Source organism: Heliconius melpomene, chromosome 18 (assembly GCF_056956725.1).
Source record: "Heliconius melpomene rosina isolate 202511_hmr_F chromosome 18, ASM5695672v1, whole genome shotgun sequence".
NCBI lineage: Eukaryota > Metazoa > Arthropoda > Insecta > Lepidoptera > Nymphalidae > Heliconius > Heliconius melpomene.
Window position 1 is genome coordinate 10231936 of NC_140406.1, and position 248142 is coordinate 10480077.

The 248142-nt window shown below is 34.0% G+C and overlaps 24 protein-coding genes across 28 annotated transcripts; 13 read left to right on the top strand and 11 right to left on the bottom strand.

Moving 5' to 3' along the window:
• The first annotated feature begins 20570 nt into the window (after positions 1 to 20570).
• Ttc7 (tetratricopeptide repeat domain 7) lies at positions 20571 to 36454 on the top strand. The gene is made up of 18 exons (XM_085201391.1): positions 20571 to 20825; positions 21877 to 22156; positions 23792 to 23906; positions 24061 to 24215; positions 24768 to 24873; positions 25254 to 25376; positions 25559 to 25756; positions 26003 to 26150; positions 26475 to 26596; positions 27142 to 27294; positions 28450 to 28599; positions 29016 to 29361; positions 30353 to 30494; positions 30615 to 30696; positions 30852 to 30957; positions 31206 to 31393; positions 31744 to 34252; positions 34302 to 36454. The coding sequence occupies exons 1-17, from the start codon at positions 20699 to 20701 to the stop codon at positions 31762 to 31764; spliced, it is 2562 nt and encodes an 853-aa protein (XP_085057517.1). The 5' UTR covers positions 20571 to 20698; the 3' UTR covers positions 31765 to 34252; positions 34302 to 36454.
• Positions 36455 to 41551: 5097 nt separating this feature from the next.
• Positions 41552 to 58203, top strand: LOC146529523 (organic cation transporter protein-like). The gene is made up of 7 exons (XM_085201392.1): positions 41552 to 41903; positions 53409 to 53613; positions 54223 to 54323; positions 54767 to 54921; positions 55356 to 55994; positions 56262 to 56443; positions 57873 to 58203. Exons 1-7 carry the CDS (start codon positions 41749 to 41751, stop codon positions 58050 to 58052), a joined length of 1617 nt encoding a protein of 538 aa, XP_085057518.1. The 5' UTR covers positions 41552 to 41748; the 3' UTR covers positions 58053 to 58203.
• Positions 58204 to 58346: 143 nt separating this feature from the next.
• Positions 58347 to 64944, bottom strand: LOC146529524 (organic cation transporter protein-like). The gene is made up of 8 exons (XM_085201393.1): positions 64619 to 64944; positions 62821 to 63013; positions 62429 to 62529; positions 61882 to 62045; positions 60952 to 61327; positions 60509 to 60747; positions 59982 to 60163; positions 58347 to 59204 (listed from the first exon to the last, which is right to left on the bottom strand). The coding sequence occupies exons 1-8, from the start codon at positions 64801 to 64803 to the stop codon at positions 59067 to 59069; spliced, it is 1578 nt and encodes a 525-aa protein (XP_085057519.1). The 5' UTR covers positions 64804 to 64944; the 3' UTR covers positions 58347 to 59066.
• An 861-nt stretch (positions 64945 to 65805) lies between these two features.
• On the top strand, positions 65806 to 72623 carry LOC146529525 (organic cation transporter protein-like). The gene is made up of 8 exons (XM_085201999.1): positions 65806 to 65893; positions 66808 to 67108; positions 68269 to 68503; positions 69652 to 69907; positions 70235 to 70560; positions 71107 to 71401; positions 71903 to 72084; positions 72310 to 72623. The coding sequence occupies exons 2-8, from the start codon at positions 66879 to 66881 to the stop codon at positions 72475 to 72477; spliced, it is 1692 nt and encodes a 563-aa protein (XP_085058125.1). The 5' UTR covers positions 65806 to 65893; positions 66808 to 66878; the 3' UTR covers positions 72478 to 72623.
• A 1411-nt stretch (positions 72624 to 74034) lies between these two features.
• Positions 74035 to 77337, top strand: LOC146529526 (solute carrier family 22 member 3-like). Its single transcript, XM_085202000.1, has 7 exons — positions 74035 to 74370; positions 74937 to 75168; positions 75446 to 75701; positions 75798 to 76132; positions 76251 to 76545; positions 76650 to 76831; positions 77114 to 77337. The coding sequence occupies exons 1-7, from the start codon at positions 74186 to 74188 to the stop codon at positions 77279 to 77281; spliced, it is 1653 nt and encodes a 550-aa protein (XP_085058126.1). The 5' UTR covers positions 74035 to 74185; the 3' UTR covers positions 77282 to 77337.
• Positions 77338 to 78026: 689 nt separating this feature from the next.
• Positions 78027 to 81571, top strand: LOC146529527 (solute carrier family 22 member 3-like). The gene is made up of 7 exons (XM_085201685.1): positions 78027 to 78296; positions 78518 to 78752; positions 79295 to 79550; positions 80264 to 80586; positions 80667 to 80961; positions 81043 to 81224; positions 81400 to 81571. Exons 1-7 carry the CDS (start codon positions 78112 to 78114, stop codon positions 81562 to 81564), a joined length of 1641 nt encoding a protein of 546 aa, XP_085057811.1. The 5' UTR covers positions 78027 to 78111; the 3' UTR covers positions 81565 to 81571.
• Positions 81572 to 82932: 1361 nt separating this feature from the next.
• LOC146529528 (solute carrier family 22 member 3-like) lies at positions 82933 to 86340 on the top strand. The gene is made up of 7 exons (XM_085201683.1): positions 82933 to 83159; positions 83368 to 83602; positions 83877 to 84132; positions 84253 to 84581; positions 84957 to 85251; positions 85640 to 85821; positions 86067 to 86340. Exons 1-7 carry the CDS (start codon positions 82942 to 82944, stop codon positions 86226 to 86228), a joined length of 1677 nt encoding a protein of 558 aa, XP_085057809.1. The 5' UTR covers positions 82933 to 82941; the 3' UTR covers positions 86229 to 86340.
• A 147-nt stretch (positions 86341 to 86487) lies between these two features.
• On the top strand, positions 86488 to 90518 carry LOC146529529 (organic cation transporter protein-like). The gene is made up of 7 exons (XM_085201686.1): positions 86488 to 87348; positions 87588 to 87822; positions 88165 to 88420; positions 88509 to 88823; positions 89052 to 89342; positions 89659 to 89840; positions 90168 to 90518. The coding sequence occupies exons 1-7, from the start codon at positions 87119 to 87121 to the stop codon at positions 90327 to 90329; spliced, it is 1671 nt and encodes a 556-aa protein (XP_085057812.1). The 5' UTR covers positions 86488 to 87118; the 3' UTR covers positions 90330 to 90518.
• A 5-nt stretch (positions 90519 to 90523) lies between these two features.
• LOC146529530 (organic cation transporter protein-like) lies at positions 90524 to 102743 on the bottom strand. Its single transcript, XM_085201684.1, has 10 exons — positions 102520 to 102743; positions 96865 to 97046; positions 95719 to 95926; positions 93700 to 93800; positions 93422 to 93570; positions 93074 to 93228; positions 92500 to 92673; positions 92007 to 92316; positions 91687 to 91868; positions 90524 to 91546 (listed from the first exon to the last, which is right to left on the bottom strand). The coding sequence occupies exons 2-10, from the start codon at positions 97044 to 97046 to the stop codon at positions 91376 to 91378; spliced, it is 1632 nt and encodes a 543-aa protein (XP_085057810.1). The 5' UTR covers positions 102520 to 102743; the 3' UTR covers positions 90524 to 91375.
• Positions 102744 to 108770: 6027 nt separating this feature from the next.
• On the bottom strand, positions 108771 to 115565 carry LOC146529531 (organic cation transporter protein-like). The gene is made up of 6 exons (XM_085201789.1): positions 115268 to 115565; positions 114678 to 114903; positions 111940 to 112195; positions 111058 to 111699; positions 109987 to 110168; positions 108771 to 109268 (listed from the first exon to the last, which is right to left on the bottom strand). Exons 1-6 carry the CDS (start codon positions 115474 to 115476, stop codon positions 109104 to 109106), a joined length of 1680 nt encoding a protein of 559 aa, XP_085057915.1. The 5' UTR covers positions 115477 to 115565; the 3' UTR covers positions 108771 to 109103.
• Positions 115566 to 116605: 1040 nt separating this feature from the next.
• LOC146529532 (organic cation transporter protein-like) lies at positions 116606 to 120197 on the bottom strand. The gene is made up of 6 exons (XM_085202388.1): positions 119889 to 120197; positions 119516 to 119744; positions 119126 to 119381; positions 118319 to 118942; positions 117509 to 117690; positions 116606 to 116808 (listed from the first exon to the last, which is right to left on the bottom strand). The coding sequence occupies exons 1-6, from the start codon at positions 120080 to 120082 to the stop codon at positions 116650 to 116652; spliced, it is 1644 nt and encodes a 547-aa protein (XP_085058514.1). The 5' UTR covers positions 120083 to 120197; the 3' UTR covers positions 116606 to 116649.
• A 933-nt stretch (positions 120198 to 121130) lies between these two features.
• Positions 121131 to 126141, bottom strand: LOC146529533 (organic cation transporter protein-like). Its single transcript, XM_085202322.1, has 7 exons — positions 126001 to 126141; positions 125284 to 125576; positions 123868 to 124099; positions 123209 to 123464; positions 122257 to 122880; positions 121991 to 122172; positions 121131 to 121456 (listed from the first exon to the last, which is right to left on the bottom strand). The coding sequence occupies exons 2-7, from the start codon at positions 125478 to 125480 to the stop codon at positions 121295 to 121297; spliced, it is 1653 nt and encodes a 550-aa protein (XP_085058448.1). The 5' UTR covers positions 125481 to 125576; positions 126001 to 126141; the 3' UTR covers positions 121131 to 121294.
• Positions 126142 to 126187: 46 nt separating this feature from the next.
• galene (potassium two pore domain channel subfamily K member galene) lies at positions 126188 to 151787 on the bottom strand. Its single transcript, XM_085201467.1, has 15 exons — positions 151181 to 151787; positions 150750 to 150878; positions 150126 to 150245; positions 149531 to 149657; positions 133766 to 133892; positions 131352 to 131420; positions 130955 to 131038; positions 130484 to 130590; positions 130204 to 130284; positions 129599 to 129980; positions 129009 to 129243; positions 128549 to 128615; positions 128381 to 128439; positions 127922 to 128086; positions 126188 to 127663 (listed from the first exon to the last, which is right to left on the bottom strand). Exons 1-15 carry the CDS (start codon positions 151247 to 151249, stop codon positions 127481 to 127483), a joined length of 2004 nt encoding a protein of 667 aa, XP_085057593.1. The 5' UTR covers positions 151250 to 151787; the 3' UTR covers positions 126188 to 127480.
• Positions 138064 to 150289, top strand: LOC146529535 (uncharacterized). Its single transcript, XM_085201468.1, has 6 exons — positions 138064 to 138240; positions 140191 to 140335; positions 143207 to 143374; positions 143569 to 143656; positions 147563 to 147632; positions 147728 to 150289. The coding sequence occupies exons 1-6, from the start codon at positions 138231 to 138233 to the stop codon at positions 148336 to 148338; spliced, it is 1092 nt and encodes a 363-aa protein (XP_085057594.1). The 5' UTR covers positions 138064 to 138230; the 3' UTR covers positions 148339 to 150289.
• Positions 151788 to 152064: 277 nt separating the features above from the next.
• On the bottom strand, positions 152065 to 170102 carry LOC146529536 (organic cation transporter protein-like). 2 transcript variants are annotated; one of them, XM_085202070.1, is made up of 7 exons: positions 169393 to 170102; positions 156186 to 156396; positions 155059 to 155159; positions 154322 to 154476; positions 153495 to 154124; positions 153142 to 153323; positions 152065 to 152835 (listed from the first exon to the last, which is right to left on the bottom strand). In XM_085202070.1, the coding sequence occupies exons 1-7, from the start codon at positions 169605 to 169607 to the stop codon at positions 152632 to 152634; spliced, it is 1698 nt and encodes a 565-aa protein (XP_085058196.1). In that variant the 5' UTR covers positions 169608 to 170102; the 3' UTR covers positions 152065 to 152631. The 2 variants fall into 2 exon arrangements, with proteins under 2 accessions (XP_085058196.1, XP_085058197.1); XM_085202071.1 differs by lacking the exon at positions 169393 to 170102 and adding an exon at positions 161881 to 162227.
• A 1841-nt stretch (positions 170103 to 171943) lies between these two features.
• Positions 171944 to 190100, bottom strand: LOC146529537 (solute carrier family 22 member 6-like). Of its 2 annotated transcripts, none has more exons than XM_085201988.1 (8): positions 189691 to 190100; positions 176964 to 177183; positions 176738 to 176838; positions 175491 to 175645; positions 175012 to 175378; positions 174429 to 174688; positions 172905 to 173083; positions 171944 to 172622 (listed from the first exon to the last, which is right to left on the bottom strand). In XM_085201988.1, exons 1-8 carry the CDS (start codon positions 189816 to 189818, stop codon positions 172455 to 172457), a joined length of 1578 nt encoding a protein of 525 aa, XP_085058114.1. In that variant the 5' UTR covers positions 189819 to 190100; the 3' UTR covers positions 171944 to 172454. The 2 variants fall into 2 exon arrangements, with proteins under 2 accessions (XP_085058114.1, XP_085058113.1); XM_085201987.1 differs by having other exon boundaries at positions 172905 to 173086; positions 189691 to 190098.
• Positions 190101 to 194520: 4420 nt separating this feature from the next.
• On the top strand, positions 194521 to 203769 carry LOC146529538 (organic cation transporter protein-like). The gene is made up of 8 exons (XM_085202449.1): positions 194521 to 195053; positions 198378 to 198579; positions 199255 to 199355; positions 199713 to 199867; positions 200128 to 200387; positions 200728 to 201085; positions 201173 to 201354; positions 201621 to 203769. The coding sequence occupies exons 1-8, from the start codon at positions 194800 to 194802 to the stop codon at positions 201792 to 201794; spliced, it is 1686 nt and encodes a 561-aa protein (XP_085058575.1). The 5' UTR covers positions 194521 to 194799; the 3' UTR covers positions 201795 to 203769.
• Cln7 (CLN7/MFS domain-containing 8) lies at positions 203299 to 215229 on the bottom strand. Its single transcript, XM_085202450.1, has 5 exons — positions 214773 to 215229; positions 209027 to 209270; positions 205594 to 205920; positions 205233 to 205479; positions 203299 to 204962 (listed from the first exon to the last, which is right to left on the bottom strand). Exons 1-5 carry the CDS (start codon positions 214953 to 214955, stop codon positions 204434 to 204436), a joined length of 1530 nt encoding a protein of 509 aa, XP_085058576.1. The 5' UTR covers positions 214956 to 215229; the 3' UTR covers positions 203299 to 204433.
• A 430-nt stretch (positions 215230 to 215659) lies between these two features.
• Positions 215660 to 217264, top strand: LOC146529540 (uncharacterized). The gene is made up of 3 exons (XM_085202452.1): positions 215660 to 215843; positions 216655 to 216815; positions 217142 to 217264. Exons 1-3 carry the CDS (start codon positions 215798 to 215800, stop codon positions 217196 to 217198), a joined length of 264 nt encoding a protein of 87 aa, XP_085058578.1. The 5' UTR covers positions 215660 to 215797; the 3' UTR covers positions 217199 to 217264.
• On the bottom strand, positions 217000 to 221877 carry Sec3 (exocyst complex component Sec3). Of its 2 annotated transcripts, none has more exons than XM_085202445.1 (3): positions 221442 to 221877; positions 219382 to 220422; positions 217000 to 219112 (listed from the first exon to the last, which is right to left on the bottom strand). In XM_085202445.1, the coding sequence occupies exons 1-3, from the start codon at positions 221613 to 221615 to the stop codon at positions 218078 to 218080; spliced, it is 2250 nt and encodes a 749-aa protein (XP_085058571.1). In that variant the 5' UTR covers positions 221616 to 221877; the 3' UTR covers positions 217000 to 218077. The 2 variants fall into 2 exon arrangements, with proteins under 2 accessions (XP_085058571.1, XP_085058572.1); XM_085202446.1 differs by having other exon boundaries at positions 219382 to 220454; positions 221442 to 221583.
• Positions 221878 to 222392: 515 nt separating this feature from the next.
• On the top strand, positions 222393 to 223485 carry Pfdn2 (prefoldin 2). The gene is made up of 4 exons (XM_085202453.1): positions 222393 to 222550; positions 222627 to 222793; positions 222914 to 223055; positions 223129 to 223485. The coding sequence occupies exons 2-4, from the start codon at positions 222657 to 222659 to the stop codon at positions 223279 to 223281; spliced, it is 432 nt and encodes a 143-aa protein (XP_085058579.1). The 5' UTR covers positions 222393 to 222550; positions 222627 to 222656; the 3' UTR covers positions 223282 to 223485.
• Positions 223210 to 228915, bottom strand: Mocs1 (Molybdenum cofactor synthesis 1). 2 transcript variants are annotated; one of them, XM_085202448.1, is made up of 6 exons: positions 228713 to 228915; positions 228294 to 228387; positions 228102 to 228213; positions 227828 to 227995; positions 226633 to 227325; positions 223210 to 226339 (listed from the first exon to the last, which is right to left on the bottom strand). In XM_085202448.1, exons 4-6 carry the CDS (start codon positions 227982 to 227984, stop codon positions 225690 to 225692), a joined length of 1500 nt encoding a protein of 499 aa, XP_085058574.1. In that variant the 5' UTR covers positions 227985 to 227995; positions 228102 to 228213; positions 228294 to 228387; positions 228713 to 228915; the 3' UTR covers positions 223210 to 225689. The 2 variants fall into 2 exon arrangements, with proteins under 2 accessions (XP_085058574.1, XP_085058573.1); XM_085202447.1 differs by having other exon boundaries at positions 228294 to 228909.
• Positions 228916 to 229554: 639 nt separating this feature from the next.
• LOC146529544 (uncharacterized) lies at positions 229555 to 237827 on the top strand. The gene is made up of 12 exons (XM_085201753.1): positions 229555 to 229879; positions 229952 to 230177; positions 232080 to 232278; positions 232708 to 232864; positions 233018 to 233749; positions 233829 to 234014; positions 234328 to 234472; positions 235064 to 235193; positions 235658 to 235982; positions 236700 to 236840; positions 237294 to 237460; positions 237636 to 237827. The coding sequence occupies exons 1-12, from the start codon at positions 229816 to 229818 to the stop codon at positions 237792 to 237794; spliced, it is 2631 nt and encodes an 876-aa protein (XP_085057879.1). The 5' UTR covers positions 229555 to 229815; the 3' UTR covers positions 237795 to 237827.
• Positions 237828 to 237934: 107 nt separating this feature from the next.
• Positions 237935 to 242652, top strand: LOC146529545 (uncharacterized). Its single transcript, XM_085201754.1, has 6 exons — positions 237935 to 238715; positions 239531 to 240043; positions 240122 to 240276; positions 240491 to 240600; positions 241757 to 241899; positions 242343 to 242652. The coding sequence occupies exons 1-6, from the start codon at positions 238596 to 238598 to the stop codon at positions 242595 to 242597; spliced, it is 1296 nt and encodes a 431-aa protein (XP_085057880.1). The 5' UTR covers positions 237935 to 238595; the 3' UTR covers positions 242598 to 242652.
• The last annotated feature ends 5490 nt before the right edge of the window (positions 242653 to 248142 follow it).

The window sequence follows — 248142 nt, forward strand, 5'->3', positions numbered from 1 at the left end:
GTTTGATCAATTGTGACGTAATCACTTCTTGTTATCTCTATACATATTTTTGTTTAGCTTCGCGGGGTATCCCGCACATAACACAGTAAATAGAGGGAACTTAGTGTTAAGACACTCCGTTCCTCACTTTTTTCACCAAATTCTGGAAGCATTATGTGTTGAGTTGCGTACACAATCTAATTATATAAATTTCCCATATCACTATAACGCGTAATTTTAACGTCACAAACATATTTTCTTTATAATATATATATATATTCATATTTATATTCATTATATTCATTATTTCAACAGATTACTGGAAACCGTATATTCAAATGTAAATTAAAATGAAATAATTTACAGGCGTAGTACGAGGGCGCGGTCTCGAGTCTCGACTAATAGCCGCAGTCATGCCACCTACGAATTTATCATCACCTAGCAATTATATGATTATTTTCCATTTTAAAATTGCTTATTTGAGGAAGTCGTGGGCGACACAGCGCCTTACTGGAAATATGACTGCGGTGGGTTCAATTCCCACGTGGCAAAATGTTTTTTTTTTAAACGGTTTTATTTTTTTCATATTCTTGCTCTGGTTCAAGAGAAAGCTGAACGTTGAATTCCTCTTCTCAATACACAATATCTCGAAAATTGGGCGGAGAACGGAGTGTTTTAGAACTCAGTATTCACTGTCTACCCTGTTATATGAAATACAGCGTAAAGCTATTAACATTAATATCATTTTTGGTAAGTTAAAAAAAAGGCTATTTATATTTCGGTTCCGGGTTTCAGGATAAAGCGTAGTAGCGTTGTTACTCTAAACCTAATATTTCTCACACTCAATTCTCCTCTTTCCATCTAATTTTGAAAGAAAGGCACACGGGCATAAACAGCCCCTCGGTGAGAATCAAACCCAAAACCATCAGAAATATATTTTGTTCACTCGAAAAAAATAATTATTTTAATTTCCTCGCTCTAGTAACGGGACAACGCAGCGTAGAGTTTTACCAACGCAATGTTCCGAAAATTGGCGTATAGTAGGAAAAAGAGTGTCTTAACACTAGGTGAAGCTTACCCTGCTATTTGCGAGATCCACAGTGTTGCTATTAAAAACAATATAATATCTTTACTGAATGACAAATCGAGTCCGAATAAAATTTTCAACCCAACCAATGCCCGTCCAATTGGGCACTATACGTTTTAGACGTGCTTGAAATATTTCATAGATTTTCTATACGAATTGATTTCGCTTTTTTCATTTGAAAAGTGATTTTTGTTCAAAGTGTAAAACTAGGTCACTAGGTCACCACTTGTTAGTTATGACGATGAAGTATTACTTTTAGTTTGTTGAAGTAATGTAAACAACTCTACAGTTATTTTACTCTAAAAAGCTTTCTTTTATTTTTTAAGCTTTTGAAGTTTTAATTACCATAGACTTCTTGAAATAATTGATATGACTTTCATATAAAAATACCTACCACCTAGTGTTAAGACACTCTTTTTCCTACTATACGCCAATTTTCGGAACATTGCGTTGGTAAAACTCTACGCTGCGTTGTCCCGTTACTAGAGCGAGGAAATTAAAATAATTATTTTTTTCGAGTGAACAAAATATATTTCTGATGGTTTTGGGTTTGATTCTCACCGAGGGGCTGTTTATGCCCGTGTGCCTTTCTTTCAAAATTAGATGGAAAGAGGAGAATTGAGTGTGAGAAATATTAGGTTTAGAGTAACAACGCTACTACGCTTTATCCTGAAACCCGGAACCGAAATATAAATAGCCTTTTTTTTAACTTACCAAAAATGATATTAATGTTAATAGCTTTACGCTGTATTTCATATAACAGGGTAGACAGTGAATACTGAGTTCTAAAACACTCCGTTCTCCGCCCAATTTTCGAGATATTGTGTATTGAGAAGAGGAATTCAACGTTCAGCTTTCTCTTGAACCAGAGCAAGAATATGAAAAAAATAAAACCGTTTAAAAAAAAAACATTTTGCCACGTGGGAATTGAACCCACCGCAGTCATATTTCCAGTAAGGCGCTGTGTCGCCCACGACTTCCTCAAATAAGCAATTTTAAAATGGAAAATAATCATATAATTGCTAGGTGATGATAAATTCGTAGGTGGCATGACTGCGGCTATTAGTCGAGACTCGAGACCGCGCCCTCGTACTACGCCTGTAAATTATTTCATTTTAATTTACATTTGAATATACGGTTTCCAGTAATCTGTTGAAATAATGAATATAATGAATATAAATATGAATATATATATATATTATAAAGAAAATATGTTTGTGACGTTAAAATTACGCGTTATAGTGATATGGGAAATTTATATAATTAGATTGTGTACGCAACTCAACACATAATGCTTCCAGAATTTGGTGAAAAAAGTGAGGAACGGAGTGTCTTAACACTAAGTTCCCTCTATTTACTGTGTTATGTGCGGGATACCCCGCGAAGCTAAACAAAAATATGTATAGAGATAACAAGAAGTGATTACGTCACAATTGATCAAACGAAATCGGCGAAGCTATTTATTAAACGGCCGGAGCTGGCATTAAGCGAAATAAGAAAGAATTTCCTTTATTAATAATAAGAAAGTTCCGAACATTTGTAAGGGATCTTGAGTTATTTTATCGATAAATATAGATTTTTAAATTTATTTTATCATATTGTTTAGTGTTCCATACTTAAAAATATAAAATCGGAACTTTTATGGTCCCTTATATGCATCGATTTTGCTGCATTTTTAATGATGCAAATTTCACTTAAAACACGTGAAAATAAAAAAAAAGTTTCTCTTAATTTTAAATATCTTATTAAAGTACTTGTAATTAAAAAGGTGAACGCCAAGCACCGTGTAGACAAGGTTGTTTGGTTTAGACTAATAAGCAAGAAGTAAAATGTATAGTTTTTTTCAGTATTTATCGACATTTCACGTCATCTACTCTACAAAGTAAAGAAAGGAGTCATAAAATAACGTTGAGTTTATGAGGGGGTGCGGGTGTGAGGCGCGCGGGTAACGGGATGTATCCAGGGGAGAGGGGGGTAAACGTTGTGAAACTTTCAGCTATCTACGCCTTTCGACTATCTTGTTCTTGCGGACTTTCTAACTAATGCTTGGTTGGTTGTGTGTTAAAATTGTTTAAATTTACCAAATATTATGTAAATAATTGTAAATATAAATAATTCTATTATATATTGTATATTAATGTTATTATTATATTACAACACTAGCGGACGCGCGCAGCTTCGCTTGCGTATTTAAGGGTGAATTCTAATAACCCATGAAACATGTGTTCAATGAAATATTTTTAAGAGTCTAAATTTCAAATTTTATAAATTCGGTGGCGATTTAAAGATTTTTCCATACAATTTTTCAACCCCTTATTTGCACCCTTAGGGAGAGAATTCGAGAAAACAATGAAACACGTGTTCAATTAAATACTTTTAAAAATCTAAATTTCAAATTTTATAAAAATTGGTGCCGATTTAATTTTTTTTCCATACAAACTTTGAACCCCTATTTCACCCCTTTAGGGTTAAAATTTTTCAAAATCCCTTCTTAGTGGATGTCCAGATTACGAAAGTAAACTTTTGTCCAAATTTAACGTTTCTACCATCAGTGGTTACGGCTGTGCGTGCGTCTTACCTCAGTTAGTGAGGACAAGTCCTTTTATATATATAGATTAGCTAAACTATACGAATATTTAATTAAGTGTATTTGAAAAAAAAAAACTTAAAAAGAAATTTATTGTACGTCTGTCTGTCAAGATCATTTGTCTTAAGATCGCATAGAGATATTAAGCTGAAATTAATATCAAACGTCTATGGTCTCTTGAAGCCCAGAAAATCATAAAATACGAACATTTATGCTGCATTTTTCTTGAATTTGGCGTAAAATTTGCCAAAATTTTTAGCATTAAATAAATCAGGTATAATTTTAAACAGGTTAAGTATGTGAAGAGGTAGAAGTACTAAATATATAAAAGTGTAACAATAAACGAACGAAATTAACTCCAAATCTAAACCTAAGTGATGCCTAACCGTGTTTTTTTCACTAATATGAAACTTCTAAATCTTACTTAGACATGTTATCAACTGTCCCACAAAGACATCTTGAAATATATATGAAACTTCCATTTTCATTTCTATGCTATATTTTTATAAAAGTCCCGCTAGACAGCCGACAGGACGGAAGCCGTTAAAGAAAATTATAGTTACGTTCTTTTGTTGATCCTTATCGTAGAGTAAACAGGTTTTAGGTTTATTTTATTTAAAAATAAAATAAAAGGTCACATAATAATACCGAATACCAATGTATTTGCTATCGCAGGTGGTGTGTTCTTCACCTTGGTAACCAGACCATGACCGGCGTTAAGTTTCGCCATTCAACATGTAGTTTCTCGAATACTAAGCGAACAATGGAGAGAGAGAGAGAGAGAGGCACTAATATCCCTCTGTCTACCCTGCTATACGCAGGATGCAGCTAAAAAATGTTAGGTAATAAATAAATGTCAAATATAGTTATTGCATTATTCGAGCAACTTCAACCTCTATTAATCTTGTTTTAGCACATTCTATATATCACCGGGATGACCGCGTTATTTATTATCGTCATATCTGCTATGAATGTCCATAGTAAATTATAAATGAATATATGGATTTCAGTAAATAATTGTTTTCTTATTTCTAACAATCTCTGATATTTTATGAGGTAACTTAATGCTAACTCATTTTTTTTACAATTAAAAAACATTCTGGCATTATCATTATAATTACAGCCACACCACAGGTGGGCAAGGGTTAGGTCTCCGCCAATCGGTCGTGCGCTGTACCTGGTCTTGACCAGGTCCTAGGTACACCTGGTGGTGGGTCTGAACCCAAGTAGGCATCTGGCGCTATCTAACTTTAATAAATTTTTATCATTTACGCTTATTGCGGGGAAAACGGAATGTTTTATCACTAAACTCTACCTACCTCTCTCTTATATAGCCACAAGTGATAAAAAGAATATATATTTATAATTAATTATCTCTAATTTAAAACAAAATAACCTGGACATAGCATAAAAGCGTTGTAATAATAAATAACGTTGTTCGAGACGGTGAGAGCGGCGCAACTGCAGCGTGCCAAGGCCGACCGCCGCGGTCAATACACGTATGTAGTGTATGTACGTGCCCTATGTACAAACTACAGACAGCTAGTTCCAGTTAGTGTACATTTTACGGGGGGAAACGATCGAATGTAACTGGGAAGTATCTATTTTTATGTATTTTTTAGTTTCACGCTATAGCTAGGTGGAAGTTCTCAACGCCGCGGTCACTGCAAGGAAATGAAAATAATTAATCGCCTCTAGTGGGGATCGAATCCGCAACCATCGCACTTACAGTCGTATGTTATTTATCTGTTAAATTTTGGTTATTTTTACCGATAAATAATCATGGAACAATGAGTTTAAAATATATCAAAGATGGCTTATTTGTAGAACAAGAAAAATTTAATCTATGAAAAAAGCTTTTAAAATATATAAATTGCTATAAAAAAGGAGTTATTGTGACATAGTTGAAAGAAAAACTGTTGGCGATAAATACTTTTGTTATCAGAAAGTTACAAAATGCGGCAGAACCTAATTCCGTCATTCAATCCGCAATGGCTTTTAAAGGGGAAAATTGTGGGTAGTGATTAAACACCACCTAGTGACTAAACACAAGATTCTATTTTATTTATGCAAAATAATTAAAGTTTTATTACTTTATACGCTGTAAATATAAGTATCAAATCCAGATATATATTCGCATCAAAGAGTAAACAGAGTTAATGCCTCCACACCTGCAGCATCCCCTTCTCCTTTACTTACCCGCCCCCCTCTATTACCCTCCCCACTGCGGGCGCCGTGAATGAAAGTTAAAGCTTTGTTCTACAAGTGTACTTATACTTTTTTTTCTTTATAATTTATGAATTTTGTATAATTTTGGGTGCTATTTAACTATAGAGGCCGTTATTGTTGTTTAATTGTATATGTGACGGTTCTGGGTTCTATTCCAAATCGGGGGAATAAAGTATTGTCATTTCCTTACTTTGGTAACAAAATAAAAGTAGGTATTAAGTTTCACCATTCAACACTTAATGTAATTATATTTTAGGGGTGTGTGGGGAACGGAATCTTAACACTAGGTTCCTTCTGCCTACACTGCTATAGGTCAGTGAAAAAATGAGAAGGTGCTTTTGTTTTTTTTTACAATTTACGACTGCTGTCGTGTGCTATTCACAATTTAGCTGCTATATAGCCGCGCTGAATAACAATAGCCACTCGTATAAAACGTTTGTTTTTCTTCACTGCGCATGTTATTTTTCTTAAGAGACGGATTTACTTTTGTTCTCAAAAGATTTGACCTCGATTATTCTTCGTTTGAAAGAAAATAATATGTGAATTTATAATTTCATTTGTAAATTTAGTAAGCATTTCCATTTCTCCACGATCTTCTCCAGAAAGTGGGGACGGGAAAGGGCGTGAAGCTATTTTTTTTACATAAGAAAACAAATGGAAAACGCTCTGGAAAATTGAATAATCTTAACAGATTTAAAAAAAACATCAAGGCCTGCACGAGCTACAGTCCTATGATCGCTTAACACTTTCTTTGACAACTACCATACATTAGTTTAACAGTTATGTAACCCTAGCCAGCTGAAAGGAAAAAACGTATACATACATACACTATATTTATGTATGTATGCACCTATTCGATATTTTAGTCAAATGCCACGTTCACCTTTTCAGGCTGAAAACTTGGCGCAGCGCCGGTTCAGAGGTGCTGCCTGCTCACGTGAATAAGTTCACATATGAAGAATATTAATATGTAAAAAAATATTAAACGAAAATAATGATTTTCAGTAAAAAAATTTTTTTTTATTCATATATCTCTAAATAATAATATGACAATAAATATCGAATGCTACGTATGAATTTCTTCAGCTTCATATCATATCGAATGGGAATCGAACCCACAACCGTCGCATTTACAATCTGACATTGTAACGCTGCGCCACGAGGTCCAGGGGGCACAGTAATATCTTGAAATTTGGGCGGTGCGTTCGAAACAGAGTGTCTTAACACTAGGCCCCATCTGCCTACCCTACTTTATATGGAATATAGCATAAAGCTATGAAAACACACTGTCCTGCCTGCATTGAAACATTGTGTCACAAAGTTCATTAAATGCAAATTTTAAATTAATACTAAGTGTATTTCCGTGTTAGAAAATAGCCGGAACTCTGCGAGGTACGAAATAGGTACCGGCGCGAAATGCATTTGAAATTTAAATTATATAAACTCAATTTGAGTTATAAAGTACTTGTCATTTTATTTATATAGCATTTTTTAAAGCTTAATATTGACTAGATTCTACCTGCGACTTCGTCTTTGTGATCAAATGGAAATAGCTAAGATAACAAATAAACATATGGTTAAATATAAACATCAATTTGTAAACTATCATATCATACTAATCTATTTCATAAGACAATAAAACAGTTTAACAGGACGAGACTGTAGTGAGTTAAATCACCAAGAGAATGATTATATTTTGTATAAATTTATATCCCCACTCTGGTAGACGAAGTGCGGCGTTAAGTTTCACAAGTCAACAACAAATTGTCTTAAAAATTCAGAGGGAAGTGCGGGATGAAGAATCTGAACACTAGGTTCCCTGCGAAAAAAGCTGGAGTTGCTTTGTTTTCCAAAGATACTTGACTATTACCTGATATTTCATATAAGTGAGCACAGGAATATATGTTACGATACAATATTACATAAGAATTTCAGCACCAGAAGTAGGTTATTGCAGACGAGCCCCGCGTGTCCTGCGATCGATATTACATTGGTTCCTTCGTAGTACTTTGCTACGGTTATTAACTTATTATATGACAGCCTATGTCAGGTTGTTTTAAATTTTGAAGGCTTTTAGTCTGTAAAGTAAACTGGCACTAGAAGCTGTAAAAGATTTTTACCGATATTCATGAATTTTCTAGGCCAGACCTTGGCTCTGGAGGCTCTGGAGGCTTCCGTACTAATTTATGGATTATAGGTCAACGGGAAGTACAATTTAATTGACAAATGTAAGTTTGCAAAATGTGCGCATATGCCCATATGCGCACATTTTGCATGAAATGAGCTACACACATAAGTTTGTAAACATTTTTTTTTTATGAAGTACCTAAAATTTTTTACTTTATAGGTACCGTGTATTTTATTAAGTAAGTCAGTTAGACACAAGAACCCTAAAGGAAGAACCCTATAGGTTTTGATTACGCGGCGACTTTCATACAATATGCACCAAAAACGATGCATAAAATCTTATATATTTTGAATGCGTTTACTTAGAAACTTGATTTTCTACTTCTGACTTCTGTGTTTAAGAGATCATAGTCCTCAATATTTAATATTAATTTCAGCATGATACCTCTACGTGATTTCGAGATAAATGGTCTAGACAGACAAACAGATTGGCAACAATGGGATCCTATAAGGGTTCGGTTTTTACCTTTTGAGGTACGGAACCCTAAAAATGAATTTTCTGCTGATTGAAGTATATGCCAATTAAATTAGTTTGCTATAAATAATGTGAGGTGAACCAAAAAATTCCAGATTTTTATAGTATACAGTTATAATATTTCAAAAATTCCTCAGTTTACTGTCTTCTATCGAATATATTATCCTATTCCTATATCTTATAAAACAAAGTCGCTTTTTGTGTCTGTCTGAACTTTCTAACTCTTCTTCTTCTAAACCACCCAACGGATTTGGATGCGGTTTTCACCATTAGGTCGAGTATTTCTCAGGGAAGGTTTATATATAGTTTATTATTTGTACATTCTTATGTAAATTAACATAAATACGACAAATGTGTATAAAGTCCTACCCGCTGAGACACTTTGGCGCATGCGCTGCTTTAATGGTAAATACTACATGAAAAAAATGTACTGGAGTATTGTTCCTCTTAATAAGATCTACAAAAAAGTCTGCGATGGCATATTCGTATCTTTTAAGAATAACGTGTAGTAATCATATTTCTGTCTAAAAATAGTAATTTCAATATATTTTTTATTGTGAGGGATATTTTTCCATAATGGTATTAATCCTTATCCTTTAAAATACTTTATTAAATTTCTACGTTAAACGAAGATAAAATTTGCTTTTTTAAACTATTTCGAAAATGCAAATAGTTTTAGAGAAAAACGCATTTAATTGTTGACACATCACGCCGTTCACACATCAACTGCATCGAGTCAAGTTTCACTTATCCCTTACTCTCAGCATATAAATAAGTATATTAGTTACGTTGGCCATTTAATGTAGATCAAAACTGTCTTTTCTGTTTTTCATTTTAATAAGTACTTTAGAAGTTGTTACAATATCAAAAAATCCTTGCTGCGAAACGCGCCTCGCGACGTTATGCTTATACAAGCGAGTCCGCCGCGCCCGCCTGCCTTACACGCATCGGTGGTTCAGTGGTAGAATGCTCGCCTGCCACGCGGGCAGCCCGGGTTCAATTCCCGGCCGATGCATTCTATTTAATTTTCGTCACAGGCAGCCACGTAGTACTTGCTTTTCATCAGGGACAGAATACCCTCTTCAGCATTAACCACAAGCTCGAAAAAAAAGAACCCGCCTGCCTTTATAGCAACGAAGATTTAGATGCCAATGTCATTTAACTATCTAAAAATAGTAATTTAAATATATTTTAATAAGTACTTGAAAAGATTAGTAGCACAGATTTAAAATTACGGTACCTACTAAAAAATCCTTGCTGTGTAAAACAATTGAAAAATCCTTATTGAAACTACGAAAATGCGGGTTGCATTAGGGTTTAATTAATTTTCACATTATCTTAAGTGCTTTGCAAACATACATTATATGAATAATCCAGTAGTAAAAGCGGGCGAAGCCACAATAGGGTCGCTAGTGTAGAATAAACAAGTGGTCTCAGTAATTATTTACCAAGACCACTTGTTTATGCTAAATACAGGACATAACAAAGCTAAAAAAAATAATTCCTAAGAGAATTTAAGTTATCTTTTTCTATCTAACAACGATGGCGATGTCATCATAATTGTATTATTAAACGTAAACGTTGCATTTCACAAGCCAACCTCACTAATAGCTAATTAGCGGAGCCGTCGATCAATATTACATATACGCCGTGTTCACCTAACGAGGTACCTCCCTAGGTACTATAAAGTTATAGTTTGATACCTTTATAGGTAGGTATAAATGTAGTTATAATAATAATTGATTAATTAATATATTATTTAGTGTTAATTATTTGCATGTGGATTAAATTTGGATGTGAGGCATTGTTTTTAGTGCTTACTGAAGTCTATTTGAATATAAAATGTCTAGAATTTATATTTGGTTCCGTTCAGCACCGCTACCAAAAATATTATAACTCAGTTTAAATAAAAAAAATAGAGAATCTCTGACTTCTCCGCATGTATGAGTATGTATTGACTAGCGGACGCGCGCAGCTTCGCTTGCGTAATTAGGGGTGAATTCTAATAAACCACGAAACATGTGTTCAATGAAATATTTTTAAGAGTCTAAATTTTAAATTTTATAAAAATCGGTGGCGATTTAAAGATTTTTCCAACAAACTTTCTACCCCTTATTTGTACCCTTAGGGGGAGAATTCTAGAAAACGATGAAACACGTGTTCAATTAAATACTTTTGAAAATCTAAATTTCAAATTTTATAAAAATCGGTGCCGATTTAATTTTTTTTCCATACAAACTTTGAACCCCTATTTCACCCCTTTAGGGTAAAATTTTTTTTAAATCCTTTCTTAGTGGATGTCCAGATTACGAAAGTAAACATCTGTCCAAATTTCAAGTTTCTACCATCAGCAGTTACGGCTGTGCGTGCGTCTTACCTCAGTCAGTGAGGACAAGTCCTTTTATATATATAGACTAGTGGACCCGAACGCGGCTACGCCCGCTTGAACTATACGAATATTTATTAAATATATATATGAAATTATTTTACTTTTCGGTCTAGATAATACTATATTTAATCGATGCAAGTCAAAGAAGTTTTTATGGTAAATCAAAATAACAAAAATCGCATGAAATATGTGAAATTTCACTTAATTTTACGCGCAGCTATAATGTAGTCTCAGTATAGTGGTGTATTTGACATTGCAGCCAATGTTTCGGGTTTTTTGTTTTACCGTTGAACGAAGACGGACGTGCGTAGCTCGCGCGCCGTTTTAATAATAATGTTATTGATAGGTAATTTGTGTTTTTTATCGTTTATACATACTATAACTTGTATTTAAGAGTCCTCATAATAATTTACATAGAAAACGAAGAAATTTTTAAATATTATCCATACAAAGTTTCATCCCCTTATTTGCACCCTTAGGGGGTAAATTATAATAAACTACGAAACACATGTTTAATAATATATTTTCTCAATTTCGAGTCTCAATTTCAAATTTTATAAAAATCGTTGGCGAATTAAAGATTTTTCCATACAAACTTTCAACCCCTTATTTGCACCCTTAGGGGGAGAATTCTAGAAAACGACGAAACACGTGTTCAATTAAATACTTTTAAAAATCCAAATTTAAAATTTTATAAAAATCGGTGCCGATTAAATTTTTTTTCCATACAAACTTTCAACCCCTATTTCACCCCTTTAGGGTTAAAATTTTTCAAAATCCCTTCTTAGTGGATGTCCAGAATATGAAAGTAAACATCTGTCCAAATTCCACGTTTCTACGCACAGCGGTTACGGCTGTGCGTGCGTCTTACCTCAGTCAGTGAGGACAAGTCCTTTTATATATATAGACTAGCGGACGCGCGCAGCTTCGCTTGCGTAATTAGGAGTGAATTCTAATAAACCACGAAACATGTGTTCAATGAAATATTTTTAAGAGTCTAAATTTCAAATTTTTAAAAATCGGTGGCGATTTAAAGATTTTTCCATACAAACTTTCAACCCCTTATTTGCACCCTTAGGGGGTGAATTCTAGAAAACCATGAAACACATGTTCAATTAAATATTTTTAAGAGTCTAAATTAAAAATTTAATAATAATCGGTGGCATTTTAAAGATTTTTCCATACAAACTTTCAACCCCTTATTTGCATCCTTAGGGGAAGAATTCTAGAAAACCATGAAACATGTGTTCAATTAAATACTTTTAAGAGTCTGAATTTCAAATTTTATAGAAATTGGTGCCGATTTAAAAAAAATCTATACAAACTTTCAACCCCTTATTTGCACCCTTAGGGGGGCAATTCTAGAAAACGATGAAACACGTATTCAATTAAATACTTTTAAAAATCTTAATCTCAAATTTTATAAAAATCGGTGCCGATTTAATTTTTTTTCCATACAAACTTTTAACCCCTATTTCACCCCTTTATGGTTAAAATTTTTCAAAATTCCTTCTTAGTGGATGTCCAGATTACGAAAGTAAACATCTGTCCAAATTTTACGCTTCTACCATAAGCGGTTACGGCTGTGCGTGCGTCTTACCTCAGTCAGTGAGGACAAGTCCTTTTATATATATAGATAGATAACAAGAGTAGAAGAACAAGAGTCTAATGTCAAACAAAATATAGTTCTATAACTTAGTCGTCATAATACGTACTTAATTAATACTTATTTATTTTATTAAAGAAGTATATTGAAATAGTGATTTTTTTATTGAAACACAGTCACGCAAAATGATAATTAATATTACTATTATATAGATATTATTTGATCAGCTTCACGCTGTATCCCGCACACAGAGGAGTAAGCAGAGGGAACCTAGTGTTAAGACACTCTGTTCCCCACTTTCTGCCGAATTTTGGATTTACGTATTGAGTGGCAGAGCTCAACGCCGCGCTTTGCCGACACCAGAGCGAAGAAATGGAAATATAAACGTAAATAAATATTTCACTTCCTCGAGTGGGGATCGAACCCACAACTGTCGCGTTACAGTCACACCCTTGTGCCGTTACGCCACGACGGCTTTTAAATTATATTAATATTAAATATATTTATATTATTAAATTAATATATTAAATACTATAAAATATATTAATATTATTAATTTTAACTCACCATTATTCACAAATTCGCAACAAAATAACTCGTTTACGTCAGATATAATAGCAGGTAGCTGAGCGGCCGCGGCGGTGCAAGGAGCACCAAGGCCACTCCTCACGATCGATACACACTTTACAACTGTATATTACTTTGTTATACACGATATTTAACTATTATCACGGTTTCTAAATAAAAATATATCACTTTTGATCTTTCAAGTGATATTGTTAACTTTGTAAAATTGTATTATTTTGTAATAGTCCTCTTCATTTTGATTGCTGATTCGTAGAAGTTAAACGTTGTTCCATAACTGAAAAGACAGGTAGCGCCATCTAGGTCCACTAGAGAAATTTATATGTATATAGAGTATTTTAATTTTTTAAAGTATTTTTTTAATAAAAGATCAAAATATGTTGAATCAATACGTATCTTATACGTTTATATCAATGAAGCGCTTTCAAAAATAACGATTTCTACAATTTATTTATTTCCTGAAATACGCATACTTAAATTTAAACAACTTTTTACGAGCCAGCGAATTCATATACAGTAAACAGATTAAACTCCAGCCAAATAATATTTAACCTTCGGATATCAATTTGCAGGTAACAAATTGAAAAGGGGGACGAGGGAAGATAAACCAATTTCAGGGGTCGAAAGGGGGTGGTGGGGGTCGGGGGCTGATGTGACCCGACATTGACCGAGTGCGTCATTCATGTACGCATCGCATATGCGATTCATGCACCGCTGCTGGTTTCCTTCATTGATCGGTATAGGTTATTTCGCTTGCGTTGTACAATGTATTATATGCACTGGAGTCTGTAGGCTATAGGTATTTATTTAACGTCTTAATTAATATGATTTTTAAGTTATAATATAGGTTTATTAATTAATTATAAACTTATCTAAATGATCTATATTAGGTAATATTATTTATTATAGTTGCTTTAGCTCAAATGTTTTTTGGTCGAACGCGCTAATGTCACGAACGATTGGTTCGAATTGAAAAATAAATTATATTAGGTAGTCTATTAATAGAGTATTTCGATATAACCCCTACATCCACTCATATTATTTGACCACGGTGATGAAGCAGCAAGTAAAAGATAATTATGTTATAAATTTTAATATTTAATTTATTTTTTGTTATGAGTGCACTGCATACAAACTTAAGTTTGTCTACTTTTATAAGTTGTATTTCTCGTTGACCTACTGTCCTGAAATTGGTACCGAACCCTCGGTGGGCGAGTCCGACCCACACTTGACCGGTAGTTTTTATTGCAGTAAATAGTTATTATATATTTTCTTAATATTATTTCTGTTACCTATATTTACGATCTGGATATTAATTTGAATTCGTGATAATCGTAGCAGGCGTGTAATAAGCTTAATTGTCGCATGACAGATATACATATCTACAATCAAAATTTTCCATAGTAAAATAACCAAAAAAATAAATTAAAATCAACTTCACGCTGTATCCCGCACACAGCAGGATAGGCAGAGGGAACCTAGTGTTAAGACGCTCCGATCCCCACTTTCTGCCTCTGATATAAAATAACCAGAATATAAGTAATATAAGTAATATAGCTAATATGGCTGAAGACAAATATATTTCAATAATTTAAGTTTAGTTAACATATAATGAGTTCCGAAGCTTACAGTAAATGCCTGCCCTATGAATATTACATGGGCGAGCCCCAATGTTTGAGACCTTTGTCTCGCTTCTCACTTAATAGACCTTGTTTATTATTTATACCCTTTGATATTCTATATAATGTGAACTTACTCGTGTATTATAATGGCAAACTGATGGAATTTAATAAGGAAGTCTGGAATATTTGTTTTGCTATCACAATATGTTTGATCTTTGAACAAATACATATATATGTGGGTTTTGAATATCAAATTCATAATTGTACGCAACAAATTCATATTTTCATATAATAAATTCGCATTTTTATACTTTGAATTAAAACAAGTTAACATTTTTAGTTTCATAAGTTGCGCCACGCCCGCTTTAATAGTAAGAAATTAAAAAAAAAAGTGAAATATATAATATAAATGCTAAATTAAATGACTTTACACTGAGTTCTCTATGCCCACTTAATGAAAAAAAATATCCACGCTTTGTCCTAGCAGGCAAAGCAGGATAAACAGAGGACCTAGAGTCAAGATTAGCAAACAATTTTCGAGACATTGCGTATTGCCTTGCAGAAGTCAACGCAGCGCTTTGTCTTGTTACGGGATCGAACCCACTACCGTCGCGTTTAGTCAGACAACGGCCCTACACAAAGTTAAAGAAAATATATAACTTAAAAATTAAAAAAAAAAAACATGTAGGTTACGTCCGCGTCAGGGGCTCGTGACAGTATGCAATAATCTCATTATGGCGTAGTGGCGCAGTGGACGCGTCGCGCCGCATTGTCTATATGCAGATGTTTTATCCGGTTCTGTCTATATATATTACAAGCCTTACAACTCTATACTTAACATTATAGCTAGTGACGTAGAAGCCTTAGGTTTTGATAATTATTATTAAGTATTTTTGAGTGAAAAATGTTGTTAATTAATGATCCTATATATATCTTTACAGAATAGCCCGAAAATCAAAATCAGCTTCACGCTGCATCCCGCACGTACGGTAGACGGTAAACGAAACATAGTGTTAAGACACTCCGTTTCCTACTTTCCGCCGAATTCTGAAGACATTGTGTGTTGAGTGGCGGAGCGAAGAAAATGGAAATATACATTTAAATAAATATTTCATTTCCTCGAGTGGGAATCGAACCCACAACCAGTCGCGTTTACAGTCATACTTTGTGCCCCTGCGCCTCGACTGGCCTCACAGAATAGTCTGATTTTGTCATATTTTAATTAAAAGATAATTTATTGTTCGTTAATTGATTTAAATTCTAGTTGTACTTAGATATAAATAGACGCCAGCTAACCAAGTGTAAAGCCAAAAAATAAGACAAACTGTAAAACGTTTCTACAGCTTCAGCGACTATAAAATTAAAAGCGTCGGAATCGTTATAAAAACGTTTCTCCTTTTACTCTTGTTGGTTTATTTCCGCCACCCCGACGAGAATGATGTTACTTGCAATTTACTTCGATTGCTCAGAAAATCTATAGATTGACAAAAGTAATAATGATTTTAAACTGCGTTAAGGTTTCGGGTTTTAAGAGTAGATTTTTTTATTTTCATTTAACATTAATTAATGTTACTAAATATTGTATGCTTATTTTATATTTATTTCTTGATTGACCACGAAATTGGTCGAGGTATCTTTACTTTGTTAATTTCCTTTAAAAAAGTTAACTATTATGACAATATAATAAATATAATAATGTTCTTTAATTCCTGACTGGTAGACAATGGCCAGTCGCAACTAGTGCATAAAGTTGAAAATAGGCATGTACCTTCTTAGGGCAGAAGAAAGGACTTACTTATAGTTATACGGTAGTCTAAATGCGACAAGTCGTGGGTTCGATTCCCACTTGAGGAAATGAAGTATTTAAAATTTTCATCTTAACAAGAACGTATTGTCGTTACACTAGGTTCCCAGGTTCCCACCGCCTACCCTGGCATATGCGGGATAAAAAATATATGCGTGATTGCTTCAGCTTTCAGGTGAAAATAAAATATAAAAATTACACGACACACACTCACGTTACGGGTTTTTCAAAGAACTCGGCAGCTTTATTAAATTCAGAGCACGCGAAGCGCATAAATACTAAGGTGTGTATGTGTTTTTATTGCTCCACTATATGAGTTAACTTCCGTTATGCATTTCATTACATTTGTTGTTGTTGTTGAATTTTTAGAAAAAATAAATTAAAAGTAAAATTTGTTTTTAGAATAAGCTTTTATTTAAACGCTCTATAAAGGAGAAAATAAAATTTTTCTTTAAATTTTTTACTATCAACTCATACCCCCATTATATACAATTTACATGACAATATCCTAAAAGCTTAAAAATTTTAACTTAGCTGATTTTACGACTAAGTAAGGAAATATTTCAAATTATTTATTTAATATTTTTTTATTTCAATAGTAGTATGCAGGTACTTGAATGTGTTATAGCATTTTGTAATGAAAATTGGAAACCTTATTTGCTTAAAACTTCACTAGGCTAAAATAAACTTAGCCTCAAACGAGCTCAGTTCGATGTTTTTCTCAGCAAATATAAAAATTCTCATTTCCAAGCTCCACTTCCCAAATAAAAGTTTTACTCTGCACACACGAGTCTTTCATCGCTTTAAATTTTAACGAGCAATGCCTACAAAGCTTTAAATTTGGTAGTTGAGGGTTTGAATATCATTTAGGGGCATTCCCCTAAATTATATTAAAACCATTAACCTTAATATTGTAAGTCGAGACATTGCGTGTTGACTAGCGGAACTTATATATTGTCGATAATTTACTTATTCCATATAAATTAAAACACTTTCGTTGTTTAACAGACCAAGCACATTTGAACTACTGAGCGTAAAGACGTGAAATATGGCTAATAAGTTATCAGTATCCCTTGGAAAGTAGAGGCAAGGTCTTAGAAAGGATTTTTCGAAAATCCTTTGGGAGGGGAAAAATGGATTTTCAAGTCCACCTAAACGAAGACCGGTTAATAGAAAATACTGATAGTTGAACACATAAAAAAAACTACTTTTGTACATATAATATTAGATTTTTATTAGATTTTTTATAGAAAAACAAACTTCTTATTCTTGTAAAATAAAGAAATCTTATCAACGAATAATATATATTATATTAATATTTATAACATACGAATTTATTTATAATAAAAATAACACATTAGGTTAGCTTAGTTATTACTCTAGTTTAATTTGTTTTATAATAGGCACTTCATAAAAGCAATTTATATCTGTTTTTCTCTTTATCGCTGCTAAATCAAGAATTCGTTTTAACTGAAGTAAGCCCACACTATCACACTCTGTCTGTCTTTCGTACCATTTAAAAGCTGTTTCTAGAGCATGAAATGCTTCTACGTGAGAAGGCACTTCATTATTTTCTGTACTTAAATTCTCTTCTGTTTCTTCTTCTTTTATTTTCTTCTGTTCGTTCATTTGCAGTACGTTTTCAATTATTTCGTCATCCGACATGATCTGGAAACCTCGATCAGTAATTTCACAATCGAGCCACGCTTTTATATCATCAGCATCACATTCCTCGCATATCCGTATGTTGGGTATTAGCTTATATACATCTTCCAAAATAGAATCATCTGTATTGGATATATGATCCCTATCTTCTTGTTTCAAGACTGTATTCCAAGCCTTGATTAAAATATTTCTTTCAATCAGATCCCACGCATCTACCAATATGTAGTAACACTCTTTTAAATTCATTTGTTTGAGAAATGAGAAACCGATTTCTGCGTTATCTTCATTGACAGATAACAATCTACGTAATAGTTGTTTTCTGTAAAGACGTTTTAACGTTATAATAACACTATCCATTGGTTGAGACAATAATGATACATTAGAAGACATTAATTTTACTTTAAATATTCCATTTTCTCGTTCTAAAAAAGATGCTGAGGGATAGATTGGTGTATTATTAAGTAAAAGTAGGACATTTCCATGTTTACCATTTTGGTTTTGGTATTTTTTTACTTCAGGGATAAAAGTGCTATCATACCAATCAATAAATATTTCGGTATCTATACATGCGTTGTTTTGATTATTGTAAATTAAAGGAGTTTTGATATTTTTGAAGCACGTTGGGTTTTTTGGTTTCCCGACAAGAAGTAAAGGTAATTTATGGGTTCCGGTAGCGTTAGCACAAATTAATAACGTAACTTGTTCTTCACTAGTTTTATTTTCTGGAGCTGAATTCTTTACCCAAGAAGCGAAACCTTTTGACGGTAACAACTTCCAATTTAATCTCGTTTCAGCAGCGTTATAAACGAAATCTAAATCATGTTCACTTTCTACCAATACTTCCCTAAAACTATTTCCAAAGGAATTTGCTGAATTACCTGATATTTTTTTACCTTGTATATGCAAATCATTAATTCTGTAACGAATTTTGTATCTGTGTAACCATCCGCTACTTGCTACAAACGATTTATTACCACCTAGTTTTTTATTTAACTGTATTGCTTTTTTACAAACCAAAGGACCAGATATCGGCTTTCCAGTAGATCGTTTTTGCAAATACCAACGATATAAAGCTTCTTCCAAGAGTTCATTATTTGGTTTTTTCATCGCTTTTCGATGTATACTGTCATCTCTGTTTAATTTGCAGGTGAATTTTAATATTGAATCTGTATTTCGCTTTATGTCACTTATAGTTGAGGTACCTACACCATACTTGGCGGCCAACGTACGACCACTTTCACCCTTTTTTAACGATTCAATAATATTGATTTTATCATTGAACGTTAGCACTACTCTCTTACGTTTTGACATTATTTTATAAAGTAATACAAATACAAAAAAAACTAATGATTCCCTCTAAACTATAACAAAACGCGTATGCCACTGAACGCGCGCAATTGCGATATGTCAGTCCGAGAACAGATTAAATTACGAAGTTATTCGACCGTGGCGCCGCTCCGGATAATAGCGAATCCGTACAACTGCGGTTCGGATAATCGATTGTAATTATATTTATAGTGAAACGCGTACTGACGTTTCTGAGTCACGTAAATACACCAATTAACATGTCTCAGCAACTATAAGTAGTAACTACAAACTTTGAATTTACGTTTTATAGAAATAATGTACTACATCCAGATTATAATTTTATATTATGTACCTACCATACAAAATATCCATGTTATGGTTTTATAATATAAAACATCTAAAAATAACGGTCACAAAGCGATAAGAATATTTGTGGTAAATTGTAGCTTTAACTTCTCCATGACCTTGTGCCCGGGGATGGCGCCGCATGGCGCAGCAGGAAATGCTTATTTATTTAGCTTCGTGCGCTTAGCAAACGATTATCGTGACAAACTAAACGATATGATTCCACACACGTAGGAAATTTTGTTGTTATTTGTGGATTTATAAAAATATCTCGATTGTTTTAGTTCACTTATAAAATTTAAATATTCATAATCGATTTATGTGAATATTAATATTGAAATAAATGATTGTATGTTATATGAATGAGTCAAGTTTGAAAAGTGTTATAATTTGAACATAATGAGTTGAATTGACATAAAAAATTGTACACTCATTATAGTTTCACATTTTTATTTATATTCAATTATAGGACTATTACCGCCATCTAGTGAGAACCACTCAGAAAAATTATTTTCTTTCTCAAAGATTATAAATAATAAATTATGTTGAATAATTCTGAAAACAGCACAAGGTTTTTTATGAATGCTTATAAAACTATTAAATAATAAATTTATTTTATAAATTAATATTTTTGTTACATCTTAAACTTAAAATACATCAAACATAAAACGGAACGCTCCACATCAAATTCACACCCGATGTCATCATATGTCAAATTTGGCCTTCAATTACTGGGGATTCTCGCAATTTGTGAGGGTTTTGCAATGTTCGAGTGAAAAGATACACGCGAAATCGATGCTGTGACGGCAGACACACTTGCTCGTGTTAAAATGACATCGAGGAGTAAAAATGCTGTACGGACTTACGAAGCCGAGATCGAAAAGAATCGGGAGGAGTCCAATTGGAAGAAGGTTGCGGACTTGGCCCAACAGCTCAAGGCCAGGTCGCCTTTGCACGGTGAATAATATTTCTAACAAGTCATTTTAACTGTTTGCAAGTTTTATCGCACTTATTCTGATATTTAAGCTCTACTTTCATTCAAAATTTTATATAATATGAATTATTTCCTTCCTTATTTTTTGTCTTGTTTTTTGTTATTTAACTTGTTTTAAAGGCTATAAAATATGTCATGCAACGGCTGTTTTTATAATAAATGACTTGTAGTACGCCCTTCAGTAAATATATGATAATAAAAGTACTACTACTGATAGTTCTTATCTATTCTACACAAATATGAATTGTTTTGTATTTGAATTTTCAATAAACACGAGCATAAGATTGTAGACGAAAAATCAAATAAATTACACAAGCTTATATTATATTTAAAATTTACGTTTAATAAGGCCATCATGGTGCATGCAAGTGTTAACATGAAGGTTGTGAGTTTGATACCAACCTCCCAGGGTTGAAATATTTTATGTTCTTATTTCCTCGCTCTGGTAATAAGGCAAAGCTACAAAAGTTTTAGCAAAAAGTGGAGAGTGTTTTAATTGGAAATGGAGTATCTCATCACTAGGTTCTCAGTTTCTACTAGGTGTAGGATATAGTATGAAGCTAAAAAAATCATTTACTATTTTTTATTTTTTTATTAACTTCTTATTAACAACTTCAATTTAAATTAAATTTTAGAAAGAGTTTATGACAATCTTTGTTCCAAACTGTTATTAGTGAATGTATATATTGATTTATGTTATAATATCTAATAATCTTTACTAATATTTATATAACCATTTTTTATTTTAAAAAAGTAAAATTGCAATTATACATAAATTTATTACATAACCTTACCATTTTTTAATTTATTAAAGCATGGTAGGCACTGGGAATCTAAAGTGAATTTATGGCATTCCTCAAAATAGCTCAATTTTTGAGATAGAATTGAATGCTACTTTGTCTACCAGAAGAAGGAAATAAAAAATTTACTCATACCCACTTAAGTGGGAATCACACTCAAAACAATGTCTATCTTTACTATTAAATTCTAAAAATATTTTTTATTTTTTTCCAGAAAGTCTCGCACATTTTCTCATAGGGGAGGGTAAATTGGAAGCATATTTGAATGAATGGCCACCCATCAAGGAAAATATAGAAAGAGCTCAAAGAGAGCTTTCAGATTCCCGTGGCTACTTGACTCTAGCTACGGATGAAATAGGAAAAAAAGCTGGTGTTGCTTTAGATGCCTTTCTGTTATTGGGAAAGTTGAATTATGCATGTGGAGCGTATGACGATGCATTGAAGAATTACAAGCTTGCAGAATTAAATAATTTGACGGAGAAGGAGCTGCCTGTGTAAGTAATTTTATTTGTTTGTTGTATTATTGTATTGAAAATGTAATGTGATTATTTCTTTTGTTGGCTTTAATTATAATTGGATTAGTTCTGTTTGGTGAACAAATTGGGATGTTTATTCTTTTGATGAATTTATGGCTGTATTGGTAGAACATAATAGGAATTGATTATTATTGTTTTTAAATGAAAACCGTTAAGAAAACAGAATTCATAACATAATTTTATAGAAATTTTAATTTTTGTCATTATTATTGTTAGTAAATATACTAATCTTGATATTACAACACTTATGCTAATTTAAGTCTAAAGTTCAGCTGATTCAATGCTGACTCATGCAGATTGCGTGATGCATTAATTGACCCAATGATGATAAATATATTTAGTTACTGTTAATGTACTTAGGTGTAAAGTTTTCTTGAAATGGGATTTTTTTAATGAAATCCATGCTACTTGCTTGCTACTTTATTGGACACTAATTGAAGTAAGCTCGTGTGACAATCAAATCACTTACCTGTTTTTAAAAAATGACATTTTTATTATATGAAAAATATAATTTGAATGATCATTGTTTAGCTTAAATATAGTTTGTAGTTTTCACATGACCTTGAAAGTTTATATTGTATTGTTATATAATAATAACTATATAACATGGTCTTGTAAACTATCAAAAACAGAATTGTAGCATATTTTAAATAGTAAAATATGAAAAGTCTGTATTGTAATTTTTGAAAGTAATATGAAACATGTAATATTTATTGCTCTTGAGGCTCAATTATGTTTGATTGATGTAATTTTATTGAGTGACTGCCACTTTAATGAACGAGCAGATTGTATTAAAGAAAAAACAATACTTGAGAACTGTTGTATGTTGGTACAGGGTGTTGGTATAGGGTCTAGTAATCATGTTTTACTGCCATAAAAAATATTAATTACATTTTTGAGATGTACCTGATTGCATTCAGTGATTGTGGGTTCATATTCCACTAGGGGCTTCCAATCATAAAAATTTTTGTTGTTATAAAAAATATCTATACTAACATTATAAAGGTAAAGAGTGTGTCTTGTTTAACGACCTAATGTCAGGACCTACTGGTTCCAATTGAAAAAATATTTTAATGTTGGAAACTATAGTTATAGAGGAATTTCAATGGTTTCCACATTTCGACATAACTCATTGAACATGCGGTGCTATTACCTCCCGCACTGAAAATGGATCACATGCCAAATTTTAGTTATTTCCATTTTAACATAAAAGCTGGTAGAATATATGTGAAGATAAAATACCATTTAAATAAAGTAAGTCTTACTAAAAGAAAGACATTCTATGCATTTAATTATCAATTTTGTTTTACTGTTACATTTTCAAACTAATCATAGGTTTAAGAACTGATATTTTTAGAATATCAATGTGACGTCAGTCTTGGCGCAGGGACACAAGCGTTCAAATGTAAAGTAGACACATTGTGGGTTCAATTTCCACAAAAGGTCCTAGAGTCCCCCTGCCTACCCTGCTGTGCAGGAGATATAGCATGAAGCTAAAAAGGTGTCAGTTATTATAAATCTGATGAAATTGTCTGCTAAACGGCCTAGTTTCAGGTTTTATTTTTTTTACTTACATTGATTGTTTTATTTCAGTCGGAGCTTAAGGATAGTTGCAGAATCTTATGCAATCAAAGGACTATGTCTAGAACAAACATCAGTGCCGAGTTCCACGAGTCGATATAAACAAGCTGAAAAGGAATCTGAGATGGTAACCTTTTTTTTTGTCATTTGCTTTTTATAGTAAATCTTGGTCTCAGACCATGATGGTGGAAAATAAGTTATGGTTAAGCAACTTATTGCTTACTGACTTATGGTTAAGTACAATATTAACTGATATAAGTTAAAATCACTTGTCATTTCAGATCCGCAGTTTTGAAGTATCATCGGAACTCAGTTTGCTCTACCTGCAGAGGGCGGGTGGTGCAGGTTCAAACGCGGGTGTTTTACTGGAGACGGCTTTACAGAGGGCGCCTCTAATGCATATGAGGGCAGGGAGATTGAATGATGCTATTGATAGGTATTTAGAATGTTGTATATTGTACTTTCTATGTCGTCGTCGATTCGTAGAATTGGTGATTTCATGAAAATCTCCAGCACACCATTAAATACTGATTGATTTAAACGTAAACAAATTGTATCTTGACGCTATATATAGCACATAGCAGGGTAGGCAGAGGAAACCTAATGTTAAGACACTGTTCCCATTAAGACAGGTCTGTCCCTCACTTTCTGCCGAATTTGTGAGGCGTAGCGTGTTGAGTGGTGAATTCAACGACACGTTTTGACTTCCCCAAGTGGGAATCGAACCCGCAACCGTCGCGTTGAAAATCGTACACTTACGACGACGACGTTCGATGACAGTACATAAAATGCTGCTGTATCGTCAGATACAGCTAAAGAGAAAAATTCTTGTAACCATGCCAATACTGTCAAAAACTAGAAGCGGATTATTCTATTAATTATTCTTCCATTGAGACTAGTTCTATTGGTTAAAGAAATTCTGATCAGCAGAAAGCATAAAATAATAAAAATATATATTTTATGAATGTTAACTTATTCATTCTCTCAGGTACAGAGAAATGCTAACAGCAGTAGAATCAGTGGCCACACAAGGTTTACGACTAACACTAGCGAGGCAACTCGCTGAGGTACTCATGAGGGGAGTTACTGGACAGGTATGGCTAGTTTAGTATTGCATACATGCAATTTTGTCATTAAATTTTTTGCGGATTCTAACTTCAGGCGTGTTTAAAAAATACCAATAGTCGGTGGACACGTAAAATATATTTTTTCGAGTATTTATATTTTTTATTTATATTTTCTTAAAAGGCTAATATCTCCGAAACGGTAACATTTTGAGGACATGCTATATAGGAGATTAATTCAGTTGGATGTATCACTGATGTATGGATGATAGACAAAGTGATACAGTTTGTCTATCAATCTACTAAACATGTATATATATATCTATGCAAAATTTTGTTTTATAGATTGATAGATTAAAATTATGCTAATAAAAAAAAAACGTGTTCAGAAGCATTGTTTAATATTCTAGGTGTATAGACCGCCCCAGAATGTACCAGCACCTCCACAACTACAAGGAACATTAACAAGACGAAGAGAAGAATATGTATCAGAAGGTCCATGGAAACCCAAAAAATATGCTGGACTTAATCAGGTACATATATATTTTGTTTTTTATATAAAACACATAAAATATATATTAATAAATTAGAAATAATTATTTTCCTTAATCCTTCTTATAGGCAGAGAGAATACCCTCTGCCTACCCTAATATATGCGGAATACAGTGTTAAAAAAAGAATTAAACATTGATCTCGATATATTAATGTTCCTTAGTTCGTCCCTCGCAATGAATACGAAGAGGCGATCCTCTTGTTACTGGTTGGCGAGGCGATGGCGGTGCGCGACGCAGTGCTCTCTCAGAGTGCGGAGTTCGAGGTAGCGCGCGCGCACTCCCTACGTAACGCCGTCGCCGTCGTCGACCTGCTGGCGCTGCTGGCCGCGAGGTGGGGACAACACCGACTGTTGTTGGAGGTGAGTGTTATGTATCTTGCATGTAATCAGACGTGCGCGCATTTTAATCAAGAGTGATCAAGGATCATGCCACATATGAAATGACAAATAACATTTTACTATTGTCCTAAATTATAAGTACTTAACAAAGATTACTTTTTAGTTACAAAGTCTTAATAACTATTTTTATGCTAATTACAACTTCTATGTAAACTTTAAACTTATGATGATGACAGACAAAACATAATGATGCACAACTCGTTGCAGTCGCTAGAGCGCGCGATGAAGTTCTCGTTCGGTTGCGCGCACATCTGGCGGCAGCGTGCGCTGGCGACTGCGGCAGCGGCGCGCGCTCCTAGCCTGCCGCTCGCGCTGGCGGGCCTGTCGGCCCTGCCTGCGGGCGCTCCTCCGCCTGGTGAGCATTATATGTCTTAAAAATTAAATCAAGTGTGAGTGTAAATCAGTTCACTCACACTTTGTGCCCCTGTGCCACGACCGAAACGTTGTATAATACGTGTAACGTCTATAATATGTTTATAAAATCTTACTTTATAAACACATTGACTAGTACATTTGACGAGTTGTGGCCGACATGACACTCATCTTTGCATTATTCACTTGGGAATAAAGTAATTGAAAGTTTCGACGTACGAATGGTAAACAAGATGCGCGAGTCCCGTTACACTGAATTATTAATATACGTAGTAACATATTACTAATATCATTTTCTATGCCATAGGTAGTACATCGTGGGGCGCGAGTGTGCGCGCGATGTGCGTGGCGCGGCGCGGGGCGACACTGCTGCCCCGGGACGCGGCGTTGCGGTTGGTCGCCGCCGCCACTTGTTATAGGGCTGCTTGGGTGAGTTTTGTAGTTTTTTTATTATTAGTAAGTAATAAATCCTTATTGGCTATTGTTTGCTAGTTATTTTTTTCAATTCGAAATTCTCATAATTACTACAGTACTGGATGGACTGATTAAGTGTAGGACAAACGAGGTACAAAAAGGCCAAAGCGTTTTGATAAAACTACGAATTGATTAATTTTATGTTAAACAGTGACATAGCAAAGAAACATTTCACATATACAGTACGGTCGACGAGCTTTACTTGTGCTATGGCTTTCTGGACATTCTTTTATGTCCTGATTATTTTTTTCTAAACTTTGCATTGTTTAATCGGGGAGAAGAAAACAATCAAAAGTAGGAAAAAATGTAAAATCTAATCTGTACAGTCATTTACAGCTAACTACGAACTAACGTCGACTTTACTGTATTTTTACATTAATTAAATTAATTGAATGACATTTAAAATTGGTGTTTTAAATGTAATTAAATTCATTCAGTTTCTTTAATCATTCAAATAATAACCAAATAATATCCATAATAAAATACAAAATTTCGCACAGATAGAAGAAGGTCTGGAGTTTGCCCAACAAGCGTTAGCCATTGCGGAAAAGGAAGCGGAAGAGGAAGAGGACAGTGAGGAGGGAGAAGCGGCCGTAGCTTTGTTACCGCGGTGTTACTTGTACTGCGGTATTGGGCATCAGATGACGGCGCAGGTAGTGATATTTCTATTTTATAATTTAATTAAAGTGCTATTCGGCTGTGTGTGACATGTATATGTTACAACGACATAGACGTGTTGTCATATAATAACACGGTTTTAGATGAAGATTGATGTATTACTTTCTTGTAGAGGTATTCTCTGCCTCCATAAAGCAAATATAGGCTTGGTAATTCAATAATTAAAAATAAGTAGGTAAACATACAAGTATATGTTTAGAATATGCTCAATTCAATCGATCTGTATAGGAAATATCCTCCTAGTTTGGCTGTATTTTTTAAATACATACAGGGTGTCCCAGGAGTTCAGTTCAGTTCAGATATCTTAGATCCGTCATGTTTGAGTCTGGAGGCATCGGTCACGATCTCCATGGTCGGATAGGCGTTGCCTGGGCTAAGTGGCGGGAGGTCACTGGTGTGGTCTGTGATCGCAGGATACCGTCCAAACCTTTTCCGACTTAGGGGCTGGCCCAGGACTTATAAGGATAGTGCTCAAGTCCGGGCTCTCGCAGGCCATATACTCGGTCTTTGACACATTGCCAATATGCATTTCATTCATGGAGAATGGTTTTGTAATGCTAATGCTGCAGCTAGAATGTATCGGAAAAGATACCAAAAGGTTGAACGTCATCCCGATTATCTTGTATTTCGATTTTTCTCTCTTCAACGAAGAAGTAATCCAGCAAATATCGTACCATTTCGGAATCCAGATTAAATGCGCCAACTTTTAAAGTTACTTGCAAAAACAGTGTAGTACATTTTTTTTATAGTACAGTCGGTTAAAGTTGGGTGTACTAAATATTTTGAATTTAATGTTTGGCAAAAACACGGCATTTTATTGAAAACCGATGCAGGTATGTTTCAATCTTAAACTATAATTCACAGAAGGGTTACTCATGATTACATTACAGAAAAAAAAATGAAAAAAGAGTAATATTTGTAGTCTTAGGACTTGAAAAACCATCACAGGCTGTCGGTTTTTCCGATATTTTTTTAAATCACTATAATATGAAAAATACATGACACAGATTTTTTTTTATATTTTTCTCATAACTGTCACGACTTGGTCTATCACCTGTTTTCGTTTTATCGTTGACTCCTGGGACATCCTGGGACTCCTGTATATTGGATTTGCTTTTCTTATCTTCCAGAAATCGAACTCTCGGCCAGAAAAAGAAGCGCACAGCTCTCAAAGTTTTCGCCTCTTAACTCGTGCTGCCAGCTTAGACAGTAACGACCATTTGGTGTTCTACCATCTTGCTTTGTATTATCATCAACGAGGAGATTTTGGTGATGCTATGGTAAGTTTATGTAGGAGTTTCAATTGATTTAGATATGTTTTTACAGAAAACCTTGTGTTTAGATATTCCACGTTGAGACACGTAGTACTCGGGCTTAAAATCCTTTCAGTCCCAGTGTACTTATTAGTTCTGGATAAATTAAAAAAAAAAAGACTGAATGACAATGAAATGTCATGAAATGGGATATTGATACCCTCAGAAAATCAACCTATTATATCAATTAAAAATTACTAATTTTACCACGTCGCTTGATGAAACTTTCGGCTTTAATCACAGCACCAAGACGGTCTCTCCATTCCCCTCTAGGTTCACATTTTCGTACATTTCCTTAAAAACATAATTATTATTTTTTTATTCTAGAGAGCAATAAAACTTTGAAAATGTTAAAAATAATTATATCAACCTACCATTTTTAGGACGCAACACGCACATGTCTATCCGTTCACGCGGAATGTGGCGGTGCACTACGTCTCGCTGCCATTTTGTTCGCATCGCCTGCCGCCATCTCGATAACGCGGTTAAGCCACGCCCATTATCCTGCCGCTGAATGGCCATTGGTCAATTTAGCGAGGTTACAGCTTAAATATGGCGACGTGGAAGGGAAGGGAGAGGGAGGAGATGCGGCTTTGGCCACGGGAAAGGAGTTATTGAGGATATTACACGCGGCGGATGAGGGGGGCAGTGGAGGGGATGTAGCGTACGCGGATTTGGATGCTTTGTCTGATTCGCAAAATGACGAAGGCCACAGTAATAGAGATGCGGGTGAGTATTTTTAAGTTTTTGGGGGATATAAGACTGTTAGGGTTAGGTTAGTTTAGTTACGGGTTAGAGCAATTAACCAAGTTGCGGAAAATTGTATCGGTTTTTTTTATAGTAAAATATGCGGCTAGCAAGGGCGTGGGGGTAAGAGCAAGAGGGTAGATGTGGCTTTGATTATGAAGATTGAATTATTATTAATATAAGGTAAGTATATAAAGAGTGAGTGCAAAAGATAATGATACATAGAGAGAGGGGAAATAAAATTACGAGAAAAGTATTTGGGAAGAGCCATTAACGGTATAGTATGAGGTAGAGAAGCGCTTTTTCCTAGGTTTTGACACAAAGAAAGATGTATTGAGAAAATTACTATGAATTTACCTATTGAGGATTAATATACGTAAATGAGGAGGGATTTTTAGTACGAGGATTTGGATGCCCTATATAGCTAGCTTTATTTAAAAAGTAAAAGATGAGGGTACCCAGGAGATAGTGAAGAAAAATGAAACTAGGAAAAATCTATTCAGGGTATCATAGGCGGTAGATGAAGATAAACTTAGCATAGATAAATTTTAGCATACGCGGACTTAGACACTGCTTAATGGACAAAATTATGAAGAATATAATAATAGGGATGCGGATAAATTATGTCGTTTTGTTTCTTATTGAGTATAAGAGGTAACAGAGAAAGCGGTAGGAGAGAAATGTAGCTTTGGCTACTCAAAAAAAGTCAATGCGGATATTACATGCGGCGGATGAATTCGTACGCTTTGTCTGATTTGCAAAATCGCAATAGAAAGTTAGAATTACATAAATAAATCAGTAGATATGAAGTCACTTTATAATAATATAAGTTTATAATATTTTATAGATCTATTTTAAATAATCTAACTTATAACTTTTTTCTTTGACCCTTCTGATATAGGTTTAACATATATCATTCAATACAGAAAAGGATAAAAAATACTTCTAAACATCATCATTTATCTCATTCCAGTATCAGTCCGAGCGGAATCAGCAGGAGCGTTCCGAGTAGAGCGCGCTCTCTCCGCTGCCTCGTCACAGTCTGCGCGCGCTCGCTCCCCATTGGCCGAGCCGCGAGCGCATGCATGGCTCTTATTGGCTGAATTGTGTTTGAGGTAGGTTAAGCTTCACTCACGCTTAGCAGAGAAGGCGGAGGGATTCTAGTGTCTCAAACACTGTACTCAACGCCGCGCTTCATTTACAAGCGCAAAAAGTCATGTTTTTTTTATTTACAGGTTAGATAGAGTGAGTGCGGCGGCGGGGTGCGTGTCGGAGGCTGCAGCGCTAACCCCTTACAGCCATCTTGTTTTTTATATGGTAATTATTGAATCTAATTATTTTGACTTTTATCATAATAGCATTGTGTCAATTCATTCCGTATTGTATATTAACAATATGCTGTTTTATTTAATTAAACAAAGGTAACAAAAATATTTGATATATATTATATATATGTGTGTGCGTGTGCACAGCGCGGGCAGGTGCACGCGGCGTCGCGCGAGTGGGAGGAGGCGCGCCAGTGCTACCAGAACGCGCTCGCCATACACCCCACGCACCTCGACAGCATCGTGCAGCTTGGTGAGTGTGTACATTACGACACCACTATTACACTATATGTCTATTACACTACAATTCTACTAGATTACTACACTACAGTATACAAAAACGCCATTATTTTACAATGATAATTTTATTGTTAAATTTTGTTGTTTGCCATAATCTCTTATGTTTTAATTGTCTAATACAATTTTATAAAGTAATTAAAACTGTGCTTTCATTTAAAGTGATCAAGATTAAAACATTCTGTATAACACAATATATTCCAGGCGCAACATACTATTCCCTCGGTTGGCTGAGGCTGGCGGAGCGGGCATTGCGCGAAGCGGGTGCGCTGCAGCCGGCGCGCGCCGACACGTGGCGCCGCCTCGCGCTAGTGCTGGCCGCGCTCGGGGAGCCCGCTGCCGCCGCCGACGCAGCCGCTGCCGCGCTGCAATTGCCCGCGCCCAGCGACCACGTGAGTGCGGTGCGACTGTGTGTGCGTGTGTGTGTGTTTGTTAGTGCTAGGAACTAGAACTTCAATTTTTTTTTTTTGATATTTTTTTCTCTATCTTTTTCCTTTATTTTTTTTCTCTATCTTTTTCCTTTATTTTTCTTTTGAGAGAGTCGGACGAGGTCACACTTTATTTTCTTATATTAGAATTAAGAAATTATATATAATTCGTGTATTTATTTATTGGAAATCGAACCGACAACCGTCGCGTTTATATTCAGATGCTGAGATACGCTAGGTTTTTTTTATTGAACTAATGTTTTTATATATCATTAAATGTCTTAATTAATATATATTTTGTGTTTTCTTTCCAGGAAAATTTGTTTAGTACATGATCATAGTGGGATACGAAGCGAGTACATACAGTTATCTATATTTAAACTAAACTAACACACAAATTAACTACTATATATTTATATTGTTACATAACGCAATTCAAATTTGACATTAAATCATTTAAAAATCTATATATATATATAGACAGACATCTTGTACAGTATTGACTTTTTTAATTTAAATAATTTTGACAATGCAAAGACTATTAGGTCTTATGTACATAGTATCTGTGTAAAAAGGTTAAATATTTATTATCTGTGGTAAAAAACAAGTGACAAATTTGAATTCCGTTGTAGTTTATCAGATTTTTAAATATAAATGTTGTGAGTGTTGAATATCTTTATTATGTCTTCCTAATGGCAAAATGGCCGCAGATACTTAAAAAAAACTCTAATCAATTATATATCCCTGAAAGCTTGGTTTTTTAAATATTGAAATATTCTAGTATATTATCTTGAAATATGAAAAAAAGTACGTCAAAAATCTATAGCAATATTATTTAAAATAAGCGAAAGTTAAAAAAAATCTCCGAAATTTAATTTCTAAAATGTATATTACATGCATAAATAAAATCGATATTTAATTATCGTCAGAACCTATTATTTTCTCGATAACTCTATGTATCGTCTTGTGTTTTCCTTAATATATTCTAATAAGAAAAAATGATAAAATATATAAAAACTTAAGAAAATGTACGAGTTCTTTATATAACATAATAGTAATTGGTAATAACATCATTATAATTATAATAATCATAGAAAATTGATTTCGACTGATATTTAGGTAATGCCTTGGAATTGATATTTTGGTTTCGCGACATTTGTGGATTTAATTACCCTCTCGAGAAAATGAATTATTTTCGTTACCTCGTTATGGTAAGAAAAAAAGCGCGGTGGTGAGCTCTGCCACTCAGCACGCATTATGTCTACGATTTTGTTGTGTGTAAGGAAGAGTTTTAAAATTAGTTTTGGTCTACGTAGGGGAATTCTACTTTTTGCGGAATATAGCGTGAAAAGAAATTGAATATTACTTGAATTGAATGTCACTGCATGCATTTATTTATTTGTCATCTGTGTTGAGTGGCAAAACTCAGAGTGATGTAAGAAAAATAATTTTAATTATAATATCTATCAGTTAATTGTTTTACTTTAAATCCAATATATAAAGTTATTCATTTACAAAATATCCATATCGTATTTTGAATTCAATTCAATTTTCATCAATAGTGAGATATTTGTTAACTAGTCTAGTATATTTAATTTGTAAACTTCCATTCCTTGCTAAATACAAAAACATTGAAATTTCTTGTGAATCATATATTTTACTTAATATATTATACTATATATAATTTTATACATGATAGGGGTTACAAAATTAAAACACTAGTATTTTCTATTTTTTTCTCTTGCTTTTTAATCAGGGAATTTATAAATCATTCATATAAAATTAACACCAAGACAGATTTAATACTCAATATAACATAAATATTTTTCTTAGATTTTCTTTGGAGCCGCTACCTTCAGCTTTGTAATCAAAAATATTAATTAATCTCCATTATGTTTTATGAAAAAAACCAAACTAATTTTATTTTAATTGTTTCTAATAATATAATTTTTTTGTGTAAAATTAAGCTTTTTAAAAATTTTATTCCAAAAATCGCGGACTTAAATTATATATTTTTTATTTCCCAAACTTATGTTCGAAAAACACTAACAGATATCGACATTTCTTTTTTTTGTTCTTGTAGCCATATAGTATTCATTAGATTAAAAATTTAAGACAAAAATGTCTTAATCACTGATCCTATTTTGAAAATATTTTTGCGGCTCACGTTGGTCGCATTTCGTAGGAATTTTTAAAGATTTTAGAGACATTTTATCGTTTGTAGCTGTTTTGCAGTTTCACTGGGGCCAACACAAGGACAGATCTTTTCGAGCTTTTAATGTTGAGATTTTGATATATATATATTCTATAGTATCAAAATTTCAGGCTTGTCTAGTAAATTTGTCTATATTTAAATAGTTTATTTCTTAACATTAATTTTCTTAAATATCAAAATATTTAATAAATTGTGAACACACTGTCCTATTATTTACTACTTTACTACACGTAATATGTAGGTGTGCTATCGTCTCCTACTAATAGAAGAACAGAACAGACGGCTTTGCTTATATTATAGTTATAAAACATTTTTTTAAACTAATTTTGGTGAATTTGGTATTGTTTTATTTAGAAATGGGTGAACTGTATGCTCGCTTTCTTTCTTTTATATATATCTACATAGATATTATGTAGTTCTGAATTAAAATATTGTGAAAGAAAAAATATATTGTCCGATTCTAATCAAAATAAATGAAAATTAATATATTGCAGATAAGTACGTTTTTTTAATCTATCCAAAAAAATATAAGAAACATGAAAGTAATATGAACTGTACGTTGTTAAGTGTGAGGTTTTCGTTAAATCTGATAAAAGTATGTAATGTAGGTACATAATATGTGAAAATTTAAATATATACATATAAAAGTGTATGTAGATAAGTATACTTATTCGTTTTCTCTTACTTAATAATAACAACTTTACAGATCTCAAAAAAATATATCTAAATGAAACAAAATATATAAATATTATATTCTAAAGAATGTTACTTAATCAAAAAAAAAACAGCAAATCTTTATTTTTCTTTAGTTTTTAAAATGTATTTTTTTGCGTTTATATTTCTGAATATAATTAAGCTTTATAGTGTTTTCTTTATAATGCTTTGATTGTTCATGTAAATATATAAACCACGGTGTTCACAACGGTAGGTATAACGGAACGCAAAGAAAATGCCAATTATAATGCAATACATAGATATATCAACGAATACTGTACATTCCTAGTCGTATTTATTGCGTAAGTCTAGTTTCATTATAAACTAATTGTTACATTTAGTCGTCTTCTCGTTTTTTTTAACTTTCGCAGTTAGCGTTCGACATCGTTCTGTAATAACCGTTCCTAGTTCTGTAGTTTCCGTTTGAAGGCTTAGGATTTAAGAAGAGAAGATAAGGTAGGCTTCGAATTTTTATATTAACAGTACAGTTCTGTAGTTTACGTTATAAAATATACAATAAACGTTTGATGTTATATAGTTAGCGGTCGAGGTATTATAATAATCGTTCGGCGTTCTGTAGATAGCGTTCGACGTTCTGGAATAATCGTTCGATAGTCTATAGTTAGTGTTCGAAGATCAGCAACAGTTATATCATGCCCTTTTTATATAAAAAAAAAATGGAAGGCGGCTAAATGAAACAATTAATTTAGAACAATTAATATATATATTTGTATGTAACATATTAGTTGCAAGGTGATTAATGCTTCTTATAAATATTAAGTATTATGATTTAAGATTAATATATTTTTGTATCTATAAGAATTTTAGTTTATGGTTTATGGTTTGGGTGAATTGTGTTGATGACATAATAAATAAAGGTATTAAAGGTTGATTAATTATATAATTTATTCATTATGAATGTTATAACTTACTGTATAGTATGTATACTACTTGGGTTATTTTAATAAGTGTTTTTTTTTTATTTCATAGAAACATTTTTTTTTCAAATCTCCCTATTTTTTCTTTTATTACAAAATATGCTCGATCTGCAAAACACGAAGTCAATCACTCTGTGAGTGTGTTGTTTAAACTAAGATTATTGTTGTAATGTGTAACTTTACTTTGTTGTTATTTAATATAACATTCCATCATTAGTATTTTTATAATCTGTAAAACTCGTTCTAAAATAACCCAAGTATAAACTTACAGCAACCAAAATGTAAAATGAAAAATAAAATTATTTCTTCAGCTTTTCTAAACTTTTCAATTCTTATATTATAAGTAATAATAGACTTTCTAAATTTTTTTCCATAAAATTTCTATTTTAACTTTTTTATGTGATTCTAACTTTTTATTACTGGTAATCTGCAGATTAGCTTTAAATTATACATCATTTGTAATTCTAATTGTATTTACTAATTCCTGCTCTAAATGTATTCGAAATTGATTTAGACCCAAATTGTATAAAATATATAAAATTAATGAAAAAAATGTTAATTTTCAAAAGTAGATCAACAAATTTACAAATATAGTAAATCTATCACTTGTTGGCCTCCTGTTTCTTATATATGAAACAGGCGCACTATTATAACTATGTATATACTATAAAAAAAACTTGAAAAATGTATACAGGATGGTTGAGATATGACATGACTGTTAGATCGATTTTTATACTAGGAAAATGCTTTTTCCTAATTTGATCACTTTGTATAGTATTCTGTAGAAATTAGCTGTCTTCTTTTGGTCATCGTCTGTTTTAAGACGATGTTCATTAAATGCCGTCATTGTCAAGAAACATACGCTTTGTATAAGAGTTAAATATAGTGTTTGAAAATAGTGATGATTCAAATAATACATAAAAAGTAAAGAGTATAATAGGTAAAAAATAAGCCTATTAGAAAGAAATAGCACTTGCCGTATTATTTTGCACCCTTTTTTGTTTATATTTAATATTATAGTAAATGTCGTAAATCGTATCTCAACTAACCTCGCAAGTTACCTGTTGTTCCCTTTGTACACTACTGTAGATGTTTTGGCATTCGATGTTGACTGTACATATAAAGTTTGAATATAAAATGTAATTATTACGTTACTTATATAATTTGTTTTATTTTCATTCTCTTTCTCTCGCGGGGAAATATAACCAACACAATAACATTAAATCTTTGAGTGATGATCAAACCTAGAACTTATCGCTTTTACAGTACTACACTTTACCACCGAGCTACGACGGCCTTTAAAAAACTTGTTTAAAAAGCAGCTTACGTTACTTGCTAATTCTTGCAAAAACTCCGTTGTAAGTAGTTTAAAATGTTATTATTTCATGAGGTGTTGTCAATAAGGTAGGTATGTCTAACACGTTTTTCAATGACATCTCTGAGCGTTATGCACATAAAGATAAAAATTACGCGTAAAGTGACCTAAGTAGTCAATTAAATAAGTTGCCTTCTCTTTCTTTCACCTCGATCTATTTACCTTATAAATACATCATGAGGACACTCCTCATGATGTATTCGTAATCGGGGGAACGGGCACGTGGTACCTTTAAAAAGTGCATCTACCTCCACATTAAACACCGGCAAGCTGGTGTTACACGGGGTGCACTTGCAATGCCTTGACCGTTTCATAAAAAAAAAGTTGAAGCATTCGTTTTGCCATTTTTATTAAATATCTATTTAGGCGGAGAGCTGACGTTTCATTATCATATTTTACTGGTGGTTATGGTATGTCCTTATATTGATGTGAATAATTTTATTTACAATTTCAATTATGGCTCATAGCATTCCTTATATCAAAGGCTAGAATGTCTAAGGCCTTGGCCTTGATTCATTTTGAATACATGAATGAAATGAAGGTATATGTATTACCTACGTGTAAATACACGTAAGTATTGTTAAATGTGATCTATGTCTATCTGCCCGCCCGTGATGGTTACGAGTTCACTTGGCGGAATGTTTTTGTTTTAAATCATTATTAGTTTATATTAATTAATAGTTTTTAGCTTACGGTATATCTTGCAAATAGCATGGTAGAGAGAGACAGAGAGAGAGAACCTAATGCATCCGAACACTCCATTCTCTCTCCGCCCATTCATTCGTACTCTCCGCCTATTTTAGAGTCGGGGTGTATCTTTGCGTAACATAAAATTTGTTTTGTTGCAAAGCTCGACAAGTTATTCCTCAAAAAATCAGCGGAAAAAAAGGGAACGGAAATGTCTTAATTGAGGAAGTGTCCTAACGGAGTGTCTACCATATATTGAATAGTCATTAATTTGGGGAGACAGATCATCCCGTTACCCGTTAGAATTTTTTATTATGGAAAAAGGACAAGGCAAACGCAAAGCGTTCGGGTCACCTGATGATGATTACCGCCGCCCACGACCCCATGCAGCACCAGAGGAGCTTCAGGTGCGTTGCCGGCCTTTGAGGTGGAGATAGACACGCTTTTTGAAGGTACTCATATCGTACCGACTTGGAAACACTGCCGCGGGTAGGCCATTCCACAGTTCGGTGGTGCGTGGAAGGAAATTGAATATGCATCTTTGAACAATTTACTTATTAAAACCACGTTGGAAATATCTATAGGCCTGATATTTATATTATCTTAGGATTAGTAACGACCTTGTACTTTGTATAATTATTATTAAGTTTTATAAATATATCTAATCTTATAGGACTGATTGGCTTTAAGCATAAATAGTGATTATACAAATAGTTGCAATTTTTTATGTTATATTATAAGTATTAGACTTTTTTACTTTCAAAATAAGTAAGAAATAATAAAATAGCTTCACATTGCATCTTAGATAGAAGGAACCTATTTAATTATTGTTTATTTTATTTAATGTTTAAAGGTTTTTATTATATTTAAAAATGCGGAAGATATAAGTTATAGAGACCGATAGATGCCGTCGTGGTGTAGTAGTACTACGTCTGACTGCTAAACTGTTGTGGGTTCGCTCTCCATTGTATGGAAAAACGGGGCGGTATGCGGGATAAAGCGTGAAAAAAATAGTGTTTCTTGCTAAGCTGGATTACGTCATTTAGTGCGCAATAAGAATTGATGAAATTCACATTAAGCTAGGGACGGAATTTATCTATATGTGAAATTATTTGTAATCACGCTATATAATTATTATACATTATTAGATACAACCGAAAAACAGTAGCTGTGGGCTATTATTTCATTGAAAGACTATAATTTAAAAAAAAGTTATAATTCACATACGTCAAAAAACATGCACACAAATATATACAATCTCTGCTAAAACTTTCTTCTTTATTTTGACATATTGCAGATTAATCTATAAATAATTACCTATATATTTTCAAACGTAATGCTTTTTAATATTTAAATACAAAATATAAGTTTCTTTCAGTGATGTGATTGAAGTGTAAGCTTAATTGGGATCGCAATGACAGATTTATATATAGGGAGCAAGGAAAAGCTAGATCGTAAGCAATTTATAAACACCAAAGAATGTATAGACATTGATAAAATATTGCTCGAATTGGGCGAGTACGGGAGATATCAGAAACAGAATTACTTCCTGATCTTATTCGTGATGATCTTCAGTGCTGCGAACAATGCCCAGTACGTGTTTATGGCAGCTGCTACTAAAGCAAGGTAAGTTTTTGAGACATTCATAGGTGTAAAATCTGAAATAATCTGTTATTTTTTTACACCAAGAAAGGTCTCTTAATGTCACTTGACTCACACCGTCTTGTTTACAATCACACACTGTCACTGTGCACCGGCACCTAGAAACGAAAATGAAGGAACCTTACGTTGAAGTCTCCCATACTAGCTGGGTGGTGATTTTTGTAGCTAAACATGGCTTTAGAGATATTCTCATACATAGCTTCCACTTCGTCGTCTGAGTGTGTCGAGGTCGAAGTAAGCCTGGATAACAGTCAACAAATATCGTTTCGATATTCTGAGTATTGGCTACGGTATTCTGTTTCACGTACTATCAACTGGACTGGACTGGACTGGAATAAATGGGATTTCCCATTTTAAGTCTTAAAAGTCCATGTAAACCAAGTTGCTGCGACTAGTAAATAATGGTGTTATTCCAAATTGTACAGTAACTTGTCGAACATATATGAAAAATGAAAGTTATAAAACTTGCCTTCGAGTTCCGACGCACGAGGCCGACTGTTCGATGTGAAAGTGAATATACGAGTGCATTCATTCATACAAAAATTGTCGTTAAATTTCTAAACGATACTCTAATACGGGGTATCTTATAAAATTTTGAGAACTTACCAATGTATTTAACAAGAAATTATTAATTTTGAAGCCAGTCGAGGCGCAGGTGCACAAGCGTGACTGTAAACGTGAATGTTGTGGATTTCCATTCGGGGGCATGAATTATTATTTATTAATATTTTCATTTCTTAGCACAATTAAGTATTTTTTGTGTTTAATTTTGAATCCCATATAGCACGGTCGACAGAGGGAAAATAGTGTTAGGATACACCCACATATAGTCCATTTTTGTATACATTGGATTTTTGTGTTGTGCGAGTAGATATGGGAATCGAACCTTTAACTATCGTGTGTAGACGAAGTACCGCTACGCCACTTTTAAAATGTGATTTATTTACTTAGTATTTTCATGAAATATAATTACTTATTAATTTATATGCCAAGATTACAAGCGAGGTCATTACACGCCGAACAAGTAATGGATACATTTTTAAAATAATATTTAACATACGTATTGATTTTCAATATATTGTTAATTTTCAATTAGAAGTCATTGGGAGATCGTACTAAATTATTTATTACATAGATTAATCGTGTAATTAATAGTGTGTTGATGATATGTTGTAAGTAGAAAAGTAGTTGACATCAAAAAAAGGACCAAGATGCCTTTTCATCACGATTTTCTATTTGACAAAAAAAAATAGATTTAGATTTAGAGGTGCTGTACATCTACTAGGAGTAGGAGGTAACATCTACAGATATCTAATGTTAATCCACATTTTATCTATAGATATCGTTAAAATATTTTAGTTGATTATGAATATATGGGCATTGTTCTTTTTATTTTAGAAGTATACTTAGTTATTGTTAAAGTCGAAAATTGGGATAGTTTTACTTATATTCGACAATTGTCACTTATCTTAGGTTTATTTTAACCTTTACGAGTAAATATATCAAAAAAAGTAATATTTTAAGTAAGAAAAATGAACGGGCAAAAGTTGCACGATAACACTAATTTAGGTATCTAATTTTATCAATATCTTAAATTATTTTAATTCTTACAAAAATGTATAGATAAATCAATCTCACGAAAGCCGTTAATCTACTTTATGTGGACTTTAGTAAAGATGCTAGTCCAATGACCAAAAAAATCAGTAGCAAATAACAAATATAGTTAATAATTGCTATATTTTTCTTATAAATAATCTGACTTGGGAACGGAGTGTTTTAACACAAGGTTCCCTCTGTCTACCCTGCTGTGGGCGGGATAGGTACAGCGTGAAGCTGATTTTTAATTTTTAATAACCTGTCACTTACACCATCTTGTTTACAATCATACACTATAGAACTGTACCGGGGCGACTTCAAACGTAATGCTAGAAACGAAACTGAAAAATTAATCGATTTGCACATATAAACAAATGTATGGAAATTTAGTTTACATTTGTATCGTATATAAAATATGTTAAAGAAGAGAAACTGATCTAAATGTAACCCTAACTGTATTTAAAAAAATAAAATAAAAAAAGCTTTACCCCCATGCACAAATATCCTAAATATAAATTAGAAGAAATTAAAGTACTCTGCCCTAAATAATACTTATTTCCTATAAGTCAACAGACATATATAGTTGAGTTCCACTACTCAACATGCAATGTCTCCAGCAAATATTCAGCGGAAAGTGGAGAACGGAAGTGTCTTAATGGGAACGGAGTGTTTCAATACTACGTTCCCAGGTTCTTCTGCCTACCTTTCTAAGTGCGCGATACAGCGTAAAGCTAAAACTAATAACCAAAGAACAGAATAGAAGTAAAATAATAACTTATCATAATTACATACTTTAATAAAAACATTTAATAATTATAAATATGTACGTATACAAAAGTATTATTGTTATCAATATAATATGTATATTATATAGCGTACCACGAGTAGTATTATCTAGCTTTAATTATTCTGTCGGTGGAGGACAAGGTGAAAAAAGTTGTAGCGAATATTATGCACTAACACACCATTCGGTCGACCTTACTCCGGCGCGGACGCGCCTCACGCCACTTCCATAAAAAATCTTAATAAAAAATCGTAAAAAAAATTATAAAACATTTATAAATAAGTTGTACAATTAATAATGAACTGCATAATTTTATATTTTACTTGAAATTAAGATATTATTGTAAAAATGACTAAGGTAATTGATTTGGACGATGTGTTTGCGGAGATCGGGATGATGGGACGTTATCAGATAAGGACATATTGTTTGATTTTAGTCCCGATTTTGTTTTGTGCAGTGTATAACAGCCAGTATATATTTGCAGCAGGCAGTGTTCAGTACAGGTAGGTCATTTATTTTTTAAAATAAAAAAAAAAAATGGTAAAAATATCGATTTAAATCAAAATTGAGTGCAAAGTTTACTTCCAATGTTTTTAAAGGGATTTTACTTAAATTAGGGGCGAATTAAATTGTTAAATATTTGCATAATAGAAAAATAAAAACGATATATTTATAAAATGCATATTTTAATAACTTATTTATGTTAAAAGACAAAAAAATCATAACTTGTTGATATTAAACATTATAATTTTCTCTTATATACCTATAGAATAGAATATACCTACATACATATTCACACTTCCATTTTTGTCTAAATTTATATTCTCATTTCTCCGTTTTTGTGTCGAGGTAAATCGCTGCGTTAAGGTCCGCGACTTAACATGCAGTGCCTTCAGAATTCGGCAAAATGTAGGGACGGTAGTGTCTCAATGGTAACGGAATGTCTTAACACTAGGTTCACTCAATCAAAATATTAAATATTTCATTTCCTCGAGCGAGAATCGAATCCACAACCTGTCGTGTTATACCCACGACTGGCCTTCATAAATTATTTTTGTTTACTTTATTTTTGTAAAACGTGGCATTCAGTGGCCATTTAATATCTAATGTGTCGAAAACTAAGCGGAAATTAGAGCACAATGTTTCTTAAATCTTCAGATATGAAAAGATAAAAGAATAAAGATAATAGAGGCCTATGTGTAGATAAAATATACATATAACAAATTGACTGTTTGCGTGCATGTTTTATTGATTTCTTTATATGATTCATATTATAATATTATGGATTCGCACACACACACACACTTTGTACAGTTGTCATAAAGCTGCATGAGTAACTGTCTAGACTCCACAAGTACATATAGATTTATTTGCTTTTCAGAAAATGTTTAAATGAAATTAACCTGAATATGAATATTTCATATTAAATTCAGTTTCATACCACCCTAAAAATAATTACAAAATAATATTTAAAATCATAATTGAACACTTACTTCTCGACACATTAAGAATTATCTTTTACGTTTGTCTTTTTATTTTTATTTATTCACATTTATTTTAGCATTCGTAACTTTTTGCTTAAATTTTATTTTATAAGCATACTTTTTACTAAAATTATGATATAGATATATCTCGGACATTTTATATAAAACCGAATTATGAGGCCGTTGTGGCGCAGTGGCATAGCGTCTGGCGTTAAACGCGACGATTGTAAGTTCGATTTCTACTCAAGGGAATAAGTTGCGGCGTTAAGTTCTGCATCTCAACACGCAAAATCTCAAAAATTGTGTCGCGTGTGTATCGGAGTGTGCTAACGAAAATTCAAATTCGTTATATTTTTAGCATTCCTATAATATATGTATGTATATATTCAATAAATTCAAATGTTAATCGTACTAGTGACCTCACTCTTATTAGATAGTACTTGTAATTATGAATTCATTAATTACTATAAAAAAATACTGTTTATAAAATGTTATTTGGGTTCTACTTCTATATCCAACTTAACAGTGGTGTGGTGTAAAACATCGTACTTTGAAATCAATGTTAATTTCAAAAATATTTTTTGGTTTCCTACACCGTTTTCTTGAATTACTTATGAAACGTACAATCCCGTTTTCGAGATAGGAATTTCCAGAAATGATCTCTTAGAGCCTAACAAGTAATGCCAAATTTCATACCAAATTTCAACGTTTTACGCTGCGTAGCTTCGGTACGGCTGTACGTGGTCAGTCAGTCGTTCTGTAACGGAAGCGTTTTAATTATTATATAGGTACCTGTGGCGTCACTTCTTAATGTCTGATATCTTTAAAAAATTCCACACTCGTCCACATTCTGATACAATACATTGTTTTCTAAAAAGTTTATTTTTACTCGTAAAATTATATAAAAACTAGTTTGTACCGCTAATAACGACCAACGTGTATTGAAACGATAAATTATGTTAATTTTATAGCTTTCATACATATATTTTAAATACATTATGGGGTTAGACCAAAAAATATTTTATCTCATTATTTGTTTCCTATCTTCTATCATTTAATATGTTTTTTTTTCGTACTTAGTGATGTATGTATGTTTGTGACGTATACTGTACGTACTTTACTCTAGTTACGAGTTAATGGTAACTCTGTGATACGTAACTAAACCGCGAATCTATAATATTATTCAGTAATCACTCCCAAGGTAACTGGAATAGTCTTGTTTCGTTTTCCAAATACATTTAACAAATATTTCTTCCAATTTGCATAATATGCTGTGTGTCGGAATATCGGTGGCAATTAGAAATAGATATTAAATTTGTTTCATTATTGTAATATGTTATAAATTATTGACTATTACAAATAAAAAAATATTTTTTTATATTCTTATTTTAGGTATAATTTTTGCTTGTGACATGGCTTCTTTTTCGTATTTAACTTTCGAGTTTTCGTTTCTTGTCGGTAAAAAAAAATCTTAAAATTGAACTGTAGCTTTTATTCATCTAATTACATAATTATATTGGGAAATATAAACTATAAAAAGAAGCAACTGTTTTCCAACGGCAAAGAAATTCCATACAAACGGAATCGCTATTTGCCAATTTGAATATTATAATAAGCCGTGCCTGTGAGATTGTTGATTTATATTTAGAAACTTGTGTATGGATTTATACGATAACGATCGTTGTCACTTTTAATTTTTTTTTAAATTTCTACTAGTGGAAAAGGTAAATATTAGTAAGTTATTGGCCCCATCAGTGACATTTAGGGCCAATAATTACTAAGTCTCAAAAAATATTTCCTATATTTTTTGCATGCGTGGCATTGAATGTCAATATCAGTTATCAAAAGCAACATTGTTTTGTTAGAAACAATCAACTACTTAAGTATAATCTTATGTTTAGATCATGATACAATATACGTACTGACGATAAAAAAATATTCTAATCTTCACGATAAATATAAAAAATATTTACTTATATACTGTAAGTTTTATATAGATAATAAAGTTAGTCTGTCCTCTTGTCCCATTTTAATGTTAAGTCTTAAACGTTTATACTTCTTTACTAATACTAATTTTGTTTAATTAAACACGCTAATCTTAGGTACAACTGGTTAGAATTGAAAAAAAAGTATTTTTGTTTTCTCTTAAATTAAATTGACTGGGACGAGGGAGTTTAGAGGTTATTCATTGTTTATAATGTTCACTTTGTTCTCTGGTCAGAGGTATTTAAAGCGCTTAGAATATGCCAATTATCATAAAAAACTAGTTATTTCCATTTGGCGGCGCAGGCGAAGTCGAGGGTAAAGGCTGGTTACCAATATAATTCCACATATATTCCGAGCCGTAAAAAATAAAGTTGCGAGATAGCGAAAAAAGCGAAATAAGTTTCCAGCAAACGTATAAAGTTTTCACATATAGTTTTGACAACGTATAGACAATTTTAACACGTGTTATATGCCACGTGCATATTCTGTTATACTCATACGGAATATCAACGACAATATGTTTAGGATCGTTATTCTATTGTTTCGCCATTTAAGCGAAATCTCTAAATGTCAGAGAATAATACATTAGTTATTTCACGCTTCAATCGACCGTGAACTCGTCTCAGTGGTCTTCAATGCTTTACTAGAATCTAAGTATTTCTATTAGTAATCTTTTTTTTAAAAAGGTAAATAAATGCTTCCGATTACATTTGTTTACCTTTTTTTTTATTGATTTGTCGTATTAATTAATTCCTAAATTCATTTCGTTGAGGCATATTTTTTTAACTTCTTATAGGAAGAGTAAATTAAGTGTTAAAACATTTTTTTCTTTGCGTTTCGCCTAATTTTCACTTCAGAAAATATACTTACACTGAATGTTCAAGTGTTCATAGATTTGGACGTATTTTTCTTTGCTTAAAACATCGATTGAATAAATAAGTGTCTGGGATGCTAGAAAAAAAAAAATAAAATTGTTTCAGTGTACGTTGTCATTTATTCTCCATTTTATTCTTTTTAATGACGAACGAACGATAGAATTGTATGGCAAGACTGTTGCAGGTAGTAGGTAGTCTTGAGATCATTGCAACTCTGTAGACCGCTGTAGACCGACCATACATTGTTGCTATATTTATTTATTTAAAACATATTATTATATGTTCAAGTATTTTGTTTAACATAGTATTAATTTGTGTATTTGTTGTAAGGAGGTATATATATACTGTTAAGAGAATTATTTCCATAATAACTAAAGATTTACATGTGATATAAAATAGTAGATATTTACTTATTGTGTACAAGCAAAACTAATTAAAAAATATCTAATATACATTTTAAAAGTAAATAAACATTTAAAAAACGTACTACGAAAAGAATTATCTATATATACTACGTACATACAGTTTTAAAATTAACGAAGACGTTTGTTTTAATGAATATATTTATATATTTATATATTTTTTATCTAAAAACGAGTTTGACAAACAAACATACAATTTCTCTTTTAATGCATTGGTATCTATATTATATAGTTTATATTATCCTATCCTATCTATATACAGGGTGAGTCATATTGAACTTTCCGGTTTTGGAAGGACGTTGCACGAAGAAGGGAAGGAGTAGAAGGGTGGGGATGGTGTCATTAGACGCGCCATGACATGCAGTTTTAGTGTGAGCAATGGCTTGGTCGGGACAACATCGTGCGTTCGTAGTTGAAGAGTTTATTAAAAATGTTACAGTTACCTCTGCTCGGTATTGCGACATGCTTGAAACTTTTCTGAAACCGAAATTGGAGGAATTAACGCAGAATCATGACAACGATAACATCTGGTTTCAACAAGATGGTGCTACAGCCCATACATCCAGGCGTTCAATGGAAATCCTGCGACAAATGTTTCCCGGTCATCTCATTTCTTTGCGAGGTGACGTTGGGTGGCCGCCGAGATCACCTGATTTAACCCCCTGCGATTTCTTTCTCTGGGGTTACCTGAAGGAAAAGGTGTACACGCATCGTCCCCGAACCATCGATGAACTGAAGGCTGCAATCACGGAAGAAATCAATGCTGGAATAGCATTGATTTCTTGCTGAATATGACTCGACGAGTAATGGACAACTTCCGGGAAAGGCTTCAGCAGTGTGTGGTCAATGGAGGTAGACATTTACAGGATATCATTTTTAAAACCAACTAAATTAAAACTGCATGTTATGTGCTTTCAAACAATAAAATAATTTTTACTGCATGTCGCTTTGTTTTTAATACACACCTTATTGAAATCGGAAAGTTCAATATGACTCACCCTGTATATAAAAGGACTTGTCCTCACTAACTGAGGTAAGACGCACGCACAGCCGTAACCGCTGTGCGTAGAAACGTGAAATTTGGACAGATGTTTACTTTCGTAATCCGGACACTAAGAAAGGATTTTGAAAAATTTTTACCCTAAAGGGGTGAAATAAGGGTTCAAAGTTTGTATGGAAAAAAATTTTAATCCTCATCAATTTTTATAAAATTTGAAATTTAGATTTTTAAAAGTATTTAATTGAACACGTGTTTCATCGTTTTCTAGAATTCTCCCCCTAAGGGTGCAAATAAGGGGTTGAAAGTTTGTATGGATAAATTCTTAAATCGCCACCGATTTTTATAAAATTTGATATTTAGACTCTTAAAAATATTTAATTGAACATGTGTTTCATGGTTTTCTAGAATTCACGCCCTAAAGGTGCAAATAAGGGGTTGAAAGTTTTTATGGAAAAATCTTTAAATCGCCACCGATTTTTATAAAATTTGAAATTTAGACTCTTAAAAATATTTCATTGAACACATGTTTCATGGGTTATTAGAATTCACTCCTAAATACGCAAGCGAAGCTGCGCGCGTCCGCTAGTATCTTATAAAACAAAGTCGCTTTTCGTGTCTGTCTGTTGTTTCTAACTCTTCTTCTTCTAAACCACCCAACGGATTTTCATCCGGTTTTCACCATTAGGTCGAGTATTTTTCGTAGAAGGTTTATATATAGTTTAGTATTATTTGTACATTCTTATGTAAATTAACATAAATACGATAAATGTGTATAAAGACCCACCCGTTGAGACACTTTCGCGCATGCGCTGTTTTAATGATAAGTACTACATGAAAAAAATGTACTGAAGTATTGTTCCTCTTAATAAGATCTACAAAAAAGTCTGCGACGGCATATTCGTATTTTTTAAGAATAACGTGTAGTGACCATTTTTCTGTCTAAAAATAATAATTTCAATATATTTTTTATTGTGAGTCATATTTTTCCATAATGGTATTAATCCTTATCCTTTAAAATACTTTATTAATTTTCTACGTTAAACGAAGATAAAATGTGCTTTTTACACTATTTCGAAATTGCGTATAGTTTTACAGAAAAACGCATTTAATTGTTGGCACATCCCGCCGTTGACACATCAGCTGTATGTTACTCAAGTTTCACTTATCCCTTACTCTCAGCATATAAATAAGTATATTAGTTACGTTGGCCATTTAATGGAGATCAAAACTGTCTTTTACTGTTTTTCATTTTAATAAGTACTTTAGAAGTTGTTACAATATCAAAAAATCCTTGCTGCGAAACGGCTCGCCTCTCAGCTTGCATCCGCCGCGCCCGCCTGCCTTACACGCATCGGTGGTTCAGTGGTAGAATGCTCGCCTGCCACGCGGGCGGCCCGGGTTCGATTCCCGGCCGATGCATTCTATTTAATTTTCCTCACAGGCAGCCACGTAGTACTTGTTTTTCATCAGGGACAGAATACCCTCTTCAGCATTAATCACAAGCTCGAAAAAAAAAACCGCCCGGTATAGAGGCATAGCAACGAAGATTTAGATGCGTTTTCATATTTTTTGTAGTAGTTATAAGTAGGTCGGCTTTTGTTTATAATTTCTTCCGTTTAAAAATAGTCATTTAAATATAGTAAAACAATTGGAAAATCCTTATTGAAACTACGAAAATGCGGGTTGCATTAGGGTTTAATCAATTATCACATTATCTTAAGTGCTTTGCAAACATACATTATATGAATAATCCAGTAGTAAAAGCGGGCGAAGCCGCAAGAGGGTCGCTAGTAATATTATAAAATGTAAAATTTTGTTTGGTTTAACGCACTAATCTCAAGAACGAGATACTGGTTCGAAATAAAAAAGTCTTTTTCTATTAAATAATCCATATATCGAGGAAGATTTTAGGAAATGTTATTTCACAAATGAGTAATAAGAGTGAAATGACATTAAAAAAATAATGCGACAATGTGAGAGCTCACGAGCCTCCGTTGTTTTAACCGACTTCTGTAAGAAAAGGAGGTTATCAATTCGACTGTATTTTCTTTTTATGTTCTCATAACTTTTGACTGGGTGAACCGATATTGATAAAAAAAAAAATCATGTTGGAAGTCACTATAAGCTCTAAATATTATAGGTATAAGGTATATTAATTAGAACACAAATACAGTTTAGTTTATTAAAAAAATAATAGGTAAAACTCAAGCGGGCGAAGCCACGCGGGTAAGCTAGTAGTAGCTCTAAATATGAAGATAAGCATTCAATTAACTCGTATTAACAAGTTATTATATTACTGTCTATGATTTACAATCTTATTTAATGATAAATTCCTTTTATAATGTGGAATTATGACGCTTCTGTAGTAGTTTTGTCCAACCAAAGGAAATCCTTGTTATCGCGAAGGCGCTACGGTTGAGTGCCTATTTGCATACATTAGTTACGAGTTGAAATATCATTCAGAGATATCTCCTTTAAGAAGAATAAATATCTTCGTTAAGAAGAATATACCGTCAAGACACCCCGTCCTTCAATTTTCTTGTATTGCCAGAGCGTGAAAATAAAAATAATTTAAATATTTCCTACGAATGATGATTGAACCCACATTTATAGTTTGTTATTGTTGCTGTTGTTCCAATTTGAAACATTGCATTTTAAGTGGTACGATGCGCCTTACCAGAGTAGAAATGGCAGATTTCATCACGACGAGTGGAAATCGAATGAAAAACCATTGCAACGTAGTTAGACGTTGCCTCACTGAGCTACGTTGGTCTTAAAAATTTTCCAAACAATAATCGCACAAAGTAATTTATTCTCTCACGTGTACATTAAAAATATATTTATGCATAGCTACAAGTTTAATATTTTCCTTAAGTCTCAGTAAATACTTAGAAAATAATTGTCTTTGCCAATTAAACACAAAAATCATTATATTATCGAAGGCATTGTCGTTTAGCACTAGGTAATTACTTTACGAGGTTGATGTATTTTGTATGAGTCTTGTGTGAATTTAGTTGTTGAAATTAGAATCGAGGTGTTAAAGTTGTTTTATTTATTCTGACTTTATTATATTAATAGTAGGTATGTGTGGTTCGCAGGCGGTCTTGGATGCAAAATTTGTGCCCGTTTTCATTAACGATTGGAAAGCTATACCATTCATGTTTAAAGTTAGTGTTATTTATTATTGAATTATTATATTAAAGAAGAAGAAGAAGATATGTTTTTGGAATTAAAAAAAAATGTAACTAGATTCGCATCTCTTGGAAACCATTGAAGCATTTTGACCAAAAAGTCATACGTTCATCTTGAGGGTATCGAGTTCGTTTGTTTGCGTTTCTTTATGTATGAGTAACTTCTACTAACTGATTATTTTTTAATATGTTATATCAATTGTACAGAAACACAAACGATATTCAAATTAAGTTTTACATTCAACTTAACCATTTTGTTGTCTATAAAGTTAAGTTAGGTTATAAAAAGTGCGATAGCTACTTAAAACCGCGATCGGTACGGTGCCCGACTTAAAATAATTAAACGCATTTCCGTCATTGTATAGTAGGATAATTAATAACCTTAGCGATAGTTGTTAATTCAATTCCCAGACAGGTGCAAGAGGGGTGCCTCGTCAGAACATGGAAATGACAAATAATTCAATCCCCCGAATAGTGATCGAACCTACAACCATCGTGTTTACAATCCGAATGATACAAAATGTATGTGTAATATATGTATTTACTTTATAATTATAATACTCATTAACTACTATCTAACTATCGCTTGATCCCAGTTTATCCCTACAATGAGAAGTGACGATAATGTGGAAAAACATGTGAGCGCGTGTGAAATAACTTATCTATAGTATACTTCATTATTGTACTTATTATGTGAATTTCGCATATTATATTATAAATGAGGATTATTTATAATCTATATTTCTATACTGATATCATAAAGATGGCAGTCATGATGCGGGGGCACAAGCTTGGGGCTGTAAACGTGACAGGTTGTGCGTTCGATTCCCATTCGAGGAAATGTAATATTTTCATTTATTCGCTCTGGTAACAAGGCAAAACACAGTGTTGAGTTCCGCCACTCAACAAGCAATGTCTCCAGAATTCGACGGAAAATGGGGAGCGGAGTGTCCTAAAATTAGACTTCCTATGCCTATCCTGCTACGTGAAACTGTATGTATGTATAATGTGTGTTCCTATTCTTTTTTCCTATATACCCCACTGTGCTTGCGGTCACAATCACCTCGGCCATTTAGAACGTATCATATGACTCTTATTTATTTTTTGTTGATCACGGGGGCGAAGCCCTGGCTTCATAGCGGCGCAGTGTGAGAGCCCTTAATGCCAGAGCGAATGCGATGACTACAATTGAAAGTTATTTGGGGATTTCCATTCTTACGTTATCGTTAGATAAAAATTAGGCCGACTACAACCACCTGTCATTTAAATCTTAGAAATATGTGAATATCTTTATCTCAAAAACTACTTCACCTATTTTGATAAAACTATTCTCTTAGTTGGAATACCTGTACCTCATTTAAATCAGCAATCTCTCATCTTTTTCCGACTTTAGTTTTCGGACATGACATTAGTTTTCGATTACATGCAAGCACAGAAACATAATATATGTATGTACTTCCGAAATTTAGCGCCATTATTTGGAAGCCTATGTATCCCACAAACTTATAAAAGGAGAAAAAGGAGATCATCAGGATCTCCTTTTTGGAAAATCGGTTAAAAATATTCCTCAGAAGTCAAGAATTGTATTCTTTAACTGACGTTCACTACGATGGGAGTATAAAGGATTAAATTAGAAGAGATTACTGTAGGAAGTTCTTATTTTGACGCCGCGCCTGAATGGAGCAACGAGGACGGTCAACCAACGCCACCCACTTGCCAATGTCTGGGTTCGAATCGTAAGACATATTAATACAAACTAGACAACGAATTGATGCGTACAATACGTGTTGCCATAGCAACGTGTATGTCCTATTATACAAATATGTGTGTGTTACACGATTTAATTTTTTAATTAATGATTCTGAGAACACTTGTTTATGATGAAAAGGAAAAAGCAATGAGTCCTGACACTGTTTCTGCCATGTTTCGATAAGACATTTTATAGGTAATTTACAGATTTTATATTAGAATAGTCAAATGTAAATAACTGATGATAATGTGGCCTACAATCCTTCTTAAATGGACCACCCAACATAAAAATATGTTTTCAATCCGAACCAATAGTTCCTGAGATTAGCGGATACAACCAAACAATCTTATCATCTTTATACTCGCATAGATTGAGGATACCTTGGCCTACTTTGCGTAGTTCTTCCGTTACATTATAGATGTTAGTTGTTAAGTATCCTTTTTGTTTTCCTTTAACCTTGTTAGTTTGAACTTGGAACTTGTTTCTATAAATAAAAGCAAGTATATATGTAAATAATTCTGGTTATTGCAAGATATTGTAATAAATTATTTATAATAGGTCTTAATTTTATTGTATTTTCTACGGAGCTTCCCTTTTGAGGTAGTAAATTATTTTCATTTCCTCACCTTAGGAACAATCAAACCGCATTTTATACATTATTGTATTTATATTTAAACAATTACCATTATATTTTGTATTTAACGATAAAATTGTAGCATTTATATTGAAAAGAGCAACTGCCGAGTTTGTTGTCGGCTCTTCTTGTCACTAACCTCGTATATAAATTTAATGCTAGTCGTTGCGCAGACGCACAAACATGCTACTGTAAATACGACAGGTGGTGGGTTCCATTCTCACTCAAAAATTCGCGTGAATGACTTGACGAATTTAGATGAAACTTTACTGTAATATAGCAGATATATCAGGATAACATATTGGCTACAATTTATGTAAAAAAAATTATTATTGTTGTAAATAACAGCTCTACAACAAACGGGTTATCGAAAAGCTAAAAGAATCTATAAATGAACTAGAACTTCATGTTAGTTATTGTCACACAAAGAAGAGGATACGACCACTAAACGTTGTAAACGTATTGCTTCATGTGGGCTAGAAGGTCAATTGATTTATATTGTGCTATTCTTAACCGAATTTGGCTTACTTTATTATATTTTAAAGTATCTATTATATACAATTATTTTATTGTGAACTTGTTTATATATTACGATACTATATTAAATCGTCACTTTTCATGATTTTTATTTTGAATAACCTTATTTGACTTTGATAAAAATTCCAGATGCCAGGTCCCAGAATGTGAGTCAACTCCACCAAAATTTGACACAAACGGCTGGGGCAGCTGGGCGCTGCCGGACGGGGCGGGCGGGAGATGCGAGCGGTTCGTGCCCATAGGCAGCACCTGCGCTGCGGGCTCCTTCCACCCGATTAACACCAAACGGTGTAGCAGTTGGATATATGAAAATAATAATAGCATTGTTTCTACGGTATGTATGAATTGGATATTTCAATCTAGGTGTCTATATAAAACTAAATGTGGAAATGTACATTTAATATAGTGTTTGATTTAGTTCGATAGTGTTAGATAATAGTACTAGTTTTAAAAAGTAGTTTATTTGAAAATTACGATCAAATTGCGACATTTTTCCATAACAAATTAACAAATAGCCTCGCACTTTTTTCCGCATGGTAGGGTAGGCAGAAATGCGACCGAATTTCAAGACTCAACACGTGGCTACTCAACACGTGACGACAAGTGGCTGAACTCGCGTCTACAGTCGCTGGTCCAGTGCGACACGGCGATATCAACCATAAACAACCCCCAATAGATGGGTTAAGATAAAAAAATACAACATCGTAAAATATTTTTCAGGACTTCTCATAGAATTTAAGTATTATTAAAAACCGGCAAAGTGCGAGTTGGATTAGCACATGCAGGGTTCCGTAAAAGCAAGCATTTATCTGGGACATAATATATTGAGAGATAGTAATAGATTTTTGATTGAATGTTGTAACCTCAGCGACGATGATCAATTATGTTGTAAATTGGCCGTTTCAATATTTAATATACATAAAGCTAAATGTAACATTTCCAGTTCGACCTCGCGTGCGAGGAGTGGAAGCGCACGTTGGTGGGGACGATGCACAGCGCGGGGCTGTTCATCGCGTTGCCCCTCACAGCATATGTTTCAGACAAGTAAGATACTATTAAAGGTTCTTTTTTATTTTACATATCTATATAAATAAAAGGACTTGTCCTTACTGACTGAGGTAAGACGCACGCACAGCCGTAACCGCTGTGCGTAGAAACATGATATTTGGACAGATGTATACTTTCGTAATCTGGACATCCACTAAGAAGGGATTTTGAACAATTATAACCCTAAAGGGGTAAAATAAGTTTAAATGCACCGATTTTTATAAAATTGTAAATCCAGACTCTTAAAAATATTTAATTGAACACGTGTTTCACGGTTATTTAGAATTTACCCCCTAAGGGTGCCAATAAGGGGTTGAAAATTTGTATACAAAAATCTTTAAATCGCCACCGATTCTTATAAAATTCGCGCGTCGGCTAGTTACATATATAGGGATACAGCGTGAAGCTAAAACATAATTATTATTTATTTTGCTTTCCAGTTTTGGTCGTCGCATAGCCTTTATAGCCACCGCAGTGGCTCCCGCTTTCGTTGGCATCGGTCGCTCCTTCTCACAGAACTACGTCATGTATGTGGTATTAGAGTTTGTGGAAGCTGTCGTCGGCGCCGGAGTGTATAGCTCAGGATTTATTCTCGGTAATTGATTATTTATATATTTTACTATGTTAGTATAGTTTATAGGGATGTACGTGTGGGAAAATAATCACTTTTGAGCTATTGAGTTCTTGAGTGACGGAATTCAACGTCGCGCTTTGCCGGGTTTAAAAAAAAAAAACTTAGGTTCAGTGGCATATCGTCAAGCTGTAAACACGATTGTGGGTTCGCTTAAAGATTGGGGAAATGACTATATTTATATATATTCTCCGCCTTTAGTAGACAAAGCTAGATGTTCCGGTGCCTCCGTAACAGAATCGCTTAACACTAGGTTCCTTTTGCGTACCTTTCATATAATTTCTTCTGAATTTTCATTTGAAATACTTATAGGGGATTTTATTTTGTAGTTTTGATATTGTTTTAAGATTCATATATTAAAAATAAATGTATAATAATTTATATTTTTTTCATTTCAGCTTTGGAAATGATGGGTCTCAACCGTAGAGTGTTGGGTGGTAATATAATTTCTTGTACATTCGCTGTCGGACAGGCTGTCGTAGCGTTGGTAGCTTGGGCCATACCCGAATGGAGGACATTAACTAGAGTGATATATGCACCGTCATTCATCTTCATATTCTACCTCTTTTTCATAGAAGAGAGCGTACGATGGCTCCTCAGCAGAGGAAATAAGAAAGAAGCCGCCAGAATTATTTTTAAAGCAGCAGCTGTTAATAAAAAGAAATTATCCTCAGAAACAATAAGGCAGCTGACGGAAGAAGAGAATACGGCGGAAAATTCTAAAAGCTCTCCAGCTGTAGATGAGAAGGAGCAATCTCTTGCACTACAAGTGCTTAAATCCAGGGTGATAATGACCAGATTGGTGATTTGTTCTTTCTGGTGGATCACAGTGACATTCATATATTATGGACTATCGATTAATTCGGTGTCTCTCGCTGGTAACAGTTATGTGAACTATATACTGACAGCATTAGTTGAGATTCCTGGTTATTGTATAAGTGTTTTGACATTAGATCGGTTCGGAAGAAAAAGTTCAATAATGGCAGCTTTCTTCGTATGCGGAATCTCTTTAGTTTGTTTGCCATTTATACCACACAGTAAGTGTTCTGATGTTTATTAATATAATTGATTTGGTAGAACTTGAAAATATTTATTGTATTATTATAGACGATCATTCAAATTTAAAAATAACGTTTTTTTTTGTTTCGTTATATATTTTGATAATAATGTAGATTTACTTTTAGCTTGTATGAACTGAATGTAATGAATGTTCATCCATTTAACTATTTGAATAGTAGATATAAATAGATTCTTTTGAATTAAATTGTTTCTTGCAGTAGAAAGTAGCATGTAGTTTGTTTCAGATCTTCTTTGGCTGCAGACGTGTCTCAACTTGTTGGGCAAGTTGTGTATTAGTATGGCTTTTAGCAGTATCTATATTTATACTTCCGAATTGTACCCAACTACGCTGCGACACAGTTTGGTAGCAATATGCTCTATGTGTGGTAGGGTGGGACAAATTGTTGCACCACAAACACCACTTTTAGTAAGTATTCTAGCTATTTTTTTAATTACACACATTTTTTTTTTCATCAGTGGATCGAATATATAGCTTTAGGTAACAAGAGAAACCTTAAAATCTTAGTAGTTACAAATTATTACTATATTGCTTATATAGCGAGTAATGTAACGTAATTCAATATAAACTAGAGTAGAGGAAAGTACGTTCCAAGAAAGGTAGTATAATCCAAAAATATAATTCATCAGAACTCTCAATTATACTAACGATGTTGGGTAAACTGACAATAAGCATGGTTTTCGCTTCCATCTACATCTACACGCTTGAACTGTTCCCGACTCAAGCGAGGCACTCCATGATGGGCGCCTGTTCTGTAATAGGCAGACTGGGATCCACCACTGCACCTCTGACTCCTTTACTGGTTAGGCTTTACTGGTTACATTGCTTTGCGTATGTATTGCAAAAATGTATTGTTTCACGCTGTATTGCATGGTAGTATTGCAGGTATTTTTAATTTTTAGGTAAATTTTCTATTTGTCACTTCCTACTAATATTATAAATGTAAAAGTTTCTTGGAATTATGGATATTTGTCCCATTTTCATACAACGAACGTTAAAACTTCTATTAGACTTAGAACTCAATTGTAATATAGTTTGTATATAAAAATAGCACATATGCTACAATTATGTAAAGATTTTGCATTTCTCTGTAATATAAAAATATATTTAAATGGGGTAAATCACGATGTGGTCACACGTGGTTATAACAAGTAAGCTATGACAATGTATGTATGTATATAGTATAGCTTATGAGCTTAAAAGCTGATAATGCATAAAAGCATGGTTGTTGAGAGGTACATTACTACGCATCCGACGACTTTACTTGACAGGCTTATAAATAAAATTTTTAATTTTATTTATAATATATATTTTATATATAATATATATTTAATATATATTTTTAAATTAATCTAAAAATATCAAGTAATCATAAGTAATGTTTATCAAACTGCAATGAATTAGTTAAATTACTGAATATTTAAATATAAATAAATACATTATTTTTATTAATAATGCCGATAATGAATAAGAGGCCGTCGTGGCGCAGGGCCACAAGGGTGTGACTGTAACGCGATGGTTGTGGGTTCGATCCCCACTCGAGGAAACGAAATATTCACTTAAATTTATATTTCCGTTTCTTCGCCCTGTTATCGAGGCAAAACCGCGTTGAGTTCCGCCACTCAAAACGCAATCCGTTCAGAATTCAGCGGAAAGTGGGAAACGGAGTGTCTTAACACTGTCTACACCCTGCCTACCCTGCTACCCCTACCCTGCCCTGTTTTTTTTCATAATGATATCTTATTTTGTGCCAGATAATGAGCAAGGATCTTTATTATCTTATTTCCACACAAATGTCTTAGTAAATATTCTTCCAAAATTCATATTTAAATTACAGATGGCGTACATGGAAGCTCTTCCATATCTTATTTTCGGTGTAATGGCGGCGGCTTCAGGGCTCCTGATGATGTTAACACCAGAAACCCTCCACATCCGCCTCCCGGACACTGTGAAGCAGGCGGAAGGTATCGCAGACGCCCCCCGGACTAGAGGAGCCACTGATGTTATTGTGGATTGATAGGAAAACCTATATAATTGTGGAACAAATAAGTTTAGAGGACGATAAGTATTTATGGTAGAAATGTATACATGTATAATAATGTGGATGAAAGCGATGCATAATAAAGATGTCTGTTAAACTTTATAAGGCATACATTTAACTAATTTAATTATGAGTATAATATTTAAGTGCCATTTGAAAAATGTCCTCAGATTTTGCCTAATTTATATACTTAACTATGAAACGGGTAGCGTAAAATGTCAATATTAAAAAAATGTATAAATAGAAATTATACAAACGGGCGAAGCGCCCGCGTTTTTAAATAGGAACGCTAACGAGATTGCCTGAACGTAAGCGCGATGGCTGTGGTTTGGTTCTCCACTCAGGGGAATGATTGTTATTAAATTATTTTCATTTCCTCGTTCTAATAAACAAAGTGCAGCGTTAAGTTCCGCCACACCAAATACGTAATGTCCAGATTTTTTTTCGAAACATAAGGAAAAGAGTGACAGGAAATGAACGTGAAGCTAAATGAAAATAAAAATAATGATAATAATGTTCTATATTATTATTGGATCATGTACAGATTATACGTGTATTCAGGAAACATTACTTTCATAGTGTTTGTTTGTTCAGTGATCAGACACTTTAAATTTCAACAAATGAATAATTAATAATTATTATTTTAGCAAATAACCTTGTATATTCTATTTATTTATTGAACCGTCTTTAGGTTAGATGTATTCTAAATATAAAATATATTTTAATGTTAAAAAAGGGTGTTTTATTTCAATCTTGTATTATTTCATTATAATTATGTTTAACTAGCGACATATTGCTATAGCCCAATTATATAAAAATCTTAAAATTAACTGCAACCTACTTGTTCTTTGCATAAACTAATTACTGTAAAGTTTCATCTAAATCCGTTTAGTAGTTTTCCATAATAGTATCTCTTTAAAGTTAAATAAACAGCCATCTTCACGAACTTTCACATATACATATTATTATAATATTAGTAGGCAGCCTAGTCTAGGACATGGCTGTAGCTTCAGCTACTGTATCCGGGAGCGGCCGACGAAGTGTTTCCGGAGTGATGAGTGTCAACGCCGCAGCGGAGAGTGACGCACAACCGAAGAGAGCGGTGGGTAGAGAGTGCCACCACTCACTCTATAAGAAATTTAAATATTCCATTAAACCATTACACGCACTTTTGAATCAAAAATGTGAATAGCATGTGTCCTACAAGTGGTAATAAAGAGAGTTAAACAGTTGTTATTTTTAAATGTAATACCTGCATACTTGAAGAAGGGGTAAAATTGTTTCTTATAGATTTCGAGGTGCTGATTAACGAAAAAATAAAAATAAATCCATCACGTAAGACTTTTAAGGAAAATCGATCTAGCAATGTGCTTGCTTGCACCTCCCCTTCACATCCATCTTGGAGTCATGAAGAAATTCGTGAAAGCAGTATCAAAGCAAGGAAAGTGTTTTAAATATTAGCATAGCTTCTGAGAGTGAGATAGAATTTTGTAGCAAATTTGCATCACTTTTAGAAGCTGAACTTAAAGAAGGGATATTTATTGATCCAGATATTCAAAAACTAGTGACAGATGAAGATTTTAGAACTAAAACGAACTGTGAAGAAAGCCGGGGTTTTATTTCAAGTGGTTAAATATTTAATGCATTATAGTATATAAAATATGAAAATGATTGTAGTTTCTTTTTGCTTTATTAATGGTAATGCATTTATAATATTTAATAATCAATATTATCAACGAATATTGATTATAATTATTAGAGGCCGTCTTGGCGCAGCGGAACCCAGAACCTGTCGCGTTCACACGCTTGTGGTCCTGTGCCACGACTGACCTTAAGTCTCTCCTACCCTACTGAATACAAGAGAAGAGATATATAAAAATAACAATATATTTACTAAAATAGTACCAAAAGTGGTGTAAGTGGTGCCAGCGCTGTTCCTACGCGGGCCACCATCGAGCACGTGCCAACCAAGGAGCCACGTGCCGAAGTCGGCACCAACTCTGACGTGTAAACGTAAACCGCATTGAAGCACGCTGATATCGACATTTTGCCTATCAAGAACACGGCTAAACACGCAATCTTGTAATCTGTGAAGAGATAGGTACATTATATATGATATGATGATAAATAATATTTCCATTTTTACAAGGATTTTCGGAATTTACGCGGTAAAATTTTGTAACCTCGAATATATCGATAGATTTCAATGTCGCAGATATTAAGTAAATTTCAAGATTATTAATATATTAAGAGGCCCTCGTGACGGTTGTAAGTTCGTTTTACAAATGGGAGAAATAATTACTTTCATTTTCTCGTTTTGGTCACAAGACAATTGTGTGAGGAACGGAATAACTAAGCACTAGGCTCCATCCGCCTACAGTGCTGTATGCCAGATATCAAAATACTAAGGGTATATATCAAGAGTAATTTACCTCGTGGTATGAAACCAGTGGCTACACAGCAAATGCCACAAAACAGAAATCCCCCAAGCAAAGTCTTCTTCCTGCCGATCCTATCAAGGGTGATGACGGCTATCACGTCACCAGGTATAGTGGCGAAGGAGGAAAGAGCAAAATTCGTGTACTTATTGCCGGGAAGAGATATGGAATTGATCATTAGGCCATAATACACGAACGCTGCAGTGAACCACCACCAGGAGCATACTATTACCCTGTAGAGGAAATTCCTTTTATCTTAATAAACTTGAGCGGCTGACGACCACGATAGCTGTTGGTTCTACCCCACTCGCCCTGAGTGAATCCAACACAAAAATATTTTTTAATTAGAACTAGTTGTTCCTGTGGTTACTGCGTTCAACTAACCAAACTTTTCAACTGTATAATTAGAATAGATTTAAAATATATTGATAATATACCTTTTTAATATAGTAGGAGAAGATAATAGAAGCTTAAACGTAAACTCTTCGTTTTTCTGATTTTTTTCTTTTGATTCCTTTCTAACTTCATCTATAGTCTTCTCGGAAACCGCAAATTGATTCCAATTGGCTATATTTTGTAATAAATAAAGAGCTTCTTCGTCTTTACCGTTTGTGAGGAGCCAGCGAATGCTTTCTTCTAGTAAGAAGGTATATAGGAGAAAAAGAGGTGCTGGGAAATAAATGATAAGTAAAAAGTGCCGCCAATAAGGAACATTCCAAACTATCAAATCTAATATCAGCTCTCCAACAGCCACGGATATTCCCACTGCTGCAGCTCCTATTATTCTCTTGTCGCTCCCAATTAGCTCTACAACTGATGAATGAGAAATGATTCAGTTAAACCTCTTCTAAGATGCTACATTTTACTACATTGTAAAATTTAAGTGTCGTATAATTTAGTTATAAATTATACGACACTTAAATGAAAATGACAGATGTAATAGAAAAGTAAGATTTTTTTTACTTAATACCTAACTCTAAGCCAAAAACTAAAAACAAAGTCGTATCACGAACATAATATCACGTGATAAGGAAAAAGGTATTTGCAATATAATTTGGTACTAATAAAAGTATTATTTATTACCTATGTATATCAAAAACATGGAAGCATTGATACTTTTTCCTTTTATTAAGTATCTTCAGATCTTAGAGTTGCTTAAATGCGATAGAGAAAATTGCATTTAAATCCGGTAAGTTGTTTCTGAAATTAGTGGGCATAAACAAACAGATAAAAAAAATTAAAAAAACAATCAGTTAAAAGGTAGAGAGCGGGCTAATGAAATATTAATTAACATTTGTTTAAAATGTGAAAGATATATTAATTTATTAAAATGACAGTTCAAACAAATTAAAACTACCCATACGTACTCAATACAAAACACGTAGTATATGTCCCAGTTACTAGGAGAGCTTCAATAAATTCGATAGCAAGGTAAACCAAATAGCCACTTTGACCTGTGCCAGACAAAGTTTTAAAGGCACCTATTATGAGACTCAGGCAGCTAATAATAATGGCTTTTCGACGTCCCCATCTATAAAAAAAATTGTGATTATAAAAATACTTTAATAGATATAGGGTCCAGAGACATAACAATTTTAAAATTGGTATGGAATTCTCGGTGGAGGTGGTGGACATTGAGCTCACAGTCAGACGCTGTTCCGATGGGCTCGCAAGATGATCTCGATATCTATGAAACTGACGTTCTTGTCACGGGTCAGATTAAAGAGGCGACTTAGTTTTTTTTCACCCCTTAATGTGGGTGGCGGTTGGTGTGGCTTATGGTGGCGGTTTTAAAATCCACCACTTGGAAACCACATGGAAATTCATGAAAAATATATTATATATACATTTTTTAGAAAACGTATAACAAGTGCGAACGTATAAGCTGCGTAAGCGATATAATTAATATTTCACCTGTCTGAAATAAATCCCATAAGCGGCATAGACATCAAGACGCCTACATTGTGTATTGTTCCGATAAGCGTACGTCTCCATTCCTGACACGCGAGATCAAACTGCAATTATAGTAAATATGAAATTGACACAATGTTTTCTTTTAATTTTTATTATTATATAAAAAAAATATTTAGGGCTTATCTTGTATGACATATGACACATTCTAAGCGCGGGGCATCATTGTGACATAGCCTAGCATACCTATAGGTAGTCTTCTCGATAAATGAATTATCGAACAGAAAAGGAGGGATGAATAATATGAGATTTGATGAGAAAACGTATAAACAAACAATATTTTTGGCTGTATAATATTAAGTATAGACACAAGTATATTCGTAGATTTTATGTACCTCTGTAACAACAGACTCCTTGGTCTCGTAAATCCACTCATCACATTTTTCTATACGTTCGAAGTCATCTAAACTGCATGTATAGTTATTATTGTACACTGGTTTGGTACATCGGTGGTCTGTCACATTCGATGGCCACCATTCTGGTAGAGATGACGTAGAATTGTACCGTTCACATTGCGGTACTCTGCATCTGAAAAATATGAATTGAAAGAACCAATTTCTATAGGTCTGCTAGAATATATCTAGAATAGAAGTGCGCTATATAAAGACTGAAATATTTCCAATTCACTGATCTCATATGTATGTAAATTGCGACATTTAATTTTGCAACTAAGTACATAATGACGTTGACTAACTGAATGACTGACTGATGGACACGGTACAGTCGACACGGTTGGTGTGCAAATTTCTTAAGGAGTGTAGAGGAGTACTAGGAAAGAATTTCCTGAAATCCTTACGCGAACAGGAAAGGCGATATTTTTCTTTTATAATATAGTATGATAAATATTTTCCTTTTCCTGGATTGCTTGCACTCATCAGCTACCCAAAGTTGAGAAGAGAAGACTTAAAATAGAGAATAAATAGATGAGTACATCATTTTCTTTCATCATTCCCATAACATTCGAAGAATACGTAGAAGTAAAAATATAATAATAGTTTTATAGCAACAACAATGTGGGCATTTATCACTCGTTATCATGTATTATCAAGGCAATATTTATTATTATTACGTCTGAACCAAACATTATTAGACCGGATAACATATCTCTTAGCTCTATAATACAACTAAGTAGATAAAATAATAAATAAGTCCAAGTGCACGTGTTGGTACAATGACAAAAATTATGCTGTATACGAGTACGTACCTACATAGGTGCTTCGTAATGTTACCTTAATTATATTAACGACCAGCGACCCGCTCGCGCCTTCGCCTGCTTGTTCTTCATAGTTATTTATTTTCTTTTTTAATTTTATAGACACAATAACACCGCAAACTAATATTTCAGCCAATTCAATAAATTCAATAAATATCTGTTTTGTAGGAATATTATCGCACATAACTTTTTTATTTATGAATCAATTTAAATAAAACTAGCACTACACATTAAGAAATACTTGACAAAATACAATAGTGAAAATTGCATTTAAATCGGTTAAGTCATTTATTTTTACCAGACTAACAGATTATTGAGACCAGACTAACATACATATAATATGAATTTTAAAAATAATAAATGATAATAATAATAAGTTGATTTCATTCATTTTATCACGAGTTACAGTTTTATTATATATAGAGACTACCTTTTACGTGCGGCTTCGTTTCCATGTTCAAATAGGAGTTGTATGTGTACACAGAACACCGTTTTCTACATTCCGAAAGACCACTGGAGGTATTCTGTGGTGAGTGACAGAACTTAACGCCGCGCTTTACCTTGTTACCAGAGCGAAGAAATGATAATATTAATAAATAATAATTTATTTCCCCAAGTGGAAATTGAACCAACAACTGTCGCGTTTAAAGTCACACGCTTGTACTATTGCACCATGACGGCCAAAGTCGTTATATATTATAGTTATTAATTGAAAATTTTAAAATATTGATTTATCATACAACGTACGTAATACAGAAATAATGAAAAAAATATTTTAAAAATTACTCAAAATAATAACTCAAAAATTTGGTAGTGCAGAGGGAACGAAATGTCTTAACACTGGGTCACCTCTACCTACTCTGCTATGCGGAACGAAGTGAGAAGCTAAAACTGAAGCTGCTATATCATAAAATCAGTACCTGTAGTTAACTGAAGCCGCTGCAAACACAAAATTGGTATTGCTAGTGGCAGTGCAGATCACCGGTACCAGAGCTAATAGACACTGCCATACTTGATACCTCCCAAACCCACTCACTAACTCCGAAAGACTCTCTTCAAATGAAACTTTTACAACATCCTCCATTTTCTTCATTTCAAAGGGCATTTTCAATATAAAAATAATTCTTAGTTTCGGTCTTTAGTTAAGAAGAATTTTGTAACGAATGTCTTTTATACATAATTTATGGGTTTTTAAAGTATATGGGAATATATGTGTGATGTTACTAGCATTGTATTGTTATACAATAGTCAGCGAGGTAACAACCCGTGATTACTTATTATTACAGTAAACTATGCTTAGATCTATTGTTCATGGAATTTTTGCATATTTTTTAAAATCTTTATTTCGGTATTCGTTTCGTTTATGCTGTTTAGTATCTTCGGTGATTTGTAAGGTAAAATGAATTCGAAGAATTCAGAATAATTTCTAATCTTTTGAAACAATTATATTTTTCGTTTTTTCTCTCTCTCTTAAGTGTTTTATCAGCTTCACGCTTTTAACCCTAACGGGGTAGCCTGACAGGGCAAAGAGTTTAGACTCTACAGTCTCTAAGTATGTACCATATTCATCTCATCCACTATCATTAACTGTTTTAAATACTAAAATTGGCTAGACACTTGGACTGTCTCATAAGACATAATTTCATATCCTGTACAATCAAATTTTTATTCTGAAAATAAATGAAAGTTGCTTTATAAATATATTTATTCTCCACTCCAGTAGTACGCTACTGGAGAATTGATAATCTAAAATTTAATAATTTCCTTCAGGGGAATCGAAAAAACAAACAAACAAACAGATGCTGTCCTAGCTGCATCAGGATGACTTCTTAATATGTTCATAGGAAACAATTATGATCGTTCTAGCACATATCGTGATTGCCTCAGCATTTAGTTTAGTTTATACTTTATTGCACACAAATAAAAAAATTTAATAGTTCTGTTAACATCTTTTTGCTAACATAAATCTCACGATTTTTGGTATCAAAATGAACTAAAATATTAATCTTATCCTTCCAAGTAATAAGTATAGAATTTTAGTAATTCAGTCGGCGGATGAGAAATTTATACTACAATAAATATAGAGATGCTTTACAGGATGCATCTCATTAACTTGTGACTTCATTCTCAGTGTATTATATATCGTTACTGGTGAAGGTTCTTAAGAACGAGAGAAGGTGGTGAAACTCAACTTTGTAAGTACTGATAGGTTTTTTCTTAAATATTTTATTTTGCTTAGAAAACTTTAAGCAAAATAAAAAATAATTTAAATACATGTACAAAAAATTTATTATATTTTTGGTTTGTTTTTTTTGGATTTTTATGTTTTTTTAAATATACGGTGTATGTGAAGGAAACTAACTAACTACTAACTAAAGCCTATGTCTTCCAACAAACAGTAATTGATAAAATTGCCTTGTTTTGTATGTGCGATGATATGAAATGAAGTTTAGGATTTAATGATGTTCCAACGTACGTCTTATCAACGTTATGTATAAATATTTTTTTTGGTTTACATTGTACCCTGTCTGCAGGGTGGTAGACGAAAAATCTACTATTTGTATACTCAGGGACCTAAGCATTTGTCTTGTTACTGATAAAATGATGAAAATAATTTATTTCTCAGATTGGCAATATAACACACAACCGTCACGTTTACAGTTAGGTGATATATCACTGTGCCAGTCGCCAAGTAATGTCTCAAAAATTGAGCGGTTTCCTCTGTGATACTATGCAAAGACTCTTAAAAAATAGAATAGAATAGAATATACTTTATTGCGCATATAAAAGAAATATATAAAAAGAACAATATAAATAAAAAAAATATATATTATACCTACAGTTAGAAAGAACCAAATTATTATTCAGTACCTAAAATCTCTGGTAGGTACACCTATGTATTAGAAGAAAGCTGATTAATATCGCCAATTATATTATATAAATTAAATAATTTTTCATGTAATTAAAATTCCAATCTGATTGCAACGCAGACGATTTGAAATGTGATTGGATTATCCTGCTTGTGACAGACAATTTATCTGTAAAAATAATTGATATTGAATTTATAATTGATAAAGGAGTTGATGATAAATAAAATGTCTTGTTACAGAACTCATTTAGAACAGGATCGTGATTGCACACAGCGGTCTCTATAAACAAAAAATAGAAAATTCATAAAAAATGGCTGAAGGTGGTGGAAGTCGAGAGTCTCCTTCAAGGAAACAAAGTGCTGACATTGAAAAGACGGAGAGCGTGGTTAAGAAACCATTGGATCTCGATGATGTGCTGGTCAACGAATTAGGGCAATTTGGATGGTTTCAGATGAGGAACATCTTTCTGGTTGCCATACCAATCATCATGTCCGCTTTTATGAGTGAATATATTTTCTCCGCTGCTGCCATACCACACAGGTAATATATACTTTTTCTTTACCATTTCTACCAAATTTTATGCGGAAAAAGAGTATATAGAGACATTGAACATTAAGTAGCATAATCTAACGGCGGCGTTAATCTAATTCTCCCCGAAAACAAGACAAAATTATATATATATGTTGGAAGCATGCAAGCTACATACAATATGCAAAATACTTGGGTTTGTCGCCAAACTGTATTGGCTTCGTCATTATCTATATTTTCTACTTTTAAACTGCTTTAAGAATTTTTGATTTGGTTTACTTGTGCCAAATCTTCTAAGAAGTGTCTCGGGTTCGAGAGGCGACGCTGGACGGGACGCTTTTGATACTTTCGTCCGATAGCTTCGACCCAGGCGTCGTCGTGGAAGACTTTTGACACCAGATTTCTATTTGAAATACGTAAAGTAACAAAATAATTATTTATTTTTAGAGAAATATGTAAAAAATTAAAATTAAGTTTCTTTTATAGAAAAAATACATTTTATTATTGGTTTAAATTTGGTTTGTTTGGTTGAGGCACTACATTGAGTTCCGTCAATAAAATAGTGAAATTAATTATTTATTGGACGTACTCGTATATTAATATTACACTTTTATTTATTCAGTCGACCGTTTCAGCCATAACTCATTTTGTTTATACTATCTGTTTAAATTTATTAGCCATAATTCTATTCATTTAATTTGTCCTGTTTTAATAATTTATCATAATACTTAACATAAGTAAATACTTATTTCTTACGTATTTTATATATTTGTAATCTGATTATCAAAATAATTAATCTTTCTTTAAGGATAATTTATATTTATATTATCAACAGGGTATATTTGATTAAGACATCATTTTATTCTGTTTTGGTCATTTTGATTTTAATCTATAATCCAAAAATTCCAAACTACCCATAAACTTCACTAGACTACAGCATGTAAATATGGGAATTAATTATGTTTTAGAAAATAAAAAAAATGAACGGGTTGCAAATTTCACTAGCATTTGCAAACCTCTACGTGAAAGGTAGAGGCGCAAACGTCGCTATGTATAAAGGTTTTACAATTTTTTTAAAAAAGTGTTTTTATTTCTTATTAATTCAATAACGAACTATTATTCCACATTATTTGTTATGAATATTAAGATCATTGAACTAATTCTGATTGTAGATGCCGAATTCCGGAATGTGGCGAAGACAGTAAGCTGAATGACATCGAGCCCGATTGGTTATTAAGTGCCATTCCAGAGATCAGCACAGGTTTCTCCAGCTGTCAACGGTATGCCTCTGCCAACACCGGAGTCAATGGTACCTTGGATTACTGTCCGGCCAATTTATTCGATCAATCACAGTTAGTTAATTGTGAGAATTTCGTCTACGCTAGAGACAACTCAGTTGTGTACGAAGTGAGTTTTACTTATTTTTATATAGTGAAGTATAGAACTTTCTGGAATATATGAGGAATATTTAAGATTGTAAACGTAACTGTTGTAGATTCGATTCCCACTCGGAAGATTGAACTATTTTCATTTTCTCGTTCTCGTGATAGAAAACGCGACGTGGAGTTCTCTTCACGCAATGTCTCGGAAATTGCCATACTGGGGGAACGGAGTATCTTAATACTAGGTTTCCTCGGCCTACCCTGCTAAATAAAATATTTAGATACATACTTGAAATTCAACGTAGTAGCCTTTTGTCCAAGCGCTCGTCGATAATTAAATCATATAATTTTTTATGCATATGGGTCGCTACGTTATTTCACTTTTACATTTCTAAATATTCTTGTAGCTTTATTGTAATAATACCTTAAAAGCTGTTAATATGCAATAATATAAAAAAATACATATTTGTATTCAATAACAAAAATAAAGAATAGATTTTGAAGCCTTTATGAATGTAGAAATATTTATGAAGATACTATCACACATAAATGCTCAATTAAATCCGTCATAAACAAAAAAGATAGAACTGATATGCTATCATTTAATAATGTCATTAACTGCGTTAGTTATTTAATACAAAAGATAATAGTACGATATTAAATGGTATAATTATTACAATAGATAATTTAAGTCTTTATATCGAAATAGAAAAATAAAAAAAATATATAATACATAAGGCACTATTAGCATATATATACATTTTTAGCGCATTAAAGCACTTATACTTCTTATTCAATAAATCAATCATGAAATTATATACAGAAATATAAAATTAATTATGTAAATAATTTTACAGTATATGTATAATTTTTAAAAAATATCGTTACTATTTTTCTCGCAGAAGGGACAACACACTTTGTTTTGTACATTCCGCTTATTTTTTGAGATATTATGTGTTGAGTAACAGAAGTCAACGCAACACTGTCTATCGAATGGAATAAGAAAATAATTTAAATTAAAAAAAAACCCAAATAGGTACCCACAACCATCACGATTACACTGTTTAACACTAAAAAAGTTACTAATAATAAAAAATAACACTTTAATATTAATTAAAGCAGTTTATGTCATTACAATATTATTAATCCTATAATTGTAATTGTTGTTTGTAGTTCGACTTGGGATGTCAAGAATGGTTGCGAGCACTGTCAGGTACCCTCAGCAGTGTAGGAACACTGCTAGTGTTGCCCATCACTGGTTTCATCTCCGATAAATTCGGTCGGCGGTGGGCTCTGGTCATCAGCGTCTTCAATCTCGCACTTATCGGTCTTATTCGTGCTTTCTCAGTAAACTATACTATGTACCTGATTATGCAAATCCTACAAACAACGCTGGGCGCTGGTACCTTCAGTTCAGCTTATATTTTTGGTAATTATTTAAAGTTTTATTTAAATAAGTAAATACTGATTAAAGTAAATTTCCTAAACAATACGAGCATAAGCGATTATTTATTAACTTTGGTAGAAAATAAGGAAATATTTTGATAAAATGTGGAGGAGGTGGCAGGAGGTGATGACACAGAGGAAGAAAGTCCAGCATGATATTACAAATAACAATTTAAAATATTTAAATCATTTAAAAAAAATAACCACTACTATATTATTACTTCTGTCATTTTCCTATTTTATTTTATTTTACTTTTGTAATTCGTTGAAGTCCATAATAACAATAAAAAAATATATTATAATATTTCAGCTGCTGAGCTCGTGGGTCCAAAATACCGTGTAGTCACAAGTGCCACGTCCTCTTCTATGTTCGCTGTAGGACAAATTATACTCGGTGGAGTTGCCTGGATAGTCCAACCTTGGAGATATATGATAATGGCCCTGCACATTCCCTGCTTCCTAATCATAAGTTACTATTGGATCTTGACTGAGAGCGTTAGGTGGTTACTCTCTAAAAAGAAATATGACGAAGCTAAAGAAGTTCTTGAAACAGTGGCAAGAGTGAACAAAACACACATAAGTGAAAAGAGTTTAGAAGCGCTGATGAATCCACCAGAGCAGGTTGTAACTTCAGATGTAAGTAACGTTATTTTTATTATTAGGGGCACCAATACGAGTTTGTCGTAGCGTAGTGGGAAAGCGTCGATTGTAAGCACGATGATTGTGGGTTCAATTCCTGCTCGGGGGAATGATTATATTCAAATGACTTCCTCTTCTCTGTTCTGGCATATGGAACGTAGCGTGTTTTACCACTCAATATGCAACGTCAATGTCAACGAAGAGTCTTAACAATTGGTTCTCTCTGCCTATCGTGATGTGTCAGAAGAACCTTGAAGCTGCACAAGAACATTAGAAATCATACACTCTATTTATAATTCTATTATTTTCGTTAAATTATAAGCAAGTGTTGAAACTTTCCCCACTTGTGAGAATCGAACCCACAATCATCTTGTTTACAGTCAGACATCGCTGCCCAATGAGACAACTCATTGGGCAGCGATGGCCTCAAACATGTATAGCAAATGATGTCTTAAAATCTATGTTAATAAAAAAAAAACATATACATATATTACAAGAAACAAATAGATATATATTAGTGTTGATAGATTTTTCTCCTTTCAGGCTGAAAAACCAGGCTTAGTTCGCACTATAATAAACTCCCCTGTGTTACTTCGTCGAGTATGTACAACCCCCATCTGGTGGATAACTACCACGTTCGTGTACTACGGGCTCTCTATCAACTCTACTACCCTCTCTGATACGATGTATTTAAATTTCATTTTGATATGCGCTATTGAAATTCCCGGCTACTTCACCGCAGTGCTAGTTCTTGATAGAATTGGTAGGAAAGCCACCCTGTCTTCTGGTTTCTTCTTCAGTGCACTATGTAACATTGTCTTCGTGTTCGTCCCAAATGGTGAGTATTAGTATTTATTTTTTGTGATGATTTATCGTGGAATAGAAAAAAAAAATTGCACCAGCTTTTATCTAAATTTGCAGTCAGAACTACAAGCCTGCTCAATAGAAAGATTCATTTTAAAATCAGTATTACTCCAACCAAGAATCAAACCTGCATTTATTTTATTTATTTGCATTTATTTATTTTAACGAAGTATCTTGGTTCCCTCTGCCTATGCCTATGCTATGTGTGGGATACGAAAGACTGTTAAATCATAATTATAATAATGGCAATTAGTATTGAGTGACAGTTTAACATTTAATTAAGAAATACTGTGTAAAATTGTGATAAAAAATCACAATTCTTTATTTTAAATCTCAATAATTACGGAGAATGTCATGAAACTACATAAATAACAATATAAAAGAAGTTATATAGAGAAATATCTCAATATAATGATTCCATAATTTTTACATAATTGACAATATATAACATATAGAAATATATATTTTGTTTCAGATTTAGCTGTTGTGCGACTGATAATCTTTTTGTTTGGTAAATTTGGAATTTCTATTGTGATGACATCCATATACCTATTCACCTCGGAGCTGTATCCTACAGAATACCGTCATAGTCTACTCGCGTTCTCGTCTATGATCGGTCGTATTGGATCCATCACGGCTCCCCTTACACCAGTCCTTGTAAGTACATCTCTTTCTTAGCAAATAATAATTTAAAAAATCTGAAGGGTTTTGTTTGGGTCGAATTGGAACATTTGTTTTGTTAGGTTAATCTATATTCATCCTCATCCATCCAAACTGCTAGTCTTTTATTCCACCACGGGGGCAAAGCTGCTTAATGAAAAATATTTCCTTTTAAATTACGTTATCTTTGATGTAAAAATAATGGTTTTTAATCTATTTCAGGGTGACTACTGGCACGGTATCCCATCAATGATGTTTGGTACTATGGGCATCATTTCTGGCCTGCTTGTCCTGACACAACCTGAAACACTTGGCACTGCTATGCCTGATACTCTTGCTGAAGCTGAAGCACTTGGAAAAAAGAGTTCCAAACTTGACCAGGCCAGCTGATAATTTACCTGAATTTACTTTAAGATATTTATAATTATTAAGCTCGTACTATAATCTCATTTGTTTTTCCCATGTGTTTAATGTTGCAAAGATATCGCAATTAAAGATAAAATAAATACATAAGAAGATAGAGAACTGTTACAATATCTGTTGTTTTAATTTTTGAAAAAGTTTGTGCTAATATACCTTATTCTAATACCGTCTTCGAAATAGTTTTGTTTTTATAATTTAATGTCCAGTTGCTTTTATACGATCATAAAGATTTTATTATATATTTTTAAATATATTTAAAATTTCGAATCGAACCCACAACCGTCGCGTTACAGTCACACCCTTGTGCCACTGCGCCACGAAGGCCTCTCAGAGAAAATAAAAATATAGCAATAACTAAACTACAGACTTCGATCATCCCTACATTCTGTTTTTCTTAAAAAAAAAAAACAAATTATTATGTGAATATTGATAATTTTATATATATAATACAATAAAAGTTACGTTCATTACATGCAAGATTGGAAGAGCCCTTTCAAGAAAAGGAAAATAAGAAGATTAAACTGCAAAGAGTTTGCAAAGGATGTAAGCTTATAAAATTATAACTATGTGATATAACGGACGCCAAATTATTGATTAATAATAATAAAAAGTAAAATAAGGGTTATCTTTTTCTCAAGTTCTCTTATTCTCTTGTCTTCGACGCAATGGATGTCAGTATATAAATCTTTGTATACAAGTAAAAAAAAATTATAATAATAAGAGATTATAGTGAATAGAATAGGATAAGGAGCTCAATGACGACGGCTGTTATCGTAATCGCTACTTTTAAGTCTTTCACGTGTCAAACATACAAAGTAACCAAAGATAATTGTCTCAATTGAGGCCTAGAAATTAATGAAATTATGCATAGGTATAATATATTTGTAATTTATATTCTTATTTTGAAATATAGATTTTTCTGTAAGCGTTATAAAAGTTTATGGGTTATAGAAATTAGTTTAAAATTAAATTTGTCTAGTTTGTGTCACTTGTGGGATTTCAACTTACGGCCGCTCTCAATAATTTATTTTTAGCAATCCGTCAAATACAGTGTATATAGACATCTAATAGATTTATATGTGTTCCACGATTATATACCTAATGTTTTATATAACATTAGGTATAAAATCCTATAACACATATAAATCTATTGTCTGTCTGTATATATATAACATTCAACAGATTGTCAAAGATAGAGTATAAGTTATAGAGACCGACTGTTAGTGAATTCAATAGACAAAGGCAAACCCAAGCTCTCACATTATGATATGATATTCCGATTAGTATGTACTAAAATTGACAATTTACTGTGAAATTGAAATACACAAGTTTATTTTCTATTAATATTAAAAATTCATAAATATCATCTACACTGGTTTATCAGCTTAACGTTAGACACTAACGGTGCAATACTCACCTTATGGGCACTAACACAAAATAAGAAAACAAATCGAACTGCATTTATATCTATCTAAATACACGTGTTATTATTTATCACTAGTTTAAGTCGTGATAAATAAGATAAGCATAAACACTTTGAAGAGATGTCTTGCTACATCTGTATTAGACGGTGTATCTAACACAGATGTAACGAGACATTTCTTATTTAACAAGTACTTATGTGAAAGAACATTCAAATCTAGTGATTTCTGTTAAATTAAATTATTTTAATTTAATGGCTGAAAGTGGCGAACCAGCCAAGGAGGCTGTGCCTCCTGTAACTCTCGACGACGTGCTAACAAATGAAATGGGTCAATTTGGTTGGTACCAGTTAAGAAATATTGCCTTGTTAGCACTACCAATAATGGTGTCTGCGTTTAAAACTGATTATATCTTCACGACTGCAAAAATACCGCACAGGTAAGACAAATCGATATTTTGAATTAGAATGTACTACTATTCATAGGGTTCGTAGTAGTAGTTCATAGCATAGTCTGGGTTAATTAATAGCCTTGCCAGCTATCTATACAGAATGTTATAGTTCTTCTTTATAATGGAAACACTATTTAAACTACTCTTAATTATAAAATATTCGTTACAAATTTAAGCGGCCCTTAACGTGTTGAAGCAACAAGTCCGTCTGCAGTCTGTCAGACAGACGGACGGACGACAAAGAGAAGACTTAAAGACTTAAAAAGGTTCCTTTTTTCATTAAAAGATACGGAAACCTAAAAATAGATATTAGTCACAATTTTTCAAATTAATCTTGCATATAAGTAGGCTTGCAACATGTTACATTATATGTTGAACCCATAAAAGAGGCGCTGTCGCCTGTATGTAGCAATATTTATTAAGTTGATCCTGCTCAGACATCAACCTTCTAAATAAGAACAGTTCCGCTCATGATTAAATAGAAATTTTACAAAAGATTTCTGTTATTGACAATTAATATATATATATTTTTTTAAATGTTATTATCTTTTTAGATGTCAGATTCCAGAATGTGGTGAAAATAGTAGTCAATACCAATATAATCCCGATTGGATTTTGAATGCAATACCAGAAGCAAGCTCAGGGTTGTCTAGTTGTCAAAGATATCAACCGCTTACAGCTGCCAGTAACGAAACCGACCATTGCCCTGCGTCGATGTTCAATCAATCTCAAATAATCAATTGTGAGAGCTACGTATATGCTGCAAATAACACAATAGTGTACGATGTATGTATTATTTTTTCTAGCCATTATTTTCCCCGAAATTCGAAATATAACACTTCATAAATGAAAAAATATGCAATACGAGTATGCGTAAGCTCTGAAACATTTAAAACTATATACCGGACCCGCCAGACCTACGTCGTTTTAGCAAAGCTGAAATTTTGAGGACTATTCTAATATGTAGTTAAGACAATATGCCTACTCACTAACTTGAAAGTGGGGGTAATAGAAAAGTATTTACAATAAATAATTATTTATCTTATAAATTTATTAATTTCAGTTCAATCTCGGCTGTCAAGATTGGTTGCGTGTATTACCAGGAACATTAAGTAGTTTTGGAATATTATTAGGTCTACCAATCACTGGCTATATTTCCGACCGTTTTGGTCGACGATTTGCACTTATATTTAATGTATTTGGAATGGGCGTCGTCGGATTTATCCGAGCTTTTTCAAATAACTACTCAGTGTTCATGGCTTTACAGCTGTTGCAGACGTGTCTTGGTGCCGGTGTTTATAGTTCAGCTTTCATTATAGGTAATTTTTATATTTAATTTTAGTATTTAATGTGAATAGATTATTTTTATGGCACTTCTTAAGTAACAATAAGTAATCAGATAAAATATTTTTCAGCTGTTGAACTCATCGGACCCAAGTATCGAGGGATTACATCAGCTTGTACTATGTCTATGTTTTCAATTGGCGAAATTGTATTAGGAGGCGCAGCTTGGGCTATTCAGTCTTGGCGTCGTATGTCAATGATACTTTATGTACCTTTTATCTTTATTCTTGCTTATTTTTGGATTTTACCGGAAAGCATTAGGTGGTTGTTATCAAAAAAGAAATACGCTAGGGCTAAAAGATCTTTGCAAATCGCAGCAAAGTTGAACAAGAAACATATTAGCGAGAAATCGTTGGCGGCTTTAACTTCACCTACTGAAGCAACAACTGTGTCACCACAGACGAAAGTAAGTAATGTTTGATCAACTTACATCGACTTAAGAGTTTTTCCAATATAAATGATTAAATATGCGTATTAATGTTGGAAAAGTTTTTACTAATGATACCTATTATTTTAAATCTCAGGTGAAGGTACCCAATTTGTTCCAAAGCGTGATACATTCATCGGTTTTGTTAAAACGAGTATGTACTACTCCAGTCTGGTGGATCACTACGACCCTCGTCTTTTATGGTCTTTCTATTAACTCGACCAGTTTTTCTAGTACTATATATCTCAATTATATCTTAACTTGTGCTATTGAAATTCCCGGTAGTTTTACATCAGTATTATTTGTGAATAAAATTGGAAGAAAAGCAACTCTATCTTTAGGATTCTTCTTCAGTTCTCTATGCAACATAAGCTTTGTGTTTATTCCGAGTGGTAAGCATTTTTTTTCTGTTGTGAATGTTGATGAATCTTCTTGTATAATATTATTTCCTTTTGGGAAAAATAATTGTTTAATGTGGTAATGCTTTTCATTCCAGCCTACTCAACGACTCGACTTTTAGTGTACATGCTTGGTAAATTTGGGATATCAGTTGTTATGATGATACTATATTTGTACACGTCTGAACTGTACCCTACTGCTTATCGCCACAGTCTACTCGCTTTCTCTTCTACAGTTGGCCGTATTGGATCGATAGTGGCACCACTCACACCTGTTCTTGTAAGTATTAATTTTTCACCGGATTCTGGAGTCTTTGCGTGTTGAGTAGCAAACTCGGTGACGCACTTTGCCTCGTTACCAGAGTAAGAAGATGAAATTACACTTACATGTGTTTTTTATAATTAATTATACTTATACATACTTGCATATTATTTGTGTTGTTTTATAATAAATATTTGTAAAATCTGACTAAAATAGAAAAGACATTAACACATTACTGACATTCTTTGCATCATCGTTTAATATTATTAATTTAATATTTCTCTTTACATGTTTTTTTAGGCAACATATTGGCATGGAACACCAAATATGATATTCGGAGTTATGTGCATCTTGTCTGGTTTCCTTGCTCTTACACAACCTGAAACTTTGGGTGTGAAGCTACCGGATACTCTTGAAGAAGCAGAAACTCTTGGAAAATCTAAATCCAAAATAAAACAAACGCATTGATTGATGCTTAGGACAGTTATGGGAAAATTATTTGTTATATTTGTTCGTATTAATAATATATTATGAAATATAATGTTTTTCATTTATTTAGTTAACGAAGTTAAAATAACCCGATTTTTGTTACTTTTATTTTTAAATATCAAATAAAACACGGACAGAGGGAACTCAAATTCCGTAATTTGAGGTTAACGCATGAGTTTTGTCACGCAAAACTCTATGTCTATTAACTGAATTATAAACTAAAAACTTTGAATAAATTTACGATATAAAAAAAATCTATATACTCGTACGAGTACGATATTTACCGTAAACGCAACGGTTTTCTTTCTACTCGGAAGAATGACTAATTTTCATATCCTCTTTCTGGTGGTTACCAGAAAGAGGAAATGAAATGTCTCTCAACTGTTGAAATATCTCAAAAATTGGGCGACGACTTACTTACCCTGCTATATGCGGGTATATAGCAGGGTAAATAAGTCGTCGTGAAAATAATAAACGTATGTATACGTTATACGTAACGTTAACGTATATATATTTATATTCTATGAGGATCCGGAACAAGTGCTTGAAGTCGAATATCTTATTTAAATATATTAGATATTGATAAAGAACCCGATAATATTTATTAACATTGAAAGTTTTTATAGTTACCTACTTATATTTTATCATCAACTATGTCTTTCAAGTTTTACTATTTATCATAATGTCAATATCTAGATAAATCCTAAGATAAACGATAAAGATGAAAATAATAATACTATTTTTAACCTTTTAGTTTAGTGCGCCTTTTTTGTTCTCATCAGTGCTTAAGTCGTTTTTGTTAGTGCATAATGTCGGGTAATGCGGAAACTTCTCCGCAACAACAAAAAACAGTTAATTTTGATGATGTGCTCAAGAATGAGTTGGGCCAGTTCGGTCTGTATCAGCTGCGCAATGTTCTTCTGGTTGCCGTTCCCATGATGATGGCGGCGTTTAAGGCGGATTATATATTCACAGCGGGATCAATACCACACAGGTAAGAATTTTAATGATATGCAGAAGAAATAGGAAATCCTATCTAAATGTTCTTCTAAGCTCCTCAAGGGACTTCAACTTTCTACGTTGTATAGTTTAGGCTGTGCGTTGTCTGTCAGTCAATCAGTAATGGAAGAGTTTAATTATATTTATTTTATATAAATATATATATTTTATATAAACATTTATAAATTTCAAATATGTTTTATAAACATTTTTTAGATGTCGAATTTCAGAGTGCGGCGAATATGGAAAGTTACACGAGTATAACCCTGAATGGATTCTAAACGCCGTGCCTGAATCTAGCAATGGATTGGTTAGCTGTCAGAGATATGTGCCAATAAATTCTGGAGGTAACGGTACCATGGACTTTTGTCCAGCTGACCTGTTCGACCAGTCTGAGATAATTTCATGTGATGGATATGTGTATGCAAGAAATAATACTATAGTATACGATGTAAGTCTAAACCGTGAATAAGAGTATATTTGTATTAATCTCTTGTCAAATATTTTATTACTTTGGTCCAAATTAATCTTTAACTTATTTCATTTCTTCAGACATGATATATTTTGTAAATAATTGACTGTTTATTTTAGTTCCGCGCTGTATCCCGTTCATACGAACTGAATGCCATGTTTTATCAACCAGAACGGAGAAATCAATATAAAATAAAAAAAGTGGGAGGTCAGTCATGGCGCAGGGGTGCAGTTTTTTAACACTAGGTTCCCTCTGCCTACCCTGTTTTTGCCTTGCCTGCCGTGCGGAATACAGCGTGAAGCTGATTTTGATTTTTTTTACAAGATAAAATCATTTCACTGACATGTCCTATTGCATTACGGCTGCTCATAAAATTAATACATACTCGTAATATGTAGATAGTTTCTTTCTCTTGTGGATAGTTTCTACAATGTATAAGACAAAATTAGGTATTTACAGATTATTATTATTAGTTTTGCTAAATATGTAGTAAATTATTAACCACTTATTTAAATTTTTAGTTCGACCTCGGATGCCAGGAGTGGTTACGAGTGTTACCAGGAACGATGAATAGCCTTGGAATATTCATAGGGATACCAATTACCGGCTTCATTTCGGACAAGTACGGTCGGCGTTTCGCATTGATCTTTGCCGCTGTTAATTTAGGTCTCATCGGATTAATCAGAACGTTATCTGTTAACTATGTCATGTATATGGTATTGCATTTGTTGCAAACATGCTTGGGTTCAGGAATTTATAGTTCTGTGTATATTTTGGGTAAGTTCTAGGTAATTTTAATTGAGTTGCAATTATTTTTTCGGTGAAAGATATTTATTTCTATTAAAGCCATAGGCCCTTTATATGGAAACATTGGTTAACAAAATAAAGAATTGTAGTCGATCGTACGTTAGTCAATTACAGTAACACATTTTTTTTTGCTTACTCATTTAATCCATTTGTTTTTTTTAGAGTGGGTAGCTTTTAATTATGTATTCGCTTAGTTGTGTTTTAAATGCATTAAAAGAGCTTACACTCGCAGGTGAACATTTTTTTACCAATCTGTTTTCTGGTTATAGATAGTTAATTAACATATTATAAACTAAAAATAAGTTGTAAGTGAAATTTTCATTTTAAATAAATGAAATATGTTACACCCGTGGCAGTCATTATTGCTCTATTTTTCACTCGTGTAGTTTTCCTAGTCTAGATTAACGTAACTTCACTGTCTTATAAACCATTTTTTAAATATTATTGATTTAATTCATTATAGAAACATTTTTGATCTGTGTCTTATTTTAACAGAATATACTTTTATTAAATTAGTGAATCAATTTTACATTTTTAAATATAAATTATTATAAAAAAAAATACATTTTTTTATTTTTATTTATTTTATTTATTATTTTATACTAGGTTATATTATCATGCGTTTTATATAATTTTCTGCAACATAAATAAAAATTAATTTTTCATAAATTTTTAAATTCCAGTTGCAGAACTAGTAGGACCCAAATACCGAGTAACCATTAGTGCGGTACTAGCGTGTATATATACTATGGGACAGATCGTACTTGGCGGTCTCGCGTGGCTTATACCTCAGTGGCGGTTATTAAATTTATTACTATATCTGCCTTGCCTATTAGTAATAACATATTTTTGGACTTTATCCGAAAGTGTAAGGTGGTTGCTTTCTAAAAAGAAATTTATTAAGGCAAAGCAAGTTTTGGAAAATGTAGCCAAAATGAATAAGAAGCACTTAAGTCAAACGTCCTTGGATGCATTGACGATATCACCAACGGCTACTAATATAAAAGTATTATCATCGATTTGGCTTAATTTGTGTTAATGGTTTGTTGGGCGTATGTTAATTATATTTATTTTGTTTTTAATCAGAATGAAGGGCATGGATTTTTTAAAACTGTCATGAAATCTCCAATATTATTGAAAAGACTATGTGTCACTCCGGTTTGGTGGGCAACAGGGTCACTCGTCCTCAATGGGTTATCTATTAACTCTACCAGCATATCTGAATCGATGTATTTGAATTATATGCTGATTGCTGCAGTCCAAATTCCAGGCAACATTACCAGCGGTCTCATTTTAGACAAAATTGGCAGAAAAAGCACTTTGTTGTTGAGTTTTTTCTTTTGTTCATTTTGTAATTTCATTTTCGTGTTTATACCTGTCGGTGAGTGTGATCCTATTGGCAAAATTATTATGATATTAATAAGTAATCCATATAAATATTCTTATGTAATTCCGCTTGCAGGTTATTCAATTATGCGAGTCATACTTTACATGAGTGCAAAGTTCTGTATAGCAATCGTGATGACAACTTTGTATTTATATTCTACTGAGCTGTACCCCACTGAGTACCGTCACAGATTACTAGCTGTCTCTACTATGTTAGGACGAATAGGTTCTACGTTAGCTCCTCTCACACCTGCCCTTGTAAGTAAAGTTTAATATGAAATTAAATTATTTTAAAATAATTGCTGCATTAAAACTAAGGTATGAGGTTTTTTTTTAATATCATTTTCTGGTGGGTACAGACCACACTTTCCCCCTCCTCAATTTAATGCCTATGTTATATTATATTACATTATTTTATAATTACATTTTTCAGACTTTATACTGGCATGGTATTCCGTCTATATTGTTTGGCACATTAAGTATAATATCTGGTCTTCTGGTATTCACACAGCCCGAAACACTGGGTAGTAAATTGCCTGAAACTGTCTCTGAAGCAGAAGCGCTTGGCAAATCGGAATTAAAAACTACAAGAAGTTGAGAATTATTAATGCGACAATTTATAAGTAAAAGATTTATTGTGATATTATTATTAAGTTTTTTTATTAATGATATTATTCTTTGAGGGCCTGTATCCACTAATGGGCGTTCCGAGGCTAAAAAATAAAGAAGGCTGTATACTTAGTATCTTTAATGAAGTGAGACATGCAAGAAGTCGCCATCGCCGAAATCGGTGTGGATTCGGTCGGATTTCGATCGGTGTGGTTGTGGATATATATCTTTTAGCCCAGTGAATAGATACCAGTATTTTTATAATTTTACTCAGTTTTAAAGAAAATCACAATAATGTAAGAGATCATTATTAAATCGCAATATTGATATGTAAGTTTTTAATTTTAATTATTGTTATATTGTTCAAGTTAATGCAACTTTACTACTATATCAAATTAGTAAGCCTGTTTGTTTTAATTGACACCGACTTCTAAATTGTAAAAAAAAACTAATTTAATGATTTTTATTTCACGAAATAAAATACATATTACTTTATGCAAATTTACTTTTTAGTTTACTTGCTGTTTGAAATTATTTTTCTGTTAAAAAATATTTTTACTCTTTAATCGTTTTTTTTTAATTATAATTTTTATATATCCCATAGGCTAGGGAGACGGAATTCGCTCTTTGCAACCTAAACAATATTATTATAACTTTTAAAATAATAAAAGTTTTGATATTCTCGCTTATTTTTCATTTTAATAATTTTTAGTAACCTACAATTAAGGAACCTCACTCTCAATGTTTGTAATATTCATCGATTTTGTATCAAAAATATAATTTACTTAGATAAAGCAATAAATGAGTAAAAACTATTAAGATATAAATACATCCTTAACCAGATTGAGAAGAAAGATGTTGTCGTTTGTTTATATAAAATATTATTCACGTTTTCACCAAGCAAAATTAAAGATGAATGTCATATTGAATTTCACAAATTTTTAATATTTATTTTTTATTTCCAAATATTAAGTATATACTTATCATAAAATATACATAAATATCAAATTTATTAAAATAAATTCCGAAAAAGAAATTCAATTTTACATTAAACTATGAAAATAAAATAAAATAAATCAAATATAGTACGCTTAAATAATTAAATAGCTATTAATTTACATAATATTATTTATAAAACTTTTAATCGGTACACGTACCTACCTTAAAAAATTGGACATCTTAACAGATTCGGATCGGACATCGAAGTAATTAGAAACTAACAATTATCAATTGATACATAACATGAGTATACAGTATTCATAAATGCCTAACGAGTGATGATTGACCTAAATATAAGTGAACAAATTCATTCACTTCAGAATCGCGTCAAGAGACGTTACGTACAGAACTATTATCCATTCATATAATGTCTTTAGAAGAAAAGACAGAATTACAATTAGAAAATAGAGAAACTGCTGAAAATCTAGAGGATGAGAAACCGTTTGATCTTGATGATGTGTTGGTGAACGAATTGGGACAATTTGGTCGATTTCAACTAAGAAATATACTTCTAGTAACTATTCCCATTATGATGTCCTCGTTTATGAGTGAATACATTTTTTCTGCTGCTGCTATACCACATAGGTAAGCTTTTTGAGAAATACATTACTTCTTACAAAAAATTTAATTGATGAATATAATTGATTTAAAATTGCTATTATATTATTTTATAATAGCAAAATTTTAAAGTTAAACTAAAATGATGTAAGTTTTGGATCACCAAATTAGTTTTTGCTGAGAGATTATTATTATTTCATTTAATCATTTGGTAAAATAAGGGTTTTTTTCATAGATGCCGCATCACAGAGTGCAATGAACATGAAAAATTACAGAAATATGATCCTGATTGGATTTTGAACGTGGTGCCGAAAACTAGTTCAGGCTTTGCAAGTTGTGAAAGATATGTCTACCTGCGACTACATACGAAAGGAACTTTAGATTCGTGTCCGGCTACCTTATTTAACCAATCGGGAACCACGAGCTGTGATAGCTATGTTTATTTAAAGGATAATTCCGTTGTATACGATGTGAGTATATCTCTTTTTTAACATAATTTATTTTAATGAATGATTTAGTATAATATATCTATTAAATTATGAATTAATTAATTCAACTTAACTCTAGCTTACGTTCTCCTTATTTCACAAGATATGGATGGATGTATTAATTTCTTTTGGATATGTCCTTTTTAAAAAAAAATAATTAAAATCGTACTCGATTTACTAGAAACAAGAGCTGTTTTCTAGAATTTAAGTAAAATTTTATTACAAATAATACCAATGTATAATTTATAAATTACAGTTTGATCTAGGATGTCAAGAGTGGCTGAGAGCATTTGCTGGAACATTGAATAGTATTGGCATATTGTTAGCGATGCCCATTACTGGATACATTTCGGATCGCTTCGGGCGCAGATTTGCTCTTGTCATGAACGTATTTAATTTAAGCCTCATTGGACTTATTAGAGCCTTTTCTGTCAACTACTCTATGTATATGGTACTTCAGATAGTACAAACGACGCTTGGAGCTGGCACCTTTAGTTCTGCTTATATTTTTGGTTTGTATATCATTTAGAGAATTAAAAATATTAATTTTCATTAAAATAATTAAATTTTGTATTTTTTATATTATGCTATATGAAATTAAAGAATATAACAATTGCCACTTAACGTTTCAGCTGCCGAGCTCGTCGGCCCAAAGTACCGGGTCCTTACAAGTGCAACCTTATCCTCTATATTTGCAATTGGTCAAGTGATTCTTGGTGCAGTAGCTTGGCTAATCCAGCCTTGGCGATATATGATCATGGCCCTTCATATTCCTGGGTTTCTAATAATAGCTTATTATAGTATTTTGTATGAGAGTGTCAGATGGTTGCTTACGAAAAGGAAATATGAGGAAGCTAAAAGGGTATTGGAAACAGTTGCGAGAGTAAACAAAACTCATATAAGCAATGAGTCTTTGGAGGCACTTGTAAACTCCTCAAAACTGTCAACGTCTTCACAAAAAGTAAATTTATTCTGCTATGTACAGTTATTCTGTAAATATGTGTGAAACTCAGATTTATTGTTTGTCACTTTACTTTATTCTCCTAACAAATATTAGGTTAGGTCCATTTATATAACATTTGTTAGGAGAATAAGATTCCACTTTGTTAGCTTTATCTTTCTAGTATATTGCCCTCTCTCTTAAACTGCGGCGTTAAGTTGCACTACTCAACACGCAATGCCTCAAGAATTCGGTGGAAAGTGTGGAACGGAAGTGTCTTAATGGAAACTATCTGTCTTATCCCTAAGTTCCCAGATTCCCTTATATTTTTTTCTATTTATATTTTTTTCTACAGTACAAATTTCTTAAAAAATATAATAATAATTTGGTTTGTAGGACAAGAAACGTGACTTAGTAAGTAGAGTAATACGGTCACCCATCTTACTGAGACGAGTGAGCACTACACCGATCTGGTGGATCAGTACAATTTTTGTTTACTACGGATTGTCTATCGACTCGACCAGTCTCTCTGATACCATATATTTAAACTATATTTTGACATGTGCGATTGAAATTCCCGGATTTTTCACCGCAGTACTGGTTTTGGATAGGATTGGAAGAAGAGCCACTTTGTCGTCAGGGTTTTTCTTTAGTGCTGCTTGCAATATCGTGTTTGTTCTTATACCCGATGGTAAGCTGAAAATGTAAAATTATAGTATAGTTATATTAACAAAAGTAATGCGCATTTATTTTCAATTTTTTAATATTTAATATTAAAGCCTATTTTTAAAAAGAACAAATCTAATGGCTCAATTATTTTGCTTAATTTGTTACTTATTGGGCAATAATAAAAATGTTTTTGTCTATATTATATGAGTAATGATGAGTGAGTTTACAATATAATTAAAATATGCAAATAAATAAATAACTGTCAGGGCACAAAACAATTAAATATGTTAATTATACGAATTTTTCGTGCGAGGGGAACGAATCAATCAGTTTCGGCTAGCTACCAAACACATATTGTCAATAGCGTGTCAGAGCAGTAATAATTACAGATTTTTTTTCTGTTTTTCTAGGTCTAACAGCTCTGAGACTTATAATATTTTTATTGGGAAAATTTGGGATATCTATGGTAATGACATCATTATATTTATATACATCAGAGTTGTACCCAACAGAGTTCCGTCACAGTCTTCTTGCCTTCTCTTCCATGATTGGTCGAATTGGAGCTATTACTGCGCCTCTTACGCCTGTTCTTGTAAGTTTATATTATTTCTTTATTTAAAGCGTGTTTCTTTTTGATACTTATGGAGAGAGCTTGAAAAAAAACTAAAAACTAATATTCCAGATAATATCAATATTAATAAAATAGGCATGGCCCAAGAGTATAAGCGTGCAATTGTAAGTTTAATAGACTGTGGGTTCGATTCTCACTCGAGTGGGTTGCAACGTGTAGTTAAAAATATGTACAAAATTTGAAAATGTGTATGTTTTCTTTCTCAGATGGAATATTGGCATGGGGTCCCATCAGTCATGTTTGGATGTATGGGCATTATATCAGGCCTGTTGGTACTCACTCAGCCCGAGACATTAGGCACCAAGATGCCAGACACTTTAGCTGAAGCAGAAAGATTGGGAAAAACGAAACGCTCACAGAGAATTTAAATTGTTTCATTTAAATTGAAAGTTAGAATTATACAAATTTTAATATTGTTTCAATGACAAGTATTATACTCAGTTTATTCCATATTTACATATACCTACTTATAAAACATTATTTATCTTATTGTTGTAATCCTATAGAATTAAGTTATTAGTACTCATCACTTCATAAGTGAATATTCTTATGTCATTATTTATTTATATTCGATTAAAAGATACGAATGATAAGGAAGCGTAAGCTATGGAATTACGAAACTAACATAACGATGCTTATGCACTTGTAGTTATCATAAAACAAATTTACTTGTAGTTATCATAAAACAAATTTTAGGCATAAAAGATTTAAATTTTTATAATTTCACGTGAAGGTAGTTATTAAAGTAGCTGCTATGTTAGGAGTAATCTGTATTTAGTGTATAATTACTGTAGTGTATAATTACGTGACATTGGCGAAGTGATATGTGCTCAGCTGGCACGTTCGGAATGCCATAATTAAAAAACCAAACATACTGTAGTGATTAGTATTAAAAGAAAACTTATAAGTTATACTATTGCTTAAATATCTTAAATGATTTCAGTGTGTTAAAGTGCTTAATTTTCAAATTCAATAGGCAAGTGCTAAAGTTAGTTCAAGAAAATAATTTAATAAAATAATAAATAGAGAACATGTAGGTACGTATACAAACATAAAATGGATTAACACTGGCTACTAGGCTGTGTGACCTACAGTTTCCAGCAGCATCTCTATCTTATCAATTAGTTAATCTTTATTATATTTATAATGAAATAGATTATATAAATTAATTGCGCCTTCAATCTCCTTCTGGATTTATCATCTCATTGCATCAATGAGAGAGCTTGAATAGATCTCAAGGTGTGATGTGATCATCATAATGGAAGAAAGAAATAAGGAAGACAACCAAACTGACGAAAAAGAAAGAGTAGACAATGGGGATAAAGCACAGGACGTGCAGAAGCCATTAGACTTAGATGATGTTCTGACAAACGAATTAGGGCAGTTTGGATATTTCCAACTAAGAAACATATTGCTGGTCGCTTTACCAATTATGACGTCGTGCTTCATGAGTGAATATATTTTTTCAGCAGCTATTGTCCCACATAGGTATTTATTATTGATTTCTTATTTAATTACGATGTATTTAAGTTTTTATATTTAATTCAAAAAGACAGCAAGAACCTTGTTATGTCTGTAGAGGCCAGATTTCGGCGAAAACTGGGGAACAGAGTGTCTTAACACTAGGTTCCCTCTGCCTACCCTGCTGTGAAGCTGGATGTACTGTGAAGCTGATTTAATTTTTCAAAAAGGATATTATCCAAATGTTATTATTTAAATCATTCTAGATGTCGTATACCAGAATGTGGCGAAGATAGCAAATTTCACAATATAGAACCGCACTGGTTGCTAAATGCCATACCGGAGAGTACGTCCGCATTTTCAAGCTGCCAGAGGTACGTTCCTCTAGATATTGGCGTAAATGGGACTTTGGATAGTTGCCCTTCTCATCTATTTAATCAGTCCATAATAGTCAACTGCGAAGCATTCGTCTACGCCGAAGATAACACAGTTGTAGCTGATGTAAGTTAAGAATAACATAGTATCCTATTCTGTATTAACATTTAAAAAAAAAAAAAAAAAAAGAAAAAAAATAAAGCGGCACAAGGGTGTGACTGTAACGAGATGGTTGTGGGTTCGATCCCCACTCCAAGAAGTGAAATATTTATTTACGTTTATATTTCTATTTCTTCGCTCTGGTGTCGAGGCAAAGCGCGGCGTTGAGTTTTGCCACTCAACACGCAATGCCTCCAGAATTCTGCAGAAAGTGGGGACCGGAGAAGTGATGTGCGGGATACAGCGTGAAGCTGATTAACGCTTAAAATGACCATATACCTTCATCTATATTAGTAAAATCTTTTTCAGTTTGATTTGGGATGTCAAGAATGGCTACGTGCGCTGGCCGGCTTCAGTCACAGTCTTGGTACTTTAATATCGTTACCAATCACAGGCTACGTGTCTGACCATTACGGCCGTAGAGTGGCACTTGTTATAAATGTCTTCAATTTAGGCCTCATTGGTGTACTAAGAGCTTTTTCAGTCAATTACACGATGTATGTAATTCTTCAGATTTTACAATCAATATTGGGAGGCGGTACATTCAGTTCAGCTTATATATTTGGTACGTATTTTCGAAAAGTATTATTGTTTAGAAGTTAGAACTAATTATATACATGGTTTACATATATTTTATAATTTAAATATTCCAGCTGCAGAATTCGTTGGACCTAAATACCGTGTGCTCACAACTGCTACTTGCCCTTCATTGTTTGCAATTGGACAAATATTACTTGCTGCTATTGCATGGCTAGTTCATCCATGGCGCTATATGATTTTAGCTTTACACATTCCTTGTTTTTTAATAATCAGCTATTATTGGATACTCAATGAAAGTGTTAGATGGCTGCTTTCTAAACAAAAATTCGAAGAGGCAAGAGTGGTATTAGAAAAAGTAGCAAAAGTAAATGATACACATATAAGTGAAAAATCCATGCAAGGACTTTTAGCCTCTAACAACAACAAAAGTAAATGTTACAAATTCATATTCATAAGTCTCAAATATTTTACTGCTTTCATTTGCAGTGAATAATTTAAAATATATTATTTTAAATATATATTAAATTTTATGTTAAAATCCATAAGGAATAGTGTATATTTTCATGTAATCAATAGACTTAATTGAATGCGAATTTGCGAAATTGCGAATTATTACTATTTAAAAAATCTATATTAACATTTTTTTTTTCAGAAAGACAGTTCCAATTTAATAAAAAGTATATTTCAATCTCCTACCCTACTACGGAGAGTTTGCACTACACCGATCTGGTGGATCACAGCTACGTTTGTCTACTACGGCTTGTCCATCAATTCTACAAATCTTGCTGGCAATAAATATCTAAACTACATAATTATATCTAGTATAGAAATTCCAGGAAATTATTCATCACTTTTTATTCTTAACAAAATTGGAAGGAAAGCGACATTGTCATCGGCTTTCTTTTTCAGTGCAATTAGTAATATTGCATTTGTTTTTATTCCTAAAGGTGGGTGTAGATATACCTATATTTTTATAGCAAATATTATTTTTATGTAATTAACACAAAAAAAATTACGCTTTTTCTCAGATTTGATAGACCGACAGGTTCTCTATTGTTAAAACCATCCACCCAATTTTCAAAACATCGACTGTTGAGTGGTAAAACTGAACGTCGCGCTTTTTTACCAAAGCAAAGAAACAAAAAAAAATACATCGGCTTCGTTTACAATAACATTATAACCAAATGATGTCCCAATGTGCTAAATATGAATTAGATTTATGTTAAATACGAATAATTGATGTTATTTAATATTTTTCTTCAGATATGTATGAGGTACGTTTGCTAGTTTACTTACTAGGAAAATTCGGCGCTTCCATTGTGATGACCACCGTATATCTTTACACGTCTGAACTTTACCCCACACAGTACCGGCACAGTCTACTTGGTTTCTCGTCAATGATTGGTAGAATTGGTGCTATCACAGCTCCACTTACACCAACGCTTGTAAGTTATAAATGTATTTTTTATTTACTGATCATCATCAGCCTGTCCTCGTCCACTGCTGGACATAGGCCTCTCCAATGGCACGCCACTGAGCTCGATCTTCGGCCACTTTGCGATTATCGTCACTCCATCTAGCTGGAGGACGTCCTACATTACATTTATTTACTACTTCTCCTTAAAATATGAGTATATTCTTTATCCATTTAAATATTTCCTCTTATTTTTATGAGACAAATAAATTGGTCACCCTTAATTAAATTTAAGATATGTTAAGCTTTATTAAAAGGTAAATTAATAACAAACAATATTGAAATTTTCCTATTCTAGATGACATACTGGCATGGTATTCCATCATTAATGTTTGGATGTATGGGTATTTTATCTGGTCTTTTAGTTTTGACCCAACCAGAGACAATGAACACTAAATTACCCAACACTATGGCTGAAGCTGACGCTCTTGGAAATGAAGACTCCAAAAACAATTTATAAGAGCACCACTATAACACATAAATAATGTAAATAATAGGTATAGTTTATATAATGTACCTATGTTACGATAAGTTATTTTTAAAATGAAGAACATTTTAAGAATAATTTAGAATAAGTAAATATATAATATTTTTCTACTGTATTCCACCTTGTAGGTTAAACATAATTATAAAAAATAACATCAATAAATATTTATTTTTATTACATTTTGTAAGACATAATCGAAAATAGGAAGATAAATAAACGATATAAAATTAAATGATGTAAATATAATTTAAGTTTCTTGGCACACTAAAAAAACTACCTCCACATGGTGTTTGTGAGTTGTATTTCATTCAGTGGATTGATTAAATGTAAGAAGTTACAACCTTTCGTAGCTTACTTTTCACCTAATTTTTGAGACATTGCGTAATGGGTGGCGGAAATGCGCTCTCTTTTGTTGTCAGAACAAGGAAATGAGAAAAATATATTTTTCCTAGAGGGATTAGAACCCTCAACCGTCGTATCATCGTCAGGCGCTGTGCAGCCATCCCACGACGGCCATTAAAATCAACATTTAAATCAGTCGATTAATATCACTAAATGATCATAAAATCCTAACTTGGATTCTTGTTTATACTTCATTAATCCACAATCATGCCTTAAGTATCAGCATTATCAGTGTATTACAGTTATTAATATGATAGCTATGTTTATATATTTATTAATCCTTCAAATTAATATCAATATCATAATTATTTTGGCTTTTAAGCTTATAATTTTGCAAATATGTTTAATTTAAGAAAAATAGCTTTACGCTGTATCCCGCATATAGCGGGGTAGGCAAATGCAACCTAGTGTTAAGACAATCAATTCCCTTATATAATTTTAATTTATTATTATAATTTATTAAAAATATAAAACAATACTATATTAATAATATTAACAATTACCACAACTACTACTTCTACGCTATACTGTTCTTGTTTGTAAAATTAATTTAAGTTCTTTATTATCTTTAGGCGGATTAACTATTAAGAGTTTTTCATTGGCACTATGCATTTATATCACGCTGTAGCAACATTTTCGTCATTTTTTGGAGCATCAATTTTCTCAGCATCTGCAACTTGGTCAGGGAGGTCTGATTGACTAGTGTCAGGTAGAAAAAGAGCCAAAAGAGCGGGACTTAACGCCGCCAATCCAAACACTATGCTTGGTAATCCTTGATAATATTTTTCCTGGAATAAATAGATAGAATAAAGTTAAATAGATCTCTGGTATACTGCGAAATATCAAAGAAAATTCTTTACATCATTTCATTCTCAATAGATATAAGAATATTTATCAAATAATCAACTGTTTGAATCACAAAACCTACCAGAAGTGGTGTCTGTGGGGCCAACACAGACCCTATCCGTCCAAATGTATTCGCCATATTGGTGAGAGAGTTTCTTGATGTAGTTGGGAACACCTCCATCGCCACCACGTGCATGGAGAAAATACCGTAACTGCTACACATTTTGGCCAGCATGTAAAATACAACTGATGCCCACCAGATTGCTGAAAAAAAAAGACTTGCTTAATCCAATGAACATTATTTAGTGCTTACGTTGCAAATAAAGCCTATACAAATTGTATTTTTTACATAGCTATATGTATTTTATAATAATTCACTGAATAGTGGTATTACAGACTTACATTTAGGCACAAATGCGGACGCCAGAAAAAAGCATGCACACAAACAATATGCAACACAAATAGGTGTTTTCCTCCCAAACCTTGTCAAAGTTAAAGCTGTGATTATTCTTGTTGGAACTGATACAAGCATTAATGCTGAGAAGTTTATATACTTGTTGCCACAAATTGTGGTAGAATTAATAACGGAGCCTGTGTACACGAACATGCAACATAAAAATGAAGCTGCTATAAGGGCCATCCTGATGAGAATAGTTCTTGAACGTAACACAGATAGAATGCTAGATGTTTCCACTGATGGTGATTGGCCGATCTGTAATAATACATAAATTTAGTTTTTGACGATCTTTAAAGATTAACAGACATTTATTTAAATTATTAAAATAATTTTAGGTCTGTCAGGTAATTATATTGTAAATAAAAAAAAATCTTTTTACTAATAGTATTTTTCTTTTTTAATTGTGAAAAAATATTTAAAAAATGTAAAAAAAATCACCTCTTCTGTCTTCAATCTCTCTTCACTTATTTTAGTGAGCATATTTTTTGCTTTGGTGGAAAGTGTTATATTATTTATTTTTGCAACTTTGTTCAGCACACGAACAGCCTCGTCCTTTCTGTTGTGAGCAAAGAGCCACCGAACTCCCTCGTCCATGAGGAATATGTAAAATACCTAAAAAAATGTCATTATTACGATTGCTAAAAAGATTGTTTGAGAATTAAAAGTTTATCTATATATATAAAATCGAAAGGTCACTCACTCATCACGAAATCTCAGAAACTACAAGTGCTAGGAATCTGAAATTTTGCATAGGACTCCTATGCAAAATTTCAGATTCTTATAGGGCGTAGGTGCTTGCTAAGACGGGAATTTGCAATATTCGATTTCTAAGGGGTTGTTTTTGGGGTCGAATGTTTGTATGAAACTTCGTTACTACAAATGCTAGGAGTCTCAAATTTTGCATAGACGTCAATAGGACGTAGTCATGGAGACAGAAATTAATAATAACATAGTTCACGCGGGTGAAACCGCGAGCGGGCCGCTAGTAAGATTATAAAATGTAAGGGCTTACTACAATCAGTAATGGGGCGTATATAGCTCTCATCATATGTCTCCAATAAGGTATTTTCCAAGCGATCAATCCAAAAAATGCACTTCCAGTACACGCCAAGATGTCGGATATACAAGAAAACGCTACCCTGTTCTTCTGGCTGACTGATTCTAAAGCTACAATTTATAATTATTACTTAGTTTTTTGAAGGTTCATATTGGTTATTTTTAAGTAAATAAAGAAAATATTGGCAATATTTTACATAATATTCTGATATTTTAAATAGTTCTCATATAAAAGTTTAGTATATTAATTAATTTTGTTGTATAGATATATGATTATTATATTTTAAAATATCATTTAATTGACATAAAACGAGTGAAGCGTTGCCATATCCAAGTGCAGTCTCTAGGAATTCTAATATTAGAAGCGACCAATAGTCAAATACTATCGACTTAATAAGACCAACTGTCCCCACCACTAGGGGAGTCCCCACAATTATAATTTTTCTGCCATATCTGAAACATAAAGTAAATATTTTAATATCTTGTCCTTTTTATAATTACATGACAAATTCTAGATTTCGATCACGATTCACTATACACTATATTTCAACGAAGATTTCAAAACTTGAATTAATATTTTACCTGTCAGATATGAATCCCAATATTATATAGGAGAAGACCAGACCGAGGTTGTGAACTGTTCCAATAAGCGTTCTTTTCCATGGCTGACATCCCAAGTCGAACTAAAAATATTATTTAAGATAAAAAAATAATTTCAAGAGGTTAACCAAAACTAAAGTGGCAAAAGTAAATTTGAAATTGTATACGATATTTTATTAAGATCAAAATCTGAATATTTTTCACTCAAGTAATATATACTTTTCGAACCAGCGAGTAATTTAAAAGCGTCATTATTATTATTATTAATTTAGATGAAGCTACCACCAGGAAGTGTGTCTGTTTACATGGAGCATAGTTCTATTTTTTTAAGATTCATGCACATACCATGATAGGCAGTTGGAACCTGGACACCTAATGTGAAGATACGACTACGACAGTTTAAAATATCCATGACCTCTTAATATTAAGTGGTACTTTTTTACTATAAATAAATTGAACCTAGAACTCCAACAAGCATATATGGGTCTAAAATTTATGTGAAGATCATAGTTGCATAACAACGTATGGGAAACACGTATTATGTAATAGTAAGTCACGGCTAGCATAGTTTACGAGACTTACACATAAATTACTTATTTTGCACGATTATTTACTTTATTTGTAAACAAACAAGATAATCAGCTATTTTACAACATTTTAAAGATTATAATATTTGATAATATGCTTATGAACATTTCAAATATCACAAATACCTCCTCTACTGATATTTAATATATATTTAACTATATATTTTTATACTCTAACTCTCTAACTATATATTTTAATACGCTGTCTCACAAGTAGCATAGTAAGTAGAGAAAACCTAGTGTTAAAACTCTTACGTGTTGAGTAGCGGAACTCAAAGCCACGGTTAGTCTTGTGGCCAGACTAAGGAAACAAAAGTAATTAATTCCCTTGAGTGGGAATCGAACCCACAACCGTCAGGTTTAGTATATCGTTTTTAGAAAAAATACGCGGAAGCTTAGAATTTCTATTTATCTGTAATACAAATATTTGCTATTGTTATCTTAATTTACTAAGTATTGCCAAATTGGATATAATACTGATATAACTGTAGATAACATTTCGTTTCTCTAATTTATTAAATGCGATGTGGGGTTACGCTATGTAAAAAAATGCCTCTAAATGGCTGATTTTAAAGGCCATTATAAATAAAAAATCACTTATTTATTTTCATTATATTATTTTTTAATAAACAACGCTGCGTGGTAACAGAGGACGGAAGATGAGATCATAGTATCTATGAAACTGGTGGAACATATCGTAAAAAGTATGATGACCCTCGGAGGCGAAAGTGGCTACCCCGATAAGCAATATTTAAAATATTTTTAACATGAAACTAGGTACCTACTAACCAGAATAAACAGCCACCGAGCATGTAATTTTCACTTCCGTTACAATATAGAAAAATGTTAAATTGAATGTTTATAAACACTTTTATACGGTATATAAGCAATTACGCTGGTAATAATTCACTAGCATTATAATTTAGAGCATTACGGCCTTGGCCGTGACTCTCGTGCAACTACCTCGGCAGACGACAAAACTACTTTTTAATTTATGTCATTTTCCATTTGGATAGGGATTTAGGTGGAAAATGCTGTACATGCATAAAGATTTTGAAAAACATATTTATGTTTTAGGTTCACTCTGTATCCCACACACAGCAGGATAGAAAAAGGAATGTAGTGTTGAGATACTTCGTTCCTAATTTTGAGCCGAATTCTGGAGGCATTACGTGTAGAATGGCGGAAGTTAACACCGGGCGATATTTATTTGCTTTGTTAATCTGCCTTGCTGCTTGCGAATGGCTATGGTGAATAAAAGTGAAATATGGTAATATGGTGAATACTTCTTAAATAGGTGGGGAACGAAATGTCTGAACACTGGGTTCCCTCTGCCTTCCCTGTACGTAGGTAAAAGGGTGACATCGCATTTTTTGATACGCTAAAAATGTAATTTTAACATTTATAAACTTACTTCAGCAACAATACTATTATAGTCTTCATAAATAACGTCATCGCAGTAGACGGTCTTATTGCTATCAAACATATCAGCGCTGCAGGTGTCGCTTGTGTTAGTTGCTGACAGAAGGAGTGGACGACGGCACGAACTGTTGGACGTGGTGTAGGAGGCCCATGACGCGTTGAAATTTAGAAGACTATCTTCACATTCTGGTACTCGACATCTATAATTTTTAAATATATTTATATATTTTTTGTTAGTTAAAGCAAGTTTTTTTATGTAGATAGTTAGGGAGGAAGATAATAGGGGGTAGGTTCCCCACATTCCGCTTAATTTTCCAGATATTGCGTAAAATTACCTTTTTCTCTATTTCTTAATCAGTTTAATATAAATAAATATTAAACAGTCAGCGCACGAGTGAGGCCATTAATACTTATAAAGCATTTACTAATTCATTAATATTTAAAACAATTCTACAATCAAATCGTTATGCTCATTAGAGTACTGTTACTTGTTGCGGTTTGAGATAAAATGTATGGCGTGCGTTATATTTTTTATTTTATAAAATAAGAATTATTTCTAATTCTATATATATCCTCTGACCGAGTCGAAGGTTCAATGCCCACTTGCGAAAAATATTTTAACATTTTCTTTTTTTTAGCTCTCTGCACAAAGCAGGTTAGGAAGAGATAACCTAGTGTTAAGATACTCAGTTCCCATTAAATACTTTCATTCCCCATTTTCCACTGAATTCTGGAGGCATTGCGTATTAGGTGGAGGAAGTTAAGGCCGTCTATTGCCTCGTTACTAAAACGAGGAAATGAAAATATTAAATCATTCATTTCATTGATTGGAAATCGAATCCACAAACATAAATAAAGTACTAAGACATAAACTTCTTATTTAGTAATATAATGCCAATTTGTAGAGTTTGTGTGCATAAGATTAAGAAATACAAATTAAAAATAAAAAAAAGTTATAAAATTACATTTAGGCATTATTTAACTTTTATTTTAGAGTAAATATTTAAAAATATTGTAAAATAATATAATTATTATATTTTACAATATTTATAGCAGCGCATAGTGAGAAAAAGAGTATGAACCAAATGTAGTGTTGTATATTGAATGGTTTTTAAATAGTAAAAAAAAAATACCTTACCTAAAAGGCACTTCAGTTGCTGTGAACACATAGTTAAAATTACACATGCTCAAGAAAGAGTCTCTGAAGGCCAATAAGAGTAGAAGCAGCAGTTGATACTTCCCAAAACTGCCCAATTCAGTTAAAATCCCGTCGAGGTTGAATTGTCCTTCAGGCTCCTCTATAGTTGATTGTGCAGACATCTGGAATGTCATTTATTATTAAAATAGACTGTAATACAGAAAAATATTTCGCTTATTTAGTGCAATATCAACATATGAAATCAACTTCACGCTGTATCCCGCACAAAGCAGAGTAGGCAGAGGGAACCTAGTGTAACACTCCGTTCCCCACTTTCTGTCGAATTATGCCATTACTAATCACAAATAATATTCGACAATTGCTTACAAATCATTCTGAAACGCGAACTTCCGTTCTTTTTTATATTATTTTAAAATTCGCAACTGAAAGCTAAATAATAATGATAATAGCAAACAACATGTAATTTAGGCATGTATTATTTTGAACATTTTTATTTAACTAGTTTTTACCGGCGGTTTCGTTTGCGTTTAAGTTTAAGTGAATGTCGATAATAATCATTACAAAATAAATTAAATAATGGTGTTCAAATTATGCTTATATTGTTTAGTGCGTTATTTAAAAGTCCTTCGTAATATGCCAAAAACCAATATTTTTTCATATTTTATATTGTCAAAAATATGTTTTCAATATTTTTTGGTGAGATCTTGAATAGTTTAGTTGTGCTTCGACTTAGATTACCAATTTCTGAAGTGCGGAACTGAACGCCGCGCTTTCATGAAAAAACGTGAATAGTTTAAAAATAAAGTCAATATATTCGGTCGGTAATGTTAGCTTTAGATATGAAAACTACTTTGACTTTTTCATATAAAGATGTCGAGAAAGTTTTTTTTATAAGATTTGTTGTAACCCTCCCTTACTACTTATAGTAGAGTATGGGACAAAAATAAGATGTGTCGCTATTTTATATGAAAAGAACAAAATAATGGTAAAAACGATTCATTCGAAGCCAATAGCATTTGCCTATTCTTCTAGGCCCTTTGATGATTGAATAATTTTGTATTTACAGTTTTAGCTTTCTACAGTTTCTATTGTGATTTAGTAAACAATGAGAACAATTAATTAACGTAACGACTTAAACAAGAAATGTGTTATGTTATATGAGAGTTATGAGACCTAACAGAATGGATATTATGTTTATAGGTTCAATTCCTACAGAGGGTTTTTTATTCTGTAAACACTGTTTTTCTCAAGCGAGGTAGACAGCTAGACCCTAGTATCAAGATATTTCATTATTTTTTTGCAAAACCCAACGCCGCACATATATTTATGTATATTTAAAATATTTTTATCTACCGAATTGATATAGTAATGTATAAAAATATGATATTCGATTCTACGAAGGAACGACAAAATTGAATGAAGACGAATTCTTTATTGCCAAGTAGGTTTATAAGGCTGTACAATTCAACTTGTCCTAATATAAAATATATGGCAAAATAGAGGGACAAGAGCTTTAAAATACGCTTTTCTGTAAATATACTGATTACTACTAGAGAAAAGATATGAAAAAAATGGCCCTATAAATTAGTACAATACAAAAAGACACGAGAAGTCTCATATAGCGATCGTTTAATATGTTTGTAAAACAGTCATTGTTCACTTCTACTTAACAATAATTTATAAGTCAATTCTCACTTTACGTCCGGTGTTTTCGCCGATTCTAGGATAGTGTCTAAAATTCTAAATACGTTCGTTTCCCGCTACTAGCAGGGTAGGGAGAGATTTAATGTCAAAACAATCCGTTCTCCCCTTTGCGCCTACATTCAGGACAATGCATTTTGAATGGCAGAATTCTACGCCGCGTTTTGTCTTACTAAAATGGGGAAATTAATATAATTCATACCCTATAGTGGAAATCGTCCCACAACCATCCTATTTATATTCAAACGCGGGCCTAATGTGATGGCCTCAAATATATGTAATTTATTTTTTTAAATTCTTCCATAAAGTTGTAATAATAAAATTGGATAAGTAAGTAAACCATTGAATTAAAGGCGTATAGTATACATAAACATATATCTATCTACACTAGTGCTCATTTACTTTGCTCTCCTATAAAAATATCTGTTAAGACAAAAGACTTTTTTTGTATATAGAATTAGCGTAGATAATGTTAAGCCAAAACAACAAAGTTATTCTATCCTGGATGATTTTAAAAAAGTCGAGTTATGTAATAAGAAAATTCCTGACAAAAAAATAACATTTTATTTTATATTATTAATTAATCAAAGGATAGAATGAACCAAATGCTTTTAATATTCTCCTCGTGCATTCACTTACCTTTTGATCCCTATTCAACTTGCATTTTAAATCGCATTGTATATCATTATGTTTCAATGATTATATGAAATGAATTTTAAATTAATTAATTAAAGAAAAATTTGTGGCCGTTGTGGTGCAGGGATACAAGGGTGCGACTGTAAACGCGAGTGTCGTGGGCTCGATCCAACTTGGAGGAATAAAATATTTAATATTTTCATTTTGTCCTTCTGGAGGAATGTCAACGAGGCAAAGGGCGGCGTTTAGTTCCGCCACTCAACACGCAATACCAGTATAGAAGTATAGATTAATTATAAATTTCTTTAGTTATTTAACCTACTGGTCACTAGGTTATGTTAATCAAACAGCAGATATACACTTACATACATATATAGATAGATAAAGAAACTCATTGCAAAATCATTGTTCTAAGTTTTAATTTAAAGTCATCCATGAGACTGACAGATTAAATAGCCGTATAATTTTAATAATGTATTATACATATATATAAAATTATTTACAAACAAAAATATTTTATTCGATGAATATTTTTTTATATTCAATACAGCAGTAATAGACAAAGGATGGCGGTGAGTTCTGCCACCCGAAACGGCACATTTCTAAAGGTGAACGTGAAGAGTAATAGTGGGAGTGTCTTAATACAAGGTTTCCTCTGCTTTTGGACTGCTGCTTTTTCTGACTGATGGAGATTGTGGATTCAATCCTCACTCGAGGAAGTGAAATATTTATATTAATTTAATAATAACAACACCCGGCTATCACTGACCTGACCCCTTCATACTTTGTTACCGTTCATTTTCATAGTACTATCTAATACATTATATAAAATACATTGTAAAAGGCAGATAAGTATTATTAAATATCATTAAACTTTACTGTTCTTGAACGAGAAAGTTGTTGAGAAATTAGCTTCAATAAAGACCCTCCTAGCGCAGCGGTAGAGTCTGATTGTAAATGCGATGATTGTGGGTTCAATTGCCGTTTGAGACAATAACTTATTTTCATTTCTTCATACTGGTAATGTGACAAAACACGGGGCGCAGTTCCGCTACTCTAAGTGCAATGTTAGTAATAGTTGGGCGTAAAGGGGAAAACAAAATGTCTTAATTTCTTTTTTTTCCAGTAAGTACTTGTGAATCCTTGACTAATATCATTTAGTTGCGTGATAGCAGGTTGCAAGTTTAAGATCTTTTCAAAAGGACATCAAGGTAATATATTTAGTAAGAAATAGTCTCCATCCCTATCCGTCTGTATTTATCAGTCGTTAGTCCTAACTTTTATGTAAATTAGATATCTTGTGAAAAACCAAAAATCAAAAGAGCGAAAATATTATTTATAAAAATACATATATATATATTTTGGATAAACAGACAGACAGACCTAAGTTTCGCTTTCACATATCTAGGAAACTATCATCTTATGGTAGTTGACATAAGCATCGCTACTGGAGCTCAGACCCTAGCCCAGGTATTTATAGAAACTCATACCAGACAGCTGCATTACGGCGCGCCGCTTAATTATATCTCGAAGATTATATTTCTGCGGATGTATTCCATTACACTTTCTAGTTAAAGCTTTACCGTTAATTAGTTGTAATTACTGTCGTTGATGTTTTTTTTTTAACCGACTTCAAAAAGAAGGAGGTTATCAATTCGACTGTATTTTTATGCCTATTTTGTTGGCATGGCTATGTTGTGACGTAGAATTATTCCACTTAACACGCAATGCCTCCAGAATTCGGTGGAAAGTGGGGGAGGAAGTGTCTTAATTTAACACAAGGTTCCCTCTGCCTACCCTGCTGTGTGCGGGATACACCTTGAAGATGATAATAATAATAATAATATTTTGTTGGCAAAGTGATATGGCTTCATGTAATATATTTTTTAGCTACGAGCTGTTTCCCGCACAAAGCAGTTTAGACCTGGTACCTGGGAGCCTAATGTTAAGACAGTCCATTGCTAGTAACAATTCAGAATTTACTATAGTTTTTTTTTTGCAAATTAAGTAAATATTGTTCTCTATATAGTTTCACCGTGTTTGCATATTACCAGGGTAGGTAAGAGAAACCTAGTGTTAAGACAACTCCGTTCTCCACCTATCACCCAATTTTAGAGATACTGCATGTTGATTGACACTTAACGCCGCGGTGTGTCTTCTAAATGAGATAGAGAAGATAAAAAACATACCTGCAAGTGGGTGTAGAACCTACGACCATCACGCTTATTTTCTAAGTAATTCTTTATCGATTTAGGCTCAGGTAATTTTTGATGTGAGAGTATAGAGATGAATATAAAACAATTTTACAATCAATAATAATAAATAAAAATAATTATAACTAAGCCTAATCGGTTTAAGTAATCGAATAAAAAATATTTAATCACTCGTTAACAACAATACACGTGTAAATATTAATGAAATCGTACAATTAATTAGAAATGTAATTTCAAAGACCATTTGCATAATTGACTACCGAGTAATGTTTACCTGCGTCTTTATTAAGCTAGGTTGTGATAGTAGGTTCAATTTAACGCAATGATTGTGGGTTCGATTCCTACTCGGAAGCATGACATATTTACAGCGTTTAACTTTTGCATAAAGTGGAGAACGGAGTGTTTTAACACTTGGAGTCCTCGGCCCACCCTTCTATACGAGATACAGATTGAAGCTATAAACCAATGTGATTGTATACACGGTGGTTGTAAATTCTAATATAACCAAAAGAAATATTTACATTTAAAGATTTTTTTCCTGATAACTGTTAAAAATATATTATTAAGAATCTATCTATACTAAGTATGTGACTTTAGTTAACTGTTAACCCACGCTGTTCAAAGTCAAGGGCATTTTATATTAATATAATTATATTTCCATTTCACAATGAATTGAAAATTATCGATTTTATTTAATTTTCAAAAACTCTTTCAAAAAAGTTCAATATAATGGTAGAGTAAGAAAATAAAAAAACCGAATATGACTCATAAAACTAAATAAATACATAACGCAAATAAAATGAAATGTTACAATTTTAAATTGTTGATAATATTTTGCAGGCAATTTAGAGGAAAAAGAAGTTTATTTTTCATATATTAAAAATGTCTAATATATTAATATTGATACAATAGGCGCGGGTTCAGTCCAGCTACGTTCAAATTTTTATACGTTTCCTAAAATACATTGTTTTCCAAAGACAGAATAAAACTTGAAAAGTTATTTAAAAAGTAAATGATTATTACAAAAAACAATTTTTAGGTAAAAAATGTTGAACAGGTTAACTTCAAGAATTCACAATCTTACCTTAAACAATAACAATTCAGCTTTTAAACGTAAACAAAAACTCCAATTCACTAACACTAAGATTCAGTCAAAAAATATTTATTCATATTTTTTTAATAACTATATTAAATATAGTATTTTTTTATATAAAATTATAATTTTTAAGGCCACTTTCTTCGAATAACGAACTAGTACTAATGTACGCGCGAGCGCATGTACAGTGGCGAGCGACGTGTACGACTCACTTGCCTTAGTAATACTAGGCTATACGGTTTTGTAATTTATTAATTGCATTTCATATTCATTTACTTATTTATTTATTTTCATATTTATAGTAGTTAGATTTTGAATTAGTTTTTGAGTTATACAATATACTGTATGTATGTGTGTATGTATGTAGATATGAATATAATATTTTTAATTATTATCTTAAAAAATCTATTTGTTTTGTTGAAAAACAAATAGATACTGAAATTTGGACCTTTGAGTTTTTCTTTCTATTATTGTTAAATGTAATTCCATACTAAGGAAATGTGTTTTTCTTTAGAAAATATATAAAAATGCTAACAACATAAATAACATGTAACACTGTAACCCGCACATAGCACCTAGGTTCAAATTATTATACGTTTCCTCAATGATTTTTTAAGAAGAATATTTAAAGTTAAGTGATATGTATTACCGATAGTACTTACATGAGAAGATATTTACAAAATCCTTGTTTTCCACCGTTCAAGTCATGCACCACATGTTAACGAATAACTATATAAAAACGAAAGTAAAAGGAAGCTTAAATAAAAACAAAAATATTTAATTTTATTTTGTAATTTAATTTAATTCTGACAAAGAAAATGAATTTGTACCTATTGATACGTATCTAAGAACATTCTGATTAAATTCACGTAAAAAGGCTTACTCGCAGTTTTTACTATTTAGAACTGAATAGAAGAAGCTACCGGTACATTTTTTATTCGTAGCGTACTTTTTTGGAAGACAAGTCTCACAAATTGTAAGAAAAAGTGAGGAGTAGGAGTATTTACGCCATTGCGACGCAGCGACACAGCGTCTGACTGTACCGCAACACTTGTAACTTCGATTCCAACTCATGGCAATGAATCATTTTATTTCCTCGCTCAGGTAGCAGAACAAAGCGCGGCGTTAAGTTCCGCTACTAAGCACGCAATCTCGAGATTTTTGCAGAAAGTTAGGAACAATCAATTTTAGGATATCAAAGAAAAGCTGTGTAAGAAAGAATAATTTATAAATCGAGGGCATCCTTGACAAGATTTTAAAGAGAGTGCTGATGGAGATGGGTAGATCTTACAAGAGGATTTGGACGCTAATTTTTATTAAAATCTTATGAATTGTAATTTGGCTTATTCACGTGTGCTGTACCCAGCTTGAGGTAAAAAAACCGGCCAAGTCGAGTTGGACTCGCTCTACGATAACGTAAATAAATAAATTGACAACCTTAAGTTTATGAGTGTATGCACTTATTTTGTATGAAACAAAATACAATATAATTTGTAGTAATTTTAGTTATAAATCGATTGATTTTGAGGATAGGTACCTAATGAAATTTAAGAATTTGAATTTATGAAACTTTGCAGTTTTATTTAGATTAGGTGACAATACAATAATATGGTGTCATCAAGCTGATCTAATGATGAAGCCAAGATCTGAACAGTGAAATTCTTTAAAGGTTAGCAATCAACCACTCTAGTTTAGTCTTATATAATTTATAGCTCCGAGCTCATTCGTATTCGCATTCATAGCACTTATAGCCGAATATTTAAATAATTACTAAATTATTATTGAATTTTCTTAATTAAGTCTTTCATTATTAACAATACTCACGAGTAAAATATTGTAAATAAAAAGTCCATTAACTCGTAATATCTAAACCTGTTTGATCTTAATGCGCATCCTACAAATTGATTTAAAATATATATTTTTGTTTTTGTTCTATAATATTCTTATCATTTATTAGTAAATTATTTAAACAGTTAACGCTACATTTGTTTATTTCTTATGATGTGTAACGATGAACACGTGTCATTTAATTTCCTTGCTTTCATCGATTGGAAGGACTCAAGTGTGGGTTTGGATCCCCTCAATTCCCTATTCTGGTGTTCTTCTGAACCGCGACAGTAAGTTCCGTTACGTATCACGTGATATCTCTAAAGGAGATGAAGAATGAGGAGCAGTGTTCTTTTGCTTAGTCCTTTCTTATTATAATGCTACATGAGAGAGAAACAGAAAATATCTTCACGCTGGATCCCGTATATAGCATGGTAGACAGAGGGAATCTACTGTAAACACACCCCGTTCCTCAAACAAGGCATAATTTTTTAGATAGATTGTGTTGAATTAAACTCAATGACGCGCCTGTAAAAAAATATCAAGACTAAAACATTGTCTTTAAAAGAAATACCAAATTCATATTTATAAATAAGCTATAGAGCCCCTTATCAAATGACGTTCCATTCAAAATTACTGCGACATAAATTAAAACAAATGTGTTGAGAAAATGATGGAGAATTTTCTTATCTAAAACTTGTTATTCTTACTAAAATCACTGTAGCGAGACATCCTTAGCCTTACATATGAACGTATACATGTTACATGTCTATACTAATATTATAAGGTTAAAAAGTCTGTTTAGTACAACATGCAATCTCAGGAACTACCAGTAAAATTCTGTTTTAGAAAAATTCTATTTGTATTGAAGAGTTTATCAAGAAGGCTATATACAGCTGTGGATTTGGACATATATGACACTTAGAATATCTCATATGTCTTAACTCTAAGAGTTACTCTCAACTCTAGTACTTTCGTTTGACAACAGAAGCAAAGTAAGAGGCACTGTCTTTTAATCTATATATATAAAATCGAAAGGTCACACACTCATCACGAAATCTCAGACTCTACAAGTGCTAGGAATCTCAAATTTTGCATAGAAGTTATTTATAGGACGTAGGTGCAATAGAAGGGAATTTGCAATATTCGACTCCTAAGGGGTGAAAGTTTGTATGAAACTTCGTTACTACAATAGCTAGGAGTCTCAAATTTTGCATGGACGTCTCTTATAGGACGTAGGTACTCATGGAGACAGAAATTAATAATAACGTAGTTCACGCGGACGAAGCCGCGGGCGGCCCGGTAGTATAGTAACATGAATATTTATACATTTGTAATTCGTATGAAATGCCTTCAATGAATCACCTCGATTATATTTCTTAAAACAAAACAATTCAATGATTAGCGATAACCAAGATCCAGAGTCACGTGTAAGTTCTCAATCGTAATGAATTTATTGCTTTTAATGTTCGATATACTTTATGTCTCCATCTAAATCCATTATATGAATAATAATTTTTATTTTTATATACGTAATGAAAGAAAATACATGTTCATACTCTTTTCCATATAGCAGGATAGCCAGAGACAGACCCTAGGCTAGTGTCTAGAAACTTCATTCTCTACTTTCCATCCAAACTTGTGATAGGTGTGGTTGTGGAGTGACGGAGATTCAACGCCACGCTTTGTCGGCAAAGTATCTTATATTCGCTATAGCACCTGTTACGAACATTCCACTGAGTAGGTACCTATCCATGCTTTAATTTATAAAAATGATTTACCGCTACAGTACGAGTTTATACGATTTTAGAAAAAATGCTAGCATTAAATAAGTATTTCGCTATTCTTTACAAAATACAATAACAAGTTTAATGTAAACAAAGTGACCACGTGACATTCAGTTCTAGTTCACGGAATACTTCCTTACACACTCAGCTACAATGAAGTTCTTTATGAGTACCTACACGATGTAATTGTACACATTTTCTAAATAGATATAATACAAGCATTAACTAATTCAGTCGTGCAAGAAAATTACACAGTAACAGTAGATAATTAAAGGACAGCATGGCAAAGTCACTTCATCGAAAGAAAAAACACGGTTATGAAAAATACGAAAAATATTGAAGCCAGTAATAGCAAAGGGCCATATGAGAAAATTAAGTCTCTGGTAACGAAACTAAACGTGGTGGTGAGTTCCCCCCCTAACACGTAAAACCTTCAATAATTCGGTTAAAAGTGTCAAATTAGTGCCTTCACTACACTAAGTTACCGTGTTTCATTTGCCTGAAGCGTGAAGTTCAGAATAAAAAAATATTGCAATATTAAAATGAACGAAAATTGGGGCGAAATCATAAGGCTTCCCTAGTACACATCAAATTCTTACAGTTTCACTATTTCCGTCTGTTCGTCCCTTAGCGGTTCTTCCACAACTTTTTGGAAAGACCTATCTAATGTCCCCACACTCTGGAGAAGACGTCTTCTATAGACGTTTTTTATAGAAAAACTTTTACAAAAAAATTGTTATTTGGCGTTATTCACGCCGACAAAGCGGTAAAATAAAATGCCAAAAAAAAATTGTGTGGTCGAGAACTAAACAATAGAAATATAATTATATTAAATACTACAAAATCGACGTTTATATAAATTTTATTATTATTTATATATTTATTTTAGGTAGGTACTAAGTATATTTAATATTTCGAATTCTAACTCGAAAGAACAATAGAAATATGTATTATTCTCTACATTAATCGCTAGAAGCGATTTTTTCGTTACATATTTGCATTAAACAAAGCAAGAAAACTATCGTAACACTTGGTTCCCTCTGCCTCCTTATATATTCGCATACATCGTGAAGCTAAATAGAATTTAAAACAATTTTAAATAAATTTCACTTTACACTGTTAATGGTTCCAATGGCAAATAATTATCAGACGCGGAAAAACATAAATATGAGACTTTGTAGCTGTTTATTTTTAATTATATTGTTTATTCTAATAGAAATCACGATTTGACTTTTAAACATAAATATATTTTTATATAAGCGCTATACCCACTTACTACCTGAACTGCTCTGGGGACATGATTCGGTTGACTGAATAGTTTGTGTTTTTTTTAATAATAGGGTGTCAGACACTTCGTTCATTCGCTGTTAGTCCAAATTCGATTCGACATTGTATGGCGGAGCTCAACGCCGCGTTTTGTCCAAGGAAAATTAATATTTTTTTTTATTCATCAGCTTTACGCTGTATCACACACGCAGCAGGGTAGGCAGAGAGAACCTAGTGTTAAGACACTCTGCTCCCCACTTTCTGCCGAATTCTAGAGGCATTGCGTGTTGAGTGGCAGAACTCCTTAAAATTTCAACTTTGTTAAAATGACGTAGGTCTCGGGGGCCTGGGGGCCTGGGATCTAATCTATTATAACTTATGCCTGTCAATAAAATTTATACTTCTACCGATGAAGTAATTTCCGCCCAATTCTAGAGGCATTGCTTGTTGAGTGGTGAAACTAAATGCCGACTTTGTTTTGACACCAGAGCGAATAAACGAAAATATTAAATCACTTCCTCGAATGGGAATCGAACCCACGAACTGTTACATTAACAGTTACATGCTTGTGCTGCTGCGTCACCACTGGCCTCAATATATCTTGTTTGTTCGGATAAATTAAATAAAATTTCAAGCGGAAAGTATGGGTTTTATTGACAAAAAAACATTAAGGCTTCCTCATTAACTGTCTCATCAAGAAAAAAGTAAGCTATCTGGGGGCAGTCAAGCGTTGGTCTTGACTCGTCTAATAACTTTTTCTATCCACGCATATCTTTTGTTAGGAACAGAAGGCAGAGAGATACTCATAGATATTGCATGTTAATATTGCTAAGTTTTCTCTTTTTAGTAAACAAGTACTAACTAACTAAGCAAAGGCCCTCGTGGTACAGACGGTTAAGGGTTTGATTCCCATTCATGGCATTGTTTTTTTATAATTTCCCCCTAACAAACCAAGGCGCAGCATTGAATTCGACTATTAAACACACAATGTTTCTGAAATTACGAGAAAAGTGGGGAATGAAATGTTAATGTGAGGTTCTTTCTCTCTCTCTCTCTCTCTCTCTCTACCCTATTATATAAGGTATACAACAGAAAACAAACAAAAAATAGACAAGAATATAAAACAGTAAATTCAATCAAAACAAAAGGTTGACGTAATACTCAGAACGTGTATTTCATTAACATTTATGAAAGACAATTATTTTGATTTAAGATGACTCTCACAATAGTATTCATACATATTAAAGTAATTCAAAAACAACAACAAAAATACATAAAATAATTTCAATAGATCATTTATTCGTAATAAATATTTACACTGAGTTAGTTAGATCTAACATAACAATTAAATGTACAATTGTTTTATACATACACACTATCCTCTAATAATAAAAAAAACTTTTTACCCGACTTCAAAAAAGAAGGAGGTTTTCAATTTGATTGACTGTTGAGGCTAGTGACGCCAGTTCCACAATGGGGTGCCTGACTATAAATGCAGTGATTGTGAGCTTAATTCCTAATCGGGGGAATGAATTGTTTTCAATTCCCCGCTCCAGTAGTCATGCTGGGGCATTGACAACCGCCAATACAGGCGTGTCTCAAATGCGGACGGAAAGCGGAGAACTGAACTAGACTGTCTCTGCCTATCTTGATATATACGTGAAACTGAAATATACTAGTAATAAAAAAAAATCAAGCATCGCCTCCCTTCTTCTTGACACCGATCATAGACGCTTCTTCCATAGTATCGGACAGTTTGTGACCTAGCGTTTCCGGTGTCACTAACACTAATAGGCCAGAGAGTAAAGCGAAGCCTCCAAAAAGCGCAAATGGCAGATCATCCCACACTGCTGCACCCTGCGAAGTAATGGGGTATTATTATAGCCATTCAATAGAGGAAACCATAATCTATTTTACTCCTTATTTAATTTTTAAATATTACATTCTAAAATAAGCTCAAAGAAGCTAATGAGATAAGAATTTTCTTTTAGTTTAGATATAGAATAAAAAAAATTGATAGTTCTAACATATCAATTTGTATGTCAAATCTAATGATTGTTTATTACAAATTATTATCAATAAGGTTTATTTCAGTGTTACTTATATGATAATAAATTCTAATTTTTATGACAATAAAAAATAGCAATAAATTTTATAAAGTGTACCTTTCCAACATCGGAAAAACAAATTGTTTATGTAACATTATTACGTGAATAACCTGTGTAAAGTTAAATAAATATCAGAATAAATCACCAATAGTCTAGATGAATTTGAATATGAACAACTGTCTAGAGCATTATATTTTGTTATAATAATACCAGCTCCATATCCCGCATATAGGTAGAGTAGGCAGAGGGAACCTAGTGTAAAGACACTTCGTTACCCAATACCCAAACCCAACAGACAGTGTTTTGCGTGAATTGCTAAAGGATGGAACTCAACACCATGCTTTGTCTTGCTAATAGAGCGAGGAAATGAAAATAATTCATTGCCTCGAGTGGGGAACCCAGAACTGTCGCGTTTACATGCACATGATTTGCCATGTGGTTTTGATGCTAAACCATTAGAAACTTACAAAAGCTGGTGTAAGTGGTGCTATAATAGACCCAATCCGCCCCATCATGGAAGAAAAGGCGAAGAGACTGTGCCGATACTTGGTTGGGTAGAGTTCAGTAGTGTACACGTACACTGATGTCATGACCATCGCTATACTGAATTTACCGATAAGATAAACTGACAAAGACGCAACATATAATCCTGAAAAGAATTTTTAGTTTTTAATAGCTTCAAATATAGCAGAGTTGCTTACTCTAGGGAGTTGTAACTAGTTTTAAGACATTCACAAACAAACAAACATAAGCAATAATTTTGAACATATAATTCCAAATGTATAAATATTAATTGGTGTTTAATTTATATAATAACTACATTTACTGGGTAGATACAAGGAAATATTTTTCCAATCTAACACACTAACAACTATGGAAAATATAAAAAATGTTTTCGAGATATCTATCTCTATTCTCTATCTTTTTTTATTATTGATTTTGTTGAAAAAAAAACATAAATATATGTTTAATTAAAAAAAATATAGAATCCGGTTCGTACAGATAATTGATACTGTAGCAAGTGATAATCGACTTTGTTTTATTAGATCAATATAGATTTTGATAATTACATTGTCCTTGTATAAGCATTCGATTCGTTTACATACTATAGTGACTAGAAAACATTTGAAATAGTAATGTAATGATTTGATTTAATATTCAGATATTTCCGTTTTGAACATATTTTAGCATCACGCCATATCCTGCAAATAACAGGGTAGGAACCTAAGAATCTAGTGTTATGACACTCCGTTCCCATCAAGACACTTCCATTCCAAACTTTCCGCCGAATTCTCGAGGTATTTGAATTGTGGAACTCAACTCCGCACTTTGCCTCGTTACCAGTGCGAAGAAATGAAAATATTAAATAATTTCATTTTCCCAAGAAGGACGAACCCACAACTAGGCCACAACAGCCTCAACGCTATGATAATAGCAAAATAACTTTGAACATTTCCTTATTTAATCCCTGAAAAAAACATTTAAATATTCTAAGATCTTTAAATGGTTGGCACAATAAAAACTTATTTTATAAATACCTGTTGGCATAAATATGTAAGCAATCTGGCAAGCAGCACAAATCCAGAAGGCACCAGCCAGCACTGGCTTTCGTCCTATCTTCCCCATCAAGTAAACAGCAGTCCAGTACCCGGGGATTTCAGATGCTGACACAGCTATGTAGTTCACGTATCGATTTCCAGACATATTCACTGAATTAATTGACATTCCATAATATATGAACGTTGTCGTGATCCACCACACTGGAGACACTAGCACTCGAGTGAGAATCGCTTTATGTCTAAATATTAAAACTATCAGCCACGGCTCCCTCGCTTTCTCCGCTTCTTCTGTTGTTTTTCTTTTTTCCTCTTCAAGTATGTTTTCTCTTAAAAGCTCGAGAGATTTTTGGGATAATTGAGTTTTGTTAACACGAGCTACTTCTTTTAATACATTATCAGCTTCTTCATACCTGCCTTTAGTGATATACCACCGGACTGACTCTGACATGATCCAGAAGTATGAGATCGTAATAAGTTGAGGTATATATAAAGTGAGTGTAAATAACTGCCAGTTAGGAACCCCCCATGCAATTAAACCCATTGTGATTTGGCCAATTGAAAAGAAAGTATTCATAGTAGCACCTGCTGCTACACGATACTTTGGCCCGATGAGTTCCATCACTAAAATCAGAATTTTCTTATTAATCTCATAAATTGAGTTCATTCACGTCATATAAATATAATAATAATTCATTATATATAGTTAACGACCTTATTTCAAGAAAGTAAATAAAATTGAAACAGAATTTTTAACCTAAGAATAAAGAGAAGATAATATCATATTTAACAACTCTTACTTTCTTATTTCTTCTATGGCTAAAGTCAAATTTAATAGACAGTATAAGAAAAAATAATTCTTACACAAAATGTAACAGCACGAGAAGCCTGCTGATCCAAAAGTAGCTTCTGCAACTTCAGAAATAAGAAAGCCGACGTATGTTCCTGCGAAATAACGCAGAGTACCCATCCACGCGGTGTTAAAGGCATTGATGCTGAGAGCAGTTCTTCGTCCCCAACGATCTGATACATATCCTGTAATGGGCAGCGCCAACAACGTTCCAAATGTTCTTATTGAACCAATCAATGTTCGCCGCCATTCGTCGCATGCTAAATCATACTGTAAAAAAGTTGTCATTTAATAAAAATGATTTTTATCAATTTTCAATAAAGCGTCTAAACGGTTCATGGTTTTAATCTTAAACATGTCTTGATTTATATATCTATACTAGCGGCCCGCTCGCGGTTACACCCGTGTGAACTATGTTATTATTAATTTCTGTCTCCATGACTACGTCCTAGTGACGTCTATGCAAAATTTGAGACTCCTAGCATTTGTAGTAACGAAGTTTCATACAAACTTTCAACCCCAAAAACGACCCCTTAGAAGTCGAATATTGCAAATTCCCGTCTTAGCGAGCACCTACGTCCTATAAATAACTCCTATGCAAAATTTGAGATTCCTAGCTCTTGTAGTTCCTGAGATTTCGTGATGAGTGAGTGACCTTTCGATTTTATATATCTATATATATATCTATATAGGAGTTGTTTTGGGGGTTGAAAGTTTGTATGAAACTTCGTTACTAATGACATTTGTCTTTGTCATTCGTTACTAAATGCTAGGAGTCTCAAATTTTGCATAGACGTCACTAGGACGTAGCCATGGAGACAGAAATTAATAATAACATAGTTCACGCGGGTTAAACCGCGAGCGGGCCGCTAGTACTCGTATATATTTTAGCCTCACGTTTTATCTCATATGTATATGACAGGGTAGACAAAGATAATTCAGTGTTAAAACATTTGGAGTAAACCTAGTAGGACGTAAATCTTGCTTTTTAAGACATTGCAATCTGGATGACAAAGCCTAACGCCGCCGCAGCACTTTGTCTAAATCTTTTAACTTATCTCGGACTGATGTTGGTCAAATAGATGATGGGCACGTGTGCAGTGCAATATACACTGCACACGTGCCCATCATCTGTCATAAGATATGCATATCTTTTTTTTATCGACAATTAACTCAAATCATGTTCTTATCGTATACCTGTATATTTATTAAATTACTAGCAGATCCACCCGGCTTCGGCTAAATATTGATAATAAGCTAAAAAATAATAAGTAGAAGCCGCACAAGGGTGTGACTATAACATGACGGTTGTGAATTCGATCCCCACTCGAGGAAGTGAAATATTTATTTACGTTTATGTTTCCATTTCTTCGCTCTGGTGTCGAGGCAAAGCGCGGCGTTGAGTTCTGCCACTCAACATGCAATGGCTTCAGAATTCGGTAGAACGTAAGGAACGGAGTCTCTTAATACTAGATTCCCTGTCCTTTCCCTACCCTGCTGTGTGCGACATACAGCATGAAGCTGATTTATTTATTTTTGATTTTTTTTTAAATTACAGATATATTAAAATGGTTTCTATGGCTCAACCTTCACATCTATCTATACTAATATAATAAAGCGGAAGAGTTTGTTTGTTTGTTTGTTTGTTTGTTTGTTTGTTTGTTTGTTTGTTTGTTTGTTTGTTTGTTTGTTTGTTTGTTTGTTTGTTTGTTTGTTTGTTTGTTTGTTTGTTTGTTTGTTTGTTTGTTTGTTTGTTTGTTTGTTTGAACGCTAAGATCTCTGGATCTACTGGTCTGATTTACATTGTTTTTGTTTTGTATAAAAGCTGCATTCTTCAGAAGTGCTATAGGCTATATAACATTACATTACACATATAAACTAATATATTTTAAAGTACTTTCTAATTTGACATGCAATTTATTCTGCCATGTTAATAACAACCGTCGCGTCGCTACGCAACCGGTACCGCGACAATTTGATATTCATCCTTATGAAGTTTGATAAACAATTAAGGAGATGTCACTTCGAAATGACCTAGCCTTCGGGCGGTATAGTATGAGTATGACCGACGCGAAAATATTCTTGTAGTTGAAGCAGGCGTAGCCGCGTCCGGGTCCACTAGTACAAGTATAAACATATACCATCAGCCCTAAATAACGAAATAGCAATAATAATGAAAGCCATCGAATTGCTTCAAGCGTAAGGTTTAACATAAAAAATACTCGAGACACGACTGTTAGCTGTGTGGCGTGCGTATATTTAACATATCGGCCGCCTTGCGTTCGTTCGAACGATTTATATTGATTTCACAAATCAATCAACATCACGAATCATCATTATAATACTATTTTAATATAAACATGCACCTTCAGAAAGAAAATAACAAGTAACTTCAGAATTCATGGTGTAGGGCCTGACGGTGCCTTTGCGCTTTCTTCCTTTTATTATAACCAACGACAGTTATAGTGGAGAGGAAGATAGGACGCGCTCTTGGCTTTTAATATTGTGGAGTTTCAGTAGATATTTATTTTTCAGTAATATCTAAACCGGTGGGACGACCCCCTGCCAGATGGGCCGACGACATAAAGAGGTTGGCGGGAAGCGGATGGGTCCGAAGAGCTGAGGATCGAGTGTGGTGCCGAGAATTGGGGAAGGCCTTGGTCCAGCAGTGGACAAGAGATGGCTGTTGATGATGATGATGATGAATATCTAAAAGCTATAAGAAGGCTAAAATTCACAAATGGTTACTTACGTCGTACACAACTGTGTCAGTGTTCTCGTATACATACTCTTCACAATCGACAACATTATTAGTATTGAACCACTCGGCGGGGCAGACGTCTCTTGTCGCTGTCACATTTATATACTCAAATTTTCTACAATTGTCGAAGGAATTGCCACTGGCGGGAACTGCATTTAATATCCACGATGGACTGAACTCCAATGTGTCTCGAGTCTCACATTTATGGATTAGACATCTGAAACGGCATCCTATTGCTATAATTTACAGTTTTAGACATATTTTTGACTATTTTTTTTTCAATGTATGTTTTTTTATAGGACACTAGCTTTTACTTGCTTTTTCGCTCTTGTCATCGCGTAAAAATAACTAAAGCATTATATTTACCCGAAATAACTGTGACTGCAAGTATATTGTGTTGTTATATCGAAACTATTAACCTTATATACTATAACCCATAGAATTCTCTTGTAAATGGAATATCTAATACCCGAATAATAATTATTCAATTACAATCAATAGTTCCTGAGATTATCACCTTTTTGTTTCTTTAAATCTTTGTTGACTAAAAGAAAGTATAATATTTAGCTATGATAAAATACCTGGTATTAATTCGAGCAGTTGTAAATACATATTCGCTTGCAGCCCATGCGGCGAAAATAACCACTATGACGGAGAGTCCCAGGGTACGCAACTGGTATGGACCAATTTGACCAATTTCTTCAACTAAAATTTTATCTAGATTAACAGTTTTTTGTTTGTCGCTCTCTTCACTTTCATCGTTTTGTATAGATTTTCTTCCCTCGCCCATTTTAGATGTCCGCCTCGGTGGAAGTGTTACAACCCTCTAACCACTTAGGCAATAATTTAGTGAACATTGTAGAAAATATAAATTGTCATTCCTAGATAACGAACAAATACGATATGCGACTATAAAATTGATAAAAATAGTAATTTACCTTCAATTGGCCTTAAAATAGTAATTTAATATTAAATTTTGTGGAAATATGGACATTTTCAATTTAATAATAATATTTATTAATTTCCAAGTCCTTATATTATGTTTAAAAAGTCTTATATTATTTAAATTAAGCGCATACGGCAATAATTTTTACATATTGAATAGCAAAACGATGAAGTCTATCAATAATTGTCTCAATTAAATTTAAAAACAAGGACGATGACAAAAGGTGTCGTTTTTAACAATAGGTACTGTTATGTATTAATCTTTATTAAATTAATTAATTAATTAATCTTTATTGCTTGTAGTCAAACTTGTAGTATTTTTTTCCTATATTAATTATAGTATTCAAGATTAATCTTTTTCGAATATTACGTCGCGATAATTTCTTTACAAATTTTTAATAAAAATTGAAACAAAAAAGTATAGTAAATAATAATCAATTTTATTTTATTTTAAGTTATACTTGCGTCTTAAAAAAATGTTTTCGAAATAGTTAGTGTATTATTATATTATAATAATAATATAATGAAAGAAAATTAAATTAATAAAAAAGAAATTACCTAATTACGTATAGGCTTAAGTTTATTGACCAAGATAAACCATGAAAATATCTAATCTGAAGTCTAGATATTATTTACACATTAGTATGAGCTTGCAAGTAAATGATATATGACTTTATCTAGACTCGAAAAGTGATGCTATACTTAGCTTGATTGGCAGAGTGAACCTGGGAAACTAATATTAAGATACTTCCGTTCCACGCTTTTCGCCGAATTCTGGAGGCGGAGAGAATGAGTGGCGGAACTCAATGCTGCGCTTTGCCATGACACTAAAGCGAAGAAAATATTAAATATTCCATATCCTCAAAGAGGAATCGAACCCACAACCTGTCACGTTTACAGTCACATGCCCCTACGGCTACGCCACGATAGGCCTCGACTAACAAATTAATGATAATGTTTAAATTAAAAACAAATTAGATTGGATAATAATTTATTATAATTATAAAGAAAAATATATTTAATCATTATTATTTCTTTTCGTGAGTGTTTCTGCCTCCTCCATTGTGTTGGGTAATTTTATCCCAAGTGTTTCAGGTGTCGTGAAAACGAGGATACATGATATTAGAGCGAATGAACCGAATAAAACTGAAGGAAGACTCTCCCATACTTCTAGAGCCTGAAAAAAAAATTACATTCAATAACAATAAAATAAAAATTAAATGACATTAAGTCTTAATTTCGAACAGATATTTAGTACTAATTGACATGTGCCTGACATAATTATGCAGTGATTATAGAGAAAGGTCTAATTAAATAAAGTGCATCGTTGATTTAGTCAGGTGAGAGGTAAGGATAGTGATGTATATATATACGCTATTTTGCCAAATTTGCATTTAACACATTTATATAGTTATATAACGTGCAAATGGAAAATGCCTCTAAATATGGGCATCTCACGCTTTTTTCCGCATGTCATGAGAGAAAGAACAAAATATTTTAATACTCTGTAAGAAAACGGAGAGGTGTAACTTTCCGTTTCCTTCTTTCAAAGAATTACTGGTTTAGTGATAAATTTATTTTACTACCAGAACGAGGAAATAAAAATATTTTTATTGTAATTCATTAATATTGAAAATTTGTCTTCCACGTAATTATTAAACCTATAACCAGACAGTCCATTCTGTTTCCGCTGCGTCACCACGGAAATATAAATATCTAAAATCTATTAGAACATAGAAATATTTTCAACTATTTCTCTATTTATAACTTCTTCATTTTATTTGATATATAGAGGAAGAAGAAGAAATCTTCTAAGGAATTCTCTAAAGAAGAAATCTTAATCTAATAGCAACTATAGGCTATATACTTTTACTTACTAGTGCAGGTGTAAGTGGGGCAGTGATACCTCCCAAGCGACCTATCATCGAAGAAAACGCGAACAAACTGTGACGATGTCTCGTCGGGAACAACTCCGCCGTGTACAAGTATACTGATGTTATGATTACTGCGATCGAGTACTTGCCGATGAGATAGACCGCTAAGGCTAGACTGTCTTGACCTGGAAATTTATGATTGAAATTAAATATTTTTAAAAATGCAATAATTTAAAATTTTATATCTTAAACTACTTATTATTAGGTTTGTGAGTATTTAATTGAATTAGCTTTACGTATCCTATCTTATTAATATGATAAACGTAAAAGTATATGAGGATGGATGTTTGTTCCACTTACACGCCACAATTACTAAGTGGGTTTAGATGAAACTTTACAGTACTATAGCTTATTGATAAGAATAAGACATAGATTATTAAGAGAATTACAATATAATTATTAAGATTTTCTATAATTTGATTATCATATAATGATAAATTTGGGTTGCTAGTGCCTCAAGCAGAGTGAACCCAGTAAAAGGACACTTCATTCCTAAAGTGGACCCGGCCTGGCCACTCAAACCTACAATGTATCAATCAAATTTGAACAGACCTACAATGTATCAATCAAATTTGATCAGACCTACAATGTATCAATCAAATTTGATACATTGTAGGTTTGAGTGGCGAAAATTAACGCCGCAATTTGTCATTTTCGTTCAAATAACTAAGCGATAACTAACATTTCAATTTACAATATTTCCATACTGATATTTCTAGGCAACTAATAAATTAAATAAAAATATAGTTTTACCTTCTGGCATGAACGCAAATGCGAACTGACAAGTCGCGCAGAGCAAATATCCACATATTAACACGGGTTTCCTGCCGACACGATCCAATAACAATATAGCTGTCCAGTACCCGGGGATTTCTACTGCAGCAACATAAACAAAGTTCAAATAACTATTCCCTGATAGATTCACCGCGTTGATGGACATTCCGAAATAAATAAACGTATTTGTGATCCACCAAATGGGCGCCACACAACACCTTAGTAAAATAGTCTTGGATTTAAACACTCGGACAACCAGCCAATAATCATCTGCCTTTTCAGCCAACTTTTTAGCCTCTGCTGAATCTCTCAAAAGTTTTAACGATTTATTTGACAGTTCTTTCCTGTTCATCCTTGCTGCCTTTTTCAAAATTGCTTCAGATTCTTCGTATCGGCTTTTGCTCATCAGCCAGCGTACAGATTCAGACAGAATCCAAAAGTAGGATATTACAATTAGTTGTGGCGCATATAACACGCGGGTGAGAGTACGCCAGGGCTGCACTCCCCAAGCTATTAGTCCAAGGAATACTTGTCCAACAGCAAACAATGATGAAACAGTTGCACCAACCATTACACGATATTTAGGACCCACCATCTCCGTTACTGAAATAATAATTCAAATTTATAGTGGTACGCGTATGTTAATAGAAGTAATGAGAATGTGAAAACAAAGGAATGTCAAAATGGAATTTCATCATAGCAAAAAACTAACAATGTAAAAAAATAAATTGAACTTTTACTTAATTTTTACACAACTATGAAGTCAAAATACTAAAAACGCCTTACCTAAAATGTAAGCAGAAGCGTAAGCTCCCGCTCCTATAGCGGCCTCTATAATTTCAAGTGCGAGGAACCATTCATACGAGTACACAAATGACCTAACGAGTCCCACCCATCCCGTGTTTAGGGCGTTAATAGTGAGAGCGACGCGACGCCCCCAGCGGTCAGAAATGTAGCCAGTTATAGGTTGCACGAAGAAAGTGCCGATTGTCAAGATAGAGCCAATTTGAGAACGTTTCCATTCGTCACAAGCCAAGTCGAACTGAAATTATAATTGTGTTAAAGTATTTTAGGTTTTAAGAAATTTACATCTAAATTTGAATCTTATCGGGCTACGCTCTCTACGCCGACTGTTAAATGCCAATGAAAACTAAAGATGAGAAATAAGTGTCTTACGTCATAAACAACGCTAAGTGTATTCTCATAGACATACTCTTCGCAAGGAATCTTCTGTGACCGATCGAACCACGTTGCAGGGCACACGTCAATAACATTTACAATTAAGGAGCTATTCTGAAAACGTTCACAATCCTCAAAGTCGTCCACACTAGTACCGGGTATCGCATTTAACACCCAATCTGGAGCAAATTCCGGATTTTGACCGTCACACTGTGGTATTAGGCACCTGAAATTTTTTAGAATAGACGTTTAATTGAAATATTTTTCTGGGATTGTGCTGCTTAAATATCTGCTTAAAATTAAGGAGAACGTAGAGAATGGAGTGTTTTAACATATTCTATCCCCCTATCCTAAAAAATATTTTAGTTACCTAGTCGGTATTCTGGCAGTTGTAAAGATGTATTCACCAGCAGCAAACGCTGAAAATATGACTGGTATAGCCGCTAATATCATTGTAAGCAGCTGGTACCATCCAAATTGTCCTATTTCTTTTATTAAGATGTCATCTAAGTCTATGCTTGTTGGCTCATTGTTTCCTTCTTCGACCTTATCTTCACTTGCCATTTTTGAAATCTTTTCTTTTTGTATTTAACGAAATATGAAAGTTGAAGTTTATACTATGAATTAGGTTACTATTACTGATTTGAATTTTAAAGGTGCACAAGAACATATGGGTATAGTTTGATATTTATAATTCGCAAGTAATCTTATCATTTCTGAACGTCATTCGTCATGAAATTATCATTAATCATTATTTATTACATGATTTTTTCTAAATTTAGGTATTTGAATCTTTATCAATTTCAGAAGTAGTACTATATTGTTTACAAGACAGTAATCTGAGGAATAAATGTGTTTTATGTTTAATATTTTTTTATACGCGTAGTCCTAGATGAAAAGACTTTATTTAAGACCAAACATTATAGTTTAGCATTCCAGGGATAAGCTATGCAACCGAAGGGTAAGTTGGAAGCCCCTTTGTGTATGCATACTAACGGATGCCTCTATTGCCCGCTCTACCTCTCCTTATTTAAAATTACCGTACTAATGCCACCTTTGAAATTCTTTCCAGAAATAAAGCGGGAAAGATTCTAGACCATGATCTTTTAATACTAAATGCTAGTATTTAATGCTGTTATGCTTTTCTTTCCTACCGCGTATAAATTAACTCATAACCTATAAAAAAAAATTTTTTATCGTATACAGTTATCATAACATAGATTTTGCTTACTTAAGATTAAATATTTTTATAGCATATGCTATTTTATTTATTTATTTTTATTTTTTTCTAAATTTCTTGATTTTAAAATAAAGTATTAAATAAATAATAATATACGAGTAAAAGTTTGTTGTCAAACATATATTTATGATAATTACATTTACTATTAAATGTTTTATAAAAACTTAATAAGCTTTAATACTTTAAACATTGTATTATATTGTTCTATGTAAATGAATACACATATCAGTAAAATAAAATTTAATTCGTTTTCAGTTACCTACGTCTCCTGAATATCATTTTCTTAATGATGAATTTAAAGTCATTTTTACTATCAATATTACCTAAATAAACTAATAATTTATCTGTACGTGAGTGTGATGTCAGTTGTCAGATTTTTTTAAAGCATTTAAAAATAATTCCAAAAAATTGTTTTTTTTACATATTTATATTTCCTTTTTACAAATTCTTATTATTTATCAATAAATACAGAACAAAAACATAATATGTAACTACAATACAATAAATATGGTACATACAATATACATAAGCATAAATTATTCATTATTCTTTTTCCTAGAGCTAAGTAGTTCAGCTTCTTCAATGGTGTTCGGTAACTTAGTACCAAGAGTCTCCGGCGTAGTGAATATAAGGAGACCGGACACAAGAGCAAAGGATCCGAAGAGAACTGATGGCAAATTCTCCCATACTTCAAGAGCCTGGAAGGGGTTGAAAATATTAATTACCTAATCAGTGAACATTATTTACCTACTTTCCCACAGCAGAGTAGGAATCTTATAATTAATTTAATCGTGACATTGTGTGTTCAGCGGCGGAAGTCAACGCCGCGCATCGTCGCAGAGTAGAGAAATAATAATAGTTAAAATATAATCTTTTTTAAATAAGTACCGTTTCCCTGAGTTGTGGTCAAAATCACAAACATCTCTTTCATAAAGTCACAATGGCTCAACGTTACTATTATTTAATATTTTATCAAGTAGGTAAATATTATTTTAATGCTAATAATGCTTATCGGTGGAAATCTAGACTTTCAAAACTAACGGGTGGCGGAACTCAAAGCTGTGTTTTGCCTAAACACCAGAGCGAAGAAATGGAAATATAAATTTAAATAAATATTTCATTTCCTCGAGTGGGGATCTAAATCTCAACCAGTCGACTTTGCAGCACACCTCCTATTTTGATGTTGGTGGAGCAGTAAATGTAAATTGTTAAGAAATATTCTTAATACTTACCAAGGCAGGCGTAAGAGGTGCTGTAATAGACCCAATTCTTCCCAACATAGAGCAGAACGCGAACAAACTGTGTCTATACTTGGTAGGGAATAATTCCGCCGTGTACACGTAGACGGATGTCATTACCACAGCAATGGCGTATTTACCAATTAAGTAGAATGCTAAGGAGATACCCTCGTTGCCTGGAAAGAAATATATCAGATTAAACAACGTAACATATATACATATATTATTTTACATATAGCAAAAATAACGAGCATACTAACCTTCAGGCATAAACGCAAAAGCGAACTGACACGCCGCACATAGCCAGTAGCCACCAATTAGCACTGGTTTCCTGCCAATTCTGTCCAAAAGTAAAATGGCCGTCCAAAATCCAGGAATTTCCACTGCAGCCACGTACACATAATTCAAATATTGATTTCCTGACAAGTTCACTGCGTTAATTGACATCCCGTAGTACACTAAAGTGTTGGTGATCCACCAAATGGGCGCTACGCAGCATCTCATTAAGATGTATTTTGATCTCAAAACTAAGAGCACTAGCCACGGTTCTTTGGGCTTCTCAATTAATTTTTCAGCTTCAGCTGAAGCTCTTAGAAGTTGCAACGACTTGTCTGATAGTTCTTTCTTGTTGATCCTAGCCACTCTCTTCAAGATTGCCTCAGATTCTTCATAACGGCCTTTGCTCATTAGCCATCGTACGGATTCAGAAAGAATCCAGAAGTATGAAACGACTAACAGTTGTGGTGCATAGAGCACTTGGGTGAGGGTTCTCCACGGTTGTACTCCCCAAGCTATGAAACCTAATATGACTTGACCCAGTGCAAACATCGTGGATGTAGTAGCTCCTACGACGACTCGGTATTTGGGGTCTACTAATTCAGTTACTAAAATTATAGAAAATTACGTAAGTAAATATTATATTAGGTAAATATTATAATTTTATATATATTTATTTCTTTTTTTGTAGCCAACTTTTGTGTTTTTTTTTTATTTTACGATCATTAAGAAACGCCTGATTTTATTGCCTATTTAAATAAACACATAGTAGGTATGTGATAAAATTTAAATTAATTTCTGGAGTTAATGTCAATGTTTAATATTAATATTTATTACTAAGTGAAATAAAGAGTATTAGGGTATAAAAGGGTAGCCTGCATCTTTAATCTAATGTAACTTCTATTTTTTTCTGCCAATTTAAAAATAGGTTCTCACCTAAAATATAGCAAGACGAAAAAGCACCAGCTCCAATAGTGGACTCAATGACTTCAAGTGCCAGAAACCATTCATAGGAATTGACAAAGGACCTCACGAGCCCCAACCATCCAGTGTTAAAAGCGTTTAATGTGAGAGCGACGCGACGACCCCAGCGATCAGAAATATATCCGGTAATAGGTAATACGAGTAGAGTACCAATTGTACGGATAGAACCGATTTGGGAGCGTCTCCACTCATCGCAGGCCATGTCGAACTGGAATGTTTAAGTGGGATGGTTAATGTTTAAGCGTATGAATGTTTTCCCTCAAATTTCTGGAAAATTAATTGTCATATCGTAATGCTTTTTTTGATATATATATACCAACTTAGGGAAATGTTTAAGCTTTATAAAAATCGGCTAATAAGTTTTCAGATCTGGGTATCCACAGATCATCAAAATAGTTTCTAAATTATTTTGAGTCTTTAGCGATGAGTGAAAAACGTCTTAAAACTATATTCCCTTTAACTTCCTTACTTAAAAAAGCCCTTAAGCTTACCCTTAATGCTATATTTAAGAAATAAATATATTTTCGCATTCCAAAATAATTTGAAAAGCTATAAACAAACAATTATTTACTATAGTTTTTTATAATTGCATGACTTTCGAATCAACTTACATCATACACTACACTATTAGTATTTTCATATACATAGCTCTGGCAAGGCACCGTCTGGGAGCGATCGAACCAAGCCGCTGGACATACATCAACCGGATTGGGAACCATTTGAGAACTATTTTGATATTTCTCACAAGCCTCGAAATTGTTTCCACTGGTTTGTGGAATTGCATTTAGGACCCAACTTGGAGCAAATTCGGGATTAGGTCCGTCACATTGTGGTATTAAACATCTGAAAATATAAATTTTTTAATTAAAAAATTATGATCCATAAAAGTTCTTAATGTAAAAGTTCTTGATGAAAAGTAATAAATAATGAGCACATTTAAAAATTTACAGCCCAAATTATTGGACATCTGGTAAGTCGTCAGTAGAAAAATAGCCAAATTATTTCTGTCTATATTAAATAGAAAGATCATAGTTGCATGTGAATATTCTTTCTCAGTTCAAATATATCGTTTCATTTTGGACTTAAGTTGGATCTTTACAAAATACTTACGAAGATATAAATTTGTTAAATAACAATAAATTCTTATACGATAAAGATACTGTTATCTAAAGCCAAATCACCAATTACTGTCCCGACGATTGTACTTAAAACCAAATAATAATATTTATAAGATATAGATAATCCTAACGTAGTCTTGAAAATTATCATTTTTTTTCCTTTTTTAATTATTATTAAAAAAGGTATGCTTTTATTTTTTTCTTTTTAACTTATATCTCTGTAAAATCAAGCAAAATAAGCTTTAAATTGCATTTTTCTCAAACTTATTGCAAATATTTTACGTTATCTACATGTATTAGTCATTAAAACAAATTTCGAGACTTTTTCTTAATATCGCATTGTAATTTGTTTAAACAGACTGCAGAAATTTATATTATTTATTTATGGTTGCATTGACTAGAGAAAGTCTTACTAAACAGTCTTATAAATAAGTACTTAAAAGGAAATAAACGTGTTCATTTTTTTCAAAAGAAATTAATATTAATTAATAATATGTTTAAAAAGCTATACTTTAAAGACTGAAAAATATTTACAATAGTTTAATTTTTAGAAACAGATCTTCTAACTTAGTGTAGATATTAATTTCACATGCACGTTACCTAATCTTTTCATACCTAAGCTAATTGTCTATGCTATAGTTGTCATAATTTGTGTAAAAAGGTAGCAGAAATGATCACTTTAAATACCAACTAACACTGTCTTGAGAGGCTGTCGTGGTGCATAGACACAAGCGTACCGCTGTAAAAGCAACGATTATGAGTTCTATTTCCACTCGGGGAAATGAAATATTTCATATTTTCATTTCCTCGCTCTGGTAACGAGGCAAAGCCCGGCATTAAGTTCTAGACACCCAAGTGCTCCATGATGACAAATTATATTTTTAAATAAAAACAACTTTAAAAAAATACCTGGTCGGTATCCTAGCAGTAGTGAAGATATATTCACCGGCGGCGAAAGCTGAAAATATTACAGGGAAGGCAGCCAAAAGGACCATAATAATTTGATATCTTCCCAAGGAACCCACTTCATTCACTAGAATTTCATCTAAGTCTATTTGTGGTGGCTGCTCATTTTGGCCAGACTCAAGCTTCTCTTCCTTAGACATTTTGAGACCTTAGTCGGATGTTTGACACCCTCGTCTAGTCTAGACAAGTAGTTCGTGGTAATTGATACAAGGTCTAGCCGTATCGCTCGTCACAATCTTTTAATCAACATTTATTATTGAATAAACGAACGAAATATAAAAAAAATATCTAAGATAATTGTTTATATGTAATTTGGAATAATCTTATCGATTTTTCTGTATCTGCAACGTAAGTAGATCCTTTATCGACTCGAGACCTTTTAAGTAATCCTTATTTATTGTCCTTGCCTTTTTAGATGCCCATTTTATCAATAAAATTACACTTTATATTGATTATTAAAGTTCTACGTTCACGTGCAAACTAAATACCACATTTTTTTAAATGAACAAGTCAATGAGGAACGCTATTAATGTGTTATTAAATAATACTCGTTAAAAATATTGATATAGAATACAATTAACATAGCTGGTGCCTAGTGACATAATTATCTTACGTAATAATAAAAACAACTGTACGAAAATATATATACAGCACCTTTACCTTTAGTTTACTCGACAATTTGTCAATCAATTGAAAATCCCGTAAAATCGAAAATCCCGTTTTTTCCCGTTGCTGCAAGAATTTTGGGAAATTATCTCTTAGCGCTTCGCTATTTACACTCACATGTTAAGTTTCAGCTTTTTAGGTTCGGTTCTTTATTTATGGCGCTTCGAGCGATTGACATGGACAGGACAAAGAGTTTTTAAATTTATTTCTTCTCACTTTAAATTATGTGTTCTGTTTTGTTCTTAGTTATTGTTAAATAATATAAACTACAAGGTAACTAATATATCAGTTAATTATTAAAATAAAAATCATAATAGGAAAAAAATATTATATTATTTTCATTCATTCAAAAACACAAAAATTAGGGAAAAAATCAATTAACATACAGACTCCACAATATAAATAATTTAATACTTTCATATTTACCGGTTTTACTATAAAATATGCTGTTCACTATAAATATTTAGTTACTGAAACTTGATAACAGATTGAATTAACGATGCAATAATATACCCATAAAAATATATTGTTAAAAATATCTCATTACAATTACGATTTGAAAATAAGTAATAATAGATGAATGTTAAATTTATATTAAGGTTAATAAGTTGAAGTGCAAATTAGCGCATCCCACCAAACAAACTTGGTTGAACGCGCTAATCTCAGGAACTATGGGTTTGGATTGAAAAATGTTTTATTAGATAGAAGAGAAAAGCTATAGAACCTCCCGCATTAGGATATATAGTCTTAATTGTAAATACAATTGTTATTTACCTATTTCCATTTAATTTCACGAGTGAAGACGCAAGTAAAATCCAGTATACAATAAAAATTATATAGAGAGATCCGAAACCTCACCAACCACTCATCGTGTTCATACATAACAAAATTAGAATTAACATACAAATAATATATTTTCATAGATATTATGTTTTAGGCTTAATGAAAAATAAATTTATATATTTGGAGCTTATAGTTTTACTTGTCTATAATATTTAGATAACTCTGGATATACAAATTATTATACTACTAATTAAAAATTAACAATTTTTGCCACGTGTGTTAAATAAACATAAACACCACGCTATTCCCCCCTTTTTAAAATAAAAATATATAATTATTAATTTATACATTAAAATAATTATATGGAATCAATAAAATTAATGATGATCACCCTATCATTTAAATATGAAACATAGGAAATGCGATATAAAATGCTTACTTTGTAAATTGAATACCGATTCAGTTACACATAATATTATGCAGATTTTACAAATTTGAGTTAATAGGGTTTTTGGTTTTTATAATAATTTAGTTTATTATAAAAATTAAACTTATATAAAAATATTATATTAACAATATAGAATTACAATTATTATTTTTTCAGCTTTCAGTGCCGGAGCGAAGCAAATGGGAATCGAACCCATAACCGTCATACGCTTGTACCATGAGTGCCTCTAGTTATTATATTAATTTAATATTCATCAGTATCCCTGGGTTTTATTATTCCAAGTCGTGTTGCAATGGCGGCGACATTAGCCCGGACCTCCTCCTGCACGAGGTTGAAGGACATCGCGAGGAGTGCGATACCGAACAACAAGTACAGAGAACAGAGAGCTATAGAGTGCACAGCATCTGCTGCTTCTCCGTACTGACCCTGGAATAGGGGAAAAAACACCTTACTTGTACAAATGTTGAAAAAAATGTTATAAGAGTTAGAAGTAGAAACCGTCGTGGTGTGACTGTCAGCGAGCAGTGAGCTCGATCCCCACTGGGGTGAAATATGTTAAAATTATTTCCATTTTCCCGCTCTCGTAGATAGACCGCAGCGTTAAGTTCCGTCAATCAATACACAATATCTCGAAAATTCGAAAAAAGAAACTGGGTAAATACGGATTTAAAAACCCAGTCTTACCTGAGCTGGTACAAAATCACCAAATCCTATAGTTGTTAGCGTTATAAAGCAGAAGTAAGCCGCATCTAAGTAGGCCCATCCTTCCCATTGCTTGAATAGAAACGTCCCCGCCACGATATAAGATGCTACTAAGAACACGCATAGCCATATTGGTACTGGTTTTATCTGAAATAGTTTGTATACTTTTTTTACCTTCTAGATAGCACAATTTTTGGAGAAATTCGCTGATTTTTAAAATTAATTTTACTCAAAATTCAAAAAAAATATCAGCTTCACGCTGTATTCCGCACCCGTCAGGGTAGGCAGAGGGAACCTAGTGTTAAGACACTCCAACAGGATACCCTTGAGAAAAGTACTTGAGCAACAAATGGACGAATAACTCAATATCCCGCCAATTGATTTCAAAGATTCTTTTTTATTGGCAAGGATACACTTGAATAATAATTTTAAAAATCTTACTTCTTCTTTAGCTGGTGCTGCTTGTATTGCATATATGTCCGACTGACGAGAACCCCACGCTAAAAATAAAAAAAATATATGCCTTTTGTATCTCAGCTTAGACGAAGTTGATCAATATAAAATAATTTAAGATATAGACGGAATATATGATTATAAAAAAAATATTACCTGATGGTCTTCCCCTTCTTAATGGCGGCGCTTCGTCGCTCCAGCCCTCTCTATCCGGAGACGGCGTCTAAAAAAAATATTGTATAGGTTAAACGTATAAGATGCATGTATTTTATAGGAGTATACTTTGGTAAATATAATCTTATAAAATTAGCAGACCAAAACGGAGATGGCGAGACGAGCTGGCCATTACAAGCCTGACTGGTGCTCAATAGCGCGCAATAGACCAGAGTGGAAGAAGTGGCCTTTGCCCAACAATGGGACAGGACAGGCTAGGGAAAAAAAATCTTATAAAAATAAATATATAAAAAATTTTCTCCAGACAGCAAATATCTAATTGGAAAGATTATCTTCTAATGGATTAATATAATAATTTATATGTTGCAAATTAAGCTTTCTTAACAAAAAAATATTATAAAACAACAAAATAATGGAGTTTTTTTATACGAGAAATACACACATAGTACCGATGCGGTGGTCGTATTGTATCTTCTACAGTGTACAACCGTCTTAACCTTCTCCTGCCTCTCTCTCCCCTCTCCCCTCCTTCCATAAACTCCCTTCTTTCCCCTCTCACTCCTCTCTCGTCGTCGTCTTCATATCTCCTCTCATGTTCGTAGGCGGCACTCTTGGCGCGTCGTCCGCTGCGGTATTCTATGTCTCTTTCAAAGTACTCTGATCTGCCGCGGTTATACCTACAATTAAGCATTTTTGCGCTTTATAAATAAATTGGTTATATTATTTTTCTTATATATCACGTTAAGCAGAAGGAACCTATTTAAGATATTCCATTCTCCGTTCGAATTTCCGTCCGAATTCGGCGTGTGTTACGTGGCTGAACTCAACGGGACGCTTTGTCTTTGGCCTTTAAACAGATTGATTCTTTGGCCAGAACAGGAAAATAAAATTTTTAAATTTTAAAAATAAAATTTCATCCCTCTGAGTAGGAATCGAACCCATAACCTTTACGGTTCCAGTCAAATACTGTATTCTATGTCACGATGGCCTCATGCTTTATTTTTATACCATATTTTAATTAACTACCACTACCTTCTATCATAACCAGGTTTTGTCCTCCTCGGTATATCAAATTCAAAATCATCATCTTCGGGATCGTATCCACGGTCTCTCGGCACGAACTCATTCTCCCTGCGTTTCCTCTCCCTTTCTTCCAAGACCTTCCTTTCTCTATAATTCTCATAGTCAACATCATGAAGGTCATGCATTTCATACATTTCTTGACCTTCGTCGAACTCAAAATATTTTTGATTATCAAAATCACGTCGAGGACCAAAATCTGGTTTAGTTTTCGCCGGTCTTGGTAAGGATTTACTTCGTATTTCCGATTTGTAATTTTTTGTTTGATAATCTTCTAATTCTTTAAATGCTGCTTGTAAATCTTGTAACGGAAGTGAGATTTTGGGAAATTCTTCTGTTTAATAACACACAATAAAGGTTATTACATTTAAAAATACAGCATTTTATTTTCATTATTAAATGTTAAATAACACTTTACTTAACACAAAATACTTAAAATAAATATAGTTATAATCTTCAAAACAAAGATAGGTTATTATATTTTTATTGGCATATACAATCTGTATAAAAGTAAACAATAACGCAATGTCAATTAAATTACATAATTATTAATTTACCTTCTTCATCATCGTACACTTCTCTCTCGTATCTTTCATATCTCACTGGAGAACGGTCTTCTGTTTCAAATTCTCTAGGTCCTAGAATTATATTGTAAACATACCCCTATAGAAAAATTTAGCAATTCGCCAGTATATATTTTTCAATTATTAAATGTTACTTGGTTTTTGTATGTAAAAAACCAAAAGATAAACAAAAAGTTATACAAGTATGATGATATTGCTAGAAAGATGAGAAAATACATTTTATTGTTAGTATAAGTAAAAATAAATAGCCTACCAAAGGGCCTAGCAGGTGCAGGCGGCTGCGAGCGCGTCCGCGGCCCCAGCACCGTGGGGGGCCGTCCCCGGCGAGGGCGAGCACTGCTGTAGCCACTGTCACGATACCTAACAATGGAAATTTTGAAAAGCTTTGAACGTCCCTATAACTTGTTAAACCTTTTTATTTTCTAAAAATCAAAACTAATTTAAATTAATTTTTGGCTTCACGCTTACTGTATATGGCAGAGTAGAAAGGGAACCTTTACCTAGTGTTAAGACACTCCGTCACCCTCTTGGTACTCAATTTATTGAGACTCAATTCGCAATGAGTAGGGTGGTGGAACCCAACTAATTTGCTCTTTTGTGTCCATTAATATAACTATTTTTTATATTAATGGACACAATAGAGCAAAAAAAATGATCAATCGGGTGCAAAATTATTAAAAGTAAGAAAAATCCATGATTCGTCTACTGTACTATACTAACTAACCTGCAGTCTGTGTCCGAATGAGATCTCTCGAGAGGCTTTCGTCGTCGAGTCGAGCCTCGGGCACTTCCAGCGCGAGCTGATCGTCTATTAGAAGAGAAGAAAAAATTTTTTTTGGTTGTTATTGATAATTTATATAGTATAATTGTTCAATATTGGTATGGACTAAATTGTCTGACGACACACTAAAATTACTCAAGTTTGCATTTAACTTCATATGATCAAATTTATTTATTTATTTAATTTCCTCGAGTGACGATCGAACCCAGAACCAGTTGCGGTTACAGGCACACTTGGTGCCCCTGCGCTACGAAGGTAAGGTATATTATGTGATATTATGATTTATGATATTATGATTTATTATTTTATTAGAAGATTGAACTAGAATTATAGAACTAACCTTATAGATCTGTGACTTGGTTTCGGAGGTCTCGTACACACGTAACAACAAACGCGCCAATATAAAAATCTGGAAAAAAAAAATATAAATATATATATATTTAACATAACGCTCTGTCATAAACATAGCTGGGTAGGCGGGGAGAAAGAGGGAACTTACCTTCTCCACTTTTCGCCAAATTTTTGAAGCATTGTGTTTTGAGTGGTGGAACTTAACGTCGCACTTTTCTACGTAAACCAGAGCGAGGAAATGAAAATGAAATATTTATTCATTTTCCAAGTGGGAATCGAACCCACAACCGTCGCGTTAACTGTGCCGTGCTTGTGCCCTTGCGCCTTTAAAATTATTTATAGCAAAGTTACTTAACCATAAATTGTAGAGTTAATTCAATGTAATGTAGAGTATTAAGCAGAACAAAACATTTAAGGACAGGTATTATTAGGAGGAAGGTTGTATCATAGCGTCTAAACGCGACGGTTATGGGTTCGATTCCCATTAAACAAGACTAAGTGCGACGTTCGACTTAGACACCTAACTCGCAATGTCTCGAAAACTAAGAGAAAAGCGGTTTTAATACTAGATTCCCGCCTATCTTGCTACTTGCAGAACACATCGTGAGGCTAATACAAGGTGTAAAATAATAATAAAAGATATTTTTATTCTTAACTAGCAACCGCCAGCGGCTTCGCCCGCTTGAACTACACAATTATTTATTCAATGTACTGAATTATTTTATGTTCTAATATTTCATGTTTGCAGCGCACTTATAGTGATTTCTAATATAAACATTTCAATAACTTTGGTACCATATTAGCGTAATTCTTATAAGAATTTTTAATGGTTTAAAAGAATGCAACCTACATTACCTCATTTAAGATCAGTTTTAAGTTTCTTTTACGATTTTTTTAGAGCGCTTTGCAATATGCAAATATAATTAATTTATATATTTTTTACTTTTTTTACTTTCACCATATGATAAAAATAAATTTAAGTATTAATTTGAACTATTCAAATAATTTACAATTGCATAAACAGACTTAAAGATGAAATAACTGGCTTTGACAGGGATTCATTACTGATAGGGCTCTTATCACTTTTATGTAAATTTTTGTTATAGAGCATTATTAATTTAAACAAAAAAAATGTTATTCTCATATACTCCCAGTATCAACATGTTGGGCTTTAACGTTTCGAGTAACTATCAGTTAGTATCGCGATCATACGGAAAGCAAGAGCAAGTTGGTATCAAAGACATTGGGAGTCACCGGCAGAGCGAGACATTACTTTATGTTAAAACACCGATTGGTAATGTAAAGAACCCAAGATCGGACTCATATGAAGTACTGTTCTCATCTCGAGGCACGCGACCCAGTATCATTTGGAACCATATGTTTAGAGCCATTTGAATCGGTAAGGATCCAATATTCTGTAAAAGGCACTTTGGTTTTGCCAGAATCCATGATAGCAAAATGAAATATTTTGTGTGTATATTTTTGCATGATTCGCGATCGGAGACAAAAATTCTACTAAGTGGTTTCAAGCCTATATTATAGATATATTAATGGACCTAATTCTTAAGCTTTTATAGCTTTATAATCAACTTCACCCTGTATCCAGCGCACAGTGGGGTGGGCAGAAGGAAGCTAGAGCTAAGATACTCCGTTCCACATTTTCCGCCGATTTCTGGAGGCATTGCGTATTAAGTGGTGCAACTCAACAATGAAATGAAAATTACTATAACACTATTACGCTTCTGCACCACGACTGGCCTCTTTATCTTTCTTTTTTCAGCTTCACGCTGTATCCCGCACAGAGTATAAGCAAAGGGAACCTAGCGTTGAGACACTCCTTTCTCCACATTACACTAAATATTTCGAGTCATTGCGTGTTGGGTGGCCGAACTTCACGCCTGGCTTTTGAATTGCTGCTAGAGCGAAGAAATAAAAATACTAATGTATAATAATGTATTACCTCGAGTGGAAATCGAACCCACACCCTTGCCCCTGCGCCACGAAGGCCTATATTTTTCATGTGCAGATTTCGCTTTTATATCCTTTAATTATGTGTAGAATATGAAATACATTATATAGTTAACTAGCGGCCCGCTCGCGGTTACACCCGCGTGAACTATGTTATTATTAATTTCTGTCTCCATGACTACGTCCTAGTGACGTCTGTGCAAAATTTGAAACTTCTAGCATTTGTAGTAACAAAGTTTCATACAAACTTTCGACCCCAAAAACAACCCCTTAGAAGTCGAATATTGCAAATTCCCGTCTTAGCGAGCACCTACGTCCTATAAGTAACTCCTATGCAAAATTTCAGATTCCTAGCACATGTAGTTTCTGAGATTTCGTGATGAGTGAGTGACCTTTCGATTTTATATATATAGATAAAAGATTTATTATATATACCTAAACGAAGAAGCCATAACATCCCCTATATTGGAGAGGCAGAGCAGCATGAGCGGAATGCCGAGGATCGCGTAGAAAATAGTCACTACTTTACCCGTTTGTGTCTTTGGTGCTATGTGACCGTAACCTGGAACAGATAAATAATTTTATCATATATTTTATATACCGAAACTATATCGATTTCATTGCTTATTATCATAATTTAATAATAAAAATTTATTATTGCAATTATTATTAAATAATATTAATTTATTATAACAGCGTGTAAGGGCTGTGTGTGAGTGGGTTTGATTCCCATTCGGTGCAATGGATCATTTCAATTTTCTCACTCTAGTAAGTAGTACTAGACAAACGCAACATCTTGAAAATTGAATGGAGTGTCTTAACTCTGCATTCCTTCAAAACCGTAAAGCTGTTTTTTTTACTATTTATGTTATATATTAGTAAATTAATCCGTTTGCTCGCCCACAGTTTTGAACATTCACAATAAACTCTTATCAAGGTCAAGGTCAAGTTAACTTTCATATAAGTTTTTGTATCACAAAAAACAACTCTATCTGTAGTATTCTTAAATATAGGGCATTGTGGTATAATGTTCACGTATTTCTATATTTATTATAACAGCATCGGTGGTTCAGTGGTAGAATGCTCGCCTGCCACGCGGGCGGCCCGGGTTCGATTCCCGGCCGATGCAATTTACTTTTAATGCTTTTTATTTTTTATTAATATTATTATATATTTTTTTGTGCATTTTGAATATTACATTATATGAATACATAGGCTGGAAAATTTTATGTATTTTCTTTTACTTTTGTATACTGTAATTTCTAATCATGTATTCTTATGTGTAAAATTTAAAAAAAATCAACTTCGTCCAACTCAACACCGCATCGTGTTACTAAAACAATGAAATGAAAATAATTCACTCCCCCAAGTGGGAAATGGACCTACAACCATCGCGTTTCCATTACACGCAAAGCCAGTGTGCCACAATATCTCTTTTACATTACAATGACATATTAGATACTAGACTAAAGAAATATAAACAATTTATTTCTTTCGAAACATTATGAATAAATGGATAAATTAATGGATAAATGGATTATTAAATAATGGTGAAAAAAAATTGGATTATGCGACAATATTAAAAAACATGCATAATATACTTACATAATTAAAAATATATTTTAATACTAAAACATGATTTAATTTCCGTCAAAACCAACGGATATCGACGAGGTCGACAACTATAATTGACTAAATCACAAAAAAAAAAACAAACAATATTAGGAACAATTCATTATCATTTTATTATTGCCTTTATTCTTGAAATATAGAGTCCATATTGGTAGAGCAAGTGAAAGATTATTATTATTATTATTATTATATTTATTCACTTAGCCTTTGATTTATAATGATAGCCTATTCACGATGGGGTTTTCCTAAATATTTGCAATTGAAGTCAAGGAGAATCTCGACTGTAGTGGTTGAGTTCGAAATTGAATCACTTTTTTTGTTATTAGTAAAGATAAAGGTCTTATCTTGATGCTATTATTATTAAAACTTATTAAAATCAACTTAACACATCTTTTCATAATATATCTATGAAAAAAATGTAATATTATTATAATAAGATTCAAAAAAAGAAAGAAAAGGTTTAAATCGTTTATAATCTCATACAAAATAAATCAGTCGTGCTTTTTACTAATATACGAAGGGGTTTACGCGCAATATATAAAATCAGCTTCACGCTGTATCCCGCACAGAGCAGGGTAGGCAGAGGGACACTAGTAACTTACAATTCTGGAGGCATTGTGTATTGAGTGGCGGAACTCAACGCCACCCTTTGCCTTGACAGCAGAGCGAATAAATGGAAATATAAATTTAAATAAATATTTATCTCCTCGAGTAAGAATCAAACCCACAACCGGTCGATTTTACAGTCACACTTTGCTCCCCGCGCCACGACTGGCCTCATTATATTTATTATCTCCCATTGTTTGTTTCTTTAAAATTCCTTTATAATACTGAATTATTATTATAAATTCAATAATTTATAATAATATTTCATTTCTTATTTTGTGGTAAAAAATATTGATGCATAGTCTATACTTTTATACTAATATAATAAAGCGGAAGAGTTTGTTTGTTTGTTTGTTTGTTTGTTTGTTTGTTTGTTTGTTTGTTTGTTTGAACGCTAAGATCTCTGGATCTACTGGTCCGATTTATTATGTTTTTGTTTTGTATGAAAGCTGCATTCTTCGGAAGTGCTATAGGCTATATAACATTACATTACACATATAAACTAATATATTTTAAAGTACTTTCTAATTTGACATGCAATTTATTCTGCCATGTTAATAACAACCATCGCGTCGCTACGCAACCGTTACCGCGACATTTTGATATTCATTCTTATGAAAATAAATATAATAGACCGACGCGAAAATATTCATATAGTTCAAGCAGGCGTAGCCGCGTCCGGGTCCACTAGTAATAGATAAAATAATTAACTCAATCAACAGTCAACAGACTACTTATAAAGCGCGGGAAAATAGGAGCTGTCATTTTTTTATTTTTTTCTGTATAACAAGAATTTAACCTTATAAGGTTGTATTAACATAAATCCTTTTCACATAAAATGTAATTAATTAATCTTTTAATACAGCCATTTTTACTAAGTAAAATATTTAAAAATAATTTAAAGTTTCTTTAAATACAAATATGTGGGTCACTTGTAGTAGACCTTAGGGCTTTCCCAGCCGTAATTGCCTTGGTTTGGTGCAAGTGGCCTTCGCTTGACTGGCTGTGGAGTTTTGAAACTCGCTTACTTTATGCGCCCGATTATATCTGTATATAATTTTAATTACGATTAATCAAATAAAAGTGAATCTCACAGTGTTGGAATAGCAAATGAAAGTATTTTTATGTTTATAATGACTATAACAATAATATAGGGTTTAAAAAAAATATTATATTTTAGAAGGAGAAAATCTGCTTTCCAGACATTGCGTGTTGACTGGCGAAGCTGAACGCCGAATCTTTCTTTCCTCCGATTGGATTATCGAAAATTAATGTATATTATAATAATTGGCTTCAATATTATATATTTAGTGATTTTAAGATAATAAAAAATATACTGGTTCAATTAGATTAACCAGCTAATATTCATTGCTATCGTATTCGTCTTTTTTGGTATGTTGTTACAACATTGCTTAACTGTGCCCTTCTCGTGTGAAGGGCGATACTCTTGTCGTTTTTGATAGTTTTGTAATCATTGACCAATATTTATTTATTTGAAAATATAAAATAAATATTAACTCGACTAAGGTTTATAACTTTAAAAAAGTTGTGGACTCTACTTTCATACTCGTATGATTTTAAATTTAAACGATAAAAAACTTTCTTAAAAAAACATTTGTGAGTAGCTTGTACTGCGTGACTTTTATTGACAAATATGTTTACTCAACTCTTATATTATTATTAATATAATACTAATTAGTAATACTGTTAAGACTCTCAGTTTTCTGCACTATGTGTTTGGTGGAAATAAGTTATAGTTTTGGACCAGATCGAGAAGAGAAAAAGATTTTAAAAAACATAGAGTTATTTTGTCGAGAAACCAAGTGTAGGTCACTCATTCTCCTCCTCTTTGCAGCGGCATTTATGACTGGGCCTTATTTATTAAGAAGCATGTCATAATTACAACATTGTGACGTATTTAGGTTTAAGAGCAAACCTTAAACAATATTAACTAAAGAAACTGTGTGGACCGCAAACAAAATGCTTTAACGGTTACGTATACTTAAGCAACAGTAGTTTAGTACTAAAGTTAGGACACAAATACTTTTGTATAGGTACGGCACGGAGGTGCAAGTTTTTCATTGCTTTTATAAAAATGTCTTATAGAAAATAATAATAATATTTTTTATTCTTCTTTTTTATGCTTCACGCCACCTAGTATCCCATACATACTAGGGAATCTTTTCCTTCTCCGTTCCCCATTGTCCGCCGAATTTTAAAGGCATTATAGGTACGTTGAACAGCGTAACGCGTTAGTAGAGCCTCGTTACCAGAGAAAGAAATGAAAATATTAAAATAAATATTTACTTACTACGAATGGAAATCGAAGCCACAGCCTGACTACCAACATTTTATTAAATAATTAAAATAAATACAATAAATTAAATAAATTTTAACAAATAAATCAATAAATCCTAATAGCGTGCAAACAAAACTAGTACAAATGATCTAGTTTATAACAAATGAGCGTTACAAATAAAAAGCTTGCTCCATAGGTTCGTGTACTATTGCCTCGCAAGAGTTGGGTACGGCTGAAGTCAGTCAGTTACATAACAGAGCGGCTCTGGGGCGCGCGCTTAGTGCCTACTAAATATTTGTTAATTAATATTATTTATTATTTAATTTTTTTGGTTATGTGCTTAGTTCGTTGTTTTTTAATAACATGTATCTAGGTATGTATTTTAATTTTTTTTGTATTTTAATTTACACGCATTTCTTGCATTACATCGCAGGCAAAGAATATTGAATTAATATATTTTTCAAATATTTCGCGTTTTTTTTTAATATGTTTTTTTATTTCTCATATAACATTAAATATTTACGACATTTTACGGTGCCACCTGACAATAGTCGTCTGAAGTTACATTTATATTTCACTAAACTTACGTTATAACACCATTTGTTTTTTTTATTTAATTATAAATTTTCGTTGTATTTATTACTAGTATTCTATTAATAACAAAATCATATATTTTTAATGGACGTTCTTTTAATTAATTATTGTCCACAAATGTATTTAACAAGAAAAAGCATGATGTTAAAGTCCCATACACAATGTTTCAGCAATTGGGCGGAAAGTAAATAACGGAGTATCTTAACACTAGGTTCCCTCTCTCTACTTATCCTGCTACATGCGGAATACTTTATTCCACAGCTAAAAAAAATCAAAACAAATACGATTCCAAATTGGGACCTTCAAAAAATTATCATGTGAATGATATCTATTTATGGTAGTGATTAAAATGTTAATTTTTCGCACAATTCGAGGAAGCTGCCTTGACATACTAACGAAAAGACATAAGTATAGCTTTATACTGACATCTGACAAACTTCGTCTTCAAGGCTTTTTTAAACAACATAATATTATCCTTATATTAACTGTTGAGAAACCTCCGCCCGCCCACGATTTTATACGACGTTTATGTCAATTCCCTTTCTTGGAATAGAAAGATATCTATAGTATTATACTCTGTGAAAAGGTTTAAATATTTTCTTTGTTTTTCACAATTAATTTTCATAATAACTAAAAGTATTTCTTTAGAAATTCTTGTTAAATATTCTATTAATTATTAAATTCTATATAAATATAGGTAACTTACGTAACTTAGGTTTAAAACTTTAAACAGCATCATTAAAAAAGCTTTCTATGTACATATTGCTGAAATGTCAACACAGCCATGTTATAAGATAACCACTGTTAGAATGTAATGTTTTTTTTAAATTTTGGCACAAGTTCCGTTACCGTATTTATATTTCTTTCTTTTATTAATCAACTAACGGCCTATTCGCGGCTTCGCCTGCTTACTACATACAAAACTTTTATTATGCTGCAGTTGTCAAATTTAAATCTTGATTCAACATTAAATTAACCTAATGATATACATATTTATACTACAAGTGCAATGGTAAGCAAATATAATCAATTCCAAATCAAAACCTCGATGATTCATCAATGGCTTACCAAGTACTTTAGTTCTAATTGTAGGGTTGTTATTGTTCTACGAGACAATGCCGTGATGTCACTGCAACTAACAGTAAGTGAGGGATAGCTCACGTGTTCGCATGTCGCGGGAAATAAAACTGTACTTATATATGACCTTAGTGATATAAATCTACTGAGGACTTATCCGATATGCCATTAGTTACTTCCTCTTTTATCGTTGTTTAAGATTATAAAAAGTAGAGTTAGTCTTTATTGAAGGAGATCTCTCGAAAACGTGTTAAAATTTTAAAGAACACGAATGTTCAGCTGTTCAGTTGTAATTGAAATTAGTGTTTAGGCATATCAACATACAAGTAATTAAGAATAAATATTATATTAAATGTCAAGGAATTTAAAATTCTTTGTTCATAAATATTTTTTACTTTTTGCAGATATTTTTTTTCTTTTTGCTTCCGACCGTATACCACATAAAGCACGGAAGACAGAGGGAATAAAAACTAGTATTAAGAAACTTCGTTCCTCACGCACCGTTCAATTTTCGAGACCTTGCGAGTTGAGTGGCGGAACTAGTCTAGACTATTTCTTATCCTAGCGACAAAATAATAATAACCATTCCTTAGTGATAAATTTGTAATATACATTTTATATATTTTATTTTAAACATTATATTTTTCCGCAGAAAGAATCCTTTTATGGCTGCTGGTGGCGACATGCGCGTGCGCAGAGCGTTGGAGCTGGCCAGACGACTCTGTCGGGGAAGACAGTGTACGCATTGACAGTAAATTACACTTCGGTGACCCGGACACGCAAAGGACTAGTAAAAGGTTTTTTTTTTTATTTCATTTTCATTTTTATTTTCGAGAGGTTGCGTATTAAGTAGCGGAATTCAACGCCGCGATTTTTCTACCATCTAAAGTTGAGATTATTTTCTATCACTGTCGGTTTTTTAGTTTTTGTTTGTCACGAAATATTGTGTTATTTTGGCAATATTTTGTCAATATTGTGTTATATAAAATATTACACATAAAATTTAAAAATAAATTAAGAATGTGAGTTTAATGAAAAAAATCATGAATTTGAACAACTATACCTTAAAATGCGATCTTTAAAACGTCAGTCAGTCGTAATTTGGCAATTATTGAGCCAATAAATCTGAATAATTATACGAGTACAACGTCCTAATTATACCATTACACGTACGAGTAAATACAAGTGATGCAATAGTTTTAATTTATAATAGTAGTCATTATTATCGCGGTTTATGGATATCATTAATATCATTAAATATTTATCGAGTTTTGTAATAATCTTGGCACTACATAATATAAGCTGTGGTGGCGCGGAAGGTGTAAACGTAGTGGTTGCGGGTTCGTTCCTGCTCCGGGGAATGATTATATTTAAATTATATCCATTTATCCTCTCGCGGCGTCAATTTGCGAAACGCGCATTGAGATAACTGTCTCGAAATTTGCCAAAGAATGGAGAACAGAATGTCTTGACATTAAGCAGTGTCTGATTCCGTGCCATATCATCTAGCTATAGCGTCAGGTTCATGTCTAAATTAGTAACATCGGAGTAGTTAGCCCTCCTGCATCAGAACCGAACACTAAAACACGCAACTCTAATTTATTTATCAGATTTAAATAATTTATTTATTTATTCAAAGAAAATTGGCTTGACCTCTTAACTCTATCAGTCTAAGATGCGGCAGTTCGAGGTGACTCAAACAATTAACTACATGAACGGTTTTACAATAATTAAGTTTGCACATCGCCCGCGTGCCGGTCCAGCGCGCGCGCCTTGGCCGACATCCCTATAGCACATATTGTTTTCTTATTACAATGCTATATTATCATTATCCCACAATCTCTGTTTGTGAAATACGATACTGTTTACGTAATTTAAATTAATTTGCTAGTTGTGAAATGTTATTACATTCATTCATTCTTTATACTTTTGTGCGCGTTTCACTTGTTTTAGACTTAATAAAAATTAATTGATTAAAAAAATATTTTAAATATCGCTAGGTACCTATAGGTATATTATTCACTTTCCCTCCAGAAATGCGTTGATATTTCAAAAACTATTGAACTAATTTGGATCAAGCTTGAAGTGTTCTCTAATATGGCAGGTGCAAATTTCTTTTAGTTTTAGTTTACGAGAAAACTTTAGATACACATACAAACAAACGTATATACACCTAAGAAATTCAAATAAAACGTCATGCTCAAATATTATCCAACCCTATGTATGAAATTAAACACACAATAGGCAAAGTTATGACAAATATGTAATATAGACTCGATCGTTTTTTTTACGATAAAAATATTAATAATAATAAATTGATTTTTAAATATGTTTGTCATTAAATTGTAATTATTGAATCGGCATGATCTAGATCTGATTTACATATCAAAGCCCAAATATGAAATAGGTTAAGATGATTCATTACACGAACTCCAACTAAAGGTGCAATTACATTATGAATAGAATGTTGGTTGATTAAATCGAGGGAATTCCACGACCGTTACACTTGGAATCATTTACGCAAGGAAATGTTGCTAGTCCGACTGATGATTGTCGCAACTCTAGTCTAGTATGAACATTTTATATTTGCTAAAAAAATTGTTGAGAGTCGTAAGAGCACGCTTACCCCTGCGCCAGTCGTGGCGCAGGGGTAAGCGTGCGTTTGTAAAGGCAACAAGTTGAGGGTTAGATACCCACACCCAGTCTCCCACTCGAAGAAATGAAATATTTTATATTTTTATTTCCTCGATCTGGTAATGAGGCAATCCGCGGCGTTGAGTTTCGCCGTTAAATTTTTAGTTGTATGCAGTATGGTTTTAATTTCTTCATAATTTTAAATAACCATAGTTTAATTGGTCGCGTTATATTCATTTTCTATTAATTCTAAAAATAATACTTGATTCTATTTGAGTTAAAATTTTTTTGTTTATATCAGAGTATCAGTTGTAACATTGACCACAGACCGTATTGCGGTGATGAATAGATTGCCCCACATTCTATTATGTAAACACTTACTCTCGCTTACGCTAATAATATTGATATTGAAATCAGGAACTTACTATTGCGTTGCTTATTTTTTGTATATTTGATCGAATATAATTAATATCTTTATATTTTCGCATTGTATTCCGTAAAAAAGGTTACGAAGGGAACCTAGTTTTAATTTTAAGACATTTCGTTGCCCACGCACCGCTCAATTTTCGAGATCTATAAGTGGAATACAGGAACTCAACTGCACTTTATCTCATTACCAGAAGGAGGAAAGCACAATAATTTATTTCTCCGATTGGAAATCGAACCCACAACTGTCATGTTTACCACTGTGCCACGACGACTCTCTGAATGAATATATGAATTCAAAGTTAGAAACCCTAGTGCCAGGATGTTCCATTCCCCACTATCTTCCTTCTTTCTCTAAAACGGCGTGTTACTAACAAAATAATTTTAAATATAATATTTCTCCTGACTAGAAGTGGAACCCATAATCATTATCTGTAGAAACGATGATAACAAACTGATGAATGCCTCATAGTACAAAGAACGTCATTCAGCGTACTTTCCTTTAGTAAATAAAATCTCTATGTTAAGCATAAAAAGAATTACTGAATCTTTAAGTTAATTTAATTCTGTTCCCAAATATTACTGACTAAACTTCATATATATTATAGAAACAGCAACATACAACAAGATGAATTCCCCTTCCAAGAGGCGACAGACACGCAAGGCTTCTACAACCGGCCGGCGGACGGGGGCCGCTATCCAATGAGAGTCGAGCCCGGATTCAACCAGGGGATACGGATAAACGGACAGACTGTGTTTTTGAATGGATATGATAGGTTTGTGATAATTGAGCTAAAAATATAAGTATAATTAAGTAAACCTTTGATGAATAATTTTTAGTATTTTTAGCGTCGCTTGATTTTTCCAAGGTACGGTACCCTAAAAATGCAATATGCATTAATAACAATGTAATTACAATTTTAATATTATTGCGAACATATTATTTAAATTGAATTAATATAAATTTCAGGAATCAAGAATCAGATGGTACACTAGATTCGCTGCAACACTGTAAATGTGTGTCCCGCCCAGATTGCCAGGTTCAGAACGATTATCGAGTTAGTACTTTTTTTAGCTTAACGCGACAGAGAGAAATAAATAATAAACAAATGTCTAAGAAATTCTGCTCTCAACTACACCCCCTTCGCCCTCTTTGAGATATTGTATGCTATGTGGCGGATCTCAACGCCGCGATTTATCGTGCCAGATTAGAGAAAGGGATTATTATTATAATGATATTTACTTTTAAGGAATCACAACCATCATTTTTACTTTCAAAGACTGTCCCACCTGACACTGACACTGACATGGCATAAGGACGTCCAGAAGTTTTTTTAATTCTAGGTTTACGGTCCTCTCATAGATGACTAGATATTTAAAAGTATTTATATATTATGATTGAATTTGCAATCTTTACTTTAATTAGCTCTCATATCGATATAAACATTATAATTTATTTAAACTTCCTTACTTCATTTAATTGACACTAACAAAATAGTTAGTAAAACTTTATTTTTGACTCAAAGTAAATATTATTTTGGTCATAGGTTTAAGAGACAGATAGCTTCTGTGCTATCCTATTATTTTGACTTATCAGCCAAGAACTTGGCTACTACTTCAACTGCTTCTATTGAGCAGACTGACATTCCAATTTATTCTGACATTATGTCTAATAATTTACACTCTGTTGACATTTCTCAACATTTAAATTAATTTCTCAGACAACAGAGGTAGCAACCTCTAGCTCTAATTTATTATTAAATATCCATTTGATCCAGCCAGCTTTACAATTAAATTACAATAATCACGCACATTGCACATCATCACAATATCCGTGCAAAAATAATAATAGAAATGTTAATTCTATTAGATTAGTTCATCAGAACATCTGTTGCTTGACGGGGGGCAAGCAGCTAGAGCTGGAATTATTCATGAACTCGGAGGAAATTAGTATTTTGTGTATTACTGAACATTGGTTAAAGGTGAACCAGCTCATGTTTAATTTCAGAAACCACCGGGTAGGAAGCTCATTCTGCAGAATCAACACAATACACGGGGGGTCGCTTATAATATTAAACAAGAACCTTAAGTTCAAGGAACGGAAAGATATTGTGTCCCTTTCTGTAGAATGTTCTATCGAATTAGCGTGTGTTCAATTAGAGCAATTCATTGTTATATGTGTATACAGACCTCCCTCCGCCAATTTAAAATTATTTTTAGAAGTAATGGATGAGGCCTTAAGCAAACTTACCAAGTCGGGTAAGCCTTTGTTAGTGTGTGGGGACTTTAATGTTAATATTTTGGAAAGTTTTAGTCCCACCATTAATTTATTAAGTCTTTTTAAGTCACACAATTTACTTAATTTATTTATGGAGCCAACCAGAATAACTCCTACGACTAGTACTTGTATAGATAACATATTTACTGACATTATTCCATGCTACAAAAGCATTATTAATAAATTGGATTCTGACCACTCTGGTCAGCTAGTAGAATTCTATAGTAAGAAAAAACAGGTGGCTAAGAAAAGAATTGCTGTTGTACCTGTCACAGCTAGTCGTTTGGAACGTATGAGAGTTAGTTTACTAACTAATTTACTAGTTTTAGATATAACTTTACCTCCCAATTCTTTGTACAATTCTTTTTTTTACTCTTTTATTAATAAATTTCATTCAATATTTACTCCCAAAGAGATTACAATTACTGATAGTCCTATCTTTGGAGACTGGGCCACAGCAGGTATTTATAAGAGTAGGGAGACACTGTATATGTTATATTATGAAAAACAGTTTAATAGTGGTGAAGAGTTTAAAGAGTACTTAAAATCTTACTCTAAAATTTTCAAAAGAGTTTGCAAAATTGCTAAATCTTTATTTATTAAAACAAAAATCAGAAATAGTAATAATAAAATTGAAGCCACTTGGAAGGTTGTTAATGCCGAGACTGGGAGAACTAGGGTGAAAGATTCTAATTTTAAACTTAGTATTGACGGTCACATTGTTGATTCCGATTTGGAAGTGGCCATTGCATTTGAAAACTTTTTCTCTACTTTCCCAGTCAGTCTAACAAACGATTTAGGTTCTTCCACCACTATTGCAGAATCGTTAATTAAAGACAATGTTCCCGAATTTTATAATGGTTTCGTTTTCCGTCATGTAAATTATTCAGACATTAGTGTAGCTTTCAAATCAATTAGTATGAAAAAGACAGCCGACTTGTGGGGTGTCTCAGTTAATATCATAAATTCTTTAATTGATATTTTGATTCCTGATTTAGTTACAATTTTTAATAGATGTATTGATTGTGGAGTGTTTCCTGATTTGATGAAATATAGTAAAATAACTCCATTGTTTAAATCAGGTAGTACGCAAGACCCCACAAATTTCAGACCGATTTCAGTACTACCTACGTTTAGTAAAATTTTTGAAAAGCTGATACTCAGTCAGCTTCTTACTTATTTTAATAAAAATAAATTACTGCACACAGGTCAATTTGGTTTCACTCGTGGAAGGTCAACATCTGATGCTGGGGTCAAATTATTAGAGAGTGTATTCGCGGCTTGGGAGGAGTCACGTGATGCCTTTGGGGTGTTTTGTGACTTATCCAAAGCATTTGATTGTGTGCAGCATAAAACTCTTATCAGGAAGCTACACCACTATGGTATAAGAGGCATTGCTTTGGATCTTCTCACTTCTTATTTAAGTGATAGGATTCAAAAGGTAAATGTCAACGGGAAACTATCACACGGGTCACCTGTAGCATTGGGGGTGCCACAAGGCTCTATTCTGGGTCCGTTTTAGTTCCTTTTGTACATTAATGACTTACCTCACCTTATGAGAGATATCTGTGAAATGGTGTTGTTTGCAGATGATACATCTTTAGTTTTTAAGGTTAATAGACAGCAATTGGAAATTGACGATGTAAACAATGCTCTTTCTAGGATATTGCACTGGTTTAGTGCCAATAACTTGCTTTTAAATAGTAGTAAAACTAAATGTATCAGGTTCTTTACTAAGAATGTTCAACAAGTAGAAACCAGGGTTTTGATGAACAATAAGGAACTTAAAGTAGTTAATGAAACTGTTTTCTTAGGTATAACATTAGATGCTAAGTTACAATGGGGTCCGCATATAGAAACTTTATCTGGTAGACTTAGTTCGGCAGCGTATGCTGTCCGCAAGATTCGTCAACTGACCGATGTTGACACCGCGCGTTTAGTATACTTCAGCTATTTTCATAGCATTATGTCTTACGGCCTATTACTTTGGGGTAGTGCCGCTGACATAGATACCATTTTTGTGCTCCAAAAACGGGCTGTCCGAGCAGTCTATAAAATGGGTCCACGGGAGTCACTAAGGAATAAATTTAAAGACTTTAACATCCTCACACTATACTCCCAATATATTTACGACAACTTAGTATATGTGCATAAGAATATTAATAAATTTAATAAAAACAGTAACCTCCATCAATATAATTTAAGAAATAAAAATAAGCTTGCTGTGCCCTTCTCTAGGCTCCATAAAGTGTCTCACTCATTCGTAGGTCAAAGTATACACTTTTATAACAAACTTCCAAACGACATGGTTAATTTATCACTGAACAAATTTAAAAAAGTGGTAAAGCACAGGCTCTGCCAAAAAGCTTATTACTCTGTTAAAGATTATGTTCGCGATAAAGATGTTTGGAAATGAGTTGCTCTATTTCTAAGTTAAAATTGTTAATTGTGATTTATAACAAATGTTGGCATTTAAAAAGAGTGGCCATGAGTTTCTTTGCCTGTATCTTCTCATGAGCTCAACCATTTGAACGGGCTTTTTTCAAGTCAAAATTGCACATTTTTTTTGGTTATTTTGTTTTCCATTTTTTTTTTTATCTTTTATGACAAGTGAATGTTAAGCATTTTTATGGAATAAAGATATTTTGACTTTGACTTTTGACTTTGAACTTATTTTAAATTTCAGAACGCATGTGGCACGAATCAATACTTATGTTGTTATAATCAACCCAGACAGCAAAACAGATATCCTTCAGGTTTGTCCATTTTTTACTTTATACCTCTAAAAAATAATACAGATGATTCAAATATTTTTTCTTAATCAAATAAATGACTCTTATTTATTTTTCAGAATATTTGAATGAAATAGACAATGAACGACCCATGATATATCCAAATAATGGAGCATTTCCGCCACAAAATAACATCAATAAAGGAATATTTAGACCGAATCAAGGAAATGAGCCAAGTGTTCTGGTTGGACCTGAAGGACCTACTGGCAATATAGGTCCACAAAACAATCAAGTACTGGTCGGCCCTGGCGGGCCCACTGGCATCATTGGGCCTCAAAACTTAAACAAAAATGTTGGCAATAAAAATATTCTGGTAGGTCCTAATGGGCCGACTGGTGACATAGGGCCCAGTGAAACCGCTCAAAGAGGAGTACTGGTAGGGCCAGGAGGTCCTACAGGCATCATTGGTCCAGCATTCAATCGACCAGTCTTAGTTGGTCCCGGTGGCCCAACTGGTATAATTGGACCACGTCGTCCGGGCCAAGGAGTCTTAGTTGGTCCTGGGGGACCCACTGGTATAATAGGCCCGGCTGGATTCAACCGGCCCTCACAACGTCCAGTTCTAGTGGGTCCTGGAGGTCCAACAGGGATCATAGGCCCAGGTAGACAAATCCTTGTCGGTCCTGGAGGCCCCACAGGTCAGATTGGACCCAGAAATTATTTCATCTGAGTGTTTTACTGTGATAACTAATAAACTAATTTACTTTATCGGCAATAAATGTCCGCCACGTGTGTGTTTATGTTTAACCGAGAGCTCGTTGTGATTGCATTAGAGTGTAAATATTTTGGTAGATCTAACGAACGCGCTACGTGCTAACGCCATAAACTGCGGCTTTGATCCACTTGTGTGTATAGCTGTGGAAAATGTGTAAATTTATAGAATTATATGTATATATATAGATATATATGTATATAATATAGTCAACATTATATGTGAATACTTTTTGTACCATTACAGGCTGTCTGCATCACAAGAACAATCGAACAAAATGCAGAAAATTTAATAATTAAACAAGACTATAGCAGTCTATCTGCATTCATTTTTGTATAACTTCTACGACAATTTTAATCAGAAATTTAAAAATAACAATATGCTATAAAAATGTGTAAAATGTATATTTTTCTTATTTCTTGTGTCCTCGAGTTCGAGCTGCTGGCCTCAATAACGGCAGTGGATATAAAAAAATGACGTATGGAGCGATTGGCGCGCCGCCAGCGCCTTCATATATCGTAATGGGCATGAATAACTCAAACTGTAAATTTTTTGATTCCAATATTTTATTTAACGTCAAACATTGCCAAATAATGATTCTGGCGTAATGTTAGTTTTAACATTTTATATATGTTTTTGCCGAATAATGTTTGCCTACTAATATTTAATTTTTATTCCAATTTCAATAAAGTTCTGTGTAAGTTTAAATACGAACAAAAACAGTTTTTTTATTAATATTTATTATATTTATAGGTATATAAAGTATGTTAGTTTTATTCAAATTCTTAGAATTCGCTTCTGGTAAATTGAATAACGGAATATTGCGCAGCACGGCGTTGTGTTCCGCCACTCAACATGCAATGTCTCCAAAATTGGTCACAAAGCCAGGAACGGAGTGTTTTAACACTAGGTTTCCTCTACTTTCTTTTTTAAATACTTATACAAAGAAACAAATGTTGATACTTAGAAAAATAGAGACGATAGAATAATACATAGTCTTAGAACTCTATTAGAACGAATTATCTTAGAACGAAGAATATTTTAACGTACTCAAAGACGTCAATTAGAATTTAAATGAAATTAAATTTATACATATAATGTAATACAATCCTAACAGTAATTTAATGACTGATACAATCTACATACATACCAATAGTTGTGATAACGATGATAGAGTAGAAAAGCGCCCCAGTAAAAGTCCACTGAATGTGGTCGGTGCTCTCCACGCCGTCCCAGCCACGGACTTTCATTTCTAACAAGATTGCGTTTTCAAAATCCTGTAAATATATATATAATAATTTTTAAAAAATCATGTTTTTTATAAGATCTGGCTTTATTTGCGATTGAGTGATATTATTTTAAGTAAAAACAAAAAAGAAATGTAATTTTTTAATAATATGTTAATGTCGGTGATTCGCTGCCTTGTAAATACTTTTTGTATACGTGGCCGAGTACGATAAACCACTGCATGTCTCTTTCGCCTCGTCCCTGATATCAAATTCTTTATATTTGCTTAAACATATTCACGCTGTATCACGCACGTAGCAGGATAAGCAGGGAACCTAGGATAATAAAAACTCCGCTTGCCAACTTCGGCAGAGTTGGATGGTCTACTGAGCTTTGCCTTGTTGGCATAGCGAGGAAGTGAAAATAATTAATTTCCTCGAATAGAAATCATCGAGTTTACAGTCAGACTCTGTGCTGCAATTTTTTTAAACTATGTTGTGCAACATGTATCCACATACTTTCAGCATATCAACAACTTCAGCGGTCCAGTTGGTCTGGTTGAGATAAGACACACGGTTGGTCATCAGCCAGATGCTCTGCGTCGTGTTGCTGCGGATCTGGGATATGTTCATTTTTACCTACAATTTTTATTATTAAATGTAATAAATATTAATAAATTAAACTTATATTAATAAATAATACTTCACTAAAATCCTATAAACGACAGGGTGGGGTGCCCTAAACAAACTGATATTAAGATAATCCGTAAATATTGACGTATAGATTGTGGGTTCTATCACTCGAAGAATTGAAAATTTTATATTTCCATTTCCTCTGCCTTTTTACACAATAGGTAGGTTCTCTGTATCCCTCTGTCTAATATGTGCTATGTGCAGAATACAGAGTGAAGCTACAAAAAAATAATACTAAATATATTTTTGGCTATTGCCGCCAGATTTTGATAAGGTCCATTTATCCAATTAAAAAATAAATAAATCATTAATAGCAAATCTTAATCGTAATTTGGCAAAAGCTGTTTTGATCAAATCGATAAATGTTATCAATCAATACTAATAAATTAATAATAATAATATACGGTCATTGGTCATTAAAAAAAATAAAATTCCTATAAGCCTTATTACCTCTCTTTCATGTTGAGCCTCTAATTTTTCGAAGGTGACAGCTCCCAGGATGCAGTACGCCACCACCAGACTTATCATGACAAAGTGTGAGAACACCACCGAGCACAGCTTCCACGTATAATACAGGACCTAGATGCAAATTGTGTAATTTTATAGCTTTACCCAAAAATCATTTTCACTGAGAAGAAAAATTCCATCCACTAATAACCATATTTGGAAGTAATTTAATTACAATAATTTATTTAAAATAAAGATGCTCCCCCCTGGTCGGCGCGGCGTAACAATCACCCATCTAGACTACTATTTCATTTCTCCATTATTTTTAAAAAACGTCTTATATTATTTTATAACAAATATAAAAATGTATGTATTTTATTTAACATATATTATAGTTAACATACAATTAAAAACAATAACATTTAAATAATAACCTTAGCGCACTTGCTCGGCGGAGGAGGAGGGTACTCCACGCGCTCTATACGCGTCTCCCGACGAGACATTTTTCACTAATATCTGTTTTTCAAAAATTAATTTTTCAAATAAATTAATTAAGGTAGATTTTTAAATCAAAAATTTCCTTCTCTTGGATGCACTGTATATTTTCATCGTCTATTAGCACCATACCACAGGTAATTTCAACTCTATCCTTTCACTTAGAAAGACTATGGGGTCAATCTATCACTATGTATATCACTTCATATTACTTAAATTTCTTTATTTATGTAAAGAGAAAAAAAACACTCATTTATATACATGTATTATTTAAGTAGTATTTAATAACTACTTATTTACAGCATTTTAATTATAACAAAACTACATATTATAAATATATATGAGTATATTTGTTAAGGCGGGCGGGCGGCGCGTGCTACACCCGCTGGAGACTGCGTTATATCGGGACTTTATGATACACAACTTCCCTCTTACATGAAATTTAGGTTTTGCTCTCGCAATATATTCTATTTATACGATTTATCGGTTCATTGCGAAATTCTAAATCTGTCAATCAAATTCGTATATAAATGTAAAGTGAAGGTGATTTTTCATTAACTGTGTATCTAGTTTTCAGCCAATTAGATAGAGTTAAATATATTTTTGTTACTGTATGTACCTATTAGAGAAGTGAAAATAAACTAATACTTCTTTAGGAATGGTAATTATACTTATATTATTCAAATACAAAATAGAGTGGATGTATGAAAAAAATATAATTGGAAATTATATGTTTATATGGTCGTAAATGATTTATTTGTTTTTAATCTTTGATTAAATATATATTTAGAAATTAAAATTATGAAAAAAATAAAAAACAGGCTTAATTAAAAATAAAGTACTTATATTTATTTAATATCACTCGCACCATCATCTGGCAATATGGATGTTTAAACAGCGTCATAAGAAACTATTGTAAATTTGTTAATTATAGTACATCTAATATAATATTATCTATTTCTATTTTGTCACAATAAAAACTGCCGTGCTCTATTTATATAATTTAAATAACAAATCTATACATTTTTTTTTATAATAAACAATTTATTACGTAATTATTACCATAAAATTATAATATCATAAATATATATTAAAATTATGATAGAATTTTATAATAATATTTATAATAGTATCTAAATAAATATCTGTATGTCATATTTAGAAACAAACACGAAAGTAGAGTATTTTAACTTTAAATAAAATATTCTATTCTTATTCTTTCTTCTCATATATGTAATTTTATAAAAGTTTACAAGCAATACAAATTACATAAACAGTTTTACTATGTAATTAAAATAATACAAATTTTAGAGAACACTCTGTATATCACAATTACTTAAAATTATCCTAATAAAATAATTAAAATAAATTACAGCTATTCTAGGTAATATCAAAATCTAGACGTGGCTTGTGCAGGACCGTTGCTCTGTTCATTAGATTTTGTACTTTTTTTTTGGGTTGCGATGCTTTCTGCCTCTTTGATGGTGTCAGGGAGACGTGTGTTTAATGTCTCAGGTGTGGTCAGCATCAGTCCACCAGCAACTAGAGCCGTAGCACCGAATAAGACTGATGGCAGCCATTCAATGTAGATAGCCTATGAAATTAAAATTCATATTGAAAAAATGTGAAAAAAGGTGAAACAGAGAAAAGAAATCTATATTGTTTTTTATCATCCATCAAATTATAACTAAAGCCAAATTTCTACTTTCTAAATCCAGTACTTCCGCCTGCTGTGTTGTCTGTCAGTCACTTAGTTATGGAAGAGTTTTGGATATTACAGATATCAAAGCATTCACTTCAATCGATTCTGCATTTTTATTATATGAAGTGGTAGCCAACTGTCAAAACATCATCATCTTTATTACAATATAGAAAAAAACTAAATTTAGAAATTTCTTACAAGTAGCGGCATTTGAGGAGCAACAATGGACCCAATGCGTCCGATCATCGAACAGAACCCAAGCAGCGAGTGCCTCGCGTGCGTTGGGAACAGCTCTGACGTGTACATGTAGATACCGCTGAATGCTTGCGTGATGGCGATCTTGCCCAGGAGGTACAGGAGGGTGGCCAGCCAGGACATTGCTAGAATGGGAGATATTTGATTAAGAATGTAAAGAAAGCTGATTAAGTTGCCAAGTTTAAAGAAAGTGGTAGAAGAAGAACAAAGATTAAAAAATACAGTTATATTTTTTTATAGAATATATATAAATTAAGTACTATATATAAAAATATATTTTTTTTACTTAAACTTACTTTTAGGCACAAATGTGATCGCAACACAAGAGATGCCGCAAACCACGTAAGCCATCAATAACGTCCTCTTCCTTCCAATGCGATCCAGCACTAAGGCGTTAGTGACCACGGCGATTACTTCCACGCTCACTACCAACATATAGTTGGTGTATTTATCACCGGCGAGTGACACAGAGTTTATAGCTAGTCCGTAGAAGACGAACGTGCAAGTAATCCACCACCAGGAACAGATGGCAAGACGAGTCATTATAATTGGAGAACGCAGGACTTGAATCCATAGACCTTCTTCCTTTTCTGTTTTCTTTTCATCTAACTTCACTTTCTCCTCCACGCTGGTCAATTGGCGCATAGTCTCGTCAGATAACACGACATTATTCATTTTGGCCGCTCTCAATATAATTTCCAAAGCTTCATCTCTCCTTCCTTTGGACAAAAGCCAACGGATACTCTCCGGAAGAAAGTATATATAAGAGAGGAACAGTAAAGATGGTGGATATACCACTAAGATAAAGGTACGCCAGTATGGAAAGGCTTTCGCGAACAACGCGAAGCCTAATCCGCCCAAAACTAACATGATGCCGAGGAATGCTGTCGTCAAAACTCTCTTGTCCTGTCCCAATAACTCGATAGCTGGAAAAAAACATTTACCTTAAATTACTTTTTTCGATATTGTTAAAAATGGGTATATTTTTTACGTTTTTATTAAAATAGGATTCGTGAATTTTTTTTTTTTTTGGATATAAAACAAGACCATTTAGTGACACATTGTTTGTTCAGAAATTATAAAAAATACTATAATTATATTTATTTTGTATATTTCAACTTACTTAGAATGTAAGCAGCTGGGAATGCGCTGGCTCCTGCGACCGTCTCTAGGAACTCTACAATTACATACATTTCGTAGGAAATTGAAAATGCCTTCATGGTACCAATGGCGCCCACTAGAGTGCAACTTAGAATTAAAGCTCGCTTCCGACCCCATCTATAAAATAACAAAAGTAAATTAGTTTTTGAATAAAATATTATATAAAATTTTATTATTTTATTTTTTATACACAAAGTTTTTGGAATAAGTAATTAGGTACAAGAAGAAATATTTTATAATTTAAATAAGTTTCAAATTATACCTAGTAATATAATATCCTTCTTAATGCTTAAAATAAGATTGAAAATGAGAACTGCTGTTTTTTATTCAATTTAATTTTTTGTATAGTAAATTTTGCAGGTGGCGCGCTGTTTAATGAAGATCTCATATAAATATTTAGTTTTTATTTAGAAATCAATATTAAGTGTATGAGAGTAGTCAAAATTTATCGTGTATGGAATGTCCCCTTAATATTGACAGAAAGAAGAATAAAAAAGTTTAAAAGATAGAGGAAAATTTAATGTTCTGACAAAAAGCCTACCAAGTGCAAGAGAGCCCCACAAAATGCGAAAAAGGACTAAAAAATAAATATTCTTTTAAAGAGCCTAGTAATCTATTACAGAACATTACTAATGAAATAAAAAATATTCATTGTTTCTATTTATTTAAAGTAATGTAGATTTCATTTAATTTCGTTACCTGTCCGACACGTATCCCAGTATGGGCAGAGAGACCAGCATGCCAATGTTGTGGACGGTGCCCACCAGCGTGCGCTTCCACTCCTGACATGCTAGATTAAACTGAAAATATATACATATTTGATAGATAAAAAAAAATTAAAATTATACTTTTACCTTTGATACATTTAAATCTATTCCCAATATACTTAAATAGCTTTAAAAAATTACCTAATGTATTTATAGAAACATTTTCTAATTAATCAAATTATTTATGAATATAATAATATCAAGGCCAGTCGTGGCCCAGGGGAACAAGCATGTGACTGTACACGTGACAGGTTGTGGCTTCGATTTTCACCCGAGGAAGTGAAATATTTAATATTTTAATTTCTTCGGTAACAACTTGAGTTCCGCCACCCAACACACAATGGCTCCAGAATTTGGTGGAAATAAATATCATAAATGTCATACATATATTTGAATAGACAGAGAGAACCTAATGACACTTTCTTTACGTTTCCCAAGTACAACACATTGTTTTTTCACAACAAGTTCTAATATATACAGAAATATATATAAAAGTTTTAAATGTCAACATAATATTAATAAAAACTAAGATGTCGATTTAAGACGATACTTATTACAGGAAGATAATATTTATAATAATAAAAACATGTAAGTTGATACCTACATAGATATGTAAAGCAAAGGTAAAAAAAACAATCAAATGTGAGTCGGGCTCTCGTCGGGTTATTGTCTAAAATTGAAATATAGAATCTCTTTAAGTGCACATAATTATACTACAATAATTATAATAATCTAATAACATGACCATCATGTAATTGAGACACGAGCTAGATGTCTGAATGTCTTGAATGTGCATTCAAATTCAAGTTATTTTTATTTTTCAGTTAGTTTAGACTGGACATGGATATATTTTGTGGCTAATGTTGGAACCTAATGGCGTATTAGGTTCCAACATTAGCCACAAAATATATCTCAATGTTAAAAATGAAGTGATTTATCAATAAGTTTTCTCTGTCTACCTAAAAAATAAAATAATAAAATATTTGTCTTACCGAAAAAGGTTCCTATCTTTTAGGTTAAACATGCTCTTATTATACTCGTACATATTCATCAACCTACCTCAGCTACAATAGTCTCCTTAGTAGCATAAAGCCAGTGCTCGCAAGGCCGTAGTTCATCTGAGAAGGTATCTATGTCGCAAGGAAGCTGTGCGTCGAGTGGTGCCTTGCTGGCACATCGCCGCTCCCGCCCCGCCGCTGGTAAGGCACCCTCTAACCACGCTGGCGTGTACTCGGTGCTGTTGAGTGCCTCACATTCCGGTACTACGCATCTGTAAAAGAAGAAAAAAATAGGATAAATTTCAAATTCTTTAAAATGAAAATTAAAAATTATAATTTTCCTTATTAATTTCACTATATGTTTTTAAAATAATAATAATAATATTAGTAATAAACTTGCAGAGCAGCTTGTGACAAGCTGTTAGGGAGTGACGACCTCAGAGGGAAATGCCTTCATCAGCAGGCCGAGTGGAAATTAATCTACGCCATAGAAGCGGGAAAACCCGCTCACGAGATCCTCGTGATAATGAAACCGGTTATTTTAGAACTTTTACACATTGTAAACTAATTAGGTTATTAACTTATATAATTTAACCGAAGTTGTACTTAAAAACCGCCAAATCTATAGATTTTTCCACTTGTTTCCATATCGTTTGTTGACGCCAATTATAGAACTATGAATTACGAAAGTTGACAATGTATTATAAATAAGTCTGCGTTACTAATGGTTCGTTGTCTTCTTCAATTTATTCTTTTGTCTTACAAAAAATATTAGTAGTTATGTTGCATAAATTAAAATTACATATTTATACAAAATATTAAATGAAACTGAGTTCATTAAGTTAAAATTTACTAAGTAAGAAGACGAGGTTTTGCTAATAGTACTTGGTGGGACCAAGCAAAGGTTTCTTGAAAATCTAACGGAAGCAAGAAAAGAAAACTAAACTAAATTAGAAGAAAACTAAACTAGATTAGAAAACTCGATTCAACTAGATAGATAGACTCAACTAGACTAGAAAAAAATATTAGATTATTCAGTACTACGTCTTAGCATCAACATTTTTATAAATTAAATTTTTTTGGGCATCTTTATGCCGTCATAACAATCCAATGTAAAATCACCATGTATTGTTTTTCGTCGTAATTCTCTTTGTGTCCATAAATTTTAAACCATTTGTTATAATTTTAACCGCGTTAAGTAATTTAAAATGCACACATAATAATTATCAAAAATCATAAAATCTTTTTCATAATTAATGTCTTCTTAGCAACCATGATATAGCGTTTACATTAATATTATACTTTAAACATTCATAAGAATAAAATACTTATTTCAATAGTCATTATGTGGGCAAAAAATAAAACGCAGACATCCGCCAAATGCACTTAGATAATAGTTTATTCGTCAGGCCTGTATAAAATATAAAAATATATGAAATATTAGAATAAATTAGGAAGTACAAAAAAATCGCAATTCTATACAAAATAAAATCTTAGAATGCAAGAAGTATATTGTTATTTAAGACGTAATCTTTGCGTTTTGCCTATGTAGGCAACAGACGCCCACTTGCGGTCAATCCATAAAATGCTAAATACTCATAGTATCTTTTCTGGGCTTCAAGTGACTCTTTGTCTATCCACAAAATAACTCCACTTTCTTCTTATTATTTTTTAACTTGACTCTGTATGCAGCAGAGGGAACCTGGGAATCAGTGTTAAGACACTCCGTTCTCATTTCAATTTTGGAGGCATTGCGTATAAGTAGCGGAGCTCGACGCCGTAAAGTTTTATGCATACTGTGAAGCGGAAAAAAAAAACTATAAAACAGCTAAAGAATGATTAAAACAATAAAATCTCTCAGTAAAATCTAAAATTACAGGCTTTGAATTAAAGTAGTCAGAAGAATTGAAAATGTAATAAAGTACCTACATAATAATATTATGCAACCCGTCCACGACGTGACCGCAAGTTTTAGATAGTAACTTACGAGTATACAGATTTATTTTGTTATATTATTTACAACCGCATCATAAATATCTACTTGTATGTCTCTTTTCATTGTCGTGTTACTAAAAGTATAGGAAAATATATTTATTACTAAAATAACACATAATATTGCCTAAACCTCGAACCTAATCTAATGTACAGAATTAATATTGACGATGAAAAAAGAAATTGTTGACTGTTGAGTTTCTTGCCGGCTCTTCTCAGCATACCAACTACTTTCCAGACCGATGGACACATCCAAAAAAAGATGGAAAATTCAATTAAAATATATACATGTATAGAAGGCGGCCTTAATAGCAATCTCGGCATAAATATTTATTTGAATAAAAAATATTTTGAAATTTGAATTGTGCTATCCAGCTTAATAAATCATCGTAGCATCGTAGTTACTTGCAGAACAAAAAAAGCCTATTTTTTTAAATATGAATTTTCCAGCGTGACAATTGACCATAAAATCAGTTTGCCAATGTCACGTATAAATGCCTAATTCAAGAGTTTTGCCAAATCATCGTCATTAAGTAGATATTATATAATTCCTCTATCATTATTTAGCAACAATACCTTTATGTCATCTAATGTACAGTATACGTTACTGTAATGGCCGCAACAGCGGTGGAATAAGTTATTACGTCTTTTTTTGCTTCACGCTTTATCTCGCACATAGCAGGATAAGCAGAGGGAGCTGAGTTCTTAATGGCCGAACTCAACGCTGCACAAAAAATCTTTAAACAATTTTGTGACTTTAAATCGTATTTTATATGATTATATCGTTGCATTCCGCTGGCATTCTCAATCAATGAATATAAAATAGTAGTAAATATTATGCATATGCATATGCATACATGCATTAAGGCCATTATCACGGAGAGGACCCTTACTCGGGTTAATGTATTGTTTTCATTTCCCCGCTCCGATAAAACATAGTGCGACGTTGAGTTCCGCTTTAACAAATGCAGTGTCTCAAATTCGGACAGAAAACTGAGGATATAGTGTCTTAACACTTGACTCCTTCTGCCTACTTCCATAAAGCGTGACGTCATATATAAAAATCATAAAATACAAATACACATATTGTATGTGATTTGATCTCTCTTATTTGCATATACATGTAATTTACTCACATGACTTTAGACAATTCTAAAGGATATTTATATACAGGGTGGAAGAGGCAGCGCTCCTTTTACTGAAACTGCATATAGGGTAAAATATTTCAAACCCAAAATTAAAAAAAATAATCAAGGTACCTCAACAGTTTGGACGTAGGATTTTTTTTTCATTTCACCATTTTTATCCATACCTGTATTTCGTGAGACTCACACATAAGTGTGCGACGTTGCCGCTATGAGAGGTAAGTGTGTGCGTGCCTATGTTATATTTTACAAATGGTGTTTTATTTTAAAACGATAATTTTATTAATTATTTTGTTTGAAAAAATAACTTTTTCATTTTTGTGAATTATTTTTTTCTGGCTTTTATAGAGTAGTTAAAACTGTGGTTTCATTTAAAGTGGTGCTGACAATTCCATCCTGTATATAGCATGTTGTCAGATCTTGAATGCTAATTTAATATATTTTGGTAATAAATGACGACGACTGCATTTTAAAATATTTACGAAAACAGAACATTTCATCGTCTTGTAGTGCTTTTTTATAACGGATAATATACAAAAATACATTGAGAGGTTTTAAAATAATGAATATACTAAATAAAAATATTTATTCCGTTAAATTATTATATATACTATATAATTATAACGAAATCCCATAAAAAATAACAACACATTCCTTAGAACGGGGGAAACAAACACAAATACTTGTATTGGAACTAGGTCAGCTGGGTTCGCTACAATGACACTTACTCGTAGTTTTCCTCGGAATTGGAATTAACCGGCATCCTTATTATGTTTTGAAACTTCCGTTGTTTCTGTTATTATCTTATCCATGTCATACATACTTCTTGAAAATGATGGGGCAAAGTGCACTCTGTGATCCTTGAATTCCTTCGAATGTTTTAGTTTAACACTATTCTATCTAGCCCGTCGGCTTTTGGTTTGGCGTGTGGCTTCGATCCCCACTCGGGGAGTGAAATATTTATTTACGTTTTTATTTCCATTTCTTTGCTCTGGTGTCGAGGCAAAGCGCGGCGTTAAGTTCTGCCACTCAACACGCAATGCCTCCAGAGTTCAGCAGAAAGTGGAGAACGGAGTGTCTTAACACTGGGTTTCCACTATCATACTTACAATATCTTTTTTTTTAATCTTATTTATATTCTATACTTCTATAGACATTTGGCAAACGACCTTTCATAGTATGATTGTGAAACTCTGCAGATTGTATGTGTCATGGCCGCCAATATCCAATAAAAACATCTTTGGTTACCACTTTTTGCAAAGATATCAACACATTTTTTTTGTAGATTGTATATAAATATTTATTCTTATATGCATGATCACGTTTGTTGTTTATTCATTCGATGCAAAAAAAATCTATACATATATCGGTTAAAAGATATTTTTAGAGTTCAGTATCTTACAAGTAAAAAATTAAACCCCCTATATTATCACTTTCTTTTCCGTACGTCCACCTGTCAGGATCGATCTTTAGACAAATGTTCAGTATTTATCTCAAGATCGAGTGGATGTATGAAGCTGAAATTAATTTAAAATATTCAATAGAATAATCTTTGACTCTACATTCCTCGGAGGATAGAAAAGTTAAGCTTCCAAATCAAGACAATGAAAAACACGCGCATTTATGCATCATTTTTGCTGTATTCTACATGAAATTTATCGCTTAATTAAAACTGATGGGGTACTTCCCGTGGATTTCTAGTTGTAAAATTTAACCCAGTGAGGTAGTATGTAAAAAACTCGAGAAGTTTAAATTTATAGGTATTACATGGAAATAAAGCTAAAATTGAACTAAACTCGGGTTTAAATTGGTTCAAATCCTCCCACGTACTACTACTATATTTATCTAGAATATAATAGTAGCTAGTTTGCTCATCGCCGATATACATTTTAACATTTTAACACGTTAAATAATCATAAAATGTTAGACACTAGTCTTTGATAGAATAAATACACCGTAATGAGATAACGTGGGGGCAATTAAATAATTACCGCCGAGACACGCCGCTAAGTAGTTGATGCTTAGTTAACAACACTAGTTAGTGTATTCTTGTTAATTAATATACCTAAGAAATGTGTATTATAGAAAATAAAATGTAGGTTTTATAGGAAAATATAGCTAGGTTTCCTGATTTTTCCTATAGATTAAATTTTATTTCTAGATAGGTACTTTAAATTTATAACTATAACATTTTATATGAAAATAACATAAAAATGAATTTATTATTTTCAACTGATAAGAAAATCGTTACTTATCGGACATTAAAAAATAAAATCGTGACGATAATAAAATTGCTTTCGCTATATTTGAGTCTATAAAAATTTTATTCATATACTAAATATAGCATTCCATTGTTAGGAAGGAATCGTCATTATGAGAAAAAAGACTGGTTAAGTTCGAGTCGGACTCGCCCACCGAGACTTCCGTGCCTCTTTCAATATTATAGGTCAACGGGAAGTATAACTATAAAGGCAAATGCACTTATTTTGTATGAAATGAACTACAAATATATAATAAATATATTTATTTTTGTTGTTAGTTCTCACTTCGTGCCCAATTTCATATCTGTACATACAGTAGCACAGTCTATACAGTTAATAATTTAACATTCAATATTACCTGTATGGTACGTCGCCCGCTAAGAAAACATAATTTGTCGCATGGAAAGCCATCATGAAGGGTACTACAGCCAGCAACGCGTAATTCTTGAGGTGAAACCGCTTAAACTGACCCAACTCCTGCATCAAAACGTCCGTATCCACACCGTGACCACTAGGCTTAACTTTTTCACTCGCCATTTTTATAATTATTATTTACTTATTATAAAACAAAACACTATTCACATAACAATATTTGGAATTTATTTATTTATTTTTTATATTTATTTCGATTATTTTAAAGTAATTTCTCAACGGAACGTAGGACACGCACGTTAGGTGCGCGTGCGCCGCGAACGACTCTAACAGTGCGGGTGATCCTTATATTATATACTTATAAATATTATTCAATTTATGAGAAATATTAAATACTTTAAATTCCATACTTAAGCTCTTGTGACAATGAATATTAAACATGAAAAATTCTTGGTAAATTAACTAATGACTACATTATTATCGTCTTTAGAGAACATTATAATGGGAAATGTGTTGCTAGCTATCTGTTTGTCTTTCTTCAATACATTTAATGATTATAATATAGGAAACCTTATTTTATTAGTAAATGTTCGATTTTAAACACGATTTAAGCAAAAAAATTAAAAAAATAACATTTAAGTATGTATGTCACGTCATATGTACTTACATTTGTTTTCATGCTAATTTCTAGTACTATTGAAAAGGCTGGAACTTTCTTTTCTATCGTTTCATCTGACACACAGAATATTTTACGAGCTCATCAATGTTCTAAAATTTTAGAATTATATAATTCTATTATTTTTACATGTTTTTGTCAGCTTTACGTTGTATCCCGCATATAGCAAGCAGAGTAGGCAAATAGTAGAGTAGGGAACCTCCTAGCGGTAGGACACGCCGTACCCACTTTTTGCCGAATTTTTTGATTACGTGTTGAGCGACGGAACTCAAGACGAAAGACATTAAAATATTAAATAATAATTAAATCTCCGAGTGGGAATCGAACCCACAACCGTTGCGTTACAGTCACTCTCTTGTGTTCGTACACCACGACGGTCTCTACACTATACATTGTCTATCATAATAAAATATACAATCTATTATAGATTTTATCTTCATGCATATAAAATCTATAATAGATTAATAATAGCGAAATTATTTAGAGACAACAAACGTCTGTAATTGAACATTCTAGTTAATTTCATGTATCGATATGAATCTGACCATCTTACGTGGAACTACAAAGAAAAATGTATACGTAGGAATCAAACTAAGGACCTCCACTCCACAATAGAAGTCAGAGCTAATGACTGATAAGCAAACAAGATGAAATTTGAATTTATTAACGAAAAAGAATTAGGATTCAGAAAATAAATTAAATTAATTAAAACATATATACATACGAGTATATACGAGGTTTGTTATATTACTTGTAAAATTAAATATTTTTAACCGACTTCTGTAAGAAAAGGAGGTTATCAATTCGACTGTATTTTTTTTTATTTATTTTTTTTATGTTTGTTACCTCATAACTTTTAACTGGGTGGACCGATTTTGATATTTTTTTTTATTTGAAAGGTATAGCTTCCCGAATGGTCCCATTTTTTTTGGTCCATGTCTGACAATGGTATCCATGAGAAAATCACATAAGTCTTAAATTTGCATTATGCATGTGCGCGACTAATAGCCGAATAACTCAATGTCGCGCCAACCGATTTTGATGATTCTTTTTTTATTTGAAAGGATACACTTCAAGGATAATTTGGTGAAAGTTTGGTTAGGTTTCGATTATGGAATCCGGAGAAAATTGAGAATGTTTGTTTTTTTTGGTCAAAAATTAATTATACTGTAATAGTTACAAGCAAAAACTTTTTAAATTGATGTCAGAAGTGAGATTCCTGATTGTTGCATTTCTTTTTAACCAATCTCAAAAAAGAGGATGTTCTCATTTTCAACCAACTTCAAAAAAGGGAGATTCCGAATTCACCCGAATACTTTATATGTTTGTTCTTGTCAATATACCAAAATGTAACTTTGCACAAAAATAATAGCTAATTAAATGAAGTTTTACATAGAACAATCACAACCACTCGTTGACAACCACTACCACCACCATCACCACTCGTTCAAGAAGCATCATTTTAAGATCTACCCATCACTAAAAATCGTAAAATAAATTAATTTTTAACAAAAACAAAAACCGACTTCTAACAACGAACTAAAAAGTGAAAAATAATTATATAAAGATTTTATAATTTTGAAGTCGGTGTCAAACTAATGCTACAACACCTTTACTACAAATATCTAATTACTAAGCCTGTTTGTTTTACTTGGCACCGACTTCAAAATTATAAAATCTTTATATAATTATTTTTCACTTTTTAGTTCGTTGTTAGAAGTCGGTTTTTGTTTTTGTTAAAAATTAATTTTATACATTTGTTATTTTATAATTACTTAAAGATATTTTTTTTATCTTATCCCACACTTTTAGTTAACGATGGAAAATTTGACCTTTTTTATTAATTCGCTATACAAATAAGATTTTAACTTTGAATCTTTAAGAGGAAGGAAATGGGCTAAACACACATTCGTTTAACCTTTATTGTGTATTTGCTTAGCGTTTCCGAATAAGATCCTGAAGGCTACAAATAGTTTTATGATATCGAAATTTATAGAATACATATATATAATTATAGTATACACATATAAGAAGGTGTAGACAATTTAGAATAATGATTCAATTTTTTTACGCTTTATCCAGCATTTAGCACGGTCGCGGTAAACAGAAGGAACATAGTGTTAAGACACTCTGTTTCGAACTTTCTCTTGAATTGTCGAGACATAGAGTAGCCTCGCTGCTTGTTGACATAACAAATAACAGAAAGTTGTTAAATCATCCATACACATCCATACCTACGAGTATACTATAAATTCGAAAGTAACTCTGTCTGTCTTTCTGCCTTTTACGCAATCAGGGCCAAACCGCTAATTTTATTGTGATAAAATACTCATATAGAGATACTTGAGGGTCTCGGGATGAACATAGGATACTTTTTTTTCTCATATTTGCAATTTATTCCGTCATGTTAATAATAACCGTCGCTATGCCATCGTTGCTAAGCAACGATTTGCAAAGTTTGTTGTTAGAAAACGTCACCCAAAATGAGTTTGCTTAACGCATCTCTCTATTGAAAACTGAAAATAATTTCATAAATATATTTAATAAATATTCGTATAGTTCAAGCGAGCGTAGCCGCGTTCGGTTCCACTAGTACACACATAAAATAAAGATGTCATTGAAATTCACAATTAGTCACTGTACTAGTATAGCGGCGGCGGTAGATACAAGGTTGACACTTAGAACACCTATAAAGGCCAAGTTCAACGACGAATGAATACAACGCAGTAGAAGAATGTGCTATCTCTTTAAATATAATAAAAAGTTGTTAGCATTTGCAGTAGTTTTATAATTGTTATCTTTTATTTTATATACTTTCATGATAATTTTAACGGAAGTTGTTAATAACGTTATTGAATAAAAGAATTGAATTAAAAAGATTTTGATGATATGACTGGTAATAATCTAATCTAGAATAAAAAAAAATAAATATAATTTCTTGTAGTTAAACACAATGACTTTAGGTTTTTTCCTTAATGTCTCGAAAATTGAGCAGAACGTGGGAACGGAGTGTCTTAACACTAGCTACCCTCTGCTTATCCCGCTATGCACGGAAAAAGGTAAAATTGGTTATTGTTATAGTATACCCGGCGTTGACTTCTGCCACTCAACAAGCAATGCCTCCAAAATTCGGCAGAAAGTGGGGCACGGAGTGTTTTAACACTAGATTCCCTCTGCCTACCCTGCTGTGTGCGGGATACAGCGTGAAGCTATTATAGTATAGACATTTCGTGGTTTGTAGGCATGGTAATTGTATTTCTAGACATTCTACGCTACAATTTTTTACTATAAATTAATATTAATTCAAATAAAACAGACATGACATTCATCTCTTTTCTCTTTTGTGTCCTAAGAATAATTAAGGAGTCAATAAGAACACGTTAACATTCTTGGCAACCATATCTGTCGAGTACTTTATCATTGATAAAGGATTTCTTACATCCATATATAGGTCAAGTAACCGGCGCCGATAATTTACTATCAAATAATTGCAATTGAAAGCGGTTGCTCCCATTTCGAAAATACGGTTTTAATAAATGTGAGTATTACTCGTATTGGATTAATTATAACTCTTGTGTAGAACTGTGTAAAGTTAGCATTTTGTGTATTTTTTTAATGAAATTTTAGTTCAAATCTTGATTTTTTTAATGTCTATTAGACATCTCAGTAGCTATGTTTTATATTTACTAAAATAATATTTGCTAAGCAGTCACTAAATGTAAATAAAAATTGTATACAAAGTACAATCTATGAAAGCGACAGCAAAGTATATAGAATAATTTATGCCCTTTTGTTATTTGTCGACTTTTATGACAGCCTGAGGTGTACTCATAACGTATGCTTCTAATTCCAGTGAGTATAATAAATATTAATTAACTAATAATACTTGAAGAAAAATACTTTTTTAACTATGTATGCAATTTGCCGAAACATACAGGTCTATGTAAGCTGTAATTATTAATTTCAACGGTGGTAATTTCAGTAGAGGTGGTGGTGCAGTGCGACAGAGCTTGTCTGTAACCGCGTTAGTTATGAGTTCGGTCTTCACTCGGGCCAGGCGCGGCGTTAAGTTCCGTCAGTCCACACGCAATGTCTCGAAAGAACGGAATGCATGAAACGGGGTGTCTATCAACTAACACTAGGTACCCTCTTCTCTGCTATACGGAGAGATGGCTGTTTTTTTTTCAATGGCCGACGTGGTTGTTTGCATTTAGGATATTGTTTAAAATATTTCAATTAAATAAAACATTTATAATGCGAAGGTTAAATGTATAGTAAATATTGATTGGTAGAGAAAGGCCCATTACTGGTCATGGTTGTAGTATAAAGTCATTATTGGAATGTCTTATTGGATTCTATTGAAATATTATTGTTACATTATTTATTTTAATTAAAAAAAAATTACAGTTATTTAACAGGGCAAGAAACCTATTCATTTTCGGCCTAAACAAAAAATAATAAATTAATTTTTAACAAAAAGAAAAACCGACTTCTATAGATTTAACCTTAAGATTTAAAAGAAAAACCGACTTCTAGAAGATTTTATAATTTTGAAGTCGGTGTCAAACTAATGCTACAACACCCTTACTACAATATCTAATTACTAAGCCTGTTTGTTTTACTTGGCACCGACTTGAAAATTATAAAATCTTTATATAATTATTTTTCACTTTTTAGTTCGTTGTTAGATAGAAGTCGGTTTTTCTTTTTGTTAAAAATTAATTTATTTTACGATTTTTAGTGATGGGTAGATCTTAAAATGATGCTTCTTGAACGAGTGGTGATGGTGGTGGTAGTGGTTGTCAACGAGTGGTTGTGATTGTGCTATGTAAAACTTCATTTAATTAGCTATTATTTTGGTGCAAAGTTACATTTTGGTATATTGACAAGAACATACATAAAAAGTATTCAGGTGAATTCGGAATCTCTCTTTTTTGAGATTTTGAGGTTGAAAAGAAATGCAACGATCAGGTATCTCACTTCTGACATCAATTTAAAAAGTTTTTGCTTGTAACTATTACAGTATAATAAATTTTTTACCAAAAAAAACAAACTTTCTTGAAATTCCAAATTGTCACCGGATTCCATAATCGGAACCGAACCAGTTTGGTGAAAGTTCCAAATTATCCTTGAAGTGTATCCTTTCAAATAAAAAAAGAATCATCAAAATCGGTTGGCGCGACATTAATTTATTCATCTATTTGTCGCGCACATACCTAATGCAAATTTAAGACTTATGTGATTTTCTCATAGATACCATTGTCAGACATGGACCAAAAAAAAATGGGACCATTCGGGAAGCTTCACCTTTCAAATAAAAAAATATATTTCAAAATCGGTTAACTCAGTCAAAAGTTATGAGGTAACAAACATAAAAAAAAACAAATAAATAAAAAAATAAAAAAAGAAAAAAAAAATACAGTCGAATTGATAACCTCCTTTTCTTACATAAGTCGGTTAAAAAATAAAATAATTCTATAGTAAACATTCCTCAAGAACGCATTGAACGATTGAACAAGGCATTGAACCCACGACCAATCGCTATTGTAAAATATCTCATATTTTTTATTATTGAACATTTCACACATTAATATAAAATTAACTATTTACTTAAGGTCAGTATTGCATCAGTCGCAATGACACTGCACCCTTTTTAGGCACCTCCTTGAATACTTTGACTTTCTCAATATGCAATTTTATGTTAAAAGCTTTTATATGCCATATTAATTAAAAAAGTGTTTAAGAAATTCAGTTCATTGTAAATCAGTTTATTTATAGTTTACTCCAATTCTTTTAAGTATTTAAGAGCTTAGTCTTGAGGATTTAAAATTAGGATCTTATATTATCCATGTCACCTGTATCGATTTTGATGGTATTTTTACATTGCTAGCATTAATAGAGTTAGTATATGGCAGCTCTAGTTAGAGGATTCTGTGATAACTTTTTGTGTAAATTTTTGTGCAATGTGTGTAAAATGAATCTTGTCTCATGTAAAGTAAATATAAAATATTACTACAGTTTTTTCAGCTTTTCAACATTTAAATAAAAAGACGGCGGAACAATATCATTTGAAATAATATATTGACCTGATGGAAAGCAAATCACAATCAGCTCCACGTGAGGCACCGGGAACCTAGTGTAACACTCCGTTTTCCATTTTCCGGCGAATCCTGAAGGCATTGCGTGTTGAGTGGCGGATCTTAACGCCGCGCTTTGCCTCGACACCAGAGCGAAGAAAATGGAAATATTAAATATTTAATTTCCATGAGTAAGAATCGAACCCACAACTTAGTGCCCCTGCGCCTGCCAAAATTATTACTTACCCATTGGTAAGTAATAATTTTGGCCATTGCCTTATCTTGTTAAAGAAAATACTTTGGATTGTAACACAATGTCTCTAAAATGGATGAAAAGACGGGAAGAGTACTCACCAAATAAACTGCTTACACGGCCGTATGCAGTAAATTGTAAATAAAGAAAGAAAAATATTTTGAAAGAAATTACGTTATGGCCAAAAAAAATATTTTAATACAAAACAATTGACATGAAAATTTGAGCTTCGTTGAGATATTGTCGATCGCCACTCAAGGAAATGACACATTTATTTAAATTAATGTTTTCATTTCGTCAGCTCTAGTGTAGAGGTAAAGCGCGGCGTTGAGTTCCGCCAACACGCAATGCCTCCAGAATTCGGCGGTAAGTGGGGAACGGGGTGTCTTAACTAGAATCCATCTGCCTACCCTACTGTGTACGGGATACAGGGTTAAGCAGATTTTTTTTATGTCAAAAAATTTACTCAATTGCTATCAAATTATTACTTACCTATAAGGAATATCCGCCGCAAGGAAGATATAAGTAGTGTGCAGTAACCCAACCTGCACGGCCGCCATCGCAACCAGCACATAGACGCGCAGGTGGAACCGCCCTGCCTGGCCAAGCTCCCGCATGACGTTGTCCGGACTCACTTCTATACATTTCTCCGTTTTCTCTACCTTCCTCACTTCCTGCTCTGGTGCCTTTGATGCAGCTGAACTCATTGCTGATAAATATTTTTTGTTAAGATCTTGTGTTTTTTAATGTTCTTTTTTTTAATGTTCTTAATAAAAAAGCGAATCGAAGTCCACAAGCTTTATGACTCCTTCGCACTGCATAGGCGCTTTGTACCGCCGGTGGCCCACAGAGCACTGAACTCGCAGAGCACACCAAGTACTGATCTGAAGACTGCAGACAATGCCAATTCGTGGATAGAAAGCCGCTCTGGGTCAGGGCCGCCTCTCGATTGTCATTCATCTGTGCCTATTGCTACATTTGACTGGACACGCACTTGTAATTATATGCAACTCGTACGGCGCCGGCGACTTGCAAACACTCAAAATTGACTTTGAGAAATAGTGAATCGGCACTTGCAAAATTATTATTGATTTAATAGCTGTTACAACTTACAACGTATCAATAAGGACCAGCAAGGTTGAACGTTCTCTTGTCTAGAATACATTCTTAATTATTTTGAATTGCCCTTTAAAAAAAATTTATTTTTAAAAATATGCAGCAATAGAAAAGCCAATTTAAAAGAACGATTTGAAATTTGCCAATTGCCAATTTGAAAAACGAAATTGTTTAAAAGACAACAAAAAAACTTAATATAAATATGTTGTGTTTACCTTTTAAAATCAGTTCTTACCTTAGGTACTGCCTAGTACTAACTCTAGGCTACTGCCTAATGTCCAGTATCATATGGGGCCTTACCGTTTCGAGTTACTCGAAATGTTCGGTACTGGTATATTGCGATCATCGATCGATCATCTGGAACCAAGTTGGCCTCAAAAATACTGGGGTCATCGGCAGAGCGAGACAGTACTTCATGCCAAAACACCGTTTAGCTCTATATAGCGCCCAGGTTCGGTATCATATTGAGTACTGTTCTCATCTCTACTGGTCTGGTCTGGGCATCGACTGGTGCACTCCAGTATCAGTTTATGTCATTTAATTGCATACAACATAGAGCTGTTCGAATCGTTGGGGAGCCAATTATCTGTGACAAGCTTGATACTTTGGCTTTGCATGAAAACGTCTCCCCGCTGACTAAGGAATGGCCTACCTAGATAGTGTTTCCAGTTCGATACGATATGAGTACCTTCAAAAAACACGCCTATCTCCATCTTAAGGATCGGCAACGCACCTGCACCTCTGGAGTTACACGGGGTCATAGGCGATGATCACTTACCATCAGATGACCCTTACACTCGTTTGCTTAAATACAACAACACTTAAATACTACCAACCAACTTCCTCAAAACTACATAAACAAAAGAAAGGAAACCAAAATAAAGACCAAATATCAAAGATGATATAGTATAAATGAATGAATGAAATCAGACGAAACCAATTCTAAAATGACGCATGACAGTCTCATCGTCGTCGTCGTCATACTCAATTAACTAAATAGTGCAATGCTAAGTGGTAAATCGCATTAACAATGAGCTCGCACTGCATTATACGATTTATGCAGCTTAAACCGCATTATAGGGGATTTGTACCAGTGGAGCGACTCTTGAGTTAAGTTTGAACTTATTAGAGAAAAAAAAAACCATCAATCTATATCTATATATAAACTTTCTTACATACATCGCACAGACGAAACTACAGTACTTAGAAATTTGGCACATTACCTGAAGTAAGGGGATGTAGAGGATGAGGATTTGTGGAGATACCTACTGGAAGTGGAATGGGACATGATTGTTTTTATTAGAAAATGTCTTACAGTAAACCGATGATTTATTTATAATATAGTAGACAAAGCTTAGAACATGCATTGTGTATAGATATGTATACTTAAAAATTATAATTATTTATGATGCACAGATTTTCAGGTTTTTATGTCGTTCGATAACCATTTAAAGTCTAACAAAAAAAAGAAATGGTTAAGTGGTGCCACGAAGCTTTCTTTTATACTACGTAAATATACTACTCGTCTCCTGCAAAAATTTGGAAGCAATTTATAGAAAAGACACATTTCATCAAGTTGAATTATAAATTTTAAATGGAATACTTGTTTCATTCTTTAATATACTATTTCTATTAAATTTATAGAATACGAATCTATATTTAATTTTACAAAGAATATTATAAAACCCAAATCAATAAGATTACATTTAAGACTGTTTCTAAACGAGTAGTTAAATTAGTCATGGATTGATGGAAAAATAAAAATGATGGCATTGTGTTGTGGGATGGCCCTTGATTGAATTGCTATGGTTATTGATTTCCATGGGCCACAAAGCTATATAAGTATTTCATATGTAACACCTTAAAATTTTTTTCGTTTCAACCACTTTTACAATTAACACAGGATTCAAAATAAAACCATATAAAATGAGCAAATATTGCGATCTTATCGATGTTATTTTATTGTCATCTTAGACATCTTGGGTATCTTAAATCTAAAATTATTTTTTATATATAAAATTACAAAAATTATACTGAATTTGTGAAGTAACATGTAAGTAATAATTACTGAGCTCGAAGCGTATAACAACGTAAGTAGATCTCTGGATGTGTATTGTATAACGCATCGCTTGAAGCTACTACTTAAAAAAAATGTTAATCTTTAAGAAATAAATAAGGTGCTAAATAACGTACTAACTTTGTCTGAACATTGGACACTCCAGAGTTTAAAGTATTAGTAAAAAATATTATTTAAATTATTAATTATGTCTAAAGTTAACAAATATAAAGTACGCTTAAAAATATTAATTCGGAGTACTTCTTAGTGTTTAACACTTGTTCGCTAAGCGTCCAATAGATCGTGATCCCTTTAACCTTATATAATCTATAAACTAGTAACTATTCTATGTGAGATCCTTATAATATATTAACGTATAGGGTCACGGCACAGTAGTGGAGATGGATTCAGCGGAGGCTGATGAGTCCAGATCTGCGAAGGAGTCCGGAAGTCGACGTCCGAGCGTATCTGGTACTAGTCGTGTGAGCGCAGCACTGACTAGTGGTAGTGCTCCTAGAAGCGTTGTGGGCACCCAAGTGCCATATGCAGCCTGCAAATTATAATAATAATATGATTATTAAAAATCAAAATACTGAATTTTCCCCATTTTCCGCAGAATGTTCGACACATTGCGTCTTATATATCGAAACTCAACGTCGGGCTTCATCTTCTAGAGCTATAATGTGTCGTGGCCAAAATCGTATTATTCCACGTAATATACTCGGGAAGAAAATAATTAAAAGTAAAACAAAAATCCTAAAATAAAATCTACGCAGCCATCTACAGCTAGCTTCATGACTGTCACTTACTGTAGTATAAAATTTTAACTCACCAGCAAAGGCGTTTGCGGTGCCAGTATAGCACCGATACGTCCGCAAGTGGAGCACGCGGCCAGTAGACGCTGTCGCGCGCGCGTCGGGAACAGCTCGGCTGTGTATATGTACAGCGCGTTCAGCGCCATGGTGGCACCCATCTTACCCGCTAGGAACAGAGCTGTACCTATGCCGCTGTCTTCTGGAATTAATGATTAATTATTATTATATTATTGGTTGGATGGCTTCTGTTTTGTACTTATTTAATTTTTACTCAGAGAGAAAGGCGCGCCAAACGCTATGGTCTCTACAACCCACTTTCGCCCCGTATACGTTTACTGTCATTACCTCCTCATACAAGTTTTCCGAGGGTCCTCATACATTTTAAGTGACCTTCCTACATTATCATCGATACTGTGTTCTCAAAGGCCAACTCAGGTCTCTCCCTGCCCCTGTTATGCTGTTCACTATTGCTTCATAAACTTTATTTATAGTAATGCAAAAAAATACCATTTAGAGGAATGTATTAAAAAATACGGATCATGTATTTGTAAGCGAGGCATATATTTTACTCTTTATACTTTTAGTAACAGAAATCAGGTTCAGGCTTTATCTCAGAAAGCAAAATAGATTTCAAGACATATGTTTCTCTACTTTCTGGCTTTTCTATTAACGTATTGTATAATATACGTATACTATAAATCTAATTCAAATTTAAAAGCTCGAGTGTTGAGTGCCCCTACTCAATACATAATGCCTCGAGAATTCAGCGGAAATAGAGAAAACGGAGTTACTCCTTAACACTAGCTTTCCAGATTACATCTGCCTATCCTGCTATGCTTACGGAAACCGACGTGAAGCTACAAAAAGTCAATTAAAATCGTATACGTATATTAATCGTATAGGTATAGGTTATATGGAGAATTCAGCTTCAAAATAAAAAATATAATATTATTATGGAAAGGAAAATTGAAAACGTTGAATAATTAAAGACAGGCCGGTGAAGGTAGACCAATCATTAGCATAAATTTAATAATTGTCATAAACGTAGCAAGTACTAAACTAATTGTTTTACTTCTACGACAACAGTTAATATTTAATTACAGGAGCTTACCTTGTCACAGAAATACTATCATTAACATCCTTTTGAAGCTGAACTTATTTAAGCCAATAATTTAAATATATATTATAAATAATTTAATTAAATATATAATTAAGAAATAATACTCGTAAATATATTATTTACATACACTCGCAATAATATCCAAGGATCTATGAAGTGGAAATAAGGACAATCGAGTAAGTTTATTCATCAATACGAGTCAAATTTATAAAGTCAAAGTAGTAAATGCATGCAATTTTTAAAATAACACTGTCATGGCTTATTTGTGAAAAACTTAGAGACTTACTTAGGGACTTTAACACTAAGTTATCTATGGCGAAAAAAAGAAAATAGTGGGACGTTTAAACATATACAAAAGCCTTTAGTTTTAATATTTATAGGCAGAGCTTGATGGACAAATAAACAAAACAATTCAACTTACGATTAGGCAAACAGGGTATAGCTATAAGCGCAACAGAGGTCATCAGGAAGGCGGCGGTGAGTAACGGGCGGCGTCCAGCGCGGTCCAATAGTAACGTGTTGAGAGCCAGCGCGGGCAACTCCGCCGCGGCCAGCAGCGCGTAATTGGCATGTACTGAGCCAGCCAATGCGTGAGATCGGACAGCTAGGCCGTAGAACACGAACACTGCACAGGTCCACCAGGCGAAGCAAACGAGGAGACGGCGGCGTAGAGCTCCGTATCTGGATAATTTTATTGGATTTCTTATAGGTTTGCTTGTTGCTCAATTGTTGCTCAAGACGCAAGAGAATTGATATTTTAAGTATTTTTAATTTCTGCGATCGGCCTAGACAATACTATAATATTATTACATAAACTTCATTCCGCAAACAGCAGGGTAGGCAGACGCATAGGGAATCAAGTGTTCCGACAACACTCACGCACAACAAACACTCCGATCCCAATAAGACACTTTCGTCTCCCTCAAATTTCGTCGCCCTCCTATACCACGACAGTCCTATTAAATATAATATAACAAATTCTTATTTTACAAAAAAAAACTTACTTTATAAACGCTCTGAACAGACTTTCTTCCTGAACTATAGGTTCCACTTTCTCCGAGACTTGATCTTTTGACAGCATTTTATCCAAGGTATCTTCTGGAATGGCGACTTTGTTGGCTTTCGCCGCTTGTTTAATAACACGTACGGCCTGCGTTACTTTTCCACCAGCAAGGAGCCATCTGATACTCTCTGGTAAAACCCAGGGGTAGAGCAGAAGAAGAAATGAAGGTGGATATGCGATGCGAGCCCACGTGCGCCAGTAGCCGGTCAGGTAATCGAGCAAAGCTAATAACGCTGCTCCGGCAGATAAAGGTATGCCAAGAAGTAAGCTAGCTAATATTCTTTGCTCCACTCCAAGCCACTCGATCACTGAAACGATAAATAAAGTTTACAATTTCAAATCATTAAATATTAAAAGCAAATCAATATGTTAAACTCAAAAGGTTTAGTATAATTTTACATAAGATTTATCAATACATACTAAGCACAAATGCAGCTGGATAGACGCTAGCTCCGAGCACTGTCTCCAGAAACTCAAACACCAAGTACACGGGGTAGGAGCCCGCGAAAGACTTGCACAGTCCCAGCAATCCTGCACCGGTACCACTCGTTACTAGCGCTGCTCGACGACCATATCTGAAGTAGTAAGGGTAAATTATACGTAAAAATCTATATATAAATTTGTCAAGTTTTAGTTTTTTAGGATTCTCAATAGAATCACAACATGGTTGAATTGAGAAAAAAACCATTTTGGAATAGATGAAGAAGTTTTTAAGTAACGTCTAAATTTAACACATAAGCAATTGTTGCAAACTCTACTAATATATAACTTAAACTCATTTATAATAAAAATAAAACGTATTTCAAAAATTATAAGATGACTTTTAGAAAAATACGCAATAAATCAGTCCAATTCCGTCCAATCCATTTTAGTGCAATCATGTGATCTAAACTCTCACATGACTTTAGTACTTAACAACCAGATCAGTATTATGTATTTTAATGATCTAGGACATTCACATCGAACTAAAAATATATCATAGTTGTTTATAATTCCATGCCCTAAATAGCCGGAATAATTACCTCGCAAGCCATGACTTGGAAACGCGAGAATACGATGGGCTGTATAGATTGTAATCAGGCATTAGCCATTTGCATACATATGAATATTACCTTCGTTAATATAATGTTTAAATTGTATATTAATTTATTATGCACTTAAATTTGATTTCAATTAGGTAAAAGATTGCTTTATATTATTGAATGCTTTTTATATTATTGAATATAGGTTGATTGTTGTTATTGACGACGTTGTGCCCAGATTTTCGCAAGACGAAATAATTATTTTGCCATTATAAAACGCCTATGAAAAGTGGTGATACAAGCGTCTTAAGTCTTAAGGCTACATTCTTTCAATCCAAGAACAAAAAAAATGTAACTGATCGATGTCCCTTTGCATATGAGAAAATCTATTATTTGGGACAATTCTCAAAGTAATAGCATCCAAATTATATTTACTTGTTTGTCTGTTTGTCTGTACATTTGTGCTCGAAATGGCTTAATCGACTTGAATGATGTTTTGAATATTTTATTTTGGTTTCCCAAAATTCCCTTATCATTTAGTATTTATTTTATTATAATCGGTTCATGAATAAAAAAATATATAAATTTACTGTAGACGAAATCGCAGGAATAGCTACTGTAAGAATAAATATAAAAATAACAAACCTGTCAGACACGTATCCCATAATGGGTAGCGACACCAGCATTCCCACATTGTGCACGGTGCCCACTAAAGTGCGCTTCCACTCTTGACACGCGAGGCCGAACTGTGGACAAATTAAAAACATAAATTAATTGTTGTTTGTTGTTAAGTGGGAAACTGAGTGGTTTAACACTAAGCTCCTTCTGCCTACCTGATTATACACGTAAGGCTAAAAAAAATTAGACAAACCTCAGCCATAATACTACTATGCTGCTGATACACGAAGTCCTCGCAGTCCAATTCAGTGGTATTATCAAAACCACCTTCACTGCACACTCCGTCTAGGGTGGGTCGCCGCTGGCACTCCGAGTCCGGGGGTAGTGCCCAGATAGACCAAGCGGGAGACCACGCCTCATCTGGCACCGGCCCAGAGAGGGTACTGTTGTCCTCACACTCTGGTATGTGACATCTGTTAAAAAAGGTATATTTAATATTACTTATGTATAATAATAATAAGAAAAACAATGACAATTTAAATTAATAACAATAATTATGATAATGATTATGATAGTACTTAAAGACGTTGCGTCATGGGGTGGAGGAATTAATTATTTGTTTATTCTCACTCTGGTAGGACAAAGCGACTCGTTGGGTTTCGGCACTCAAAGTATCGCAAATTGGGCTAACATGGGAAACGAAGTATTAGCACTAGGTTTCCTCTGCCTACTAAAATAAAAAGCTATCTTATAGTTCAGGTATATGAAGCCGGCGAGGTGAGGTCATTAGCAACGATCAACAAAAATAATTTCCACGATGAAGCCCAGTTCTGGATGAATGGGTAGAGTAGGAACAAACAGAATTGTCGAATTTAGAACAATACCTCTCTACATGAAATCCAAGAGCGTCAATGAAAACGCCCATGGCTATATGTCTCTAATTAGAAGGAGAATAGAGAGACTATTAACTTCGCCGTATTGTACTTACACTGTAAAATTAACAATGTATAAATAAAAAAATATATCAAGCAAAACTTGCAATATCATAAATGAGCTTTAATGCTATTTATAGTCATCGACTCTCGCGCATAAAAGAATTACTAATACACAAACAAGAATATGAAAATGTGCAAAAGTAAAAGTTGCTCCGCGTCAGCTTATTTTTAGCTTTTCTTTTTTAGTAGGTACAGGTTTTTAGCCTGTATGTATTATTTACATACGCAGGAAAATGATAACGGGAACAAATGGAATGCAATATCATCTCCATAAAAATGATGATCATTGATGTTATATAAAAAATCCATCATGGATGTTATTTGTAGGATGGCACAAGACGACGGCACAAGGGTGTGACTATAACGCGACGGTTGCGGGGTCGATCCCCACTCGAGGGAATGAATTATTATTTTTTAATATTTTATATTGCTAGAGACAAGATACAGCGTGAAGCTGAAAAAAAATGTTATTTTGTTCGCATCTTAAGTACGAAAATTTATCTAGGCTTCCACGAAGCACGTGTGTTAAAGTATATGTGTCTGCCCACAAATTTCTAAGAAAGTAAAATACATATCAAATGATCCTTATTGATTTAAAGTATGTATGGTGTGTATGGTGGTGGTGGTGTTTTATGAATAAAATCATTTAAACTGTTTTTGAGTTATGGCTATCGTATTTCAGAAGGGCATGTATGTCACATTTGTAATATGGGAATGATGTCACCTGCGGACTTCACAATTTAATTTACTACTAGAAAAGCAATTTTACATTATTTGTTGAAAGTAAACTTTACTTAAAGTAAATGCATAGTGGTAATAGCAAGTGTAGATGATGATGTGAACTTTTGCATAAACTGTTGTTTGAGTCAGTGTACTAAGGGCTTGCTCAAAACTGGTAGATTACTCATTGACAAACTGGCTTGTTGCTGTTTTACATAAAAAATATATTATTTTGTTTAAATTTAGATTGCAGTTTGTTTTCATGCCCTGTGTACAGACTTTACTAGTACTAAGTATATGAAAGTAGTGAGAATAGAGGACGGAGTGATTAAACTCTTTCTTTTTAAATGTCTATTTCGATGCTGATTTTAACTTTTTTAAGGAAATTCTTACAAAGTTTAAAGGTTTTGTAAAAGGGTTCAAAAGGTAGAAATTAATATATTTTTATTTTAGTAGTTTTAGGCTTTTGTCTCGCATAGAACAAGATAAGCAAGGAAAACCTACTGTTAAGACATAACGTTCTCCGTTTTTCGATTTTTATTCCAATTACGTGTGAGTTGAGTGCCTTTGTCTGCCAGAGCGGGAATATTTAATTCCCCCGAGGGGGATCGAATCTACAACTATCGTGCAAATACCTACAATACAATATAATATAATTAAATAATTATATAATCTTTTTCAAGCTCTTCATCTACTCATTCTAGAACTTCGAAGTAGACTAAATTCCACTTTAAGGTCAGAGTTCTCATGTGACAAACAAACTACATATTTGGTAGCCGCTCCCTCAATTAAACACATCTGGCGTACCGTACATATTCAATTAGATCAAATTGTAAATGTTAATGCTCTACGCCTTACATAACGCTTACTCATACGTAACGTATGTTAGTAAAAACTTTTGTTTATAAACTGTGGGTATTTATTTACTCGTATGTAGACAGACTATATATTATAATTTTAAAATGCTATTTTTAGCTTTATTTTGTTGTTATTTATAGATTTTTTTAATTATGATGATTTCAATTTTGGTTATATCTTAATTTAGTGCACTCGTATATACTAAATAAAATAAATTTCTTTAAAATAATATAAAACATATTCATCTCTAGTCTATAGTTATCTATATGTATTTCATTTGTAAAGCAGAACAGCTAATAGCAAGATAGGCAGACATAACCAATAAGCAATTACCTATGACAATAATATAAAATTTTGAAGTAATTTTAATATAAAAGCTGTCTTTCACATGAATAGACTCAACCCATGCCCCAACGTCCACGATATCTCGCAATATGGCTATAGAAAGTATCTACAATCGTAATTAAGTTATGTTGGCGTGCCATTTAAGTAGTTGTCAGTACATTACACTGGCGGCGCCGTCCCATCCTAAACAGGTATTATAAAAATATTTCTAGTACCTACTATAAATAAACTAATACCTGCTCCTAACTACAAGCTATACTAGCTTCTGAGCTGAACGAGTTGTTGAAATGTACGAATGAGTAAGACACATACCGACGAGCTTACAATGCTATTTTATCAATTTAAGAAAACCGGCGCTGATTATCTTGAAATCGTGATTATAGCTTTACTTTAGCTAGCTAAGCTTTACTCAATTATATTTCCAAATTTAAGTCTTTAGTTTTTTTTAATCTGGACCTGGGAAGGTGTAGGTGTAGTGTATACCATAAAAAGTTATTCCAACTTTTGATATTCAGTAAAGCCCTTTTTACGGGGTCCCAAATAAAAACACGTGTTTAGCAGTGAAAGCTTATCAAACGGGAAATCAGGAATAAAATGTATTAATTTTGTCAAAAAAATAATGTTGTATGAAACAAATATAAACACTTTCAATATTTTTGTAATGTATAATTTATATCGACCTTGGCTTCAAGTGACAATAATTGTTTTTGCTGTAAACGAACACATAGTAATTAATATAAAATTTGCATTTAATTTCGGCATAATATAAACGAGACATGGAAAATTAAGACAAACATAATTTAAATTATCTTAAGTTTCAGTTAAATATATATATGTAGTAATTTTTAACTTATTAATATAATTAATTATTGAGTTAAAAACAAATTAATAATGAAAAATAAATTAATATAATTAAAAAATTAAAAATGACTACAGCTTACAGGAAAAAACTTAAACGGTGATTTTTTATAAGTGACAAGTTAATTGGCATGGCAATTGATGACAGCAAAAAAAAGTAATCGTTTTGTGTGACTCTCACAGTCGTCACCTTGGCATATACCTACAAGATTTTAGCAACGGACTTGTTTTTTTTTATGGTATACACAATTACACGGCTGAAGGATAACTACAAGAAAAAATCGAGTAATATTTTTCAATTTTAAGCTTTTTCTCAACTCCTATGTTAATGGAAACTTAAACTTTAACGACTTTAATTTTTTTTAGATAATTAGGTATACGAGATAGATACTTTCAGTGTATATATTGGTGTAAGCTTTGCTTATGTAAAATGTAAATAAGAATAAGCTTATTTCAAATCATCTTTTATGGTGGCAATTTCATCTATGGTGCTAACATAAAAGCGCGGTGTAAGAAGTAAAAATAATTATAAATAATAATTCATTTCCCCGAATGGGAATTGGCTTGTGCCCCTGCGCCACGAGGGACGAATAGGTAATTTTAAAAAAATCGTTCATCTAAAGGCGTTTATAGTGTTAACCTAACTATACAAGTATGTATATCAGTAACAATTAAAATTGTTATATTAATAATTAAATATACAATCCTTTGTGATTGAATTTAAAAAAACATGAATACAAAAGACAAAATTGTACCAGAAAGTACGGCTTTTTTCATCCAAGGACAACAAAACGGTAAAAGTAGAATAGATGATTGAAATAAGAATAGCTTACGAAGCCGAAGCGCGTGGGATCTCGCAAAAAACCACTCCCGCTCTGAATCGCTTGAATGGACTAATTCAAGGTCCATCTGTTATAGCTTTTGGAACATTCCAGTAATCAAAAGATAAAATAATGGGAAACGGGAATGTCTTAACACTAGGTTCCCACTGCCTACCCTGCTGAGTGCGGGATACAACGTGAAGTTGTTTTTTTATTTTTTTATTTTAAAACGGTAAAAAACTATGTAAGCTATAAATATAATTGATGTACCTACTGAATCAGTCAATACTAAGGAGCTTTTAGATAACGTCATATCCTCCATATTTATATATTAAACGGAAAAGTTAAAAACTATTTTTTAAATGTAATTTAAGTAGTTTTCTGTATGTAATGTTACCTACGACATTCCATCATAAAATAAAATATAATTGTAAGTAGTAACTTTCCGTTGTAATTAATATTACACTTTTATATCATATATTTAAACAATAATTTAAAAAAACTAGATAAATAGAAATAGTGAAAAGTGAAAATGTTCTAGAAATAGAATAATTAAATACTCCGACCACTGCCAAACCACAAAGGCGCGGCGCCGTCATAGCAGCGTCGCTTCCGCATATCGACTCACCCAAATATTAGTTTTCAGCCGTAATCAGTACAGTGTACACGGCAGGGGATAATGACCTTTGGTTGATTTATTTTTAAAGACGGCTTTTATCTGTCCTGACCGCCTTCAGAAATGAGGTCACGGGTCAAGCTCGTAGTGGATTAACAAGTGTTTTTGGAGAAATCTACTTTAAAGTTTATTTTTTACTTTAAAGTCAGATAAGGCAGATTATAAAAAAATTAAATTAAACCAACTTCACGCTGTATCCCGCTCGCAGTAGGGTAGGCAGAGTTCTCCAGTTTCTGCCGAATTCTGGAGGCATTGCGTGTTGAGCGGAGAAACTCCACGAAGCGCTTAGCCTCGACACAAGAGCGAAGAAAAGAAAATATGAATTTAAATAAATATTTCTTTTCCACGAGTGGGAATCGAATTCACAACCAGTCGCGTTGCCAACACACTTGCACCATGACTGGCATCTTTAAAAAATATTATATTAACAGTTATTTAAGATAACATTAAATGTTAATACAGTTACAAAAATAAAAATGTTTTCGACAATAACAATAATTGTTACATAGCAGTCGCTATGCAAATATTTTTCTTAAATCCAAAGCTTATTTGAACCTTTTGACCATTTGGTCCCGTTAAACTCGTATCGGTAAATTTCAGTAACTAAAATAGCGTTTGATAAATAAACTTCGTTGACAGTACTACGTATACATACATATATGTAGTTTCTTTCGCAATTATCGTGACATCTTTGATACTGTATTGCGACAGTAATATTGTTTATTTTATTTTTATGACATATTTATTTTTTTAGCTTCTTATTGCAAGAAAAGGGAACCTGGGAACCTAATGTTAAGACATTCCGTTTCCCACTATTCTGCCAAATTTCAAAGGCATTGTTGGCGTTACAAAGGCGTGTTGAGTGGCGGAACTCAACTCCGAGCTTTGCCTCATTACCAGAGCGAGGAAATGAAAATATTAAATATTTAATTTACTCGAGAGTAAATCGAACCCACTACTTTACGCCACCTTTGGTGGCGTGGCCTCACTTATTTGAAATATGATATTTTACTGTTTTTACGTTACAAAAGCATTTACAAACGCGTCGATGGATATCGATGGGCGGCGAGCAGAGAGACCACGCGCTCTGCACGCGATCGCACACCGAGTCTAAAGTTCACTCTAATTTAACTGTTAAACGATACTTAAAGCTGACAAAAACAGCTTAATAAAAAAGCTTCTAGGTATTATTTTTTTGTATAGAATCGCACTGTCTCAAATACGCGTCGCCGTGACTGATGTATATTTATACAGACTAACCAATTTTTTATTCAATTCTGAACGTTTGACATAATTTGAATAATAAACAAACCACAACTTTTATTTAGAAAAAAGTATCAGCCAATAAACTATAAATAACTATTTTTTTTGTGTAATTTACAATTTTTTTGTAAAGTACTTATGCAGTGTGTAGTTACAACGGCACCACGATTATTGGTAATGCTTAATGGAATTACATTTCGTGTGGTGGCCACCACCGCCACCACCGCGTCCTGCACGCGGTCTCCGAGGGTGTAGAGTTCCCTTCCTGCTTACTGTGTTACACCCTCACTTGCCCACTAACTTTTTTCTTATATTAATTATCTTCGTCTGGAGCTACAGTATTACAGAAACATTTTTTGTTGAATTCAATTCAGGTCAACCTGATTACTGATGACCCGACTGATTCAAATAAAATTTGAACATTTATTTAGGTCAATGTAACTTTTGAATAGGTAAATGTTTAAAAACAAAACACGATTTTTTTTCACCTGTCCTGCATTTAGCATGGTAGGCAGAAAGACCCTCCGGTCCTCACTTTCCAAGGAATTCTGAAGCCATTGCGTGTTGAGTGCCGAAATCAACGTCGCGCTTTGCCTCGAGACCAGAACGAAGAAATAAAAATATCAAAAAATCAATTTCCTCAAGCGGGAATCGAACCCACTACCTGTCGAATTAACAGTCACACGCTTGTGCACCTGTCCCGCGACTTTATTTATACACTGTATATAAGATATGAGGAAATGAATGGAATTTTCGTTATTAAGTTATTAATAGGCGTGACTCGTGTACTCACGAATACACTACTATGTGGTACGCACTGCGACGACGACGTTACTTACGACTTACGAGTATTTCGGTGGACACGCGTGAGGCACGTGGCGAGTGTCGCCGGGCTCGCCGGGCGTCACGTGAGGCCCGACCGGTGCCGGCGAACAACCTCCTTCCACGCACTAAGCTTTGCAATATTTAAGCTACTTCATGATAGTATACAAAAGTTTCATTAAAATAGGTACCAGTTAAAATAGGCTATTTCTAATATTATTATATTAATTTTTACTTTGATTAGCTTTTACCTATGGTGACAACTAAAAGCTATATATGAAAAAATGTGTCTGACATATTGCCATTGCCCATTGCCCAAAGTAACTGTTCCATAGATTCATATTAGGCCACATCGAAGTGATAATAAACAAGATATAATATAGCCTATAGCAGTCCTCAAAAAATAAACTAGCCAATTCGTAATTCCTGAGATTAGGGCGGTCAACCAAACATAGTCTTCATCTTTATAGTATTACTATAAAGTAAGTAATCTATTAACAATCTAGATCTGTTAAGCATGATAGTATATTGATCCGATACGTTTTAAGTAAATAAGGCCACGGTGTAAACAAACATGTAATGTAATGTATTCGTGTCCGCCCGCGGCCGCCGTCACGTGAGTGAGAGCTGCGCGGGCGCAGGCGCGGGCGCGGGCGCACTCCGCTTTTTACTTTACGCCCACTGTACTGTCCAGTATTTATTAAGTTGTTGTTAAAACTTGTGCTGCGAGCAACACATTTTGTAAATAAAGTTACTTCATTCATATATTTGTTTATATGATGTTGCAAAATGATACTAGCTATGTCTATTGATATGGATTTACTAAAGAGGATTTACTTTTTTAAGAATCGTATGATGCGAAATTTGCGAAGAGAAGATTAAAAAATATACATTACCAACATGACAAAACCACTTAACTACTCTACTACTTCTAATTCAGTAGCAACAGCTAGCTCATCTATTCTCACATAGATAACAGTACAGTGAGGTCACCCGATCTGTTATCAGTCTGTAAGTTTGCCTAATCGGGTCACGGGGTACCGGCCATCGGACCTCGGACACCGGCGCGCGGCAGCTGGCAGAGCTGATAATCCCACACTTGTTTACAAAAATTATCAGTTTTAAATATATTACTTTTTTATTATATTTGACACCAAATTATTTATCTGTGTCATTAATTATCTTAATGGCATTTAGTATATTAAAAAATGCAAATGTAAATAAAAACAACACATATAAATACTTATTAATTTAAAAATTATTAGTTGATACCAAAAATGTAGTACAGAATTAAAATTAGACGGAATAAATAAAAAAAAATATCAACGTAGTCGCCCCTGTTCCGCGGAGCGACCACGTGACACCACCGGCAGCAATTCAAAACATATGAAAATTACACAAAATGCAAATAAGTATATAAATATTTATAGAAAAAATTATGGTATTCACGTTTAATTTAAATAATCACGAACAAAACATATTTGTGTGCGTATAGTAAGAATTATGATTATAGTGCAATTCATAATTATTCTAACCATTTTTTATGAATATACATACATTTTTAATATTTTTGCTATCAGTAAACAGAATGTGACCTGATACTTTTTCAACTATAGACAGTTTGACAGACGCCCACGTGACACGCACTGTGCCGGCTGAAAAAATATTTATTTGTTCAGCTTAAATAAACTAATAGTACCTTTTTTTAATGACTAGTATTCTTACTAATGAAGTAAATATTAATGCAAATAACATTAAATAAACAGATTAATTAAGATTGTTTTCAAATGTAATTTATGGAAATGGAATCCCCGTTAAGGAATTAAATCCAGGCACGTCTTAGGTATACACGTGCATCAAAGAAATATATCGAGATGATATATGTTTATGTTTACATAAAACATCGCATATAAATACTATTAAACCACACTATAATTAATTATCATAAAATCATACTAATATTATAATTGCGAATGTTAGTTTGTATGTTATGGTTTCACGTCAAAACTACTCAACCGATTATCATGAAACTTTGTACACATTCTCCTAGACGTATTAGAAAAACAAAATATATTAGTTTTGGCTATAATATAAAAATAATTTTAAGATCGAATTAATATAATAAGAGAGTTCAACGCATTTAGTGGAAACGTCCCGGTTATAAGTACAAAATATTTAAACTACTTTATGAGGCTCCCATAATTGTAAAAATTATTCCAAGATTAGTCCCGAAATCTGATTGTAAAAGTTCTAAAGTTTAGTAAAACATTCCCTATTCTTTTCTCCGTTTACAATATCAAAACTCTTAAAAGCTTAAAAACCAATAAAGCGAGATGCGGTTGGTAGACTACTATAAAAGCACCGAGCGGGGCATTCCGCATGTACTCCGCAAACTACTATTATTATAATCAGTATTCTAATTACTTATAATCTGTAATTGTAATAGTTATTGTAATAAGTGAAGTGAAGAGGCCAATCATGGCACAGGGGCACCACTGTGTGTAAACGAGACAGGTTGTTGATTCCATTCCGAAGAAATGAAATATTTCATATTTTCCTTTTCTTCACTCTAGTGTCAAGGCAAGACGCGGCGTAGAGTTCCACCACTCAACACGCAATGCATCCAGAATTCGGCGGAGAGGAGAGCGGCTTTTTCTGAGCTCTACTTACAGTACAAATTAATTTTAGTTCATTATAATTTCATGCAATCCGTTGGCTCTCCGCTAACATTTGTGTATAAATAAGTACTTATTGTAAAGTAGATTTAATTCTATTCGCGTGATACTTATTTGATTAAATGAATATTCGATTACATTGGGTTTCACTTCCTGTTATTTGGCGTTTGAATAAAAATGTTCGCAATTTAGCGACGCTTCGTCTAAATACAAAGGACTTATTTTAGACTAGCAACCTAAACGCGGCTTCGTCCGCTTTAACTTATTTTTATATTAAAGCTAAATTATACAATTTTTTCTTACAAATAATAGCCTATATATTATTCTGATGTATAAATCTATATTTCTGTAAAATTTCATCTAAATCCTTTCAGTAGTTTTTGTATGAAAGTGGTTAACATTTATAATATTAATAGGATTTCTTCAAAAAATGTGGTAAAAAGCAATAATTATTTTATATATTTTTAAGTTCTTATGATCTCTTTCTTATATTAATGATTGCAACTATTATCATTAATTTGACTAATTGCTAACTTAAAGATAATAAAAATTGCCAACGGAAGTGGTTTTTGCGGTGCTGTGGCTACCTGTCATATTAAATATATCTTAATTTGAGTGCGCGGAAAATTCCTAAAGTTTTAAACGTCAGTGTGGAATTCCATAGGGTAGGGTTGGGTTGGATTCTGCCATTCAAAAAGAAAAGACACGGTCGACTAAACTTAATTCCCTATAATATATCTGAATAGAGTAATCTATTCATTTTCATTTCTCCGCTCTAGTAAACAGGGATGGATTCCGTTCCCCAATTCTCTCTGAATTGTCGGGGAATTGTTCAGGAAATGAAAATATTAAATATTTCATCCTACCGAGTGAAAATCGAATCCACAACCGTTTAGCTTTAGTTTAGCGCGTTTAGCTATACTTTTGGGCCACTGCGCCTTGTTTGTTTATAATTTACAAATTTAAATTTTACACGTAAGTTCAGAACTGGTCGAATGGCCTGGTCTACCCACATTGCGGTCGGACAGACAACTTGGCGAGCGTCGCGTACGCTCGTACTACATACGAATTACGAACACGAAGGCATTGCCCCATCGCGTCGCTCTCATATGAGTACACCAGAATTAGATGCGTCAAGCTGATGACTGATCTGTTGACATTTGTTTGCTTTGGCTATTTTTTTAGCTTCACATTGTATTCCGCATGTAACAGGGTAGGTAGAAGTAGTGTTAAGACACTCCGCTCCTCATTTCCTGTCGAATTCTGGACGCATTGCGTGTTGAGTGGCGGAACTCAACGCCGCGATTTGCCTCAACACCAGATAGAAGAAATGTAAATATTTTAAACATTTCATAATAATTTGTTCCAAAAAAAAAACCTAACACAAATTCAAAATATTATTTATTTAATAGACTTTTGTGAGTACTTTTAAATCGAAAGACGACTAAACATAACATTACCACCGTCTTGGAAGGAACTGGCTGAGAATAGCCGGCACCTGTTGAGCAGTTGCTTCTTTATATATAAAGGTTACAGGTTATCCCGTAGATAGCAGGGTAGGCAGAGGAAACCGGGCAACTTACTTAACTTAAGACACTGTTCTCATTAAATAATTTCCATTCTTCATTATCCGCCGAATTACAATAATACAATTAAAAAAATAGAATAATCGTCGTGAGTCGCCTAAACTCGAACTCTATTTATTTTGTTATTTTTAAGCAACAAATTTTATTTACTCCACACAGCCATTATTTAGAATGAAAATAAGTATAATATGGCATCACAATCACGCTGAGTGATAGTGGTTCATAAAATTTATGGCAATTTTATGCTATTATAATTAAGCGATTTACCGTCTATAAAATATATATTTCTCTATAATATATATATATATTATAGAGATTATCTTTCGTGTTAGCAGAGCATGCTCTTCAAACTTAAAAAACTCACAAATTCCTTTTGATATTTGCCTAACTATTTGTTACGTCTTTACTAATACTAAAGCTAATATATAAAGCTGAACAGCATATTCGGTTGAACATGCTAATCTCATGAAATACTGGTTCGAATTCAACAAATCTTATTGCGTTTGATAGTGTATTTGTCGAAAAAGACTATGATATAGTACAATATATTTTTTGTGTCCATTTAACCTGTGTACAGGTACAGGTAGTGTACCTGCAGTTGGTGCTACCTCTGACACTTGACACGAATGTGTCATGTGTCATACTCTTAGTTGGTCCATTTGGCCACGCCGAAACTGCAGATAGAATAGTTTTTTATAAAACTGCAGTTATCTAATAGTTTAGTGTGTATAGTGTTATTTCAGGCACATCGAAAGATCGAACTTAAGCTCGCGTTCGCGTTGAAGCCTATTCATTTCTTATTAATAGACAAGTAATTCTTAGACGAGCAGTCTATGTGTTCCGCTTTAAATACTTTAACATTAGAGTTATATATAGTAAGCACATTACATATGCAATTGCATGTTGCCTGCACTCGGCGGAGTGAGGACGAATACTCATTTCGTATTGAAATTGCTTCAATTTAATGGTAATATGTAGGCGCGGAGTGCGACGCGCCCGGCCTGCCCGCACCGCGACGTCTTGTTTACAGGATAACAATAATCACTGAATTTATTAACTATATCGTTATTCTGTTGTTTATGTTTAAAATTTAACTTGTAATAGTTATTACAGCAATTACTGTTAATAGAGGATTTTATGTAATAATTGAAAAATATGGACATGAATCTGTTTATAATAAAAATTACATGAATAAATATTTTTACATAAATGTAACTCATTAGCATTTAACTATCAATATTAGCATTTAACTGTCTCTTTATAAGTTTAACAGTTATTCTTTAACATGGCTATGGTAATTTCATGGACAACCATGGACAAAATGTGTAATAGTAAAAAAATATGAAAATAACTGTACTGACCTGTGCGGAGTGCGCGCGGCGAGGAACACGTAGTTGGTGCAGTACATGCCGGTCAGCAGCACTGGCAGCGCCAGCAGCGCCGCGATGCGCGCCTGCCAGCAGCCCCAGCCGACACATTCCTTCTCCATATTGACGCTTTATCTATTTCTAAATCAAATGTTGACTTTCTCTTTCCCTTTCGAGGATCTGATCGATGTTTCACTTGCGACCGATGTGAAGATTTGGACAATGTTTACAGTCAACAGAGTAGGTGGTTGTATCATGTACGAGCGTACAAGCAGTGTGACACGTCCCGCCGGCCGGAGGGTCCGCGCGGTAATGCCGGCTGCCAGGACCGCTGCGAAAGGAGACTGCCGGTGCCGACTACTGACCGGCGACCGCTCACCGCAACTCACTCGTACATGCAAATGATTAAAACTGATCATTTGATGCGGAAGATAAAGCTTAACACGGATTAAAGCGGCGACATGACGCATTCCTCGCCTCTCCCGCTTCGGTTCTTGCCACTTTCGTCTCTCTAGCTCCAATAAATTCCTTCACTTATTATGTTTCTTGTTTGTTTTTGAACTCGCGAAAGCTCAACAAGCACCTGCGCGTGCGCTAGTAGGTTACGATAATGGCTAAAGATACACTTCGACTCTTTTCAAGCTTACCCAAAAAAATATATATAGAAAATTTGAAAATATATTCATAGTTTCTATTAGTGTTTACATTTTATTACAAAACATTATAATACTAATAAAATGAAGTGACATCGTCATCCCTTGTTATCAGCGTGTACCCGGCCAGTGTGGTCGGCGGCCGTGCACCGCACGCGCACGTGGGGAACGCACTCTAGATATAAATACCTTGGAGAAGGCATGGCGCGCCCGAAATAAATAGGTGTACAAAAATATATCAACCTTTTATATGCTAACTATATGCTATGACTGCAATCGCGACGAAATTGTTTTGCGGCTTGTCAGCACGGCGAGGTTGTGACATATTTAACAAGAATCCTCAATGGTAATGAGAATAACTATTAATAAAGCGTTTTTTATTAATTAAGCGTATGTTTATTAATAAAGCGTATTATACGAGGGGCATTCAAAAAGTAAGTTTCCCTATTTTTTAAATGATGTTAAAAACAATTTTTAGGTTAAAAAACGCATATTTATTTATTATTTGAAACTTAAACTATTTTTCTACATAGTCGCCTTCGACTTGGATACATTTTTTATGTCTGTATTGAAGTTTAAGCAAACCTTCCTTAAAAAAGACGTGTCCTGTTTTGCACACACTTTGCGGTAACCCAGTTTGTCTTACAAGATTGTAAAGATATTCAGAAGTTCGGCAAATCTCAATATCAGAAGGAATCAATACAAGAATATCATCAATAGTCAGTCGTCTGTCATCTTGAATGATTTTTTCAACAGCTTCGATAGCTTCGTCCGTAGTGGCTGTTTTTGGCGGTCCTGTTCGTTGTTCATCGTTCGCCATTGTCGCACATTTGCACATTCGTACAGTTGTCACCGTAAACTTGCACTAATTTACTGTGAATATCGTTTCCATTTAGTCCTTAAGCAGTAAAAAATTTAATAACTGCACGCAATTCAATATTGGACACGTTTTCCAATGATACCTCCATTGTTGTCAAGGATAGACTGCTAAAAAAACTATTTTCGGTCATCAATATCAGTGCCGATTTTACCAGCAGACCCAAAATTGAAACTATGTTCAGTGTGAGCCCGCTACATGGTGCTCATTAAAAATGCCAGACCAGCGAAACTTACTTTTTGAATGCCCCTCGTATAATATCTTGCTTATTTTTATTATATCTAGATACATATCATAAGAACGATTACTAAACAAATTTAAGTTACTTAAAAAAAACGCCTGAAACCATTTAAAGACTTAATTTGTATAAACAACGTAGATAGCGTCATGAAAGAATTTAGCAGGCGCTGAAACTCGACTCTCTAACTTATTCATTATAATATATGTTTTTTTTTCTTTTCTTGTTTTTCTTTTTAGTTTCACGTTTTTAAACTGCCAATTAAGACACTTCTCTTCCCTACTTTCCACTGTATTCTGGAGGCATTGTGGATGAGTCCTCCGATGTGATGGGTTAAACCTGGCATTCCTAGGCCTTTACTCTAACACCATCAATTAAATGGTTTTTACATTGAATAACTAACACTTCCAAAATTTAACATATCAGTAAAAAAAATTCTGACAAGTAAAGCTTATTACACTGTTCAAGAATACTTAGAGGACAAACATGTATGGAATTAATGTCTATTGAATGTAATGCAGGATAGCTGCCAACTAATGTAATAGATTGTACCATTGATTTTGAAAAGAGCAACTGTTGAGTTTCTTGCCGGCTCTTCTCAGCAGAACTGCCTTCCGAACCGGTGGTAGCTTTTTGTTCATATTCAAAACGAGACGATTCAAAAGTGCTTGTTATAAGTTTATTTGAATAAAGAATATTTTGAATTTGAATTTGAATTTGAATAAGCAACTAATAGAGAGGGACAACAACAATAGTAGAACAGTAGGACCAGACCTTCATTATTTTATAAAGGCTGAAAGTTTATGTGCGCATACACCTAACACGGGTAAGTACTATTAGGGAATATGGATCTTGGGGGATGGTTACTTTGGCAATTATTACGTAACTAAGGTGCAAAAGACAAAAGACAGCGGGAATCCGCTGGATTCAGAGGGCGCAGGACCGGACGGAGTGGCGAGAATTAGGGGAGGCCTATGTCCAACAGTGGACGTTGAAAGGCTGATGGATGGATGGATGGATGGATGGAAGGTGCAAAAACTAGTACCTAACTTTTGTTAAAGTATAAAGCTCATTTTAAATTAATTTTCGGAAATCATATTAGAAATGACATTGTCTATTGCCAGACACTTAGCATGGTTATAACTCATGGCCAAACACTCCCCAATTTTATTAGCTATAAGCGCCTATGAATATATTAAAAGCAAAAAATATTTTTTACACTTTATCATTAGATTAGTAATTTATTAGAGTTTAAAGGTGTCTGAAAAAGGGTCTTAAGTCCTGCAATGGCTGCTCCATTGGAGAATGGACTCAAACTGCCGAAGATAGGAATAGATGGAGAAATCTTGCTATCTCGCTTATAATTGGAAATGACAGCTTATGACCACCACCACTTCTAGTCAAGCTGCTAACATTTGTGATCAGATATTTAGGACTGCAAAATAAATGATAATAATTTTGTTGAGGACTAATTAATAGCTATGTACACAAAAAGTTTCATAAATATCCTTCCAGTTCTTGTGCCAAAATGCAAATAGCAGATGACGACAACATACAGAAGCCAAAAATGTATATTTTCCATTTTTAGATGTTATTTTTTAGTATAAATTTAATAACATTCAGGATTTGCCCCCTTAGTTACGGAACCCTAAAAAATATACCTACTTAATTTCATGTGTAAATACACCTTAACGTAAAGTAATAATAAAATCAAAACAAAAATACTAATCAGACATAAAAATAATAAAAAGGATGTGATATGAGATAAGATATTTTTAATGGTTAAGGATAAAGGTACAAAAAATAAAACAAGTTTTATAATACGACGCCAATTAACATGTAAAACAAGATAACAAGCATGGACGTCACAATAACATGGAGAATTGTCAACAAAATCATATTATCCACAGAAGAGAAGAAGATAGAAGAGTCCACAATTCTTCAAGAGCGAGGGATTGCAAATCCACATAGAGGCATTAGTGTTAGCTGGTTAAGTCACTTCGGTGTCGTCCAACGCTTGGTGCTTTTTCTATTATCCATAGTAAATAGCGTCGAACAGGTTTGAGATATACCTTATCCTGTTCACTTCTATACACTCTTGCAAAACTGAATTAACTTCTTAAGATCTTAGATATTGCAGTATTATTCAAAAATATTCACTATGTGTAATATATTATGTATTTTAACGTAAAATATATAACCAGGAGCACAGGCAATGTCACCGCCATCGCGATTCTCGCCTCCCGCCAGCCGCAACCACTTTCCTTCTCCATATTTAGGATTTCTTCTTTTTATGTTTCCTGCTTTTTATAGGTTAATATAAAGGTCGTTAAACGGTTTAAATGTGTGGAAAAGATTGTAGTTGTACGGACGACGTTGCGACACGTCTTACTAGCCGGAAGGCTTACACGGTTGTGTTGGTACTTGGTGATCTCGTAAGAATGGTGAAGTGATAACCCCTTGCCCCTCACCTCATTCTCAATCGTCTATTTCGCCTATACTGCGCCTTTGGAGGCTCGTGAAGGAACATATTTGTACGCGGCACGCCCTGTTAAATATGAACCGGCGAAGTCGTATTACTCGACAAATACTTTATGAAGTATATGAACACTGGCACGAGTCTGCTCTATTTCCCCGATCTAATATCCTGAACAGCTGAACTTATTTCTTCACTCTTTCAGTGACCGTTTTCAAATTGAAAAATATTTAAATATGAGCCGCAAATATCTCTATATAAAATTGTATCACAATCGGATCAGCGGTTTTGCCCTTATTGATTACAAACAGACATACTTTCGAGTTTATAATATAAGTATAGATTATATGCTTTTATATTGTAAATGCTATTGCCGACACTGTTTAAAATAAGGCTAGATTGGCAGTTTTTCAACTTATTAGACAATCAGAAACATAATATTAAAATAAAATTTAAAAAAATTAAAAATTTTATAAAATATAATTAATCTATTGAAAATTCTAAACGCTGTAAAGTTATGATAAGTAATACGTCAATGTCGTTAACGTCCCAGAGCTCTTACACCTGCGCGTGCGACGCCAGTATCAGGTGTGCCGTGTGATATGGCGGCAGCAACCGCCCGCAAACTTGCTCGTGCTTTCTCTTACCATCTAATATGTTAAGTTCGTGTATGAGTGCAGTTTTCTATTAAAATATTAAGTAAATCAACATTAAAAAGTGTACATTGATATAGAAAAAATAAAATAATGCTATAAAATATAATATTTAACTTAAGGAAAACGATGCAGAAAATAATCAAACAAGATCGATGATACCAAATCAATTTACACATTAAAACGAGTAAATCAATTATAAAAATATGGCACGTGATCAAATGGAGAGTTCTAAGAACAGTGATATTATAATAAATAATGTAGAGAACAGAAGAAGCGTAGACTCTTCAAGAGCGAAGGCCCTGAAGGACTCGAACGAGGCACTAGAGCTGGCCCTCGGAGAGTTGGGTCATTTTGGTCTCTATCAGCGCTACGCACTGTTCTTGCTATGCATCCCGAACCTTTTCGCCGCTATGTACTCCCTGAACTACGTGTTCGTTGCTGATCTAGTGCCATTTCGGTAATCTTTGTTAATTAAAATGTTCAATTTATTATGATCAATACATAGAAAACTTAAGGCTGATTCGATTTTTTTATCTCTGCAAAAAGACGTTAGTGCTTTGTAACGAAATTTAATATAATTATATTGTAATTAATTAATGTAAGTCTAAAGAGATTTACAACCAAAATTTTTGTTGATAGTCATATCCCACCATTATTTTATCATTAGTAAATATCAACAGTAATTAAGATTTCGTTTATTGATATTCGTAATTAAGAATGTGATGTTTTTTAATTCAATGATAGGTAAAAACATGAAAAAGAAGGCTCAAGTAGTTAATTAATATAACTTATAATAAGAAACACCTACGTGTACCCCTATCAGCATTTATGTTATGCTAAGTAATTATGATTTTTTTGACAAAATAAATAATACAAAAGTATTCCTTTCAATTTAACGACTTAATTTCTAATAAGACAAGTATATAAAATGGCAAGCAAAGAAAAGTAGTGGAAAAGTACTATAAAAAAATTTAAATACGAAAGCAAATGATTTTTAGATAAGAATATTTCTATTGAAGTATTAAAAAAATAAGACTGTTAAAACACTCTTATGCTTGCAATAAGTATCAAATAGATAAAACTCTTCTGTTCCTGACAGAATGACTTACAGACAACACCGCACAGATGCAACTACTGGGAGCACTAATAAGGATTTCTCGAAATGGCCAAGGAAACGGGAATGGGTCATAATCAGAAAAAGTGTACATTTTGTGTCTTTTCTTGTCCCGCTACTTTGAATGCGTTTTAAAAATACAATTTTAAAGATAATTTAAATATTTTGCCATTTAAGATAAATTTACTTATTAACTTAAAGATTTTTGTAATAGTTTAAATGTATTAAGGCTAATAATAGTATTTTTTGTTAGTTGCAAAAAACCTTTCAAAATGCTTCCATACAATTTTTCGTGTCCCATTCACCACTTTACTTTTTAGAAATGGATTTGTTACGAATATTTATGGTTTTATTTGATTTCAGATATATTTATATTACTTTGCTTTATGCATAATATTAAATAGAACTACTTTTATTGATACATTATTTAATAAATAATATATATGAATTAAGTAAATTTGTCCCAAAATATTGTCTTTTTGTTACTCAGGGCTAGTAACGTACAATTAAAATATGAACGCAATTATTTTGAATGGTATTTAATATTAGTTTTTATTGTGGCACCCTTATTCTAAAAGTCAATGCTGTCGTAGCTACAACCAGTAGTGTACTCGCAGCAGTTGAGGGGTTCAAATGTTTTAGAGTGAATGCGTGAAATTACATCTCAGGGTTATAAACGGCTTTTATTTTGGTAAGTATTCTATAATTTCGTTTTCTTGTTTATGTTATTTGCTTCTTTTTATAAAATCTCAAAAAAGAACTTCAGTGCTTGCACATGCAACACGTGGCTTATAAGCAAATATTTAAAAAGGTTAGAATTTCTCAGACGTTATTCTCAATTTTGTTATATTTCGTTACGTAACGAAACTGAGAAAATATGAAACCTAGTTCATAATTACGTTACCATCGGAAGATATGTATATAAAAAAAATTGATGGCATATGAAAAAAATAATTACTTATGATAAAATAATGGCATATGATAAAAATAATTACTATAATTACTTTTGATAACGTAAAGTAACTAAAAATAATGTTTTTTAAGTTTTTTGCCTGTTTGCTTGTTTGTCTAATGTGTTTGTGCACGCTTATCTCAGAAACGGCTTAACCGATTTAGTTAAAAACATTTTTTTATTTTTCCTGAAATTAGTTGTGATTTTGTAATTACTATTTTTTTCTCTGGAGATAGTGAATTAATAAATATGTAGCTCAAGCGGGTGAGGCTTTTATTTAAAAACAAATACGTTCTGTACTAGCGTTGTTAAAGATCTAAACAATAAACATGAAATATTATTAAATACTTATTGATAAATATTTTTTTATTTCCAGTAAGCGTCGTGGCTCCTATGTCAAATGCTGAAACACATAAAATATATAGAGAACGTCTTAAACAGACCAATCCTATTAAATATGAAGATATGCGGAATAAACACTTACAAAGAATTAAACTTAATTCCAGTGATAACAACTCAAATTTTGATATATTTTAAAGTGGATTTAATTTTATCATTAACTTTGTGATCTTTAGAAATATAAGTATATTACGTTACGAACTAGCATTATTATGTTGTTAATATTGTCACTTTGTTGTTTTCTTACATTTATAATCTGTTAAATCAACGATTGAATCTTTAAAATTATAATCTGTGTCTCATTAAATAAAAAAAAACAATAGTTTTATTCATATAATATTCTTAGTTTGTTGTGTATAATGCCTTATGACATCAGTTTCGTAACAAACATTATCAGTGTTGTTACTTATCAGTTACGTTACGAATTCGAAAATGTCCACTTTTCTGATTATGACCCGAATACCTTACTAAATATGCTGATTATAATTAATTATTATATTATACGATGCGCAACGAATAACAACGAGACTCGAGAAAAAAATTATAGAATTTTTTTTTTATTGTGACAACTTTCCTTTAAATTGTTCACAAATATTCGTATATTCAACTTTCAGCTGTGATTCTATCAAAGGTATTCTTCTGTAAACACAAATTGCAACTATTTTCCCATTAGTTCTTATTCCATACAGTTTTCTTCTTCTTTCTTCTTCTTCTTGTAGAATCTTCTTCTCCACACAATTTTATAGACTTGTGATCCTTATACAAAATGTTTTTCAAGTAATAAAATAATATTGATATCTAACATAATATTTTTCCTATCTGAAACATATTAATTCTTTAATTTCCGGCTTTGGTTACACATTTACTGTTGTTTACACGAATGTGTACAATTGTACATTATATCTACATGTAGATAAGTAGGTTCTTCGCACCACATGGCATTGTTAGCTTGTAACGCGTGAATAATTACAATTCGTAGCACGACTATTTAAATGTTCTGAAAAACCTTGAGATACTTTGTGTATAATACGCACTGTATTAAAATACAATTCGTTAATTATACTATCAAATAAGCATATACCTATTTTTATCGTACGAAATTAAGAGGCCAGCCGTGATTGGTAGGGTTTGATCACCACTCGATTAAACTATTATTTAATGTTTTCATTTTTTCGTTCTAGTGTAAAGGCAAAGCGCGACGTTGAGTTATGTCACTCAACACACAATTTTTTTTTATTACTAATATTCTGGATTCGAACCCATAAGTACTCTATTCTATTAATACTCTGTGTTAATGTGTAATGTATTCCTTCTAGCTGTACGGTGCCTGAATGTGAACAAAATGGAAATTTCTTTGAAAATTCTACTATATCGGATCTTCTCCCTGAAGATCAATGTCGTCGCTTCACGCCGCTCGCCCCTGACCAGCTGAGCTGCGCACGAGAAGACTATCATAGGAACAATACTATCCCATGCGATGCCTTTGTGTACGAAAACATGGGCACTATATATGCAGAGGTAAATAAAAAAAATTCACGCTGCATCTCAGTCGCATATAGGAACCCAGTAGCAAGAGTTCTCCGTTTCTCATTTTCCATCTAATTATTTGAGACGTTGCTTGTCGAGTGGTGAATCCCAAAGCCACGATTTGTCTTGTTACCAGAGCGAGGAAATAAAAAGAATTGATGCCCTCGAGTGGGAATGGAATCCACTACTGCCACTGTGCCACAACGGCCTCAAAGTATGCCGTAGGTACCTGTAGAGATAGTTCAGAAATAATTTCATATATTTTACAACTGCTACATTAAAATTTTAAATCATAATACATATATAGGCATAGATACCTCAAATATTGCAGACAAAGCGAACCCGTAAGATAATATTTTATCTTCATAAATTTATATACATACTGTATTTATATGTTGGGGTTATTCAGAGATAATTTAAAGATACGAAGATCTATCTTTTCCCATAATTCAATTACTTCAATAACTTTCTAGAAATTATTTATTTTACTAATTTTATGTTCATATTAAGTCCTTAAAAGAACGAATGTTACAATTCATGCACAACTTCTTAATCATGGTTTTTTTTATTAACAATGCGACGGTTGTGGCTTGGATTCCCGCTCGAGGGAATTAATTATTTAATATTTTCATTCCTTTACTCTGACAAAATTATATAATTTTCTAGTTCGACATGGCCTGCAAGGAATGGCAGCGCACGCTGGTGGGCACAGTGCGAAACGCGGCGTTGCCCGTCGCTCTCATTCTTACGGGATTTGTTTCAGATGGGTAATATTATTTGAATGATTTTGGTGCCCCAATTGACAAACAAACTGTTGAGTTTCTTGCCGGCTCTTCTCAACAGAACTGCCTTCCGAACCGGTGGTAGCTTTTTGTTCATATGTTCATTCGACGATTCAAAAGTGCTTATAATAAGTTTATTTGAATAAAGAATATTTTGAATTTGAATTTGAAATCAGTAAAACGAAAAACGCAATGTTTGACACTAGCTTTTACATCTCATAAAAAAATCAACAACTTTTTTGCTATTATAATAGGATTCATCTAAATATGTAAATATAAAGTATTTTAAGTTAATATTCAAATTTTAATTTTATATGGATTAAAAAGTATCCCTCTACATAGGTGGGGCCGACGCACAGCATTCTGCATATTCGCAGCGTTCGCGGGAGCGCTGGGCATCGTGAAGTCTTTCGCGCACAACTATCAACTGTACCTTGCCATGGAGTTCTTTGAAGCTGCTTTGGGATACGGCTTCAATAGCGCTGCATATGTCATGAGTAGGCTGTGTTCTTATCTTTTGTCTCGTAAAGTGAAAGTAATCAGGTACCACACATACCTAAGCAGTTTTGGGCAGTTAGGACACGTTGGACTAGATGCTATGATCTGCTCATATTCCAGTCGGATAATAGTTTGGCATTTATCTAACGAAATGATTCAAATAATCCCACATTTATGGCTAATGTTATAAATCCTGATAAATAATGCAGATATGCGTATTAAAAATCATATGCATAATATAGAAAACTGTTGGTTTTAGTGGTAGAGCTGGCGCGTCCTTCGCTCCGAGCAGCCTTTGCCTGCGCGACTGGCGTGGCCTACGGCTTGGGCGGCGTGCTGTTCGCCTTCATCGCCAGTCGCGTCCAGTATTGGCGGGATCTACTACGAGTTATACACGCGCCTGCCCTGCTCCTGCCTCTGTACTGGCTGCTGCTTGACGAGAGTATGCGCTGGTTGCACGCTACCAAACGAAAGGAACTTGCGGTTATTACAATTCGAAAAGTTGCTCGGTGGAATAAGGTAAATATTATTAAGCAGAGAAAACTTAATTACATTGATAATTAACCTAATTCTGGTACCATCACGTTATGTCACGAGCCCAATAATTTATGTAAAACACAGTCTTCGAAGTCCGATAATTCTATATAAAGAAATAACAAATACTGACAAACAAGATCAAATAAAAAGTATTATTACGCCTTGAAGATTTTCTGAACTTTTACAATTGTTCACTTGGGAAGAAAATAATAAAATGTATGAAAATTCATGGAATAAAATCTGCATAGCCATCTGTAACTTAAGGACGACTCGTCGACCGTACTGTAAATAATTGCTTTATTAATCATATTGAATGTTCCAGGTTACTTTAGATGAGGACATATTAAAAGTTGTCGAAGAGAAAGATGACGGAGATGGGGAAGGAGAAGTAAAATCAAAGGACAATCCTTGGCTAAATTTGGTCAAATCTCGCGTATTAATGCTCAGATTTCTGATGTGCTCCTGGTGCTGGATATCAACTTCCTTTGTATACTACGGGCTTACTATCAACTCTGTTTTGCTCTCGGGTGATAAATATACAAATTTTGCGCTAAATATGGCGATGGAGATAGTCGCTTCTTTGCTCATCATGATGGCTCTGGAGCGGTTTGGCCGCAAGAAGAGTATCTTCGTAGCTTTCTTAATCTGCGGCGTTGCTTGTGTCACGCCTTACTTTATATGTAAGTTATTTACTACATTTTTCTTGTTCAAAGCAGCAGAATGTTTAAGCATCCATTTACTATAATAATATATTGTTTTTATGTCAGCTCATTCCGGGGCAGGCCTCGGTCTTTTCTTCGTGGGCAAGCTGGCAATATCATTCGCATTCAACTCTTTGTACGTGTACACGGCGGAACTGTTCCCCACCAGCTCGCGGTCGTCGGCGCTGGCAGCGGTGTCGCTGGTCGGCCGCATCGGGTCCATACTGGCACCGCAAACACCTCTACTTGTATGTAATTTTATAAAAAAATAAAATTACTATAGAAGCAATATTATAGTCAACACATAAATTTGATAAGTTTTAAATTCGCCATAAAAAAAACTTTTTCTTTCTTCAAATTAATCCTTTTCAAAGGATGAAAAATATTGAATAGAATTTTAAATATTAAAAGCATGAAATAGAGTAGAGTAGTAGTCCGAAAGTTATCATATTATAGTGCTATTTTTGTATTCTCAACGCTGTAAAGCTCTATCATCTATTTCCAATATTCTCAGAGTATCTACATACAAGCACTGCTGTATGGTGCGTGTTCAGCAACGGCGGCACTGCTCGTGCTGTGCGTGCCGGAGACGCGCCGTGCGCCGCTACCCCAGCACGTCGCCGCTGCGGAACGCATACGGCCACCAGAGCCGGAGTTAAACACCGCACCTGGGACTACACGGTTATAACATATTGACTCTACTTGAGTAGAGGTGCAGAAGTCTGATACGATGTACATAGATAGGCTAAGGTTTTTGTTAATATTGGTTAAGATTAAATTTTTAGCAAATAAATATTTTTTTTTTTGTAAATTGAAGTTAATATTAAATAGACATTTTTCATTTCAATGTAAATATTGATGATGAAAAATAAATTATTATATTGATTGAAAGTTTTTACAGTACGTAATTATTAATATATACTTTATAGTAACAAATATGCATTTTTCCTTGCCGAACATTACGTGTATGGTTTTTTAGGATTCCGTACTTGAAAATGAAAAGATGGAACCACGCTCTTTGTTGTCCGTCGGTCGGTCTGTCACACCAGTTATGTCAAGATCGCGTGAATCTATTCAAATATCTAACTCTACTGTCTTATAGCATTCAGAAGTTACGAATAGGTATATAATTATATATATGCATCATTTATACTTTAAAATTTTATTTGTAGTTCATTTCATACAGAAAGAGTGCATAGGTACGCCCGTTAAGTTTCTCAACTTTTATAACTTGTACTTCCCGTAAACCTAAAATTCTGAAATTAGTCCGGAATTATTGGAGGTGCATTGCACTTGATAGCTTTTTTTAAATATTCACGCTATATCCCGCAGGGTGGGCAAAGGGAAACTTGTGTTTAAACTCCCTATAATTAATATGCGTGTAATGGAATGTTTGTTTACGGAACTATATTTAAATGATAACATTCTGTCTCAAAGTCCCCGTAGCTCGTCAGTCGTCCGTAGTTGTGTAATACCATATGACATATCTTTTATTAGATAAAAATAATCTCGTGCTATTTTAAGATTATCTCGACAAACACTGATTGTGGTCTCGCTTGTGAGAGATGAGTTTGCAAAGAGTATAAGTTATTAAATTATTCTCACCTCATTAGAAATACATCAATTAGTTTTAATAAATGATGTCTGTGGTCTTATGGACTAACGTTATCGTTATAAGTAGGCTTGTTTTACACAAACAATAATTTTCAATCATTTTTAAATCTTGATAAAGAGTTAAGCTTCAACACAATTCGATAAATACCGAATTATAAAAAAGAAACCAATTTTGTTTCATTTAACCCAGTCAAGCTGGGATAGAGTCCCGCAGGGGACACCTTTGCCACCGTTTTGCAATTTTTGAGGGACAGAGTACCCCCTACTTACCCGTTGTCGCTATAAAAGCCAGCTGGGCTAACAGCATTGAGTTCGAAACCTTGAAAAAAATGTTCGAAAAAAATGTGTCATCCACCAAAATAGCGGATCTCTAATATTTTGCTTATTTAGTATTTACGAACCTACATTACAAAGGAAGAGAGGCGTGGAACGTCATTGATAAGAATTTTTATAACAGAAATAAAATGACCGTAGCTACCGTAAAATGGTGACATTAACATTCCGATGATTTCATTGGAATGTGAATCAATCGATCGCGACTTGCGAGTTGCGGTTAGGAAATAAGAAAACAACATGAATTAACCCTGTTCCGTTCTATTTATTAATAACTTAATACTATTCGTTGATAGGAAGACATATTTTTAGGTGTTTTTTTTATTTTCCAATTTTTATTATAAATTGTATACTTTTGGTCGCATCTTGATGTTCTTTTCAATACAATTACTTTATGACGCCATTATCTTATCAGTACATTATTTTTATGGAATTATAAAAATATTCATGTAATAAAATCGGCTTCACGCTGTGTCACGCTGTGTGCTGTGTACGGGATGGAGTGTCACTCCGTTCCCCACTATCCGCCGAATTCTAAAGACATTGCGAGTTGAGTGGCGAAACTTAACGCCGCAATATAATGTAGGTAATAAATTTACAGATAAAAAATATATATTCTTTATATATAGAACATTTCTTATTTAACTTTTGATTTTCTAATGATTAAAAGTATACATACATTTCATAATAAAATGTTTTTTTATGTTTGCTATTGATTGATCATTTTCTTTAAATTTTTATAAGAAATGTAAACGTGTTTTTTTTTTGGTATCCCTATATTTTTTTATATTCAGGAGACAATGGAAATATTTTACAATCAATTTAGATAACACATTCTGATAACAGTAACGACATGTGATAAGACAAGCGCTCCACGGATTACATGTGTTGTTTGCAGAATGCAATAGATACTTCTACATATTAAACTTTTACTTTGTAGAAAAATATAAAATATCTTTTAATATAACTACCCACTAACTTCTTTATACCTGATAATTTTAGCTAATAGTATCTTAACAAAATTTGTATAAAAAAATTATTTAACTATATATACATGTATTTATCAATTACATATTTCTATGGTATAAAATTACTATAATTTATATATTATATACCAGTACAGTACAACAGTGCTCTAACTCGGGTTCTCAGTCTTCTAGACGCAATGCTCGGCTCCTTATATTAACTATGTAACTAGTACTACAGTCATATAATATTTGAATTTATTTGAGCTAGCAGATATTAGTATCGACTATTGATTGAATATATCTTAAAGTAACGACATTATATATACATTATTTTTTTCAGTTCTTGGAAGACATAAGTTGGTGATGTTCTATATTATTCTTCTTATTCCCCCTGTACAAGGCTCGTCGTGTATCACGCGGGGTCGGTGGCGCGAGGGACGGGGGCCGCAGGGGTCGTGAGGGGTTGTAGCTCACGGGCGACGGGCGCGGGGTCGGGGGGCCGCAGTCTGGAGTACACGAGGCGCAACGCCACCAGCGCCGCGAGCGTGAGCGCCGCCGTCGACGCGAACGTGGCGTCGGGGCCGCGCCGCGCGTACACTGCTGCAACGAACACTGGGCCGAGCGCGCGCGACGCACAGCCCGCGCCCGTCAGCACGCCCATCCAGACGCCTTGCGGCCGCGGACCCAGGACCTTCGAGAACAACGTTTGTATGAGCGTGACGCCCAGCGGGTACCCCACCGACACACACGCATAGCCCGCTATGAATTGCGAGCGCCACAGCGCGCGTGACGTTGCACACCATGGCTGCGCGTGCTGTGGACACCCGCCTCCTGCCTCCTCCTGCCCCTCTCCCGCCAGAGGGGGGGCTTGAGGGCCCCACGGGATGCATAATATAGACGCCATAGCTGTGAGGAGGAACCCACCCCATAGTAGCAGCGCTCTGAAACACAATTGTTTAACGATTAGACAACACTACCTAAATGTTTATTTGATACTCTAGTATTATGATTTAATACGTGCAGACAAAACCAAAGAACAAAAGTCCCATCTAGATTACTACAAATAAGGTATTCTGATTTACATGGTTTAAGTTGGGGTCCTACACCCCCTATAATTATTTCTATACTCTACATTTAGTGGGCTTCATGTTCATACCTATTGTAATCAACGCTAAAAAGTAAAAATAAAAGAATACAATCAGTTCTCATACCTCTCCTCAAAAATTTTGGTCAGCGGTGTAATAAGCGCGAAAACAACACAAGCTACGAGCGCGCCGGCACTCATAAGCGCACCCATGTACTCCAGCGCCTGCTCCTTGGTCCACGCGAACTGGTCCATGGTAAGGGAGGTGGCGAGTGTTTCCAGTAGCACGAAGTTGAACACCAACACGAAGAACGCTGCCACCAGCGTCCAGCTGCTGATGTAGTCAGGCTTAATCGCTTTTAGAGCTTCTTTTTCTGAAATATCAAAATGATTATGATTAATTCCTACTATATTATACTAACTTAACTTTTATATATATATCTTTATATAAAGTAATAGGATATATCAACGATATGAATAATAACTACCTGTCTCTTTGCCGTGAGCCAACATAGCTTCTCTCGCAGCGATCTTCCTCTCTTTAAAACAGAAGGGCAAGAACAGTATAAAGTTTATAAGTCCTAACACTGCATTGATCCACCCTGCAGCTGTGTACATGTCCAGTCGTACTGGCTGTATGTACTCCCCCAGGGGCGGGTAGGGCTGGCCGGGGCCGAGCGGCGCGGCGGCAGCCTGCAGCGCGGGGCCCACCACGAAGCCTAGCACCTGCGCCAGCGAAGCGCCCGCCACCGCGCGAGTCCTCTCGCCCTCACGCGTAGCCGCTGACAGATACGAACGCGCTACCGCTACATTTGCTGGAATGATTATAAGGGAACATTAAAATATACGTTGTTATGGTTTATTACATCTGTTTGCGGATGTTAGGTACTAAATTAATTATAGTTAAAAGATCTACACGATCGGCAATATGTTGACCAAGTTATTTTAAACATTTACTATTTTTTTTAAATCAACAAGTACCAGAACTGCACATACATACATACTAACTATAATTTTAATTATAAATAGTTATATATAATAGCAGGTCTTTAGAGATACAAGTATAATTTGTATCATTTCTACTAATACAAGTGTTGTTTTAGAGAGAATTATCATTTAATTTATATAATTACTAGCGACCCCCTCCGCGGCTTCGCCCGCTTGAACTGCATGATTATTCATTTAATAAACAGAATAGTGCATCAATATTGTAATGACATTTTCACAATATTTTTTTCACTGCTCATACAACTTCAAACGTAACGCATCGTTGCCTCTCAGTACAAGATACAAGGTTAAAAATAATATCCCACCATTAGTCACTTACGATGGTTATTATACAAGTTAGCCGTCACTTTAATAAATAAATACAACCGGTCAAGAGCGAATCGGACGAGCATTTGAAGGGTTTCGTAGCAGCAAAAAAATATATGATATCACATTTTTAACATTTTTAAACTACCTATAAAGTAATTTCTTTCCTAAGTGTTAAAATTATTTTATACGGATTCAGCTATACGGATTCGCGATTATCCGGACTATCACCGCGATAATTATTTTACACAACCTACTACTTACACTAAAAACTAAAAATATATATATATACGTAAATATTACACATGTATTTACGTACATATATCGTACCATTGCTGAAAAATGTTAATAATTTCTTAATAGACGTTGATTTTCGTTGATATGTACTAGCTGCTTTTAATAAACATAATATAATAATTTTGTTCTATACTTATATGCACAAAATCGGCTTTTCTACATACATTCGATTATCCGGATTTTCGATTATCCGATTGACTAACGATAACAATTAGTCCGGTTAATCGTGATTCTACTGTACATCTCTATAATACTAATCTATACTAATATATTTTATTTGTTTGTTTAAACGCTAAGATCTCTGGATCTACTAGTCCGATTTACTCTGTTTTTGTTTTATATGAAAGCTGCATTCTTCAGAAGTGCTATAGGCTATATAACATTACATTAAACATATAAACTAATATATTTTAAAGTATTTTCTAATTTGACATGCAATTTATTCTGCCATGTTAATAACAACCGTCGCGTCGCTAGGCAACCGTTACCGCGACATTTTGATATTCATCCTTATGAAAATAAACATTATAGTCACTTTTAGCATTTTATCTAGATTGAAATTATAGTTTACTGTATAACATTCTAATAAATAATTAAGGAGATGTCACTGATTCGAAATGACCTAGCCTTCGGGCGGCACAGTATGAGTATGACCGACGCGAAAATATTCTTATAGTTCAAGCAGGCGTAGCCGCGTCCGGGTCCACTAGACAGTACCTTATATGATTATTATTAATAGCATATAAAAAGCTATTTAATATTTATTTATTATCTTGTGTAATGGTTTTTAGCACAATATTATAATTAAAAAAGAATAAAAAATAATAATGACAATAAGCCTTTTTTATTATAATAATTAAATTATCATTGTTTTAAATTAAAATATACTTTAATTATCATAACAATTTTTATATATTGTTATATAACATCTTCTATCTATCTTTATAATTTAATAAACTCTACTTTCTCTCTTTTTTCATTTCAATTTTCTTTTGTGTGGACATAGCCACAGAAGGGACAAGCAAATAACTCCACTCAGTCCTAATGTTTTCTATGGGATAGATATAATAATGAAAATAAAATGCGACAAAGACGTTGTGACAGAACAAAACAAAAGCCGGTATACTCGTATAATAATAATTAACTAGTCATATATTGGAATACAACAATCGAAGTAAACGAGGTCAAAGCATTTGTTTAATCTCATTAACAAATCTATACTTTACAATAAAATATATAAGAATAATTAAATATTGAATTATTTAATGACGTAATAGAATTAAAATAATAATTTTTAAAAATTTTGACTGTTTGTCGTTACTTTTGTTCACGCTAATCTAAGAATCGCCTAAGCCGATTTAATTGCAGTTTTCACTATGTATTATAGCAAGCTTCCCTTAACATTGAGCGTGATTTGAAGTTATTTCCATATGAAATATATATAAACATGAACACACTGTACTGATGATAAAAAAACAAACATTATACTGAGAACAACATATGTTTGTTTTTTATGTCAAACAAAAAACAATATGTGAGTGTATCTATAAATATAGACCTGTTACTGTACTGCGCTGTCGCAGTTCAACGTCGATCTTTAATATTTTTTTATTATTGATATTTAATTTTACTAAAGTCTGAGGAAGTAATTCGAGGTTCCAAAAAGAAAAAGGAGTCAGAGGAAGTAATTGGAGATTCCAAAAAGAAAATGGAGTGTGGTTCGTACGGCTAAGTTCCCCCTCCCTCTACGACAAGGATACGTTCTATATGAATATCTTCAATACTACACAATTATTTAATTTATTTAATACTCTACTATACATATTTTACTTACAGCCAGTAGCCATGCAACTAAGTAATAGTTGTTTACATAAATCAGCAGTTATTAATATTTATTCATTTGTTTCTTTACATCTCAGAGCTCAGCTAACAAGAGACTGTATTGTATTAGTTAGCGAAAATCATTAATAGAATATTTCACTTAATAATTGTTACTGAGTTTTTTCATCAACATATAAATAAATATTAATTACGACCTTATATTATAATGGTTTTTTATCTTCACGCATATTGCCTACCAACCGTAACTATGGCGTCAATTGAATTTATGTAAAACAAGTATGTGGATGATGAACAAGAATGGACAACTAAAATAGCATGTGTGCATTAAGTAAGGATTTATGAACGTTTTTACAAAAATAAGATTTTTCTTTTTATATTCGAAATTCGTAAAGATATAAATAGTATGGCAACAGTTAAACGTTGCGGATGACATCTAAGTAGTTAAAAATTTATAATAAAATATAATACCTGAACTAATTCCAACTAGCGCTCTAGCAGCCAGCATCCAGTAATGCGCGTGAGGACGCGTGAGGTGAAGGTGGGCGTAGAGCGTGGACGCGAACACGAAGAGAGCCAGTGTGGCCAGCATGGGGGAGCGCGCACTGCCGGCGCGGTTGGCCCACAGCCCCAGCAATGGGGACGCGGCCAGCTGGCCCAGCGGACTGGCTCCCACGGCCAGCCCCAGCGCCTCTTTGCTTGTACCTGGCTGCAGCTGGAACAGATCACGAGAGTAATATTGTACAGAACTCTTACTATATGATAGAGTTCTTAATATATTCATTTCCTCGCTTAAGAAACCAGTTAAACAGCAGCGTTGAGTTCCACACGTCTCAAAATTCAGCGGAAAGTGGTAAACAAAGTGTTTTAACACTAGGTTTCCAGGCAGTAGGCAAGATACAGCAAAAACGCTTTGACATATAATTTAAAAATAGAATTACATTTTTCATATATCATCCATACCTATATTATAAATTCGAAAGTAACTCTGTCTGTCTGTCTGTCTGACTGTCTGTCTTTTACGCAATCAGGGCCAAACCGCTAATTTAATTGTGATAAAATACTCATATAGAGATACTTGAGGGTCCCGGGATGAACATAGGATACTTTTTTTTTCTCATATTTGTAATATTTTCGATATATACCAATAAATTAAAATAATTAATTTGACAAGGAATTTATTCCGCCATGTTAATAACAATCGTCGCTACGCGTTGCTAAGCAACGGCTTGCAAAGTTTGCTGTTTTAAGAAAACGTCACCCAAAGTGAGTTTGCTTAATGCAAACATGGCGCGCGCCGATATAGATTTGTAGACATTAACAAAAATTAGATGATTTCTATAATTTGATATTCATCCTTATGAAAATAAATATAAGAGTCACTTTTAGCATTTCATCTAGATGGAAATTATAGTTTACTGTGTAACATTCTAATAAATAATTAGGAGATGTCACTGATTCGAAATGACCTAGCCTACGAGTGGTATAGTATGACCGACGCGAACGGGCAGATGACTTTGATGGTTTTGCAAATTTTTATATATTTTCGAATTACTGTTAATTTTTATGTAATTATTTGCTGCTTATAATTAATTTATCTCAGTTCGGTTATCTATACCGATGTTATACACTTAAAATATCGTAATTTTAATCATTTGAGATTTTATTTAATATTGTTCGCAAAAATTATTAATGATTTAATATAGAAAAATGTTTAGTACGCGCGCACGGCAAACTTTAGGTACTTTTTCTAATTTAAGAATTTCCTTTAGTTACTTTTACTTCTTTTGTTTGTTCATTTCGGTTACTCAGATATTTTTTCTAATAATAAATCTCCACTTATTATTATTTTTTAATTTATTTTAATTATTTAGGTTTATATTTTCGCGGGCGTAGCTGCGTCCGGGCCCACTAGTACTAATATAATTTTTACATGGTTTCATTAATATTATAGATACATTAAGCAGTAGGCAATACTAATTCCTAGTATCGAATAATGTAGGACAAATTTAGCAATTACTAACAATGTATTAAGAAATAGGAATGCTTATTAGATTGTAATGCTACATTAGTAGTCAATAACACATCTTCGACGTAGAGTAAACATCTAAGTATAGCACGACGCGGTTCGTGACAGTTTTAGTTCACTGATATCGTATAATTCAAGAAAAATATGTATGGTTGCGAAACATAAACGGAAACGTAGCGACTATTTTTAAAAGCAATTTCCCAATCTACGGGTCTTTGTAGCGACGACCGATGACTGACCATTGTGACATATATTGGAACTTCCTAACATGGACATGACTGTTCTTATATATAAATTTGAAAAGTAATTAGAAGTAAAATAGTACATACTCTAACTAAGTAATTTCGCGTTTCGTTAGTCAATCGTTAATCATTCTTTGATAATAATTTTGTAGCTAATAGCTAATTGTTTAGAAATATATGTTCTTAGTAACTATTAAGTATAATAATTAATTAATTAATAATTTATTAAATAAATTAAGGCCAGTCGTTACAAAGTGTGAATAAATGCGACGGTTTGTGGGTTCGATTTCCACTCGAAGAAATAAAATATTGCATATTAATATGCTTACCGCAGGGTAAGCATTGCGTGCAAACAGCAGTGTTTGCGGGATATACTGTGAAGATGAAAAAATAAAAAAATATAAATACAGAGTGATATATATAGAGAGTATATTAATATAGATGAATCATTTTTAATGCAATTGTGCGTATTTGATAAGTAAGCCATATTGAACAGTAGGGTTGGCACGTCGCCACGCCGCGCGGCCACAATCCACACTTTGTCACTTGGCTATCGCTCACCGGAACTAGGGATCTTCGTACGCGGACCTCATACGAGTCATTCATTACATCAATCAAAAACGTGTCAGTCACACTGTTACATACATACATTTTTAAAAATATCGTATTATATATGGAAGAACTAATTTTACAATTTCAAACTCAAAGTAATATTATGTTTAAATGAAATATTAGTTTTTTTCATTTATTCATGTATCACACAAGAAAGAAAGTACAGAAAGTACTTATGACAACAGAAATAATGTGTACAATAGATAATTTATCTCTAATAGAGATCTCTACCAGAAACCTTTGAATGTAGGAGATGTTAAAAGAAATTATTCGGGTACGGTATTTTAATATTGTTAATAATAATAATAAACCTACATACAAATATATATAATCATTCTTACAAATGACGGCTCTTTAACTAGGTGTTTCTTAACTTTTAAAGACAAAGACAACACATTTAAGTTACGATAACATTTGTATTGTTATCGCAACGTAGATGTGAAACTATAGGCTTAATATTAATCTTATCTTATATTTAATAAACAGAGTTAATAACTCTGTTTATTTATAATATAAATCAACAACACTACGCATATATATAAGAAATTATTTAAATGTTACTGACAGCTTTTCTATTATGATTAGGTAGGTAAGGTAATTGTGCTCAAAATGGCATACTATGATAAGATGACACATTACGATATTGATGAAACTATTAGAGCTAAGTGCGATCTTGTGACGTTTTAGAGAGTGTCTGTAGATGCAGCTAGTGCTTAAATGCACTATGGCTGAAAGTGAATGCAGATGGGCGAATAATTCATGTTTTCGTTATTTTCAATTGCAACAAATTTTTCTTTCGCTTTTGCTTGATGGTGAAAAGACATGTAAGATAAAGATTTCCTATTTGAACTAATTATAAATGTAAAATAGGATTATTATATGACACAACTAACGCTAAAAGCGCATCCTAACCTATAAACTTTTGTCACAACGGTTAAAATTAAATTCATATATCTATTCGGTAAGATGACATACAAAACGTGAGTATAAGATGGCATACTATCTTACCCTTATAAACAGAATCAATGTATTGTTTTTGCTTTACGTACAAAATGCCTGGCAATTACAAACGAATATATATTGGTCACAAGACATGGATAAGGCTGCTAGAGCAAAGGCATTCAATAGCCGCAAGTGACGAAGCTTATTTCCCTTTTGGAAAAGGAAGTGACTGATAACGGAATCCAACCTCATAAAATTTGTAACATGTATGAATCTGGCCTTAATTAATACTGTTTAAAAGCCCCCCAGCAAAGAAGAAACTATTTATTTGTGAACTATGCTCGACAAATAATGATGGCATTTTTATGCCACATACTAAGTATGTCATTTTACCCTGTAGATATGTCGTCTTACACTGGTCGACCTAAATGCGATTTTTGTTTGTTTTTATGATGTTTGAAAGATGATTGTTCTGAAACTAAAATAATTTCGTTGATTATGAAATATATAATAGTATATGCAATATGCTGTTCTCAAATCACTTTATTTATTTGAAATATTTGTCTTCAAATAAAAAGTATGTCATCTTAGCACAATTCCCCTACACCATATTCCGTATTATAAGGCAATATGTTAATTAACTTTGTATTGATTATTCTCGTATATATTTTTATTATATTATTCAACATATTCCGTAAATAATACGCAGGGTAGAGACCATAAACAAATATATTATCGATGATAGAGTTCCAGGTTTCGGCGGAAAGTGGGGAACGGAAGTTACTTAATGGGAATGGAATATTTTAACACAAGGTTCCCTCTGCCTACCCTAGCTTCAAGCTAGCTTGAAGTTAAATAAAAAATAATAATAATAATTTAGAATATATTATATATTTAATAGAATATGTTAAAGCTACATAGAAAGCGTGTACCTACTAGTTTATAAGTACAACCTAGGTATCAACTAATAGGCAGGTTAATCTGTAATGCATGAGATATTAATTTGATAGCAGATACGTTACTGTTCTTGTTACTTGTTACTTGACACTGTTAGATTATAATATGATACAATTTATATTTAGCATTTTGTAAAGGCTTATGTTTTATTTGTATTTACTCTCATAGTATATAACATCTAGGAATTAAATAGTCATAATGTACGTATATACATTGTTATACTATTTAAATGTGTAAAAAAAGAAATACACGAATATATTTTTAATTATTCATGTATTATTTTACTCTAGTAATTTAAATTCGTGTATTTTTGTTGGGGAATATTTTTTTTGGATTCATTTTCATGAATGACTTACCTAATGAAATTCTTCACCAAATTAGGCATTGGTTCAAATATTACAATAAATTTGCAATAAAAAAATCAAATCAGCTTCACGCCGTTTCCCGCACATAGCAGGGTAGGCAGAGGGAACCTAGTGTTGAGACAATATATGTAAATTTTTATTCAAATAAGAACCTACTTCTTAGTACTTATAATATCTCGTACTTCTAGTATTTGACTTTTTTCCCTCTAAAAATAACACTATTCCTAGTTCAATACTGAAAATACGATAAAAAATAAAATGTATTTTAAAAGAAAGTTAAAGATATGTTTTAAAAACTTCACATTTATATTGTTTGTATGCGTAGTTTACTGACCTCGGTAATTCATAAATTTTAATCTTTTGTTTGTTATATTCTGTGGAAGTATTTATTTGAATAAATATTAATCATTTAAAAAAGTACGTAAATAACACTTACATCATGTAAGTTTTATTTATTTACATGCATTACAGTATCTAGAGATATTTTCTGATGGACCTTGGAATAGATATGTTCGTGTAAACGACGTTTTTTTTTTATTTTTCAGGACAAATTTTTGTTAGGAAAATCTCTGGGGTCTTTTACGTGACAGTTTTTTTACAAAGTGACAATATGATGAGAATTAGAAAGTAGGTAATAAATCCGGTCTCTATAACAATTTAATTCAAATCGATTTTTATTTTTTAAGCTTTTATATATTTCGACAATGACTTCAGTTATTACCTTAATGAACCGCTTTAGCTAAAATTTACTAGAGTAGGTACATTTAGGATAATTCACTACCTACCACTCGTGTATACAGTCTGATGCATCAATATAATTTTATTTTTTGTGTTAATAACATCAATATCATTATCGCTAGTATTTTCACATTAGAAGCGATACGCCGTCTTATCATTTATACAATATATCATTAAGAACTCATAACATGTACCTATTACGGAAACAAACAATACGGTCACTGTGGGCTCATATCTACCATGATGACAAGCGGACAGCTAAAGAGAAGTTAAGCTAAGACTTAGCTCCTGTTTGTAGTTTAGGTGTTGTTCTTTTGTGTTGTCATATTTACCTTATCGAGGTAGGGCCATACGCCGGTGAGCACGATACTAAACCCAAGCGACATCTGGAACATGGTGAAGTAGATGACGTACACGCTGCGCCAGCGCTCCCGCCGCTCGCGCGCAGTCTCCAACCCGTCCTCGGCCTCCGCGGGACGCTCTCGCCGCCCCACCAGACCCTTCAACCACTCCATTGTGCTCTATGGTCCTTCACACCGCACGTCAGCTGTTCTTATCTTTTATCACTACACGAGTATATCGCAGCATTCCTGAGCACAATAGGAACAAAAGAAAACTCCACAGTGTTGCGCGTCCAGCCGATGCGTGCGGTGTAAACAAAGAGCTGTGCTGTGTATGCTGCAGGCGGCTCGGCACGCGTCGTGCTCGCCCTGCGCCTCTCACGCCGAGACTAGTATTGGAGAGCTCGTTCGTTGGCATCGTTCCCCTCTCTACTGACTGAGTTGAGTGACGACGTAAACGTAACTGCAGGCCACTGGCTCACCGCTCACCTCACGAGCGTTGCATACTAATATATTGTTATCGCCAAATATTAAGTTACAAATGCCAAAATATTTAGTTAACTATCACGTTTATTTTTAAACACCAATAACATTCGAAAGTACAGAATATTTAAGAATAAATATTACTCTTATTTCAGCATAACTCCTACGTTAAAATAATAGCTTTCTCTGTTCGGAAGCTTTGCTATTTACTTACGTCAAAATATAAAAATTACATTTAAAGATAATAATACGAGCACTACGCAGCAGCGACTACAAATATATATTTATTTTATTCAAATATGGGCTTAATTTTTTGGGAATTTAATGTGCTGATTTTATAATTGATGGATAGAATAAAATCTAGTATGGTTAAAAAGTTTTTACTCTGTGCACACTATGTAAAAGGAACAGATAACATTGATTTTTTGACTGGTGTCTGGTTCTTATTTCAAGTCCTACACTTTGCAGGCGACTTACAAACAAATTTCAGAGCTCGTATCTTTTTTTTCGGAGCCTATTACGATAAATTCAAGATGTTAGCATCACGACCCGTCATCTCCCGTGTTATGCAGCAATTTGGTAAGATTTTTCTTTATTCTACTAATATATATTTGTTACGTTAAACTCACATAACTATATCTTATTTGTTTATATATTATCAAGGTAATTATTAAAAAATTTTTTATTCATAATACAATGTCTTCATGAAAAGAAATTACGTTTCTCATTCTTTATTTGTTGTTACATAACAAGCAAAAATAACCTAAAAACTTTGTATTTATCTCTATTGGATTAACATTTTCCTCATATCATGACGCTTGACTTATTTTTAAACATATATAATTTTATTTTATTTTTATCTTTACATTACATCAAATGAAAACTTTGTTAAATATGTTTGACGTAATGAAATATCTATGCTTAACATTACACTTAATAACAATAATTCCTTATTTAAAAATTAAAATCAACTTAAACGCTGTATCCGGAACACAGCAGGGTAGGCAGAGGGAACCTAGTATTAAGACACTCCATTCCCCAATTTCTGCCAAATTCTGGAGGCATTGCGTGTTGAGTGGCAGAACTCGCGTGTATATTGCCGCGCTTTGCCTCGACACCAGAGTGAAGAAATGGAAATATAAACGTAAATAAATATATCACTTCCTCGAGTGGGGATCGAACCCACAACCGTCGCGTTACAGTTGCACCCCTTGTACTACTGATCTACAATAGTTCCTTATCCTTTATTCCTAATTCTTTATTTTTAGATTATAAATTAATTTAACTCTGATAAAATAAAACACTATAATTGTTCATAATTAATTTGACATTATCCAAATTATTAACTAGTATAATTATACTTAATATGAATCATCACAATCATGTGCAGCAAGGCGCTACCACGGCGAGCATGGCCACTTCAAACCCCCAAGCATGGATGAGCTGCCCGTGCCAAAAGGTTCCTGGCAGGCACAGTATGATGCCAACCAACGACGATACAACTCTATCCTTTTGTTCGGCATTGCTTTTGCCGCTGGGACAATCGTCATTGTAAGTTTTTTTATCCCACATTTAGCTGGATATTTAAAGGAACCTAGTGTTAAGATGCTCTGCTCCGTATGCATTGCCCAATTTTTGAGACTTAACTTGTTCAAATAGCAGAACTCTTGTCACACTTATTCCCTTGGGTGAGACTCAAACCCACAACTATTCAGTTTACAATCAGACTACTACATTCCTCACATACATAAAGATAATTGTATTTCATATAAATCCTTTATAATACATACAATATACAAGATTGAATAATATTATTTTCTTTACAATCTTAGTAGTGTAATTTTCTAGTCATTAATTTTAATGGTTCTTTGTTTCAGGGTAAATCTACCGGACTCATTTACTTGAACTACTCCCCACCAAAGTCTCTGGATTAAATTTGGAGTACCTGCTTAATATTGTGAATTAATATTTAGTTTATTTAAATATAGTTTGAAAAACTATGTGAATGTTTTATTTCAAGTAGAAAATTTATACACTTTTTTGTTGTAATTAGTCTAATTTTACAAGTTAAATTTAAGCAACAAATATCTTAAGGTTAATTCTTACTTATTGAAACCTGTGAAGGTCAGTGTCTAAAATTTAAGCTTAGAAATGTCATGGATCGTAGGTATTACATTTATTGCACTAGCTTTATTGAACTAAATAAATTATAATACACATATAAATATTTTATAGAATAGTTAGAATAGATACCATTTAAAGTGATGATAACAAATACACTCTGTATAGATATTGTCCTTAAAACAGGTACGTTTAGACCGAAGTTTCGGTTATTTTACTAAAATAGTTAGTTTACAGTATGTATCGATTGATTAGTTAAGCTGTTGCAGCAGCAGCTGGCAAAACTTTAAAAACCATTGATTTGGGTTCTAACATCTATTTATTTTACAACAAAGATTACAAACTATAGCAACTTGATTTTGAAATCATAAATTTGATTTAAAATTTAAACTTAAACTAAAACATTTAAATAATTTGTTCCTAAAAGTTACCATTAAAAGTTGCAGTCTTAGAGTTTTCGTGCATATTTGTCTGTATACATATAATCTGGTTCCTAATTATAACCATTATAAAATAATGCTCGGATAATTTATTTATTTCAATAGTTATTATTACATTGCCATCTTTATAATTTTATTATACCTAATGACCGAAAATTAAAAACATTACCAATTTATTACTTGATCCATAACAGAAATATTACGTGCCTCGCTAGCTAAACACTAATCTTCGTCTTCTACCTGAAGTTGAAATCAGTGTTCCTGCGCGATGTCGCTGAAGGCGTCAAGGATGTCCTGCGTGGTGAGCGGCAGCGCCAGCCCCGCGCCCGGGTAACAGGCCGCGATGCGCGCCTGTAGCGCCACATGTTGCGCAATGAACTCCTCCTGCATGGCGCGCCACACCACTTGCAGCAGCCCGCCCTCCGCGCTCACGTGCTTGTCCACGGTGCGGTACAGCCGGTGCAGCGCGCGCCGCACTTCGCCCGCCGGGTACAGCGCCAGCACGCGCCGCAGCTCGTGCTTGCTGAATGCCGCGCGGTAGCACACCTCGTCCTCGCGCACGCCTGCCGCCACCGCCTCCGCCACGCCCTCGAAGAACTGCGCCAGCCGCTCTAGCGGCCGCCCGAAGTACGTCGTCACGTACTGGCGCAGTGCCTCCGCGTACCTAGCGCGCGCCTCGCGCCGCTGAGCCTCCAGCGCCGGCACGCGCAGCGCGCTCACAGCGGCGTGCAGCCGGTGGTAATTCTCCAGCTGCACAACGGCGCGCGGCGTGCGCGGGTGCTCAGCCGCCGCCACCGCGCGCAGCATGCCGCTCGCCAGCGCGCCGTACCAGCGCTCCAGGTCGGCGCGGCGCCCGCGCGCGAATATGCGCTCGCACTCCGCAGCCATCTCCTCCAGCTCCGGGATGAAGCTCAGCACGCCGCACTTGGGGCGCCGCGCCGCCGCACGCACCGCCTCGGGCAGCGCCGCCAGCCGGTCGGCCACGGCGCGGTCGGCGCCACGCTTGGCCGCCACGGCCACTGCCGCGAGAGCGGCGCGCGCCCACCTCGCCTCACCCGCGCTGCCTTCGCCCGTCTCGCCGCTCTCGCCGAGCACGCGGCGGCCCACGCAGGCGAGTGCGCGCATGGCACCGTAGGGGTCGCTCCGCTCGATGTGCGCCACGAGCGCGACGAGCTCGGCCTCGAGCGCGGGAAACAAGTCCGCGAGGAGGCGGCGCGCTGCGGGAGGGGCACGACGCGGGGACGAGCGCTCACCCTCGCTGCGGGACCCGTCGCCGTCACTGTCGCCCTGCCCCAGGAAATGTCATACATAAGTAATGTTCTAAAGGAACATAGAAACAAAACTTTTATACAAATAAATCAGTTTGAAAGTTCCCTGATCATAACGAAAGATCTCATGACCTCAATCTATATTTCAATTATACATTTTTATTATTTTTCCTATACAATTAAAATATTAAAATTACTGTTATTATAAAATACAAATAATTTAAATCCTCTGTAAAATGTATTTAATTAAGGTCTTTTTTTTCAATATACAAATACAGTATACAGTACCTTCGTATCAGCTTCCAAATTGAAGAATTGTGTGCAAAAGTCCTGCTCGGCGTTGCACATGGTCTCGACGAGCGTAAGCACCTCATCCAGCACCTCGTCCGCGCGCTCTGGCGCCGCCGCCGCCAGCGTCGTGCGCGCCGCCTCGCACGCCATTCGCACCTCGCGTTCGTACGCACGCGCCCATGTGCCCACGTACACGCGCCACAGCCCCCACCACGCGCGGGAGTCCATCTCGCGCAGCCACCGCATAAACGGCGCGTACGGTAGCAGCTCAGCGTGGTGACGCCGCGCGCCGCTCGCCTCCGTCTCCGCCGTCGCCGTCCCCACGCCCGCCTCGTTGCCCAGATGGATCAGCGCGTTGTTGAGGTGTCGCGCCAGCGCTGCCGCTAACGCATCCCGGGCGCGCGCCAACCGGCGCAGACGCTCTCGCACCGCACCCAGTCGCAATCGTGCTGCGCTCGCCACTCGCTCCCCGCTCAGAGCCGCGCGCAGCGCCTCCGCCGCCGCCAGCGCCCGCGCGCGCCCCTCCACGCTAGCGAGCGAGACCTCGGCCAGCGAGTCCAGGTCACGAAGCTCGGGAGCGTCCAGCCACGCGTATATTTCAGTGAGCTCGGCGAGCAGCGCCCTGGCGGCGGCGTCAGCACGCGCAGCGCCCGAGCGTGCGTGCAGGGCGGCTGGAGCGGCGCGGGTGAGCGCCTCGAGACGGCCGAGACGTGCGGTGAGGGCAGCGCCGGCCTCCCCGCCTGCCTCAAGGCGCGCGGCAAGTCGGGCGCCGCCGCCCTCGGTAGCCGCGGCCAGCATGCCGCCCACGTTGAGAGCATCGAGACGCGCGAGGCGCTCGCCTAGACGGCGTACGCGGCGCTCGGCGTCGGCGTCGTCGGGCTCGGCGTCTTCAAGGAGCGCGGCGAGCGCAGCATCGGAGGGCGGGCCAGCAGGCGCGGCGCTGGCCTGTGACATCTGCGCCAGTGCGACGCACGCTTTCTCGTCGCTACATGTCCACGTCAATGTTTCTCCTCCTGCTTCGACACTTACACTACCACCCTATTAAGTGATAATTAATGCATTACACCTTACTGTAAAAGAATAAATTCTAAAATAATATTTTGGAATTTTCTCATACTATTTGTTTCTTTCCTTCTTGACTAATATGTTATAGACTATTCAGAATTAATAGATACATACAACGAAACATAATGGAAAGTCATATAAATATATTTTTTGATTTTTATACTTTGCATTACCGGCTTCTGGAGGCTTTGCAAGTTGGGTGTAGATACACAACGCCGCGCTGCCGTTTGCCGCATTAGCAGAACAAGAAAATTAAAATATTAAATATTTCATTTCCTAAAGTAGGAACACCTGTTGAGTTTACCTATATGACAACTTTTCGATATTGATTATCTTAAATGATATATTACAGTTGAAAACATACATATACAAAAGCTACATAGTATATTCCTAGTATTTTACTATAAAAAAACAATTTAAAACAAACAAATCCAGCAGTGGACGAGGACTGTCTAATAATGATGTCGATTGAGATTTGAGTGTTTCTGTCTCTAACAGACTTATAATGTGGGACTATACTACTATACGTAGCTATAACTACAGATTACCAAATCTATTTAAAATATTCATATTTCTTTGAATAAAATATTATAAAATTAGGCCAGTTGTGTTATAGGGGCAAAAAAGTTACTGTAAACGTGACTGGTTGTGGGTTCGATCCCCACCTGAAGGAATGAAAAATTTATTTAAATGTATATTTCCATTTCTTTGCTCTACAGTAGAGGCAATGCGTGGTGTTGAGTTTCACTGCAATGCCTCCAGAATTTGGCAGAAAGTAGGGAAAAGAGTCTCTTAACACGAGGTTCCAAATGAGGGAGGGAGGTGGATTAATATCATAAAAATTAACATTTTCAAGTACCTACTGCATACTATACATACACATACCACTACTACCTATGCATAATATGCGATTACTAAACAAAATTCTAATGTTATAACGTCTTGATTATTACGCTACAAGTAACGAAATTGTAATATATAAGGTAACATACTGGTAAATCAGTTTTTATCCGTACAACGTGTAGCGGCCAGCACCGCAGCCGCGCGGTGCCCTCAGACAGCGTAAGCGAATTGCCGTCGATGCTGAGTCGCTGTTGGCGACCGCTTGCGTTTAATAACTCAGCACTAATTACATTGTCCAGTCCCATTCCTTCGTCTAACTTCATTTTAATACATCGATACGCCTACTTAAAACTCAATTCACATAATAAGTACTAAAAACACTTTAGTGTGATTTTTTATTACTTATTTGGCAACTATAGTTTTTATTAAATATATTTATGGTATAATATAAATAAAATGCTTAATGTAATATATGAATACCACAACAATTCTAATTTATAACTTCATGCCATTTTGGCATTTGTGAAATAACAATGACTGTTTAACATATCAGCTGACACTTGACATTGACAAGTAATCAGGACTCAAGAGACCACACCGTCGGAGGACTTATAGCTTGGCAAAAAAGAGTTTGGAATGGTGACAAATGAAACTAAATATTTTATACTAACGATCCGCTCGCGGCTTCGTTCGCTTAAACTACTGAATTATGTACTTCATCCATCCATCTATCAGCCTTTTAAAGTCCACTGCTGGACATAGGCCTTCCCTAATGCCCGCCACTCCACACGGTCCTGCGCCTTTTGAATCCAGCGATCCTTTGAATTTATCACAGGAATTGCACCAGATTAAAAGAAAATGTGTCTTAATGCAAAAGGTACACCCATTTTAGCGAATTAATTAATTTTTAAATGAATAGAGGTAGTTCATAAATGCCATTTCAATAAACATGCATTATTAATGTCCAAGTTTTTATCTTACAACGAATTTTCACCTTTACACACTAGTTTCAAAAAAACGTATTTTTTGGTTAAAAATAACATATTTATATAGGAACAGATTCGTAAAAATGTCAAACTATCAAATGTCATTGGCATCAACTATCATTTAACAATGACATTTGAGTTTGAGTTTGACTATTTTAAGCTTTCATTTCATTTCAATCATAGGACAATCATTACCAAATGGTAGCATAAAATTGGTTTTATCATTTAATTGAAGCTTGGAACCACTAAATCACCATCAAATCTTAATTATAGTAATTGAAATTTATACTTTGTTGTTATTATATAGTTTTAAATTATTTTTTCATCAATAATATATAACCTCAACAGAATTCGAAATAGAAATAAACCAAAGTTAAGATGTCTAAATCCACGAATAAAGGCGGAAAAGCTAAATCAAATGAAGAGATATTCGCGGGATTTCAAAACTTGCGAAGTGAGCAGAGGCAACTAGCTAACAAAATTTCGGAACTTGAAATGGACTTGAACGAGCACAAGTGAGTTCTTGATGAAAGATCCTTTATTATGACAAATATTAGATAAACACACAATTATTTTATAAACAAATACCGTCTCTATCTGTTATTACAACAATGTAAATAGACTATTATTTTTAGGATAGTAATTGAAACATTAAAAGCAGTTGAGCCGTCACGCAAATGTTTTCGCATGGTAGGTGGGGTCGTAGTGGAGCGCACTGTAGTTGAAGTACTACCGGAATTAGAAATTAATACAAAACTGCTACCACAAGCATTACAGGTAGGAAAATATTTTTTAATAAAATAATCCTGATACTATTATCATAAGTATAAATAATATACAAAATTTTTAGGCTTTACAAGAACAATTGGCTAAGAAAGGTCAAGAAATTAATGAGTACATTGAAAAACACGATATCAAAGTTCAGCGAAGTGCAGAGAATACCAATGAAGCTCCTCAAGATAATGCACCCAACAAAACTAATGTCCTTGTTGCTAGCGGCTGACCACAACATAGAGCTTATAGAATACCTCTCCATTATATATAGTTGTTAAGTTTCCTGAAATTTTTGAGTTAAACTGAGAACTGAGAACTAAAAAAGTTGATTTCATTTATTTGATTACTTTTGCTTAGCTGAATAACATTTATTTAACAAAAGCATGTATTTTAAGGTAATATATGTACATTAAAGATCTTTTTGTATTTTAAACCATTTATTTATTAATAATATTATAAAATATAAACAATACATATAAAAAAATATCAAAAACATTGTTTATCTGTGTTACAATGTTACATAACATTTGTATAAAATATGATTTTTTGCAAACATGCAATACAAGCGCTTACCTATAAAATGTAAAATATAAAAATAGCACTGCAATAGCAGTTATTTAGGTAGTTCAGCTTCATGCTGTATCCCGCACACAGCAGTGTAGGCAGAGGGAACCTAGTTTTATACTCCCCCACTTTCTGCCAAATCCATGCATTGCGTGTTGAGAGGCAGAATTCAATGCCGCACTTTGCCTCGACACCAGAGCGAAGAAATGAAAATATAAACGTAAATAGATATTTCATTTTCTCGAGTAGGGATCGAACCCACAACTGTCGCGTTACAGTCACACCTTTGTGCCGCTGCACCACAACGGATATATATATATATACGTAGGTGTTTTATTAAGTTACCATGCAGTAGCAAAGAAATTATAGAGCATTACAATCTTAACACAATACACTTATCCCCCGATTTACACGGTAGATACGTTCCTGAGAAAAACGTGTAAATCGAAAATAAAAAATTTTCAAGTCAAACCCGTGTAAATCGAAAAGCTTGCAGAAAATGCATAATTTTGTTATTGTTAGGTGTACACCGACAACCAGTTGTTTTAATTCACCATAACTAGACTGTTTAACAAAAGTTTAATAATTAATTTTTATTCAAATTAAAATATTTTAATTTTTTTATTTTAATTAAACCTATTTGGTAAACTGCCATTCTCCAAAAATTTCTCGCATTTTTCCCTCTAACTTTTACTTTAATCACAGCCGTTAATTTGTAATAATCTAAATTATGCACTCACTTGTAATTTACGAATATGGAAAATTAAATCATTTAGTAGAGTGCGATAAAAACCAAAGAAATATATTTGGAAAACCGTGTAAAATCGAAAACGTGTAAAAAAAGTACCGTGTAAATCGGGGGATAGGTGTACTACAAGGCTCAATTCACACTTTAGGGCCATTCTTTACAAAGTGCTTCCAATATTTTCATTCCATAGTTAATTGTTACATGTGCAGGTTCTAATCACACGTCCGTCCTTGTTTGTCAGTCAATATGAAGTTTTATTTAATTCTTTACTAAAGTATACCAAAATTACCTTCTCAAAAACTTTCCACTAACACAAAGTAAATAATATTTTTATGTACATAACAATTTTTTTTAAGGAAAGTGTAGCATAACACTTTAAAAATGTTAAATATATTTAACAAATAGCATTCATTTTTGCCAGAAGATAATTCTTAGCAATGAAGTCAGAGTGACTGGAAATCAAATTTTTATGTTTTCTAAATTTTTTTTTCTTTTCTAAGTGTGGAGTAACACATTAGAAATGTTAAAAATATTTCAATAACTATAAATACAATTGATGTGTATTAAATCTGATCTCATTTCAATAAAATATTCTTTAAAAATGTCTGTGTCAGAATGTAATGAGATGACAGTAAAGACATGAAGTGCAGCCAGTTAAGTCAGCATCAGTGAAGTTTTTTAAACAATGAACCCATAGGGGTTTATTGTTTAAAAAACACTAACTAGAGTGTGGATCAATCCCCAATCTTAGGAAGAATTTATCACAAAAAAATGAAATGAAAAAAGTTTCACAAAAAAATATTAAACATATTTTATCGCAATTGTTTACTTAATATTTAAATGTAATATAGCACAATCTATTATAAGGAAAAACTGCTAGTTCATATGAGAATAAATTTAATGGCATAAATGTTACTAATATACTATTAAATACAAAAAAAGTATTTGTACTCTTCATTCATTCTTAAGACTGAAATGTACTTTCTTTTATTTAAGTGTTCTTAGGATAAAAAAATATTAGCATTTTTATCTATCAAAAAACTTTGCAACATTCATTTAATGATAGTATTTTGAATAAAGTAATTACTATCAGCATACTACAGGTTATTGCAGTTTAGCACCATATTTTTCTTCTTTTATTATTTTCGAAAAATTCCTGTATTTTGTTATCTTTATATTCTTAAGAAAATAAGGATTATAAAAATATTTTAACTGCCGTAAAATTCTATCCAATTATTAGTATAAAAAGTATACTTTGTAATAACTAAATGAAAACTAATTAATAAGCAGTACATACATATTATGTATATATTAGTCGTCGATGACTAGAAATGAGCGACGTTAGTGGGCGCGTACGCCTCCCCCGCAGGTAGCGGCGACGTGTCATGCGCGCGCACTCGGGGTTTCTCGTCCGCCGCCCTCTCGTGCGCGTCGTCCGCCTTCTCGCCCTCCGCCGGCGGGGGCCAGGGGGTACTGCCACCCTCCTTGTGCACGACGCGCAGGTCGGTGATGCGCATGTGTTTGTCGACCGCCTTGCACATGTCGTACAGCGCCAGCGCCGCTACCGCGCACCCCGTCAGCGCCTCCATCTCCACGCCAGTGCGACCGGTCGCGCGCGCCTCGCACCACACACGCACGCGCGCCTCCTCGCTGTCCTCCGCGGGCAGCGTGACGCGCACGCGCGCCAGTTCCAGCGGCAGGGGGTGGCACAGCGGGATGAGGTCTGCGGTGCGTTTAGCGGCGAGAGCGCCCGCCACCTCCGCCACGGTGAGCGCGTCCCCCTTGGGCACGCGCGCGTCTCGCAACAGCCGCAGCAGGCGCGCGCTCACCTGCAGGAAGCATTCGGCCTCGGCGGCGCGCGCCGTCACCGCCTTGCCCGCTACGTCCACCATGCGCGCACGCCCTGCCGCGTCCAGGTGTGTGAGCGTGCAGTAGGCTCGTGCGGAGACTCGCAGGGCGGCGCGTGGAGCGCGCGCTGTAACGGGGTGCAGTATAGCGACGACACCTAGCCGCCTATGAGAATCATCGGCCGGTTCTTCAAGCGGGCGAGATTCTGCATGCCTACAAAATATTAGCCTAAGCGTCATCATCCCCTCCGCGCCCTTCGGCGATCTCATCGTATTAGTGATATTCAGTGAAGTATATTATGACCCCAATTAAAAATACATGTGGATAATGAATCTACAAGATTGGTATAAATTTAATTTAATAGTAAAAATTTTTATCAATGAATAACGCAAATGAAGTGTGAATGTGTGTTTTCCATACCTGCATGTTGTGGCAGCTTGCGTCTCAGCGCGGCGCGCACGTGCATCGCGAGATGGTCGTCGTCGGCGCCCGCGCGCATTGCGTCGCGCAGACTGGTCTCGGCGGCGCCGAATAGGCACACTTTGAGGTTCCCGTCGGCCGTGAGGCGCAGACGGCTGCACGTCGCGCAGAACGGCTTGGACATGGAGGAGATGAACCCCACGCGGCCGGCGTGGCCTGGCGCGCGCCACAGCGCCGCCGTGTCGCAGGCGGCGTCGGGCGCTGCGCGTTCCATCCCTGGGTAGGCGGCGCTCAACGTGGCCAGCACCTCGCGCTCCGGCACCATGCGCGTGTCGTCCCAGCGGTTGCCGGAGAAGGGCATGAACTCTATGAACCGCACGTCGAGGCGACGGTGACGAGTGAGCTCTACGAAGTCAAGCACCTCGTCATCGTTGAAGCCGCGCATGAGCACGGTGTTGACCTTGACGGCGGCGAGGTCAAGGTGCAGCGCTGTGTCGATGGCGGCGCGCACGTGCGCCAGTGCGGCAGCGGAACGGCGGGACAGGCGCTCGAAGCGGTCGGGGCGCATGGAGTCCAGCGACACGTTGAGTGCGGACAGGCCGGCGCGGCGCAGCGCGGGCAGTCGCCGCGTCAGCGCCACGCCGTTACTTGTCATGCCCACCGTGCGCACGCCTGGCACACTGCTGAGCTCCTCTGACACATACATATCATAAAATCATTTGTGTCTCTAATTAAATAGGTCAATGAGCAAACTATTTAGATGCCAGTGCTTAGGACAAAGTTCATTGATAATATTAAAAGTTCAAGTAATATTAATGATAATTGAGGAATAGTGACATTAATGATTGATCATTAAAAGGACTGTATTTTTAATATAGAGAAGAAACTATTTAGAATTTATTTAATGTGTGGATGGCAGGCTTGAAGGAGTATCTAGGACTGAGGATTCAAGTGTAGGTTTAATGATTCTTGGTTCATACTATTGTGCCTTCTCCCTACTGATACCAAATTCAAAATCATTCTACTAATGCTGCCTTAAAAATATGTCCTTAAGATTGAGGTCCAGGTCAGAGTGTCTTTGAGATTGATGTACTTATTTTGTAGCAGGGTTAACCAAGGTTATTATATAACTGTAATTTATTTCTTTATAGAAAAGTACAAAAGAGAGTATTATAACAGTAATCAATATACTTACGCACTATATCAACCAGGTCAGCGCGCACAGTGGGCTCACCACCTGTTAGGCGCAGCTTGTCGACGCCGAGTGCCGCGAAAACGCGCGTTAGGCGTAGTAGCTCCGCGCGTGTCAGCAGCGCCGATCGGGGACTCAGTGTCACACCCTCCGCTGGCATGCAGTACTGACCTAAAATATAATATATCCTATTTTTAATTCCAAACTTTCAATTATGATGGTTACTGTCAACTGATTAATATTATAAGTAATAGCTATAATGTATAATTTAACTCACATCTTAAGTTACAGCGCTCAGTCAATGATATGCGCAAGTAGTTGTGTCTCCGACCATATAAGTCTACTAGTGGAGGCTCTTTACTGTCACTTTTTGGTGGATTCGACTCCGCCTATAAAAAAAAAATATACCTTGAAAATCTCCTTGAATTTAGTAAGATCAAACTGAACAAACAATACATTATTTACTTACATCAGTATATGTTTGTCTCTTTCTGCTTATAACTATATTATAAGCAAATCTTCCCCAGTAACCATTCGTTGCTATGCGTAATAACTTTAATTTACTGCAAGCCATCATGTTTCTTCTCAATTAATACGTTGGTATAAGAAAATTAGTTGAACGAATTCACTTGTTAAGTGAATCGCCGGCAAAAGTTACACTGTTTTAAATCCGTCTTGCAAAATATAAATGAAAGACGTCACGTACAAATAATTAGATAGATCTGTATTTATTTAAAAGTTGATGTATTCTGTTTTGAAAATTTAAAAAATATTGGAATATTTCAAATGTTGTTTAAGCACTTAAAAAAACGACGATTACGGATTAAATTTAAATATTTGTACACTTAACTGCATATTTTATGCAAACATATAAGGAACAGCACCTACCACAAACAGTTATGGTATATATACTAAAATTTAATTTTAAAAATATGTAATTATTAGTTATGTACGTATGTTGTTACAGTATATGTTACTTTACTTTCGTTTGTCATTTATGTTTACGTTGTAAAGTAGTTGACATTTGACTTGTAAGTTGAAACCACAGAACATTTACTCACTGGTTGAAACTGAAGGAAACTGTGAGTTACAGACTATATATATATCGTACCTTTAGAATTATAGTGACATATTAAAAATATCAATGTTTGGGAAACGTCAATAAAGATGTGTAGAATTACGTTTTTTAGATAGTAAGCAGCGGTTCGTTGGAAACAATACCTTTGCCCCATTTTTCACCGAATTCTGGAGACATTGCGTATTGAGTAGCGGAACTCAACGGTGCGCATTACCTCGACTCTAGAGCGAAGAAATGAAAATATTAAATATTCTATTTCCTCGAGCGAAACCGAACTCATAACCTGTCGCATTTACAGCCACATTTAGTGTCCCTGTTCACAAATGACCTCTGTTAGTTGTATTTCTTTAATAATATTAAAATGCTTAAACTTAGTTTTTTTCTCAATCAGTCTTTGATAAAAAAAATTATTGTCTGTTTCTTGTAAGTAAGCGAAATGCAATAACTAAAGCAATGACCTATACATTTTAGATTAAATACATCCGCACACTAATTAAGTTACTTAGCGACTGCGTCAGATTCAACGACGAAATATTGTCAATAATATTATGTAGTATGCGGAGCCATATATTGAACAATATTATTGCCAATATGGTATTGACAACAATATTGTGTGTGTTTGGCTAGCCTTACAGAATATAGATTGCTTATGATGATTATGACTTGGGCATGAAATGTCAGCTGTGAGCTGTCAAATAATGTTTGAGTTTGCTTATTTTTATTATTAAAAATTTAGAAAACATTAATTATTAGAACACTAAATACCTACTTACTATTATTATGTTAACATATTTTTCGAAACAAAATTAAACATAAAAATATCTTAATTGTTTGGCGTTAACATTCACAAATAAACTATAGCTTATGTGAAGCAAAGAAAAATATACTTCTTAAAGCAAGAAATAAATAATTAATGGCGCTTTTTCCTGCGTATTCTTTAATATCCGACAAGAATAATGATTATATTGATGATTCTGGTAATAATTATATCCTTTATATGCAAAAAATAAAAAAAAATATTATTTTGTGTGTTATTTGTTTTTGTACAGTTTTAGATTTAAAAGAATCAGATAGTTACCCAGATGCACCAACAGAGTTGCAATTGCTTGTTAGTGACGAGAACTCAGAAGATGATAAACCACATAACTATATTGACGCTTCTTCTACAAAAGTTTCATACAGTCGAGACATAACCAATGAGGATTTCTACATTGATTGCAAACTTGATTATGGAAATCTTCGAGTATCAACATTGTATTACCCTGGAAGACCTCAGTAAGTTATCATTTTCAAATTATATACATTTAAATATACACAAACAAATACAATCACAGAATCAGTAACAGTTTTTAATGATGAAGTTTCAAACATGCCATCTAAGGGCAAAAACACTTTGCCAATGACACTGTATAGAGACACAAAGTGTGTATGGTAAGAACTAGATTAGGTCATCCTATGTTTAAAAAGATACAGTTAAAACTAGGCTATAACATAATATATATACAAATACATTAAAAAAATGTTTAATTTATAATTGGTATTTACTATGATGATATCTGTGGACATCACATGCCTGTGGAATAGAGATGGGCGTTATCGTTTTTTTCCGCTAACGGTTATGAAACCGATATATGGTTTTCGTATTGATATTAAAAACGGTTTTCAGATATCGTTTTTTTTTTCGACTTGTCAATAAGCGTAATCATAAGTATAAAATTATAATATAATAATAAATATATTTAATTAGTATTACATAAAAATGCTTTATAAACTATAAACATAAGTTAAAAAAACAATATTTAGTAATTAAATTGAAATAATGTTTAAATACAAAATCATATTTTAAATCCAATTTTCTACCTTATTCATTTATTTAGAAGTTCGATTTCATAACGAACAAATAGTAACTAACTAAGAAAACCGCCAAAACATGAATCTGCTAGTTAGTTAGCTATCGGATATTCGCTTCATTTCTTTTACACCCGTGAAGAATATACCGATAGAAAGAGAGGTAACGAATATCAATTTATTAGATATTCGCCTTATCTCATTTATGCCCGCTCGGAATACATTACTTAGAAAGAGAGGAAGTTAGTTTCGATATAAAACGTCGATCGTTTGACGTTTCAGAAGTTTTGCGTTATTACGTTTTTGTTTAGATCACAGCTATGTTGAGTTTTAAGTTTCTGTAAAAACGGTTTTCTAAAAACATATATCGATACGTTATGTTTTCCTTAACATATCGGTTTTAAGTTACGTTTTGATATATTTAATTAATATATATATAATTTAATTAATTACCTTTTTTTGCACTTTTCATTTCATTTAATTGGCAATTAAAATATTTGTACTTTTCATTTTATCTTTATGTAATTCTGAGGTTATTATTCCTTTCATGTATATATGTTAATTTAAAAAGATCTTAATGTTTTATATATTACATGGAGTTCATTAAAACCAAGTAGAATATATAATCTTTTTTTTATTTAAGCAGCTTTTTATACAAATTGACAAAGACGATGTTTTTAATTACTATTGGTTTCTACTGAATATGTTAGAGTTTATATGGAAGTAAACATATACATATAAACATGTATAAAGGTGGAATAAGTTCTTATTCCTTGTATTAAAGATTGTATATTTGTTTTCCAACCATATTTTATTTTTCAAGTAAATAATTACTAAAAATAAAAATAGCTTAAATAGATAACATTTCTCAAAATATATTCACACATTCATATATTATTACCAAACCGCTCATGGCTTTGCTGACATGAACTAAACAATTGTTAATTTACTGATCTACATTACTTTCATTTTCTAATAATAATATAATTAAAACCAAATTATATATCTATATTAATCATTCCAAGACTTATATTTAGGTGGTTGTAAAATATAGGCAACAATGAATAAACATAATAATATTAACCTAGTAAGTCAGCAGCACAATCTCTAATTACAAACACAGTTGTGAATTTAATTTCGACACAGGGAAAGACATTATTTTCATTTCTTTACAACAAGACAATTGCACTGAATTCTGGATCCCAAGAGTAGTGCCTTGAAAATTAGGCAGTGCATGAAATGGATTGTCTTAACACTATGTTGCTTCTGCCTATACTGCTGTATGTGGAGAACAGTATTAACATAATTAAAAAAAATATTTACCCATAGATACAAGTGCTCAGGCAGAGAGAGTCTGCAGAGTCAGTACTCGTCAGCACGGGAGAGCCGCAAGCGGCGCTACTACAGCCGGCGCGTGTGCGACGAGCCCACCGCGCCCGCCGTCGCCGCGCGCTCCGCAGCCCTGCGCGCGCTCATAGCTCACTCGCCACAAGATGTCATGCTATGGGAGCAGTACATTGATTTTCAGGTGAAAAGAAATATGAAGTATAGGTTTTGTTTGTGTAAAAATTGTATGTGTGTCTTTACAATTTTTTTTACAAATAATAAAAAAAAAGAAATATATGTATATATACAGGGACACAGTGGCGTAGCGAACTTAAACGCAACGCAAAAGACCGTGCAAAGTGGAGTAGGCTGAGTAGGAGGGAGACCCTGGCAATAGCTGGGATTAATGCCAGGAGGAAGAAGACAGGGGCGTAGCGAGCTTAATTCATGCCCGGGGCAAAATACTTTTAAAAGCGCATATGTTTAAATAGTTTTGCGGACTATTTGGCGCCCCTTTATGAGCAGCATGTAAAATAAACATTAACATTGGAAGTATATAAGTGTAAAATGTGAATTTTCTGATGATCACTGAAGGTTTAACATAATATAATGTTTACTGCGCATATTGCAGGAGGAGTGGTGCGGTGCAGAGGCGGCACTGCAGGCCTCGGACGAGGCGTGCGCGCGCAGTTCCGTCCCTCACCTACGCGCCCGCCGCCTCGCCGCCCTGCGCGTTGCCTTGCCGCCACAGCGCGCGCTGGAGCGCCTGCGCGACATGCTCGCAAAAGGTTATTCTAGCTTATAGTCTTCTTAATAGTATTAGTTCATATTTATGACATTTTTTTTTATAATTATGAGAAATTGAAGAAAATAATACGATCAATGTTTTACATAATTGAAAATAGTTTTTTTTAAACTAAGCATTAATTTAATCGAAACAGAAAAATGCGCAATAATACGAACGGAGCTATGGGAGGAGTTGCTACAAATGTTGCCGACCGCGCCTGATGGAGACGCGGCCCAGGTGACGGCCGCTGCCGGCGCCGCACTGCGAGACACGCGTGCTGCCCCGCTCGCCGCCGCCGCCCCCGCGCGCCTCCTGTACGCCGCCGCCGCTGCGCTGCGCTCCGCCGGCCACTGGGAACGACTCGCGTTGCTGTTGCACCTGCTGGTCGCCATGAACTACGCGCCCGCCGCCCTCGCGCCGCCTGCGCCTGCACTCGTCGAGCGCGCCGAGCTCCGCCTACGCGCCGCCGAGGATGCTGCCCTCGCCAGCGGCCTCCCGCTCAGTGCCGTGTGGGTGCGTGTGGAGCGCCTGCGCGCTGCGGCCCACTGGCACGGCATAAGCGTGCCTGACGCAGACCCGCAGCGCACGCCACTGCCGCATGACGTGGCGGAGCTGTTGCCGCCCGTCACCGACGACCAGTTGCCGGCGCTATCAGTGCGCATGCTGGCGCTGGCGCAGGTGCCGGCGCTGCCGGGCACGCATTGGCTGGTGCGGGCGGTGGGGGGTGGAGCAGGCGCGGGGGCGGCGGAGGCGCTGCTCCCGCTGCTGGAGGCGGCGTCCATTCTTCCCTCCGCGCACCCCGCCACCGCCGCCGCGGACCCCGCGCTGGCGCGACGTGTGCTTGCGCTGCTGCTCGACCCGCCGCACTATTTCACTGACGATAGCGGTAACATTTTTCTTTTATCTTTATATTATAAATTTCTTTCATATTTCCAACATATCTAACGATATACGATTTGATACAGGTTTCCTAAGCTGGGTGAACGGGGTATGGGACGCGTGTATGTCGGGCGCGCGCGGCGCGTGGCTGACGGCGCTGCTGTGCTGGCGGCTGCGCTGGCTGCGTGCGCTACTGGCGCTGGCGCCGGGCGACGAGGCGGCGCGCCTACGCAGTGAGGCGCGCTCGTTATTGCGACGATATAACACTACAAGTACGTCAACGCGTACTACAGTACATATATCTTTATTCTTGATTTCATATTTAATTCCTAGCGGGTAGGTCTAGGGCAGCCAGAGACAACAGAACGGTAAACGCTACAATCTGTGAATATCCTTTTTGTCTCTTCTATTTTTATCAACCTCTATGTACTTGCTTTCCCAGAAGTCCTGCCTTTGGTAATATCCATATTGTATTCTCGATGATCGAAAGAGGTCTCTCCCTGCTTCTTTTGCCACTCACTCTTACTTTGTAGATAATTTTCATTTTTCGTTCGTCACTCATTTTCTCAACGTGCCTCCTTCCAGACTCTCCGCTGCCGTTCGCGGAGTTCGCGCGCGTGGAAGCGGCGTCATCGGGCGCGGCGCGCGCGCAGCACGTGGCGCTGGCGGCGTTGCGCGCCTCACTCTCCGACGGCTACTGTCCGCAACATTACGCGCTTTATATAACCAGGTTTGGGGTCTGATACTACAGTCGTGGAGTTGTGCCAGGGCCTGAAGTAGTTTTTGAACTTTTGTGCTTTGTTCACTTGCTGGAAAAATATAATCTAATCTGCGCAACCATCTACAGCTAACTTCAGGGCGGCCATGACTCTTCGACCCGACTGTACCAGGTTAAAATAATAGCCTAAGATCCCAGGACTCCCAGACCAACGTCGTTTTAGCAAAGGTGATTGAGGAGGTGGTTAAGACGGTATGCGTTTGTACCGCCTTGAAAGTGGGGCCCTTTCAAAGGTAGCCCCAACTAAAGGTACATAAGATCCACGCTCACCTACGTTAAAATAGAAACGCTCTTATTTAGAATAATGTAAAAAATGTATTTTTATTATTGCCAGATCCTTTACGTGGACCTTTACCCCCGCCAGACGTCCTAACGGTTGTTTAAAATGGAGGCAAATTACGTTTACCATAAATTTAAAAGTTAACCACTATATGAATATAGATCAAGTGTCTAATGATGCAAGTAGATGTTGTTTTAATTGGGACTTAAATTTTTGGATGGTGGATGATTTTATTGATAAAAAATGTGTCTAACTTGTTTTAGGATATTATGTGAAGTGAGTTCTGACGCAGACGCTAGTAAATGCGCGTTAGTCTGTGCCGTGCTCAACCGCGCAATTCCTACTGAATTACATCCACCTTCGCAAGATGATCTCCGTGTAGCACTTGATATGGTATGTTATATATATTTTTTGATTCCGCATATGTTAGAGGGAACAAAATATTATTGCGTTAGGTTCTGTCCGCTTTATGCGCTAGAGCGATAAAACGATAACAATTTTGGCTATAATGATCACCCTAAGTGAGGTTTATTTTGTTGTACTGCGATAGAATATACTCAATAATTGATATTATACCTTATTTATTGATATTACAATAAAGCGAGCGTCGTGGTACAGCGCAGTAGCATCTGATTGTGATCCTGGTGGTTGTGCGTTTGATTCCTACGCCGATATGGTATGGTATGACGTTCAATTCTGCTCCTCAACGCATATTGTCAAAATTGGGGCAGTACCTTGGAAACGAAGTGTCAGTGACATTTTTAGGTTTCCTTTTGAATATATAAATATATATACGTAGTCAAAATTGTCTTTGTCATATTACGATGATGATATAAGTGTTTTTGTCCCCATATCAGTGTGAAGAGCGTTGTGGTAGCATCGAGGCGGAGTTCGAGACAGAGGACGACTCGGGCTCGAGCGTCGCGGGTGACGTGACGGCGGCGCTATTACCAGGCGCGGGCGAGTGGGCGCGGGCGCGCGCATTGCTGGCGGGTGCGGGGCGCCGCGCGGCGCTCCTGCGGGCGGCGCAGGCGGGCGCGGGGCTCGCGGCGGTGGGCGGGCGGCGCGCGGCGCGCTACTACGAGGAGAGCGCCGAGGCGCTGTGCGCGGAAGTGCCGCGCGCGGCGTGCTGGGCGCGCGCCTTCTCGCACCTGTTTCCGGACAATGCGTATCTAGCGCTAGGTTGGCCATTAATTACAGCTGAAATTATGTTCAAAATAAATTATTTAAATAGAAGAATATAAACAATCTGAAATTAATATTTTTGGGTGCAGCTGTAGTGCCGCCGAGGGTATGAATATTGTAATATATAAACATGTTGTGCTGTCAATAAAAGTGAATTTTTTGAAGAAAAGTGCATATCAAAATAGAGTGTTAAAACTTATTTTAATTTATAAATAAACCTAAATCAAGAAGGTTAAAAACCTATCCTATATGTATAATAAAATTAATTATAATGGAGAATAAATTAAATTATAGTCGAGGAATAATAATTTCTCGTGTACTATGTAAAATACATCTTAACGATTAATATTTTTTTGTATAACTTGTACAGTTAGTTCTCATATAGCACAAAAAGTATCGTCACTAGGCACGTACTGTTTTGTTGTATATGAAAATTCGTATTTTTGCATGTTTCAAATTGGACGATTTCTACATAGTTTCATAACAACGTGAGATTAGCGGTTAAAGCGCTCGGAATGTAAATAATATGCACAGATTTCAAGTCCTCCGATACGCTTTGAATATAATAACAATAAAAAATCGATAATTTTTTGTTGTTATTATAGCATAGGTTTTTGTTATTATTTTGACAGATAAAAAGATTAACACAAGTTAACGGTTAAGCTAACGGTAAAGGTTACCTGTTTAATGATATAATGCGTGTGTGTGTTGCAGCGAGTGCGGGCGCGCCGCTGTGGGCGCTGGGCGGCGTGGGTGGCACGAGGGCGGTGCTTACGCCGCGTGGGCACACGGCGGCGCTGGCCACGCTGCTGCCGCCGCTGCTGCGTGCCATTAAGACTGACTTCGCACCCACTGGTTATATATAATAGTTTTTATATATTATATATTATTCCAGTTTTATTACAGTTATTTAGTAATATTTACCAATTTATGTATAAAATATTGATTGAATATGACAACCCAAGTCCAGTGGCAGTGAGTAAAGTGTTCATTGAAGTTTTCGTAATACATAAACATATGGTGTGATACTGATAATATCCCTTTAAAGTTTTTCTTTCAATTGGTGTATTATTTGTGATTTGCTTCTGTACATTTTTGACTTCACAAGCCCTTACTAACAAAAATCACAGTGTGTGTCGTGCGACGATCTGACAGTTCATTGTCGGTTGTTACACAAAGATAATATTTTGAGGGAACTTTTAATGTCTACAATTAGCTGAGTAACCATTTCACGAGATGTAGATTAGACACGTAGATGTGTCTAATTCTTTAGGCACCTATGTAACAACATTTATTGTGTGATGGCAGAGGCGGAGGCGCTGGTGCGTGTGGCGCGGCGGGTGACGGGCGGCGCAGGGGGCGGTGCGGGCGGCGGCGCGCTTTGGGCGGCGCGGCTGGAGGCGGAGGCACGCGCGCCCGTCCCGCGTCTGCCCGCAGCGCTCTACCACGCACTCGACCGCGCGCCCGGGGACAAAGTACTACTACGATTATTTACTTTATATACCTTCGTTTTTAGCAATTACTTTGTAGTCTAATAATCATTATGGAGCTCATAAAGGCTGAGAATGACATCCATATGTACTTTTGAGAATATTAATATGTTTTAAATAGTGTTGACAATCCAAGTAATAGTATCCAATAATGCCACAGTGGCTGTACGTGCGCGGCGCGGCGTGGTGCGGCGGCGAGGCGGGCGCGCTGGCCGACGCGCTGCTAGAGCGCGCGCTGCGCCTGCACGCTCTGCCCGACGAGCTCACACCTACTACCACTACCACCACTTCCTTGGAACGTGGAACTGATGTACAATAATATATTAAAAATAAAAGTTCTATTTATAATCCACATTAGTGTTTTTCTTGTTACATCGACGAATGAATCTTACAGTTCTAGTAAAAAATAAATATGTAGCTACACGATACATCCACGCAATGTCAACATAAATGATCTTGACAAACGGACAGACGGACAGACAACAAAGTGATCCTATAAGTGTTACGTTTTTTGCCCTTTGAGACACGGAACTCTGAATAATGAGAATTTTGTCCTTTTAACTTAACTTTTAAGCTTAGCAGAATAAGAATGAAGAAAAACAACAAAAATATACCCTACAAAAGTAAAGTATTATAATTAGTGATACCGGATATTGATCACGTGTTGGTATCTTAGTGTAACTCATCCAATGTTAGATTCATGGATACGCATACTCAAATAATAGCCATTTATCAATATTCAGTATGACGATATAATGTGGCGGTAAATACTTAAATATAATTTGCAACGATTAAGAATGCTTACCTAAACGGAAGTAATATAACCGATTTGTGATGAAATGTTAACAACTAGTAATAATTAATATTCCACAGTTAACTTCTATTTTGTGCAGGTAGGTATAAATATATATTTTTAATAATATTGGATCGTACTTACAAAGTTGCCAGATCCTGTACCAGGTTAGTTTTAATGTTCATAGTCTTCTATAATAAAAACTTATATAAAACCAAGACAGATGTCAATCAGCGACAGAAGAGAACACTTCATGTACAATTTGTGCTGTCACGGTTAAAGCGGAGAATAAAGAATAGTGAACAAAGCAGTTGTTAACTGCGAGGCATGTGCGAGACGTTCTCGGTACTAGCGATGCTGGCGGCGCTGGCGGTGCTGCCGGCGGCGCGCGGTTCGGCCCCCGCCACTGAGGACGACGACGTGGACGTAGAGCCTGGCGCGTATGTGGTGAGTGAAAATTTGCCATCGAAAATATTATTAACACAATTTTGTGCTCGCAATGTATAAAGAAAACTTATTTTTACATAAGTAGTTTTACTTATTTGAAATTGAACAGACCTAGTAGAAGGAATTTGTGTAGCTCTGAAGAACGAAGCTTCAAGGAGACCTCGTTATGGAGCTTCTTTATACAGGGTGGAATTGTCTGCGCCACTTTAAATGAAACCACAGTTTTAACTACTCTATAAAAGCCTAATATAATTCGGAAAAAAAATAATTCTCAAAAATGAAGAAGTTTTTTTTTCAAACAAAATAAATAATAAAATTATCGTTTTAAAATAAAACGCCATTTGTAAAGTATAATATAGGCACGCACACACTTACCTGTCAAAGCGGCAACGTCGCATACGTATGTGTGCGTGACACGAAATACAGGTATGGATAAAAATCGTGAAATGTAAAAAAAATCCTACGTCCAAACCATTGAGGTACCTTGATTATTTTTTTTAATTCTGGGTTTGAAATATTTTACCCTATATGCAGTTTCAGTAAAAGAAGCGCAGCCTCTTCCACCCTGTATATGAACTTATGTCGTGTTCTTATTTCAAGATTTATGTAGTTCCCATTTAATTTTAATACATACAGTATTTGGTTTTTTAAAGTTCTACTAAATTATTATTTTAATTTAATTAAATTTATTTTAATTTAATTAAATTTATTTTAATTCAATTAAATTTATTTTAATTTAATTAAATTTATTTTAATTTAATTAATATAATAATTTAGTACAACTTTAAATTTAATTATGTATCTACAAAATAAAGGTAATATTGGAGCACGAGAACGAGCGGCAGTGCTCCGCGTCCCTGATCTCGGAGCGCATGGCCGTGACGACGGCGGGGTGCGCGCGCGGCGTTTCCGGCGCACCGCTGTGGGCACTGGCCGCATTGCTGCCCGCCGCGCCGCTGCCCGCGCCGCCCGCGCTGCTGGCCGCCGCCACGCGCCGAGTAGCGCGCCTCGTGCTGGCCGGCGACGGCCGCGACCCCACCGACCCCGCGCTTGACTTCGCCCTCGTCGAGCTAGAGGATCAGTTCGGCGCCGCCGCCCGCGCGCTCCCCATCGTCGCCGCCGACGCACCCCAGCGCCCCGGCGCCCCCGACGCCTGCAACGTCGCCGAGTGCTACGTGCAGCGCTCGCTGCCCGGCACCGCGCGCCGCACCCGCTTCCTGGTGGCGCTCGTGGCGCCCGCCCCGCCTGGGCGCTGTGCCGCGCGCGTCCCCCACTGGGCCGCCACGCAGCCACGCCCGCTGTGCTTCGAGGGGGACGAGCTCTGCGAGGTCTGGTTGATTTATCACATATGTGTCTATTAAGTGTATCGATGCTGATTGTTTACATGTGTGTGTGTATGTATGCAGCGCGATGTAGGCGCCGGCGTGGTCTGCGAGGGGCGGTTGTGCGGTGCGCTGAGCTCGCCGCCTGGCGGAGGCTGCGCCGACGTGTTCGCGGTGCAGCGTGTCTCTCGCTGGCGTCGTTTCCTGCATTGTGCATTTACGCCCGGCCTCTGTGGACGGTTACTAGCGCATTACTTGTTTAAAAAAATATATTACACTACTAACTACTACTACACTCTCAGTTAAGTCCTCACCTTAGTTTATTTAAGTAACCTTAGAAATATGTCCATGGTGTCCATTTGTACAAGACTGAATATATAAACGCCAATTTTAAAAAAGGCTGTGAAAAAGAAGTTGTATTTCTTAATAAAAAAACACGTGTGTTCGCCTCAGGGGTCCGTGTGCTCAAGTCTGTACCGAACGACGTCTGCTGCAGGATGATTCCGATTCACCGATTACCCTGTTCAGTTCTGAACTTAATGTGTCATCTTATAACACTTTATGTAAGTATATGGAAGTAAATAATTACTTCTATTATTATTCTGTACTTACTTACTCTGGACTTGCTGCAAGTTGTGCCACAGCAGAGATCTGATCTCAGCTCCATTAGGCGAACTCGAGGAGTTTTGGGAAAGTGTTAGGGATGTTCTAGGTAGTGTTAGAGAGAATGAAAAAATAATAATATGTGGTGATTCCGGCGGATGGGTCGCAACTGCGCGAAGCAGTTACGAGGGAGTGCTCGGTCAGTATGGTGACAAGAGAATAAATGAGTATAGGAGAATAACTGTAGAATGAAAGGGGTGTTTTCCAAAGACGGTGAAATTTTAACAGAACATCGGTACATTTTGCCGGAATAGGCTGAAGGAGATGTATGAATGTGATGACACCTCAGTCTCAAATAACAACGAAACGCTGAGTCTTGATATAGCCGATGGCAAAATCAGTATTAAAAAAGTTGAGAGTACAATACGAAGTCTGAAAGGTGGTAAGGCAGCGGGAGCAGATGGTGTTACTGCCGAGATGATTAAATATGGTGGGCCACGCGTCTTGGACTTGTTCTGGTTTTTGCACAATTTATGCTGGGGGCTGGGGAGCTCTATAAAGGGTAAAGTAAATCAGGAGAGATCCCAGACGATTGGTGAGGTGCAGTCATCGTGCCTTTTTATAAAGGCAAAGGCTCACAGATAGACTGCGCAAGCCATAGAGGTATTAGTTGGATTAGCTTGGGTAGTAAAGTTTATGCTAAAGTATTAGCGAAAAGAATGCAAGAGATCCAAAAGGCTGTTGTGGGAGGCCCAAGGAGACCTGGAAGATATATGGTATGCATAACACATCTTTTCCCTCCGACTAAAGTAAAAATAACAATATTTTAAAAAGAAATTGACTCATACTTCACATGATGCATGCCAACTATATCACAGTGGTACTAATTCGGTATTTAGAATTTTATAATTCTATAATTTTATAAATCTTTTATAAACTCCCTTTATCTCTTTTTATCTTTCTTTTTTAAGCTGAGGATCGAGTGTCTTGGCGAGATTTGGGGAAGGCCTATGTCCAGCAGTGGACAAAATATGGCTGTTGATGATGATGATGATGATGAATCTTTTATAAATTTGACTTTCAGAAATTGAAATTATTTTTTACATTGTCTGACAGACATTACTACCAGCACTGCACGCGTCGCGAACTACGGCCGCTTCCCTCCTCAGTCGCTGTCGCTATCCGACGGGGGCGGAACCGGGATGACTAAGACCTTCCGCTCCGAAATGGAATTTGAACCAAATCGTGCTGATTTTAAAGTAAGACGGGGAGTTTGTTGTGTATAAAATGTTATAAACTTTAAATATTTAATTTCTTCCTTTTTTACCTTCATACTTCAAATACCTTATCTCTCAGAATACACGAGGAGAGTATCAAATTATTTAATACTCGATTTTGTGGGTCCAGAAAAGAAAAGTGATGGAAACCCAATTCACAATTTGGGGAGTTGAATTTATCTAATTTCAAACGTAATCATCTCCAGCGAGTGGTCGAAATCCTCGAGTAATGACGTTTGTACAGTACAGTGTGCCACGGTGGCATGGAACATTAATAATTGATGTTATTACATGTTTTCAGGTTGATATGATTAATAAAGTAATTTAATTTAGTATGCCTAACGCATTGTCATTATGACAACGTGTATATAAGACAGTGTTTGCATGGTGCCATTGCGTAAACATTATGCAAACGCGCCGTCCAGGTGAGCCCGTCTCGAACGACCCGCGTGGGCTTGAAGGCAGGCGAGTACGGCGACAACGCGGCGGAGTACGGCGCGGACGAGCCCCCCGGCCCCCAGCCCACCGCCACCGCCCCCGCCCCCGCGCCCACGCCCACCACGCACCGCGCCACGCGCTCGCCTGCGCCCGCGCTGCCACTGCGCGACACCGCACACCCCTCCTCGGCGTCCCGTATCGCAGCCACGACACTGATATGCAAGCTTCTATTTTTGTATTAATATAGACATTATATTTTAATTTGATATTAATATTAAAAGTGTTCTATAAATTAAACTGTATTCTTCTTCTCACTTTCTAAGACGAAATATAATGTTTCTCCAGATATAATAGTGGCCAGATTTATGATAAACTTCATTCACTTTCGATAAATTTAGCGGATACAATTTATTTAATGAATTATTTCCATTACGGCAAAACAAAGCATAGCATCCAGCGATATACCCAAGTACTTTGCTGTATTTTCGTATGGGATTATTGGTCGTTATTACGGGATGATAATCAATCTGTTTTATTTGATCTGATTTAATAGATTTTAATTCATTTAATTAAAAATCAATCTGTTTTAATCGATTTTGTATAATTTAATTTAATTTTTCAAATGTTTCCATTTGTGTACTTTGTTGATGGCTCCTTAAACTTTTTTGACTGCTTCTATATGAGTTTTACCAACCGCCAATATCATAGTATCATTAGAAAATTTGCCATGTGTTACAATGTTACAATGTAGTCATATCAGATATTACTTTGTCGAAAATCACTTTAAATACATTTTATAGCTATGATCAACGATTTTCCAATCGAGGAATATCATAATGTAATAGAATATTATGTATACCTAGTAAGTAAAGAACCGGGCCCAATACACTCTCTTGTGGTACACCTGCTTTGATTATGGTGTCAGCCATACAGATAAAATAATTAGTACTCTTTTGGGAAGATAATCAACGGTGGCAAATGATTCACTATTGTATTAAGTTCAGCTTTGCCATAGTATCTAATATTTGAGCGGAATAATTTTACAAATATACTGTTAGAGGAATTTATTTTCTCAAAAGATGTACATTAAAATCACTTACAGAGAAAATTACACAAAAAATTATACTGCTTAATTTTACTTAAGTTATCGACATGGTAAAGCAATAAAAGTTATAATAACCTACACCTATGGTACAATGCAAACTAGTACGAATATCTTGTGAAGCAAGGTAGGCTAGTTTAAGAAACAAGAAAAATAATAACGAAATTAAATATGGATAATATATTCTTATTATAGCTATCTTGTCGCTTACAGTTGTACATCGGCCTTACTTCTAAGCCACGTGTTGTAGGTGTTAACACCTTTTTCGTACAGTTTTTAGCGTTTCCAAGTAAATAGTTAAGTTAACAATACATTATACGATGATGTAACCGTCGTGCCGTTCGCCTTGGAGCCTAGCTTGCGAAATTAATACGTTTGTCATATATGTTAACAAAAAGGATATAAATCTTTGAACGTGGGTTCGATGGTTACCCAATCTATCTTATAATTTTGTTGTCAAGCAATTGAGAGATTGCTATGGCGCAGTAGAATTGTAAACGCGGCGGTTGTCAGTTCGATCCCCAGTCTGTTTTCTTTTTCTACGTCGTCTATGTCTTAACAGTACGATTCCTCTACCATTGCGGTAAAAATTAGATGTAGAATCATGGCTTATTATTACCGAAACTTGATTATTACCTTGTGAAAAATAATTAGCTCTGTTTAGTCAATCGAAAGAGTAGAGCTTCTCTCAATTTATGAACCTATTGAAAAAAAAAACAAACCCTATAATTTAAGGGAAGCTTGCCAGAATCCAATAGTTAAAACGGCATTTAAATCGGTTAAGCCAATTCTGAGATTACCGGTAACGCACGCACAGACACAGACAAACAGACAAAAAAATTTAAAATCTGTTTTGTGTTCTATTACATTAATAAAGATCCCCAACAACATTTTATCTTAAATATCTTCCAAGTACATACAGACACCAATTTGTTACGATTTTATTATAAGTACCTATAGATACTAATACAAACATATAAATCCCTTTGACCTACTCTAAAATTGGAAGGAAACCTCGGTGGGCGAATCCAAATTGCACTTTACTGGTTTTTTTCGTTTAGAAATACGGAATTATAAAAATGGACAAATGTAATAGGCATTGTAAATCATAGCTTAAGAGCAGAAACACAGTAGCTTCTAAAACATTTAAATTATTATTCACACCTCGAAGTGACCTTCGGTTGTCATGAATGACATTATGTTTTGTTTTTGTACTGGGCTCAAGATGGCATATTGAAAAAGCATGTAATCCGTGCCGTAGCATATAAATAGACAATTGAATGAGTAACATTTTCTGGTATGTGTGTGGTCAATGTTTTTTATAATTTTTACTAGCTTATACCTTTTAACTTTACTTTTTAATTTTTTGGCTCTAGAGCCAGGGAAAAAATCAGACGGCTCTAGAGCCAGGGAAGAATCTAGAAAAGCTAGTAATAAGACAACTTACGTGGCGTTGAGTTTCACTACCAAATATCTAATATCTTGAAAACTGGGGCGGAAAGTGGGGAACGGAGATTCTTGACACTAGGTTCCCTTTTCTTACCCAGAAATATGCTGGATATAGTTATATAGGGAACCTCGTGTTGAGACACTCCGTTCTCTTGAAACTAATAAAAACAAGAAGTTAGCTTGAAAGTAATAAAAAAATCTTGTAAATGTTATATTACTGGAAAGAAAAAATAATCCTATTATTATAATTACTGTCCTATTAATGTAATTTAGTCACAGATAAAGATACCTGGATATACTTTTTTTTTTGTATCGGTGGTCAAAAAGTAAGGTAATTTGTTCATTTTATAAAAAATGAAATTTATTTATTTATTCGTCCAATCAAAATTTCATCCCTTTCGAATTAATCCCCGTCCGTTAAAACGCACTTCTTGATTTTTTTTCTTTCTTGATTTTCAACGCGTTCTCGCCCCCTTTGATTTCGTTATAACACTTATAAACGTTTGCTTGTGCCATACTTTTTCATAGGTAGGACATACTTCTTACCTTTATTGATCATCTAGTTCGCGTAAGTTAATTTAGTATTGTTATGTTAATATTTAAATTTTAATGCTTTCGGGAATAGGACTCAATTTTATTTACACTCGTTCTCATCTTGTGTGGTCGAATCTGTAATTTATAAGAAAAATATTCGTATTACTTTAACTATAAATCTTTTATAAACAAGTTTTTAATTGATTATAATATATTTGTTCTATAATAAGTCTTGGAGATACTACGTATGTGACCTTGAGGTTAACAATGAAGCATGGGCAGGGGTCGCGAGTTCACATGCCAGCCTGGGCAGACACAAATAAACAATGAAAATGATTAAAGATATCCTTCTACAAATAAAAGCTATTACGCAGAAGGAACCCAAATCATAAAATAGTGATTTCTTAAAATTATAATGTTTATACTAACGACTCTACTTAGTATTTTTTATTATTACTATCGAAGCTTTTTCTTTTCTTGAGCAGGATTCAGGAACAGACAATTTGCTTGACTCAAGACACTCGTATACTCCTTTTATATATTCCGCTCGTAAAGCTCTACAACATTGAAATTTTACCAGAGCGGAAAATTAAAATTAAAACAATATTTAAATAAATATAGTTATCTAGTTTAAATTAAAATACTAGATATTATTATCAAATAACAAGAAATCTAAAGTTCTTAAATCACAATTGAAGCTAAAGAACCGATTTTAACTTTTTTTAAATATATGTACTAACTTGTTAACTATAACGTGGTTCTGAGTTCAAATTTCAAATATAACTAAAAAAAAACACATTTAACATGTTCACTGCGGGATCTATTCTTGGTCTTTTTAGACCTCGTATTATTTTCTACATAATATTTTGATACCCAGTTCACTTACTTGTTTTCTTTTTTTTGTGAAAATTTTATTGGCTAATTAGTTCCATAAGTTTATTATGAAATATATTATAATGCTGATTTCTAAATTTAAAAATAAATAAAGCGTACAGGCGTCAAGTCTATATGAGGTCGATTTCGACCTCAAACTACAATGAACGTGTTAAAAGGTCGTCATATCAAACATTACTTTGTAGAAAATCACTTGAAATACATTTTATATCTATAATAAACGACTAAGTAGCTTCAAAGGAAGTTATAAAATGAAGTTTTAAACGAACATACAAATATTTACATATGTTTATATTGGCATAAATATATTCGAAGAAAAGCTGATATAACGTAAACAAATAAAGTAGCGATAAGAGACATTAGACGTAACTGAGTGCATTGTGAGTAAATACTATGAATGTTATTATTAAACTTGTTTATCATCAATAGACTCTATTGTGTCGCAGAGAGGAAATGTCCAAATGTACAGGGAATTCATTATTTTAATAATTGCTGTAGTAATGGTCCAACCACCGAGGACGCAAAAGACCGAGAGAAGAAGAAGGCATACCCTGGCAATAGCCGGGATTAATGCCAGGAGGAAGAAGAAGAATTGCTGTAGTAAAGATAAAGCCAGTTAACATGTCTTTAAATCAGACATAAAAATGTCTACTTTAAAATCGGAAAGTAATAAACTAATTGTGGATTGACAAATCTAATCTTTATATATTCTTATTTTTTTAAAAAAGTAAGTATTCGTGTATGTGTAATAATTTTATTATTATATATTATTTACATCTATCTATCTATAAACATTTATTTGTTTGAGCGCGTTCATCTCGGGTACTACTGATATAAATTAAAAAATATTTTTGTCTTAAATAGTTCATTTACCGAGAAAGGCTATATTATATTATCAAATGAACAATTAAAAATGTTGCAAAAACCGAAGAATTGGAGAGTTTCTGTTGTGAGACGTAGGTATGCCAACTTTTTAAAAAATGACCACGCAGGTGAGGCTACAGCTACGTACAAGCTTAGAGCTTATAGTGGCTTATGTAATTACACATTTTAAAATGTAAATTTTTAGATTCTCATATCTCCCGCGTATTATATACTCGTATGTTTGCAGAGAGAACCTTATATTAAGCCACTGTATTCTCCACTCGTCGCCCATTTTCGGGACTTTGTGTGTTAAATCCTATATTAAAAAAATATTTTTTTTTAGCTTTACGCTGTATCCTCCATATAGCATGGTAGACAGAGGGAACAATCCGTTCCCTGTCTTCCACCGAATTTTCGAGGCATTGCGTGTTGAGTGCTGCTCAACGCCGCGGTTTGCCTCCACACCAAAGCGAAGAAATGATAATATTAAATACTCCATTTACTCGAGTGGGAATCGAACCCGCAACCTTTCACGTTTATAGTCACGCGTTTGTGTCCCTGCGCTACGACTGGCCTCTAATAAATAACATATTTTATATAAATCGTATTTTTTCATGATGATTGATACTTTAAATCATTTTTGCAGAGCGCATTTATGTTTCAAAGTTACTTTCTGTCAAAGTTTTAAAAAGAAAATAATAATAATAATTATTAGAAAATAGTAGATATACCACTTTAACCCTGCTCTGCTCTAGACATAATTGTAAAAAACAAAATGGGATTTAAATTTCATCACATAATAAAATAAAAAGTTGAAAAGCTCGTAAAGTTCATTTGTTTTAACTTTCAAAAAACATTGAGTATAAAAAGATTTATTGAAGCAGCACAACGCTTAAGGCATCTTTCGTCCTGCAGCTTCTTGCTTAAGATGCACATGCATGGAC

Coding starts and splice junctions, on each gene's coding strand:
- LOC146529540 (XM_085202452.1), top strand. CDS start 215,798: ATGTTAGCATCACGACCCGTCATCTCCCGTGTTATGCAGCAATTTG. Junction 215,844..216,654: donor CCGTGTTATGCAGCAATTTG/GTAAGATTTTTC, acceptor AATCATGTGCAG/CAAGGCGCTACCACGGCGAG. Junction 216,816..217,141: donor CCGCTGGGACAATCGTCATT/GTAAGTTTTTTT, acceptor TCTTTGTTTCAG/GGTAAATCTACCGGACTCAT.
- LOC146529531 (XM_085201789.1), bottom strand. CDS start 115,476: ATGGGCGAGGGAAGAAAATCTATACAAAACGATGAAAGTGAAGAGAGC. Junction 114,904..115,267: donor ACTGCTCGAATTAATACCAG/GTATTTTATCAT, acceptor ATGCCGTTTCAG/ATGTCTAATCCATAAATGTG. Junction 111,700..111,939: donor CTCGTGCTGTTACATTTTGT/GTAAGAATTATT, acceptor TTCTGATTTTAG/TGATGGAACTCATCGGGCCA.
- LOC146529532 (XM_085202388.1), bottom strand. CDS start 120,082: ATGGCAAGTGAAGATAAGGTCGAAGAAGGAAACAATGAGCCAACAAGC. Junction 119,745..119,888: donor ACTGCCAGAATACCGACTAG/GTAACTAAAATA, acceptor AAAAAATTTCAG/GTGCCTAATACCACAGTGTG. Junction 118,943..119,125: donor CGCTTCTGCTTACATTTTAG/GTAAGGCGTTTT, acceptor TTATTATTTCAG/TAACGGAGATGGTGGGTCCT.
- LOC146529529 (XM_085201686.1), top strand. CDS start 87,119: ATGGAAGAAAGAAATAAGGAAGACAACCAAACTGACGAAAAAGAAAGA. Junction 88,421..88,508: donor CAGTTCAGCTTATATATTTG/GTACGTATTTTC, acceptor TAAATATTCCAG/CTGCAGAATTCGTTGGACCT. Junction 89,841..90,167: donor CTCCACTTACACCAACGCTT/GTAAGTTATAAA, acceptor TTCCTATTCTAG/ATGACATACTGGCATGGTAT.
- LOC146529544 (XM_085201753.1), top strand. CDS start 229,816: ATGGCGCTTTTTCCTGCGTATTCTTTAATATCCGACAAGAATAATGAT. Junction 233,750..233,828: donor CTATTTCACTGACGATAGCG/GTAACATTTTTC, acceptor GATTTGATACAG/GTTTCCTAAGCTGGGTGAAC. Junction 237,461..237,635: donor ACCGCGCGCCCGGGGACAAA/GTACTACTACGA, acceptor ATAATGCCACAG/TGGCTGTACGTGCGCGGCGC.
- Cln7 (XM_085202450.1), bottom strand. CDS start 214,955: ATGGAGTGGTTGAAGGGTCTGGTGGGGCGGCGAGAGCGTCCCGCGGAG. Junction 209,271..214,772: donor TATGGCCCTACCTCGATAAG/GTAAATATGACA, acceptor GATCTGTTCCAG/CTGCAGCCAGGTACAAGCAA. Junction 205,480..205,593: donor GGCTCACGGCAAAGAGACAG/GTAGTTATTATT, acceptor TTGATATTTCAG/AAAAAGAAGCTCTAAAAGCG.
- LOC146529536 (XM_085202070.1), bottom strand. CDS start 169,607: ATGAGTTCAGCTGCATCAAAGGCACCAGAGCAGGAAGTGAGGAAGGTA. Junction 153,324..153,494: donor GATCACATTTGTGCCTAAAA/GTAAGTTTAAGT, acceptor CTCCCATTCTAG/CAATGTCCTGGCTGGCCACC. Junction 152,836..153,141: donor CTCCTCAAATGCCGCTACTT/GTAAGAAATTTC, acceptor TTAATTTCATAG/GCTATCTACATTGAATGGCT.
- LOC146529537 (XM_085201987.1), bottom strand. CDS start 189,818: ATGGAGAAGGAATGTGTCGGCTGGGGCTGCTGGCAGGCGCGCATCGCG. Junction 175,379..175,490: donor TCCAGCTGCATTTGTGCTTA/GTATGTATTGAT, acceptor TTATCGTTTCAG/TGATCGAGTGGCTTGGAGTG. Junction 173,087..174,428: donor TATACCCTGTTTGCCTAATC/GTAAGTTGAATT, acceptor CATTAATTCCAG/AAGACAGCGGCATAGGTACA.
- LOC146529535 (XM_085201468.1), top strand. Junction 140,336..143,206: donor ACGCAAAGGACTAGTAAAAG/GTTTTTTTTTTT, acceptor TATATATTATAG/AAACAGCAACATACAACAAG. Junction 147,633..147,727: donor GCAAAACAGATATCCTTCAG/GTTTGTCCATTT, acceptor TTTATTTTTCAG/AATATTTGAATGAAATAGAC.
- LOC146529533 (XM_085202322.1), bottom strand. CDS start 125,480: ATGTCTAAGGAAGAGAAGCTTGAGTCTGGCCAAAATGAGCAGCCACCA. Junction 122,881..123,208: donor TTCGTCTTGCTATATTTTAG/GTGAGAACCTAT, acceptor CTATAATTTTAG/TAACTGAATTAGTAGACCCC. Junction 122,173..122,256: donor TTTTGCGTTTATGCCTGAAG/GTTAGTATGCTC, acceptor ATTTCTTTCCAG/GCAACGAGGGTATCTCCTTA.
- Pfdn2 (XM_085202453.1), top strand. CDS start 222,657: ATGTCTAAATCCACGAATAAAGGCGGAAAAGCTAAATCAAATGAAGAG. Junction 222,794..222,913: donor ATGGACTTGAACGAGCACAA/GTGAGTTCTTGA, acceptor TATTATTTTTAG/GATAGTAATTGAAACATTAA. Junction 223,056..223,128: donor TGCTACCACAAGCATTACAG/GTAGGAAAATAT, acceptor CAAAATTTTTAG/GCTTTACAAGAACAATTGGC.
- LOC146529538 (XM_085202449.1), top strand. CDS start 194,800: ATGGCACGTGATCAAATGGAGAGTTCTAAGAACAGTGATATTATAATA. Junction 195,054..198,377: donor GCTGATCTAGTGCCATTTCG/GTAATCTTTGTT, acceptor TATTCCTTCTAG/CTGTACGGTGCCTGAATGTG. Junction 199,356..199,712: donor ACGGGATTTGTTTCAGATGG/GTAATATTATTT, acceptor CCCTCTACATAG/GTGGGGCCGACGCACAGCAT.
- LOC146529530 (XM_085201684.1), bottom strand. CDS start 97,046: ATGTCTGCACAATCAACTATAGAGGAGCCTGAAGGACAATTCAACCTC. Junction 95,927..96,864: donor GCAACTGAAGTGCCTTTTAG/GTAAGGTATTTT, acceptor TAAAAATTATAG/ATGTCGAGTACCAGAATGTG. Junction 93,801..95,718: donor ATAATAGTATTGTTGCTGAA/GTAAGTTTATAA, acceptor TAATATTTTTAG/TTCGACTTGGGATGTCAGCC.
- LOC146529525 (XM_085201999.1), top strand. CDS start 66,879: ATGGCTGAAGGTGGTGGAAGTCGAGAGTCTCCTTCAAGGAAACAAAGT. Junction 69,908..70,234: donor CAGTTCAGCTTATATTTTTG/GTAATTATTTAA, acceptor ATAATATTTCAG/CTGCTGAGCTCGTGGGTCCA. Junction 72,085..72,309: donor CTCCCCTTACACCAGTCCTT/GTAAGTACATCT, acceptor AATCTATTTCAG/GGTGACTACTGGCACGGTAT.
- galene (XM_085201467.1), bottom strand. CDS start 151,249: ATGTCTCGTCGGGAGACGCGTATAGAGCGCGTGGAGTACCCTCCTCCT. Junction 128,616..129,008: donor GACCACCGCATCGGTACTAT/GTGTGTATTTCT, acceptor TATTTTTTTTAG/ACGCCGTCTCCGGATAGAGA. Junction 128,440..128,548: donor AAGAAGGGGAAGACCATCAG/GTAATATTTTTT, acceptor TTTTATTTTTAG/CGTGGGGTTCTCGTCAGTCG.
- LOC146529523 (XM_085201392.1), top strand. CDS start 41,749: ATGACTAAGGTAATTGATTTGGACGATGTGTTTGCGGAGATCGGGATG. Junction 53,614..54,222: donor ATAATAGCATTGTTTCTACG/GTATGTATGAAT, acceptor TAACATTTCCAG/TTCGACCTCGCGTGCGAGGA. Junction 55,995..56,261: donor TTTGCCATTTATACCACACA/GTAAGTGTTCTG, acceptor AGTTTGTTTCAG/ATCTTCTTTGGCTGCAGACG.
- Ttc7 (XM_085201391.1), top strand. CDS start 20,699: ATGACATCGAGGAGTAAAAATGCTGTACGGACTTACGAAGCCGAGATC. Junction 26,151..26,474: donor TGCGGGCGCTCCTCCGCCTG/GTGAGCATTATA, acceptor TCTATGCCATAG/GTAGTACATCGTGGGGCGCG. Junction 31,394..31,743: donor TGCCCGCGCCCAGCGACCAC/GTGAGTGCGGTG, acceptor TTTTCTTTCCAG/GAAAATTTGTTTAGTACATG.
- LOC146529528 (XM_085201683.1), top strand. CDS start 82,942: ATGTCTTTAGAAGAAAAGACAGAATTACAATTAGAAAATAGAGAAACT. Junction 83,160..83,367: donor GCTGCTGCTATACCACATAG/GTAAGCTTTTTG, acceptor TTTTTTTCATAG/ATGCCGCATCACAGAGTGCA. Junction 85,252..85,639: donor GTTTGTTCTTATACCCGATG/GTAAGCTGAAAA, acceptor CTGTTTTTCTAG/GTCTAACAGCTCTGAGACTT.
- LOC146529545 (XM_085201754.1), top strand. CDS start 238,596: ATGTGCGAGACGTTCTCGGTACTAGCGATGCTGGCGGCGCTGGCGGTG. Junction 238,716..239,530: donor TAGAGCCTGGCGCGTATGTG/GTGAGTGAAAAT, acceptor TACAAAATAAAG/GTAATATTGGAGCACGAGAA. Junction 240,044..240,121: donor AGGGGGACGAGCTCTGCGAG/GTCTGGTTGATT, acceptor GTATGTATGCAG/CGCGATGTAGGCGCCGGCGT.
- LOC146529526 (XM_085202000.1), top strand. CDS start 74,186: ATGGCTGAAAGTGGCGAACCAGCCAAGGAGGCTGTGCCTCCTGTAACT. Junction 75,702..75,797: donor TAGTTCAGCTTTCATTATAG/GTAATTTTTATA, acceptor AATATTTTTCAG/CTGTTGAACTCATCGGACCC. Junction 76,133..76,250: donor CTGTGTCACCACAGACGAAA/GTAAGTAATGTT, acceptor TTTAAATCTCAG/GTGAAGGTACCCAATTTGTT.
- Mocs1 (XM_085202447.1), bottom strand. CDS start 228,401: ATGATGGCTTGCAGTAAATTAAAGTTATTACGCATAGCAACGAATGGT. Junction 228,214..228,293: donor AGAGACAAACATATACTGAT/GTAAGTAAATAA, acceptor TTTTTTTTATAG/GCGGAGTCGAATCCACCAAA. Junction 226,340..226,632: donor CAAGCTGCCACAACATGCAG/GTATGGAAAACA, acceptor ACCCCGTTACAG/CGCGCGCTCCACGCGCCGCC.
- Sec3 (XM_085202445.1), bottom strand. CDS start 221,615: ATGAAGTTAGACGAAGGAATGGGACTGGACAATGTAATTAGTGCTGAG. Junction 220,423..221,441: donor GGATAAAAACTGATTTACCA/GTATGTTACCTT, acceptor ATCACTTAATAG/GGTGGTAGTGTAAGTGTCGA. Junction 219,113..219,381: donor ATTTGGAAGCTGATACGAAG/GTACTGTATACT, acceptor TTCCTGGGGCAG/GGCGACAGTGACGGCGACGG.
- LOC146529527 (XM_085201685.1), top strand. CDS start 78,112: ATGTCGGGTAATGCGGAAACTTCTCCGCAACAACAAAAAACAGTTAAT. Junction 78,753..79,294: donor ATAATACTATAGTATACGAT/GTAAGTCTAAAC, acceptor TTAAATTTTTAG/TTCGACCTCGGATGCCAGGA. Junction 80,962..81,042: donor TTTCGTGTTTATACCTGTCG/GTGAGTGTGATC, acceptor TTCCGCTTGCAG/GTTATTCAATTATGCGAGTC.
- LOC146529524 (XM_085201393.1), bottom strand. CDS start 64,803: ATGCCCTTTGAAATGAAGAAAATGGAGGATGTTGTAAAAGTTTCATTT. Junction 62,046..62,428: donor ATGGGATTTATTTCAGACAG/GTGAAATATTAA, acceptor TTTTTTTTATAG/ATGGGGACGTCGAAAAGCCA. Junction 61,328..61,881: donor TACTACGTGTTTTGTATTGA/GTACGTATGGGT, acceptor CTCATTCATCAG/TTGTAGAGCTAATTGGGAGC.